Source organism: Doryrhamphus excisus, chromosome 1 (assembly GCF_030265055.1).
Source record: "Doryrhamphus excisus isolate RoL2022-K1 chromosome 1, RoL_Dexc_1.0, whole genome shotgun sequence".
NCBI classification, from domain to species: domain Eukaryota; kingdom Metazoa; phylum Chordata; class Actinopteri; order Syngnathiformes; family Syngnathidae; genus Doryrhamphus; species Doryrhamphus excisus.
In genome coordinates, this window is record NC_080466.1 from 15,872,391 (window position 1) to 16,160,748 (window position 288,358).

General features: G+C 41.0%; 7 protein-coding genes and 1 long non-coding RNA gene across 23 annotated transcripts in view; 4 read left to right on the forward strand and 4 right to left on the reverse strand.

The window, feature by feature from the left end:
* Nucleotides 1-12,698: 12,698 nt before the first annotated feature.
* znf827 (zinc finger protein 827) lies at nucleotides 12,699-100,184 on the forward strand. Of its 4 annotated transcripts, XM_058066947.1 has the most exons (15): nucleotides 12,708-13,200; nucleotides 44,457-45,698; nucleotides 51,192-51,364; nucleotides 52,532-53,021; nucleotides 61,423-61,695; nucleotides 74,972-75,205; nucleotides 78,289-78,343; nucleotides 79,868-79,968; nucleotides 84,219-84,356; nucleotides 87,137-87,311; nucleotides 88,959-89,125; nucleotides 93,767-93,979; nucleotides 94,036-94,213; nucleotides 95,338-95,388; nucleotides 95,613-95,759. In XM_058066947.1, the coding sequence occupies exons 1-14, from the start codon at nucleotides 13,158-13,160 to the stop codon at nucleotides 95,384-95,386; spliced, it is 3,531 nt and encodes a 1,176-aa protein (XP_057922930.1). In that variant the 5' UTR covers nucleotides 12,708-13,157; the 3' UTR covers nucleotides 95,387-95,388; nucleotides 95,613-95,759. The 4 variants fall into 4 exon arrangements, with proteins under 4 accessions (XP_057922843.1, XP_057922756.1, XP_057922930.1 ...); XM_058066860.1 differs by lacking the exon at nucleotides 95,338-95,388 and having other exon boundaries at nucleotides 12,699-13,200; nucleotides 87,140-87,311; nucleotides 95,613-100,184; XM_058066773.1 differs by lacking the exon at nucleotides 95,338-95,388 and having other exon boundaries at nucleotides 12,702-13,200; nucleotides 95,613-100,183.
* A 10,501-nt stretch (nucleotides 100,185-110,685) lies between these two features.
* mmaa (metabolism of cobalamin associated A) lies at nucleotides 110,686-115,271 on the reverse strand. Of its 3 annotated transcripts, none has more exons than XM_058074510.1 (7): nucleotides 115,166-115,271; nucleotides 114,553-114,948; nucleotides 113,661-113,711; nucleotides 113,355-113,525; nucleotides 113,189-113,274; nucleotides 112,922-113,071; nucleotides 110,686-112,230 (listed from the first exon to the last, which is right to left on the reverse strand). In XM_058074510.1, exons 1-7 carry the CDS (start codon nucleotides 115,194-115,196, stop codon nucleotides 111,943-111,945), a joined length of 1,173 nt encoding a protein of 390 aa, XP_057930493.1. In that variant the 5' UTR covers nucleotides 115,197-115,271; the 3' UTR covers nucleotides 110,686-111,942. The 3 variants fall into 3 exon arrangements, with proteins under 3 accessions (XP_057930493.1, XP_057930490.1, XP_057930491.1); XM_058074508.1 differs by having other exon boundaries at nucleotides 110,690-112,230; nucleotides 113,589-113,711; XM_058074507.1 differs by having other exon boundaries at nucleotides 110,688-112,230; nucleotides 113,355-113,711.
* A 1,498-nt stretch (nucleotides 115,272-116,769) lies between these two features.
* smad1 (SMAD family member 1) lies at nucleotides 116,770-136,124 on the reverse strand. Of its 4 annotated transcripts, XM_058065352.1 has the most exons (8): nucleotides 135,947-136,124; nucleotides 135,650-135,773; nucleotides 123,916-124,445; nucleotides 120,470-120,733; nucleotides 120,291-120,407; nucleotides 119,168-119,389; nucleotides 118,479-118,735; nucleotides 116,770-118,400 (listed from the first exon to the last, which is right to left on the reverse strand). In XM_058065352.1, the coding sequence occupies exons 3-8, from the start codon at nucleotides 124,313-124,315 to the stop codon at nucleotides 118,257-118,259; spliced, it is 1,404 nt and encodes a 467-aa protein (XP_057921335.1). In that variant the 5' UTR covers nucleotides 124,316-124,445; nucleotides 135,650-135,773; nucleotides 135,947-136,124; the 3' UTR covers nucleotides 116,770-118,256. The 4 variants fall into 4 exon arrangements, with proteins under 4 accessions (XP_057921335.1, XP_057921343.1, XP_057921325.1 ...); XM_058065360.1 differs by lacking the exons at nucleotides 135,650-135,773; nucleotides 135,947-136,124 and adding an exon at nucleotides 133,551-134,088 and having other exon boundaries at nucleotides 123,916-124,350; XM_058065342.1 differs by lacking the exons at nucleotides 135,650-135,773; nucleotides 135,947-136,124 and adding an exon at nucleotides 133,551-134,084.
* Nucleotides 135,534-196,587, forward strand: LOC131122958 (uncharacterized). Its single transcript, XR_009128677.1, has 7 exons — nucleotides 135,534-135,872; nucleotides 137,460-137,564; nucleotides 139,611-139,640; nucleotides 153,470-153,616; nucleotides 155,187-155,308; nucleotides 158,007-158,099; nucleotides 195,617-196,587. It is a non-coding gene; the product is annotated as an uncharacterized LOC131122958 (long non-coding RNA).
* LOC131122332 (epidermal growth factor-like protein 6) lies at nucleotides 148,688-155,858 on the reverse strand. Of its 3 annotated transcripts, none has more exons than XM_058065388.1 (8): nucleotides 155,729-155,858; nucleotides 155,092-155,404; nucleotides 153,436-153,554; nucleotides 152,387-152,479; nucleotides 152,181-152,303; nucleotides 151,439-151,573; nucleotides 150,252-150,386; nucleotides 148,688-150,174 (listed from the first exon to the last, which is right to left on the reverse strand). In XM_058065388.1, exons 2-8 carry the CDS (start codon nucleotides 155,283-155,285, stop codon nucleotides 149,921-149,923), a joined length of 1,053 nt encoding a protein of 350 aa, XP_057921371.1. In that variant the 5' UTR covers nucleotides 155,286-155,404; nucleotides 155,729-155,858; the 3' UTR covers nucleotides 148,688-149,920. The 3 variants fall into 3 exon arrangements, with proteins under 3 accessions (XP_057921371.1, XP_057921379.1, XP_057921362.1); XM_058065396.1 differs by having other exon boundaries at nucleotides 152,244-152,303; nucleotides 153,436-153,557; XM_058065379.1 differs by having other exon boundaries at nucleotides 153,436-153,557.
* hhip (hedgehog interacting protein) lies at nucleotides 162,527-211,042 on the reverse strand. Of its 3 annotated transcripts, none has more exons than XM_058065310.1 (13): nucleotides 210,265-211,042; nucleotides 203,794-203,986; nucleotides 197,686-197,830; nucleotides 195,631-195,832; nucleotides 187,115-187,266; nucleotides 185,565-185,738; nucleotides 184,247-184,390; nucleotides 184,034-184,152; nucleotides 180,728-180,851; nucleotides 178,790-178,935; nucleotides 177,149-177,230; nucleotides 166,211-166,359; nucleotides 162,527-164,607 (listed from the first exon to the last, which is right to left on the reverse strand). In XM_058065310.1, exons 1-13 carry the CDS (start codon nucleotides 210,535-210,537, stop codon nucleotides 164,411-164,413), a joined length of 2,100 nt encoding a protein of 699 aa, XP_057921293.1. In that variant the 5' UTR covers nucleotides 210,538-211,042; the 3' UTR covers nucleotides 162,527-164,410. The 3 variants fall into 3 exon arrangements, with proteins under 3 accessions (XP_057921293.1, XP_057921314.1, XP_057921304.1); XM_058065331.1 differs by lacking the exon at nucleotides 210,265-211,042 and adding an exon at nucleotides 209,827-210,041; XM_058065321.1 differs by lacking the exons at nucleotides 162,527-164,607; nucleotides 166,211-166,359 and adding an exon at nucleotides 174,337-174,994.
* Nucleotides 211,043-264,829: 53,787 nt separating this feature from the next.
* On the forward strand, nucleotides 264,830-278,823 carry LOC131136981 (uncharacterized). Of its 4 annotated transcripts, none has more exons than XM_058084413.1 (9): nucleotides 264,830-265,170; nucleotides 266,235-266,426; nucleotides 266,601-266,696; nucleotides 267,625-267,669; nucleotides 267,738-267,817; nucleotides 269,690-269,786; nucleotides 270,369-270,437; nucleotides 273,623-273,803; nucleotides 274,959-276,288. In XM_058084413.1, the coding sequence occupies exons 1-8, from the start codon at nucleotides 265,128-265,130 to the stop codon at nucleotides 273,787-273,789; spliced, it is 789 nt and encodes a 262-aa protein (XP_057940396.1). In that variant the 5' UTR covers nucleotides 264,830-265,127; the 3' UTR covers nucleotides 273,790-273,803; nucleotides 274,959-276,288. The 4 variants fall into 4 exon arrangements, with proteins under 4 accessions (XP_057940396.1, XP_057940405.1, XP_057940379.1 ...); XM_058084396.1 differs by lacking the exon at nucleotides 274,959-276,288 and adding an exon at nucleotides 278,339-278,823 and having other exon boundaries at nucleotides 264,831-265,170; XM_058084422.1 differs by lacking the exon at nucleotides 274,959-276,288 and having other exon boundaries at nucleotides 269,690-269,771; nucleotides 273,623-273,925.
* Nucleotides 278,824-284,885: 6,062 nt separating this feature from the next.
* Nucleotides 284,886-288,358, forward strand: part of frem3 (Fras1 related extracellular matrix 3) — a 36,869-nt gene continuing 33,396 nt past the window's right edge. The window contains exon 1 of the mRNA XM_058072044.1: nucleotides 284,886-288,358. This exon is cut by the window's right edge and continues 1,529 nt beyond it. Within this exon, the coding sequence (XP_057928027.1) occupies nucleotides 284,886-288,358 (3,473 nt within the window).

A 288,358-nucleotide genomic window follows, 5' to 3' on the forward strand; every position in this document is an offset into this window, starting at 1 on the left:
AAAGCGGTAGAAAATGAACAATAATAATAAAAATAATAATAATAATAACAATAATAATATCAGAGTACCTGGAGAAAAACAAACTTCATACAGACCTAGGTCTTCGCGACCTCCTGTGTGGCCTACATGCTAACCACTCTCGCACCGTGCGGCCATTAATAGTGTATATATGGTTAAATTTACATAAAAATGAAAGTTATGTGGTCGAGTGGTTAGCGCGCAGACTACACACTAGGAGACCCGAGTTCAATTCCACTCTCGGCCATCTCTGTGTGGAATTTGCATGTTCTCCCCGTGGGTTTTCTCCGGGTACTCCGGTTTCCTCCCACATTCCAAAAACATGCTAGGTCAATTAGCGACTCCAAATTGTCCATAGGTATGAATGTGAGTGTGAATGGTTGTTTGTCTATATGTGCCCTATGATTGGCTAGCCACCAGTCCAGGGTGTACCCCGCCTATCTCGCCTGAAGACAGCTGGGATAGGCTCCAGCACCCTGCAACTCTCATAAGGATAAGCGGTAGATAATGAATGAATGAATGTTATGCTTAAAATGTTATCTTTTCACATTAATTCATTTTCTACCACTGATCCTCACGAGGGTCACGGGGGTGCTGGAGCCTATCCCAGCTGTCTTCAGGCGCCTGGACTGGCGGCCTGCCAATATGGACAATTCAGAGTCGCCAATTAACCTAGCATGGTTTTCAAATGTGGGAGGAAACCGAGGGTGAAAGCGAACTCAGGTCTCATAGCTGTGAGGCCTGCGCACTAACCACTAACCACCGTGCAGCCCTATCTTTTCACAATAAGACTTTTTTTTTATTGAGAAGTGATATTTTGCTGAAACTTACCGATGTTCTACTGCAGATTAATAGAAGAGAACAGAAAAAGGTAGAAAACTAATTTTTTGTCTATTCTTTCTTTTTGTTTATACCATATCTATATTGCGCAATAACAAAATATTGAAAATCATAAAAAATGGCCAGCACTGAAAGGGACACCTTTTGAAAAAGTGCTGGGATTGAATGAGTTAAGACAATTATTAATAACACAACATATTGTACGCTAACCAGAGAATGGACACAAACCAGGACAAAAGTATGTTAACCAAAAAAAGCGAGCAAGATGACTGCTTTCAACACAACTTCACTCCCCTGTCCTGGCATTCCCTTTTTCACAGTTGCCGTCTGTCCTCTGTTAGGACACGGATACCCGGACGGCTTCATCCCTCCATTCCGAGTGTCAGGAATACCAAAGATAGTCGCCATCCATCTTCCATCCCGCCACATTCATATAAAAGTAGGTGCGTCGGGAAGGATATACGGACGTAATAGAACATTTTAAAATGACCAAAGAGGAGGGGCATGAGGTGGGTGGGGGTGGTGGGGGGGGGGTGTTTTACACTAATTCCCTCATTCCTTTTCGCAGGAGCGCCATGTTACAAGAGAATTCCTAAGGCGAGCCAATGGCCCGATAAATCTGCCGGAGCTCGTTCCCGTCTCTCTCTCTCTCTCTCTAACTCTCCCTCAATTTGTCTCCACGGAATGTCACTTGGCGAGCGTCCAGACACGGAGAAGCTCATTTCACAATGCGCCAATCTAGCAGACGAGATCCCAACATCGGAGCCGGCGTGGATGAATTCATTTTAGCCTTCATCCAGAGCATCTTTATATGAAGGCCGCTTCCGTTCGCTAACCCGGAATGCTGACACGGACAGGAGAGGATAAAAAAAACCAAGAGCAACGCTCCGACACATGCTCTGCCAAAATGCTTGAGTGAAACACAAAATGGTCCTGTTTTGGTGTCGCTCCCACATAGCCGGGTCCAGGTGGTGGAATGGCAGAGTGGGAGAACAGACTATGTTTGTGTGAAGATGCAACAACTATCTCCCTCTCTCTCTCTCCTCTCTTTTTCTCTTGCATCCTCTCCTTCCTTCTTCTGCCATCTCTGGTCAAACCGTCTTTGTTGTCTATTTAAAGGTTGCCTTTTGTCATGGCTGGAATCGTCCATTCCTTGACATGGAATCGTCCATTCCTTGACATAACATCCGTGCATTCTATTTTCCATAGACAAAAACAGTAAATACTGACTTTGACACCGCGCTGCAACTTTAGGGTGTTTAACTCAATCACCGTGAAATCTAGTAGACACCTTCAGCCGACAGATGGAGGGATGACCTGACGTTGGATGGCAGACAATGGAGGCACATACACGAGGAGGGCGGCGCCCGACCGTGGATGATGGAGGCGGGATCGATTGATTTTAGCAGACAGGCCAACGTGGACGCACACATTTCTCTTTTGAGTTCAGTCTGTGAAATCTGGTTAATACGCTGGTTAATACTCCAGTTAATACTCCAGTTAATACTCCAGTTAATACTCCAGTTAATACTCCAGTTAATACTCCGGTTAATACTCTGGTTAATATTCAGGTTAATACTCCGGTTAATACTCTGGTTAAAACTCCAGTTAATACTCCGGTTAATACTCTGGTTAAAACTCTGATTATTATTCCGGTTAATATTCTGGTTAACACTCTGGTTCATACTCCGGTTAACACGTTTAATACTCCAGTTAATACTCTGGCTAATACTCCGGTTAATATTCCGGTTCATACTGTGGTTCATACTCCGGTTAATATTCCAGTTAATACTCCTGTTAATACTCTGGTTAATACTCCTGTTAATACTCCGGTTAATATACCGGTTAATACTCCTGTTAATACTCTGGTTAATACTCCTGTTAATACTCCTGTTAATACTCCGGTTAATACTCCAGTTAATACTCTGTTTAAACTCCGGTTAATATTCCGGTTAATACTCTGGTTAAAAACGCCGGTTGATACTCTGGTTAAAATGCCGGTTAATACTCCGGTGAATACTCCGGTTAATATTCTGGTTAATACTCCAGTTAATACTCCGGTTAATACTACGGTTAATACTCCAGTTAATACTCAAACACCTCGGGAAAAAATATAGCATCACGCACTGTAAAGACTGTAGAACATTGTAGACTTGTGGAACTTCCTGTGTGTGTACGACTCCTTCCCTTCTGATTTTGGATCAACATTTGCAATCAAAATGACTGTTGTAACTTTCTGATCAGCTCTCTTTCATTACCAGCGATGAAGGAAGCTAACAAGCTAAATAACCAATTAGAGTGGAGTTGGATGTTGGTTGGCAAGCGTGTTGGCCAAAGGTGAGCAGGATTGGTAGAAAAACATGGCTGCCAGCATTTGTAGGTCCGCATGAAGTCATTGACGGTGCGACTATCGATGACCGGGTGGTTAGTTGACCAGGCATTGGACATCGTCACCATCTACAGGCGTCCCCTAATAGTATCACTGGTATTATTTCACCTTATTTGAGAAAATGATACCAGACTTTAGTCAAACATAAGGTCATGACAAAGCAGCGTGTGCGTGTGCGACGCTTCGATGGAAGGAGCGAATGACGCAGACGGCGGTTGCAAACAACAGAGGCCAGCTCACAAATGTATTTAAGGGGTTCATGTTACTGCATGACAGTTGGCATGAGCGTAAACCAGACGAGCGCCAAGCGGCTCTGCCAGTAGCTCAGCATGGCCGCTTTTAATATTTGAATGTGTTTCGCTACAACACTACGGGGCCAGATAGCCTTTCTCTCACACACACACACACAATTGTCCACAAATGAACAAGATTATGTGACACAGCTCCCCCAGCCACTTATCTGATGGTAGCCTAGCAACAGATCCCTGACCTGGCTTTGACCTGCACTGGATAAGGTCAACACCTGAAGGCGCTCCCATTGGAGGGCTGCCTTGCAAAGAGAGGCGGGGCTTAGGGAGCTATAGGGAGACAAAGGAGCGTACAGAGCAAAGAAAGGTTGCCTCTATTCTGCATACACTTCCCTGCACCCTGCTGATAAAAAAAAAAACCTGCGTACATTTGCCGCTACGCCAACAAATACACATTAGCAAATTACCAAAGCAGTGCCAAAAAATGACCACCGCACACCTTATCGTAAAGGAAACTATTACCATCACAAATAGAAAATAACGCCAAAAAAAAAAATGCAAGCACTGAGTGTGGCATTTATCAGCGAGCTTGCCCGTCTGTGTCGTTTATTTGAGCGCAGCGATATGGAAGTTAATCCAAATTGTGATCGTGGCAATATCCTATTAAAGCGTGGCAATAAAAATCAAGCTGAGACTGGTAGCGCATTATGGAGATCAGACTGCTCCATTAGGCGACGGGGGTCCTGTTATGCACACACACCCATACACACACACACACACACATAGACACACACACAGGCATAAAATGCAAATCATACGCAGACGTAGCAAAACCTTCAAAGTCTGTTCAGCGACGCTGAAATTGTTCTAGTTTCGAAACTGGTTGTCTCATTTCAACTCAAATGAATTCCGTCCATCCATGCTTAATAAAACCTTTATTAACGGAATCGATAGATTATATATTATATTTTAACAATACGTTGCTAAAAAAAATGACGTACTCGAGAGGGAATAATAGGTTAGCCCGAGCAATACTATCACAGCCACTATAGTGGCCTTTTATAGGTATTGCTAGAATCGCAATGTACAGTAAGTGTAGTTCTGATAGGTCACATTCATTTGTGTATGTAATTACTCGATTCATGTGTCACAGCTTCCTGTTCTATGGCTATCATCACCAAAACGCCTGTCTGATAGAACTTTTAGAATTTTATTTTATTTTTTTACTTTTTATGCAGTTTTTTTCCCCCAAAAAATGTTGGTTGAACTTTGAACTGTACCAGTTTTGCAGTAAAAAGTAATTTTGACAAAGTTAGCATCCTGGTAATGTAATACATGTCACAGCCAGGAATTATTAAAATAAGGATCCTGATTAATCCTGATTAATCGAAGAAGAGATTTGGCAATTGTTGTTTTTCATCACATTGTAGTGCACTTTACCACCCCCAACAGGACTGGAGTTTAACATCATCACCTGTAATTTGTATTTATTATTTACTGATTATTTACTTACTTTTTTATCATTTAATTAGTTTTATTTATTTATTATTTAAATACTTATTTGTAATTATTTATTATTTTGTATTTATTATTTACTTTTTCATTATCATTTAATTAGTTTTATTTATTTATTTTTTAATTACTAATTTGTAATTATTTATACATTTGTATTTATTATTTACTTACTTTCATTATCATTCAATTAGTTTTATGTATTTATTATTTAATTTACTTTTTTTTATTAATTTGTATTTATTATTTACTTACTTTCATTATTATTTAATTTGTTTTATTTAGTTATTATTTATTTACTTGTTTTTAATAATTTATTAATTTGTATTTATTATTTACTTACTTACTTTCATTTTCATTTAATTTGTTTTATTTATTTATTATTTATTTATTTTCATTATAATTTAATTTGTTTTATTTATTCCTATTTATTATTACTTACTTATTTGTAATTATTAATTAATTTGTATTTATTGTTTATCTAATTAAATTTTTTGAATGATGCTGATGACTGAGCAAACTGTTTTACATGAAGTAGGATTTTGCCAAAAAAAAAGCAGCGCTAATTTCCACAAACCATTGTAGGGTGATGGTACTCGCACCATGGAAGAAACCTTCCAAGTTTGGTGAGAATCTGGCTAAAGGTGCAGAAACAGGACTCTCATCCCCAGGATTATAATGGTACAACTTGGCTTTTACCAACCAGGAAGTAGACTACTAATTAAGAAACATGTGGACACCAAAATAAATTTTTTCCTTGATCGTTTAAATAGTGCATCCTTGGCGGTGGCCTGCACTCTACGAAGTGGCGTCATCACGATATTGTATCCGCCTGATGAAACATTAAAGACTTTTGCAGTATCGGACGACGTCGCTGTATTAGCTGTATTAGTGTCAGTAATATGTATAATAAAGTTGTAAAAGTTTTTTTTCATTGTGTATTCCACAGCAGCACTTGTCCAGGTTGCGTCCTTCCGAGGTTTAAAATAACTCTTGTGTCCTCGTGTCATAGGACCTTCACTTCCCTCCAGAGGCCTTTCACAAGACCTCTGGCCCAGTTCACCCGGGGCAACCTAGGCTCCTCCTCTGTGCGTGTGAAAATGTGTGTGTGTGTGTGCGTGTGTTTGGACTGTCTCTTTACTGCAGAGCGACCGTTGAAGGTCAAAGGGCAGGAAGTTGGCCACCTGCCTCTGTCACGCTCGTCAGAGAGGAGGGAGGAAGTGGTTGCGAGAGACTTGACTGAGAGAGACTTTGAGAATGAACAAGGTCGTCCCCGATAAGAACGTACAGCAGGATCACACGGGGGACGTTCAGGATCGGAAACAGGCTGGCCAAGCCAAACCGCGTACAGTATCGACAATAGCGCCTCCTACGGGATCCAAACCCGCTTTTCCCATATCGGGAGTTGAAGAAATACAAGTGTAAAAATAAGTTAACCACCATTAATATTCCAAAGTAAAAATAACCAAAATAAGAATTATGTAAAAAAAAAGATAACCACTAAAAATAAAAACTCAGTGATTGGGAAAATTGGATTTCAACCAACATTTTTCAAAAAAAAAAACAATAAAAGTCACACAAAAACTTGTCAGTGGTCGGACAAATTAATTAGAACAAATTAATTAGAACTCTACTGTCCCATATCGGGAGTCGAGGAAATACAAATAGTCCTTTCCAGGGTCAAAACCTCCATTTAGAAGTACAGGTATAGTTTTAAAGCAACGTTTTAATGTTTTAAAAAGTGTAAAAATAAGTTAACCACCATTCATATTCCAAAGTAAAAATAACCAAAATAAAAATTATGTAAAAAGAAGCTGATTGGGAAAATTGGATTTCAACCAACATAAAAAAAAAAAATTAATAAAAGTAGGGGCGGCACGGTATTCGAGTGGTTAGCTCAGAGGCCTCACAGCTAGGAGACCAGTGTTCAATTCCACCCTCGGCCATCTCTGTGTGGAGTTTGCATGTTCTCCCCGTGCATGTGTGGGTTTTCTCCGGGTACTCCGGTTTCCTCCCACATTCCAAAAACATGCTAGGTTAATTAGCGACTCCAAATTATCCATAGGTATGAATGTGAGTGTGAATGGTTGTTTGTCTATATGTGCCCTGTGATTGGCTGGCCACCGGTCCAGGGTGTACCTCGCCTCTCGCCCAAAGACAGCTGGGATAGGCTACAGCACCCCTGCAACCCTTGTGAAGATAAGCGGTAGAAAATGAATGAATGAATGAATGATGTTTTGTTGTTTTGCAAATTTGGAGTGGTCAGACCGGAGCAGGAGGGGATAGAAAAGAAGAAAAAAGAAAACAGACAAGGGAGTGCATTTTTAGACAAACTGTCTAAACAACGATGGCGCTAATGCTAATATGCTAATATGTCGCTAACGGGGCAGCACGGCAGACCTCACAGCTAGGAGACCAGGGTTCAATTCCACCCTTGGCCATCTCTGTGTGGAGTTTGCATGTTCTCCCTGTGCATGCGTGGGTTTTCTCCGGGTACTCCGGTTTCCTCCCACATTCCAAAAACATGCTAGGTTAACTGGCAACTCCAAATTGTCCATAGGTATGAGTGTGAGTGTGAATGGTTGTTTGTCTATATGTGCCCTGTGATTGGCTGGCCACCAGTCCAGGGTGTACCCCGCCTTTCACCCGAAGACAGCTGGGATAGGCTCCAGCACCCCCGCAACCCTTGTCAGGATAAGCGGTAGAAAATGAATGAATGATGTTTTGTTGTTTTGCAAATTTGGAGTGGTCAGACCGGAGCAGGGGGGGATAGAAAAGAAGAAAGAAGAAAACAGACAAGGGAGTGCATTTTTAGACAAAATGTCTAAACAACGATGCCACAACGATGCTACTCCCGTTTCCTCCCACATTGCAAAAACATGCTAGGTTAATTAGCGACTCCAAATTGTCCATAGGTATGAATGTGAGTGTGAATGGTTGTTTGTCTATATGTGCCCTGTGATTGGCTGGCCACCAGTCCAGGGTGTACCCCGCCTCTCGCCCAAAGAAGACAGCTGGGATAGGCTCCAGCACCCCCGCAACTCTTGTGAGGATAAGCGGTAGAAAATGAATGAATGAATGATGTTTTGTTGTTTTGCAAATTTGGAGTGGTCAGACTGGAGCAGGAGGGGATAGAAAAGAAGAAAAAAGAAAACAGACAAGGGAGTGCATTTTTAGAGAAAATGTCTAAACAACGATGGCGTTAATGCTATTATGCTAATATGTCGCTAATGGGGCGGCACGGCAGACCTCACAGCTAGGAGACCAGGGTTCAATTCCACCCTCGGCCATCTCTGTGTGGAGTTTGCATGTTCTCCCCGTGCATGCGTGGGTTTTCTCCGGGTACTCCGGTTTCCTCCCACATTCCAAAAACATGCTAGGTTGATTAGCCACTCCAAACCCTCATGAGGAAAAGCGGTAGAAAATGAATGAATGTCGCTAACGTGCATGCTATGTCACGTACCACATGACGACAGGTCAGCGTTACAGTCGTTACACTCGATTGATATTTCTTTTCTCCCCCCCGCCCCCCAAGCGAAATGTGCCAAGCGAAGACGAGTGGCATGGAAGTCCAGAGGGCAAAGGGGATTGAACCACCTGCTTCTGTCAGCCTGTCAGCATTGAAGGAGGACGGGTGCGAACGGGGTGAAGCGCGTATGATATCGTATATAATGCGGTGCTTGAGTTCCAACCACACAACAATAACCACATTTTAAGGTGAATTCCCCTCTGTCAGCCATGTTGGTGTACCTAATGAATTGTCCGCTAAGCAGTAAACGTAGGCCTGTAAACAGGGCCCGGTTCCCTCGTTAGCCTGTGTTTGCCTTCCAGCTGGGAAATGTGAGAGCTGTTGATGGTTACATATCCCAGGAGCCCTGATGAATGACCTTTAGGTTCAACCCCGGAGCGAGGTCGTGGCAGCGTTGCCATGGCTACTATCGGCCGGCCCCGCACGGTTGCCAGCATTACCTCAGCGGCCTGGCATTGTCGGGGGTCGGAAAACAGGCTGTGACCTCCAACGAGGAGCAAAATATAAAAACAACAGCTCTTGTGTTACGTTGCCTTTTGTGTATTTCTTCATCATGCTTACGCAGATGTGTCGGGAACCCGGTTCGATATCACTTATTTTATCGTCGTGTTGAGAAATTGGACACAAACAGTTAGAAGGATTTGGTGGAAAAATCTTCCTTTTAAATAATAACGAGTGGTTAGCGCACAGGCCACACAGCTATGAGACCCGAGTTCGATTCCACCATCTCCGTGTGGAGTTTGCATATTCCCCCCGTGCATGCGTGGGTTTTCTCCGGGTACTCCGGTTTCCTCCCACATTCCAAAAACATGCTAGGTTAATTACCGACTCCAAATTGTCCATGCGTATTGTCTATATTGTCTATATGTGACCTGTGATTGGCTGGCCACCAGTCTAGAGTGACAGCTGGGATAGGCTCCAGCACCCCGCAACCCTAGTGAGGATAAGGAAAAAAAATGAATCAATGAACCTTGTTTTTACACTTGTGGGACTTAAAATAGGTTTTATGGTGGTCACAGGTTGACCCTGGAACATATTAATTCATTTGCTATGGGGGAAATCTTTGTTATTTTAAATTGTATGTTGAATTTCATCATCCATAGTGAATATACACTACCGCTCAAAAGTTTGGGATCACTTTTTTTTGCATGGCGGTCGAGTGGTTAGCGCACAGACCTCACAGCTTGGAGACCCGAGTTCGATTCCACCCTTGGCCATTTCTGTGTGGAGTTTGCATGTTCTCCCCGTGCATGCGTGGGTTTTCTCCGGGTACTCCAGTTTCCTCCCACATTCCAAAAACATGCTAGGTTAATTAGCGACTCCAAATTGTCCATAGGTATGAATGTGAGTGTGAATGGTTGTTTGTCTATATGTGCCCTGTGATTGGCTGGCCACCAGTCTAGGGTGTACCCCGCCTCTGGACAGCTGGGATAGGCTCCAGCACCCCTGTGACCCTTGTGAGGATAAGCGGTAGAAAATGAATGAATGAATGATGTTTTGTTGTTTTGCAAATTTGGAGTGGTCAGACCGGAGCATGAGGGGATAGAAAAGAAGAAAAAAGAAAACAGAAGGGGGAGTGCATTTTTAGACAAAATGTCTAAACAACGATGCCACAACGATGCTACTCCGGTTTCCTCCCACATTCCAAAAACATGCTAGGTTAATTAGCGACTCCAAATTGTCCATAGGTATGAATGTGAGTGTGAATGGTTGTTTGTCTATATGTGCCCTGTGATTGGCTGGCCACCAGTCCAGGGTGTACCCCGCCTCTCGCCCCAAGACAGCTGGGATAGGCTCCAGCATGAAAATGAATGAATAAATGAATTCCACATTGTAATTCCAGTGAACAATAGAACCTATTCCTGATTTTTCATTTTAAAGTGCTTAACTTGAAAGATTTCTATATGATACATCAACACCACAAATGAATATAATAATAGATGTAGTAATATATGGCCCTAATATAGAATAACTATATCATCAGTCCAATCATGTTGTTCTGTTTCCTCATTAGCAGAAATACAAAGTGTCTTTGTCACCTATGGGCAGCCAAGAGGGCTAATTTGAGCTCTTTTTTTGCACTAATTGCCACGGTAACGAGCCTCCTGCGCCTCCACTGTGTGTGTGTGTGTGTGTGAGAGAGAGAGGAGAGGAGGTGGAGGGAAAGACTGAAGGATGGAGGGATGAAGACATGAAGACACAGTCCTCCTCACACACGCGTCCAAGGTGTGAAAGAACGCGGCAGGCCAAAAGGAGGCAGCCCGGAGGAGTCCAACGGCGAGGAGCAGCATGAGCTGTGAAAAAAAAAAAAAAAAGCAGAGAGGAGGAGGAGGAGGATTCAGCTAAGGCCACTTTTTTTTTTTTTGGGTCTCCTAACTTTGATGAGAGGATGAGACAGAGGACGAGATAATTGCTGGACGTTATTCTGACACCTTTTATTGTAGCCATGTGATTTATTTCTTTCTACCTTGTTACTGCTCTTTTTAAAAAGACACTTTTTTTGGTATAACTCAGTAGGCAGTCGTTAAATTAGGAGGCCTGGCATGTATGGCGCCTTTGTAGGACAAGTTGGTGTGTACAATGTTATGGTGGTATAACAACATCACGGTGCTTATGCTGGGCCTGAAATACTTCAGCGTTCTGCACCAATCGCAAGTTCTAATCTTAGGAGAGGATGCTACACAGTATGTGCTAAACAAATAAGTACCTTCATTAATTATTTCAAAACTTATGGGACAATTTGTCATTCGACTGCATGAACAAGTGACCCGTAAAATATATTAGATACTTATACTTATGTACTTATGTCTAGATCAGGGGTGGGCAAATATTTTGACTTGTTGGCCGCAATGAGTTAACAAAATTACATAATATGTTATTATATATTACTATGATATATTATATTTAACACACACACTATTTTGTGCTTATAATTTTCCTTGAATTATTTCTCTAATTTTATTATTAAATATCAGACCACATCAAACTATGTAATTTAATTTTACTTTTTTTTAACTTTTTTTTTTTTTAACTAAATAATACATCCGACTTGCAAGTCATGTTGCCAGTTTGCATGTTAAAAGTTGAAATACTTAAAAAGCAATTGGCGGGCCGGATTCAGACGCTTTGTGGGCCGTATGTGGCCCCCGGGCTTTAGTTTGCCCACCCCTGGTCTAGATGTACTATAGCAGGTGTAGAAGGCAGCATCGTGATTTATAAATAATAATGAAAATAATTTCAAAATTGATTATAAGAGTGAATAATTTAATTTTACATATTTTTTTCTTTTTACAAAATAAGACATCCGACTTCCAAGTCATGTTTCCAGTTTGCATGTTAAAAGTTGAAATACTTAAAAAACAACTGGCGGGCCGGATTCAGACGCTTTGTGGGCCGTATGTGGCCTCTGGGCCGTAGTTTGCCCAACACTGGTCTAGATGTACTATAGCAGGTGTAGAAGGCAGCAACGTGATTTATAAATAATAATAATATAAATAAAATAACATTACGCAAATTATACATGAATGTGTCAGTATGATGCAGCAAACTGCAGGTACTATAATAAAAATTGATTATAAGAGTGAATAATGATTATAACCTATAATAAACATTGTTATAATAATGAATAATAATTATTATTAATCATTATGCAAGCAAAGGCACATTTTTGGTGGATATGTTATTGTACCATTTGCCCAAATAAAGTTGCCATAGCGTCTGTACTCGATGTAGTAGGTTAAGAAAACAAAAACAAAAACCTAAATTTACATGACAATGTTAAAACCAAAAACTTGTCCAGTTATGTAACAGTTTTGTGATGTAAACAGTTCGAATCGATTTACTATACATGCATTACTATGGGATACAATAGTTATTGTTTTGCTATCGTGGGTTATTGTTTCATAGTCAAATGTACCTGTTAAACGTGTACGTCATAAATAATGACATTCGTGTTAAAAACGTCACATTAAGAATAGAACACATCACTGTTTTATTCAAAAAGAAAGTCAATTTCTTACTCTCATAGACGTAAAAAAAAATACAATGATGCCATTTTGACGTGTAATTTGACCTGTCCAATATGGTGGCCGCTGTCAGACACGTTTCTTTTCCGGTAGTACCCGCTCGAGAGCTTTGGGGGGCACCTTGTCCGTACGCCACTCTCGGGGGCGAGCACGTGCGTGCGAGAGTAAAGCGAGCGAGTCAGCGAGTGAGGGAGTGCGTGAGCGCGCACGCCCGCCCGCCCGCGTCTGCTCTGCTGTTGCTGCCCTTTGATCCCTGCATTAGTGTTAGTTAGTTGGGGGCTCCGAGGAGACACAGGCAGGCAAAGCAAGGCAAGCAAGCCGCGGCGGTGGTGGTGGTGCTGGTGCCTCCTCCTTCCTCCTTCTCCTCCTCCGCCTGCCCGGGCTCCCCTCTTTCCCCCTCCTTGCCCGACGGTCCACTTGAAGACAACCAGCCAGCCAGCCAGGTGCACGACCGCAAGCCAGAGAGTCCACCCCCCGTTGCCGTCAAGCTCCCGGGCTCCCCGGCGGTCTCCTCAAATGGGGAGCAAGCCTCTTCCCTTCGTCGCCCCGCAGCAGGACGAGGAGAATGTGATTTAAAAAAACAACGGAGGAGGAAAATGCCAAGGAGGAAGCAGGAGCAACCCAAGCGCCTGCCTTCACGTAAGTCGTCTTTTTTTTACGCCATTCTCGCTGTAGTTGTCGAGGTTAAAGAGGTGAAAGAGACAAAAGGCTGCCTTCTTTTTTTTTTTTTTAGCGGGTCCGAGCGAGGCAGCCATGTTGTTAGCATAGCGTCGCCTTTTATTATTACGCGATTACAAAAAAAATAAAGAAGCAGCTTCTCAAAGGTTGCGCTCACTTGGCAACAATGTGTGTCGCCTTCTTCGCCCACCGCCGCCGGGGGTGTTTTTTCGCTAACATGTCCGCCTCTTTTACCTCTTCTTGGGTACGGAGGGGGGTATATGATCTGGTGGAAGTGTGGCCGCAATAAAATGAAGGGTCAGCCGGATCAGACGAGCCGGAGTCTGGCTGCCCTGCTACTCGAGTGGTCCCTGTTAGCATTAGCATTAGCTCAACTTCATTCCTCGTCACTCTTTTAACAGACATATATTTATGGTTTTTTTAATGTTTTTTAGCTATTAAGAGTGCTGTCTGTTAAGAAATGTGACCATGATCGGTCACCTGAAGTTTAGGGTTTTCCCCTCCTCCTCCTCCTCCTACTCCTCCTTCTCCTCCTCCTCGTCTTCTTATTCGTCTTATGCCTTTGCAGCCATTCATTGCAGACAGACTCCGATCAATAAGACCAGGAGGGACAAATGCTACAGCCGTGCTGCAGTAGCCACCTTTTAATAACATGTCTCCTTCTTGCTGTTGGCTTGCTTTTTAAATGTTGACCCTCCATAATAACGGATGTGTCCTGTTTGGATCCCTTTATCAGTGCAGGGAATTGGGGGAGGAAGGCTGCAGTTACACACTCTGATCGTTAGGCGACTGTTTTGCGGTTGCAAAGATGAGTGAAGGAATGATTCTTTTTTTTTGCATCTTTTTTTTCAGTTTAGTCATATTGGTATGCAAATAGATGGAATCATTGAGTGATGCGTCTGATGTGATGATTCACTGTAACCACAACATAAGCTCTCTTTGACCGCAGAGCAGTTTATTAACAAGTTAGAACACAGTAACAACTGAACCAATGTTGTAATCATGGTAAGGCGCAACAGGCATAAGTACGGCTGAGATGACATGAGGAGTTTCTCTCTTTCCGAATGACCTTTCCGAAAGCAATGGTGTACATGGAAAGGAATATTCCAATCGCGTGTCTACATGCGCCGCTATAATCAATATGGTCATCATATCTATCTCTGCATGCGCATTAAAATATTGGTTGTACTTCTTAGTTGTTGGTATGAAACTCATGTGTTGCCGTTCTATTGTTTAACTCCGATAAACAAGGTATTACTGTGTAGTTGTTAATGACGATGTGTTTCCCTTTTCCCACTTTCTCACGTGCTCCAAATCCAGGTAAATATAAGCTCTGGCAATAATTAATTTTTATTTAAGGTAACCACATAATTCTGGCTAAAGGATTCGGTAAACCAAAATCCCAATCAGTCTAGTCTCAAGTTATCTTCCGTGAACCAAGAAGTAGCCCACTAACTAACAGATAGCTAAACAACAACAATATTGACATTAGCCACGTTTACATGAGGAGTTTTTCTCTATCCGAATGACCTTTCCGAAAGCAATGGTATACATGGAAAGGAATATTCCAATGGCGTGTCTACATGGGGCGCTATAATCAACCAGAATAGTCAATGGGGCATGCGCAGTAAAACGTAAACACCAACATCACGTGATACCGACTTCCTCCAGTTTTTCTTTCACTTGTCGGAATAACTCCATATTGCCAGTTTTTCCTTCGTCCACTCTTGAAATTTAGTTTGAATCAAAAACAAACTTTCCGCAGCAGTCCAGTGCCGATTGCTCGCCTCCATTTTTTTTAAATTGAAGAACGTCTGGAGCTGCGTGTTACGTCATATCTCAGCATTCGCTGAAAGAATGCACCCGCGAACAGGAAAAGATAAAGTTCAATCTTGTTAATATTTTATAATTAAGATTGACACATCTTCTATATAGATATGTATTTTATTTTTTAATAAAAGTGGACTTGTGAATGGTGTATAGAAGGGTTTAGATTCTGTTCCACAGATGGCGCTAATGCACACGAAAGCTGCTTGCCAACCGCCAATAAACAACAGAAGAAGAAAAACACCACGAAGAAGAACGCAGTCTGACAACTTTCTGATTGAGCGGGTACAGGATACCTCAATCGGATTGGGGAAAGGAATATTCCACCCCTGGGAATCCGATTATATATTCATTCGGATTGGCACTTTTTTTTGGAATAACGTGTATACAAAGGTTACATTCTTTCCGTTTGAGCAAATAACCCGAATGGAATTAGAATATTTGGGTCCATTTATACTTGACTAGTGCTGCAAGTATAACAGGCAGGAATTTTGATTTCATCTAATGCATGCAGAGGTAGATAAAGCTGCTGGATTCAGACTAGTCATGATGTCGATTTGTTAGAGACCATATTGTTATTTGCCTAATGATCCCCTTTCTTTATATGACAGTTATTAACAAGTACCTGTATATTGCACAACACAGCGGCAACAGAACCAATGTTGTAATATCAGTAAAGGTCAAACTGCCCAGTCAGCATTAATGTTGCTACCAGTATTTTAAATGGTGTTTGTGGTTGCAATGATTACTTCCGGGATGGTTATTTTCGTGTCTCTTTTTTTGTTCCTTAGTTAGTCCTATTGGGATACACCATCGTGGTTCAGTCTGCTATAATAAAAACATAAGCTTTCTTTGACCATAGGGTCATTTATGGACAATTATTTCAACACAGAACCAATTTTGTAGTGGCAGTAATGCGCAAACTGCTCAGTCTGCATTAATACCGCTGTTGTAAACAACAGTACAGCAAGTGTCACATGGATGCTAACCTCTCGTCATACTTCAAGTTGCAGACATGTACAGTATGTAAATATTAAAAATGTAAAAATAATAATAAAATAAAAATAATAAAATAAAAAAAAATAAAATTACAATTAAAAAATATATAGCAGTTTTATTGTCACTGCACACATGTACAATGAGATTTAAAGCAACTCCTTGCAGACATGTACAGTATGTAAATATTAAAAATGTAAAAAATAAAAGCCCCAGTGTTACGAAAATCCTTCTTCAAATACGTGATGAGATTGGCGGTATTAAACTTCCCTGATTATGTGCCACCACAGGAAACATGTAAATGACAAGTTTTGTTGTTTTCAGACCTTGATGTAAAACAGACTCACAGCTGCTAAACATGCTAGCACACACTGTTATGATCACATGGGTTGTGCTGAAGCGAAGGCCTGGTACTGTTGTGGAGTCTGGAATGGACTGCTTGCTTGGAAGTTTTAGATACAGGCTGATATATTTCGATATTGGACCAATATCTGATACCAATATTGGTATCAATATCCTGGTTTTTGTTCAACTTTGGAGGCATATTCATCCTAAATATTTTAGATGTCCAATCTGGAGGTTTCTCACTCAGGTGTGCCACCCCAGCTTGAACTTGCAGACAGACTGCTGTCACAGGACAGGAAGGCGACGTGCATATGGAACTGTGAAAGAGATGTTTGGCTCGCGAGCCGATGCACAGCTAAAGGAGTAAAGGAAGACCGGTTTTCACACATGAACTGGCGGGACATTGTGGCAGGAAGAATCAGCTCGGTGTTGTCATTTCACACGTGCCGCAGACAACGGGACATTGTGCTTGTCTGGCTAGTTCTCACCTACTGAATCATAAAAACACAAGGAAGGTATGGGAAAGAAGGGACTTGTGTTGGTACAAAACAACTGTCATGCAGATGTTTGCTACTGGCTTATCAACAAGTGTCGAAGCTATTCTTTTCATTTTTGCGGAATAATTTAGATGTCAGACATTTTTTTTCCCCACCATCTTTGTACTGTATACTCCTGTCTCAGTGACCTGTGTGTGTGTGTGACAAAAAACAGTCATGTGCATATAGACTAGAATGCTGTGGCAAGTCCATTTTAATAATTGTTCCATCAGGCTTTATTTTGACTGTTGAACTGTTATATTATTATGCTAATGGTAATGGTTTTATTTCATTTGAACATGCATCAGATTGCAATTGAATGCATCACATAATCAGTTCCCAGTTCCACATGTCCAAAAGGAGTAGGAAGAAGCAAAGCTTATTAAATCCTACCCCTCCATCTGGTACTTTTACAATCAGTAACTGTTACATTTGTTCACTTCCTGCTTTCCTTAATACAGTTTAAGGTTTTTTTTTTTTTTTTTTTAAATAATGTACCTCGTACTGAAGTACGAGGTGATATGAGCATCCAATGACATAATGGGTACCATAGTAAGTGTCAATATAATGATATATATAGCACATCATGACTGGTTCAAGACTCTTCATCCTTGTATTTAGCAAACATCAACTGCTTGTATTGTTTCTTGAATTGGCTCATCGTTGTGCATTGTTCGAGGTCCTTACTCAATCCATTCCATAGTTTGATTCCACATACTGAAATGCTATGCTAATGCTAACATAGTCCTAGCATATAAGTGTTTCAAATGTACTTCTTCCCTGAGATCATATTTCTCCTCTCTTGTAGAGAAGTATTGGATGACATTTTTAGCTAATTAGTTGTTTTTAGCCTTATGCATTATTTTAGCTGTTTGAAGATTAGCTATATCAGCAAGTTGAAGTATTTGTGATTTTAGAAATAAGGAGTTAGTATGTTCTCTGTAGCCGGCATTATGAATTATCCTTACTGACCTTTTTTGCGGTACATTTAGCGAGTGAAGATTGCTTTTATAGTTATTAGCCCATATTTTCACACAATAAGTAAGATATGGTAGAACCAGAGTGTGGAGTGATTTCTGATTGAGAAGAATTATATTTACAGGTTGATTTAAGTATCTGAAGCTATGTTCATTCTGCAGGTCAGTTGAGATTTCTTTTCCTGTATCTGATGTTTTTCAAGTAAATGTGAACAGCACAAGTCAGATTTTTTCAAACGCAACTCAGGCCTCATTGGTATGTGGATATTATAATCCGATATGTATGCAATGCAATCGCAGTATGAAAGGTCAGGTCGCATATATCCGACGTATATGTCATAGAGAACCGTTTAATTCCATGCTTACCGAGAGGTCAGTCAAGGAAAGGCGTGGTTCCATGCAAAACTTAGATATACTCTAGGAACTGATCACCGATGTCGGCAAAAGTTCTTCTTCACATCCCGAAATGATTTTTAAAAGGTGTTAGCAAAGTAGCTCTCGTCATGTATCACCACTCCAGCCACCCACACCCACATCCACCTTGGAACACAGGCAGCAGCATGTTGTCTATAAATTGCAATAGCCCAAATTCTTACACTCTTCTTAATCTCAAATGTCGCATTTGTTTGGTGATGTGAATCACCACATAAATAATTTTTATTTACGTTTTTTATTTATTATTTTTATATTATTATTATTATATTTATATTATTTATTTTAAAAAAAATATATTTTTTAAATATTTATTTATTTATGATTTAAACTAAAAATCTGAACTTTGCATCATACCCTGCAGTGCGAACATAATATACATATCTATATAAACGTACATACCTATATAAAACATGTGCCGAGTTTAATTACAAAATATTAGCAAGATTGAACTTGGTCTTTTCCTGTTCCCGGGTGCGTTCTTTCAGCGAATGCTGAGATATGACGTAACACGCAGCTCCAGACGTTCTTCAATTAAAAAAAAATGGAAGCGAGCAATCGGCACTGGACTGCTGCGGAAAGTTTGTTTTTGATTCAAACTAAATTCCAAGACTGGAACGAAGGAAAAACTGGCAATACGGAGTTATTCCAACAAGTGAAAGAAAAACTGGAGGAAGTCGGTATCACGTGATGTTGGTGTTTACGTTTTACTGCGCATGCCCCATTGACTATTCTGGTTGATTATAGCGGCGCATGTATAGACACACGATTGGAATAATCCTTTCCATGTATACCATTGCTTTCGGAAAGATCATTTGGAAAGACAAAATCTTATCATGTAAATGTGGCTACTGTTGTTGTTTTTTTTACACAAATTAGGAAAAATTCAGAAAGTAAAAATAATGATGGCAATTTCCAAAATAGTATCACATGTGTTGATAGAAGTCATCATATGCAGCAATCACATTTTAGTCTGACAAATCTTAAGTACTTTCCAAATGACATGCGCCTTTTGTTTAAATGAAAGCCTTTTCCAAATGACATTCCGGTTCTCCTCCTCAGTCAACAAACTGTCAGCGAAAAAACTGTCAGAGTTAGACGTGTCCACAACCCATGTCATTTGCTGTCAGTCTGTGTGTTGTCATTACCCAGCCAACAACACCCTAGCAGAGCCTCACATATATATGTGTGTGTGTGGTAGTGGGGGGGGGGGCATCTTTACACAGACTTTACACACTCTCTGTGGCACAGCTAGTGAGTGGAGATTAAGCATTGGCCGGTTACTAGTTTCACGGTATAAAGAAGTCATGGATGAGGTAAAGTGGAGGTTTGATGTGTTCAAACCACGGGGGTGGCCGCTGTTGCCAAAAGTTGGGCCACTTCGGAATAGATAACAGCGACGTTAGCTGCCACGTTAGCGTCAAGCGGTGCTGCCGCGCTGATGTCACTGTTGTCGGTCGACATATTACTCACGTCGAGGGTCACCAAATGTGGAAATGGGATTCAGAACAAGTCAGGAGTTGAGGATAAGTGGTGTAAACCGTTTACACTCTACCGAACAACAAGCAGCAACCGCCATCAGATATACTGAGCGGGGGTGCTGGAGCCTATCCCAGCTGGCTTTAGGCGAGAGGCAGGGTACACCCCGGACTGGTGGCCAGCCAATCACAGGGCACATATAGACAAACAACCATTCACACTCACATTCATACCTATGGACAATTAGGAGTTGCCAATTAGCCTAGCATGTGTGTTTTTTTTTGGAATGTGGGAGGAAACCGGAGTACCCGCAGAAAACCCACGCATGCACGGGGATAACATGCAAACTCCACACAGAGATGGAATTGGGGTGGAATTGAACCCTGGTCTCCTTGCTGCGAGGTCTGCGTGCTAACCACTCGACTGCTGTGCAGCCCCGATGCCCATATTAATATTCATTCATTTTCTACCGCTTTTTCCTCACGAGGGCCGCAGGGTGTGCTCGAGCCTATCCCAGCTGTCTTCGAGCGAGAGGCGAATTGTCCATTCATACCTATGGACAATTTGGAGTCGCCAATTAACCTAGCATGTTTTTTTTGGAATGTGGGAGGAAACCGGAGTACCCGGATGAAAACCCACGCATGCACGGGGAGAACATGAAAACTCCACACAGAGATGGCTGAGAGTGGAATTGAACCGTTATTTAACGTTATTTATTTTACATGTGTTCAACTTCAGGCTGCACGGCGGTCGAGTGGTTAGCACGCAGACCTCACAGCTAGGAGACTGGAGTTCAGTCGCAATCCCACTGTCGGCCATCTCTGTGTGGAGTTTGCATGTTCTCCCCATACATGCGTGGGTTTTCTCCGGGTACTCCGGTTTCCTCCCACATTCCAAAAACATGCTAGGTTAATTAGCGACTCCAAATTGTCCATAGGTATGAATGTGAGTGTGAATGGTTGTTTGTCTATATGTGCCCTGTGATTGGCTGGCCACCAGTCCAGGGTGTACCCCGCCTTTTGCCCAAAGTCAGCTGGGATAGGCTCCAGCACCCCCGTGACCCTCATGAGAATAAGCAGTAGAAAATGAATGAATGAGTGAATTTCTAAATACCACATTTTTCATAGTAACGAACTGATATTGTAAAACCATAATACTTTTGCCTAAGGTTATCATGCCGTCAAATCTTTTACCCACTCCTGCTTTGGGAAGACTCATTGTTTATGTGCGGCATGTTAAAGAGAGCATGCAAATGTGTGTGTGTGTGTATAAGCCAGCAATGGAGGTCACAGTACAGTATGGCGCCTTCACTCTTGACAAGTAAACATGACCTCAGGTGCCATAGTGAAAACTACTCTTCTTCCTTCTGTGACCTTGCCGTGTGTTTTTGCATTTGTATCATTTTACTTCCTTATTAGCAGGCCCGTCCATAAATTCCACCAGGAACGTTCAACGATGTTTCCACTGTGTATTGTAGTACACTTCACACAACTGTAAAGGTCACCGCCTCCCTGTCTCAAGGCCTTATAAGGCATAAGGCATTGCAACAGTTCTAAACTACCAGAGGTGATGCCCCACTAAGGCATCAAAGCACATGTTTAGGTTACAATTAGACTGCCTTTATTTCTCCATCTGTCACACAGCTTGCTGCCTACAAGGCGGCATCATGACATCAGTAGCTGTCATCCAAGTAATGTAGTCGTGTCACGAGTGACTCAATTCAGTCTCTGACAAAATGGAACGTAGAAACTTTTAGGTTAGTTCAAAGTGGATGTTTGGTTAGTTTAATTCTTTGGCCACAATATGTACACTGAACGGCTACGTTGGCTAAAACTCATTTACAGTAGCCACGTATACATGGACCCAAATATTCCAATTCCATTCGGGTTATTTGCTCAAACGGAAAGATTAACATTAAGATATGCCTTTATTCGTCCCTCAGTGGGGAAATTTGTATATGTGGAAAGAATGTAACCTTTGTATATACCTCATAATCGGATTCCCAGGGGTGGAATATTCCTTTCCCCAGTCCGATTGAGGTATCTTGTACCCGCTCAATCGTGGTGTTTTTCTTCTTCTGTTGTTTATTGGCGGTTGGCAAGCAGCTTTCGTGTGCATTAGCGCCATCTGTGGAACAGAATCTAAACCCTTCTATACGCCATTCACAAGTCCAGTTTTATTAAAAAATAAAAAATACATATCTATATAAAACATGTGCCGAGCTTAATTATAAAATATTAGCAAGATTGAACTTTATCTTTTCCTGTTCCCGGGTGCGACCAAGCTAAATAACTATTGACATCTTGTTTTTAACAGTTATCTCCATTGCCCACAAGAACTGTCCTTAAAAATTATGTCACCTCACACATTGAATTTGTTTTGAAGATGTGCAAAAATGAGTATGATTGTAAAGACAAAAGCAAATCAAGGACAGATTACAAATATTACACATAATGCGTATAATAATGGCTTTGAGAAGATTGACATTACTGGTGCTGCAACAGTTTTAGTCCCGAGCGATGTCCATCCATACATCCATTTTCTATACGGCTTATCCTCACGAGTGTCGCGGGCGTGCTGGAGCCTATGCCAGCTGTCTTTGTGTTTTAGATTAACACAATTGCTGGAGATCAAAATTTTGACTTCTGTCACTCGGTGTTTAAGTATGTAGCATTAAAGCGGTTAGGTTTTTCTTCAAGGTCTGACAAAATGTTTTCAGGATAAATGCAATATGTAATTTATCGACAAATTATGGGGTTAGGAGTATGGTGTCAACTAAAGATAGGAACTGGTTTTGTGGTCTAGGTATGTGTCAGAGCACTGGACACAAAAATAACATCACCTTGTTTCCATTGGTTGTACTAATCTCATGTTCACAATGTGGACAACTAGAGAAGGTTTTGTCTTTCAACCATCAATCTACGTGATTGACAAGAATGATTTGTTTTACGCCGCTGCTCCAGAGATTTTTTTAATACGCATATCTATCCTACCTACATAAGGCATGCCCGCTAATAGAAACTCATGTCATGAATCTCAGGTGTGCCGTCTTTGCCCTGATGTTAATGCTAGAGGAAGTTAGGAACCCTGTAGTTATTGAGTCAGCACAGCGTTGGCGACTTTTATGCACCTCGGCACTCGGTGACCCCCGCTCTGGAACTTTCCGCGGTCTGCAACGTTGTGCGGCTGAGCCTGCTGTGGTTCGCGGAGTAAAACACCTACTTTGTGAGACTAATGTTACTTAGAAGATTGTGGCATATCCGAGAGGGAGGAGATGACACAAGACAATTTGTTGCAATTGAGGCATCCTATTACAATGTGACACTAAAGTCAGGTTTTGGTTCTTCAATGGCAAATGAGACTGAACGTCCATCCATTCGTAGGGCCGTGGGTATGCTGGAGCCTATCCCAGCTGTCTTCGGGCCAGAGGCGGACTGGTGGCCAGCCAATAACAGGGCACATGTAGACAGACAACCATTCACACTCACATTCATACCTATGGACAATATAGAGTCACCAATTAACCTAATTAACGGGCTGCACGGCGGTCAAGTGGTTAGCGCACAGACCTCACTGGGTTCTATTCCACTCTTGGCCATCTCTGTGTGGAGTTTGCATGCTCTCCCCGTGCATGCGTGGGTTTTCTCCGGGGACTCCGGTTTCCTCCCACATTCCAAAAACATGCTAGGTTCATTGGCGACTCCAAATTGTCCATAAGTATGAATGTGGGTGTGAATGGTTGTTTGTCTATATGTGACCTGTGATTGGCTGGCGACCAGTCCAGGGTGTACCCCGCCTCTCGCCCGAAGACAGCTGGGATAGGCTCCAGCACCCCCGCAACCTTTGTGAGGACAAAGAAAGAAGGTAGAAAATGAATGAATGAATGGTTATACATTTGGTAGAAAATGAATGCGATATTCATGCGATATTCCCAACATGAAACTACACATTGAAAGACATGTATTCCAAGTTCAAGTACAACCCCCCCAAAATGTTATTACCGGGATGATTCTAAGTCACCCCGGTGTCTATACGTGTGCCGTCATTTGTCTGGAGCTGCAAATAAGGTTAACATTTATGTGTCAGTATTGATCCAAACATAGGGTCCTTGCTGCTTTGGTGAAACTGGGCCCATTAAACCTTACCCCGCCAACTGTTAATCCTCATCAGCCCCAATGATTTCAGCTACTATCAAATAAAACACAATGCAGCACTGCCAATGAGAACGGATGCCCTAAAAGCGAGTGTTTGTGCTCCCTGTGACAGCGCGTGGTGTGGATTCATTTCCCAGTTCAAGCTTGTGTATCATTTTTCGCTTGAGCTGCGATCGAACGACATAGACCAGAGACCCCAATGACCATCCATCTGAGCAGGCAGGGCTTGTGTGTGTGTGTGTGGTGTGAGAGTAGGGGGATTCTTGGCAGAATATTTCCCTTAAATTTTATGCCAAGGGCGAAATGGAAACCTCCTCTCATTTTCCTTTCCTCTTAATCCAGTGTTTTCAAGTCCGGGCCCCACCAAGGTCATTATAATCATAGCTAGTGGAAGGCAGCCAGAGAGCCGCCATCGCGGTAAGGTAGACAACGACCCAGCCGTCAGCTGTTTGCTGACAATGGAGGGCAGAAGAACTGGCAAGTGGCAATGTTAAATGTTTCGGATGGGGATATACGGTAGCGGCGATAACGAGATGAACTGCCGAGTCAACTGTTGTTGTCGTGTTCGTGGTCTACAAAGACAAATAACCGCCATTTGTGCCAAAACTTCGGCACAAACTACAGCCATGGTTGTTTTTTTTTTGGAGTACTTCACATGGTCATCATATCTACGTATCTTTGCATGCATATTGTACTTCTTAGTCGTTGGTATGAAACTCATGTGTTGCCGTTCTGTTGTTTAACTTCGATAAACGAGGTATTACTGTACAGTTGCTAATGACAATGTGTTTCCCTTTCCACTTTCTCACGTGCTCCAAAACCATTATTAACTCTTTGAGATAAATATAAGCTCTGGCATTAATTAATTTTTATTTACAGTAACCACATAATTCTGACTAAAGGATTCGGTAAACCAAAATCCCAATCAGTCTAGTCTCAAATTATCTTCCGTGAACCAAGAAGTAGCCCGCTAACTAATAGATAGCTAAACAACAACAATATTGACATTAGCCACATTTACATGAGTTTTTTCTCTATCCGAATGACCTTTCCGAAAGCAATGGTATACATGGAAAGGAATATTCCAATCTCTTGTGCTGCGGAAAGTTTGCTTTTGATTCAAACTAAATTTCAAGACTGGACGAAGGAAAAACTTGCAATACGGAGTTATTCCGACAAGTGAAAGAAAAACTGGAGGAAGTCGGTACCACGTGATGTTGATGCTTACGTTTTACTGCGCATGCCCCATTGACTATTCTGGAATATTCCTTTCCATGTATACCATTGCTTTCGGAAAGAGAAAAACTCCTCATGTAAACGTGATTATTGTCTAATTTGCAGGGTTGTCCCGATGTTGATGTTGGATATTAGCCAGACATCAGCAAAAAAACAAAACAAAACATTACATCTGCCATATAGACAAGGAGCGGGAGTAATGGCAGTAAATGGCCGTGTAGCAGTAGAATGACACTGCAGCTGAGTGCAAAACTTGTCATGCACAAGTTTCCCGTGGTGGCACAGAACTGTTTAGAGGTTTAGTACGATGAAAAAGTGATAATGGGAGTCCTTTTAGGTGGTCACCAGTCAGTAATGCTGGGTTTAAACCCAGAACACGAAATCATTCTACCCTGTTGTTGCTGTCAAGTATTTTGTACGTTGTCACTCATCTAATTATCTGATTGCTGGAATGCCATCTTACTGTGGGACAGGGCGGTAATATTACATTTTGCTGTTTTTTTTGTATGAAATGCACATGTGAATAACTGTAATTGGGTTGACTTGCCAATTCCAGACCTGGGCACAGCAGATCTTAACATCCCTGTCTACTTCATCAAGAGTGATCTCCTGTAAAACATCAAAGTTTTCCTAATGGATCCAGTTCTGTGTGGTATTAATCAGAACTTGCACCACGTTCCTTCTGTGTGGAATGGAAGTGCTTGAGTTTTGCTAACGATTTTTTCCCCTCAGTGTTGACAAGTCACAACATGGAGATCTACAGCTCGGAGAGCAGCCCTTTGGCTAAGCAGGAGCCTCGCTCGCACTGAGTAATAGCAATCTCACAGGAGTAGCGAGCTTTCAGCTGGCAGCGTTTCATACGGAACAGCTCGCCGGTGCAGCTGGGAAAGAGAGTGAAGAGCGATAGAGCGAGCTGGTGGTGGCTGCAGAGAGAGAGAGAGAGAGAGAGAGAGAGAGAGCGATGGAGAGAGGAAGTGGAGAGGAAAAGCTGTTAAGAGCTTTGGGCGGTTTCTCTGTTGTTGTACCACACAAGTGCATCCAGGCCCTGCAGGACAAGCCTTTAACAGGCATGAGGGATGGGGAGAGCATGAGAGAGGCGGAGGAGGTGGAAGCGGCGGTGGTGGTGATGGTGGTCCTTTTGGAGCCCGGGCTGGTTGGTCTTGCCAGACGACCACTCTAAACAGCGTGGTGATTTATTGCTGGACACTCACGTTTCGCTCCTAGAAAGCCACTAAATTACTTTGTAGGGAAATAAAGCACAGCTTAAATCATCTTAAGAGGAGCGAGCGGATGGCCTGTGGGTTTCCGGATAAATCCAGAACATGCATAGCATTCCTAACTAATGTGTGAAATTGGAAAGTTTGCACATTTTAATTAAGTTTTGAATTCAAAATGACTTGGCCCGTGTTCCCACATACTGTACACGGACTGCTTACTTAAGTGGTATAATATTGTCTAAGCGCTAGTAATCAGCAATGTATACGTTTTCCAGGCTGCTTAAAATGGCTGCTGGCCAACACGTTGATCTTTGTCCCTCTTCGCTGAATGCACTCTGCTTGGCGTAGTGCTATGAAATGACCTCACTTCCTGTGTGGGTAGGCGAGGGCAGCAGGCATCTTATGCACTCTCTCGTTGCACAGCCTGCCTCTATTTAGCCTTTAATGCGCTAGCCAGGCTAACCCCCATCTCCGCTCTCTCCTCTTAGTGTGTTTTCACACTGGCCAAGTCAAGAGGAAGCCATAGGCTAATGTCTTTAACTAGCCTGGCTAACATCTGTGTGCCTGCAGCAGTTAAACAGGGACAACGTGTAGAGTCGGTGTGGAGGTGATGTTATTTTTTTATTTTTTTTAAACCCACCGACGTGGGTTAGTAGCTCTTCAGGGAAACACTATATCACCTCTAAAAAGAGTGAAAGTGTTTGGCAGCCGGACAAAAAAAAAATCCCGAAAAATCATCGATGTGATGTCATCTCTCAGAGAAAGCCATTGTCGGTGCGGCGGAGAGGGTTATTTATGAGGTTCCAAATGTAGTTGGAATCATCCAGGGATATCTGGGAGTAGAGAACATCACAGTCCGGGTGTATTTATAGGCGTAATGTAATGCAGGCCTACAGGGTGCGCTGTTTCTACAGTTATGTTGTATCATTTGGCGTCATTTTGGGTGAGGAGCTTATGGAACCTCTTAACTTTCCTCTTGTGTTAGGGTCGGCACCGACACGTTTTACGTTTTAATGCATACATAACAAGAATCACATAACATTTGTAATGGTAATGGTTTAATTTCATTTGAACATGCATCAGATGACAATTGAATGCATCCCATAATCAGTTCACAGTTCCACATGTCCAAAAGGAGTAGGAAGAAGCAAAGCTTCTTAAATCCTACCCCTCCATCTGGCACTTTTATAATCAGTAACTGTTACATTTGTTCACTTCCTGCTTTCCTATTTTTTTAAACTTTATTTTATTAATTTTGTTTTTTTAGTTTTATTTATTTATTTTTATTTTCTTTTTTTGTCACATACCAAAGTACAAGGTGATATGAGCATCCAATGACATAATGGGTACCATAGTAAGTGTCAATATAGTGATATATATAGCACATCATGACTGGTTCAAGACTCTTCATCCTTGTATTTAGCAAACATCAACTGCTTGTATTGTTTCTTGAATTGGCTCATTGTTGTGCATTGTTTGAGGTCCAAACAATCCATTCCATAGTTTGATTCCACCTACTGAAATGCTATGGCTTTTTAACGTAGTCCTAGCATAGAAGTGTTTAAAATTTGTTTATTGCATCAAGGCTTTTTGACTTTGTCAGGAAACTCTATTTCAACAAAATAAAACCAAAAAAATATTTTTTATAAAATTATAAAATGGTCTGGTTGAAATTATGACCACTGTATTGTTAGGGTCGGTTTCGACCCGATCATAATAATATGATTATAAAGCAATATTTTAAGCCAAAACTGAAATCATAAGTGTACAATTAGCCAGCACAATGACAACCAGCTCATTTTCTCATCATGTAAGCTTCAGGGGATTCTCATTTTGACCGCTTTTCCAGTATACATGTGACGTGAATTCACTCATTTGATTGGCTGATTTCACATTTACAATTTGGATCATGGAAAGAATGGCAAGAAGTACAGTGAACCAAGATCTGGACCTGTTCTGCTTTTTGAATTCACTTTATACTAAAGTTCTGTTGCTGAAAACAACAACTTTTTCTACCTTTTCTTGACATTAATATATATGGGTCAAAATTCACCCCAACACCATAGATGTTTCTTTAGTGATTAATACTAAAACGAGAAAATAAATAAAAATAACTGATTTAAGATACATGTTCTATATCCCTCAGTAATAGCCAGGTAACAAAAAAAACTTTCAATATGACCATTTTTGGAAATTGAATTTGAGGGGCATAGTAACAAAAAAAGGACCTACATGCCCACACCAAAAGTATTAAAACCAACATTTTCATTAAATGAGGAAGCCTAAGAAGGTAACCAAGACATGAGAAGCAAATTTGACGTTTTTTTTTAGTGTATTTTATAGCTGATTTAATACATGGGTCAAAACCGACCCGTTAACATAAGAGATGATACCAGAAAGCTAACACAAGAGGAAGGTTAAGGCTGCTTTGGTTTTGTTTATTCCCAATAAATTGTTTTGGTCATTGGGTAGATGGCCTGTCTGTTTTCATTGCAGCTGCACTGGCGTGCCGATCCCAATCTTAAAGCAAGCGTACCATGTCCCAAAGGGCTCACATTTGATCACATCAATAGATCAATCAATAGAAAAACACCAAAAATCATCAGAGAAGTTGAAACAATAAATGCCGAGCTGTGATTGGCCAGCATTTAGTACATAATTTCTGCCACTCTTGTATTTCAGTAAACAACCGCAGAGAACTAGGAAAGGTTCACAATGGTGCTGGAAGTGATGGTGCGGTGATTACGCAAGAAGCATAAACCAGGTTTTGGCGACATTGTGAACTGATAATGAAGGTGGTTAACAAGCTACGCAAGTGACGACTGTCATGGTTGCTCACCGGAACATGCTGTTCCCTGATGTTTCAGTGGATATTTGCTCAGCACTCACCCTCAGTGCAGAACATGGAAACGTTCACGAAGATCGCGTCGGACGGGATGGCATTGTGACTACGCAGAGGCGTAAATCAAGCTTTAGTCACCATTGTTCACTAGCGACAAAGGAAGCTAACAAGTTGACGAGTGATGAGTGAAAAAACATCCTGTACACACTGAACTTTGAAAGCATCACAATTATCGAGCCCTATGAAGTGTTATCTTTCCCCCCCCAAAAAAATTCTGCCTGCATTTCCTAGAATTACATTACACAAGCTGGGTGCAAAAATAAATTTGTCCTTGTTACAGTCAGATCTTGCACCTAAATAAAACTAAAATCATGCTGTTTGGTAACAGCAGAAAAGACACACACCAGCAAATACAAATAGACGGTGTAGACATTGAAAGGGTGAACGAAAATAAATTTCTGGGCATCACAATAGATGAAGATATAATCCGGAAACCTCATATTACAAATATACAACATAAGGTGGCCAGAAATATTTCAATATTGAACAAAGCAAAATTTGTCCTCAATCAGAAATCACTCCACACTCTTTATTGCTCTCTGGTTCTACCACTTCACTTATTGTGTGGAAATATGGGCTAATAACTATAAAAGCAATCTTCACTGGCTAAATGTACTGCAAAAAAGGTCAGTAAGGATAATTCATAATGCCGCCTACAGAGAACATACTAACTCCTTATTTCTAAAATCACAAATACTTCAACTTGATATAATGCCTAAGGTTAAAAATAAGCAATTAGCTAAAAATGTAATCCAATACTTCTCTACAAGAGAGGAGAAATATGATCTTAGGGAAGAAGTACATTTGAAACACTTCTATGCTAGGGCTACGTTAAAAAGCCATAGCATTTCAGTATGTGGAATCAAACTATGGAATGGATTGAGTAAGGACCTCAAACAATGCACAACGATGAGCCAATTCAAGAAACAATACAAGCAGTTGATGTTTGCTAAATACAAGGATGAAGAGTCTTGAACCAGTCATGATGTGCTATATATATCACTATATTGACACTTACTATGGTACCCATTATGTCATTGGATGCTCATATCACCTCATACTTCGGTACGTGACAAAAAAAATAAAATTAAAAAAATAAATAAAACTAAAAAATGCAAAATTCATCAAGTAAAAAACCTTAAAAGTATATTAGGAAAGCAGGAAGTGAACAAATGTAACAGTTACTGATTGTAAAAGTACCAGATGGAGGGGTAGGATTTAATAAGCTTTGCTTCTTCCTACTCCTTTTGGACATGTGCAACTGTGAACTGATTATGGGATGCACTCAATTGTAATCCGATGCATGTTCAAATGAAATAAAACCATTACCATTAGCATAATGTAAGCAGGAATCGTAAAACCCTCTGTTACATAAAGAAGTGGTCAACACAACACAATGTAAACACAGTCATACAACCAGGCTAACCTTGCTAGCTTCTCTTCACGCTTGTCTTTCTAAATGTTCACGCCAACATTCACCGGTATTTCCGGGTTTGTGTTTGTGATGAGATTCTACCAAATACTTTGCCACACGAGCGCACGTTGCCATCACAAGGACAGCATTTTATCCACAATTTGTCAATTTCAGGGAGATCCCGCGTTTAAGAGCAGACTCAGTTCACGTGGAGATCATAGGCCCCGACAATTATATTCACAAAATGTGTTCTCATAGGTTCCCACTCTGCTGTTGTGTTTTGAATGGGGGCCATGTTGGTTCTTAATCCCCCTTACTCTGCAGGGGAGTGGTCAGTGGCAGATGCATTTGCTTTTCCTCCAGAAGGTTTTTGAGATTAGCACAAATCCTCCTAAAATACACTCTGTCGCTTGCCAAAGATGACCACCATCGCCATTTCCTGCGTGACGGTGTATAATTGTTTAAAAACTCTTGTTCTTGTCCTGTCGCGGGCGGTCCACTTTTCCCACCTTCAGCGTGCTTTGACCTTGTTGTATCCAGCAGCTAGCAAATGAGATCATCAAGAGCGGAGACGAGAAGCTGACACGTCTCCTCCACCTACCCGCGGCTTTAAGTGATGGTTGTCATAGCAATCATTATGCCACGGAGCCGACTCGGCGGGTGAAGGATGGCTTTGAATGCGGCAGCCTCGGGTCACAACCTGGTTATGGCAGGAAAGATGGAGCGGCCGCTTTTGCAGTATTCACAGAGTAAACAAGCGCATACTGTATGTGGCGGTGTCTTTATGCCGTGGAAGAAAGCAAGGCAGGTATCCGTGAAAGGTATCCGGAGTGGGAAAGAGCAGCCGAACAATGCCTCTCATTCCCATCAGCTGCCCTGGCCAGCATTTAACATGGAGATTGGAAACGGAATAAGCCCCCACCACCCCTCCCTCCGTCCTCCATAGACCTGCATGTAAATGAGGTTAGCAGTTAGCATTTCCTGCTGTGCCACGGCGATTCCTCTCTCTAGCTGGTCTGCCCTTTTCCTCTTTTTTTTGGCAAGTCTGAAAGTGATACCTAGCCTTTCCTTGGGGTAGAGACCGGGACAAATCCTGATTAGTGTTCTTGTCCTGAGCGAAAGTCCAAGGAGACACTGGCCAAAGATAGGTCAAAGCAACAACACCGCTAAATAAACACACATTTTTCACCTCTTTTCAAATACTGGGGAAAGAGCACTTGCGTGGGGGGGGTACGATTACTACAACCTTAAGAAGGTGAAACCTGTCTCTTGAGTATTTGTAAAAAAAAAATGTCAATAGAATCCCTGACCACGAGTCAAAACATAATGTCTTTATGTATACGTTTGCGTTGTTTAGATTAAATGCTTTAATTAAAGCCGCAAGTAGGTTCATATGAAGTAGGCTACATCATTCATTTTCTACCGCTTTTTCCTCACGAGGGTCGCAGGGGGTGGTGCTGGAGCCTATCCCAGCCGTCTTCAGGCGAGAGGTGGGGTACACCCTGGACTGGTGGCCAGCCAATCACAGGGCACATATAGACAAACAACCATTCACACTCACATTCATACCTATGGACAATTTGGAGTCGCCAATTAACCTAGCATGTTTTTGGAATGTGGGAGGAAACCGGAGTACCCGGAGAAAACCCACGCATGCACGGGGAGAACATGCAAACTCCGCACAGAGATGGCCGAGGGTGGAATTGAACCCTGGTTCAATTCGACCGCCGTGCAGCCTTAAATAAAGTAATCAATGAAAATAATTGAAATAGTGAATACATTTTATTTTTATGTATTTATTGTTATTAAATATTCATTAATTCATTTTCTACCGCTTATCCTGAATATAAAATAAAATAATAAATTATAAAAATAATAATAAAATAACAAATGTAAAAATTTGGAAAGCAGTAAGTGAACAAATGTAACAGTTAGTGATTGTAAAAGTACTAGATGGAGGGGTAGGATTTAATAAGCTTTGCTTCTTCCTACTCCTTTTGGACATGTGGAACTGTGAACTGATTATGGGATGCACTCAATTGTAATCTGATGCATGTTTAAATGAAATAAAACCATTACCATTACCATATATGCTGTAATAAGGGCTATGATGTAACAGAATTGACTAAATCGCCAATGGTTGTGGTTTGAGAGTGTCATGTTTGCACATAGTTTGTCACACTATTTAGCACCCTTTCATTGGTTGCAACAGACTCCAACAGCGTGAGACACTGCGGTCTTTTGCAAGTCGACAGCAACACTGGATATTAAAGCGATGCTCCTCTTTTTGCGTATCTGACGCAGCTAACTCGCCTATGCACTACACGGGAGAAACGCACGCCTGATCCAGGTTTACCCATATGAAATACGATAGATGATGAATCCATCCCAACGATGCCACAACTACGGGGAACACAGTGTTCCCTGAAACATAAAGGAAGACATAAAGAATGACCTCACTATGCCACCATTTCCCTGCGGAATACGCTTCGTATCCCCCCAGGGTGGACTGGCAGCTATAAGAGCCGACTGTCCCTTTTCGCCAGTATGGCAATTTCCAAACAATACATGGACGCCTCACACACTCCCACCTTCCACCCTCCTACTCTCTCTCTCTCTCTCTCTCTCTCTCTCTCTCGCTCTCTCTCGCTTCTCTTCCACAGACACACAATCACCTCTGTGAGACGCTTTGGCATGCCAGAAAACTACACAGCAGGGTGATGGCCTGTTCTTTTCACACTTCTTTTTTTTTATTCGTCCAAAAGAATTGCAGCCTGTCTTCCTGAGATTGCCACTTTGACACCTGCGTGTCTTATGTGAATGATTTTTTTTCTCGACATCGTCTTTAGTATTTAATGGTAATGGTTTTATTTCATTTGAACATGCATCAGATTACAATTGAATGCATCCCATAATCAGTTCACAGTTCCACATGTCCAAAAGGAGTAGGAAGAAGCAAAGCTTATTAAATCCTACCCCTCCATCTGGTACTTTTACAATCAGTAACTGTTACATTTGTTCACTTCCTGCTTTCATAGTTTAATTTTTTTTTACTTAATTTAGTTTTATTTATTTTTTTAATTTTATTTTTTTTGTCACGTACCAAAGTACGAGGTGGTATGACCATCCAATGACATAATGGGTACCATAGTAAGTGTCAATATAGGGATATATATAGCACATCATGACTGGTTCAAGTTTTTTATTATTACATTAAAATTAAAATAAAAATTTGGCCATCTCTGTGTGGAGTTTGCATGTTCTCCCCGTGCATTCGTGGGTTTTCTCCGGGTACTCCGGTTTCCTCCCACATTCCAAAAAAACATTCTAGGTTAATTAGCGACTCCAAATTGTCCATAGGTATGAATGTGAGTGTGAATGGTTGTTTGTCTATATGTGCCCTGTGATTGGCTGGCCACCAGTCCAGGGTAGAAAATGGTAGAAAAATCGGTAGAAAATGAATGAATGAATGTTTCATGTTTGACTATGGCTTATTATTAGTAAAAATTATGGAATACAAATCAGTAGTAGTAGTCTGGTCACTAGTTTCGAAAAAATAAATTAGAGGCTATCGTTAACTTGCGATATGCTAGGAACGGCAGCCACCTTTATGTCCTTGCAGTGATCTCGTCTTGTCTCGTTCTTGCGGACCCCAGCTTGTGTGTCACGTGACATCCCTACTCATTACTAATACATGCCTGTGTGTATATTTTTGTGGTTTCTCTAATACCGAGATCAGATGTACGGCTAGTTGTGACTTATCCAGGGAATGTTCAGTAAAGTTTGGAATATTAAGCCATTATCTGTTTTTGTCATCTTGTGTCGAAAGACGTGACCTACGACTTCGGCCCCCCCTTCAGCAGCTTAGTCCCATTCACTCGACGACACATCTAAGGCTATACGAGCCAGACTGTGCATGCGTGTGTGTGTGTTTTCTTTTTTACTCCTGTAATGTGAGATGCCAAAAATGGAGGAGAAAAATAAACCATGGGGGTAAAGTGCACTTCATCTGCAATGAGGAATTTCAGAGGGTCCAGGGAGCTTTTCAGTCGTCTCATTCTCCTCCAAGAACACTTCTCCTTCCTGTTTCACCTCTGGCGCGCCGCCCGAAGAAAGCCACAAACCACCGAGGCCAAGGCCAAAAATACACAGATGGTAATTTGCACTACATTTCAATACAAGTCAATGACCATTTATATATATATATATATATGTAAACATATATATATATATACATATATACACAGCCCTGCTAGCTGATCCTCACTGAAGGCATCATCTCACCTCAGATGGCAGCTAAAAGATGCACTTTTTAGGTCTGAATGGTTGTCGGAACAATTCACAGTCAATGTTGCTGACCGATGATAGCAGCACTTGACAACGATGTTGTTGATGGTCGGTGTCACATGACATCGCCAAGGTTTAGCTAATGGTCGTTCAATTGAAGGATTACTGGTGTAAAAAAAGTACCATCATAACATTGCATAGGACAATCATCAGCTCATAGCAGATTGTCCACCTTTGTACCATCTAGTGCTCGTCTTTGGGGAAAAATGTACCTTTTCCGACATCCAACAAGGATGTCAAAGTGGACTCTGAGATGAATAAAGTATCTACCTACCGACCTACTGTGGTCAAAACTAATAATAATAGAAGTTCATCTCATCATTTCATCATTTCATGCCTACAGGGCTCTAATAACATTAAAAAACATATTTAGAAAGTCAACCTGTTTTTTTATGCTTTAACGACGAAAATATTCTGTTTATTAATATTGAATCTTAATTTGCAGAAATTCATTCATCAAGGTCTGGTCTGGAACCAATTAAATAGAATTAACGGGGGAAGACTGCACAACATTGGATGCTAATCCATTATTTGTTTTCCCCATACTTCATTCATTCATTCATTTTCTACAGCTTTTTCCTCATGAGGGTCGCGGGGGTGCTGGAGCCTATCCCAGCTGTCTTCGGGCGAGAGGTGGGGTACACCCTGGACTGGTGGCCAGCCAATTACAGGGCACATATAGACAAACCACCATTCACACTCACATTCATACCTATGGACAATTTGGAGTCGCTAATTAACCTAGCATGTTTTTAGAATGTTGCGGGGGTGCTGGAGCCTATCCCAGCTGTCTTCGGGCGAGAGGCGGGGTACACCCTGGACTGGTGACCAGCCAATCACAGGGCACATATAGACAAACAACCATTCACACCTATGGACAATTTGGAGTCACTAATTAACCTAGCATGTTTTTGGAATGTGGGAGGAAACCGGAGTACCCGGAAAAAACACCAATCACAGGGCACATATAGACAAACAACCATTCACACTCACATTCATACCTATGGACAATTTGGAGTCGCCAATTAACCTAGCATGTTTTTGGAATGGTCGGCACGGCGGTCGAGTGGTTAGTGCGCAGACCTCACAGCTAGGAGACCAGGGTTCAATTCCACCCTCGGCCATCTCTGTATGGAGTTTGCATGTTCTCTCTGTGCATGCGTGGGTTTTCTCCGGGTACTCCGGTTTCCTCCCACATTCCAAAAACATGCTAGGTTAATTAGCGACTCCAAATTGTCCATAGGTATGAATGTGAGTGTGAATGGTTGTTTGTCTATACGTATGTGCCCTGTGATTGGCTGGCCACCAGTCCTGGTTTGTACCCGCCTCTTGACAAATCGTCAAATGATCAATTTACAAACAAATACAGTAGTAGCTTATTGCAGTCATCAGCCATCTTTTTTGTTAACTTGTAATTGTAACGTTTATGGCGGGACCTCATAAGCCATAAGTGGGCAATTTCTCAGCGGTCTCGAACGCGGCGCGAGTCCTCGTGGTTCCTGGTGATGACAGGTGATGGTGACATTAAGAAGAGTGCGAGGGAGTTCGAGTGAAGGATTCTTGACGAAGCAAAAAGGGAAGCCATCCTGATCCGGCTTGTCCCAATTAATGGAATTACCTTCCTCCTCGGGAGGACCGTTAGTCATTTGCCAAGACTCGGGGCCCGTCAGTTCGTGCGTCTCTCCCACCATATTGCCCGGCTAGCGCTAATAAGGCAGCCCTGACCGCCGGGGTGTGCTCATTAGCATAGCCTGCAGCCGTGGCAACCCCTGCCAGGGCCCGGCCGGACACTTAATTACTGCCTCCGCTCCTCCTTCACGACATCCATACTCGCTGCCTTCCTTCCTGTGTTGTCACCCCCCCCCTCCCCCTGCCCTAACCTTCTTAACCCACCCACGAGAAACTTCACCGTGGCGTACATTTGACCATGTGGTTTAGCTTCGCTGTCGTAGCCGTAGCCGCTCCCTTGTTGCGGTATTAGTTCACGGACTCTCCTTTTTGACATGGCTACGGTATTGATGCATCCCCCCACTTTCCCCCCGTCCCCGTACGCCCTTAATCGGCTAATGGCCTCTTCTTCTTTTCCAAGCCCTCCCTACCCCATCCTTCTATCTGTCCCTTTTGCCTTCCCGTCTCATAGCCTCTCTCCACTGTTCAGGCCCGAGGTCAGCGAGGCCAATTTTCATGCCTGGCTAAGTGACAGAATGGCTTTGTGTATCTACTGTATGGGAGGGAGAGGAGAAAGCAGGAATACGTTACGCAGAAGCCTTGCACAAGTCATGTGGCTGCTGACCCCCCCGTCCCCCCTCCCCCTTCCGACGACCTACCTAGTCCGTGTTTGTCCCCTCCTTTTTACTGACATGACCTCTTCCTTTCTTCGGTAATGACAGTCACAAGACATAGCGACATGTATTGCAACCTAGTTTCAACTACTATAGGACTCACAGTAATATAATGCTGCCCATCATTCTGTTTTCACTATTTCAATGTATAGTAAATAATCTTAATTCAGTACATTTACAAAAATAGCACAGTGGAACCTTGGTTAGCACCATTAATTGGTTTCAGTAGATATGACTCTAACTAAAACAGAACAAATTCTCCCATAACAAATAATTCATTCATTCATTTTCTACTGCTTTTCTTCACAAGGGTCGCGGGGGGTGCTGGAGCCAAAAGACAGCTGGTGGCCAGCCAATCACAGGGCACATATAGACAAACAACCATTCACACTCACATTCATACCTATGGACAATTTGGAGTCGCTAATTAACCTAGCATGTTTTTGGAATGTGAGAGGAAACCGGAGTATCGGAGAAAACCCACGCATGCACGGGGAGAACATGCAAACTCCACACAGAGGAGGGTGGAATCGAACTTGGGTCTCCTCGCTGTGTGGCCTGCGTGCTAACCACTCGTGGTATTGCTAACACAATATTTATTCATTCATTCATTTTCTACCGCTTATCCTCACGAGGGCCGCGGAGAGTGCTGGAGCCTATCCCAGCTGTCTTTGGGCGAGACAGCTGGTGGCCAGCCAATCACAGGGCACATATAGACAAACAACCATTCACACTCACATTCATACCTATGGACAATTTGGAGTCACCAATTAACCTAGCATGATTTTGGTATGGGGAGAACATGCAAACTCCACACAGAAATGGAATTGAACTCCGGTCTCCTAGCTGTGAGGTCTGTGCGCTAACCACTTGACCGCCGTGCAGCGTGTCTCTTTATTCATTCATTCATTCATTTTCTACCGCTTTTCCTCACGAGGGTCGCGGAGAGTGCTGGAGCCTATCCCAGCTGTCTTCGGGTGAGAGGCGGGGTACACCCTGGATTGGTGGCCAGCCAATCACAGGGCACATATAGACAAACAACCATTCACACTCACATTCATACCTATGAACAATTTGGAGTTGCTAATTAACCTAGCATGTTTTTGGAATGTGGGAGAAAACGGGAGTAGCATCGTTGTGGCATCGTTGCTTAGACATTTTGTCTAAAAACGCATTCCTTTGTCTTTTTTCTTCTTTTCCATCCCCTCCTGCTCCGGTCTGACCACTCCAAATTTGCAAAACAACCAAACATCATTCATTCATTTTCTACCGCTTATCCTCACAAGGGTTGCGGAGGTGCTGGAGCCTATCCCAGCTGTCTTTGGGCGAGAGGCAGGGGAACACCCTGGACTGGTGGCCAGCCAATCACAGGGTACATATAGACAAACAACCATTCACCCTCACATTCATACCCATGGACAATTTGGAGTCGCCAGTTAACCTAGCATGTTTTTTGGAATGTGGGAGGAAACCGGAGTATGAGCGGGTACAAGATACCTTAATCGGATTGGGGAAAGGAATATTCCACCCCTGTGATTCCGATTATATATTCATTTCAGATTGGCACTTTTCTTTGGGAATGAGGTGTATACAAAGGTTAGATTCTTTTTGTTTGAGCAAATAACCCGAATGGAATTGGAATATTTGGGTCCATGTATACGTGGCTAGTGTTGATAATGCGGTACGGCGATGTAACATCCAAGTGTTTTTTACTGTATTTACAGGGTTTGACTCCCTGCCGCTTTACTTGTGAAAGGTTAATACAGCCAACATCACTCTGGCACCACAGTGGACTGTACGGTCTACCTTTATTGGCCCGCTATTTGTGCGGCCTGGCTTTGCACTCTGACTCCATACGGCTCCCTCTTTGTCTATAATGTGCCGGAGTTCTACGTCCGTGTGACCCACAGAGAACATTCCTGGCCACCGCACCACTGAATCACTTGCGTGTGTGATAACGCGCCCAGACTGCTGCGCGCCCTGCAGCTGTTTGTCTCAACATGCATTACGCTGCTAAATGCTTCCCCTTTCAGTAGCAGACGCTCGCCGCCTCGGCCCGTAGCGCCCCGGCTCCATCACTGGAGTAAGGGAGGGGGCGGGCTTGCAGTTACTGTTGCCGAGCTAGCCACTGTACCGGAGGCTAAGCAGTTGTATAACGATGACAACAGAAATAGCTCATAAGAGTTATATTTTTTGTATAAATTTTGTATATATATTTTTGTATGAATTTTTTTATATATTCTTTTATTGTTAGAACTTGCCTTCCAAGAGGACGTAATGTCTGTTTTGGTCAAGTTTGTAAAATAAATTACACGCAAAAAATGAGACTTATACTCCAGTGCGACTTATGTATGTTTTTTTTCTACCCAATTATGCATTTTTGGCCTTGTGTGACTTATACTCCAGTGCGACTTATGTATGTTTTTTACTACATAATTATGCATTTTTGGCCTTGTGCGACTTATACTCCAGTGCAACTTATGTATGTTTTTCTCTCCCTAATTATGCATTTTTGGCCTTGTGCGACTTATACTCCAGTGCGACTTATGTATGTTTTTTTTCTACCTAATTATGCATTTTTGGCCTTGTGCGACTTGTACTCCAGTGCGACTTATGTATGTTTTTTTCTACCTAATTATGCATTTTTGGCCTTGTGCGACTTATACTCCAGTGCGACTTATGTATGTTTTTTACTACCTAATTATGCATTTTTGGCCTTGTGCGACTTATACTCCAGTGCGACTTATGTATGTTTTTTTTCTCCCTAATTGTGCATTTTTGGCCTTGTGCGACTTATACTCCAGTGTGACTTATGTGTGTTTTTTTTCCTACCCAATTATGCATTTTTGGCCTTGTGCGACTTATACTCCAGTGCGACTTATGTATGTTTTTTTCTACCCAATTATGCATTTTTGGCCTTGTGCGACTTATACTCCAGTGCAACTTATATATGTTTTTCTCTCCCTAATTATGCATTTTTGGCCTTGTGCGACTTATACTCCAGTGCGACTTATGTATGTTTTTTTCGACCTAATTATGCATTTTTGGCCTTGTGCGACATATACGCCAGTGCGACTTATGTATGTTTTTTCTACCTAATTATGCATTTTTGGCCTTGTGCGACTTATACTCCAGTGCGACTTATGTATGTTTTTTTCTACCCAATTATGCATTTTTGGCCTTGTGGGACTTATACTCCACTGTGACTTATGTATGTTTTTTTCTACCTAATTGTGTATTTTTGGCCTTGTGCGACTTATACTCCGGAGCGACTTATAGTGCAGAAAATATGGTATACATATAAGTGAATGTTCCTTAACATTTAGAAAATATGGCCCCCATAACAGCCGTATGTTTGAAGCATGACGTTGCTGTCTTGACAGATCTCATTTGGACCCGAGTGAGATCGGATGTCAGCGATGTGTCCACAACTCTATGCCCCACTTGGAGCCTTTACTTGACCCCGTGAAATGTCACTGGACCCACATGGTGGCTCACCTGTGATGAGACAAAGCACCACGTAGTGTTGTTGTTGCTAAAGCAGAAAAGGCACAGTATTCAACTTGCGTCTAGCCCCGAGGTTCAAGACGGAGGTTCACCCTCAAAGCAGCAGACCTTGGGTCAGCAAGCTAGTGAATTGACACTAACCACATTAGAGCCATTAGTGGCTCTCACTTACTTTTTTTTTTCCGCATGTCACATGGAAATGGGTCAAGCCCATGCCCTGCATGACTCACATTGGCTCTTTCACTCACTGGTCTTTCTTTGGTTCAAGCCAACCCTGCTCGGGTTGCAAAATGGCCTTGGTATACCATGTACAGTAACCCCTCGTTTAGCACGGTTAATTGGTTCCAGACCATGATAAGTGAATTTCCATGCCGTGCCGACGTTTTTTGTTATTTATTTATTTTTTTGTTACATCTAATACATTTGTTCACTTCCTGCTTTCTTAATATAATTTAAGTTTTTATTTTGTAATTTATTTTATTAATCATTTTTTTTTGTCACATACCGAAGTACGAGGTGATATGACATAATGGGTACCATAGTAAGTGTCAATATAGTGATATATATAGCACATCATGACTGGTTCAAGACTCTTCATCCTTGTATTTAGAAAATTTCTTTTATTTATGAATTTATTTTATTAATTTTTATTACATTTTTTTAGTTTTTTAATTTTTTCTTATTTTTCTATTTTTTGTCACGTACCGAATTACGAGGTGATATGAGCATCCGATGACATAATGGGTACCATAGTAAGTGTCAATATAGTGATATATATATCACATCATGTCTTCCTAATATATATTTTTATTATTTTTTTTATTTTATTTTATTAATTTAATTTTTTTTTATTTTATTTTTATATTATTTTATATTATTGCGCAAATCATAGGGCCCTCTACATGATGATTCCTTGTACCACATTTGGGGTCTTTCCAGTGTTCATGGAGGGTAATACCAATTGTTTAGACATGAATATTGATATATGACACTTGTGTAAGATACATAACAGTATTTTTTTCAAAAAGATCAAAAAGATATTGTTTATAGCCAGTATATAGTAAAGAAGTACAACCGAAGTCTGCATGGGATGTTGAATTATGGTCCAGTTCTTTTGGAACCCGTTTCATATCACATTGCAGGGGAAGGTGGGGGTTAGCGGTCATGGCGGGTTTGTGATTGTGGTCACCTTTTTTGATGATCACGGTCAGCCGTCGCGGGCCAGATGTGAGTCAACTCTAATGATCCCGACCGGCTGCCGGCCTCGGTTTCCTGGCAACTGTTTTGCCTCTGATTGTAAACACAAAGCAAAGCCACCAGGCCGCTGTTAGCGCTGCAAAGGTAAAAATGCGGAGGGATTCTAGCATCCGTTGTTTTTGTCTTTTAATAAGATCTTTAAAAGAGTCACCTAGAGTGGAGGAAAAGTCGGTTTTGACACCAGGTTCCACCCAGGCGCCACTCTTGACTTCCTCGTGTGGCGGTTTGTTAATATGTATCAGGAATATTCACTTTTCTTTGTTCGCCCTTGTCTGGCAAGCTGTAATATTTTGCTTATGAATATTGATACATGAAGTGTATATTAATGACCCTTGCTGACCTTAACCCGATCCTTATTGGCTCCCCCGTTGGTATCTGCGGGCTCATGAATATTAATCAGGTTCCATAACCTCCATTACCCTAATCTTTGCTGTCTAGCCTCCCAGAAGGATGCGTTGTCATGGCAACGCTTTTACTCAACTCCCATAGACCAAGGGTGGGAAAATATGGTTATTAAAAAAAAAAAAGGGGAGGGGGGGGGGCACTGAGAAATCAAAATTACTCCCAACATCTTCTCTGAGAGAGCAGCTACTAGATAGAAGTAATACCAATTTGCTTTGTAAGTGCTTTTAGTGCTTTCTGGAGTACTTCTATTTTGATTTATTGTGGTAATTGTGACTGTTCACAATGGACAAAAATGTTAATGGTGTTCATTTTGAGCATCAAATAGTCTTTGTAAATAGCTTCTTTCACACAGAGATCCCGCAATATTGCTACAAATCGGAGCTGTAACAGGAGATTCGGCCCTGTGACTTTTGTACAGAACCCTGTGGACATTGCGGCAACTGGTATGACTTATACTCCAGTGCGACTTATGTATGTTTTTTACTACCTAATTATGCATTTTTGGCCTTGTGCAACTTATACTCCAGTGCGACTTACGTATGTTTTTTCTACCTAATTATGCATTTTTGGCCTTGTGCGACTTATACTCCAGTGCGACTTATGTATGTTTTTTACTACCTAATTATGCATTTTTGGCCTTGTGCGACTTATACTCCAGTGCGACTTATGTATGTTTTTTACTACCTAATTATGCATTTTTGGCCTTGTGCGACTTATACTCCAGTGCGACTTATGTATGTTTTTTTACGACCTAATTATGCATTTTTGGCCTTGTGCGACTCATGTATGTTTTTCTCTCCCTAATTATGCATTTTTGGCCTTGTGCGACTTATACTCCAGTGCGACTTATGTATGTTTTTTACTGCCTTATTATGCATTTTTGGCCTTGTGCGACTTATACTCCAGTGCGACTTATGTATGTTTTTTACGACCTAATTATGCATTTTTGGCCTTGTGCGACTTATACTCCAGTGCGACTTATGTATGTTTTTTACGACCTAATTATGCATTTTTGGCCTTGTGCGACTTATACTCCATTGCGACTTATGTATGTTTTTTACTACCTAATTATGCATTTTTGGCCTTGTGCGACTTATACTCCACTGCGACTTATGTATGTTTTTTTACTACCTAATTGTGCATTTTTGGCCTTGTGCGACTTATACTCCAGTGCGACTTATGTATGTTTTTTTCTAACTAATTATGCATTTTTGGCCTTGTGCGACTTATACCTTGTGTGGGCCGTGTTTCCGGTATACCGCGATCGACCGATATGCCGGCCGATCCTTAATTACCACCGATGCAGGAAAACTGCAGGGTCAACTCTGTTCACTTGATTTCAGTTCATAAAAACGACATTAAAGAGTTAACCGCTAAGCCTAGCATTACGTTGCTGCTCACCTAGTTGCTATCCAAAACAGCAGCACCCATCGTGTCTATGCGGCTACACACCTTCAGATCAGTCAATCCTGCCGAGGTACTTTCGGTATATCTGTATTTTGTCTAGTTCGGATGCCTCCCGGAAGCCTCCCTGGTGAGGTGTTCTGGGCATGCCCAGCCGGGAAAAGGCCCCGGGGCAGACCTAGGACACGCTGGATTATGTCTCTTGTGTGTAGCTCTTGTTATGAGCTAGAGGAGGTGGTTGGGGACTGGCAAGTCTGGGCTTCCCTACTAAGAAGTCTGGGCTTCCCTACTAAGAAGTCTGGGCTTCCCTACTAAGAAGTCTGGGCTTCCCTACTAAGACTGCTACTCCCGTGACCCGGACCCGGATAAGCGGAGGAAAATGGATGGATGTATTTTGTTTACGTTTAAGTGAATATGGATCTCTCTCTCTTACTGTCTAGATTTGGACAGCAATGACGAAGGAGGGCCTGACGGCAGCGCTGTGGAGGAGGAAGGCTGGTTTGGGAATGCTTCCGACACACGCTCTGAGTCTTCATCCTACGGCGACACCAAGGACGAGCTCTTCCTGCAGAGAGGGTCGTCCCCCGATGGCGTCAACCATGACGACTGCGGAGGCGAGAGTTCGGCGGGCTGCCCCACGCCCGTCCACCGTGCCTCCTTGGAGCTTCTCGGACTGGGCGGGGGCGCCTTCTCTCCCCAGGACACGGTCTCGTCTGTGGTGTCGTCGCTGTACGGCGAGGCGGCGTCTCGTGCTCTGGGGAAACCGCTCAGCAGCAACCTGCGGCGCCTCCTGGAGGCCGGGTCGCTAAAGCTGGACACGGGGGACCTCCTTAGTCGAGCATCCAGGGGCGGTGCAGGAGGCGACTCACCTCCAGTAGGTCTAGCGTCACCCTTGCCCCTGTCCCCGTCGTCCCACCACGCTCAGCAGTTAAGTGCGCTTGCTCGGAAACTGGCCAATAACAACAACAACAGCGGGTCGGCCTCGCCGGCCTCGTTGACGCCCTCGGTCACCAACATTAAACAAGAGCCGCTTGATCACTTAAACTCGGTCACCCCGAGCAACGGCGGCGGCTTCGTATGGGCAGGTGTCGCGGATAAATGGCCGCCAACAGGCTGCTCCACGCCGTGCGGTTCCAGCCTGTCCCCCGACTCGGCCATCCAGAAGTTAAAAGCGGCGGCGAACGCGGTACTCCAAGACAAGAACGGCATCTCCTCCACCGCCACCACAACATCCTCCACCTCCGCCTCGTCCGCAGTGCCGGCCCTCGGCCGAGGAGACGACGCGGTGCGCTTTGATGCCTTCAACTCTCCGTTCAGCCCTCAGTCTGCGAGCTCCACCTTAGCCGCGCTTTCCAAGAAAGTCAGCGAGCGGAGCCACGCCTCGTCCACCACGTCTGCCGCGCCGGCCGACCACCAGAACTCTGCAAGCTCATTTCTCTCGCTCGTGTCGATGACCTCCTCCGCTGCCTTGCTCAAAGAGGTGGCAGCGAGGGCGGCGGGGAATATGCTGGCTGAGAAGAAGGAGGGGTCTCCGCTGGCAGCCGCAGGGGTCCTCCAAGAGGATGTAAAGCCCCTGCTGGACAAGAACCAGAAGGCCACCACGCCGTCAACACCCACCCAGGGCCTGGACTTGTTGCTGCCCTCCACGCCCAAAGGACGAGGCAAGCCCAGCAGTCAAGCAGGTAATTTAACAGTAAAATTTTGACAAAGACAAAATTTTGATGCAGAAAGTTTTACCTTTCCATGATGAGGTAACAATACGCTCTTGCAGTGTATCGATTTTTAAATTATTATTAAAATATAGCTGCTATGAACGCCATTTTAATAGCATAAAGACAATGACCTCATGGTTTGAGTGGCAATCCATCCATCCATCCATCCATCCATCCATTTTCTATGCCCCTTGTAGTCACTAGGGTTGCGGGTATGCTGGAGCCTATCCCAGCTGTCTTCGGGCAAGAGGCCTGGACTGGTGGTCAGCCAATCACAGGGCACATATAGACAAACAACCATTCACACTCACATTCATACCTATGGACAATTTAAGTTGTCAATTAACCTAGCATGTTTTTGCTATGCTGATATGCTGGAGCCTATCCCAGCTGTCTTCGGGCGAGAGGTGGGGACTACAAACGAACATTCAAACTCCACACAGAGATGCCCAAGCGGAGAATCAACCCCAGGTCTTCCCGATCTCCTGACTGTGTGGCCTACATGCTAACCACTTGTTGCCTTGCTGCCTTCGAGTGGAGATGTGCTTTGTAAATAAAGCCCAATTTCCATGATGCCAGTCGTTGTAGCTCCAACAGTGCTTGAAAGTTGACAGCAACCTGCACTAGAAACAAATGCATCCTGAAATTGTTGTTTGTTTTTGTACAAAATATGAATTGTGGATACCAAAATTGTGTTCATGTTCCGGCAAGACATGCTTATTAAGTTTGTTTTGGTTGAAATAAGGTATGGACACAAAATAAGTATCTCTCGGCCGTTCTCATTTTGTGTAAGTAGCTTTGGCATCATAAGAGGTTGCGGAGCGCTCGACTACTTTGTCATAATATTTTACTCAGTTTTTTTTCACAATTTATGCAAAATGTTTGGACCTATCTGTTTAAAAGACAAATGTTGACTTTTCTATCCAAATAGTCGACTTGATATAGTTGCGCTATAGTTGTACTCTGCTTATATAATATTTTTAATATTTTATACATATATATTACATTATTTATTATTATATATTATACATATATAAATATATATATACATACAAATATTAAATATTTATTTAATGTTCAAATATTGTAATATTTATTTAATCTTAAATAAATATTCTATGTATATAATATGATATATTATATTATATAAGCAGAGTACATATATAAAATAGTATATAGATATATTATATATAATATATAAGCATATTTAATATATTTTTAATAATTTAATATGTTCATATTTAGATATTTAATATATTTATATCTTTAATATATTATAAAATATAAATAAAACAGAATATATAAATATATAAAATAATATATTTAATAAAATGTAATATATTAAACAGATAGGTCTAAACATTTTGTATAAATTGTGAATAAAAACTAAGTAAAATATTATGACAAAGTAGTCGAGCGTTCTGCAACCTTCTATCATGCCAAAGCTACTTACACAAAATGACAACAGCCGAGAGCTACTTATGTTGGTAACATTTGTTTCCATAGCTTATTTCAACCAAAACAAACTTGATAAGCATTTATAATATGTATAATATATGTATAATACTGCAGAATATAAACCATGACTGATGTTATAGCGGGAAAAATTTCAAGTGAGTCTAACTTATGGAGTTAAAAATATATGGTTTAATAACAGCACCACCATGTGCATGTGCGGCGTATTAGTCAGAAACATAATTACACAGGAAGCATGACAGCCTGCCATTGAGTGAGCAATCAAGTATCTCCAATGTTTTCATCACTTTCTAATGGCTTTGCTCTCACCTCACCGACTAGTCATGAAGCACCGAGATGCGTAGCCTCAATTTAAGCAAAGCGAAAGCCTCGCTGGCTGGCCTTCAACTATCAGAAACCATTCTAAGGGCTCAACGGGGGGTCCCGACTGAGCCCTCGCTGCCTTCCCAGACCAGCTCGTTTGCGGCGGGATGCTGCCAAAAAAAAAAAAAGGGTCTGAGGGTGTGCACTCCACACAGCGGGGGGAGCCCTAGCGTCCATAGATTCTCCTCCCGGCTTCAACCTCCACTAACTAGACTCCTCAGCAGGCTGATCAGTGGGGCAGACCTCAGGCCAAAACACGTCATCCTTTTTTCCACTGACTGGATACAGATGTGTGCTCGTTCAGTTCTTTCCTCGCTCTCGTGCTCGCATGTAGTTTATTCTGGAAGTGCGCTCTGTGATGTCGACATGTAGCCCAAACAAGGGTGCTTACACAGATCTCCTCTGTCCTACAAGGGGAGGGAGAGAGCAAGCTTCAAAGTGCAGGCTCTAACTAAGTAGCCTTTAGGGAGAACGGAATGTTTTCAAAGAGATGGATGGGCACTTTTGAAGGATTGTGTCACAACCCCACCAAATCTAAAATGGCGGGATGAAATTGACTTCAGACGGATGAAGCAGCCGATGTAATATTGTGTGATCTGCATGCTAAAAAGGAGAGGTGGGGCGGCACGAGTAGGGGTGGGGGGGGGGTGTCTGCTGTAACCCGGCAAGCCGTCAAGGTCGAGCGGCGCTGTAAAAAATGCAGGTAGTTTGTTTGGTTGCCAGACTGAAAAATGTGACCTTGATTATTGACTGCCATGTCTTGTTTTTTTTTATTGTCGTCCCTCACCGCTTCCGCCATGAAGCCCATTTAACCGGTTGTAGTCATTTTCTCCGCTTCTTTTTTTTACATTTAGGAATAGCGCTGGCTACAATCTAAACTCCCTTTTTATTGTACGTATCTTGTTTTGCAGTAGTAGTTTTGCAGGAGTTCTTCCTTAGTCAACGCTGATTTCATTCATTCATCAATTTAATTGACTAAAAACATGCAGTGGTAGAATTATGGGAATAAAGTCAGCAGGCAAAACATTTTAAAAAGAAGAAAGTTCTGTTTCGACGATTAAAGAAATCTGTCGTAAATCAGTATTCCCCCCCCCCCCCAGTATAAAACACCAAGTCATAGTATATAGTAATACGTATGACCAAAGAGGTTGTACTTTTGCAAAATGCCTACCATTTTTTTTAAAGCAATGATGTTGTATTTTTTTTGTATTTTTCACATTTTGAGTAGAGTCATAATTTTGAGAAAAAAGCCGCAATATAAAAATATGTAGAACAAAGTCATAGTATTATACATAATATATATAATAATATGTACTATATATAATATGATATATATGGTGTTATGTAATAATATATTACAAATAATTTTAAAAAATGTATGTTATTTCATAGCATGGTGAATGTGCAGGTCACAATGTGTTTGTGTATTTGCAGGGTTGTGTATTGTTGTTTTGTTTTCATGTCACTATATATATCATCCATTCATGCATCCATTTTCTTTTGTTTATTCGGGTCCGGATTTAAGAGTATAACAGTCGGACACATGGTGTCATTTTACAAATAACACTAAACTCATCACACAGCAAGTTAACACACAAAAGATACACCTGATAAACATACAAACATGTATCAATGAGTTTAAAATAGAAAACGTTTTCCCATAATGCGTTGCGTCTGAGCAACCCATGCATTGGGACGCTGCAATAATGTCAGCCTCCCTCTGGGGGATAGAGACCACATTGCAACGCCATCCACCAATAGCTGGGATTGAATGATGGAAATTAACTCGCAGTGGTTGGTTCTGGAATAAGTTAACCGCGATAAACACGGGACTGTAGAAATTGGACTATTAAAATATTTTAACATAACATTTTTTTTAACATATACAAGAAGCTTTCCAGCGCGGGGGCGTTTGGTTTTCTCATTTAAAGCCATAAATCCGCACATGAAACATGATGCTGATTTGCATCCAGTATATGTATTTTCAAGCAGCGCAATTGAAAAAGACGGCCTCGGATAAACGGAGCCAAATAGAAAAGCCCCTTCACAATCAAACATGACCCTGCGCAAAAAGCCTTCCAATAAATACTCTTATTTTCACCGTGCCCCTGAGGTGTTGATTTAATTCTGTAAATTTTCTGAAGCCTTTATTGAAGTTGTGTATTCTGTGTAATACTCTCAGTAGAGTGTTAATAGCTTATACATGGCCATGTGATATATTGTACATGATGATATCTTTGGAGTGGAGCTGTTACGACACCGTGTAAACTAGACAGCAAGCTATTGCCCCCCGCTGTCTGCTTGATGCCCATAAAGACGCTTTTTTTAATCAGCAATATTGTATCGGTTATTGTTAAATGACGTCAGTATAGTTTCTATCTGCACTCTCCTCCTAAAACGTATTGGCAAATAAAACTAATGTGTTTGTGTGCTCCGTTGGCCTCCATTCCGAATAAGCAGAATTCATTCTTTGCATTGTGAGGCGGTCTCGGCTGTGCTCTGAGAGCTCACGGGCTGCAGATGGCAGTTTATTGTCGCAAATAGACCGTCTCGAGGTTTTACACCTCAGGTCAATGAATGCCTGAGCGCAGTCGTTTCACCAAACACTGATTACCAGATGTTTTTGCGAGGAACATCGCCGGAATACTCATGAAGACGTCCTGACGGGGGCCCCCGTGTAGAATTTGTAATGCAATCATGCCTCTTTCTAATAAGACCAATTAAACGGTAATGGATGCCGGATATAAAGCCAACAACGATAATCGAGACGCTAAGAGTTATATATATACAAATATTAAATATTACAACTATACAATATAAATTGGCCAGAAATATTTCAGTATTGAACAAAGCAAAAATTTGGGCTAATAACTATAAAAGCAATCTTCACTGGCTAAATGTACTACAAAAAAGGTCAGTAAGGATAATTCATAATGCCGCCTACAGAGAACATACTAACTCCTTATTTCTAAAATCACAAATACTACCCACAATACTACCCAATACTACCCGCAATACTACCCACTGGTCATCCTCCAATTGTTAATGGTACTATATGTGTAGTTTTGGTCCTTGCTGATATTTCAACTACTGTTACCATCACTTTTGATGAGCAATGAGCGAATTCAAGAAACAATACAAGCAGTATATCACTATATTGACACTTACTATGGTAACCATTATGTCATTGGATGGTCATACCACCTCGTACCTCCGTACGTGACAAAAATGTAATAAAATAAAAAACAAAAAATAAAAATAAAAAACATTAAAAAAATAAAATTAAAAAAAATTGTTCACTTCCTGCTTTCCTAGTATAATTTAGTTAATTTTAATTTTACGTAAAAAAATTTAAATTAATAAATAATTTAAAAAATAAAATAAAAAAATTAAACTATATTAAGAAAGCAGGAAGTGAACTGTGAACTGATTATGGGATGCACCCAATTGTAATCTGATGCATGTTCAAATGAAATTAAACCATTAGCATTACCATTTTCATCGCTTGCAGCTGGCATTTGAACATGGTAGTACAGTACCAGTGCATAAAACAGCAGAGTCTAGCTTTAGAAATGTGTCTTCATTGCTTTGACCTTCTTTTGAACGTTGTTGTCCCCCTTCAAGGTTCTCCGGAGGACGTTGGGAAACCATTCCAGTGTCCTGTATGCGGCCTGGTCATCAAACGCAAGAGCTACTGGAAGAGACACATGGTCATCCACACGGGCTTGAAAAGCCATCAGTGTCCTTTGTGTCCCTTCCGCTGTGCTCGCAAAGACAATCTCAAGTCCCACATGAAGGTGAGATGGCCCTGGCACTCTGGTCACCGTTTAGTAAACATTTGTAAAGCGCACATAAAGTCATGTGGCGGTGAAATGACTTCTTTTGGCCGATACCGCTGCACAGCTGTACTCGCTATCCATGCTTTCCCACTGGCAATAACGGATGCTAACAGATTCTAAGTACTATTTCTTGGACCTAGCCAACCGGGGGTATAAAGCATAAGTGGATACCATATGGGTGAAATCAACCCCTGCCCGTTGCTAATTGGTTGAACAAAAGTGTGTCCGAACTTTTGCCACTTACTGAAAAATGAAAGTACGGAAGATTTCTCATAATATTGCAACTTCCTATAATTTCCCATCATTCATTCATTCATTCATTTTCTACCGCTTATCCTCACGAGGGTCGCGGAGGGTGCTTGAGCCTATCGCAGCTCTCTTCAGCGTTGCCAATTAACCTAGCATGTTTTTGGAATGTGGGAGGAAACCGGAGTACCTGGAGAAAACCCATGCATGCACGGGGAGAACATGCAAACTCGGGTCTTCGAGCTGTGAGGTCTGCGCGCTAACCAGTCGACCACCATGCTGGTGTTTGACGGGTACTATTTAGTGCAGCTGCCAGGTGACGACCTGTGAGGCGTCTTTGTCTTAAAGCTACATACACAGATACTCAGATATTTGTCTTCTTGCACAGTTCTGTGGCGTTTTTCTGTCCTTGTTAGACCCAGTTTGTGCTGCTCTCTGAAGGGAGTAGTTAACAGCATGGTAAGAGATTTTAGTTTTAGATTAGATTTTTTTGATGGGTTTTCTAATAATCTATTAGCCTTATAAAATGATGAACTTGGATTAGCAGCCATACCAGGAGATTGATGCAGAGGACTGACAGTTGTTGATAGTAGGCCTCTATGCAAAAATGTACATCCTTCTTTGAAAATCATCTGATTCATTTTCAGTGATTCATTTTCATTTGTCACAAACTGGGTCTAACAAGGACAGAAAAACGCTGCACAACTGTGCAAGAAGACAAATATCTGAGAATGTGTAGTTTAAGACAAAGACGCCTCACAGGTCGTCACCTGGCAGCTGCACTAAATAGTAGCCATCAAATGAGGTTCCCCGTTTCCTGCACCGCAGTTACAATAACGATGAGTGTTCTAATTTGGCACCTTGGCCCTCTCTCTCCAGGTACATCAGCACCAAGACCGGGGCGAGACGTTTCAGTGCGAACTCTGCCCCTTCACCTCCTCCCGCCACTTCAGCCTGAAGCTTCACATGCGCTGCCACCAGCACTTTCCCCGCACTGACGTCAAGGTGAAAGAGGAGCTCACTACCGACACGGAGGGCGAGGGTTCCCTGATGGGTGACACCGGTTCCATGGAAATGAGGGGGACTCAGGTGTCCCCGTTACATGCGGACCTCCGGCAACAGTCGTCTCCACCGGGCGAGGCGTCAGCCAATCACGTCCACATCAAGGAGGAGCCGCTGGAGAGAGACCTGTCTGTGCTCTCGCCGTTCAGCATCTGCAGGGAGCGTCCCGGCAGCAGTGCCAACTCTTTGGACCTGCCCGGCATAGGCGGTGGGGTCCGATCTAGCCCGAGTGGTCCAACCACGGCATCCCTCTTCAGCCCGGACATCACTACCAAGACGGCCACTGATCTGCTTATGAAGCTATCGGGTTAGTACGGGTTTTCAATTATTCCTTCTGTAGAAATCCTCCCCCTGAGGACTCTAAGTGGGTTTCGAATAGAGGATAAGGGAATCTTTAAGAACCAAATTATAGAATGAGAACCAGATTGTTTATTCCTGACAACAATACCTAATACAGACATCCGAGCTTATCTGCATTCTCTGTATGCCTACAAGTAAGCGGGTCTTATTACAGCACAGCTGCAAAAAAGCACCCTTCCTTTCCTTGCCCGGCCTTTTATACACTCGAGGCTGGAGTCCTGGACCAAAGTGGGTTTTGAATAGAGGATAAGGGAATCTTAAAGAACCAAATTATAGAATGAGAACCATGTTGAATGTTTATTCCTGACAACAATACCTAATACAGACGTCCGGGCTTATCTGCAGTCGCTGTATGCCTACAAGTAAGCAGGTCTTATTAGAGCGCAGCTGCAAAAATTGAGCAAATACCTTCACTTCTTGGGTCTGACCCATGGGGCCCCACCATTCCAGCCCTTCTAGTTCCTCACCAATGTTCAGGGTCTATCACGCAGAAGGTGACCTGTTCCGAGTGTCACGTGATGCTGCTTCTGACGCCACGTACAATATGTTAGCGAGCTCTGAAGAGGATTTGAACGCAGAATACCACACGTCGCCACGCCAACCTACATTTAAAACCAACCATTCCATGTAGAGTCGCTGGATCTGTAATGGGCTAAATTATTGGGACCTTGACAGCAAAAGGTGCGCCGGAATAAGCAAAAGAGAGAGCGACATTTTTTTTTGCATGAAATCAAATCATATCCTACCATCCAGAGGTTAGTAAACCAGCTGGGAATTCTCCGTTTCACATTTATTCCGCGCATAGAAAAAGACCGAAACTACTCAACACTGGCTTATGAAAAGTATATAAAAAAAAAGATGATAAACGGATATAAAAGGGTTCATTCAGGGGCTCTACACCAGCTAATGACAAGCTGCTGTTCCTGTTGAGAATAAAATAGTTTTTACTGCAATTTGAACTCAACTGCTTTGTCATCTGCGGCATAAAAAAGTATTATAAAAGTATTATATATGGTACGGATATGGAAGTATTACTGCCATGGAATACCAAGTCCTGTCTGTGTTTAGATGCATTTCACCATGTTGCGGAATATCAAAGGACGAGCTGGGAGACAACGGCGAGATTGATGGAAAAAGGTTAGCAGAGGTTCAGCTGCCGGGTCAAGGCTACGGCTGCCAATCTCCAGCTTAATGCTGCGTAATTAGATTGAGATCTTCAGCGACAACGGGACGCAAAAACCCTGGGAACATTAGATTAATTAAAAATGTATGCATAATTCATAATTAAAAAGGAATTTATAATTTGAAATGATTAGCACCCTCTGCGCCATACTATGACCCTGGCAGGATGCGCAGGGACTGGGCCGACTTAGTTAGCTCCCCCCCCCCACCCCCTTCTAGCTTGGCTGCCCCCGACTCCAAATGGATGCCCCCTGGGTGCCAGTTGCACTTCCCTCCCAGACTGCACAATCAAGCCCCGGCTACTCCCAAAAGGAGGCGGGATGACTCCTTCCAATGTCAGTCCAGTGTCAAGTGGCGGACATGTTAGTCAGACCATCATTCAAGGAGAATGTGGGAGGATATAAAAAAAGACAGGATGAGAGGACATTGAACTCGAATGCATGATTATGGACTTTAATGAATACCGCGCCTTTGATCACAAAGTTCCTCCTTTGTCGAGGGGGGGGTTTAAAGAAAGAGGGGCTACTTAGAAGAAGTGGGCTCAGATCTTAGAGACACGCCATGATGCAGGCAGGCCAGGGAAGGTGAGGGAGCTTCTCTCGGGACCTCTGGACTCTTATTTCTTTTGGCCCCCCTGCCAAGTTCACAGTTCCACATGTCCAAAAGGAGTAGGAAGAAGCAAAGCTTATCAAATCCTACCCCTCCATCTGATACTTTTACAATCAGTAACTGTTACATTTGTTCACTTCCTGCTTTCCTAATTTTAATTTTAGTTTTTTATTTTATTTTTTAAATTTATTGAAAAACATATTTTGGTTTTTAATTTTATTTTAATTTTTTAAATGGTTTTATTTCATTTGAACATGCATCAGATTACAATTGAGTGCATCCCATAATCAGTTCACAGTTCCACATGTCCAAAAGGAGTAGGAAGAAGCAAAGCTTATTAATTCCTACCCCTCCATCTGGTACTTTTGTAACAGTTACAAACAGTAACTGTTACATTTGTTCACTTCCTGCTTTCCTAATATTCTTTTAAGGTTTTTTTGTTGTTGAGGACATTGAACTTGCATGCATGATTATGGACTTGATGAATACTGCACCTTTGATCACAAAAGTTCCTCCTTTGTCGAGGGGGGTGGGGGGGTTAAAGAAAGAGGGGCTACTTAGAAGAAGTGGGCTCAGATCTTCGAGACACGCCATCATGATGCAGGCAGGCCAGGGAAGGTGAGGGAGCTTCTCCCGGGACCTCTGGACTCTATTTCTTTTGGCCTCCCTGCCAAGCCAGATTGAGTGTGTACACCAGCAGCTCATTCCTTCTGCTTTTACACCGCCGGTTCCGTGCTGCAGTCCCTCAAGGCCGGTGAAGGAGGTTGAGTGGGGTGGTGTGGGGGGGTGGGGGAGTGAAAAAGATATAAAAAAGAGACAGATGAAGTGACATCTGAGGGAGCGAGAGAAGGCAAAGTGGGAGTTGCATCCAGTTCCCCGGGCATGAAGAGCCAGTGAACTCTTCCTGACCCCTGACATAATAAGCATTTTTTTTTTGTTTCCCGTTGAGCGTTGCAGTGATACGCTTTGATTTGTATCCTTGCATGCTGACAACCGTTAGCTATCCGGTATGATCCACATTTTGATTCAAAGATGAAAGCCACCAGGACACTTTGAAATGCACCACCCCCCCTTCTTATTTCCCCCCGCGCCCAGCGGACCAGATTTAATCATGACAGTGGGCACCCTCCAGATACCCCCCATCTTCTGCTGCACTGGCATAGGCACAACAAGTTTGACCTTGACTGGGTGTGAGTAATTGGCATGCAGGGGGACTGTGGGAGGTGTCACATCTCTTATGATTGTTGTCTCATCTTTTTTTTTTTTTTTTTTACTCCCCGAGGAGCACATTGTTCATGCTATGTTTCCTTACGCTGAGCACGCCCATAGGCATTAGTAGCTTCGGGGTCTTCAGCGGAAACTCCAATACAATCCAATCTTTTTGCATGTCGTTGCACATCATTATTTGTTAGTGTTTCACATTAGGGTTGCGTTTTTATTTTATTTATCATGTTAAAATCGTCTAAAAGTAATGGTAATGGTTTTATTTCATTTGAACATGCATCAGATTACAATTGAGTGCATCAGGGTTACATAATCAGTAACTGTTACATTTGTTCACTTCCTGCTTTCCTAATGTAGTTTAAGTTTTTTAAAAGTTTTTTTATTTTTTTGTCATGTTTCACGCAAAGAGGCTGGAGGCTATTTTTTCTGTATTGATTCTACATTTAATTGCATAACTTGACGTACATTGGATTGTAATGGTAATGGATTTATTTCATTTGAACATGCATCAGAAAATTTTTTAATTATTTTATTTATTTTTTGTTTTTGTTTTTTTATTTTTATTTTTTTATTTTATTTTTGTCACGTACCGAAGCACAAGGTGATGTGACCATCCAATGACATAATGGGTACCATAGTAACTGTCAATATAGTGATATATGCGTTCTTTGCCCGAAACACTCACGTTACTAACGATACTATATCAACAAACAATAACAGCAGTGTAAAAGTCACTATAGGGATGTTATTTCCTCTCTACAGGGCTCTAAAAATTTATGATCATATTCCGTCGAGTCTGGAACAAATTAATAGTGATAAATGAGGGATATTTTTCTTGGTCTTGATGACGGTCTTTGAGCTCCCCCCTCGCGACCCTTGTGAGGAAAAGTGGTAGAAAATGAATGAATGAATGAATTATGTAGACACATTTGAGAATTATGTAAAAAAAAAAAAAAAATCAAACAGTCGAATATATTTTTAATATATATATTTTATTATTCAATACTCCAAAAAAAAAAAAAGCCAAGTTGAAGTAGGCATACTCCTGAGTATAATACGAGTATAATCCCCATTGGTGACTTCGTACTTCGTACTTGAAATGGTTGGTTCCTTTGGTCTCTTTCTCAGTACGTCGTCTATAATGTATCTAAGTAGACTTCCGTTTCTGCATGGGCAGACACGAGAAGGCCTTTTCGAGCATGACCTCTTGTCCATACATCTCCTTTGCAGCTATCAGTATCACTGTCCGCCGTCTAGCGTACTGTCGGCTCGTGTTGGGCTCCTCTGGTATAAAACAGCAGCCAATTGTCAGAGGGAGAACAGGCCGGCGTGACAGAGGTGGAAAGCTAATGAAGTTATTTGACGGCAGCCCTGGCCACGGAGCGAGAGGTGAGGCGCAGTGGACAAGCGCCTGGCAGCTAGACGGATGAGGCACAAGATAGAAGCAGGAGGTCTGTGTGTGTGTGTGTGTGTGTGCAGGCAAAAGAACAGCAATGTATGGAGTGTTGGTGGCAGGTGTCAGAAGGCTGCGATAACACGCAGACAAACCGATAGCGTCGTCAAAACCACGGCAAGCTGGAAGCGGCTCACGCAGACGAGATGGCCAGTCACCCAGAGACAACCTCCACCCCCCCCCCCCCCCCCCCCACCACCACCACCACCACCCCCCATCTGCTTCTCGGCTCTGTGCTCTCCCTCACAAGATGACGCGCGAGAAAGTGGACACTCGTCTCTCTTGTGTTGTGTTTGTGAAATTCTGACAGACAAAAGGCTGGAGTGTGATGCGTTTGGCGTCGTAGGCTGAATTGTTACTTCTGCTGTTTTGTTGTTTCTGTCGGGACCGCTTGTTCTTTTTTGTGACTGGAGCTGGAGAGGAAGAAAGATGTCAAGTCGCATTACCATGCTAAATAATAGCACAATTGACCGTCAAAGCGCAAATCTGAACATCAATTCCGGGCGTGGTGACAAAAATATACAGGTAATGTTTAACATTATTTAATATTATTATTTTATTTATTTATTATTATTATTTAATTAATTAATTAATAATATATATAATATAGAAAATTGGCAAAATTCCAGTTCCATTCCCTTTTAAGGATTTTGAAAGTGAGTGTGGAAGAAGGGCAAAGAAAAAAAGCCAAAAACCGACCACTTCCACACAGAATTGGAGGAGAATGTTTTGGATGATTCCATGCAGTGCAAGTTAAGGCAATGTAATGTAAGGTAATATTTCATCACTGTAACATTACTGACGCTGAAAGGACCAGGATACTACAAGTATTATTATTATTATTATTATTATTATTATTATTATTATTATTTGGGAGTGCTTGTTGTTTTTATTATTATTATGATTATGATTATTATTTAATATTATCAAGCATAGTTACTAAGAATTAAACGTGGAGTGAACTTTAACGTTGGACAAGTATTGCATGAGGTTACATTATTTAATATTATTATTTTATTTATTAATTATTTAATTTATTAATTTATTAATAATATATATAATATAGAAGGATTTTGAAAGTGAGTGGGGAAGAAGGGCAAAGAAAAAAGCCAAAAACCGACCACTTCCACACAGAATTGGAGGAGAATGTTTTAGATGATTCCATGCAGTGCAAGTTAAGGCAATGTAATGTAAGGTAATATTTGTTTGATTGGCTATAAATCAGTCCAGACATAAGCTGTAGAGAAAATATCATGATAATTAAGGGTTGTATCGTTGTTCTAGATAAGTAAAAACATAGCCAAGTTAGCCTGAGTTTCTATTAGGGCAGGCTAATGTGCGCTACATCCTCTGGTTGCTCATTTATTTCCATGTGTGTTTGTAAAGTAGGGACCAAAAGTCCTGTCCTCGTCTGATCCAACATGGTCCGACACGCTTCTAATTAGAGGACGTCCTTCCAGGTGCTGACCAGGTTATACTTAGCTTGCCCGCTGACATCTGACTACGTGACATTTCCAGCTGGTGCGGGGTGCAACCCTGCAACCACTGCCCGTGAACTTGAAGGTCAACGTATTGCCGGTATCAGGAACTTCCCCCTTTGCTTTTCCTCCCCGTTGAACTAAACCCGCGACCTGCCATGGTGTGGCACTGTGGCATCACAGGATGCCGCATAGGTGGTCAGAACACCGAGCCCTCTACCCCTTCCAGCATCGATCGTCATTAATCAAAGGGGCTGAAGTCAGCGCAGATGGATGATGTGGGCAAGGGGGCAGGTGGCCTATGGTGGTTAGCAATGTTAGGTGATGGTGGTCAGGTGGGAGCACATCTGACCATAAACGATGGCATCTCTCGGTTTTAGACATGTAGTCACAGTTTCTTTCCAGGAGGTAAGAGTTGTCGGTCAAACTCCCATAAACTGTTGTCTATGTGAAAATCTTTGTTTAAGCTTGTGTGTGTAATGGGACGTGACAATGAGCTATAAAGACGAGTTGTTCTTTTCTTGGCGGCGATCAGAGGTTGCGCCGTGGCTAATTATTAATTATTCATCTAAGGCGGATTAGACGTGGCCCAGTTTTTCTTGAAGATGTCTGTAAAGCCGCATGTGACAGCCACACTCCGCCGAGCAACCAAGCGAGGCTGCACCTTACAGAGATGCCAGATAAGGACGACGATCAGGCTCTGATTTGGATCGCAACTTTTGCATCCTACGAGGACTCGCGCAACGCAGAGGATTGTAGACTTTTAAGAGGGTGGCAAAGTTGAGACTGAAGTCAAGGAAATAAAAGTATGACAGAGGATGAATACTGGGAATTAGTTGGTGAATATGGCAGGTAGGAATACAGGTATGCTAATAATAATAATATACTAACTTCGAGGTAATTTAGTCTTATAAATGTAAACTTGTTAATCGTAAAAGTCATCATTGATGTTTGAGTTCTTGGACTCATCACTGAAAACATAGTTGCAGTATACATTATGTACACTCAACAAAAATATTAGGGGCTGGACGGTGGTCGAGTGGTTAGCATGCAGACCTCACAGCTAGGAAACCCGAGTTCGGTCCCACCCTTGGCCATCTCTGTGTGGAGTTTGCATGTTCTCCCCGTGCATGTGTGGGTTTTCTCTAGGTACTGCGGTTTCCTCCCACATTCCAGAAACATGCTACGTTAATTAGCGACTCCAAATTGTCCATAGGTATGAATGGCGACCATTCCAGGGTGTACCCCGCCTCTCGCCCGAAGACTGCTGGGATAGGCTCCAGCACCCCCCGTGACCCTCGTGAGGAAAAGTGGTAGAAAATTAATGAATGACTGATTATGTCTACCATATTTAAAAAAACAATTATTAAAAACTATTATTATAAAATTATATTAGGAAAGCAGGAAGTGAACAAATGTAACAGTTACTGATTGTTACTGACAGTTACTGAAGTTCCAGATGGAGGGGTAGGATTTAATAAGCTTTGCTTCTTTCTATAAAGTTGAGGCTGCACAGCGACCGAGTGGTTAGCGCGCAGGCCTCACAGCTAAGAGACAGGAGTTCAATTCCACCCTCGGCCATCTCTGTGTGGAGTTTGCATGTTCTCCCCGTGCATGCGTGGGTTTTCTCCGGATACTCAGATTTCCTCCCACATTCCAAAAACATGCTAGGTTAATTGCCGTTAATTCCAAATTGTCCATAGGTATGAATGTGAGTGTGAATGGTTGTTTGTCTATATGTGCCCTGTGATTGGCTGGCCACCAGTCCAGGATGTACCCCGCCTCTCACTTGAAGACACCTGGGATAGGCTCCAGCACCCCCCGCAACCCTCGTGAACAAAAATATTAGCGCAACACAATGATTATCGCACAGGCTGGCCACAATAAAAGGCTACTCAAATGAACCGAGTGTTCATTTCTCCACCATGAGCCATCGCCAGAGGTTTCAGGGAATTGGCAGTACATTGAACCGGCCTCACAACCCCAGACCACGTGTAAACCCACAACCCCAGGACCTCCACATCCAGTATTTTCACCTCCACAAATCCAAGGAAAACACAATAAATAGACTGGGATGCTACGGAGATTAACTGTTTTATCTCGGTTTCTGGACTCCCGTGATACTTTTAGACTGTAGAGTCATTGGGATTTTCAGACTATTTCTGAATTAGAAAAGCTAAATATTAGAATTTGAAAGTGAAATCCTAGTAGTAGGCAGGCCCAGTCGGATAGTATTTTGATTGGTTTAGTGGTCCGTTTTATCAAGGCCCTTGACTAACTGCCTTAATGACAACAGGGTCTGTTTACATGAGAACGATCTGTACTTCACGACCATTCAGTACTTCCTTATTCCCATCAGGTTTCTTATCCTCCCTTTCAATCTCTTTCCTGTTTGACTACAGCGGCCAACCAGAGGGAGGCACTGAAGTCTCCATTCCACTTAAAGGAAGAACCCAAAGTGGAGGAAGCCTTGAGTCCCAGACCGGCCTCCCAGTGTCACATTCAGCCTAGCTTCCCTGGAACGTTCTGCCAGGACGGGCTACCTGGTGTCCCGGCAGCCTCTGAGCGCCCAGGGTCGCTAAAACCCGGCGAAGGAAATCCCTCGGCTAAGAACACCATGCTGAGCCAGGATATCAATGTGAAAGTGGCCTCTGAGTTGCTGATGAAGCTTTCAGGTAGGATGGAATCTAAACCAATCAATGAATCATATCCATAGTAGTTATAGAAAAATACCTCTATGGGGGTCGAAAAGGAGTCTGCAGGTTTAATTTATATGAATAAATGGCCGTGCTTTGTGGCGTTAAACATGTCCGCGATGCTCTTTGACCTCCACGATCCAAAGTTCAGTTTGTGTAATTCTACTCACAAAAACAAACAAAAGAAGCGTGGGTGAAAAAAAATCCAAAATGACCTCCGAGACTGGATGTATTTCATAAACAGTCACTTGTACAGAAGGAATTCTCCGAGACGGTTCCAGGTCACGCACTGTCATTGATATTTGCTGTGCTGTTCTGTGGTTTCATCAGCCAGCAGCGACTCAGGTCTTTAGCTCTTGGCCGGGATGACCACTTTTACAGACTTGTGTGGTTTTCATTTGCGGTACACTTTAACCAAGGAAGCACCAGGGTCTTCTCAAAGGTCGGTAGAAGCATATCTAGGGTGCAAAGGTGTCTTTTTCTCTATTAAGGCTGTTTCAGATACAGCTAGTAAACTATTCCTATGGGGGTTTACCCTCAATGCTCTAACTTTTCAATTGTTTTCTCATCTGAGGCAGATGATAATACACAATTTCTGTTCCGCATACCCCCTGGTCAGGCTGTAATGTTTCAAAGTGGGTTTAGCCTCTGAACCCGCATAATCAAGAGCAGAAACTAGCCAAACTGTAACGCCTAAATCGCTAACATTGCTGCTGCTGCTTGTTTTTAGTGTGTCCAAAGTGACCAGTCAATGCCAGGTCTTGTTGGAGTGTGTTGTTTGACCGCTGTGATTGACTCTCGAGCAATTTAAAAATGTCACTGTGTACCAAACAGGGCTAAAAGGTCAGTGTGTGTACTTGGTATGTCGAAAACATCCTAAAACAATACAATTATGCCATATGAGTGTTCACCGCGAACCCTTTGTAATACCCATGGTGCAGTTTGGGAACAGATCTGACACTGGGATGGCAAACACTAGCCACGTTTACATGGACCCAAATATTCCAATTCCATTCGGGTTATTTGCTCAAACGGAAAGAATGTAACCTTTGTATACACCTCATTCCCAAAGAAAAGTGCCAATCCCAATGAATATATAATCGGATTCCCAGGGGTGGACTATTCCTTTCCCCAATCCGATTGAGGTATCTTGTACCCGCTCAATCGGAAAGTTGTCAGACTGCGTTCTTCGTGGTGTTTTTCTTCTTCTGTTGTTTATTGGCGGTTGGCAAGCAGCTTTCGTGGGCATTAGCGCCATCTGTGGAACAGAATCTAAACCCTTCTATACGCCATTCACAAGTCCAGTTTTATTAAAAACGAAAATACATATCTATATGAAACATGTCCCGAGTTTAATTATAAAATATTAGCAAGATTGAACTTTAACTTTTCCTGTTCCCGGGTGCGTTCTTTCAGCGAATGCTGAGATATGATGTAACACGCAGCTCCAGACGTTCTTCAGTTTTAAAAAATGGAGGCGAGCAATCGGTACTGGACTGCAAATGCTACGTTCACACCGACGCCGAATGTCGGGCTTTGAATCGGCGACGAATTCGGCGTCATTTTTCAAAAAATCTCACGATCTCCTCAGATATGTTTATGCTCTGTTAAGCTCTGTTACGCAATGGAAAATTTCGAGATCCCGACAGCATCCCGCCTCTGATCCAGAGCATAATAAAGATGCAGCAGATCCATTGATCCTTTGAACCAAGCTCTGTTAAGCTTTCCTACGCTTTGAGCAAAACTTTGATAAGCTTTGTGACGCTTTGATAAGCTTTAATACGCTCTCCCCGCTTTACGCAATTCGTGACAGATCACCTCAAATTTTTAAACAGTTTAAAAAAATTTTGGCGCTCTTGCTGAATGTCCCGAATTGCTCAAACCTTTCTTACGCTGTATTACGGTCTTTACGCTTTCATTAAGCTTTGTTACGCTTTGCCGCCGCTTTGCTCACCGATTTAATTCGCCATCGATTCGGCGTCGGTGTGAACGTAGCATAAGGAAAGTGTACTGGACTGCTAAGGAAAGTTTGTTTTTGATTGAAACAAAATTTCAAGACTGGACGAACGAAAAACTGGCAATACGGAGTTATTGCAACAAGTGAAAGAAAAATTCGAGGAAGTCAGTATCACGTGATGTTGGTGTTTACGTTTTACTGCGCATGCCCCATTGACTATTCTGGTCGATTATAGCGGCGCATGTAGACACGCGATTGGAATATTCCTTTCCATGTATACCATTGCTTTCAGAAAGGTCATTCGGAAAGATTCCATTCGGAAAGAGAAAACTCCTCATCATGTAAATGTGGCTAGTGTAACGTTGTAGTATTAGCCAATAACGGACGCCATCCTGCATTTGGTGTTTCTTATTTTGGTAGGTTAATTAGCGACTCCAAATTGTCCATAGGTATGAATGTGAGTGTGAATGGTTGTTTGTCTATATGTGCCCTGTGATTGGCTGGCCACCAGTCCAGGGTGTACCCCGCCTCTCGCCCGAAGAAAGCTGGGATAGGCTCCAGCACCCCCACGACCCTCGTGAGGAAAAAGCGGTAGAAAATGAATGAATGAATAAATATTTTGGTAAGATGATAAGCTTTGTTTGAAGGCAGGTAGGGAAGGTCCTGTCGCGTGCATGCTGGTGCTACTGTACGACTGCTCGCTCCGGACAATTGATTGACAGCATTGGCTTTTGTGTGAAGATTAGTCGAGTACATTAATCTTCTAACATACCACTTCCACCTCTCTTGTATATGCTTTTTGCATTATTAATTTGGTTCAATATTCATTTGTTTTCTGACGTTATCCGCCGTGTAGCGTAGTGTCACCCCCCCCCAGTCCGTTTGCCTACAGTGGCTCTGCAAGGTTGACCCAAGTTAAAGAAAGACGCCGAAACATTCATCCGCCTCCCTCTCTCCCCCGTGCTCGTACTTGTCCTCAAAGTGCAGTGCCTTTCCATTGCCATGGCAACAGTGGGGGCGGTAGATGGAGAGGATTGTGGAGAGTGACAGCCTTGACAAGAGTCTGGACCCTGAAGTGACCCCGGGGTGGGGGGAAGGGGACGCAGAAGGCCGGTGAGGAGGGGAAGGGAGCAGAGCCAGGGAAAGGTCAGCGCCTTCACAGTCACATGTGATTACAGTCATGAGGTTCAAGGGCATCGAACACAATCACCTCTCTCTGTCCACTGTTAAAAGGTCAGTGGCTGAGAACCATAACGCAATAAGGATACATAATAGGCAAATCGCATCTTGGCCACAACACAAGACTCTTATTTCCCCTCTTTTTTTAGTCGACTTATACAGGAAGTCAGCACGGCCTAATTAAATGCCTGCCACTCACTCGTCCTCGACCGTGCCGCAGTGAGAGCATGTGCGGGGTTGTCATCATCGCTGCCATTGTGCGGTAACATGGGTTGCATCATCCCTTTTTTTTTTAACTAGGTCACTTCTTACCCCCCCCCCCCATCCTCCCTCGCCTCCTCTCTTTCTTATCAAACATCGGATGGTCATGTTTGAGTCGCTCGGCTCTTGCAACCTCCCCCCACATCTGTTCAAAAACCAGGCTGCTGGTGTCTGGGGGCTAATTATACCGGGCTAAATAGTCCCCGGCGCCAGCGGCTAAACGTGCGCCACCAGATGGGCACTGGTGTTGCGGGGCAAAGAGGGAGGGAAGTAAGTAAGGGAAGGGTGGCCAGATTGAGCTGTACCGGGGGGCCCTAGGTGGCGCCCCGGCAGACTGGCATCATGTGGGTAACAGCCGTGCCACCCACTCACCAGCTAGCCGCCACCACTATAGGTGTGAAATCACACTTTGTACTCGCTTAGCTCCTTAGGAACAGGCCCGTCTCTTGGGATTTTACTGGCACGTTGTCTCTTTGGTTACTGAGCAAATTAAAAAGCAGGCTGACCACCATGGAGCTTACCGGTTTCTGATGATGATTAAAAAAAAATGACCTTTTATAGAGCTGAAACCACAAAAAAACATATACCAAGTGTTGAATGGCACGTATGAGTGGAAATGGTAAATACCAGTGTCTTCATGACAACTACACGGCAACAACTGATAAGGTCACATGAGACAGATGCACAGCTTGCTAAATTTTTGCATGACACTTTATTACATTAAACAACAAAAAACGGAAGACACTAATAATTCAAGTGTCTTCTGAGGTGGTAGAGGGGTCGCCTCCCAACCTGAAGGTTGCAGTATCCTTGGGCAAGATACTGAACCCTCAGGTTGATCTTGATGCTGCGTCATCAGTCGATGAATGCGCTAACTCACAGTACCCACGTTTACATGAGGAGTTCTTCTCTTTCCGAATGGAATCTTTCCGAATGACCTTTCCGAAAACAATGGTAAACATGGAAAGGAATATTCCAATCACGTGTCTACATGCGCCGCTATAATCAACCAGAATAGTCAATGGGGCATGCGCAGTAAAACGTAAACATCAACATCACATGATACCGACTTCCTCCAGTTTTTCTTTCACTTGTTGGAATAACTCCGTCTTGCCAGTTTTTCCTTTGTTCCAGTCTTGAAATTTAGTTTGAATCAAAAACAAAACTTTCCGCAGCAGTCCAGTGCTGATTGCTCGCCTCCATTTTTTTAAAATCGACGAACGTCTGGAGCTGCGTGTTACGTCATATCTCAGCATTCGCTGAAAGAACGCACCCGGGAACAGGGAAAGATAAAGTTCAATCTTGCTAATATTTTATAATTAAGCTCGGCACATGTTTTATATAGATATATATTTTCTTTTTTAATAAAACTGGACTTGTGAATGGCGTATAGAAGGGTTTAGATTCTGTTCCACAGATGGAGCGAATGCACACGAAAGCTGCTTGCCAACCGCCAATAAACAACAGAAGAAGAAAAACACCACGAAGAAGAACGCGGGTACAAGATACCTCAATCGGATTGGGGAAAGGAATATTCCACCCCTGGGAATCCGATTATATATTCATTCGGATTGGCACTTTTCTTTGGGAATGAGGTGTATACAAAGGTTACATTCTTTAACCCGAATGGAATTGGAATATTTGGGTCCATGTAAACATGGCTATTGTCAAAGTGTCTGCTTGAACTAAAACCGCCCAAACATTTATAGATTTTCATATTTTAATGACGATAGCATGCAAACAATGATGCAGAAATGTTTCATACCACTGTACATACATCGCTGTACGTTTTCACTGTATGCTGTCAACATGTGAAATGTAGACACGTCACATGACAAGATTTGACCATCTGCATAACACACATCACATCATGCAATATAATCATATGGCTATATAAGTAGACAACAATGGCGGTAATCTGCTTCATGCGACGCAACGAGCTGACTCCGTTCATGCCATTGTTCTATGGAACAAACTCGCCCAGATGCTGAAACCAATACATAATGTGAGACAGACACGCTTATACAAGTATTGAGGCCGGCAAAATGATAGAATTTATTTCCATTTGTTGTGTGATTAATTAACTCATTTACTCAATTATATTGTTTATACACTGTATGAATCATTCTGTTTTGAAAATATATTGCTTTTTAATCATATCATAACCTGTGTGTCTACATGCGCATCGCATCGTTATCATCATAGTGCGTCATCCCTATACAGTGGTATGAAAAAATATCTGAACCTTTTGGAATTTCTCACATTTCTGCATAAAATCACCATCAAATGTGATCTGATCTTTGTCAAAATCACACAGATGGAAAAAAACAGTGTCTGCTTGAACTAAAACCGCCCAAACATTTATAGGTTTTCATATTTTAATGACGATAGCATGCAAACAATGATGAAAATTTTTCATACTACTGTACATACATCGCTGTACGTTTTCACTGTATGCTGTCAACATGTGAAATGTAGACACGTCACATGACAAGATTTGACCATCTGCATAACACACATCACATCATGCAATATAATCATATGGCTATATAAGTAGACAACAATGGCGGTAATCTGCTTCATGCGACGCAACAAGCTGACTCCGTTCATGCCATTGTTCTATGGAACAAACTCGCCCAGATGCTGAAACCAATACATAATGTGAGACAGACACGCTTATACAAGTATTGAGGCCGGCAAAATGATAGAATTTATTTCCATTTGTTGTGTGATTAATTAACTCATTTACTCAATTATATTGTTTATACACTGTATGAATCATTCTGTTTTGAAAATATATTGCTTTTTAATCATATCATAACCTGTGTGTCTACATGCGCATCGCATCGTTATCATCATAGTGCATCATCCCTATACAGTGGTATGAAAAAATATCTGAACCTTTTGGAATTTCTCACATTTCTGCATAAAATCACCATCAAATGTGATCTGATCTTTGTCAAAATCACACAGATGGAAAAAAACAGTGTCTGCTTGAACTAAAACCGCCCAAACATTTATAGGTTTTCATATTTTAATGACGATAGCATGCAAACAATGATGAAAATTTTTCATACTACTGTACATACATTGCTGTACTTTTTCACTGTATGCTGTCAACATGTGAAATGTTGACACGTCACATGACAGGATTTGACCATCTGCATAACACACACACACACACACACCATGCAATATAATCATCTGGCTATATAAATGGACAACAATGGCGGTAATCTGCTTCATGGTGTCCTCGCCGTGCCCCTCCGATGTAGCCGCTCGTCACTCCCAACCTCAGTTCCCCTTCTTTCTATCGCTGCCTTTGAATTGAATCCACAGAAAAAACTGCATTTTCCCTTCATTGCTTGTTTTTTTTCTGAGCTGCTAGCTGCGCAAGCGACTGTCACTTCCTCCTTGACCTTATTTGGTGGCGCCTTAGTGCTTGTTCATGAGCTGCGGCGAGCACTTTATGTTTATGGCCACTTTACAAAAGGTTGGGGCTCTTTATGAGTTGTTGATCAAGCATGCGGCCATTTGCGGCGTCGGAAGGTGCCGGCAGTAACGGGCTGGTTCCGGCATTGGCGGTAGTCGCTGTAGCGGCAATAGCAGTAGCGGCAGCTGTGTGTGAAGTCTGCAGGCTCCCACATGACATGCCGTCTTCTACACTGCAGCCTTTGAAGCACATGAACTCTTCACCCCATGTCTGAGCAGGTCGGCGAAAGAGCGGCAGAGTGGAGGAAGGGGATGGGCGGGGGGGATAGAAGTATAGAGGGATGCGGAATAACACAGCAAGGACAGGGGTAAGACTTGGATATAACAGGAGTAGGACGGGGGTGGGGGGTGGGGGGGTGTTGTCACTTCGGATCGAGCCGTTCCATCTCCCTTCTGTCGTTCCGGAGCTCTTCCTCTCTCGTCCCGATTTCTCCGTTCCTCTGCCTTACCCCCAGGTGTTCTTTTTCTGGCACCGTTTGACAATGTTTTCCCTCTCTTCACCCTTTGCTGCTGCCTCCACCTTCTCCTCCTCTTCTTCGTCGGCCTGTCTCCCACGCGGCCACCCAGTCCAGGTTTTCATACAAAATACACGTGGGGCAGTAAATGCACTTGGCAAGCATTAAGTTATTAATGACTTTATTTATCCGAGTGCAAGCCCAGACGCTTATATAGTTCACTGAAATCGTTGTCAAAGGCGACACAGGAAGTCAGAGCTTATCGCTGGAAACACAACAACCTCGGGCGATTTCCAACTTAGTGGTGGACTTTTACATGACACTGTATGTATAGTGTGTATGTATAGTGTGTTTATATAGCGCTTTAGCACTGGTGCACATTCTTGTAGGGTGAATGAAATTTGCCATATGCCAATCTGTGATTGTTTCCAATCGCTGCAATAGGATGGCAATATCTGCATCATATTGGGAGCAAGGAAATGCTAACAATGAATGAAGGCACAAATGCAAAAATGACCCAGTCAGGTTGTTTCTTGACATATCTTTGTAATGAATTTTTTTTATCATTTCATATTCCAAGTATTCCTCAGAAAACATCTTTTTGATATCATGCCATTCACATTTTTAACTTACAATTTATACATTTTAAGATATTTTTGTTTCTGTGTTATGACCCAGTTAGGTTGTTTCTTGAAATATCTTTGTAATGAAAATCTTTTATCATTTCATATTACAGGTATTCCTCAAAAAACACGTTTTTGATATCATGCCATTCACATTTTTAAGTTAGAATTTATACATTTTAAGAAATTTTTGTTTTTGTGTTACTACCCCAACCTTCCATAAGTGGGTCAAAAATGACCCGGTCAGGTTGTTTTCTTGAAATATCTTTGTAATTGAAATTTTTTTATCATTTCATATTCCAGGTATTCCTCAAAAAACATGTTTTTGATATCATGCCATTCACATTTTTAACTTACCATTTATACATTTTAAGATTTTTTTGTTTTTATGTTACTACCCCAACCTTCCATAAGTGGGTCAAAAATGACCCGGTCAGGTTGTTTTCTTGAAATATCTTTGTAATGAATTTTTTTTTTATCATTTCATATTCCAGGTATTCCTCAAAAAACATGTTTTTGATATCATGCCATTCACATTTTAAGTTAGAATTTATACATTTTAAGAAATTTTACTTTTTGTGTTACTACCCCAACCTTCCATAAGTGGGTCAAAAATGACCCGGTCAGGTTGTTTTCTTGAAATATCTTTGTAATTGAAATTTTTTAAAATCATTTCATATTCCAGGTATTCCTCAAAAAACACGTTTTTGATATCATGCCATTCACATTTTTAAGTTAGAATTTATACATTTTAAGAAATTTTTGTTTTTATGTTACTACCCCAACCTTCCATAAGTGGGTCAAAAATGACCCGCATGCATTTTCTATGGAATCCAATAGGAACCTTTGATTCTTATCAACTTATCAACTCCTAAATATAATACTAAATATCATACAAGTCATTATTCCTAACCAAAAATTGGCATAAAAACGCATTGATTCTAGTATGGGTCATTTTTTACCCACTTATGGAAGAGTGTAGGGTCCAGTCACTCGTGCATCTAAGGGTTAACAACGTGGACAGATGTATACCTTGCATTTGGATGACTTGCTGCACATGCGTGGTGAATATTGTTGTAAATATTGGTCCGAATTTGAGTAAACACTGAATAATATCCCAGAAGCGAGAGTATATATGTATTGAAGTAGGGTAAAGGCATAAAAGGACTGCTTTTTATGGCAATCGAACATTAGGTCACGATCCAAAATGGAGAAAAGTATTATCAGTGTGGGAGTGAGGCAGTTTTTTTTATGTGGTGACAAGTAGACTTTTTGATACGGGATATGTGTAGTGAGTCCACAACCAGATACCCCCCCCCCCCACACACACACACACCTCACCGCCTGCTATGCGCCATCTCCGGGTAACGCTTGTAAACATGTTTGTGTCGAGGAGTGGGGAGTTCAAGTTCACGTCGTGACATTTAGTACGTGTTTTTTTTTTTTTTTTCCTAGCGCAGCTCCTGCTCGGGCCTCTGTTGTTAAGACTGGCGATCCAATGATGGATGCTCGCGCGTCCTCTGGTTGACCCCCTTACAGTGCAGTGCCCCCTTAAAGCCCACAAAACACACACTCCCACCCACCCCCACTCTGACACCGCCGCCACCTCTTGCCTCCTCTGCTTTGCCCATCCAGCCGCCTCTCCTAGGTTACTGCTGGCCAACCCACACCACCTGATTAGGGGATTAGCGAGCGTTTGATGGTTGTCAGTGTCGCCCTCTCCCAGCCCCCCCCCCCGTTTGTCCTGCCGTCCAATAAACCTGACACCTAGACTTAGACAAGCACACCAACTAGGCGGGGTGTTGAGTTTTTTTTAAGCCGACATTTGTACATTGTTATTAACCAACATTAAAACCTGACATTTTGGTTGGGAATTTAACTGAAATTTTAACATCAGAAGTGAGGTGAGGTTGGCAGTGCCTCGACATTTTTGGTGAAAAATTGTATCCATGTTTTGTGTGTTTATAGCAGTACAGTTGTCGCTTGTTTATTACAATTAACTGGGTCAGCAAAGTAGAATTCAAGATTAATAAATGTAATAGTTTTGCACTCAATCAATAGCCACGTATACATGGACCCAAATATTCCAATTCCATTCAGGTTATTTGCTCAAACGGAAAGAATGTAACCTTTGTATACACCTCATTCCCAAAGAAAAGTGCCAATCCGAATGAATATATAATCGGATTCCCAGGGGTGGAATATTCCTTTCCCCAATCCGATTGAGGTATCGGATTGGAAAGTTGTCAGGGTGCGTTTTTCTTTGTGGTGTTTTTCTTCTTCTGTTGTTTATTGGCGGTTGGCAAGCAGCTTTCGTGTGCATTAGCGCCATCTGTGGAACAGAATCTAAACCCTTCTATACGCCATTCACAAGTCCACTTTTATTAAAAAAGAAAATACATATCTATATAAAACATGTGCCGAGCTTAATTAAAAAATATTAGCAAGATTGAACTTTATCTTTTCCTGTTCCCGGGTGCGTTCTTTCAGCGAATGCTGAGATATGACGTAACACGCAGCTCCAGACATTCTTCGATTTAAAAAAATGGAGGCGAGCAACTGGCACCGGACTGCTGCAGAAAGTTTGTTTTTGATTCAAACTAAATTTCAAGACCGGAACGAAGGAAAAACTGGCAATACGGAGTTATTCCGACAAGTGAAAGAAAAACTGGAGGAAGTCGGTATCACGTGATGTTGGTGTTTACGTTTTACTGCGCATGCCCCATTGACTATTCTGGTTGATTATAGCGCCGCATGTAGACACGCCATTGGAATATTCCTTTCCATGTTACCATTGCTTTCGGAAAGGTCATTCGGAAAGATTCCATTCGGAAAGAGAAAAACTCCTCATGTAAACGTGGATATCGATGAGCTGAAAAACCACCTCCCACCCGAAACCACCTCCCACCCCCAAACAACTGCGGACCTCCTGGTACCCTTTTGACCTAATAAACGCTCAACGCTATGCTAACCGACTTCTCTTGGGGGTTTATGAGGGATGCTGGTTCTTTTTGAGCTCTAATTCCATTCATTCACCATCTTTGAAAACAAATGATTAATGTGATTGACAATGAATGGGTGTTTGGAAGTTGTATACAGTGGAATAACCTTTTTTTTTGATGTTATCACTTGAGTTGAAGTGTATGTGTGTAATGAATGCTAGCTCATGTGGCGGTGTGATTGTACTGTAATGCCCCCGCATGTGGTCAAGGAGAGACAGTCGCCGATGCACTTTCAATCGCTTTGTTAACAGGCGGAAACACAACCCACAGTCATCACATTCACCCGAGAGCTGCAATCGGACACAATATACACACACACACACAACGCAAACCTGAGCTCACATAGCCAGCTTCCATGTTGGTTTGCCAACGCTAAGAGTCACAGACATTACAGTACGGTTTGTAGTAGGGGTGTGTATTGGCAAGAATCTGGCGATACGATATGTATCACGATACCATATATCACAATACTGTTAACAAGGCAATATTTTTTTGTTTTTCTTGTAGTGAAAGATTATTTCCCAGAAAAACTGAATTACACCAGCAATATGCACTTACTAAACACATTTAAACACACTAAATCAGTCATGATGTGCTGTATATAATCACTATATTGACACTTACTATTGTACCCATTATGTCATTGGATGCTCATATCACCTCGTACTTTGGTACGAGGTGCATTATTAAAAAAAACAAACAAACAAACCTTAAACTATATTATGGAAAGCAGGAAGTGAACAAATGTAACAGTTACTGATTGTAAAAGTACCAGATGGAGGGGTAGGATTTAATAAGCTTTGCTTCTTCCTACTCCTTTTGGACATGTGGAACTGTGAACTGATTATGGGATGCATTCAATTGTAATCTGATGCATGTTCAAATGAAACAAAACCATTACCATTTTTATTCCATTAGAACAGTATGTTATATTGTATCACAAACTTTCCTCTGTAAAAACTTTGGATAAATAAAGCTTTAACATCCAGCTTTAAATTTACAAAAAAAAACCCATAAAAAAACGAAGATCCTGCTCAAATGTTCAAATTCTATTAGCTGAGAAAAAATGCAGAGTATACAGTCCCTGACTTATCCACCATCAGAACCGTATTTTTGTGGAACAAAGTAACTAACATCAGTAAAAAGTCATTTTAGGATGCTTGAAATAACCATTATTTAACAAAATAGTGATATCAATTTGAAAAACAAAATACCTGCAATATCACAGTACTACTTTTGTAGTATACAAACGGAACTTGGCATTGCTTGCTAGCAGCAGGTCCTCATGGTGTCTCGCTAAGTGGAATCGCAGGTTTGTCGTATTTCCCCAATACTTTATTCGGACACAAATTTTACAAACGGCATGGGTTTTGTCAATTTCTGCACACCCTACTTTGTGTAGAAATCCAAAATGTGTCCACACTTCAGCCTTGTACGCCGCAGGGGCCGCTGTAATTCACTCATTTGATTGGCTGATTTCACATTTACAATTTGGATCATGGAAAGAACGGCAAGAAGTACAGTGAACCAAGATCTGGACTTGTTCTGCTTTTTCATTTCACTTTATACTAACGTTCTGTTGCTGAAAACAATAACTTTTTCTACCTTTTCTTGACATTAATATATATGGGTCAAAATTCACCCCAACACCATAGATGTTTCTTTAGTGATTAATACTAAAACGAGAAAATAAATAAAACTAATTGATTTAAGTGATATGTTCTATAGCTCTCAGTAATACCCAGGTAACAAAATAACCTTCAATTTATGAATATGATTCTTTTGACGTTCATTTTACCATTTTTGGAAATTGAATTTGAGGGGTATAGTGACAAAAAAGACCTACATGCCCACACCAAAAGTATGAAAACCAATATTTTCATTAAATGAGGAAGCCTAAGAAGGTAACCAAGACATGAGAAGCAAATTTGATGGTTATTGTTTTTAGTGTATTTTATAGCTGATTTAATACATGGGTCAAAACCGACCCGGTAACATAAGAGATGATACCAGATGATACCAACGCAAGAGGAAGTGACCACACTAGGATGCCATGATCTTTACGTAGATGATACAGCCATCCCATAACTACCAAACACAGGTCTAAATGCAAAATTATTCAGTACCTATAACTCTTCAAAATATGTACGGTAGTAGTTTTGTCACTCGGTGTACTAGTACTGCAAGGCTTTTGTGTTTTTTTTATACTTCAATTTACATACAGGAAAGGGGCGATAGAAGCACTTATATTCAAAAGCCGTCCTCTGGGTCGTTCTTCCTCTGCAGAGAACAACAAAGATGCCCACTTCCAGAAGGTGAAGGTAAAAGCAGAACCCATGGAGGTGGACCCGGCCCCCGCAGAGCTCACTCCGCCTGCTTCTCACCTGCTGGCCTTCAGCACTTTAGGGGCGAGCGAGAAGACCGAGCCCATACCAGAGCCTCTAGCCCGCCCCCAGAAAGACCTCTTCTCCCAGGACATCTCGGTCAAAATGGCCTCCGAACTCCTCTTCAAATTGTCAGGTATGTTCCTGCCAGGCACGACACCTACCCCTCCGTTAAAAAAAAACAAAACACGCCAACACACACGGATGCTTTGCCTTTTTTTTTTTTCCAGTTTTTTTCCCTGCTGCTATGCAAGCGATACTTCAAAAAAAAAAAAACCTCCGCGCTTCCATTTCCATCCTCTGGTGGCGCCGTAGTAAAGTCAAGGACATGTGACTTGTAATAACATCCTGCCTCTTTTCGTGACATTGACGCGGACACACCACCATTTTTTTTTTTTTGTGTTTCTACATTAAGACGCAGCCTTTGCGTGTGTCCGTGACACCCCCACCCGCCCACCCCAAAAAGAAAGACGCAGGTGTGTGGTCAAGCTTATCGGGGGTGGGTGGGGTGGGGCGGCTCGCTCGCTTGTCGCTAAAGTGTCTCTTAAAATTCACACATGGCTAGCTTTAGCACATAGCTTTTGCATGCGCACCTTTACACACTCGCAAACGCCCCCGTGGGGAGCGGTGTCTGTACAAATGCCCCCACCATCCACCCTCCCACCCACCCACCCTCCGTCGTTCTGTCTCCCTTGACTCGTTTTCAGACATGCCAGCTCAAGCACACTTGGCTGCACACGCTCACCCCCCCACCCCTCCAACCGCCGCACACCCCTTCTCATCTTCCTCCCTTTACATTTCTCCGTGCGGCATCACCATGGCAACGTGGAAAGAGACCTCTGTCCTTGCCGAGCGGTGTGACAGAGTGGGGGTATTTGGTGTGGAAAGGAGGGGGGTCAGTTATAGTAGAGGTGTAAAAGCATAGTAGGGGGGGTACGCAGGATGCCCACTAAGGGAAAGAGAGAGGCCAGGGCATCAGTGGCAACTGAACTGCCCCTCCCCCCCTTCTTCCACAATAAAGGAGTGTGTGGGGGGGGGGGGGGGTGGGGGGGGCTGCAACAGAGCGGGCGGCTGTCACACAATGAGCAATCAATATGAATTACCCAGAGCAGTAAGACCTCAGAGACGCATCAGTAGCAAGGTCGCGGTGAACGCAGCAAGAGAGAGAGAATGCTCGCTGGCTTTCAAATTTCTCTTCCATCTCCTTGAAACTCGCACATCGCACTTCTTTTTTTGTCTTCACTCGCACTTGAAAGTGGTGTTTTAATTAATACATACAAACCTGTTATTATCCCGATAAATGTGAATCGGGCAAGGCAAGAGGTTGTTTGGTTCATTGCTCGCTAGTTAGCCGGATTGCACAAAGTGGTGCACGGGAAAAAGAAAGAGTACTTTTTACTTTTTACTGACTTAGTCACCGTTGGAGTGACAATTCTGCTGAATTGTAACCTTTAGGGACCGATATGGTTTTTTTGCCGTTTTTTTTCCATACCCTTAGCCGATGGCCGATTTTGCTTGGGCCGATATTTGTGGCCGATACTGCTTTTGCTGCCTCAATTGACATGAAAAAATGACAATAATAACAAATATTACAGGTCTCAAGTTTAAACAAATATTTATTGAAATGTAAACACTGAACACAGTAGGATTCAGCTTTCTTAAACACACATTCGGCGGAAAAATACATCGGTGAACCCACATGCGTATCAGCCGATACCGATTCAAGTAAAGAACGCAAATATCGGCCCGATATATTGGCCGATTCTTAATTGTAACCTTACCTTCCATGGATCAGTAATAGCCGATGTGTCTGTAAATCATGCAGCGGAAAAATACATCGACGAACCCACGTGCGTATCAGCCGATACCGATTGAAGTAAAGAACGCAAATATCGGCCCGATATATCGGCTGGCCGATGTATCGGTCGATCCCTAATTGTAACCTTACCTTCCATGGAGCAGTAATAGCCGATGTGTCTGTAAAACAAGCGGCGAAAAAATACATCACCGAATCCATGCGTGTATCGGCCGATACCGATTCAAGTAAAGAACGCAAATATCGGCCCTATATATCGGCTGGCCGATGTGTCGGTCGATCATTAATTGTAACCTTACCTTCCATGGATCAGTAATAGCCGATGTGTCTGTAAATCATACGTCGGAAAAAATACATCGGCGAACCCACGCGCGTATCGGCCGATACTGATTCAAGTAAAGAACGCAAATATCGGCCCGATATATCGGCCGATCCTTAATTGTAACCTTACCTTCCATGGATCAGTAATAGCCGATGTGTCTGTAAATCATACGTCGGAAAAATACATTGGCGAACCCACACGCGTATCGGTGGATACCGATTCAAGTAAAGAACGCAAATATCGGCCGATCCTTAATTGTAACCTTACCTTCCATGGACCAGTAATAGCCGATGTTTGTTGAACAGTTATGGTACGTAACACTTTGTACGTAAATAATCTCTACTTAATTGGATTCAACGATGAAGAATTCTGTCAAATTAGCAACTGTGGAGTTGCTAATTGTTTGTAATCATGCTTCAATCAACAACGTGAGGCAAAATTGAGTGTACCGTGGATTCCGTCTTCAGTAGTTGGCTGTCTAACGCCAGGCTCACACCGGATCCTGATCAATCCGTGATGCAACTCTGGTACAGCCGCCGGAAGCGTTGACATCCCCGTTCACATTAGCTCCACGCGATCGTACAGCACAACAGAAAGAATACGTTTGAGGTTTCTTTTTTTCAGACGCCACAAACTGCGGATCACTCTGTGGTCAAGCTCGCCGCAGCATCTATCCGAGACGAACACTGGTTGCTTGGATTTTAGTTTTTACGCCAAAGCTGTGTTTTTACCAATCAGAACGGTTTGGTTCTGTTCTGTACCGAATGTATTGGATTATTATAATTTATGCCGTTGTATTTAATGATATCGTTAAAAGTGCATCTGCGGTCTGGGCTAAACTTCCAGCCCACAGGTCAGCAACCCCACTAGAGAGACTCCCATCACTCCAGATGGCCAACGTTCCCCCGCTGCCAGGCTAAGCTGAAAATAATGCAACAATCTGGCTCTCACTGTATAGTTCCATGTGTTCTTTGATGGTATATATGTGTGTAAAGAACTTGTCGCCAGCATTTCCTGACCGATGGAAACTGGCTGTAAAAGTTCCAGATGAGAATGAATGATGGTTGTTTTTGTTTTCCAGAAAAAGTCAGCAAAGCCAACAACCATAAAGACAGTAACATGGTGGGAATTAGCAGGTGAGTCTATGACAGCAACAATGGCGGAGTTTCAGAATGGCTGACACATTAGCCACGTTTACATGGACCCAAATATTCCAATTCCATTCGGGTTATTTGCTCAAACGGAAAGAATGTAACCTTTGTATACACCTCATTCCCAAAGAAAAGTGCCAATCCGAATGAATATATAATCGGATTCCCAGGGGTGGAATATTCCTTTCCCCAATCCGATTGAGGTATCTTGTACCCCCTCAATCGGAAAGTTGTCAGACTGCGTTCTTTTTCGTGGTGTTTTTCTTCTTCTGTTGTTTATTGGCGGTTGGCAAGCAGCTTTCGTGTGCATTAGCGCCATCTGTGGAACAGAATCTAAACCCTTCTATACGCCATTCACAAGTCCAGTTTTATTAAAAACGAAAATACATATCTATATAAAACATGTGCCGAGCTTAATTATAAAATATTAGCAAGATTAAACTTTATCTTTTCCTGTTCCCGGGTGCGTTCTTTCAGCGAATGCTGAGATATGACGTAACACGCAGCTACAGACGTTCTTCGATTAAAAAAAATGGAGGCGAGCAATTGGCACTGGACTGCTATTGAAAGTTTGTTTTTGATCCAAACTAAATTTCAAGAGCGGAACGAACGGAAAACTGGCAATACTGAGTTTTTCCAACAAGTGAAAGAAAAACTGGAGGAAGTCGGTATCACGTGATGTTGGTGTTTACGTTTTACTGCGCATGCCCCATTGACTATTCTGGTTGATTATAGCGGCGCATGTAGACACGCGATTGGAATATTCCTTTCCATGTATACCATTGCTTTCGGAAAGGTCATTCAGAAAGATTCCATTCGGAAAGAGAAAAACTCCTCATGTAAACATGGCTAATGATGCTACATTCGCTGTAAATGTGACTCTGGTTTTCTCCACGTTTCAGTCCGTTCTTGGATGCGTTCTTTAGACAATCACCGTTCAACCTTTGTAACCTTTGTATACACCTCATTCTGAAAGAAAAGTGCCAATTCGAATGAACATATAATGGGATTCACAGGGGTGGAATATTCCTTTCCCCAATCCGATTGAGGTATCTTGTATCCGCTCAATCGGAAAGTTGTTAGGGTGCGTTCTTCTTCGACGTAACACGCAGCTCCACACGTTCTTCGATTTAAAAAAAATGGAGGCGAGCAATCGGCACTGGACTGCTGCGGAAAGTTTGTTTTTGATTGAAACTAAATTTCAAGACTGGACGAAGGAAAAACTGGCAATACGGAGTTATTCCGACAAGTGAAAGAAAAACTGGAGGAAGTCGGTATCACGTGATGTTGGTGTTTACGTTTTACATGCCCCATTGACTATTCTGGTTACTGGTTATGATTATAGCGGTGCATGTATACACGCGATTGGAATATTTCTTTCCATGTATACCATTGCTTTCGGAAAGGTCATTCGGAAAGATTCCATTCGGAAAGAGAAAAACTCATGTAAACGTGGCTAATGATGCTACATTTGCTGTAAATGCGACTCTGGTTTTCTCCACGTTTCAGTCCGTTCTTGGATGAGTGCTTTAGACAATCACCCTTCAACTCGCGCTCCAAAAGCTCTTCCCCCGCAGAGGCCAGCTCCTCCACCAGGGCAGCTTTCCACGGTAAGTTTTTTTTTTTGTTTTATTTAGCTTCATACTTTTTTCCACAAAAGGCGCACACATCTCAATTAACCACCTTCAACCTTCAGTCCAGTTGTACCTCATCTCCCTGCTTGTATCTCCGGTGCTGGCCGCTGGCGCTGTGCCCCCTTGCCCAGGGCATCATCCCCTCCGTCTCCTTTCTCACAACCCGCCATCCTCTGGCGTTTCGCTCCCGTGGCAGCGAACGAGCGATGGGGAAGGTTAATTAGCCTGTGCCAGCTTTACCTGTCCCTCTGCCAGTTAATGGAAATCTGATTGGCTCCTGGGTGTCAAAGAGTGTCCTGAAAGTTAATTCGCCAGTCCACCCCCCCGCCCCCTCACCACTGTTCCCTTGTGTGCCTTTCAACCTCTGCTTGCTCCCTTTAACTCTGCACTTCTCTTTTTGACTCGTTATCTCTTCTTCTTCTTTGTGTTAGTCAAGCTCTTCCTCATTTGGTGCCTTTTTACTCTTAGACTTTTTTATTTAAAAAGACAGACTATATCTGATCTTGATTTATTGTTATTCCTGACAACTGCTGTAGCAAAAGAGTTGGGCTGGAAACATTGCAGTCTGTTGCCTGGTCGACTAGGAATCCTTAATTCAACAGGAATTGAACAGGAAGAACTGTAGGAACGCATTGTCAACCAAAATCAGTACAGGGCTCGACAATAACGATGTACCGATGGCACGGGACAAGTTAAAACTAAATTCGGGCAAGTAAATCCAATCACTGATATTCCCGTCGGGGAAGTGCACTTTGGCATGCCATACTGTTAAGAGTTTTTTTTTAAAGCGGTTCTTGTTGGGTGTTGGTAAAACACGGACTGCGTAATTCCGGTGGTAATTTGCAAAGCAATCCTTGCAAATCTTGAAATGGACCAATCAGAATCGTTTATTTAGTCCACAGTCCGCGTTTTACCCACACCGGTTCTTGTTCGCGATCAACCAATCAGCGATCGTTTGACTAGGAAAACATCTATCATGGCGTCCCTGCCAACATCGTCTAATTCTTCAACAACTTCTGAAGGAAAACATCAAAAAAGTGATGAAACGGTGCCCCCTAAACAAGTATTTTATTAGCGGAATCAAATCAAATGATGGCACAGGTGAGTGAATCACATTGCTGTGACAATTTGAAGTGGTCACAATGAAACACCGCCGATTAGATCCGATACCAATAAGTGATGATTTTTGCACAAGCTCCAAAATCTAGCGCTTCCATTTCTCTGTGTAATTTTTCTCACCTTTGCTTCACAAATTCTTTGTTTGACCATTGAGCATTTTTTTTTTCTGGATTAAAAACACTTTACTAGTACACAAATGTGTCTATTCAATAAAGTTTCATTGTGGTGCACAACTTATAAATATCACTGTTTACTACGACTACGATGTGTAAGGTAGATAGATAGATAGACTTCCTTTATTGTCATTGCACAAAATTTAAAAAATTATTTGGCATTCAGCAGTCTGATGGCCAGGGGGAAGTAGCTGTCTCTGAGGTAGTATGGCAAGCCATGTTAACATACATTCCTCTAAATACAATGCGTCAGTAGTACTATTATCTGATAAATTATCAGCATATGCTAATTATATTAAACACTGATAAATGATAATTAATTTAATATCAGCCTGAACGTTTACCCAATAACTTGTGTTGTCATTTATTATTTAATAAGCACATTGAATGTACTCAGGGCTCTACATTAAAAACAAAAATGACTTGCCCATGGGGAATCCTTAAGGGGAGAACTACTTGCCCGAACTTGCCCCATGTAAAATGAAAAGACCGCCATAATGATATCATCTCATTTTTGTGGCATCACATGAGAATCTCAAATAAAGATGAAATGATTATCATTTCTTGTGGTTGTTTTCCTACATAGATCATATTGTTGCGTGGAAATCTGGATTGTCAAGAGACTTCTAGGCACTTTGCCTTGATAAATAAAAGTACATTACATTTTTAATCCAGAAAAAAATGGTCAAACAATAATTTGTGAAGCAAAAGGTGAGAAAAATTACACAGAGAAATAGAAGCTCTAAATTTTTGTTGCTTGTGCAAAATCAGCACTTGGTATTGGATCTAATCGGTGGTGTTTCATTGTGACCACTTCAAATTGTCACAGCAATGTGATTCACTCACCTGTGCCATCATTTGATTTGCTGCCGCTAATAAAATACTTGTTTAGGAGGCACTGGTTCATCACTTTTTTGATGTTTTCCTTCAGAAGTTGTTGAAGAATTAGACCATGTTGGCAGGGACGCCATGATGGATGTTTTCGGAGTCAAACCATTGCTGATTGGTTGATCGCGAACAAGAACAGGTGTGGGTAAAACGCGGACCGCGGTCTAAATAAACGATTCTGATTGGTCCATTTCAAGATTTGCAAGGATCGGTTTGCAAATTACCACCGGAATTACGCAGTCCGTGTTTTACCAACACCCAACAAGAACCGCTTTTAAAAAAACTCTTAACAGTATGGCATGCCAAAGTGCACTTCCCCGACGGGAATATCAGTGATTGGATTTACTTGCCGGAATTTTGTTTTAACTTGCCCCGGGCCATCGGTACATCGTTATTGTCGAGCCCTGGTACTTTTATTTATCAAGGCAAAGTGCCTAGAAGTCTCTTGACAATCCAGATTTCCATGCAACAACATGATCTATGTAGGAAAACAACCACAAGAAATGATAATCATTTCATCTTTATTTGAGATTCTCATGTGATGCCACAAAAATGAGATGATATCATTATGGCGGTCTTTTCATTTTACATGGGGCAAGTTCGGGCAAGTAGTTCTCACCTTAAGGATTCCCCATGGGCAAGTCGTTTTTGTTTTTAATGTCGAGCCCTGTGGTACCATACCCAACCATACCGTGGCAAACGGAACTGAAGTGTACCGCTTGAACTGAGGTTTTTTAAGTTGTCTCCCTAAGTCCTCCCCCTAAGTCAGGGGGGCTTAAACACAATCCTGTATCTCTAGGCTGGTGTCCCTCTTGTTCTTAATGGAACTAATTATACAATTACCCACATGAAGGCCCACACCGCTAACCCTAATTGGCTTAATCAACTTGGTGTTTGTCAGGTCACGGCCCCCCCGAAAGCTCTGACCGGCTTCTTGTCTCCTGACGTGACCGGGGCCGGTGTCTTTGTTCTCACCTGCACAGCTAATGCTTTTATGCGCTTATACCTCTACAGGTGGCACCCAAATAGGGACTTTGGAGGACAGTGGTAGGTTCAGGTTCATAACTGATTATGGGATGCATTCAATTGTAATCCGATGCATGTTCAAATGAAATAAAACCATTACCATATTAGCCACAACACAATAAAACTAGTATGTGGCCCAAAATAAATAAATAAATATAAAAAATAAATACTAAATGAATAAAAAAATACATAATCTAATTTTTAATAAAAAAATACATAATCTAATTTTTAATAAAAAAATAATAAAAGAATGCATCACATAATCAGTTCACAGTTCCACATTTCCAAAAGGAGTAGGAAGAAGCAAAGCTTATTAAATCCTACCCCTCCATCTGCTACTTTTACAATCAGTAACTGTTACATTTGTTCACTTCCTGCTTTCCATAATATAGTTTTAAAGTTTTTTTTGTTTTTTGTTTTTTAATAATGCACCTCGTACCGAAGTATGAGGTGATATGGCCATACAGTGACATAATGGGTACCATAGTAAGTGTCAATATAGTGATATATATAGCACATCATGACTGGTTTAGTGTGTTTAAATGTGTTTAGTGTAATTCAGTTTTTCCAGGAAATAATCTTTAACTACAAGAAAAACAAAACAAATATTGCCTTGTTAACAGTATTGTGATATATCGTATCGTATCGCCAGATTCTTACCAATACACACCCCTACTTCAGATGTAGTATCAGTCGTAACAGAGGCAGGACGCTATCTGTGTGTGAAGGTATTCCACAGTGCATGGACCAGGATTATTGAATAGTCCACGCCGGTGACATCATCACACACCTAATAGTCTGTGTTGCTGTGTGAAAGCACACACACACTTCAACAATACGCCATGTCGCTGGGTTTTATGGAAAAACGACACAAGCAAATAAATGCTGGCTCTGCCTTTTTTGCATGAAAGAGGCTGATTCAGATTTGAGTAGTGTTGATGGCTACAGTATATTACTGCAGGTGGCACAATTGCAATGAACTATGGGTAAGCTGTGTGTGTGTGTGTGTGTGTGTTGCAGATTCTGAAAAGGATGATGGCGAACCAGGAAACGGGATTGCCCAGTGGAGACTAAACGAGCAGCTCTACCCGTGCCCCGTTTGCGGAAAAGTGTTCGGTAGACAACAGACGCTTTCTCGACACCTGTCCCTGCACACAGGTAACTTAAAAAAAACCCCAAAAAAAACACACAAACACAGTGTGAACATTAGCGACTCCTCGTTAGCAAGTGGACATGTTTGTCCACAGAAAGTAAATGAGGTTGACAAGACTAGATTACCCTTCCTTTAAAGAGATTACAACCGTGATTAGTCTCACTGGGAAAACTGCCCGTCTCATTACCTCGTCTGAAGGATGCACCACTCCACACACACACACACACACACAAGAATTTCTGATGAAGCTACCATTTTTTTTCCCCTCCCAAATTGTCACTTCCTGTGTCCTGATCCCAAACCACATCAATTGATCTGCAGCGTCACAGAATGTCCCTTGTGTAGAAGTCCAATTAAAAAACCCTATGGAAAATTAAGGCGTCCTATCTGGGGGGTGTGGTGTGTGGGGGGGGGGGGGGGGGTAGGGATAGCACACAGAATCACAGAGAACACAAATTGAGACTCGTGTAACAAAATGCCCCCGACACAATTGGACATGCTTGCTCACACACACACACACACACACACACACACACACACACACAAACACCATCTGAGAGTGTTGGCTGTGAACAGCTTGGCCACACCACAGAGAGCACAAGCGTGGGGGGCATATGTCACTGTGATGGTCTTTTTGGTTTCCCCAGCGACATAAAGGTTGCATGGCTTCGTGTCCTAGGGGGCAAATGAATGAAGTGTGTGTGTGTGTGTGTGTGTGTGTGTGAGTCCACAAAACCATGATATGATGCTGTGTTTTCATATTTAGCCATAAATGCTGACATAATTGTCTCGGCTTGACTTGATGCCGTGCCTCAATAAACCTTCCTCTTGTGTTAGCTTTCTGATATAATCTTTTATGTTAACGGGTCGGTTTTGACCCATGTATTAAATCAGCTATAAAATACACTAAAAACAATAACCATCAAATTTGCTTCTCCTGTCTTGGTTACCTTTTTAAACTTCCTCATTTAATGAAAATGTTGGTTTTTATACTTTTGTTGTGGGCATGTAGGTCTTTTTTTGTCACTATACCCCTCACATTCAATTTCCAAAAATGGTAAAATGAACCTCAAAAGAATCATATTCATAAATTGAAGCTTATTTTGTTACCTGGGTATTACTGAGAGCTATAGAACATATTTCTTAAATCAATTAGTTTTATTTATTTTCTCATTTTAGTATTAATCACCAAAGAAACATCTATGGTGTTGGGGTGAATTTTGACCCATATATATTAATGTCAAGAAAAGGTAGAAAATGTTATTGTTTTCAGCAACAGAACTTTAGTATAAAGTGAAATGAAAAAGCAGAACAGGTCCAGATCTTGGTTCACTGTACTTCTTGCCGTTCTTTCCATGATCCAAATTGTAAATGTGAAATCAGCCAGTCAAATGAGTGAATTCACCTCACATGTATACTGGAAAAGCGGTCAAAATGAGAATCCCCTGAAGCTTACATGATGAGAAGAGGAGCTGGTTGTCATTGTGTTGGCTAATTGTACACTTATGATTTCAATTGTGGCTCGAAATATTGCTTTACAGTCATATTATTATAACCGGGTCAAAACCGACCCTAATAATACAGTGGTCATAATTTCAATCAGACCATTTTAAAATGTAGTAAAAAAAATGTTTTTGTTTTATTTTGTTGAAATAGTTTCCTGACAACGTGAAAAAGCCTTGATGCAATAAACAAATGTTATGTGATTCTTTTTATGCATTAAAATGTAAAACGGGTCTGTGCCGACCCTAACACAAAAGGAGGGTTAAAAAAAAAACAAAACTTTCCCCAAACACACCTATTTTTTGTCCACTTGTCTTATATTCAGGGATCTACAGATTTATACATGCAAACGCTAACAGGTGGCCTCGAACGCCTACTCCCATATGTGCATCAGAGTTTTTCTTCCTGTCACACACACACACACAGGTTATGATGATCATTAATTTTTCTTTTCTTTTTTTTTTAAGTTTGGGTTTTTCTGCAAACCCTAAAAGGTGGCCTCGAACGCCTACTTCCACATGTGCATCAGAGTTTTTCTTCCTGTCACACACACACAGGTTATGATGATCATTTAAAATAATGCTGATTCAATTAAGCAGAATCATGAAACAAAAAGTAGCTAATAATATGCTCAATAATTTATTTTTTATTTTTTTAAAGGTTGGGTTTTCCTGCAAACCCTAACAGGTGGCCTCGAACGCCTACTCCCACATGTGCATCAGAGCCTTTCTTCCTGTCACACACACAAAGTTATGATGATAATTTCAAAATATTTGTTTTTTTCTAAAGGTTGGGTTTTTCTGCAAACCCTAACAGGTGGCCTCGAACGCCTACTCCCATATGTGCATCAGAGCTTTTCTTCCTGTCACACACACACACACGGGTTATGATGATAATTTCTAAAATTATATATTTTTTTTTAAGGTTGGGTTTTTCTGCAAACCCTAACAGGTGGCCTCGAACGCGTACTCCCATATGTGCATCAGAGCTTTTCTTCCTGTCACACACACACGGGTTATGATGATCATTTGATGATCAAATAATGGTGATTCAATGAAGCAGAATCGAATCATGAAACAAAAAGCAGCTAAAAATATGCTCAATAATTTTTTTTTTTTTTTTTTAAAAGGTTGGGTTTTTCTTCCCAAAAATGTGTCTTGACAAAATGGTGGTCTTTTAATCAGGGTCAATACGGTAAAATTACATTTCATCTGGCTCATCTCGAGGGTGACGGACATTGGAAGTAACGCTGCCTTGTGTGTATGTGCTTTGTTTGTGGCAGAAGAGAGGAAGTACAAGTGTCACTTGTGTCCTTACGCCGCCAAGTGCAGGGCCAACCTCAATCAGCACCTGACCATCCACTCTGTCAAGCTGGTCAACACTGACACCGAGCAGATAGTCAGCGCTGTCACGGCTGCTGACGCCGCAGAGCGCAAAAACTGCGCCTACTACTACAGGTAGTACATTTGGGATCTCATCATTATGCTGAGAATGAATTACCAAGTTTAATTTAGGATTGGTCTGTTTTGTCATGAAATATGTGGACCTCTGATTTGGTCCAATTTAGAATAGATTTATTTTCCTAATAATGTAAACAGAAATAATCTGATCAAGGATCAAGCTATCACCATCATCACTATACAGGCAACTTTTTTTTAGGTAACACTTCAATTCACTTCAATTACCCAGTTTAATTTTGGATTGGTCTGTTTTGTCATGAAATATGTGAGACCTCTGATTTGGTCCAATTTAGAATAGATTTATTTGCCCTAATGTAAACAGAAATAATCTGATCAAGGATCAAGCTATCACCATCATAACTCTACAGGTGACTTTTTTTAAGATAACAATTCAATTCACTTCAATTACCCAATTTAATTTAGGATTGGTGTGTTTTGTCATTAAATATGTCAGACCTCCGATTTGGTCCAATTTAGAATAGATTTATTTTCCCTAATGTAAACAGAAATAATCTGATCAAGGATCAAACTATCACCATCATAACTATACAGGCAACGTTTTTTTAAGATAACACTTCAATTAAATTCACTTCAATTACCCACTTTAATTTAGGATTGGTCTGTTTTGTCATGAATTTGGTCCAATTTCGAACAGATTTATTTTCCTAATAATGTAAACAGAAATAATCTGATCAAGGATCAAGCTATCACCATCATAACGACACAGGCAACTTTTTTTTTTTAGGTAACACTTCAATATGCCTAACTACCGTAAAACGGGGTTATGAGGGACAATTTTTGGGAAAATGTTTTTTTTAACGATTTGTTCAAGAATATATGCTCCTTTGAAAAAAAAAACACAAAGCAGCTTCCTGTTTAACATGAAAAGGCAGAATTACATTTAAAAAACATTTTCCCAAAAATTGTCCCTTATGTCCCACTTTTGCAAGTGTAAAAAGTAGTTAACATGAAGCAAACAACCCCTCAAAGTACGCTGCACTTGTGATAGGTTGTTTACTTTCAAGGGGAGAAAATAAGGAATGATACATTAAATAAATAACTATATAATGGAAAAGAAAAAAAAACCTTATATAAATAATAGGAATAATATTCCTCCTGTTCCAGCATTTTAATTGAGAGTCTGTTCTGGCACCAAACATTTGAGGATGCCATCTGTGTTATTTGGAATTTGAAAAAAAAAAAAAAAAAAAAAAATCTTCCCTGTCTTTTGACTGTAAGGCAATAATAATTTTCTCAATTTTCTCATTTTCAACAGATTTATATGTGGTAAAAATAGATATTTTGAATAAGTACTATACGGGTACGGGTTCGGTATGAGACTGCATCCCCTTACATTATGTGCAACCCAGAGATGCTAGCTTAGTTTAGCATCCAGCTGCTGAACCATCCTTGTCAGGTGGAAGACTTCCTGTTGCCTCCGTGATTCCTACACTTGAATATACCGTCGTTCCGGGCCAAAGCAATAAAGACGTGAAAAGAACATGGAATTCATCTTCACAAGACTAATCTGCATCAACGCCAAGACGCTCCGCTTACCAAATGTGCGCTGGCACGACACGTGTAGCGGCCCCCCCGTCCCCGTCCATCTTCTCATTCTCGCCCGTCTCTCGTCTCTCCGTGCAGCTGCCACGTGTGCGGCTTCCAGACGGAGCTCAACGCCCAGTTTGTGGGCCACATGTCGCTCCATGTGGACAAGGAGCAGTGGATGTTCTCGCTGTGCTGCAGCGTATGCGACTACGTATGCATGGAGGAGGGCGACATGAAGAACCACATAAGCACCGGACACGCAGGTAAACCAGGAACACTTTTTCACACTGGGAGTGGGTGGTGGGCGACGACGTGCACGCTGCAGCCCAGAATAGAGGCGCGGTGTCATCGTTGTTGTACGGGTGACACATCCTCTATTGTTTCACTTCCGACAGATTGGGTTTAATTTTAGATAAGCGAGGGTTAGAAAAGGCTGACTGTCAGCTTCAAAGTCTGCAAGATGCTACTTTCTGTGTGAAGCAAGTTCTTGCTCCAGGGGGGGCGTCTTGCAGAATCATTATGAGCATGTATGTCCATGTCGGAACCAGGACATAAAACTAAGTACACACCTCACAATTTAGAAGCTATTCTCACATGACAATTGTACAGGAAGTAAACCAAACAGCTTTGTTATTGTGGAGTCCACCTCATAGTGGACATGGGTCCTGGGTGTGAATATTTAGTTATGGAGCACTGCCTTAATCCTCTTGGGCATGAAATTCACTCGCACACACTTGCCATCTTGGTGGGAGGTGTGTTTGGGTTCCTTATCATTGCTGGAAAACCCAGTCTTAGATAGACTCCCTTTATTGTCATTGCACAAAAACACAGTAGTGAAATTGCCAACGAAATGTCGTAAAGTCTCTGCTTCACAGCGCAGCTGCTTCACAATTCATGTACGGTACGAACTGCAGTTTGGACACCACCCGTGCAGCATCAGACCATGACATCTGCAAGATGATTATATTGTGTTGCTTCCTATATGGATAGTAGTAATAAATCTAGTAGTAGTAGTAGTAAATCTAGGCTTCCATACAGGCTGTACACAGAGTACTCTAAAGTATATATATATATATATATATATATATATAAATATATATATATATATATATAAAACCACTCGACCTCGGTCATCTTCGCATGTTCTCCCCGTGCATGCGTGGGTTTTCTCCGGGTACTCCGGTTTCCTCCCACATTCCAAAAACATGCTAGGTTAATTAGCGACTCCAAATTGTCCATAGGTATGAATGTGAGTGTGAATGGTTGTTTGTCTATATGTGCCCTGTGATTGGCTGGCCACCAGTTCAGGGTGTACCCCGCCTCTCGCCCGAAGACAGCTAGTATAGGCTCCAGCACCCCTCGTGAGGAAAAGCGGTAAAAAATGAATGAAGGATGTTTTGTTGTTTTGCAAATTTGGAGTGGTCAGACCGGAGCAGGAGGGGATAGAAAAGAAGAAAAAAAGAAAACAGTGCATTTTTAGACAAAATGTCTAAACAACGATGCCACAACGATGCTACTCCGGTTTCCTCCCACATTCCAAAAACATGCTAACTTAATTAGCGACTCCAAATTGTCCATAGGTATGAATGTGAGTGTGAATGGTTGGTTGTCTATATGTGCCCTGTGATTGGCTGGCCACCAGTCCAGGGTGTACCCCGCCTCTCGCCCCAAGACAGCTGGGATAGGCTCCAGCACCCCCGCAACCCTCGTGAGGATAAGCAGTAGAAAATGAATGAAAATATATACACTCTTTCTTTCTTCATTTCTTTTTAATTTATTTCAGACATGCATTAATATAACATTAATGTTTCTCACATATACACTTACAATACAATACACTTACAATATCTATTTATATACTTAAATATATGTACATACATATATATATATATATATATATATATATATATATACATGCAGCATACATATACATACACATATATTTACATACATATATATATACACATATACATACACACACAACAACACCTCATTACTACACGTCTGAAAAGGAGCAGGAAGAAGCAGAGTTTAAACAGAGCTTAAACAGGAAGAAGCAGATCTTAAACCTACTCTTGCTAGCTTGACATTCTCCGATTTTGAATCAACATTTGCAATAAAAGTGAGTGTTAGGTCCAGATTCATACACATACATACACATATATATACATACATATATATATACACACATACATACATACACAATACCTCATTACTACACATCTGAAAAGGAGCAGGAAGAAGCAGAGCTTAAACCTACTCTTGCTAGCTTGACATTCTCCGATTTTGAATCAACATTTGCAATAAAAGTGAGTGTTAGGTCAGCTGCAGAACCCCCGCCCCGGCTCTCTTCAATTAGGAAGCTAACAAGCTAAATGCATAGAAGCATAATATACAGATTGAAACCATAAATATGCCTCACACACTTTTTAAACACTCAAATTGTTCAATAGAAGACATGGATTGGATTCATAATCTAGCCTTTAACTGGGCGTCAAGCTAGCGCTACATCCGCGCTTCCGCCCGTTGCGGATCATATTTTCATCTATTGTGATCCCCAGAAATGTATTTTCGTTCACCCTTTCAATGTCCACAATATATGAAATATGAAAGCCTTTTAGCATCCAGCCATACACCAGTCAATACTTTTTTTTGTACATTTAAAGCTGCTCGTGTGAACTTGTGTTGATCGATGGTCCTGGTTTTTGTTTTGTTTTGTCCAGTTTATTGCTGATGTGTTGCTCTTCCTGCTACAGAAAACACCAGGGGTCTTTCAGGGGCCACAGTGGCCTTGTTTATCTAGGAAGGTTGGCCCTTATGGCGCCTAAGGATGGGAGACCACCAGACTGTTTTGTTTTGGCCACCAACGCTGTTTTAACCCTCCAACCAGTCCTGAGACATGATCTGCCAAACTGGACTGCAAGTGGACCAGACATGTCCGCCACTTGGACACGCCCAGAGTAGCGGCTAGCGGAGCTCAGCAGGTGGCACCAGTTCAAGAAGCTTGACCCCCTCCTGTGGAGTCACAACTCAGTGGGGGTCTTTGTTTATTATGCCCTGGAGATTTTTTTTATCGTATCACAGAAGTCTGACTTGACCGCAAAGAAAGAGTTTAGGGTGACTTTTTTACATTTTTATGTTTGGAGGTCATTGGATTGGAAGTTAAGGATAGAATGGGGGAGGGGGGGCAACCCAGCAAATGTCCAGCTTCAGAGGTGCCATCGGATGTGGCATCAGGGGTGGTATCGGAGGTGCCATCAGGGGTGGCGTCAGAGGTGGCATCAGGGGTGGCGTCAGGGGTGGTTTCGGAGGTGGCATCAGGGGTGGTATCGGAGGTGGCAGCAGGGGTGGTTTCGGGGATGATATCAGGGCTGGCATCAGGGGTGGTATCGGAGGTGGCATCAGGGGTGGTATCGGAGGTGGCATCAGGGGTGGTATCAGAGGTGGTTTCAGGGATGATATCAGGGCTGGCATCAGGGGTGGTATCAGAGGTGGCATCAGGGGTGGTATCAGGTGGCATCAGAGGTGGCATCAGAGGTGGCGTCAGGTGGGTGGCATCAGAGGTGGTTTCGGAGGTGGCGTCAGGGCTGGTATCAGGGGTGGTATCAGAGATTGCATCGGGGTGGTATCAGGGTGGCATCAGGGGTGGTATCAGATTGCATCAGGGTGGTATCAGGGTGGCATCAGGGGTGGTATCAGAGATTGCATCGGGGTGGTATCAGGTGTGGCATCAGGGGTGGTATCAGAGGTGTGCCAATTTTCAAAACAAAAAGGGCTGAAATTCTGAATTGTTCAAGTTCAAGTAGTTCATAGCAGAGTTTTTGTGTGTCTATTATTACATAAATTGTAATCCAATACCAAATTGTACAGTTCTTATATTTTTAGTTTGCCGAAGTAATGTGTAAGTAATGTGTAGTGATTTTGTACAATCCCTTAAAGGTAATACTTTTACTTTTCCAGCTGCTCTTCGGGAAAGAGGCTATTGAATTCCTGACATAGTAGCTTGTCATCATTCCTGCCATTTCCTTTCCTTCTCGCTAGTGAAGGTCCTTTGTTGAGCTGTGCCCTAAGATCTTGCCGCCATCTTAGCTCCTTTGGCCATGACCCGCACACCCACACACACACACACACACACACCTCACTTCCAATTCTCTTTGCTTCCCAGTGAATGACAGACTTGGATCAATAAAAGCACGCTGCTTCTTGATTGGCTGTGCTAGCTAGCAGGGCCATGAATGTGTGTGTACTTCATTCTACTGTTCATGTGTGTATGGCATCCATAGCATCCATGGCATCCATGCTGATATTGAAGCTGCTATTGATATTGAAGGCTCATGGCTGATGTAGCTACCTAACCCCCCCCACACACACACACACACATACATCAGTCACATGTACATCCTTTATCGTCAATCATCCAGGTTGTCGTTACTTGGTTTACTAAAACAAGTTAACAATTGTCCTACAAATTATTGTCGATAATGAATATTATTGGTACTTCCTGTTCAGGCTATAAAATAGAAGGATGCTGCTTTTTTAAGTCCTAATCATGAGAAACAAAACAATAAAGTTGTAATTTTTGAACAGGAAAAATTCCACCTTTGGCCATCTCTGTGTGGAGTTTGCATGTTCTCCCCGTGCATGCGTGGGTTTTCTCTAAATGTCTGAACATCGATGCCACAACGATGCTACCCCGGTTTCCTCCCCCATTCCAAAAACATGCTAGGTTAATTAGCGACTCCAAATTGTCCATAGGTATGAATGTGAGTGTGAATGGTTGTTTGTCTATATGTGCCCTGTGATTGGCTGGCCACCAGTCCAGGGTGTACCCCGCCTCTCGCATAGGGTTGTTATCAGTATACTGTATCGTCTCATTTTGGTGGCTCACATTTTTTTTTGTCCAGGCTTGAACTCCAGGAGTCCCCTGAGCGAGACCAAGAGCACTTCCTCATCCCTCTCGGCTCTCAGTGATTCGCTAAACAGCTCCGAGGGCGGAGACCTCATCGTGCACGGCAGCGAAGAACTCAAAAGCCTCCTCGCTCCGCCCTCGTCGGCCGGCAGCCAGTCCAGCTCCGGGAGCCACTCGGGTTCGGGGACGGAGGACAAGTCCGATAAAGGTAAAGGATTCGAAAACTAAAATGGCGGTCGCTAAATAGTTTGTTCTCCACCACAGGATTCGAGTGCGTCTTCTGCACGTTTGTGTGCAAGACACGCAGCATGTACGAACGCCACCTGCAGATCCACCTCATCACGCGCATGTTCGAGTGCGACGTGTGTCACAAGTTCCTCAAGACGCCCGAGCAGCTGCTGGAGCACAAGAAGTGCCACACCGTCCCCTCCGGAGGGCTCAAGTAAGGAAAGCAAGTACAGACAAGAGGTTCCTAAACTCCGCCCGTCCTCACCCACGCCCCCCCCCCCCTCACCCATCACCACGCTATACACGTACACGACACGCACGCTAGCTTACGGCGTACATTCACTACAATTTGTGTCGATGTGTTTGTTTTAAGCTAAAGTCGAAATCGGGAGCAAAACTTTTCCGACTTTTGGGACCGTTTTCGCTTCCTAAAAACGTCATCTTGCTGTCATGTGTGGGATTTCGGGTGTTCATTTCTGGGCGTGAACAATGGCCGAGTCATCCTCACCCACGCCCCCCCTCACCCATCACCACGCTATACACGTACACGACACGCACGCTAGCTTACGTCGATGTGTTTGTTTTAAGCTAAAGTCGAAATCGGTAGCAAAACTTTTCCGACTTTTGGGACTGTTTTCGCTTCCTAAAAACGTCATCTTGCGGTCATGTGTGGGATTTCGGGTGTTCATTTCTGGGCGTTAACAATGACCGAGCCATCCTCACCCACGACACCTTACCCATCACCACGCTATACACGTACACGGCACGCACGCTAGCTTACGTATATTCGCTACAATTTGTGTTGATGTGTTTGTTTTAAGCTAAAGTCGAAATCGGGAGCAAAATTTTTCCGACTTTGGGGCACGTTTTCGATTCCTAAAAACGTCAGCTGCGGTCATGTGTGGGATTTCGGGTGTTCATTTCTGGGCGTAAACAATGACCAATGACGGACATTCAACATTCCAAGTCTCATCAACCCCCCCCCCCCCGTCCCCAATCCATGGAATGCCATCACGGTGATCGCCCCCCCCCCCCCATCTCGTCATCAACTAAGAACGGTGTACGTGGTGTGTTTGTGTCGCCGTCCGTGGCATTGATCACATGTTCGATTGTCTTAGTGGTGAACGGCTAACGACACGCTAACGTCCTTAGCTTGTAGCTAGCATCGGAAATCGGAAGGCAACATGGGAATGCAGTCAGGATGGATTGTCACTGAAGCAGTTGATTTTTTTTTTTATATGTGGTAGTGTGTCGAGCGTTGGGAGTTTTGGGGGCCGGGGGGCGGGGGCGGCGTGGACAATTTGGAGTTTTTTTTTCTGAGGTGATTCTGTTCTGCAGGGTTTGTGAAGCGCTTTGGGGCCCAGAGCAGATGAAAGGTGCTATTTAAATGTAAGTGCCACTTCATTCCTTCATTTGTCCATCTTTTCTACTTCCTGTCACATGACCCCCCCCCCCACGCACACAAACATCCCTGACCACACGCACACACAAGCATGCATTCCACTCCTCTTCATTACTTCAAATATCAGTTTCCTTGGTGTTCTCGTCATAATCAACCGTCGCTTGTGTGGCCCCCCCCCGTCCCCGTCCCCGCCTTTTGTCGCCCCGCCCAGGTGCCCTTTCTGCATCTATTCCACCAATCGTCCGGCAGCCATGGAGTGCCACCTGAAGACGCACCTCAAGATGGAGCACCGCTGCCGCATCTGTCAGGGACTGTGGCCCGACCGCCCCTCGCTGGAGGCCCACATGCGCGCCCACCGCCTGGGCAACCACTACAAGTGCGAGCAGTGCGGCTACCTGTCCAAGACGGCCAACAAGCTCATCGAACACGTGCGCGTGCACACGGGCGAGCGGCCCTTCCACTGCGACCTGTGCTCGTACAGCTGCAAGCGCAAGGACAACCTCAACCTGCACAAGAGGCTGAAACACGCGCCGCGCCAGACCTTCGCCTGCCGGGGGTGCGCCTTCACCACCACGCACCCTTTTGTCTTCAGCCGCCACCTCAAGAAGCATCAGGGCGGTGGTGCCAAAGAGGGGGAGGGAGACGACGGGACAGGCGCGGAGGGGACGTCACCGGTGGGCCCGTCCGCTCGGAGGCGCCTCCTGGGGAGCGCCGGCCTCGCCGCGTCCCAGGCGCTGCGCTCCGTCGCCCTGTCGCGCTCGCTGGCTCCGGCCAGCCCCCGCAGCTCGTCCCCTTCGGGCGCCATCATGGACCGGTACAGAAACTGCGAGCGGGTGCGCCTGATCCCCCTCACCACCCTCTTCGCTCACGGCGACCGCCGCACATTCCGCCGCTCCCGCCCTGTCCCCCTCTCTGCCTCCCCCTCCCACAAACACTCCTTCCTGGCCTACCTGGGACTCATGGAGCGGGGCGAGACTGACTGACTGACTGACTGACTCCGCCCCCCCCAAGACTTGTCCAGACCAGACCAGCACAACAAGCTGCTGGCCCCCACAAACACAAAGACTGAAAAACTCTAACGCATTTATATCAAAAGCTGCTTTTCTTATAAGCTTATCCACCGCTAAGCTCCTCCCCCTTCCTCCCGTTTGACACGTCTGAATGAACGCTCACGAGGAATCTCGTTTTTTTATGGCTCTTTTTCTTTCGCCAGGAAAGACTTGCAAGTGCTGTCTTTGTCTGTTGCTACAACGCATTGAGATGGCATGCCTGATTCCGATTCCGTGTTTCCGCTCGCTCACTTTGGTCACGAAACGGAGCCTCAACCCACGCACTTATTTATCAAATCTTGTACATACGTTTTGTAGCCCCTCCCACCTTTTTTTTCATTGGGTATGATGGTCAAACCATGTTGTTATTATTGCATAGCTGCTGCCTGACGTCACCTCTGTCTCGGAATGTTTTGTGTTGATTTTGTTTTTTTTTTTTTGTTTTTTTAGAAAGCTATGAAAATCAAATGTAAATACAGAAGAATTTGACAAAACCACGTATCCACATCGAATATCGTTTGCACTCGCGCAACCCGACGAGTCGCTTTAGAGATCGTCTCTGCACGAATCATGTGGCGTAGACCCTACTAGACGAGATCTACTACCGGGCGGGGGGGGGGGTTATGCGGTCGCCACAGGGGCCGATTGAATGGTGCTTTTTGGAGCTTTTTGTAATTTTTTGTGTACAAAAAAAACGGAACAATTAGAAGGAAAAAAAATGTTCCAAACTAAAAGACTTGAATGAATGTATTTTTGTTGATGTAAAAAAAAAAAAATACGCATACAAAAAGTCACAGGGACATTTTGTGTGCTGGGAAAGTTAGCATGTCTGGTGGCCTTTTTTTTTTTTTTTTTTTTTTTTTTTACTGAGCCTTTGATGTCATGAATTTATTTTGTACTAACATGATAGGAAATAATTCCCTGCAGGTGCAATGATGAAGCAAAGCCATCTTGCTTGTACGGCAAACACGGTAACGTTTCAATCAATGTTGTTGTTTTTCTTTGAAACCGACTCAACAGCGCCTCTGCTGGCTGCAGCCAAGTAGTGCACTCCATTTTTTTTTTTTTTTTTTTGTGCCTCCATGGCTTCCACACTGAGATCAAATCCACGATCAATTCCACACGATTGCCCGACCAAATCCTCAACGATCAATGAACGGTATTACGGCCCTTTCTTCTATTCTTCATTTGCACTTCATTTCGTGAATACTTCAAAAGCCAAAAGCACTTAAAAACCTGCCAAGTTGATGGGATAAAAAAAGAAATGCTTGCAATCAAGCTGCCGTTAGGTTTAGCGCCCCCCCAACCCCCACCCCACCCCCCGAGCGCACAGCGTTGCACTTTTCTCGAACAGGGGCAGCGGGGCATTTTCTTTAAAACATGTCATGACATAAAATAAGCTTTAGCCATCGTTAAGTTGCCCGTGTGGCCTTCAAGCGCGCATCCCTTATTTGTAAAAATGACTTTCATGTCTGCTTTATTGTCTATGTTAATTATGTGTGATTGGACAGAGAATTGTTTCGACCAAAATGTACGTCGCCGGAGGACATGATATTAGGATGTAATCCGTCATGTCCCGTTTAATGTTTTGGTTTTTTTTGCTTTAAGACTGTCCTGAAATTATTTACAAAAAAAAAAGTCCCGGTCCACAGAGGAATTATTAAAAGAATGTTTTTTTGCACTCCTCTTCCACACCTTCAAATCTGACGCAAATGGCGCCCCCTGCTGGTCAAAGCACTTGCATGACTTCGTACTTAGTTCCCCACTTCTGACTGCCGCCATTTTTTCCATTGGCACCGTTTTTACGATCAGAGAAAGCTCAACCCCCCCCCCGACCCCGCATCACCATCGTCCTTCAGTAAGGCTATACGCTGTAAAAAGCTTTTTTATATTATTATTATTATTATTATTATTACTCCATTGTTAAGGCTGTACAGGGTTGTGACAATAACTGGTAAATAGATCATTTGTACTTTTTTCTTTTTATTTTGTATTTGTTTTCTTTGGTATTATTTTTATGTTCGACTTGCCAGATTTAAATGTAACAGGATTTGAAAGTAAAGCTTACATCAGATATTACGTCACGTCTTCTTGTCTTCTATTTCGTCTGTCGCTTAGGTCAGTGGCGGCCAAAGTGCAATGCGGGGGCCATTTTGGATTTGCCTGCAGTACATACTAAAGGATAGAATTTAACAACAGCCAAAATGTAAAAAATGTACTCCAAATTGTCCATAGGTATGAATGTGAGTGTGAATGGTTGTTTGTCTATATGTGCCCTGTGAGTCCAGGGTGTACCCCGCCTCTCGCCCGAAGACGGCTGGGATAGGCTCCAGCTCCCCCGCCACCCTTGTGAGGATAAGCAGTAGAAAATGAATGAATGATTATTAGTACTACATTTTTTTTAATAAAAAAATCAATGAAAAAAAAATCAATAAAAATATAAAATTATTTAGAGGGGGCTTCAGAACATTTAAAAATAGACCTAACGACGCCACTGGCCCTTAGAAGTAAAAAAAAAACAAAAAACATGCTAGGTTAATTAGCGACTCCAAATTGTCCATAGGTATGAATGTGAGTGTGAATGGTTGTTTGTCTATATGTGCCCTGTGATTGGCTGGCCACCAGTCCAGGGTGTACCCCGCCTCTCGCCCAATGAAGACAGCTGGGATAGGCTCCAGCACCTACCGCGACCCTCGTGAGGATAAGCGGTAGAAAATGAATGAATGAATGTTGTTTTGCAAATTAGGAGTGGTCAGACCGGAGCAGGAGGGGATAGAAAAGAAGAAAAAAGAAAACAGGGGGGGGAGTGCATTTTTAGACAAAATGTCTAAACAACGGACACCTTGTCATCGGGAATATCACTAACAGAAAAGCCCCCAACAATTGGGAAATGAATTCCATCGAAAGCGTAGTGCCTTTGGGAAGCTATCTAGCATCTGGAAAAATAACCATGTTTGTCGTGTTCGTATTGTCGGTTTTCCGCACGTCTTGATGAGAGCGAAAGCTCCGTAAGTCACTTCCATTGTCTTCCTGACAAAAAACTAGAAACATTTTGAAAGGAAGTCAAATGAAAAGATTCCCAGCCAATCCGCAAGGGGAGGCGGTAGCATCAAGTTAAGAGAACCACGGATCATCTCAGGGGGGGAAGTAACTTTTCCTAATTTATACCCGCCATCATAATAATAATAATAAGCGATGGGATCTGTGGTGCGTGCGTTTTTTTTTTTACGAGGCCGAGTGAGGCGTTCGCTTGCCTGCCGCCGTAATGAAAGTTCCGGCACGTTCCCGGCCAGCCAAAGGTTGGCCCTGCCTAATGAAAACAGATGAAGCAGAGATAAAGTGTTTGCCGACATTAAGGGAGTCATTTATCAGCGTTAGAGCCCCCGCGGCTACGGAACACCTTGGCGGGGCGCGTTCCTTTCATGGCCCCCGGCGGTCTCTCGCCACATCAACAGCGGTTTGGCGGTTACCTCTTCATTGTCCGTGTTTACTGCTGGATCCTTTCTACGGGTGGGAAGAGTTTAAAGCGTTATTCTGTTAAAGAGGTCCGGAAGTCCTCGTGACCCCCCCGCGCCGGGTTCAAGCGCCATCGGAAGCCAGATCTTCCTGTGCCCCGCTCTCATCTCGTTGGCGTATTAATGAATCTTTCTGCTCCGTGTTTTAAAGCTGCTTAATTAAGTTCAAAGCGGGGCTCGGGGCGGCGGGCGGCCGCTTGCCTGACCTCCCCTGTGAGTGGAACTGTTGATTAAGGCCCTGCAGGAGGGGGACAGGGTGGGGGGGACGCGGCGTATCGATTGAAGGGGTAGAGAAAAACCCTCATTTGGATTTTTTTTGCGTCAAATTACATGTGCTGTTTTTCTTCGTTTCGACGAGAACAATTACTCAATTCCCGTCCGCCGGAATTGCAGACTAATTGCGCGATAAGACAAAATGCTTTTTCCGTCTCGGTTTCGCAATAACGAGCCCTCCACCCTCCGTCCGCCGCCCATGCTGTTAGCACAAAGGTGACCTTTCGACACCACCTTGCCAAAGTTGGCCGCCATCGATCGATAGCGCGTTAGCTTTTTTGTTTGTAGGTCCTTGGCGAGGCTTGGCTTTATTACAGCTGCGCGCCGTCACGGGGGAATCGTGCTCTCCGACAGAGGAACTCCCTCTTGTTTGCCAAAAGTGTAATCCCGCCGTGACCCGCCGTGACCCCCCTGGTCTGAGAGGAAAGCTGCTTAGACAGAGACGGAGCTCCTGACTGCCTGATGCCTTTTGGCCAAGGTTCTTTGTTTTAGTTTCGCGCATCCTTTCATGGATTTTGCAGCAGGATTCGGCGACCGTCTTCCACCATGACACGATTAATCGTAGTTGGTGTCACGGTCTCATCAGAAAGGAATGAAAGTTGAGGTTCTCAGACCCAATCTGGACACGGACCTTCCACAGAGACGTCGTAATGGTTTTATTTCATTTGAACATGCATCAGATTACAATTGAGTGCATCCCATAATCAGTTCACAGTTCCACATGTCCAAAAGGAGTAGGAAGAAGCAAAGCTTATTAAATCCTACCCCTCCATCTGGTACTTTTACAATCAGTAACTGTTACATTTGTTCACTTCCTGCTTTCCTAATATCGTTTTAAGTTTTTTTTTGTTTTATCTTTATTTTTATATATATATATATATATATATATATATATATATATATATATATATATATATATATATATATATCATTTTAAAATATTTTTTATCTTTATTTTTATATTTGTATTATTTGTATTCATATTTTTATATCTTTATTTTTGTATTTTAATAATTTATATATTTTTAATTTTAATCATGTAAATTTTAATCATATAAATTTTAATCATGTAAATTTTAATCTTAATTATAATCTTAATTTTAATCTTAATTTTAATCTTTATTTTAATCTTTATTTTTATTTTTATTTACGTACCAAAGTACGAGGTGATATGACCATCCAAGTATTGGATGACATTTTTACCTAATTGGTAATTATTATTTTAGCTGTTTGAAGATGAACTATATCAGCAAGTTGAAGTACATATTAGTGATTTTAGAAATAAGGAGTTAGTATGTTCTCTGTAGGCGGCATTATGAATTATCCTTACTGACCTTTTTTGCAGTACATTTAGCCAGTGAAGATTGCTTTTATAGTTATTAGCCCATATTTCCACCCAATAAGTAAGATATGGTAGAACCAGACATAAATTGCTGATTCTGTGAAGGCTGAACGGGGGTTGCTAGTCCGGATTGCCAACATGGACCGGGAAGAGTCTGGAATCAATTAAGATGCAACGGTATCCGCAAGGGATTTCGGGACTGGAAAGACCCGGAATCCGGACACGTTTGTACTCAACGCGACCAATTATCATCTCCATTTTGTGCAGGTTATTGTGTGTAGCTGCTCTACAGGAGCCCACAACACAACACAAAGAGACACAAATGAGTATGTTAGGTTTCTTTATGTTACGGAACATCATGTCATTCTTGACCATGGTACCTAAGTAAGTCCAAACCCGGTACCCAGGCGTTTCAACACGTGTGGCGTATCTGTCCACCCCACCCCCACGTTCTACCCTTGCCGCCACCCTGCTGCGCCTCTTGGGGTGAGACGTCTCTCAACGGGGGGTCAACAGGATCCGATTCAGGACGCACAGTGGGTGGGAGTGGTTTAGGAGCAGGGGGCGATAACCCCAAAAAAGGGGTTGGCATGTTGCCCTGGGGGGGAGGGGTTGTTGACGGGACAGACAAACAGCCACCCAGACAGACAAACAGGATTGACTAGGTTACCATGGCAATGACCCGACACCCACTATCCATACGTTATTGGTTGTTTATACACAAACCAAAACATTCCGACCGCCATGTATTTCCCCCAGTAACACAATTACGTCCAATTCCGTTGCCCGTGCTCGGCACACATCTCCAAGTGCGTAGGGAGATTAACGGAACAGTCCGGGGTCGAGCCCAAACTAATCAAGCTCCTCATTTCCCTGCACGGACTAATGAAGTACAACAGTGACCTTCGGTTGACCGCCCCAAGGACTTGAACGGCTAAACACAGAAGCATGGAAACCAATTAGCCAAATAGAAATAATCATCTATAGGATGCAGTGCTGGCTGGAACGCTAACTCTGGAATCAGACGGCGGACTTCTTTATTCGAAAAAAAGCGCTAACGTGTACTCACTCCCTTAGCGCCGCACTTGAGCCTTTTAATGATTTAATTAGCGCTAACTCAATTCCAGTCTTCCATCAATTAAAAGGTGAAGCTGCAGTCATCCGTCCTCCAATCAGGAATCACTCCCATCCGTTCTCATTTCAAGTAGGGCTGGGTTAAACCATTATTTCTGTAAATCGATTAATCTAGAAAATAGTTTTTCGATGCATCGATTAATCCCTGAACTTCTTCCATTTAAGGTTTTACGTAGGACACTGGTGCTCTTAGGAACCTTGAGTGCTGCAGAAATTCTTTTATGACCTTGGCCGGATATCACCTCGTACTTCGGTACGTGACCAAAAAAAAAAAAGTAAATAAATAAAACTAAAAAAAACAAAATTAATCAAATAAAAGTTAAAAAAAAAACTTAAACTAGATTAGGAAAGCAGGAAGTGAACAAATGTAACAGTTACTGATTGTAAAAGTACCAGATGGAGGGGTAGGATTTAATAAGCTTTGCTTCTTCCTACTCCTTTTGGACATGTGGAACTGGGAACTGATTATGGGATGCACTCAATTGTAATCTGATGCATGTTTAAATGAAATAAAACCATTACCATATTAGCCACAACACAATAAAACTAGTATGTGGCCCAAAATAAATAAATAAATAAATAAATAAATACTAAATGAATAAAAAAAATACTTAAATATATCTAATTTTTAATTTAAAAAAATGTTAAATTATATTAGGAAAGCAGGAAGTGAACAAATGTAAGTTACTGATTGTAAAAGTATCAGATTGTACTAGCCACAATACAATAAAATGTGGCCCAAAATAAATAAATAAATATAAAACATAAATACTAAATGAATTAAAAAAAATACATAAATATATCTAATTTTTAATTTAAAAAAAATAAAAAATATTAAATTATATTAGGAAAGCAGAAAGTGAACAAATGTAAGTTACTGATTGTAAAAGTACCAGATTGTATTAGCCACAATACAATAAAACTAGTATGTGGCCCAAAATAAATAAATAAATAAACATAAAAAATAAATACATACATATATAATTTTTAATAAAAAAATAAAAAATATTTAATTATATTAGGAAAGCAGGAAGTGAACAAATGTAACAGTTACTGATTGTAAAAGTACCAGATGGAGGGGTAGGATTTAATAAGCTTTGCTTCTTCCTACTCCTTTTGGACATGTGGAACTGGGAACTGATTATGGGATGCACTCAATTGTAATCTGATGCATGTTCAAATGAAATAAAACCATTACCATGTCATATTTTAGCTATTTTTCTGTCAAGATGGTTGTGCTGAGTGTATACATTCCCAAGGAAAAGAATGAACCTAAATGCAAATGGCTGCAATGAAACAGAGTGAAAACATTACGGAGGTCTGAATACTTTTGTATATGTCTTAACTCTTTTAAGTACTTTTTTCTTTTCAGCGTGGCCCTACTACTATTTGGTAAAATGTCCCATTAGACTCTAAACATGATATCAAGTCAACTTGTAGAAATGGTTGCTATAGTTGTCATAGTTAAGAGATCATCCTCCTCCTTGGACAGGAGTTCATTCGGCCAACAAGAGACACCTGCATGCCACACAGCGCCAGGAAGCACAACGTCTGGCCGACAGTTGGCAGGGCCAGCGGTCCGGCACGCTTCAGAGCGGCTGGCACTGACAGCCGCCCATCTGCCCGAGTTGACGCGTCCGCCGCTGTTCCGCTTGTCCGGCGAGGACAAAAATGTGTCGCGGTGCCCTGGCAGAGCTCTGCAAAATGTCAATCTGGCGTGACAAACCCATGCAAGGCCCTCGCGGGGCTTCTGGTGGTGTTGTAGTGGCGGGTGCCTGGGATCAAATGGAGAGCCGGGCACATGCCAAGGTAACAACAACCTGAGCGATGCCATCTTGTCCTTAGCTTGTTGGGTGGAAAAAGGATGATTGGATGACACCGGTGGCTATTAGCTTGACAGTTACCTGCTTGCCGTCAACCTTCATGCTGGTACCGCAGCTTTAAATGCGGATCTGCATCCCATTGGCGGAGCCTATGGATGCAGTCAAAGTGATTCATTCATTCATTCATTCATTCGGGTCGCGGTACACCCTGGACTGGTGGCCAGCCAATCACAGGGCACATATAGACAAACAACCATTCACACTCACATTCATACCTATGGACAATTGGGAGTCGCTAATTAACCTAGCATGTTTTTGGAATGTGGGAGGAAACCGGAGTACCCGGAGAAAACCCACGCATGCACGGGGACAACATGCAAACTCCACACAGAGATGGCCGAGGGTGGAATTGAACTCGGGTCTCCTTGGAATTTTTTTTAATCATTTGTTTCCACTGTAAATACTGGAATACTTGTTTATTTACAGTTTAGCATGCAGAATGTCTTCGGGCGAGACACCCTGGACTGGACTGGTGACCAGCCAATCACAGGGCACATATAGACAAACAACCATTCACACTCACATTCATACCTATGGACAATTTGGAGTCGCCAATTAACCTAGCATGTTTTTTGGAATGTGGGAGGAAACCGGAGTACCTGGAAAAAACCCACGCATGAACAGGGAGAACATGCAAACGCCACACAAAGATGGCCGAGGGTGGAATTCAACCAGTCAAAGTGATGCTTTTGTCAAATCGAACAGAGACAGCACAATTGTTCGAAACTGTCTGAAAACCGAAAGACCTGTAATCAACTTGTTTTTCCATCAAAAGATCCAGCGATTAGACCGTGACGAAAGCTTCCTAAATGCACACACACACACGCCAAATGCAACATCTGCGGTTGCATCCACGGCAGAGAGGTTGCTATTAGGAATGAAATCAATTCAACTTTGCATGTCTTCTTAAAAAAGGTCAAAGCAAATTGACTCGGGAGGACAAATACATATTTCCTGTATGATATATTTGCTGTCAGCGCAGCAAGTGTGCAAGGTTATTAGTAAGTAGACCAGGCCGGGGGGGAGAGGAAGTCTATAGCGGTAATCAATAGACGCTTCACTGTGCTAACAGGACCTTCCTGCTAGTTACCATGGCTCTAAGAGGCCATTCCTTGGTGTGTAAACAAACAGATGTGGTTCTGTTCAGGTGGTACACAATTCCAAATCAACATAAACATCACGAGTCGTTTCTATTTACCTTCAGTTTGCCAAATTCAAACGTGGCTTCAGACTGAGGTTATGGTACAGCAGTCATCCATAAAGAAAGGGAGCAGTGGTGTGATGGGGAGGTAAAGTGGGGGGGTTGTTCTTGCTGAGTGGCCGCCTATGACAGGCTGACCTGCACATTAGCAGGAGAGTGTGCGGCCCAGTGTTACCTGTCATATCTGGCACCGGTGTGACCGGGCCACTGGGCAGCCAAAAATAATAGAGACTGGCAAGAGGGGCAACGAGGGGTCGTGCACAGAGGTGTGGAGGGGGGGCGTTCCGAGTAACGGGGACACACGAGGATGAGGGAAAAGGTTGTTTTAAAACCATTTCTCCAGGTTTCTGTTCTGTATACTCATTGGAAAGCGATGTGATATCGCCTCTGACCACCCCGAGATTAGCCTGCCCCCGTATGGGCGTACCACTTCATGGAAAACTGCTTTGTAAAAAAGCAGGCTTCGCAACACATCTTAAATTAGTCAAAAAATACTAACAAAATGTACAAATTAATTCATTTTCTACCGCTTTTCCTCACGAGGGTCCAGCCAATCACAGGGCACATACAGACAAACAACCATTCACACTCACATTCATATCTATGGACAATTTGGAGTCGTTTTTGGAATGTGGTAGGAAACCGGAGTACCCGGAAAAAATCCACGCATGCACGGGGAGAACATGCAAACTCCACACAGAGATGGCCGAGGGTGGGATTGAACTCGGGTCTCCTAGCTGTGAGGTCTGCGCACTAACCACTCGACTGCCGTGCAGCCCATTTTTAAACATATCTTGCAATTCATTCATTCATTTTCTACCGCTTTTTCTCACAAGAGTCAAGGGGGGTGCTGTAGCCTATCCCAGCTGTCTTCTTCGTGCGAGAGGCGGGGTACACCCTTGACTGGTGGCCAGCCAATCAAATGGCAAATACAGACAAACAACCATTCACACTCACATTCATACCTATGGACAATTTGGAGTCGCTAATTAACCTAGCATGTTTTGGGAATGTGGGAGGAAACCGCAGTACCCGGAGAAAACCCACGCATGCACGGGGAGAACATGCAAACTCCACACAGAGATGGCCGAGGGTGGAATTGAACTCGGTTCTCCTTGGAATTTATTTTTTTAATCATTTGTTTGACCATTTGTTTACACTGTAAATACTGGAATACTTGTTTATTTATAGTTTAGCATACAGAATGTCTGCGAGACACCCTGGACTGGACTGGTGGCCAGCCAATCACAGGGCACATATAGACAAACAACCATTCACACTCACATTCATACCTATGGACAATTTGGAGTCGCTAATTAACCTAGCATGTTTTTGGAATGTGGGAGGAAACGGGAGTAGCATCGTTGTGGCATTGTTGTTTAGATATTAGAAGGGTGGAATTGAACTCCGGTCTCTTAGCTGTGAGGTATGTGCGCTAACCACTCGTCCACCGTGCAGCCCACAAATATATACAACAATGAATAACAAATTTGTTTGGACCTCCAGTATGGACAAAAGAGAGGCTGAAGTCACCTTAGGCGGGCCTGGATGCTAATTAAAGCGTGGGATTAAGGACGTGGCGCTGCCTGCCATGTTGGAAGGGCTCTCATTAACATGGCGGCTTCGGGGATGTGCCGAGCGCTGCCACAGGCTGCTGAAAAGTAATGGAGACATAATCAACCTCGATGTCTTCTACCTGGAGTGGGCAGGATTTTATAATAACTATGCGTGATGGGCCACGGGACGCCAGTGGTGCTTGGATGAAGATAACCTCTTCCCTGACCACAGACCCCCTTTGTGGCGCCCCGGCAGCGCTGGATTTCATTAATTGAGAGCTGGCAGCGTTGGGCCAGGGGTGAGTCATTCTGGTGGTGGGTTCCCCCCCTTACCACGATCCACCCGGATATCATCTTCTAACCATAACTACAAATAATTATTCACTCAAATCCATTACTGGAGGTCAATCAAGCATCCCAATCAGTTCTCAAGTCCAATTACCGGCGCCAAGGCTGGATACGTGCTTTCCTGCCAATGACGGCCTGGCCCACGGGCAGCACCGTTAAATTACACACTGCAAACATCGGCATGAGGTGGGTAATAAAGCAAGGGGGGGGGGGGATACGTTGCGGCTGTCCTGCAGTGTCATCATCTCTGCAGAATTAGCGCATGCAGCGTACGACAAAGTCCTTCTCTGCAGTTCACACGGTAAGATATGTCTAAGGCCATCAGGGTGGGCTTAAAGGCTGTGTGGGTGTGGGTGTGGGTGTGGGGGGGTGTCTAAGCAGCATAACAAGCAGGATGTTGCTATAGAGCGATGCAGCTCTCCAAGCCCATTAGCCTAGCCTCTTCACGTGCACTGAAAGTGAGCTTGAAGCCATTCACACTATCGCTCACGGCGTTGCAGAGTGGCTGGACAACAAAGCATCCACTGTGTGTGTGTGTGTGTGTGTGTGTGTGTGTGTGTGTGTGTGTGTGTGTGCAAGTGACAGGCTTCTATGTAAGACATGCAGGGCTGTGTAAAAAAAAAAAAAAAAAAAAAAAAAAAGGAGGGAGGGAGGGCGAGTGCGGTGTTATGTGAAGTCATGTGACAAGCACAGCAAACACTGAAGGCGACGCTTGGTTGGACCAGCTACGTGCTACATCTAATACATGTACATCATCCAAGACACGGGCCCCCATCACAGAACACAGACTTCCACCAAGGCCTGCTGCTAGTAATCCACAGTGGAACCTACACAAAGAGAACAAAATTTACTGTTTTCACATAGTAAAAACCCTAAAGTGGATTCCTTTTGAGAAACCTCATATTACAAATATACAACATAAGGTGGCCAAAAATATTTCAATATTGAACAAAGCAAAATTTACACTCTTTATTGCTCTCTGGTTCTACCATATCTTTCTTATTGTGTGGAAATATGGGCTAATAACTATAAAAGCAATCTTCACTCGCTAAATGTACTGCAAAAAAGGTCAGTAAGGATAATTCATAATGCCGCCTACAGAGAACATACTAACTCCTTGTTTCTAAAATCACAAATACTTCAACTTGCTTCAAACAGCTAAAATAATACATAAGGCTAAAAATAAGCAATTGGCTAAAAATGTCACCCAATACTTCTCTACAAGAGAGGAGAAATATGATCTCAGGGAAGAAGTACATTTGAAACACTTATATGCGAGGACTACGTTAGCATTAGCATAGCATTTCAGTATGTGGAATCAAACTATGGAATGGATTGAGTAAGGACCTCAAACAATGCACAACGATGAGCCAATTCAAGAAACAATACAAGCAGTTGATGTTTGCTAAATACAAGGATGAAGAGTCTTGAACCAGTCATGATGTGCTATATATATCACTATATTGACACTTACTATGGTACCCATTATGTCATTGGATGCTCATATCACCTCGTACTTCGGTACGTGACAAAAAAATAAATAAAAAAAAATAAATACAACTAAAAAAAACAAAATTAATAAAGTAAAAAAAACCAACTATAATAGGAAAGCAGGAAGTGAACAAATGTAACAGTTACTGATTGTAAAAGTACCAGATGGAGGGGTAGGATTTAATAAGCTTTGCTTCTTCCTACTCCTTTTGGACATGTGGAACTGGGAACTCAATTGTAATCTGATGCATGTTCAAATGAAATAAAACCATTACCAGATTAGCCACAATACAATAAAACTAAAATCTTGGAAGAGGGATGCATTGCATTGGCGACTCAAGTCTCTGTGAAGAATCGGTAGTGGTTCTCTCAGAGTTGGGACACTATAGACAGATTCCAGGGAATGTGTTCATCACTCTCTTTATATGAGTTTGTTTTCTGCATGTAAAACAATAATTAAGATGTGTTTTGATGTTGGGAATGGTTTAATTGGATTGAAATTATTTTGTATAGAAAAATTGATTCCATGATCATATGGTTTGGTTTCCATTAGACCTTTTGGAATGAATTGGTGATAAAAAGCAAACGTTCTACTCTATTGATAGAATGAATAAAGTTATTTTGTCATATCAAGTGTGGCTTCATTGGAGGTGCAGCAGCTTGAGAAAATAAGAACTTTCAAATTTCAACCCTAATAAGCTAACTTTTGTGACATCACAGTCCAAATGAATTGCTTTTCCCACCATGTGTGACATCACCTACTCTGAACACCCGCACAACACATACAGTGAATGCGTCCCCTCCTGTGATGAGGCTCCGCCCACAAATTGGACGACAAAGACAAGGAGTTATACAGTGGTCCTGCAATCGCACACGACAACCAAAAACCTGACTGCATCTCTACTCCGGACTGCTGACACCAAAACACACACACACACAACCTCAGCACTTAATTGAAGCAATGCAGAGAAACGTTGCTCACACGTGGACAAGGCCAAGATGGCTGCCAAGTCCAAATGTATGTACATGCAACCACAGCATGTGCGGGTCCACAGCTGCAGGAGTAAGGCTACAGTGTGCCTTTGTGTCATCGGATCTAATGAATCCATCTGCATTCAGCAGGCGTCATCACACTCCTCCGGTGCAGCCCCGACATCGACCCCGGAGGAGGCCATTCAAGTTGGATTGTGGGTGGTTCAGAATTACCGGTCAGGGTTTTTTTTTGCCTCAAAAAGGCAGGCAACAGTGCAACAGTGAGTGATCATGTTTTCACCTCTGAGTAACTCAAAGCTTCCTGAGTGGAGAATGGATGGCGGCAAAGAGCAAGGGGGCGGGGCGTTAGAGTGGGTCCAATAATTAGGGCAATGAATACAACCTGGCCAAGGTAGTATTATGGCGCCCTCTGGTGGCTACAAAAGATTTAACACCATACATGCTTACTGTCGCTCAGGGGTATCAAACTCCAAATTAATCTGAGCCGTATCAAGTACTCACTTCAAATCATATAAGAACTAACACTTTAATCATCACACAGTTACTTAACACATTGTTAGCAGGTACTGTCGATAATGCATACATACAACTGCTATTACTAGTGGGGATAATAACTATGTTAACTCGAAACAAAATGCTATCGCCTTCGTAGCATGCATTGTGGCACTTGCTTTATTAAAAAATGATGATAGTTATATTTTTAGAGTTAATATAGTTGTTAATGCTGTCATTTTAGTCTAAGCCGCATCAAGTACTTACTTCAAAATCATAAAAAAAAATCATAAAAGAACTAACGCTTTAATCATCACACAGTAACTTAGCACATTGTTAGCAGGTACTGTAGATAACGCATACATACAACTGCTATTACTAGTGGGGATAATAACTACGTTAACTCGAAACAAAATGCTATCGGCTTCATAGCATGCATTGTGGCACTTGTTTTATAAAAAAAAGATCATAGTTAGATTTTTTGAGTTAATATAGTTGTTGATGCTGTCATTTTAGTCTGAGCCGCATCAAGTGCTTACTTCAAAATCATAAGAAAAATCATAAAAATCATAAAAGAACTAACGCTTTAATCATCACACAGTAACTTAACACATTGTTAGTTATATTTTTAGAGTTAATATAGTTGTTAATGCTGTCATTTTGGTGTTTGCATACGTGATTGTAGTTTGCATTTTGTTTAGTGAAGCCCTTGTTTATATCACTTCGAGTTCTGTGCTTCATAGATGATTTAAAAGAAATTGTTCTGTATGTTTACATTCTAGGAAAAAACGCCCCAAAATCTTATGAAACTTGGGTGATAACGCATGATAACTATAGAACCAGAAATGGAACTTGCACATTATTTGTCTTTCTTGGCTTTCTGGCTTGCTACACCCCTCCAATCCATACACAATGGTTGACTACATTGGGTAGTTATGCTCAACAATAAGTGTTTAACGAACAAAAAACTTGATTAAATATAAGCTCAGACACTAAATGCAATAAAATGTCCTTTACAGGCCTTTATTTTAATAATGTTGTTACGATGTTGACATACTTTTAAGCAAAGTATTGTGCAAATCTTTACAAATGCACCTAAACATCACAAAAATTTACGAATTCCAGTTGTCAGTGAAGTATTCTTCTGCGGTCTGCATAAAAACGTCCTTTGAAATGGCCCAGATTTGTTTAAAAGAAGTCAAGTATTGATAGGATTGATTGCACAAGATGTTGCTGAACGAGCCCTCCATCGCCCCCCCACTGACTATGACGACGACAGGAAGGCTTTGAGCAGCATGTCAGAGGCCAGGCCGGGGGAGATGTCCCCTCCGGCGACTCTCCGCTCCAGTTGGGGCAGAGCCTCCCCGACGCTGGGGTGATGCTGGAAATGGGTGAGCACGTTCTCCTGGATCAAGCTCCACATCCAGACCTTCTGCTGGGCCCTGCGTCGGCCTTGCAGCTCGCCGCTGGCCGACATGGCATCTCGGTAAGACTCCATTGTGGCCCACACCTCAGGAATGCCTTCGCCGATGTGTGAGGAAGCCCGCACGACCTGAAGAAATCGGACGAGGGGGCAGGGTTGTGGGATTTGAATTGTGTGTCTTTGCTTATTCCACTGCTGGCGGACGTTGACCGATGTCACGAAATAGACTTGGACAAACTTTAGTCATCCACGGAGGAAATTGCTTCGATAAAATGAGATGCTGCCATTTTCTCAAGATGAATTGTGAACTTGTTACATAAACTGCAGTTATGTACAAAAGCCCATCAGTTAGGGGTACAGCACCTTGTCACTGAGGTTATACCCACATCCCTACATATTGGACTCTGGAGCGTTACCTTAGAGTCCAATAATTATTATTAATCTATGTTCATATACACATACAAACTGTACTGTGACAGAAATTAATCATATGACGGAGAATAACCAACATTTCAGAAGCAAAACCAGACCAAATTCCATACAAGTGTTATTATAAAGCCTCATTAATACTTAGTAACAGTGTATAATAAAGCTATTTAATTAGGGGTTGGGATTTGGGTCAAGAAAAGATGGGGGTAGGGGGGTTAATGATGGTGGACTGGATAGGAAAGGTGGTCAGGGGATGATGATGTTGAATAGGGCGGGGATGATAAGATGGAGAGATGAAGCTGGGTAGGGGTCAGGTAGGAGAACTGATTTTGGGTCGGAGGGCCATGTTAGTTCACAGGGATTTTTGGGTCGGGGACGGGATTCCACTCACCTTGGGGTTCCATGACTTGGACTGCCTCCTGAGTAGCTTCAGAGCACTGGTGTACTCCGTCTGGATCCTTCTGGCCGGCACCACCAGGTCCCCATCCGACTTGGTCACCACCACCAGGTCAGCCCGTTCAATGATGCCCCTCTTGATACCCTGGAGACAAGATGGATGTTTTTTATGCTTACTGAAGAATTATGTTGGTGAGCTTGAAAAACAAAACAGAGACTACTAGTCAATCTAATAACATCAGGCTTTGCTTTGTTTTCTCACCTGCAGTTCATCGCCCCCTGCTGGTGGAATCAGCAACACAAACATATCAACCATGTCCGCCACTGCAAACTCTGACTGTCCCACACCTGAAAACAAAAACTTTTGATTAAAATGTGCTGAAATTGTTAATATTTTTCTTTGATAAAAGATATCCAGCATATCCTACCCACAGTCTCCACAAGGATGATGTCATACCCAGCGCCCTCACAGAGAACGATGGCTTCATTGGTCGTCCTGGTGACCCCGCCGAGCGTTCCTGAGGTCGGCGACGGCCTGATGAAGGCGTTCATGTCCCGAGAGAGTTCTGTCATGCGGGTCTTGTCACCCATCAGAGAGCCTGCAATGACAGAAGACAAATCAGGACTCATCGTCGTCATGTGTTCCACTCCAAAGATGATACCTCCTGTCGTGCAGGATGACGGATCAACAGCCAGCACTGATACTTTGTGCCCGCGCCCTGTCAGCATCTTACCCACCACCTCGATGAATGAGGACTTCCCTGCTCCTGGAGGACCGGAGAGACCTGGAAAACATGAGAAAAAATATGTAAAATTATATTGTATAGAAACATAAATAAGAACAATGGGATTTCAAAACAACTTCTCCCATAGAAAGTAAATTAAACTGAATACTACTACAATGACTGAGTTTACGAGGTAAACAAGGGTCATACAGGTGTAAAAATAAGTTGACCATGGGTACTACATCTACAAATTTCCCCACTGAGGGACGAATAAAGGCATATCTTAATCTTACATTTATATTAAACCAAGTTAACTAAAAGTAAAGTAAAACTACTCACCCAAAACCTAAAGTTTTAAATGTAATGGCATATTTTTCCAATACTTTTGGTGTTGAATTCCAAGTTACACCACTTCAAGAGCGTTTGAATTTGTAGTAAAATCTGAAAATCATAATATTGTAACAACTGAGGTGCAACAAAAATGACCAAAAATGGTCGATCCACTCATGTATGACATAAAAGAAGATCTCAGGACATCTTGTGAAAATTCTCACAAAGTAGTGTGATTTTCCAATACTTTTGGTGTTGAATTCCAAATTATACCACTTCAGGAGCATTTGAATTTTTAAGTATAGTCTGAAAATCATAATATTGTAAGAATTGAAGTCAAACAAAAATGACCAAAAATGGTTGATCCACTCATGTATGACATAAAAGCAAATCTCAGGACATCTTGTGAAAATTCTCACAAAGTAGTGTGGGACTTCAGTTACAATCTGTTACATTTGTAACAGATTGTAACTGAAGTTCCATTATTTTCTATGTGAAAAGTTGATACAAAAGAATAAGCTGCAGGAAGACCGGTATGCCGCAAAACATTTTCCATTTTCCAACCACACACCTACTCTAAAAGCCAAGGGCTTCCCATCATTCCGGTTCTCCTGCTCCCTCCTGTAAGACAACACCCTCTGGAGCAGAACCTGGGCCAGTTCTTTCTTCCGGGGATGCTGCGTCTCCACCAGGGTGATGGACTCTGCAAGAGCGGCCCGCTGTCCCCCTATGAGTCCATCATAGAGTTTATTTAGCAGCCTCTGCTCAGGCCCGCTCAGGTCCGGGGTGTGGTGGTTCAAAGCTGTGCTAGCACTCCTCCATTGATGATGTATGTGACTACATGGTATAGCATTGTTGGGCCCCCGAAGGAGGCATGTCCTGGTGGGTGAAGGGGCATTGGATGTAATGTGGCGGAGAAGCGAGTAGCTTAGATGTCTCATTGGCATGACATATCTTAATGGGGCACCTACAAGAGAAGAAAACTGTAAGTTGTCATTTTTAGGTTAGCTAGTTTTAGCTCGAGTATGGTAAATGGGAATTTACGGCGTCTCAAATTAGAAAACAGTTTAAGTTCAAAAGAACGGCACACATTAGCTGGTTAAAACATAATATACACATAAATATATAGAATTCTGTCGAATGTATAAGCGTAAATAAGTCTGTAACAAACTAAACAAACTGACCTAGGGTGTGCTCCATGGACGACTTACACATATACTTCCTGCTTCCGGTGGTGGTGCTTCTTGTTTCCGGTGGCCGAGTAAATACATATGCGTCACAAATTCGTAAATAAACGTTATAGATTATTCATGGTCAACATTTTAAAACAAAATAATGTATGTCCTACATATTTTTATTTAGTATTTTAAATGTTTAACGACGGTGCTGGAGAACACTTATGCCAGCAGATGGCAGCAAAAGCTTAATATTGTGTTTTAACGAGGTGGTAAAAAATAGTTCGAAAACTGCGATGACTAATTTACTTTTTTTTTTCTTTTTTTTTACTTTATTTAATACATTAAACTTTTTTTGCATAATGACACAAGCGCACCACGTCAAGCTAGCCCTCTGTTATGATAGCAGATGGAGCCACAATAGTGTCCCCACACAGTGCCTGACACATTTTAATAACTTTATTCATACCTGATACATTAACAACAGTGTAATTCCAACACCAGATATGTATCTCCAACTCATAAACACATCTCCAATGTTCCTCGGAACAACACTTCATTGTCAACAGACAACGGTGAGATGCATTCAGGTGCACTCCGAATATCACAAAAAAACTTTATTAGTGATCTCGCAAATCCCAGAAAATACATCTACACTCAAAACAGTGACGTCAACTTAAAAACGTACGTGGTGTCTTTGAACGCACTCCCACATAATACATAATAACACGGTTAAAGTGTGAAGTTGATGTTCTGCTACTATTAAAGAGACAAATGTTAGGTAATTACATTTTCAGACATGTGTGGTATCTTTTAGCATGATAGAATTATTTGACAGCTCTAGTTTTAACATAACTATTCACCAAAAACATTTTCACAGTTCAGTCAAAAGATTATTAATGTAATTTATGTAGCTGTTTAACCTCGCTACACTTCTTAATAATAATAATAATAATAAATAATTATAATAAATAAATAATATATAATTATATTTATAATTATATAAATGTATAAATAATAATAAATAAAAATAAATAATAACAGTTACAATAAAAAAATGTAAAATAAAAGTTAACAGCAATTGTCACAATAACAGAATAAGAACATCTCAAATAAGTAGCGCAATGGAGGTGAAAATGACCAAAGCCAAACTAACACACACAGTGAACCATGATGGGACATGCCCGTCCCATCATTAAATTCAACAAAACGTTACACACTAACCCAATAAGTGGAGTGTGAAATAGTCCACCCCTGGTAAGTAAGTAAACAGTCTGGTGTGAGCAGAAAACTTTCTCCATGACGGTAGGCTGAATGGATCGCACTTTGAAGACCCCTGCACTAAACTAAACAAAACTCCAGAGGAGATTCCAGTAAGTTATTTTATTGAAGTTTTCATTGCAAATGATAGCAAAATAAACTGACGATCAGCAATACTGCAGTTTAACATCCACATATACTGTACGTAAATGTTAGAGAGTATATCTCAATTTGCCAAGCACACTAACATACACAAAGCACAGTTTTTGGATGTGCCATTGCATATTTTTCTTAACTTGGGTGGCCTGTAATTAAAAGCATGCATACTCAAGACATTAAAAAAAATACATGACTCCAAATACTGAAACAAATTTATTTGAATTCTCCAGTAGAGTCCTGGTATTCATGGAATAAAACTGCTTTTCTGGGAGTTTGACTGAGCCAAAATTGGGGGGAAAAAAACAATATTGATGGAAAAAAAGAGGCAATGTGCGAAAGTGCAGACAAAAACATGAAAAATACAAAAAGAATGTAGCGAGTATAACAGTTTAACAGCAAATAAAAAATGAATGACAACATAAAATTGATATGGATGGCCTATTGGTAACACTTTTTTTTTGGACACAATGAACTTATATGTGAATGCTCGACATTTTCAGTCATTTCATTTCGACAACCAACAAACAAATCTTGCTCAGTTAATGTGTGCGTACTTTTGATGAATACATGCCGAGCCGTGTCAAGTTACGTGTAGCGCTACACTACCCCCAAAACTACGCAGTTGCAAAACCAGACAACACAGCACATATTCTAACATTGAATACATCTAGAAACACTATTTGCACCAAAAACTTTATCGTTAAAAACACAAGCGTAACAAATGACAATGAGCGGTATTTAAACATTTGAAACATCGGAAATGCCCTTATTTCGTGCAATTTACTCGAGTAAATTCCCCGAAATTCCTCTTATATTCTTTAGTAATGATTGACATTGACATTTTATACACTGAGTTTTACTAACTTTCATACATGTCATGAATAGACTGCAATCCCAGTGACCTGGAATGTTGCATAATGATTTGAACAACGTATGCTAAAAACCAAAGCGGTACAGTTCGGTACAGCTCGGTTTGGCATGGTTTGTAATGGTAAACATGATGTAACACTAACCAAACATCGGATTGATTAAATGCATTACAAAATCTGGTCATGGATGGTTACGAAAATCGGGGGATCGGATTCTGATTCGCCAGGCTGCAGTCGCAAGCTTTGAAAGCAAGCTCCAAAATGCCCTACAGTTTTCTGGCAGTACTGCAACATTATCGACCAAATACAAAGCAAATACACAGGGACGGTTCTTTGTGCATGCAGCATAAGCGAGCCAGTAGTAGCTAGTTCCTTACTAGCCATGCGGACGGTACGGCTATTGAGGTTTTTTAGCATTATTATGTTATCCAAATCGACAGAACTTGATCCCGAAAAGGTCCAAACCGAACAGTACTGCTTGGAAGCGAAGGTTTGCATATAGGCATGATCGAGAATAAACGGAACAAAAATCAGCGGGCGCTCATCGAGGAGTGTGATGGTTGGATTATTTTGGTTGGTCACAGAGATCAAGTATCTTCCAGTTGCATCACGCTCTCTCTGCTTGCTCCTCTCCCAGTCTGTAAATGTGCCCACTTAGACGTCCTTCAAGTAGAAAACAAACCAGGTCCCAGATCAGCGGCTTGTTATGTCGTCTAACTCAGGCAATCAGGTATAAACTGGTCTGGGACCCGCTCGGGACCACCGGTCTTGCTACTTGGGCTAAAAATGCTGTGGCTGACCACAAGGACGGTCTAGGAGACAGATGATGTTGGGTTGTGGGGGGAACCCATTTGAGTTAGAACCTTATCCAGCCACTGCAGGGGTCCATGCAGGTGGATCTCAATCCAGCAGGGGGTGCTGGTCACATCCTGGCGATGGTACTCGGCTCCCCAGCCCTGTGGGACACAGAAATAAACATGCTGAGAAAAAAAGTACCGACCTGGATACAAGATGGCATACATGGCGGTACCGACCTTCACAAAGCTCATGCGGATGGTGCACATCTTGGTGAGCTCGTACACGGCCTCAAAGCCGTGGTTGACCGACTGGGCCAGCAGCTCGGCAAACTCCTGGTTGTTGAAGATCTTCAGGCTGCAGCCGCTGGGGATCTTGCACACGGTGGTGGGGTGGAAGCCATGGTGGTAGTTGCAGTTGCGACTCTGGACGAAGATGCTGCTGTCACTCAGGCACTCGGCGTAGACCTCGCCGCCGACGTAGTACAGATGGACACCTTGGCGGTGTGGGGAAACAAAAGTCAAGTCAAGTCAAGTAAAGTGCACCGCAGTGTGAAAGTAAAGTAAAGTAAAGTAAAGTAAAAAATTAAATTAAATTAAATTAAATTAAATTAAATTAAAGTGCACCGCAGTGCGAAAGTAAAGTAAAGTAAAGTAAAGAAGGGTAAGGTAAATTAAAGTAAATTAAATTAAAGTAAATTAAAGTAAATTAAAGTAAATTAAAGTAAATTAAAGTAAATTAAAGTAAATTAAAGTAAATTAAAGTAAATTAAAGTAAATTAAAGTAAATTAAAGTAAAGTGCACCGCAGTGCGAAAGTAAAGTAAAGTAAAGTAAAAAATTAAATTAAATTCAATTCAATTCAATTCAATTATTTGTCTTCATTGTCGCAAAATACAAATTGACTTGGAGTCATTCGTCAAAGTTTACCTTTGCCGATGTGCCGCCGGGTGTTCTCGATGGTGGAATTGCGGTTGACATTGGAGAGTAGACCGAGGCAGAAGCGGTTGCGGTTGTTGGAGGGGTCAGTGAAGCCGTCTACGAGCACGCTGGTGGAGGACGCCTGGAAGGCCCCGCCGACGCGGTTGTTGAGCTCATAGTAAACAATTGAGCACCAGTGCTTGGGCTCCTCGTAGGCCACGGGCTGCACATCTGCACAGGAAACACATTTGAGAGGTCACAGGGTTCGAGCTGAACATGCTCTCACAAGCAAAGGATAGCTCAATTTGAGCTTTGATTTTATGGATTATTGTATTGTACACAAGTGGAACCTCACTTAGCATCTTAGCAAAATATTTTTGTAGTTTGAGCACATAAAACCTGTTTTTGACTTTCTAAATATGTGTTTTAACATTATTAGAGCCACCCTAGTCACCTTTACAATCCTATTATTCTTTGTTTACACCACATTGCACAGGCTAGGGGATCACCGCAGGGACATAATAGATGGCCATTGCTAGCGTAGCAAGCTACTGAGCTAACTACAGTAGTTCATTCATTCATTCATTCATTTTCTACCGCTTTTCCTCACGAGGGTCGCGGGGGTGCTGGAGCCTATCCCAGCTGTCTTTGGGCGAGAGACGGGACCAGCCAATCACAGGGCACATATAGACAAACAACCATTCACACTCACATTCATACCTATGGACAATTTGGAGTGGCTAATTAATTAACCTAGCATGTTTTTGGAATGTGGGCGGAAACCTACGGGGAGAACATGCAAACTCCACACAGAGATGGCCGAAGGTGGAATTGAACCCTCGTCTCCTCGCTGTGAGGTCTGCGCGCTAACCACTCGACCGCCGTGCAGTAGTTAGCATCTTCACTTCATTCTATACTTGTACTTACACTAGAAGTGTTTCAAATGGGGTGGGGAAGAAGGACAACAAAGACAAAAAGTTACCACTTCCACACAAAATGAGAGGAAAATTCCGAGTGGCGATTTGAGAACATTCCAGAAGGACACTTTTACAACGACACTTGAATGAAACTCTTCAACCTGGACACCAGGTACAGGTTCATAAAGATGGAGAGGGTAAGAACGTGGTGTTACCTGCCCGGTTGTTCGTCTCAAGAGGCAAAGTCGGCACCAAGAGGTTGGTGTCCATCGGCTGGGGGCAGTCCTGAGTCATCGGCTCCTCTGGGGGCATGTACGCAGGAGGGGGCGTCTCTAAAAAAACATAAAAAGTCAGCTGACATGTAGAGGAAGATGCAAGAACCTCTGGAATTCACCTGGCATTTGGAAAGGGCTGCCGGGGTCGGAGCTGGAGGGTGAATTGGGGAAAGTGGCGTTGCTGCCGCCGCCCGGCGAACTCGGGAAACTGTTTCCCGGTGAATGTGGGAATTGCACGGGGTTGCCCGGCGCGAAGGACTCTGGGAATGTGGCGTTCTGAGGCATGTGCGGCTCGTTCTGCTGTAAAGGGTTGCGGAAGCGGGGCAGCATGGTGTGCTTGGCGTTGAACTCGCTGTTCCTCGGTACCAACACAGGGGGCAGCACTGAGAACAAAGACAGATGTTTGTTGAAAGAGGAAGTGACTAACAATTGGATTATCTGTATTTCTGCTGGTACATGAACTCATCTGTTTCATGTCAGGGTGTGAAGAGTCATCAGTAAGTCAGCCAAGGTCATATCCTTCGTTTGTTTTGTCTTTTCAAGGAAACCATACTGACAGATATGAGAGTGTTTATGCATCAATAATGATGTCCATGAGTCTTTAATAAACTACAATAACATTCAGAAATTTGCATCAAAACGGTATGCAATAATGGTAATGGTTTTATTTCATTTGAACATGCATCAGATTACAATTGAATGCATCCCATAATCAGTTCACAGTTCCACATGTCCAAAAGGAGTAGGAAGAAGCAAATCTTATTAAATCCTACCCCTCCATCTGGTACTTTTACAATCAGTAACTGTTACATTTGTTCACTTCCTGCTTTCCTAATATAATTTAATATTTTTTATTAAAAATTATATATATGTGTGTATTTATTTAGTATTTATTTTTTATATTTATTTATTTATTTTGGGCCACATACTAGTTTTATTGTATTGTGGCTAATACAATCTGGTACTTTAACAATCAGTAACTTACATTTGTTCACTTCCTGCTTTCCTAATATAATTTAATTTTTTATTTTATTAAAAATTAGATATATTTATGCATTTTTTTATTCATTTAGTATTTCTTTTTTATATTTATTTATTTATTTATTTTGGGCCACATACTAGTTTTATTGTGTTGTGGCTAATACGGTAATCGTAATGGTTTTACTTCATTTGAACATGCATCAGATTACAATCGAGTGCATCCCATAATCAGTTCACAGTTCCACATGTCCAAAAGGAGTAGGAAGAAGCAAAGCTTATTAAATCCTACCCCTCCATCTTGTACTTTTACAATCAGTAACTGTTACATTTGTTCACTTCCTGCTTTCCTAATATAGTTTTTTTTTTAACTTTTATTTGATTAATTTTTTTTGTTTAAGTTTTATTTATTTATTTCATTTTATTTTTTTTGTCACGTACCGAAGTACACGGTGATATGAGCATCCAATGACATAATGTGTACCATAGTAAGTGTCAATATAGTGATATATATAGCACATCATGACTGGTTCAAGAGTCTTCATCCTTGTATTTAGAAAACATCAACTGCTTGTATTGTTTCTTGAATTGGCTCATCATTGTGCATTGTTTGAGGTGCTTACTCAATCCATTCCATAGTTTGATTCCACATACTGAAATGCTATGGCTTTTTAACGTAGTCCTAGCATAGAAGTGTTTTCAAATGTTTCGGTAATTTTATCTGCTTCCTGAGAATCTCTTTTTGAAGAGTCAGCCTTTCCTCTGTCGGCGTCTTCCAGCTGTATTTGTCTCTCACTCTCAGATTTCTGTACTGAAAGGACATTTGGAGGCCAGCCGCTCTTGAGGAATTCATCACCAGCGAGGTAAACTATGTGCGGCCTATTCAGGTGCAGCGCATAGAAACGGTGAAGATAGCTTGTGTCTATAAATAGTCGATGGCAGATAAATAAAGCCTCTGCTGATATAATAGACATCTGCGATGCATGCTCACTGTGGTTTTTATTTAAAGGGCTGACAGCTGAGGTTCTTGGTGGAATAGTGCCGGGAGATTGACAGGAAGTGTGTGTGTGTGTGTTTGTGTGTGTGTGGGAAGGGGTAGTGTAGACAGACAGGTGCTGTAGGGTTGAATCACCTCCAGCCCTCGCTTTTATCCCCCTCCTACCGCCCTACGGCTGCTAAAACAAAAAAAGTGTGCAAGGCAGGCAGCCGCTCTTTCCTCCTATTGTATGTGGGTGGCGGGCTTCCTGTTCAACCACCCTCCCAAAAAAACTGAAAACGTGTGCAGGCGTAGGGTGTGTATCCTCACTTTTGTCACACGTATTCTTTCATCTATGACATTTCAGCCAGCATTTTTATTATACTGTATCATAATGCATAATACATTTTTGGAGTCGCCAATTAATCTAGCATGAGTCCCCGGATGGCTGCACGGTGGACGAGTGGTTAGCGCGCAGACCTCACAGCTAGGAGACCAGGGTTCAATTCCACTGTGTGGAGTTTGCATGTTCTTTCTCCAGGTATGCTAGGTTAATTAGCGACTCCAAATTGTCCATAGGTACCGCTTATCCAAGGGTCACGGGGGTGCTGGAGCCTATCCCAGCTGTCTTTGGGCAAGAGGCGGGGTACACCCTGGACTGGTGGCCAGCCAATCACAGGGCACATATAGACAAACAACCATTCACACTCACATTCATACCTATAAACAATTTGGAGTCGCCAATTAACCTAGCATGTTTTTGGAATGTCGCGGGGGTGCTCGAGCCTATCCCAGCTGACTTTGCCCGAGAGGTGGGGTGCACCCTGGACTGGTCGCCATTCATTCATTCATTAATTCTCTACCGCTTATTCTCAGGAGGGTCGCGGGGGTGCTGGAGCCTACCCCAGCGGACTTTGGGCAGAAGGTGGGATGCACCCTGGACTGGTTGGCAGTCATTTTCTACCGCTTATCCTCACAAGGGTCGCGGGGGTGCTGGAGCCTACCCCAGAGGCAGGGTACACCCCGGACTGGTGGCCAGCCAATCACAGGGCACATATAGACAAACAACCATTCACACTCACATTCATACCTATGGACAATTTGGAGTCGCAAATTAACCTAGCATGTTTTTGGAATGTCGCAGGGATGCTGGAGCTTATCCCAGTTGTCTTCGGTCGGGAGGCGGGGTACACCCTGGACTGGTGGCCAGCCAATCACAGGGCACATATAGACAAACAACCATTCACACTCACATTCATACCTATGGACAATTTGGAGTCGCTAATTAACCTAGCTTGTTTTTGGAATGTGGGAGGAAACCGGAGTACCCGGAGAAAACCCACGCATGCACGGGGAGAACATGCAAACTCCACACAGAGATGGCCGAGAGTGGAATTGAACCCTGGTCTCCTAGCAGTGAGGTCTGCGCGTTAACCACTCGATCGCCGTGCGACCCTAAATAGAATATTTATATGTTGACATATTCAGTGGATTATAAATCAAGCTGTACACTGACTACTCTAAAGTACATCCAAGATGAATTACTATTGTATTGCCCCCTTGAGGGGACGGTTGCTGGTGTGTGGAAATTCTGTGTGACAAAACACTGACCTGGGCTGTCCACACGTTTGTAGTGGTAAGGGTTGATGCACACATCCTTCTGCTTGGAACCAAATGGGTACTCGCAGCACTCGAGCGCCTTGAGCTCGTGGTGAGACTGCAGGTCGGGCCAGCGCCACACGCGGCAGTAGATGACATGCGGCAGGCCCTTCCTGTGCGACACCTGCAGCCGGCCGTCCAGCGAGCGGGGGATGGTGACGCAGCTGCTGGGCTGACCGGGGCAGCTGAGCGCCCTTTCCAGCTCCTCCATGGCGCCTTTCTTCTTCTTCAGTTTCTTCACCAGGGCGTCCACGGCCTTCTCGGCCCACTTCTCCTCCTCGTCGCCCTGCTTCCAGCCCAGCAGACGCTTGACAGCCGGGCTGGTGAAGGAGAAGAGCGAGGTGACGTTCATGATGGACGGGGCAGCCCTCCCGCTCTCCTTCTCTGCTGGGGCAAAAGAAGGGTGGGGCGGCAGATGGAGGTCCAGTTTTAGAGAAGGGTCGCTGTTGAGGTCTTTGAGGATATCCAAAATGGATGATTTTCTGCAAGACAAAAATGAGAAATAGAAGAAGCCGAATAGAACAAGTGGTTAGCACGCAGACCTCACAGCTAGGAGACCGGAGTTCAATTCCACCCTCGGTTTGCATGTTCTCCGCGTGCATGCGTGGGTTTTCTCCGGGTACTCCGGTTTCCTCCCACATTCCAAAAACATGCTAGGTTAATTAGCGACTCCAAATTGTCCATAGGTATGAATGTGAGTGTGAATGGTTGTTTGTCTATAGTATGTGCCCTGTGATTGGCAGGCCACCAGTCCAGGGTGTACCCCGCCTCTTGCACGAAGACAGCTGGGATAGGCTCCAGCAACCCCCGCGACCCTTGTGAAGAAAAGCGGTCGAAAATGAATGAATGAATGATGTTTTGTTGTTTTGCAAATTTGTAGTGGTCAGAACCGGAACAGGAGGGGATAGAAAAGAAGAAAAACGAAAACAGAGCGGGGAGTGCATTTTTAGACAAAATGTCTAAACAACGATGCTACTCCTGTTTCCTCCCACATTCCAGAAACATGCTAGGTTAATTAGCGACTCCAAATTGTCCATAGGTATGAATGTGAGTGTGAATGATTGTTTGTCTATATGTGTCCTGTGATTGGCTGGCCACCAGTCCTCTTGCAAGAAGACAGCTGGGATAGGCTCCAGCACCCCCGCAACCCTCATGAAAATAAGCAGTAGAAAATGAATGAATGAATCGCCCCACTATTTGAGAAGCATTGTCATAATGTAAATATGGTAACTTCATGTTATTTTATATTTTATAGGCGTCTCCTGCCATTTAGTGACTCTCATTGATTCAAAATGATGTTTCAAAAGGAGGCCATTGCGTTATCAGAGGAAGTAGATCTTCGGTGAAAAAGTTCTACGATGCTTCAACAATGCCCACTAACAAACAGTCGGCCCACGGCAGGACAATAAAAAGGAAGTGCATGGATAAATCTGTCCATTCAGTTAGCTCCCGTGGGAGCCATTCACTGGCACATATACATACTGTATGAGCATTTAAAACAAAAGTCGTTGTGATGCTCCTTGTCGTCTTTTTTATGTTTTCTGTGAAGGCAAAAAGAGGGGCAGACACCAGAACTGAAAACCAGCATGCAAGCGTGGGCTACTAAGTGCCTCGTCACTGACTGTAAAGCCTGCAGTATATTGTATTTCCCACCAGCAGGAAATAAATACATCATTAAGAATGCTCGCTAAGTTATTCTTGGCCTGCTCTTCAGATTATGGGATTAAATTTCGATTTCTATATTAGTTGGATAGCACACATATAGACCGCTTTGGACAGGTGCTTTTTTTAACGGTGTATTGGTCACTTACTAAAAACCGAGCACCCTGACAGGAACATTACGATATCTATACTATATCATCTATACTTAGTCTGGCCTCCTGGGGTCCTGGACTGATCCGACACAGTCATGACGTTCAAACTCGGGCAGGAAAAAAGGGGAGTGTGTGGTTATAGTATCGCACATCTGCCGTAGCGGAGCAACAGGAAACAGATGGCGTAGTTGTGTCTTCATGTCTGTCATCACCATCACAACAACAGCATCGTTCCTGTTTTGCTGAGTTGTGCAGGTTTTTCCACAGGTGCAGGATGGGGGAGTTTGAAGGGGGTTTCCAAAATGTACCCCGTCCCTGACTTTTATCAGTGTGTTTTTTTTTAAATACCTTGTATCCATCACATTTGTATGTCTCATTTCTGTGAGGCAAGTTATTTATGGTAATGGTAATGGTTTTATTTCATTTGAACATGCATCAGATTACAATCGAGTGCATCCCATAATCAGTTCACAGTTCCACATGTCTAAAAGGAGTAGGAAGAAGCAAAGCTTATTAAATCCTACCCCTCCATCTGGTACGTTTACAATCAGTAACTGTTATATTTGTTCACTTCCTGCTTTCCTAATATAGTTTAAGGTTTTTTATGTTGTTGTTTTTTTTTATTTTTTGTCCCGTACCGAAGTACGAGGTGATATGAGCATCCAATTACATAATGGGAACCATAGTAAGTGTCAATATAGTGATATATATAGCACATCATGACTGTTTCAAGACTCTTCATCCTTGTATCCTTGTCAATGTACTTCAATGTAGTTCAACTAAATCCTACTCCTCCGTCTAGTACAGTAAACCTCAGATATATCGGACTCGGATATATCGGAAATTCGCTCACAACGGACAGATAAAAAAAAACTGATTTTTCTGTAATGCATTTCCAATTAAAAAATCATTGCATATATCGGATTTTTTATAACGGATTTCGCCTATTTCGGACAAAATCTCCAGTCCTGTTCCAATGCATTTCCATTAAATTTCCCTCGCATATATCGGATGGCCGCATTGTGGCGCTCCGATTCGCCGAATGGTGACAGGCCGCTATACGACGTCATTTGCAGCGTTTGCAGCGTTGCCTGCGCGTCCAGGTACATTGGAAACATAGTCAAGGAAGTGCCTTTTTATAATGGATAAAATCCGATTTACGCATATACCGGATATAAATCCGATATATGCGTAAAACGGACATTTTCCGGTATACGCATATAACGGATTTCGCTTATATCGGACAAAACCAGTGGGAACAATTGAATCCGATATATCCCAGGTTTACTGTACTTTTACAATCAGTAATTGTTACATTTGTTCACTTCCTGTTTTCCTAATATAATTTTTGTTTAAATTTTTTTATTTTATTTTATTAATTTATTTATTTTATTTTATTTTATTTTTTAATGTAATTTAATTATAATTTTATTTTTTTTGTCACATACTGAAGTACGAGGTGATATGAGCATCCAATGACATAATGGGTACCATAGTAAGTGTCAATGTAGTGATATATATATAGCACATCACATTATTTAAGAAAGTTGAAATATTGGAAAAAAAAAAAGCATGGAAATTATTGAATTATATTACAATCAGATATTATCATTATTCTTTTTCCGAAAGGCCAAAACACCCCCTTAAAAAAAACGACACATATTGTACCCCCTCAATGATGCCCACTTCTTGTTTTAGATTGTGTAGGTGCGTTTAGCTGGAACATTCAAAATACTTTTGTACCAAATTCCTGTTTGGGCCACACAAAACATTCTTGTCTGTTTCTATAAATAGACCAGGAGAAAAAGTCCTTATTTATATTTTGAATGCCTCAACAGATAACGCTCGGCTCACAGCCATATCGGAGGCGTTCGAGTCAGCCTGCACTCGCATGTTACTCACTGCCCGGGGATGGGGAGGGTGTATTATAGTGGAATTGTCCCTGGAGTATGGCCGCCAGCTGCAGTGAAAAAGACAGCAGGGGACATTTAAAAGTGTGTTCCAGATGTTTAAGCAGCACTTTGTGTGGAATCTTCTCATCTGAAATTTTTTTCATTTTTTGGAAGTGATGCTTACCCTAGCACATTTTGTCGCCCATGCGTTTGGGGTACCAACCACAGTGATGCAGTACCCAAAAAGGCTGAGCTAGTAACTGATTGGTTGGCACGCCTGTGTGACAGCAGGAATGGAATGCGGTGGCATTTTTATATGAAAAAAAAAAAGGCAGGCAACCAACCACTTGGGAAGGCGACATACCAGGAGAACTACAGTACACGCTAAAGGCTGCATTTACAGTGAAAAAATGACTTCTACTTTTGAACCGTGACGCACAAAAGATAAAACATGACACATAACCCACACCCCAATTGTGTCATTTGCGCTATTATTCTTCTGACACATACACTTTGTGTATTCTTTCTTGGTGTATTTCTATTGCATACTGTTTCAGATGGAGACTACATGAAAGAGTCGTTCATAAAATATCAGCGCATCTCGTCGCCAAATTCAAAATGAGAGATACTCCTCCCTATGTAAGAGAGTCAAGAACGGGGCCAATAGAATAGCAAGATACATCACCAGTTGGCACACTGGTGACATTAATTCACTGCAAGGATACTGAATTGCCTGAGACGGGTCAACGATATTGCACAGACGGCGCTCATATGTGAACTCTATTGGTTGTGTTTTGTTTGAATCTGACACCATGACTCAAAAAGGCTTTACGTAGTTCAGTGTACATAAACTACAGCTCAAAAGTTTGGGATCACATTTGCAAATTTCTTTGTTTTCCAAAGAAAAACACATTTTCATGCATTTCACAAACAATTTTTATCCATTTCACTAACATTTTTATCCATTTCACAAACATTTTTATCCATTTCACAAATATTTTTACTCATTTCACAAACAATTAAAATTAAATTAAAAAACTTAAATTATATGAGGAAAGCAGGAAGTGAACAAATGTAACAGTTACTGATTGTAAAAGTAAACTGTATTATGGAAAGCAGGAAGTGAACAACTGTAACAGTTACTGATTGTAAAAGTACCAGATGGAGGGGTAGGATTTAATAAGCTTTGCTTCTTCCTACTCCTTTTGGACATGTGGAACTGTGAACTGATTATGTGATGCACTCAATTGTAATCTGATGCATGTTCAAATTCATTCATTCATTCATTTTCTATCGCTTTTCCTCACGAGGGTCGCGGGGGTGCTGGAGCCTATCCCAGCTGTCTTCGGGCGAGAGGCGGGGTACACCCTGGACTGGTGGCCAGCCAATCACAGGGCGAAAATTAAATAAAAAAAACTTAAATTATATTAGGAAAGCAGGAAGTGAACAAATGTAACAGTTACTGATTGTAAAAGTACCAGATGGAGGGGTAGGATTTAATAAGCTTTGCTTCTTCCTACTCCTTTCGGACGTGTGGAACTGTGAACTGATTATGGGATGCACTCAATTGTAATCTGATGCATGTTTAAATGAAATAAAACCATTACCATTACCATATCAATTATTGCCGACTGACACATGTTTTCTGTGAGGAAAAAAAACTATTTTCAGGGGGTGAAAAAGTAAATTTTTTTCAACAAAAATCCACAAATTTGCAGGGCTTTGAATGCTATTCGGGGGCCCTACTGTATTAACTAACCACAATATTACAAACATCTCACAATATGTGTGCATTACAACCAGCGTAAACCACTTCAAACTCCAACCACAACAATTAACAAAGTGTTAATGAACACCACAGCCTCGTGTTGCTGCGGTACACAGTAAAACGCTACAGATGCCGACGGTGGCTGCGGCCTTCCTTGTAAAAGCACAAACACACCGCCGCATTTACCCGGCTGTCTCGTAAAACAGTTGCTACTGCACCAAGTTCTCTGCATCCATATTACCTCTTTATGCCGCCATGGTGGTCAGAAACTGTGGCTAATGAGGTCGGTCGGTGCAGCACGGCCAAACGGTGGGTTTCGACCCGCCCCGGCGTGAGATGTTAGCCGCCGCACGAGCCCCACGGATCGCTTTGCACCGCTCCAGTGTCTGTTAATCAATTTAGGCCCGGGTTGTGCAGGATGAGGAGGCACTAATGATGCTCTGCAGCCTCCCCCGGGGGAGGGGGTGGGCGGGTGGACGGAGCATTATAAAGAAGCTACATTATTTATCAGTTGGGTCCTGGACGGGGGCCTCCATTAACCCCCCTCCCCTCCCCGGTCCCTGTTCAATGGGGTCACTGGCTATAAACAGAGAAGCGCAGGAAGGGAGAGTGATGGCGGGAGAAAGGTTTTAACGCAGAGCGAGTGGGGAGGAAAGTGAGAGTGACAGTAATGCCACAGATCTGAGACGCAGTGGGTGTTTTTAAGAGTGGGAAGACTCCCCCACTATCTGCTTTCCAAAGGATGACAAAAAGCAGAGCCCACACAATAGGCGGAAATTATGGCAAATCCGATGATGATTCCTTATCGGCGTTAGTTGTATCAAACTAAAAATTATGAAGTACTATGAAAAAAATGCCAAATATAAAAAAAAAAAACGCAATAAGCTGCTCAAATTTGCCCTGGCTAGAAGCTGGAATTTGAAATCTCCCAGCTATTTTTCACACAGAGCTGCCATAGCATGCAAATAGTCTTCTCACACACCTCGGCGTCACATCATGAAACGTTTAAAGTTGACTCAAAATGGCATCTACATCTTCTAAATCAATCATCAGAATCATAATATTATTTTATATTAAAATACTATGTCAAAGTACATAAAATGATGAACACCAAAATAACAATTTTACAAATGTATGTTTTTGTTGCACGGAGGTCGAGTGGTTAGCGCCCTCTAGATGCTTGTATTACCCATTATGGTAGGTATAATAAGAGGAAATAGCATATATAAGATATAAACAAGACATAATATTAGCATTGGGAGAGTTCCTTGTTGTTTTTTTAACTTCCTGTTCTGTACCATACTTCCTGCGGCTGCTGTTGTTTCATCAGTGTGACATTACTGACACCTATTGACTGGAAACATTAAAAAAACAAAAAAAAACAACAACATTCATTCATTCATTTTCTACCACTTATCCTCACGAGAGTCACAGGGGTGCTGGAGCCTATCCCAGCTGTCTTGGGGCGAGAGGCGGGGTACACCCTGGACTGGTGGCCAGCCAATTACAGGCCACATATAGACAAACAACCATTCACACTCACATTCATACCTATGGACAATTTGGAGTCGCCAATTAACCAAGCATGTTTTTGGAATGTGGGAGGAAACCGGAGTACCCGGAGAAAACCCACGTAAAAAAAACGTATGCACGGGGAGAACATGCAAGGGTGAGGGCGAGGGTGGAATTGAACCCTGGTCTCCTAGCTGTGAGGTCTACGCGCTAACCACTCGATCTCCGTGAGGCCTGGTTTAAGTCTTTTTTTACGAAATATAAACAAGCTCGCTAACTGCTAGCCTGGCGGTGCTACATTTTGTCCGAGCCATGGGCTTTATTTCCACAGTGAGCTTGAGCAAGTGTTCGCCCCTTTCACACATAAATCCTGCATAGCCGATGCTTTGGTTTGTGCTGTAGAAATGATTACAACTGCAACAATTAATCAATTAATCAACGGTTAATCGATTACCGAACTAACCCGCAGCTGTTTGGGTCATTGATAGTAATCCAGTACAATGTGGACGCCAACTTTTTTCAACCTACCAAAAACAAAAAATCTCAACAGCGTTCCCGTGTGGACGGGGCCTTAGCCCTGACCCTTGACCCCGGCTAAAGTCCAACAAAACAGCTATCGCAACCATGCACGGCACTCCATGTTGTAGGGTTAGCGTCCCGTTAGGAGGGACACCTCGACATATGGCAGCAGCCGATGTTGTCGTCTGGGCCCGTGTTGTGACTGCGTGCAGGAATGCCGCTAACCTATATTTACACTTTTGATTGGAGTCCTTTACGTGGAACGAATGCTTCACTTTGAAGAGTATAGTAAAGTGAAACGGCGACGGAGGACAATAGCACAAGTAAAGGTCACAATTGACGGTAATGTGATATGTCATCGATGGTGCTGACACACTCATTGACTGACACACACATCGGGATGCCTCAAAGAGGCTTGGTGGGAGGATAATACAACATGGAAGATTTAGCATGCTATGACAGTCACCGGTTATTCGTTTAGTGGCATCAACATATGATGAGGTTAGAGCTAAAATATGTCATATGTGTTATTATTCGTGATTCTCCAAAAATAAAAATAAAAAATCTAAATTAAAAGTCAACCTTCTGAACTGTCATTCAAGCGGAAAAATAACTGAACAGTTAACCTTCATAACAGCAATAAGTTAACTGCAGTTAATCCTACAACATAAACTAATGTTAGCATTCTTAACTGTCATTCGAATGCATGAAAAAAGGTCTAAAATAATATAAAACATAAAGTCAACCATCTTAACTTTCATTCAAGTGTAAAAATAAGCGAGCGACTGAAAACAACACAACAAATAACTGAAACTTAACATTCGCAACAGTCGTTCAAGCGCAAAAATAAGTTAACCACTGTAACAAAAAAGAAGATAAACAAAATGTCAACCTTTTATACTGTAGTACAGTTGTAAAAATAAGTCAATCTCTGTAAATAAAAACATACATCTGAAAGGTAACAAGTGTAAAGAACAATTGAGCCTCCATTCCTAAAATAACAGAACAGTTAACCTTCATAACAGCAATAAGTTAACTGCAGTTAATCCCACAACATAAACTAATGTTAACATTCTTAACTGTCATTCGAATGTAAAAAAAAATAAGTTCTAAAATAATATAAAACAAAATGTCAACCATCTTAACTTTCATTCAAGTGGAAAAATAAGTTAACCACTCCAAAAAAAAAGATAAACAAAATGTCAACCTTTTATACTGTAGTACAGTTGTAGAAATAAGTCAAACTCTGTAAATAAAAACATGCATCTGAAAGGTAACAAGTGTAGAGAATAATTGAGCCTCCGTTGCTAAAATAACATAAAACAGTCATAAGTTAACTGCAGTTAATCCTACATAACATAAACTAATGTTTAATTAGTTAATGTTCTTAACTGTCATTCGAATGTGAACGAAATTTATTTCTAATTCAAATGAAAAAACAAGTTTTAACATAATATAAAACTAAAAGTCAATCTTAACTTTCATTCAAGTGTAAAAATAAGCGAGCGACTGAAAACAAAACGACAAATAACTGAAATTTAAAATTTGCAACAGTCGTTCAAGCGCAAAAAGTCCACTGTAACTAAAATAATATAAAACAGCCTTTCTATGCTAATAAAAATGATAGCATTTCAATATGTGAAGGAAAAAAGTAATAAAGAAGCAGCAATTGCACATAATAGTAAGATAACTAGCTATTTGTCAAGACTAGTATGTTAATAAGTCCAACTGTCATAGCCACGTTTGGCTTGCAGTGTTTACATGCATCTTGTTGCATCTGGAAGCATTACAGCTGCACCAGGTAGGAATAGAATGACTTTATAGACAATGAAAACGCCTCAATATTGTTGTCAGTGAGTAAAAATGTCACTATGTTGACTTGAAAGAGGGGAAATGTGCCTCAAAGTGGAAGAAAAAGAGGGAAAAGTCCACCCGGGAATGGCTCTACTTTGCTACAAAAAACAGCATAAACAATCAAACCCGACAAGAAAAACAGTGAAACATGTACATAAAATTTGGAATTGGATACAATAAAATTAAAATACAAGGTGTTTATTAAAAAAAAAACAATTTAAGCATTACCTTGTGAGTCTTGTGCGGCGGCGGCGGCAGGATGGTGTCCCCTGTAGTGAGCTCCACTCCGCGCGTGGCGTGATGCGGCCTGGCGTCAGGGAGTCGCGGGGACTCATCACCCTCCGCTCCTGCGCCAATATCACTGCGCAGGACAGCCCGCCCCTCCCCCGACAACAACAAGGCCTACTTTTTTTTACGCTTCTTCTTCGCTTCATTTAGATATTATGTAACTGTGAGTGTGGACAAAATGTGTCCTTCTGGCCAAGTTTTAAGTGGTTGTCTTTTATTCTCCTCCCTGTTAAGCGGTTAGTCACTTAAAAAATGTACAAAATGTAGGATGAAGGTACTCTCTACTGCAGTACAGCATCATGTTGTTTTATGTCTTCTTTCTCTTCCTAGTTTTACATATTTAACCCTACATGTGGAACACAAGAAAAAAAAGATCCTCTAATTGACAAGAGCCTTATTCTGGTTTTAAGGACTTATTGCAAAAACGCTAGTCAAAGATCCTGTCTATATGACAGGAGTGCTCTGCTGATTTAAGGACGTACTGCAAATACTTTAGTCAAAGATCCTCTCTGTATGAATGGAGCACTTTGCTGTTTTTGAGGACCTACTGCCAAAAAAGCTAGTCAAAGATTCTCTACATTACAGGAGTGATGTGCGTTTTTTAAGGATCTGCTGCACAAAACGCTTGTCAAAGATCCTCTATAAGGCAGAAGCACTCTGCTGCATTTGAGGGCCTACTGCCAAAAAAGCTAGTCAAAGAGTCTCATAAGTGATTTGCGGTTTTTAAGGATCTGCTGCAAAAACGCCAGTCAAAGATCCTCTATAAGGCAGGAGCGCTGCCTGCTGTTTTTGAAGACCTACTGAAAAAAAGCCTTGTCAAAGATCCTCTATATGACAGGAGCACTCTGTTGCATTTGAGCGTCTATTGCAAAAACATGAGTCAAAGATCCTCTATAAGACAGGAGCACTCCCTGCTATTTTTGAAGACCTACTGAAGAAAAGCCTTGTCAAAGATCCTCTATATGATAGGAGCGCTCTGCTGATGATGTCATACTGCAAAAAAACCTTGTCCAAGATCATCGCAATGACAAGAGCTCTGTGCAGTTTTAAGTCAAAGATCCTCTATATTACAGCTCTCTTCTGTATTTGAAGACCTATTGAAGAAAATTGTCAAAGTTTGCCTACTGAAGACTTACTGAAGAAAAGCCTTGTCAAAGATCCACTATATGACAGGAGCACTCTGCTGCATTTGAGGGTCTATTGCAAAAACGCAAGTCAAAGATCCTCTATAAGGTAGGAGCACTCTGCTGCATTTGAGGGTCTATTGCAAAAACGTGAGTCAAAGATCCTCTATAAGGCAGGAGCACTCTGCTGCATTTGAGGGTCTATTGCAAAAACGCGAGTCAAAGATCCTCTATAAGGCAGGAGTGCTCCCTCCCGATACTGTACATGGTATTTCATAACAATTATGTGGGCTGAAAAAGGGGATTATTATTTGTTGTATGCTGCGTTTGCGGTGCTTTTAGGAGAGTATTTATGTGATAGTGAGCTCCATTGTGGAAGGTGATAAACACTGTATGCCCGTGAACACACCGAACCTCCGGTTGCATTTGCAAGGCATAATCTTTCAATAAGAAGAGTTGGACACATCTTCAAGCCATCGCATTAATAATGCAGGCTAATGCATGAAAATAGCCTTCAGGCAAGAACGTGGGCAAAGGGAGGGAAGCTGCCTGAACTTGTCCCTTTTTTACATCAGAAGGCAGCCAAATTCAGAAACATGAGGTACTATTTACAGATCACAATAATAGTGCAGTGAAACAACTGCAAAACTACAGTAATGATCACTTTCAGGTGTAAAGATGAGCGTTTGTGATGCATTTAGAGGTGTACTTAATTTTGTGGCAAGTTTAACACTATCTTAATGCGGACTCATAAAAGTTCGAGTACGTAACGCTGAATTGAAACAGACAGCACATAACAATAAAGTCAACTTTGCATGGATACAATATTAAAATTGTAATATTTTTATTTCATTACACCCTACAAAGTCGTTTAATAATAAATAATAATAATCGTTGTGTGATTCCCTCACTCACCAAGTTCGGGGTTGGGACTATTTTCTCTCTCTGATGACGAGGACGAGGCGGAGGGAAAAATGTTTGCCGCAGATGATGACGTCACGAGTCTGGCGACAGCATGTCTGAGTGAGGCGGGAACGCTCTGCACGTGAAATAAAAAAAATGAAGGACGGAAGGAGGGGAAAAATGAAAATGATGAAAAAGAGGAAAAGAGACTATGATGACTATCTCGGTTAAAGAGGTAATGTCACCTTAATTGCAACGAACATGAAATACACATTTATTTTTTGGTGTTTAGATTTTTTACAAACGTACCTGTGTTCTACTGCTGTTTACTAAAATGCAGCAAACGGTAGAAAGAAACTTTTCTGCCTGTCTAATTTTCCTTTTGGTGTTTACATGTCTATATAGCCTTCAGATATTCTGTCAAAATCATCAAAAATGAGAGAGAAGGCTTTTGAAAAATGGCTTCGATTGAAGTGGATTGAGTTAACTATTGTATTTTCAATATAACACAACACAACACCTGAACTAAATAGGGAACAGAAAATCAGAGGCAGGTGTGTGAAACCAGTGAATAGAAAGGAAGTGGCTACAAAATAAGAGCATAGGAACAGGAACTAAGGTATAGAAGGAACTAAACAAGCTGTCAAGCTGACAAGCTGTGCTAACTCCCAAATCGTGATAGGCAGGTTTTCATAAACAAACTCAACTATGTATAATACAAGTGTAAAAAGAAGTATGACAGCATGATATACGGATGATACATTTTTGGATTCGATCTTTTTCAGAGATAAAAGTGTCTAAATCATAGACATAGACTTTCTCACAATTTGGGGTCGCCAATTAACCTAACATAAGTCCCCGGAGGGCTGCACAGCGGTCGAGTGGTTCGCGCGCAGACCTCACAGCTAGGAGACCAGGATTCAATTCCACCCTCCGCCATCTCTGTGTGGAGTTTGCATGTTTTCCCCGTGCATGCGTGGGTTTTCTCTGGGTACTACGGTTTCCTCCCACATTCCAAAAACATGCTAGGTTAATTAGCAACTCCAAATTGTCCATAGGTATGAATGTGAGTGTGAATGGTTGTTTGTCTATATGTGCCCTGTGATTGGCTGGGGACCAGTCCAGGGTGTACCCTGCCTCTCGCCCGAAGACAGCTGGGATAGGCTCCAGCACCCCACGCGACCTTCGTGAGGATAAGCGGTAGAAAATGAATGAATGAATGAATGACTGGCAACCAGTCCAGGGTGCACCCCACCTCTCGGGCAAAGTCAGCTGGGATAGGCTCCAGCACTCCCCGCGACCCTCATGAGGAAAAGCGGTAAAAAATGAATGAATGAATGAGTCCCCGGAGAACATGCAAACTCCACACAGAGATGGCCGAGGTTGGAATTGAACTCGGATCTCGCAGCTGTGTGGCCTGCACGCTAACCACTCGACCGCCATGCAGCCCTCTACACATTTCAATGGAAAACAAAATTTAGATGGGAATGCAAAACATGCATCTTCAGTGACATATTGCAACCTTGGGCTTTAGGACGTTTGCCACCAGCTGCTTATAATGATCTGCCTTGTCGTTCCCAAGGAACTCGGATGTAAAAGTCAATTTCTGCTACCATTCATGAAATTTCTCTACATGTCTGTTATATTTTGTCCACTTCCAGGAGAGAGATTTCATTTTTTCCTATGATTATGAACTTGCGTCGCTGCACAACAACAATGCTACAAAGCATTGTAGCATTTGTGGCATCCAAAGCGCATGGCAACCCATTGTGTGTCCTTCACTGCATCCTTCACCGTATCCTCCTCTGTCTTTCCCATTTAGGAAGCTTGGAGCAGGGCCTGTCTCCAGCCAGATGGGGGCAGGGGGTAGAGGCACGTTGACCGCCCCCCCCCAAAAGAGCTTCCGTGATGACATCAACTCTAAAAGGTTTAAATGCCACAATCACCATGACCGGCACACATGTGACACCCACTCGCTTTCCCGGCAAAGGTCGGACACATTTCCAAATGGTTGGATGATGGCATGGTGGCCATGTTGTTAGGGTTGGCTGCACAGAGACAGGCAGGAAGGACCAATCATCATTAATCGTGTTTCATGAAGTTTGTTTGTGCTTTTTTGTGGACTCATTTTATTAGTGTACAGCGCCCTTTGCCCCATGTTGCCAAGGAAACAGCACGAGTATCTTCACTTATGTAATGTATACCAATTTTTGACAAAAAAAAATCAGAAAAAATTTGCAACAAATTCTGCCTAGCAAAAAATAGCCACGCAAATGTGTCATAAAATTTCAGAATGTATTTGATTATGATGTATCATATAGTATAGGTTTTTATAATTATATCTCTGAGGATTACTACATAATAAAACAATTAAATAAAAACAATTATCAAATTTTTTGCCTTTTTTTGAACAATTTTCATCATATTATGTGACTGCGAAAAGAAATTTACTGCTACGTGTCGCAACTAATAAATTAATAATAAATTTAATTTATAACGCACTTTACATCAAATGAATGTTCTCAAAGTGCAACAGTTACAATAAAAATAAAATAAAAGTTAACAGTAAGTATCACAATAACAGAATAAGAACATCTAAAATCAACTAGCTAGAGGTTGCTAGTTTTCCAGACATAAAAATGTGTTGTAATGTAATTTTTTTAAAAAGGTTATCTTCCAAAATGTAAACAAATATTATACTAATGATTTAAAAAATACAAATAAAAACACCACAACCACAGTTGGTAAATGATAGTAGATTTTGCTGGAAATGTATTATTATGCATTCCATATTCAGGGCTCTACGTTAAAAACAAAAATTACTTGCCCATGGGGAATCCTTAAGGTGAGAACTACTTGCCCGAACTTGCCCCATGTAAAATGAAAAGACTGCCATAATGATATCATATATCAATATATGCTGATAATTCATCAGATAATAGTACTGATGCATTGTATTTGGAGGAATGTCTGAAAATTTGTGGAGATGTATGTTAACATGGCAAGCCATGCTACCTTACACATGGTAGTCGTAGTAAGCAGTGATATTTATAAGTTGTGCACCTCAATGAAACATTTGACACATTTGTGTACTAGTAAAGTGTTTTTAATCCAGAAAAAATGCTCAATGGTCAAACAATAATTTGTGAAGCAAAGGTGAGAAAAATACACAGAGAAATGAAACCGCTAGGTTTTGTAGCTTGTGCAAAATCAGCACTTGGTATTGGATCTAATGGGCGGTGTTTCATTGTGACCACTTCAAATTGTCACAGCAATGTGATTCACTCACCTTTGCCATCATTTGATTTGCTGCCGCTAATAAAATACTTGTTTAGGAGGCACTGGTTCATCACTTTTTGGTGTTTTCCTTCAGAAGTTGTTGAAGAATTAGATGATGTTGGCAGGGACGCCATGATAGATGTTTTCCTAGTAAAACGATCGCTGATTGGTTGATCGCGAACAAGAACGGGTGTGGGTAAAACGCGGATTGTGGATTACGGACCGCGGTCTAAATAAACGATTCTGATTGGTCCATTTCAAGATTTGCAAGGATTGGTTTGCAAATTACCACCGGAATTACGCAGTCCGTGTTTTACCAACACCCAACAAGAACCGCTTTAAAAAAAACTCTTGGCAGTACGGCATGCTAAAGTGCACTTGCCCGACGGGAATATTAATGATTGGATTTACTTGTCCGAATTTTGTTTTAACTTGCCCCGGGCCATCGGTACAACGTTATTGTCGAGCCCTGCATATTGTATTACAATATAATGTAATGTAGTGTAGTGTGACGTAGCATAACTTAACGTAGCATAACGTAACGTAAACTAACATGAGCGTCACATGAACATAACGTAACATAACATAACAAACGTAACATGTATAATACGTATACATTACAATAATAATTACAATAATACATGTAATACTGTATAATGTAAATATGAAAATCTTCAATTTTTTTTTCTTTCAGAAAAATACGAACATCACGCAGCATTTGAAGGTACGTGTTTTACATTGGTTAGTTATTTTTTTAGTTTTTATGCTGAATGACTAAACGTGTAATCTGCAACACAGATCAGATTGGTGGACAATGTTGTATTCTCCTTCATCCAAATCCTATGTAGTAAAATGAGACACCCTTGGGAAATGCATTTACACCCTCAGCATATATACAGGGGCTATGGAGGGAGGGTGGTCTGGCAGTCCCGGGTGGTGGGAAGCATACTGACAGCAGCTGTCACATGTCTGCTGCCCGACTGGGACAACAAACACACACAGCTGCCATTCTAAACAGTCATGACACAACTGGGGTGGTAAGATGCTGAGAGGGGCGGTCGGGGTCTTCGGGGGCAATGATGGCACTAAGGTGGTTATATGGTAGTGGACCTGTATCTTTATCTCACAAACTACTCTAGCTTTGAGGTATTAGTAGCGTACAGTTTATAGAGTATTTTGGATGTTGTTGTGGGGTCTTTTGTGACCTCTTGGATGAGTCGTTGCTGTGTTCTTGGGGTCATTTTTGGTTGGCCTGCCACTCCTGGGAAGGTTCACCATTGTTCCATGTTCCGGACATTTGTGGATAATGGCTCTCACTGTGGTTTGCTGGAGTCCCAAAGCTTTAGAAATGGCTTTATAACTTTTTCCACACTGATAGATCTCAATTAATTTCAGTTATGTTGACATTTTTTCACAGGTTTAAAATAGTTTTAATTTTTTTCCTCCCTTTCTGTTCAGTTGTGTTGTTGTCGTGTATATACATGTATATAAAATACAAAATAAAGTAATACAAAAGTGTACTTCAAAATAATAAACATTACAATTATTTTTTCAAGCCAATCTATTGTGCATAAGTGGCTTTTTAATGATGTTCTAACTGCAATACATCTTAATATTACATTTGTGGACAACACACTTATGTGGGAACTGTATTTTAAAATTGCAGAAAAATACTGTAATATGCATAAAACAAGTTTTCAATCAATTTTGTGGGCCACTTATGGTACATATAAAAGTATAACACGAATGAGTCATTACATGGTCATATAACTGGCATTACTATTTCACTGGAGGGGGGCGGGGGGGTGGGGGGGCAAAAGAGATGGTGTGATAGCGGGATGACGTCACCCAACATTAAAATGATCCCCGAGGTCACTGTGATGAGGTCATGTGACCAGGGCAGATGTATTTTAAAGAGGAGACGGGGGCTGATGACATTATCGTATATGGAAGGAATCCGCTCACTTATGATATTGCATTACTCAGAAATGCCAGGTCGTCCTTGTCCTGATTGTTGATGGCGGGATTGGGGGTGAGGCACCCATCAATCAAAGGTCAGAGCACCATCCTGATCATGAAATGGATGATTTTTTTGAAAGATCATGTGATCAAAATGCATGTGGACATTTTTCTTACCTTGATTTTGTAGGTTACACTTCATTTGACACTTTTCTATAAAATATTATGTGCAGTGACGGTTATCTGCCATTTAGTGGCAAAAACAATCATTGCAAAAAAGCCACTCTTCTGCAATTAAATTGTTTTGTATACGTTTTAACAGAAGCTTGCTTTCAGGGCCCCGTTTCAAGAAGCAGGTTCAACCAACTCTGGAGTCTAACCCTGAACTCTGAGTTGATCTACTCTGAGACAGGAAACTCTGACTTACGGGTTTCAGAACAGGTGATTTCAATTGGTTCAATCAACACAGAGTTTGTTCACTCTGAGTTAAGCGCGTGCACCACGACTTTAAAAAGCCCTGATCAATGGAGCCCCGTTCCCTCGATTCACCATGGCAACGAGTGAGAAGAAAAGATCGTCATATTTCAGTCCTCTGGAACTGGATATATTAATGCGGTCATACGGCGAATTTGAAAGCGTTTTTAAAAAGAAAAGCAACATTGAAAGCGTTTTTAAAAAGAAAAGCAACACGGCTGCAGCAGCGAAAGAACGCGAGTCGGCGTGGGAGAAGATTACTGCTCGAGTCAATGCGTAAGTTTAAATTTATTATATACATTCATGTAATCACAATAATATTAGGCTACAGATGCAAACAAGTAGAATAGTGTTACAGCTACAATTTATGTCACTTAGATGTAATCCCACCGGCGAAAAAAGAACGTGGAAGCAGCTGAAGATGAAATATAAAAACATTGTTCAAACAGGTAAGCCCTCAGCATAACAGTCAGGGTGCCTCTTTTTAATCATGTTTACCACTAAATATCATTCAGCGGCTGTTTCAGTGTGCATTATCTCCAACATAATATTGTTTTCACACACATAAATGTCCTCGCCTGTATACAGTTAAATCAGACATATGAAAAGCAACATCTAACTTCTACTCAGCCAACAGAAAGCGGGCATCTGCCCGCAAAACTGGCGGAGGACCACCCCCACCACGTCTGACCGAGGCAGAGGAGCTGGCCATGAGTCAGACTGTCGGGAGGCCAGTCGCAGAGGGGATCCCTGGAGGAACCTCATCCTCGGACATGATTACACAGGAGCCACCAGCCTTGATAAGATGCAATAGGCCTAGGTCTCAAACTTCTTTTGGGCCTATAGTTCAATGTTAATTTCCCTTTCATGTGTTTTTCTTTTGTCTCAACAGATTCTGAAGGCGTACTTGGTCTAGTGGATCCATGTGCCACTTTAACTGTAAGTAGCCAATAGTCCAGAGATTATGCCATATTTAAAGTATAGCATAGTGAAACACAACACTCTAAACAGGATGATGAAGATGATGGGACCACAATGTCTGCTGCCTTCTCTGTGGTGTCTGAGAGGAAGCCTGAGAGGCCTACAGAGGTAAAATCTTGATGTTACTGATTTCCTCTCCATTCACATGTGTTTACATGCTTTTGTGGATTATAGTGACTTTTAGCCTACACTGAAGTATTAACGGATTCTTATCCATTTTAGCAGAGCATGGCTGGGCAGCAGGAAGAGGGTCCCTCAACCTCCACAGCACAGATTGACACAGTGAGATACGTATTCAGTAAATTCCAGAGGTTAATTCAGTGGAATTCATGTGCAACTGTATAATGTCATCCTTATGTGTTCTCAGCTACCACTAAAAGAAATCTACAAAGTGCATTTATTAAAAACAGTACAAAAAACAGAAAAAGAAATGGTGCTGCTGGACCGCCAGATAACTAAAACGGATCTGGAAATTGAATTATTAAAACACAAGTTAGAGGTGGGTGCATGGTCATAGGTGAATTGTGTTGATGATTGTAACAATTAAAAAGTAAGAAACCATTTTTTTTTTCTTATTTGTAGGAAATAAAGAAGACCAAATAAATTTTTTTTTGTCTTTCTGTTTATTTTACTGCTGTTGGTGATGGTGATTATGAAAAACGACCAAACTGGCTTTAAACACGCGCGACAATGAATGAATCACACCGGAGACAGAAAGAAACTCGAGGTTCATTGAAGAAAACCTGGTCCCGACCAGGTTATGTTCACAGAGTCTGTTGCCATAGTAACTGACACCGAGGTTAAGTTACCTCTCTCTGTGAAACAGGCTGGAGTTACTCCTCTGTCTCTGGTTTGACTTACCTCCCTTTTTGAAACGGAAAACTCAGAGTTTCCCTCATTTCAGGGTTAACATACTCCGAGTTTTCACTAAACCTGCTTCGTGAAACGGGGCCCAGTTCATCATTACGCCTCTATAAAGTAGAGTGTTGGCGTCCTCTAGTGGCCAGAAACCATCACTAACAACAATGAAGACAAGACAAGTTTTTCGCGCCGCCCTCCGGTTTGAAATACTAAAGAAAGTGATAGCATTTATTCATTTATCTGTACTGTACAGACTGAACCAGGAAAATGCAACAATAGGGAGAGTATACATGCATATTCAAGAGTCAAATTGCATGTTGAGTACTATAAATTTGTACATGTTGGTAGGTCTGCATTGAAATGAAAGCCCCACTATTTAAGAAGCACCGGGTTAATGTTTCATAAATTATGTATATTATTATTATTGTTGTTTATGTATTAAATTTTGCTGTTTTATTATTTTTTCTATAGTTTGATTTTGTTATGATATTTTTGTTATAATATTTCTAATATATATAAAATATATTATTTTCTAACATCATATAGGTATTAGTCACTTTGCAATGTTATTTATAACCATAAAATATGAATCTATTTAAAAATGTTTTTAAACATTTTAATTTGTTTTACCTTGGATTATGACTTGTGACTTAATTTTAGTGTATCAGTGTTTTCTGAGCATTTTAAAACACACTTTTGAAAACATTTTTAAACAATTGTCATGATTTAATAATTTACAATAATTTACAAAAAACTTACAAAATGATGCAAAATAGTGCAAAAACATAATTAAAAAAAACAATTACAATTGAACAACATTGCATCATTCCAATATTATTTAGAATTTGTATATTTTTTAAAAATCAATCTTTAATTATTCAATTATGAATTGTGACCAAATCATATTAATTCCTATATATTCATAATATATATAAAATAATGTTTGTAGTACATTTTTGAAAGTCTTGATTTAATATATTTAAAAAATGTAACAATGAAAATATTTAGAATTTTTTTTATTGGTATAATTTTTCTTTTTTAATGGCGGATAGTACAAAAATATATTGAGCGATGTGAGCAGGTGTTCCTAATGTTGTGTCCAGTGATTGTGTGTACATCCTGTAAGTATCCACAAGATGTCAGTGTTGTACCTGAGAAAATCAGCTCCATTGAAAGTCCAACAGTCTTGTGGCAGACGAGAAAAAAAATCTTTGATTGGAAAATCCAACCCTGGACTGAACAAACAAAATGTCAAATTACTTTCACATTATTGTCGTCTTAAGTACAAATAAAAAATGGTTCAATGGAGGAGCGGCGTAGGAGTCGATAGGTCAGAATGAAAACGTCAACAATGGTTCACAAAAAGTACCATCAGTGGTGTCTGTGGAGTTTTGGGGTTGCTGGTTCCATCTCAGGTTTAGTTGAAGTGGGCGTTGAGCTTGGGTTTGTGCCCAGGCAAGCATGCAAGTGTTTATAAGAGACTTGAGTGCATAGTCAGCAATGATCGTGTTTGTGTGTCAATCCCTCTGACCATAAGTGTCACAACAAGGATATCAAACCCATGAACGTGATTGGAGAATCACTGCAAAGCAAACAATCCGCCAGAGGAGGTTTGGAGTCATGAGCGGGGTGGAGTAGCGGCCAGCCAGAGTGCACATGAAGGCAACACAACACCCCACCGACCATGTTCTATCCCCCAGCTCTGCCACTGGGAGATCAGCGCTAACTGACAGGCAGTTGGCCGCCGAGTGAGTTCGGGGTCCTGATGAGCTGCCAGGTGGAGAGGGAGCTCCCAGGCGGGCCCTCGGATGGGGGTGGGTGCCAGCATGGCGAGCCCCGTGGGTGGGCAGACACCTGAACTGGCAGGAGTGGAGGGGAAAAGACATAAAAATAGGCAATAAACACTAGGACTATTATTTACCATCCTTATGCTTTCAGTACTTCAACGCACAGAAAAGACCGGGTAAGGGCATTTAGAGGGGCAGAGCATTTATAATGCCATCGGCAGTACCGGGTGTGCTTTGAGAGGGGACAGACAGATTCAAAAGATATATAGAATATACAGCAATATCTGCTGGAACCTGGTTGGAGAACTTGGGGATAGACAGAAAGAGAAACAAAACTCTTAGTGCTTAGTTTACCTTGAGAGGGGGACTGACATACAGAGGGGACATCCAAAGACAAAAGGGGAACCGATATGACAGCAATGGAGCGTGGTTGGAGACAGCAATACAGGATACAAAAGCTTCGAACCAGAGACAACAACATCACCTGATTGTCCTCTTTTTTGCATGGTTTAATAGGGGACGGGCAGAAAGAAAATACAGAAGAAAAAGCAACAGTAGTGTTTTAGAGCTAAAAGAGGAAAAAATGAGACATCACTGCCCTTTTTTTAAAAGCATAATTTTAGAGGGGACAGACAGAGAGAAACTGTAGAAGAAAAGGTAACAGTAGCATTAGCATTTTGGATTAAAATGGGACTGACAGAGATAAAAGGGGACAAAAATGAGACATCACCTGCTTGTGCCCGTTTTAGTGTAGTTTAAGAGGGGACCCACCGAAAGAAAATATAGAACAAAAAGCAACGGTAGCATTTAAATTTAAAATAGGACTGGCAGAGATAAAAGGGAACACAAATTAGACATCACCTGCTTGTGCCCATTTTACTGTCGTTTAAAAGGGGACAGACAGAGCCAAAATATAGAACAAAAAGCAACAGTGGCATTTCAGTTTCAAATGGGAGCAACATACATAAAAGAAAACAAAAATGAGACATAACCTGGTTGTGCCCGTTTAAGCAAGGTTTAAGAGGGGACAGAGAGAGAAATAAAATACAGAATAAAAAGCAACAGCATTTTGGTTTTAAATTGTACTGACAAGGATAAAATGGAACACAAATTAGACATCACCTGCTTGTGCCCGTTTTAGCAAGGTTTAAGAGGGGACAGATGGAGAAAAAAATATATAGAATAAAAAGCAACAGGAGCATTTTGGTTTAAAATTGGACTGACAAGGATAAAACGAAACACAAATGAGACATCACCTGCTTGTGCCCATCTTAGCATATTTTTAAGAGGGGACAGACAGAGAGAAACTATCGAAGAAAAGGTAACAGTAGCATTTTGGTTTAAAATGTGACTGACAGAGATAAAATGGAATAAAAACTAGACATTACCTGCTTGTGTTATCTCTGTTTTAGTGTAGTTTAAGAGGGGACAGACCGAGAGAAAATATAGAAGAAAAAGCAACGGTAGCATTTTGGTTGAAAATGGGACGGACAGAGATAAAAGGGAATAAAAATAAGACAAAAACATCACCTTCTGGTTGTTGCTTTGTCCTAAACGAAGAGGGGACAGACCAAGGGAAACTACAGAACGAAAAGCAACAATACAATTTTGGTTTAAGAGGGGAAAAACTGTGTGAGAAACAAAGTAAATAGAGAACGAAAAGCAATAACGACAAAAGACACCAATAACATCAGCCATAATGCTTGGTTTAAGAGGGGACAGAAAAGTCGTTTGCATCAGTGGTCGTTACAAACAGCGGAAGTGGCCTCGAACTTGAATTGCTTGGCACTGGCAAAGAGTGAAAGCGGAAACACGGGACGTTTGTTCTCATGTGGAATTGGTGCACAAAGTCAGAATAAAGCAGTGGCGCTCTCCAAGAAAAGAACCCTTTGGTCCCGCTCACTTCCCTTCACCTTGTCCTGAGTGGGGCATTCCACCATAGCTTAGCTGGAAATCTTTCCTGTTTCATCAGGGATTATCCGGCCCTGAACAAGGCAGCACGGCTCTCATATTAAGAATGATTTAGGCACAGTGAATTCCGCTCAGGTCAAGACTCCCGCTTTCATGTTTCCGTGTGGCTGTTCCACTTATATAGGAAGGAGGGGAGAACATGTGTGTGTGTGTGTGTGTGTGTGTGTTGGGGGGGGCTTAACTGTGTTCAAGCAGTTCAAAGTCGTCAAACATGAATTAAGGTCACTGATAAACGGTAGCTTGATGTTTAAATGCCTTTTGGTTCTTGTGTATGTGTATGTGTGTCTCGGAATGACAAAGTTCCTGTTAGGGTCTCACACACACACGCATACACGTATGTATGTATGTATGGAGGCCATATAATGTGATTTAAAAGTGACTCAGAGGGCACGGCTGTGTCTAAGATAACAGGAAGCTTTGATTATCCCTGTGACCAAATTGGCTGCAGCGGGTTACTTTTAAGAGGCTTTTTTTGATTTGATTTGAGTTCAATTCCACAGCATAGAAAAATAATATTATTTTTCTCTTTATTTTGCTGGGCCTGTGCATAATATTTGAATACATACTGTATGTGTATTTAAATAATAATGATATATAATGTGAATTATTATGTAATATACCCCAATATATGATGTACAACATTATATATTTTCTTGAATTATTTTATTATGTATGTATTATTTTGTATAGATTATTTTGAATTATTATATATAATATAATATATTAATATAATATATTATATATAGTATATTATATTAATATAATATATATATTAATATATTATATTATATTATATTATTATATTATTTTGAATCATATATTGCTGTATAAAAACTATATTGGAATTCAAAAATATTAATATTATTACATTATAATAATAAAATTTGAGAATAATATGCCCCAACATCAAATAACATATCTAGGGATGTCCGATAATTATCGGCCCAATATCAGTATCAAGGCAGATGTCAGATCATGAAAATCGATATTTTGACGACAGAAGATATGTCATGTTACATGTATCGGTATCCGCTGATATCAGAAATTGACATTTGGACAATATCGATTATATCAGTTTTCAGCAAAAAAGACAATATTGGGCATCCCTAATTAAAAAATATAAATAAATATATAAATAAATAATATAAATAATATAATAAATATATATAATAATATAAATACATTAAAAATAATATCATAATGAAAATAGATTTACCGATTTATGTTTGTATCGTCATTTTAATATGATTAGTACAATATATTAGTTAGAATAAGGATATTTTAATATTTTGTTCATTTATAACTTTAATGAAATAATTATAACTAGAATAATTTATAATAATGTAACATTTATAATATTTATAATAATATATAATATTTATAATATTAAAAAATATAATATTATTAAAAATAATATAATAATAATAATTGTGTCATTATTTTGTTTGAATAAGGATATTTTAATATTTTGTTAATGTATAACTTTAATGAAATAATTATAACTAGAATCATTTATAATAATGTAAAATTAAAAATATTTATAATATTTATAAAAATATTAAAATAATAATAATAATTGTGTCATTATTTTGTTATATAGTTTATGCTGTCAACAATATCAAACAGTCATTCAAAAATAAAATAATAGACTATTTACAGCAACATTTGAAATATAAATGCACCCTATTTTTTATCTATATTTTGTTTTTACATAACTAAAGTTGACAGCAGTTTAAGAAAAACATGTTTTTCTTTTTTTTCTCAAGCTGCTGTGCCTCCCCTGAAATCCTCTGGTGCCGCCCCCTCGGGAGAACGGCTGGCCGATATTAATAAAACAAGACAAAGAAAGCAAGCGTGAGCGCAGGATATTAGCATCAATATTTTAGACGTTTATTTTGGCCAAAGTCGCCTTGCGCCTCCTTTTGCCAAAGGTACCGCTCCTCGCCAAAATGTGTCGTGTCATGTAAACAGCTGAGCAGAAAATAACATGCACATAAAAAAATAAAAATAGGGACATTTCCACTGCATCCCGCAATTCACTTGTTGTTTTTTATTTGTTGCTGACATGTTTTGGGTTTTTTTTTTTTGGTTTCTGTTTGGAATTACACCCATCTTGGTGTGAGGTCCCGTTCTGCGAGGGGGGCCTTGCTTGCTGCTTTGCTTTTATCTAAAATGTTTTCTATTTCTGCCTTTGTGGAGACACGTTGTGGAGCGCTTTTGGGAGAAAGAAACCAGGTTTTTCCTGCTTTTCTGAGGGCGAGCTGGGGGATTTTTCTCAGCATTGTGGTGAGATTTATTCGAGGAGGCTGCATTTTTCCCTGATTTGCCTCTTTGTTCTCGGTAAGTAGTTCCAGGTCCCCCCCGACTCACCACACACACATTATCTGAGTGTGTGTGTGTGTGTGTGTGTGTGTGTGTGAGGCGGGCGGTGGTGGTGGGGGGTTGGACGCGATGTGACACCTGCTGTTGGGATGAATAGGGTCAGTGGCAGGGCCCTCCAGCAGCTGCCAGGAGCCCCCACGCAGCACACATAGTGCCCCCTAGCAACGCCGCCCCTCATTACAGTTATTACTGCCACCCCTCCAGAGGAACATCAAAAACAAACTCGCAATCATTTCCGTGCGCTCTTTTCTCCGAACACAGGAAGGACTTTTCCAGACAAGAGATCTTGACCTGTCTACGCTCCCGCTTTCTCGCTGTGTGGTAGTCTGGCCCGGCTGTGACACAGCAGAAGAAGGCGAGGTATGAAAACATTAAGTCTGGAGGGTTGGGCTAGCGCAGGTGTCCACCACCAGAGGGCGGCCTTTTATTGAGAGATTATGATTTTTAAAAAATGCGGAAAAGTACTCGGCTTTGCGTGGTTCTGCTTGTACGACAAGTTGGTCATCGGTCTATTAGCATCAGTATGCTAATGCTAGCTATTAAAATTCCCAAGCGGGTTTCGAGTGTGCCCAAAGTTCAGTCAAAGTTTTTATTTTGACCCTCTCTTGATGAGATTGTAGATGTTAGGATATAATGAGGAGGATCTCCGAGCTCCCGATCTCTTGGAGAGTTTATAATTCAAGTACAACGGGGGCTTAGCGTAGTGTGCGGCTCTCCTGGGCCAGCAGGTGTTCCCGTTGCCCGTGTAGGTCTTCAAGCACCGACAGGTGTACGAACCCTCTGTGTTGATGCACTGAGCGTGGCGGCTGCACCCGTGGGACCCTGTCAAGCACTCGTCCATATCTGCGGGGGGAGGGTACTGTTATGACAAGAGCTAATTGTTACATACGTAGTGTTGCTTTAAACTTTAAGACAAGCACCTCGGCATTGAACCGAGCCCTGCAGCGTCCCCATGACAAAGCCCTCCTGGCACACGCACGCAAAGCTGCCAAATGTGTTCTTGCATGTCCACCGGAGCGGGCACACGTCGACATGGTGCTGGCACTCGTTTATGTCTGCAACGTAAAAAACACAACACAGTAGGGGTGTGTATTGGCAAGAATCTGGCGAGACGATACGTATCACGATACTACTAGGCTCACCATACGATATATCACGATACTGTTAACAAGGCGATATTTCGGGTGCCATCACAGTGACTTTGAATGTTGCCCAGGCACGCCCAACAACAATTACCCCCCCCAAAGACCCAAATGACTACCTTGACCTTGACGGCAGTGCTTTGAAGCGAAAAGTGCTTTGAACAAGCAATGACCCAAAACACCCAGAACACGTCTCCCTCGGGTGGACTATAAATGCCTGATGTCTCCTTCCAAATTCCTGACATTGACCCCGAAAGTAAATAAAAGTAACGATGGACGCATTCTTGTTTACAGGCAGCTGGAGGGCTACTTTTTCGACATAACCTTGAGGTCAGAAGCCGGGCAAAAGGAGTACAGTCGTCCCTTGCTATCGCCGTTCCAATATCGCACGCAGTCACTGATTCGTGGTAGTTAAAAGTAGTTAAAAAGTAGTTAAAACATTATTGAAAGATAAGTAATATGTAATATTCTGCATCAGTAATGTTACATTGATGAGACACAGCATTGAGTTGTCCTCACGTTCTGTGCGGAAGTGGTAAGTTTTAGCTTATTTAACAATGTGAAAGCTAAGTAAGTAGCATGCATGCTAATGCTGAAGCCGTCTCTTGTGTCCCTCGAGTGGTCCTGTACTTCTGTAATGGCCGATGAATGAAGTAATATTGGAAGCAACGTGTGTCTACTAGACAAGTACATGAGTTCCTTTTAAAACGTACTGCAGTTGTGTAGCATTTAGGTAAATATGTTTTTCTCTCGGTTTCAAGGATTGTTCCCAAGAATGTCCCTAATGGTTGTGAGACTGGGGACAGGAGGGGTGGGCGGGGTCGGTGGGGGGTGGGGGGGCATCATTACAGAACAGGAGTTGTCTGTGATGTTGGATCACCTTGCTGGACACAAGGCGTCAGACACAAGAAGCAGACAATTCTGCTTCGTTCTATAGGAAAGCGTTTTATGCAAAGTTGAGGTACCTGTACAGGTTCTGTTGTCCGGGGCCAGGTGGAGGCCGGGGGGGCACAGACAACGCACCGTTCCTGCTCCAGTTCCTCCTCCTGCAGCCATCTGGCAACCAAACTGGCAACGCAGGGAAGCACATGTGGTTTGTCCTGGAAGACACACAGGCAAATGTATTATCTTATTTATTTTCATTGTATTTTTTGAACCTACACAAACTTAATATACTGTTTATTATTTTTTAATCATTTTTGAAAGTGGCTTTGAACTTCAAGTTAAACATCACCTTTTTCCAAGCACCGCATTGGCCATATTTGTGGAGTGTTTAACGGGGAAAGACAGAAAGAACATTAAAGCTTGTATCAATTTTGCCAGAAAGCATCTTCATGATGCCCAAGCCCTTTGGGAAAATACTTTGTGTTCTGACGAGACAAAAGTTTAACTTTTTTGAAGGCGTGTGTCCCATGACATCTGGCGTAAAAGCTAATGCCCTGTTTCAGAAAAAGAACATCATAGCAACAGTAAAATATGGTGGTGGTAGTGTGATGGTCTGTGGCTGTTTTGCTGCTTCGGGACCTGGAAGATTTGCTGTGAACTTTTTGGAGGGCGTGTATCCCATCATAGCAACAGTAAAATATGGTGGTGGTAGTGTGATGGTCTGGGGCTGTTTTGCTTTTTCACACCACTGTAGTTCTTGCAAGATTGTATTGAAGTGCCTATTAAGGTATCAGCATGTTCTATTGAAGAGGCAGGACTCACTGGTGCAGGTGTGTTCATCTACACTGAGCGTGTATCCAGGCTCGCAGTAACAGCGATAGCTACCTTGCGTGTTCATGCAGCGCTGGGAACACGGTCGTGCTGACAAACCGCACTCATTCGCATCTGGATGCATGAAACATTATTATTATTTTACCTCTGAGCAGCAAATTCAATGATGATTATAAATAAAGGACAACAATAACTACCTTCATCACAACGAGGCCCTTGATAGCCCGCTCGGCATAAACACTTGTCCGGTGCCACACATTGTCCATGAACACAAGACTGCTTGCATAGTGCTGTGGACAACAAGTTAACAATCACAAAATTAGCATGCTAGCATGATTTTACTGGTATGATAATCACATTAGTTATTGGTAATTTTAGTCCAGACTAATTTGAATATTTTTACTTTATTTTAAATATTCATTCATTTTCTGCCGCTTATCCTCACATCGCAGGGGGCCAGCCAATCACAGGGCACATATAGACAAACAACCATTCACACTCACATTCATACCTATGGACAATTTGGAGTCGCCAATTAACCTAGCATGTTTTTGGAATGTGGGAGGAAACCGGGGAGAACATGCAAACTCCACACAGAGATGGCCAAGGGTGGAATTGAACTCGGGTCTCCTAGCTGTGAGGCCTGTGCACTGACCACTGGACCGCCGTGCAGCCTAAAATGATAACATTCATTCATTTTCTACCGCTTATCCTCACAAGGGTCGCGGGGGGATGCTGGAGCCTATCCCAGCCGTCTTCGGGCAAGAGGCGGGGTACACCCTGGACTGGTGGCCAGCCAATCACAGGGCACATATAGACAAACAACCATTCACACTCACATTCATACCTATGGACAATTTGGAGTCGCTAATTAACCTAGCATGTTTTTGGAATGTGGGAGGAAACCGGAGTACCCGGAGAAAACCCACGCATGCACGGGAAGAACATGCAAATGATGGTGCGATTGAACTCGGGTCTCCTAGCTGTGAGGTCTGCATGCTAACCACTCGACCGCTGTGCAGCACTTTATTTTAAATATGTTTTTTTTAAATTAATTTCATTGAACTGTTTGTTTGTTTTTCCCACTGAAGCCAATAATTACATAATTTCTAATTTTACAATTTTATTAGCGTGAGTAGTAGTAGGCTATTATTTTTTAATATATATATATTTTATATTTAATACAGAATAAACTAAATATGCCACTGGTTGTGGTTCAACCTGATAACGATTGGTTGTGACTTACGCTGACAAACGCCGCTCACGTTCTTCCATCCCAGGCAACAAGAAGTCGTCTGCCCATAGCTGCAGATCCCAGGCTGGACTTGACCCAAAGGAGGCGCCCCCACCGTGTCCTCATCTGATCTGCTGAGGATAAATGTTATCACAGCAACGAACGACCGAGTGACAAAATGTCTCCAGCCCGCGTAAGTAGAGCGCTCTTTGAAACACTCTAGGGAGGAAAATGTGAAAAAAATGCATTGTGCATAGGACATATCCCTGTGGGACGCCACACATATTAACATGCTTTACAAAAACATGGACCTAGTTTGGGTATTATCAAATGTTGACAAAAATGTAAAAATCAGTCGAAAACTGACTTTATTCTTTGTGGGATGCTTGTTCAACTGATTTATTATTTTTTGTAAAGAGACAGGCGAATGTTCTAAACTCCTGTTTCCATGCCGGTGTCACACAAAGTTGGGACTAGCGACTACTTTCTTAGTCGATTAGTCTGAAACCTGTTTTGATTCGGTTACTCGACTGAGCAAATCAATATGAACCACACATAAACAGTTAGTAGTTTGGTCCGCAAAATATCGTAAAAAGGTACAGTAAACCTCGGATATATCGGATTCAATTGTTCCCACTGGTTTTGTCCGATATAAGCGAAATCCGTTATATGCGCATACCGTGTCCGTTTTACGCATATATCGGATTTATATCCGGTATATGCGTAAATCGGATTTTATCCGTTATAAAAAGGCACTTCCTTGACTATGTTTCCAATGTACCTGGACTGGGCAATGAAAAGAGACGTAAGGTAATGAGAATTTAACTTTATTGGACTCTGAGCATAACAAATTGTTAATTAAGCTAGGCCCTGTTACGCCCGTCAGGCCTACGTTATTTCCAATAGTGAGGTTAAGATCTCATTCAATAAATCCCAGGGTGTTTTCTGGCAGCATTTGCCAGAATAACCCAGTTTCGTCGGCATTAAAAATGTCCTCTGCTTTAAAACGTCTCAGAATGTCAGCTAGCTTCGGAGCGCCACGATGCGGCCATCCGATATATGCGAGGGAAATTTAATGGAAATGCACTGGAACGGGACTGGAGATTTTGTCCGAAATAGGCGAAATCCGTTATAAAATATCCGATATATGCAATGAATTTTTATTGGAAATGCATTACAGAAAAATCGGTTCTTTTTTATCTGTCCGTTGTGAGCGAATTTCCGATATATCCGAGTCCGATATATCCGAGGTTTACTGTACAAGATACCTCAATCGGATTGGGGAAAGGAATATTCCAACCCTGTCAATCCGATTATATGTTCATTCGGATTGGCGCTTTTCTTTCGGAATGAGTTACATACAAAGGTTAAATTCTTTCCGAAAATTAACCACATAATTGCCCATATTTGGGTCCATGTATACGTGGATATTGAGACTGAAACAATAGGGCCTCGGCTGGTTGGACCCAAGTGGTGCAGTCCGATTTCTTTCAATCTTCCACAATGTCTGCATTTCAAACACCCGAAATTAGCATTTAGCATTAGCAACGGAAAACAATGAAATCCATAAATTTGTGTCTTCATGAAAATTCAGGTTTTCCTGGAAACTGAGCCGAATGAATTCCCAGACATAAATAGACTTTCTCAACAATAATGTTTGAGTATTACCTCATCTGATGACGAGCCAGTGAGATAGTAACGAGGTGCGCCATCACCAACAAGACTCGCCGCCCGAATCCGCTCATTTTCTTCCTCTGCCGCAGCTTTTCATCGAAGCCTCGAAGAACATAGCAGCCGCAGATCGTCAGCACGGCGCAACGAGCCACACCTGAGAGCCTAGAAGTCAGTCTGCAGGCGTCCATCCATGAGGCCAGAGGTGTTTGAGGTGAGACTGGGTCTAGTGGGGGGGGTGGCGCCGTGGTGTAATTGCAGGGTGGTGGAGGTGCGCTCACCTGGCAGCACAGCACAAATGAAAGACAACCTGGAAAACACAAAGTACACAAAAAGTATGCTCGGTTGACAGATAGGCAGTATATTTCAGTTAGGTTGTTTGTTGTGCGAGTTGGAGGTAGTTTTTTGTTTGTAGAAGAAATGCCATCTTATGTGAAAAGGTAACCTTTGTACCAAAAATACGTTAAAAACCTGTAAAAATATCAAACCTAAGATAGTTTGACTTGTATTATTTTATTCCATCATACAGTATTTATTATATATAGAATACATACATTCTTAACATGGGGGTATTTTGTGAAAAATAAGGTTTTAAAGCATGTTCAAGAAAAAAATTAATTCATTCATTTTCTACCGCTTTTTCCTCACGAGGGTCGCGGGGGGTGCTGGAGCCTATTCCAGCTGTCTTTGGGCGAGAGGCGGCGTACACCCTGGACTGGTGGCCAGCCAATCACAGGGCACATATAGACAAACAACCATTCACACTCACATTCATACCTATGGACAATTTGGAGTCGCTAATTAACCTAGCATGTTTTTTTTGGAATGTGGGAGGAAACCCACGCATGCACGGGGAGAACATGCAAACTCCACACAGAGATGGCCGAGTGTGGAATTGAACCCTGGTCTCCTAGCTGTGAGGTCTGCGCGCTAACCACTCGACCGCCGTGCCGCCTAAGCCATGTTTTGCAAAGCAAAAATGCACAAAAACATTAAAACCCCAAACTTTTTTTACTGTACAATTTTAATTTTAAGCATCTTATAATATTTTTTGGGGTATGGTAATGGTAATGGTTTATTTCATTTGAACAGAAAGATGTTTATGGCTGTGCTATAAAAAAAAAACAAATTGCAAACCCACCCACACACAATCATTGAAAGGCATCATTCGTGAGCCAGCACTCTACAAAATGAATCCAAAATTAATCCCCAAAATGGAGGTCAGCCATTCATTCCTCCACACTTGGAAATATTGCCTATTCATTCCTTGATGGCGATACCGCCGCAGTGTTTTTGTGGCGACGCCTTCGCCACAGCGCTAATCCTTGTTTTTGGTACACAGGCTGCCAGTGTGCATGCTAATCTCTGCAAAGCTCTGTGTCGAATGGCTGCACCGACGCCCCGTACGCTGTGTACCGCCACGCTCGCGCTATCGCCAGCTAACAGCCATGGCGAGCTGGTGGAACGAAGAGACGCCTACGCCGGCAGCATCTCCTATTATGATCCAAACATTTGCTCTCCTTTCTGCAGAGATTGGTTGTCCTCACAGATCTTATTCAGCATTTTTCATCTCGGTTGCCAAATATCGAGTTTGACTTTTTCATTTATATTTTTTTTTTATATTTCTCCCTTCTCGTCACACGTTAAAACAGGATAAAACCTTCAATTTGCAAACTCCACACAGAGATGGCCGAGGGTGGAATTGAACCCTGGTCTCCTAGCTGTGAGGTCTGCGCGCTAACCACTCGACAGCCGTGCTGCCCTAATAATAATAATAATAATAATAATAATAATTATTATTAGTAGTAGTAGTATTATTATTAGTAATATTATTAGTATTAGTATTATTATTATACTAATAATAATAATAACTACTATTATTATTATACTACTACTACTACTAATAATAATAATAATTATTATTATTATTAATAGTAGTATTATTATTATATTATAGTTATATTGTATATTATTATATAATATATACGTATATTATTATATATTATAGTTATATTATAATAGCAACAATAATATATTACAATACAAAAATTATGAATCATAAAAAATTATTATCATTATTATTATTGGAGCAATTACTATTATTATTATTATTATTATACTAATAATAGTAATAATTATTATTATTAATAGTAGTAGTAGTATTATTATATTATTATAGTTATATATTATTATATAATATATATTATTATTATATATTATATTATAGTTATATTATAATAGCAACAATAATATATTACAATACATTACACAACAATACACAATATTATTAATAGTAGTAGTAGTAGTATTATATTATTATAGTTATATATTATTATATAATATATATTATTTATTACAAACTTTTATCTGTGGTGTACACACAAGAAGTTATGGTCCACTTTTGGATGAATTTCTATTGTTTTTTAATTGCTGGCTAAACCCGGATGGCTGTCACTCATCTTTATCGCCTATCTTGCAATCCATCTGTCAGTTTCAGTGACTAAATGCATATTTTTTATTTGGAAAAATAGTGTGGGTTTCATGCCAGGGATACATAACAGTTTGTGTGTGTGTTTTATCGTATCGTAGTCATCACAACAATATCAGTGAATGTCATTATTGTGTTAGTGCTGGGAAAATATCACTTTTCTGTCTAAATATAATGATTTTGTTTCAAAATTAAAGTTTTTAAAACATACTGTTCCTGTTAATAGTACTTAAATAAAAAAATTACATTTTTTTTTTTTTTTGCTAACCATCTAGTTTGGACATAACCAAATCCTGGGGAGTGCCTTTACTGCCCTCTCTGAACTCTCACCTGGCAGAAACCAAACTTTAATCGTCACCGTAAAGCTCTTTGTTCATCCAGACACTTTTATATGTTCATTTTGTTTTCTGGCAATGCTCAACAGGAAGTGGGAAAAAGAGTAACTGGATCCCCGCCCCACTGGTGTTCCTGTGGGGGTCAAACAGTCTTGGTGGGACGACTCATCTACTTTGCTCAGGTATTTCCTCCATTTATCAGATATCTTTAAGGTACATTTTTTTTGCTTATGTGCACCTGCGCGTATATCAGAACCAGACCACCGTTACAATAAAAACATTCAATTCCCTCCGGCGGCAGCAGCAGGTGCAGAAAGCCACTGGAAGGGAAATCGTTGAGTTTTGTGTCCGTGTAATAACGACTGCAAGCGAACCACCGACTTTTGATTTGATATTCTTGCTACAAAAAAACAAGGAGGGTTTAAACCAGTGGTTCTCAACTGATGGGTGAGGATCCAAAAGTTGGTCGCAATAATGCAATAATGTCTTGATGCGAATGCACCTGCGAATGTTACTGGGCGACTGTCAAGCTAGAGAGAAGAGGAAGTACATCAGCGGAGACGTGCTGTTCATCCGACATAGTTGTAGATATCTGCTGGAGACGAGCGTGCCATAAACAGACTCGGCACTGAAACGGTTGAGATATGCTGGTCTAAAGCATTACAACATCAATGTACTTAAAACATTTCTCTGCGGAACGGCCAAATTTTGATTTGGTTGTTTACTTTCGAAGGCGTTTGGAATTTCAGTTTGAAAGAATGAAGCCATTATGTCATGACTAAAAATAAAAATAAAAATAAAAATAAAAATAAAAATAAAAATAAAAATAAAAATAAAAATAAAAATAAAAATAAAAATAAAAATAAAAATAAAAATAAAAATAAAAATAAAAATAAAAATAAAAATAAAAATAAATTATATTAGGAAAGCAGGAAGTGAACAAATGTAACAGTGACTGATTGTAAAAGTACCAGATGGAGGGGTAGGATTTAATAAGCTTTGCTTCTTCCTACTCCTTTTGGACATGTGGAACTGTGAACTGATTATGTGATGAAAAAATTTTTAAATGTAAAAATGTAATAAAAATGTTTTAATTAATTTTTTTTTTAAATTAAAAAAATAGATGACAACACGCCCTGGTTCTCTCCACACACCGCGACTCACAAAGAAACAAATCCAACAAACCTCTTGTCAATCAGTAAAAAAATAAAAATAATTCAAAAAGCAAAGAAAAATGGCCCATTCATTTTCAATTGGAAACATTTGGAATTGTTGATTTTTTTTTTTTTACTGTGAACTGATTATGGGATGCATTCAATTGTAATCTGATGCATGTTTAAATGAAATGAAACCATTACCATTACCATTACATTACACCATTTTGGATTTTTTTTTCTTTGGGCCCCCATGATAGAAAACCCGTCATTATTAACGGTTATAAATCAACAGTCCGCAACTTTATCGAAAGTTTCACCTAAATATGTCAAATTGTACAAAGTTTTGTAGAAATCTTCATTTTTTCTCTAAACCCGTCCACTTAAGTACTTCAAAACAGCCATTCAAACAAAAACATGTCTATTTTCCAATACATGTCAATGGTCTCTGTCCATGACCCTTGACCCCCATGAAGGTATCGCGTGTATACAATATTACTGCATGCACTTCCAGCCATGTGAGTCCTGCAAATATTTGGTATACAGCCTGGTCGTGTTTACTCAGAGTACTAGGTTACACTGTTTGGGAGAGATAGCCGCACAAAGTCGACTTCCTTTGGGAGCAAAACACGGAACGTTTTCCAAATGAAAAGTAACGATTCACGCAAGAGATAGCGTATAAAGTTGACATCATATAACACGATTGGGCAGTTCCGCTTGATGCAATTTGGAATGCATGTGAATACTGACAACTCGGTGTTGCGTTACTCCAAATATTGTAGTGTGTGTGAGTGTGTGTGTGTGAGATGGAGGGAGTGAGGTGGGTGGTCTGTGCTCACTATCATTAAACAAGCCAAAAACCTCATTGGTATTTTGAGAAGGAAATGAATATGGCCATCATGCGTGTGTGTGGCTGCATGCGTTAAAGTGCTTGTGTACTTCCGAAAATGGGGGTGGAGTGGAAAACCATCAGCCAGAACTCCTTTTCCATTTAAGCATGTTTATCAGCATCCTTTCCAACATGGCTGGAGGGGAAAATACATCATGATCATTAAAGAAATGAACTAGTGAAATAGTACTTACTTAATAATCTTACTTCATCTTAATAAAAAATATAAGGTATACTTTGTATTAAAAAAATTGCGTATGTATGATGTGATTGTGGGGGAAAATTTTATGTATTAAATTAATTTTCATAAAAATTAAATGAATAATTTTATTAAATTTAAATTATTAAATAATTACATTTTATTTAAAATTTAACAAAACAATGTAGCTCTACTTATAACCTCATTAAGATCCAAATGTATAAAAGATAAATTCGAGCTATTTTTCAGATTGTGATCAAGTCTGTACGCCGTACCTCAAAGAAATATCATCCACTTGAATAAAAAAATGCCGCACCTCCAATAGACACCTGGAAGGGAAAATACATTATGATCATTAAAGAAATGAACTTGCTAGTGAAATAATCTTACTTAATAATCTTACTTAATCTTAATAAAAATATAAGGTATACTTTGTATTAAAAAAATGCATATGTATGATGTGGTTGTGGGGAAATTTTTACTTATTAAATTAATTTTTATTCAAATTAAATTAATAATTTTTATTAAATTTAAAATATTAAATAAATTAAATTTTATTTAAAATTTAGCAAAATAGTGTAGCTCTACTTATAATCTCATTAAGATCCAAATTTATAAAAAATAAATTCAAGCTATTTTTCAGATTGTCTGTACGCCACACCTCAAAGAAATAATAATGGAATAATCCACTTTAATAAACAAATGCCGCACCTCCAATAGACACCTAATATTTTGTCTCAGAATATAAAAAATGGCAGTGACAGAGTTAGGCTGTAATTTTGCTTGCAAAAAATACAAAAAATATAAGGTATACTTTGTATTTAAAAAAATTGCGTATGTATGATGTGGTTGTGGGGAAAATTTTACTTTTAAAATGTTGACATTTTTATACTGAAACAGTACTATTATAAATAATAAAAAATACCCTGGATAATTTTTTAAATAATTATATCATACAAATGCATTAAATGGGTAATAAATACAATTCAAGACAAATAGACTTACCCCTTTTCGATGCCTATTCCTCTCTGCAGTTGAGTAAGTACACCTCCAATGAGAAAACATGGTATACTTACCTTTCAAAAGCTTTGCATCTTCAAAATCTACAGGATTCTTGTCATATGTCGATGAAAATCAGAAGAGACAAATATTTGAGACATGCTATAAATTTTAATAGACATATTGATATTTCTGAAGAGAAAGAACATTACCCCCTAAGCTTTATTTACAATACAATGAATAAAAAATGGTCACATACAGTACAATGACAGAGAACTTAAATAATTATCTTATTTGTGTAACTACTTAAATAATGAAAAATGGTTATTCTATTCACACCATGCCGTCTCAGCAGCTACAATGCAACGTTCACATTAAGTGCTAACAAAACAAAAACAAACAAAAAACATATAGACCTTCCGTTATAATTCCGTTTTTGACTCGTTCAGACCAGGTAGACTTGATTTTTGTCAGCAAAAACACAAGTGAGGTGAACAACAAATACATTTCAAAATAAAAGAAAAAACAAACAAACATGGATCTATAACAAATCAAAACCATACTTCAATAAGTGGAGACGGCACTTTAAAAGGTGAAACAGTCATTGGCAGTCGCCGTAGACGCTAACAAACGGTAGCGGATTTGTTCCTTTGACGGTATTCTTGATCGTCTTCAAAAATTATAATGAGGCCGGAAATTATGGATGCAAGCATGTTGGGGAAGACTTTAAAGGGGACCTATTATGCTCAATATTCAACTCTTTGTATTGAGTTGTGGACTCCTATAGAGCAGCTACACACAATAACCTGCACAGAAATTTTTTTTGATTTTCCAGAATCTGCACCTATTCCTTTGATTTGTGCTTCGATCTGTTTGAATTTATCCGCTCTGATTGGTCACACGCCCAAAGTGCTTCCTCACTATGAACCATATAAGGAAATCCATCCCTCTGTGACATCACAAAGAGGCACTTTTACCACGCCCTTTGAAACCCAGCATTTTGAGCCATCCCAAACTTCCAAATACACAAACCTTATCTGAAACTTAGGCATGGCTTAACAACACAATACAACATTCGAACTACATTTATAGGTCAGAAAAGCATAATAGGTCCCCTTTAAAGGAACAGTGCGCTTTTTGTGGAATTGTGCCCATCATTCACAATGGTTGTGTGAAACATGAACACATTTTTGTTCCCTTGACTGTGCGTTCTACGAGCTAGTATGAGCTAACATGAACTAACAATGCACATCATTAGAGATTCCTATTTTTAGCATGTAAGGGCATTTAGATCAACAATACTATCTGCCCCAATGGCTGGACTGGACACAAAAAAAAAAAAAAAAAATTTACCCCCCCCCCCCCCCCCCCAAAAAGCAGTATTCAATTGTTATTGTAGCAGCTAACACAAAAAACGATATTTATCTGGCGGAGTAACACAACGCCTCACTCGTCGCTTGAAGAGTGGATGCCGAGCTCTCAATTTTGCTAGGAAGTTTTTTTTACCTGTTTTACCTGAGGACTTGTCATGTGCTGGAAGACACAGCCTTCCCAATGAGAGCGGACATTGTTAAGTGTCAGCACGGAACAGTGTTGGTAATGCTTTAAATCATCAAAATATGGCAAAATAATCAATGTTTTCAATTTTTAAAATACAATTTTTTTTCAATTTCTTTGAAAAAAATTGAATTTTTTTTTTCAATTTTTCTTTCAATTAAAATATTTAAAAAAATACATTTTAAGAGGGCTTCATGGGCTGCACGTTGGTTAGCGCGCAAACCTCACAGCTATGAAACCCGAGTTCAATCCCACTCTTGGTTAATTGGCGACTCCAAATTGTCCATAGGTATGAATGTGAGTGTGAATGGTTGTTTGTTCTATATGTGCTCTGTGATTGGCTGGCCACCAGTCCAGGGTGTACCCCGCCTCTCGCCCAAAGAAGACAGCTAGGATAGGCTCCAGCACCCCCCGCGACCATCATGAGGATAATTGGTAGAAAATGAATGAATTAATAAATATTGTGTTAGCAATACCATGAGTGGTTAGCAAGCAGGCCACAAAGCAAGGTGACCCAAGTTCGATTCCACCCTCAGCCATTTCTGTGTGGAGCTTGCATGTTCTCCCCGTGCATGCGTGGGTTTTTTCCAGGTACTCCGGTTTCCTCCCACATTCCAAAAACATGCTAGGTTAATTAGCGACTCCTAATTGTCCATATGTATGAATGGTGATCAGTCCAAGGTGTACCCCGCCTCTCGGCCCAAGACAGCTGGGATAGGCTCCAGCACCCCCTGCGACCCTCGTGAGGATAAGCGGTATAAAATGAATGAATGAATAAGAAGGCTTCGTCGTCAAAATAGGTACCTCCCAATGATGTGCATTGTTAGCTAGCTCATACTAACTCATTTTCTTTCATTAGAATGCACAGAAAAGGGAAATAAATATGTGTTCATGTTCCACATAAAGATTGTGAATGACGGACAAAATTCCCGAAAAAGTGGCGTTTACCTTTAAGATGAAAATACGAAGATGCATGTGTGTTAAGTACAAGAACATGAAATGACACAAATGCTTTAGTGTAAAACGGCTTCCTATAAACAGCACTCTCTCCCATATATTATTACACTTACAAAAATAAACCCTCCTCTATCATAACAATAATGCTATATTTTTTATTCTTTTTTGTGTGTGTTTTTTTTTTTTTTTAGCAATGCTAAGTAGTACTTAGTAAGCTCTATTGGGAATATACGTACAGGCCAAGCTACCTCTTCTTCCCTTTTGCGGTTTGGAGTTTCAGTGTGTGACGTGACGGGAAGTTTGTTAGAACCGGAAGTGTGCAAAAAGGTGACGTGTCGGTGTGAGTCCGTGCAAGGTTGGAAGAGTCAGGTTTCTTCTGGGTCCAACGGTCTGCAGTTGCAAAGTCGTGATGACATCACCATCATCATCGCCGTGTGTAGTCTCCAGGTTTCAAACTATGACCGCTCCTTTGTGGCGTGTTATTTTTTATTTTTTTTGTTATTGTCCAGAAAGAGAGCAGAAATGTCAAATCATGTGACTGTTCTGGTTCCGGAGCGAGTTAAGTAGCTTATCGAGTCCAATTCCGACACTTAAAGGTCTGGTGATGGTGGATGAAAGGCAGCTGAGATGGACCATCCGGTGGTTTTTTTTTTTTGTGCGGGCCAAATTAAGGAGACCTCGTTGGAGTCTGCTGGTGTTGCTAGGTAGATTTGTGTCTGGGTTTGAAAGTGGTCACCTCTATACGATGTAGCTGGTCAGGTCGAGGAGGTATGAGGTCATGTCGATGATGTGGTCCAGTATGCCGTCTTTCTCCTGGTCGTTGGGCATGCCCCGTTCGCTCTTCTCACACTGGGCGCCCGAGTAGCCGCTCTTGCACAGGCACTTGTTGGGCTCCACGCAGACGCCGCCGTTGCGGCAGGCCGGTTCGCATTTGGCTGGAGACGGAGACAAAACGAGGAGGTGGCGATGATGTTATGGTCAAGGTTCTTGTGCCAACATAGAAGATGATAGACCGCTACGTGTCCTAGGGTTCCTTCTTTTGTCCTAAAATTTGGCACCCAGGAAAATTACCCATCCATCGCCCACTCCACAAAGGGAAAATATTAAAGAGTCATAATTTTCCAAGAATAATGGCGAAATATTATGAACACCCCCCTGCCGTCTTTTTAGTAGCATCAAGATTAACTAGTAAAGAAAAAATAGACATGTGGATAAAACACATTAAGATATAATAATATTATTTATATATTAATTATATATTATATTTATATTATATTTATATTATATTTATGTTTTATTTATTTTATTTTATATATTTTATTTATATATTAATATTAAGAGAAACAAACAAAACAACAAATACAGTTGTAATTTATTTAATATTAAGATGCGGAAAAAGTTGTAATCTTAGTCGCAATTTTATGAGAATAAACTTGTATGTAATATTATGAGGAAAAGTTATGTCATTTTAGTTTGAATATTAAAGAAAAATATGTATTTTTAAGTCATATATGAGAATAATGGCGTAATATTATGAACACCCCCCGCCATCTTTTTAGTAGCATCTTTTAAGTTTTTTTAAGAAAAAATAGATAAACACTGTGGATAAAACACTGAATATTATGAGAAAAAAACAAAACAACAAATAAAGTTGTAATTTTTTTTATATTAGGATGCGGAAAAAGTTGTAATCTTATGAGAATAAAGTCAAATAAAAGTAAAATGTTATGGGCATAAAGTCACAAGTACGAGAAGAACATTTACAAGAAGAACGTTGAAAAGAAACCCACCAGGAATAGAAAAAAACAGCTGTAATTTTACAAGAATAAAGTCAAAATATTTAGAGAAAAAAGTCGCAATTTTATGAAAATAAACTTGTAATATTATGAGGAAAAGTTATGTCATTTTAGTTTAAATATTAAGGAAAAATATGTATTTTTAAATCATATACAAGAATAATGGCGGAATATTATGAACACCCTCCCGCCGTCTTTTTAGTAGCATCAAGTTTAACTAGTAAAGAAAAAATAGACGTGGATAAAACACTGAATATTATGAGAAACAAACAAAACAACAAAGTTGTAATTTTTTTTATATTAGGATGCGGAAAAAGTAGCAATCTTATGAGAATAAAGTCAAATCAAAGTAAAATATTATGAGACACCCCTGCTAGCTAATGTTAGTTGCTAAACTAGACTAAATTAGCTGACGACAAACATAACTAAGTTGTGTGAGTGTGTTATGTTTGAGGCATAACGTTGTTAACTAATGTTCGTTGTACGTTTGAATGTTGGTGGGTGGCACTCATTTTCCACCAGTACTCCCTTGCCTCTCACGGCCACCCTGACAGTTCACCGCGCTCCCCCCAGGGGGCCCGCCCCACTAATTGAGAAGCACTGTTGTAGAGAAATACAATGTGTCCAAAACACGTCTCCTGTAGAAAGTAGTGATGTCTGCTGTCAGAGCTTTTAAATAAAAATAAGTTTACTGGCATAAAAAGTGTCCAAAATAACAAAACAAGCACCAAAAGAGCCTCACCGATGCGGCAGAAGGGCCCCTCCCAGCCGGGGCTGCAGCAGCACTTGCCGATGGGGGTGCAGTGTCCGTTTTTGCAGTGCTGGGAACAAGCTGTCATCAGCAGCTCTGGAGGTTCCACCTGACGCTGGCACTCCTTGGGGGCCAGGGGCCTGGAACAGTGGGGAGGGGGGAAAAAAAAGTCAATTTGTGTGGGTGTGTGTGTGGGGTGGGGCGAAAACTATACATTTAAAAGTTGCTTTTCGGACTACAGTCATCCCTTGTTTATTGTAGGATTCAATATTGAACTTTGGGTTATTAATTAATTGGGTTAATAATTATTATTTATTTATTATTTATTATTTATATTTATATTATTTATATATTATATATATCATATATATTATTTATTTATATATATTATTTATAAATATTTTATTCATATTTTATCATTTATTTATTTTAAATATGTTTTATTATTATATTATATATATGTATAATAAATAATAAATAAATTATTTATGAATTTAATAATTTTATAAATTATTTTATAACAAACAATATTGATATTGTCACTATATTGGCGGTTATTATGAACCATTATAACCATGATGATAACCATTATGTATATATATTATATATAAATAAATTATAATTATATTATATATTTTTTATATAATTATAATATATATATAATATTAATTATTATTTATTTATTAAATTTATAAATAATTGATAATGTATTTACTTTAAATAATTTATCATTATATTATTTATATAATAAGTAATAATAAACACATTATTTATCAATTTAATAATTTTATAAATTATTTTACACAAAAAAATATATAAAAAAAAATAAACTATATCAGGAAAGCAGGAAGTGAACAAATATAACAGTTACTGATTGTAAAAGTACCAGATGGAGGGGTAGGATTTAATAAGCTTTGCTTCTTCCTACTCCTTTTGGACATGTGGAACTGTGAACTGATTATAGGATGCACTCAATTGTAATCTGATGCATGTTCAAAATGAAATAAAACCACTACCATTACTTTATCCTGATCGTAACTTTTTACCCAACCTAATTTTCCCTAAAATATTTAATTAGTTAATTTTTTTCTCATAAGATATATGACTTAAAGAAATATTTTTTCCTTAATATTTAAACTAAAATGACATAACTTTTCATCATAATATTGCAAGTTTATTCTCATAAAATAGCAACTTTTTTTCTCTAAATATTTTGACTTTATTCTTGTAAAATTACAGCTGTTTCTATTTCATTACCATTACCATTAGCATTAGCATTAGCATTAGCATTACCAGTGATATATGAAACATAGCCTTGTATCCATGCTCTAAAATGTCACTTTCATCCTCCCCAGCCGCTCCATCCTGAAATCCTCATAGCGGAATAAAAAGAGCATTAAAAATCAAGAGGCGGCTTCAGATATAAACCAGGCCGACCACACGTCCAACTTCACAGCAGCACATGGTTAAGAGCCTTGATTAAAAAAAAACAAAAAACAGGGACATGTTGTGATCATTCCGCATTAAGACAAAACACTAAGACACGCACATTAGCAAAATAATTATTCCCTATCACGCGCTCGTACAAATCTGGAAGTAATATGGCAACGAGTATAATCATGTTCAAATGTAGAACGTTTTGTCAGCGGCTGCCTGTTCGCCACACACGTTTGTCAGATTCATTGTTGTTAATGGATAACGAGGCAACGCAGGGTGGTTGGGGGGGGGGGCGGGGGGGGGGTGGAAGGATGAGGCGGCGATGCCAATAACCCGAGAATGGTAATTGGACTCCCGGGTACTGACGCTGGTATCAGGAGTAGGAATTGTGGTCGGCTAAAACAGGCTTCATCAATCATTGCTGCGGAGTGTGTGTTGGGGGGTGAGGGGAGGGGGCTAGCAAATGGTCACTCTGCAGCAGTCGAAACTGAAAAGTGGAGATAGGATTTAAGACCTTACGACCAGAGAGATCCTGTTGTAGATTAAAGCTGGCGCCAGCGTTTATTTTAATTTACCTAAAGCACTTCAAAAAGGAATTCAGTAGACTCCATTTTTCTGTGCTAATGCTTGCATTTATTAGACAAGAACGGTTCTGAAAGATGAACGACCAAGGCCAGTGATAAAACGAAAATTTGGGACAAAATATATATCATATATTTATGTGCTATTCCCTTCCATGTACTGTCATCACTGCATAACCACCAATGAAAACATGTTTTATAGTTTTTTTTTTTGTTTTTTTTTTTTAACTTTTTTACGATTTAACGACTGCTGTGCTACTTGCTGCTGCATTCATTTTCTTTGGACGAAGAGTTTTAACACCGTCAAGCATGGGGTGCGTCGTTATGGCTTTGTCTCGATAAGAAACGATGAACTCAGATGATAAATGTCATGTGTTGACGTATATTGTAATAAATAATTTAAAATTAAAAATAATTAAAAATAATAAAAAAATTGTTTCAATTTTAATTAATTTAATTTTTTCAATTTAATTAAATTCAATTAATTTACATTTTTAAAATTTAATTAATTACTTTAAAAAAAATAATATATATATTTTTTTAACCAGGTGGCTAAATGTGAAGAAATCTTTGAATAGGGATGTCTTAACTGGTCTTAGCCTCACTTCCAAGGGAGTACAGTGAGGAGCGCTTGATTTGCTCACCTGGAGTTATGTTATTTTTGTATGCTTTGTGGAAAAAGACTGTTTCTGTAGGTATTTTCTTAGCAATATCATGGAAGAGTTTTTGCATCATCACATTGACGAAACGCTGAACTGTGCGAGGCTGCACGGAGGTCGAGTGGTTAGCACTCTTAGAGTTCAAAACCCCAAAATTGGCCATCTCTGTGTGGAGTTTGCATGTTCTCCGGTTTTCTCCGAGGACTCCGGTTTCCTCCAACATTCCAAAAACATGCTAGGTTAATTAGCGACTCCAAATTATCCATAGGTATGAATGTGAGTGTGAATGGTTGTTTGTCTATATGTGCCCTGTGATTGGCTGGCCACCAGTCCAGGATGTACCCCGCCTTTTGCCCGAAGACAGCTGGGATAGGTCGGTTAGCGCGCAGACCTCACAGCTAGGAGGCTGGAGTTCAATTCCATCTCTGTGTGGAGTTTGCATGTTCTCCCCATTCCAAAAACATGCTAGGTTAATTGGCAACTCCAAATTGTCCATAGGTATGAATGTGAGTGTGAATGGTTGTTTGTCTATATGTGCCCTGTGATTGGCTGGCCACCAGTCCAGGGTGTACCCCGCCTCTCGCCCGAAGACGGCTGGGATAAGCTCCAGCACCCTCACGACCCTTGTGATGATAAGCGGTAGAAAATGAATGAATGTGTTAGTAATACCACAAGTGGTAAGCATGCAGGCCACACAGCAAGGAGACCCGAGTTCGATTCCACCCTCGGCCATCTCTGTGTGGAGTTTGCATGTTCTCCCCGTGCATGCATGGGTTTTCTCCGGGTACTCCGGTTTCCTCCCACATTCCAAAAACATGCTAGGTTAATTAGCCACTCCAAATTGTCCATAGGTATGAATGTGAGTGTGAATGGTTGTTTGTCTATATGTGCCCTGTGATTGGCTGGCCACCAGTCCGGGGTGTACCCAGACCGCTGGGATAGGCTCCAGCACCCCCCGCGACCCTCGTGAGGATAAGCAGTAGAAAATGAATGAATGAATGAACTGTGCAATTCCTACCCCAAGACAAAACTGTGAGGACGGAAGGTGGAGGCGGGGTCGATTCTCATGCTCCCATCAGCACCCGACTCCAGACTCCATCCCTTAGGCTGGCTTTTGTCGTTGTATGCAGTAGTTTTTAAAAAGAAGGGAAAAGATGGAGAAAAATAGAAAGAGTCCCTGGAGTATTGTGTGGGTTGTGGGGGTGTGGGGGCGGCGTGGGGGGGGGGGGGGGGGGGGCAGTGGTGGCGGTCTGTGGCTAACACTGTTAATAGCAGGCAGGGGTCAGCAGCGCAACTAAACAGTCTGTACGACTGCCAGGGTGGCTGTGAAAACAGCACCTGCTGGTAGCGCCACTTGACAAAGGCAGCTGGGTCAACAGCCACTGTGGGAATTTATCAACTTTGGGAGGGGTGGTGGTGCTGCAATGTGTGAGAGAGCCAGGGGAGTGGGGAGAAGGGGGCCACGCTGCTAGCTCATGAGCTTGTTACATGAACATGAAGCTTGATGATGCTACGTAAAAAGCTGACTTAGGCTACGATACTGATGTGATACTCATACTTGTATATAATTAGCTTGTTTGCTATCAGAACGCGCTTGATTGACATGAGGTGTACGTGAGAAAAACGCAGTGGAGTGATGTATATTGTGCACCCCCAACAATGGCTTCATCAAATGTCCCCGTGTGGTCTCTTTTGGCGTTTTGTCATCGGACAACCATTGTTCGGGGGTCCCGTCTTTTGTAGCTTTATTCCTTATTTTAATTGTGCAAGAAATTTACTGTGTATTGTAGGAGTTGGGGCTATTCAGGCCGGAAAGACGACAAGGACCAACAGCGGAGATGGAGGAAGATTTAAGAGGGACGGGAAAATAAAAGGCTTTTTTTTTTTTGCTACACTATGCTGGGAGCTAGCATATCTCGCGCTCACACAGACTCACAGATGTGCATGTTTGCATGTACTCCACCGCCCACACGGTTTATATCTGTACACAACGTAAACAGAGGCGCTAGCATAAACATACGTAATGTATATAGTATGTATATAAACAAATAGCTGTAGTCCCCTTCTCGTGCAAACACGTAAAATATCATCAACGGTCTTAGTAGCCACGTTTACATGAGTAGTTTTTCTCTTTCCGAAAGCAATGGTATACATGGAAAGGAATATTCCAATGGCGTGTCTACATGTGTCGCTATAATCAATCAGAATAGTCAATGGGGCATGCGCAGTGAAACGTAAACACCAACATCACGTGATACCGACTTCCTCCAGTTTTTCTTTCACTTGTTGGAATAACTCCGTATTGCCAGTTTTTCCTTCGTTCCAGTCTTGGAATTTAGTTTGGATCAAAAACAAACTTTCCGCAGCAGTCCAGTGCCGATTGCTCGCCTCCATTTTTTTTTTTAAATCGAAGAACGTCTGTAGCTGCGTGTTACGTCATATCTCAGCATTCGCTGAAAGAACGCCAATTCCAATTGCATTCGGTTTATTTGCTCAAACGGAAAGAATGTAACCTTTGTATACACCTCATTCCGAAAGAAAAGTGCCAATCCGAATGAATATATAATCGGATTCCCAGGGGTGGGAATATGTACACGCTAGATCGGAAAGTTGTCAGACTGCGTTCTTCTTCTGTTGTTTATTGGCGGTTGGCAAGCAGCTTTCGTGTGCATTAGCGCCATCTGTGGAACAGAATCTAAACCCTTCTATACGCCATTCACAAGTCCACTTTTATTAAAAAAGAAAATACATATGTATCTATATAAAACATTTGCCGAGTTTAATTATAAAATATTAGCAAGATTGAACTTTATCTTTTCCTGTTCCCGGGTGCGTTCTTTCAACGAATGCTGAGATATGACGTAACACGCAGCTCCAGACGTTCTTCAGTTTTAAAAATGGAGGCGAGCAATCGGCACTGGACTGCTAAGGAAAGTTTTGTTTTTGATTCAAACTAAATTTCAAGACTGGACGAAGGAAAAACTGGCAATACGGAATTATTCCAACAAGTGAAAGAAAAACTGGAGGAAGTCGGTATCACGTGATGTTGGTGTTTACGTTTTACTGCGCATGCCCCATTGACTATTCTGGTTGATTATAGCGCCGTATGTAGACATGCGATTGGAATAATCCTTTCCATGTATACCATTGCTTTCGGAAAGAGAAAAACTCCTCATGTAAACGTGGCTAATGAATTATATGACGATATAAACTTTGATATGTGAGCAAGTATCGTAGCATCGTGATGCATTTGAGTGCTGCCATTTATCAGTCAGGTGATGTTTATTCTATATGTATGAACTGGACCTACATGCGTATCAAGGATCGACAGCATCCCTCAGAGAAACTATGTCCGCACCGCTCTACAGTTTCAAATCAAAGACATTCCGATTATTTTCCCGAAAGACGTTTTCAAAGATTTTTATCCTTATTTTTATCCTTATTTTTATCCTTATTTTATGTTATCCTCGCTGTGAGTTGTCAGCAAACGGGTCAAGATTTGAAGTCAGAGCAGCCAAAAAAAATGCTTAACGCAAACGAAACGGCTGGAATGAAATATCTCCTGTTAAATTAAGAGAGACAGATGAAGTAGAAAAAGCAGACTGGGAATCAAACTTGAAATATGTATGCTGCTGATCAGTCGCGGGTGACGACAGTGCCACCCAAGCATTAGAGCGATTAATTATGCCGCAGATGTTTCAAAGGGTCCCAGATGACTCGGTTCTTATTTATGTTTTCTGGCGTGAGCCCTGGATGCATTTACACCCCCCCCCCCCTTCAAGACCCCCCCCCCCCCCCCCCACCATCCCCCATCAGAACAATTCTTTCCACCGTTAACTGGACTTGTTTAGTCTGCAGAGCCTGTAGCGTTGGAGTCTTGACTCCTGATCCATTCAGGCTTTGGTTATTCGGATCTTCTCATAAGCAGGTTCTCGGCTAAAGTTTCATGATAGCATCCTGCAATGAGCTTTAAATTTGGGAACACAGAAGGGAAAAATGAGGAACCGTTTGCTAAAGCTGCTAAAAAAAAGGGCCCACAGGGAAACATTAGCCATAAAACCCCTCAGCCGTGTTTGTGTAAACATGTCACGGCCAGATGACTTCATTTTGAGGTATTTGTTTGTCAGTTGAAGTGCGCCTTCAATAATAAATAGGCCACCATGCATTGAGACCTACTGAGCGTGTGCGGTTGTAAAACAAAGCAAGACAAACAGCAAGGCTGTTGGTGGTTGGTGGTTTCTCAGTGTGATTGAAATAATCACATTCTGATGATGGTTAGGCTTTACAGTATGTTACAATTACCTCCACATCTGCCTGCCCGTAAATCCGGCAGTCGTCTGCCGTGTTACCTCGGAAAACTCAGCGTCCTTGTCCGGAATTTTTTTGCTCATATGTGACCTGTATCTGATGTTTTCATGTCAATAGCCACGTTTACATGAGGAGTTTTTCCTCTTTCCGAATGACCTTTCCGAAAGCAATGGTATATATGGAAAGGAATATTCCAATTGCGTGTCTACATGCGGCGCTCTAATCAATCAGAATAGTCAATGGGGCATGCGCAGTAAAACGTAAACACCAACATCACGTGATACCGACTTCCTCCAGTTTTTCTTTCACTTGTCGGAATAACTCCGTATTGCCAGTTTTTCCTTTGTTCCAGTCTTGAAATTTAGTTTGAATCAAAAACAAACTTTCCTTAGCCGTCCACTGCCGATTGCTCGCCTCCATTTTTTTTTTTAATCGAAGAACATCTGGAGCTGCGTGTTACGTCATATCTCAGCATTCGCTGAAAGAACGCACCCGGGAACAGGAAAAGATAAAGTTCAATCTTGATAATATTTTATAATTACGCTTGGCACATGTTTTATATAGATATGTATTTTCTTTTTTTAATAAAACTGGACTTGTGAATGGCGTATAGAAGGGTTTAGATTCTGTTCCACAGATGGCGCTAATGCACACGAAAGCTCCTTGCCAACCGCCAATAAACAACAGAAGAAGAAAAACACCACGAAGAAGAACGCAGTCTGACAACTTTCCGATTGAGCGGGTACAAGATACCTCAATCGGATTGGGGAAAGGAATATTCCACCCCTGGGAATCCGATTATATATTCATTCGGATTGGCACTTTTCTTTTGGAATGAGGTGTATACAAAGGTTACATTCTTTCCGTTTCAGCAAATAAACCGAATGGAATTGGAATATTTGGGTCCATGTATACGTGGATATTCATTCATTTTCTACCGCTTATCCTCACGAGAGTCGCGCAGGTGCTGTCTTTGTGCGAGAGGCGGGGTACACCCTGGACTGGTGGCCAGCCAATCACAGGGCACATATAGACAAACAACCATTCACACTCACATTCATACCTATGGACAATTTGGAGTCGCTGATTAACCTAGCATGTTTTTGGAATGTGGGAGGAAACCGGAGTACCCAGGGAAAACAAACTCCACACAGAGATGGCTGAGGGTGGAATTGAACTCGAGTCTCCTAGCTGTGAGTCCTGCGTGCTAACCACTCGACTGCCGTGCAGCCATCATGCATTATTCATATCAATGAATATAAATTCACTTTAACACAATATGTTTATGATATAAATGTGCGCATATGTACATGTGCTTGTGCATGTGCTGAAATAAATGAAGTGTCAACGTAGCCGAGCCGGACAACAGGTGCCTCGGTGTTTTCCTTCCTCTCAGCAAAATAAAACCTGCTGTCAAACGCTCTGAAAATAACCAGGGCGCTGTAATTTTGCCAGCGTGAATCCAGCCAGCTCCGCAGTGTTGCCGTTAGCAATACCTGACACTAACATAGCGCAATGCAACGCTCGCTCTCCCGTTACAGGCGCTCGCATTTGCTTTGGCCGAGGCAGGTGGGCCATGTGACGAGCTGGTTGGCCCGCGGGAGTGAAGGGAAAGCTGGAAGTGGCGAGGATTTAAGAGGAGCGTGATTAATTGCAGCTTCATGGGTTGCGTCAGCGTCAGTCGCCGGATCGTGTCTCCAACAGTCATTTTATTGGGTATGCTTCTACTTCGCCTCAAATTCCGCCTCTTCAAAGATATTTAACCACACTCGAGGCCAAAGTGCTTAAGTCTGCAAAAACACAAAAACATGATAGCTGGAACCATTGTCGTGAGAAATGTCAGCAAATGTGGCGAGCATCTGAGTGTGTTTTGCTTGTTTTTTGGCTTTTTGTGATGCCACCTCAGAAAAGTGAAAAACGCGTAATGATAGATGACCAGAAATGGGACACGTTGTGTGACATGGTTGCCCCCACATGACTTCTTCAAAGACGCCTTCAAAGGTTGAGTAGTTTACATTATTTTAGTTTTATTGTAGTATTATTAGAAATCCTTATTTAAAAATCAAACGTTATCGTCGTTACGAGCCTGTTTGCAACCTTCTTAATATGTTTTATTGACAGCATTAGAGCCCTTTAGACATAACATAACACCCCTATAGTCACCTTGACACTTGTATTACCCAATATACACTACCGCTCAAACGTTTGGGGTCACACTCAAGGCCTAAGTGCTTAAGTCTGCAAAAACACAAAACTTGATAGCTGGAACCATCGTCATGCAAAATGTCAGCAAATGTGGCGAGCGTCTGAGGGAGTTTTGCTTGTTCTTTGGCTTTTTGTGATGCCACCTCAGAAAAGTGTATATGCCCCCATATGACTTTTCTTCAACTGCGCCTTCAAAGGGTGAGTAGTTTTACATTATTTTAGTTTTATTGTAATATTATTAGAAAACCTTCAAAACCCTTAAAAATCCTGAAAAATCAAACGTTATCGTCGTTACGAGCCGGTTTGCAACCTTCTTAATATGTTTTGCTGACAACATTAGAGCCCTTTAGACATAAAATAACACCCCTATAGTCACCTTGACACTTGTATTACCCAATATACACTACCGCTCAAAAGTTCTTGGATCACACTCAAGGCCTAAGTGCTTAAGTCTGCAAAAACACTAAAACATGATAGCTGGAACCATCGTCATGCGAAATGTCAGCAAATGTGGCGAGCGTCTGAGTGTGTTTTGCTTGTTCTTTGGCTTTTTTGTGATGCCACCTCAGAAAAGTGAAAAACGCGTAATGATACATGACCAGAAATGGGACACATCGTGTATGTAACACGATTGCTCTTACATTTAAATGTAACATGTAAATATGCTTATTATACAAAACACCACTAGGTGACAGTATGCCCCCACATGACTTTTCTTCAAAGGCGCCTTTAAAGGTTGAGTAGTTTTACATTATTTTAGTTTTATTGTAGTATTATTAGGAATCCTTAAAAATCCTTAAAAATTGTTATTGTCGTTACGAGCCTGTTTGCAACCTTCTTAGTATGTTTTGTTGACAACATTAGAGCCCTTTAGACATAAAATAACACCCCTATAGTAGATAGATAGATAGACTCCCTTTATTGTCATCACCTTGAACTTGTATTAGGATCACTTGGAATTTTATTTTGCCCAGTCTGAGATATGGCTTTTTCTTGGCAGTCCTGCTATGAAGTCCAGCATCCTGAAGTCGCCCCTTCACTGTTGATACTGACCCTGGTGTTTGACGGCTACTATTTAGTGCAGATGCCATGTACATCCTTCTTTGAAAATCATCTGATTCATTTGAGAAATTGATAAAAAATTTTGTGAAATGGAGAAAAAATGTTTGTGAAGTGCATGAAAATATGTATTTCTTTGGAAAACAAAGAAATTTGCAAGTGATCCCAAACCTTTGAGCGGTAGTGTACATAGCGGTGTAGTCTATTGGGACCAGTGCTGGTTGTACGACATCCCCATGATCGGACTCCCTTACTTGGTCCCGCGAGTCCAGTTCTGGAGCGCCGTGGCTATATCGCTCATGTGTGTGTTCCACAGCGGAAAAACATACGAGTTACGCAAGAACAGAGAGGCCTTTTTTATGATGCAAATGTATTACTCTTTTGAACGCATATTGTTTTGGGGAGCCAAACGCTTAAACTACACACTCTCAGATATTTGTTTTCTTGTAGAGTTGTGCATCGTTTTTTCTGTCCTTGTTAGACATTACCGACACCTAGTGTCCAGTGTAGAATATTACATATCAACACAGCGCTTTTGAATGCGTCTTCTGAATGCCTTATATGGTATTTACTTATTAATTCATATATTTTGAAACAAAATAAGAAATGAATGAAGCTGCAAAATGTAAAGCGCGATGTGGCATAACCAGCGTTGGCGATTCCACGGAGTAAGATTTTACCTTTTGGGGTCCACCAGCTTGTAGAGTTTCCCACTGTGCGACTGTGCCATGCTTTTACTGCTCGCCAGTATGTAGACCTCACCTGAAATAAAAAGGAAACGGTCACATTAAAAGGCAGTCCATCTGTGAGAGACTTTTTTATGGGTGGATTGAACACTCGTAAGTGGGAACCATGCGGATAATTTAATGAGGAACAAACCCACAGCTAAATTCCATAAGGGGACAAAGTGTAAACATGTGTCTGCGGGACACACGCCCCCGACCAAAACGCTCGCCACCGCTGGCCCCGATGTGATTCTCGTCAAATCCTGATCAAATGCGTCAAATCTGAAAGACCTCCTTAAAACAACTCTTGACAGCTGGCGAGAGCCGCGATCACACATTTATGACGGCTGTCGTTGAGTGAGTGTTCGACTTAATCAGAAACACTGGAGCTGACAGTTCGTAATCCCGCCAGTGACTGGTGGGGGTCCAGCTGGTATCGTGTTCTCTGTATCACATTATGGCGCTCACCTCGCTTCACCCGACTTGATCTTAGTGCTCCCAAAGTTAAAGGCAACACACCGCTCCGTGCAAAACTCGGCGTTGTAGGTGGGCCGGCGCTCAAAAGCCGTGCTGTTTTATGGAAATGATACCGAATCCAAGAGGAAGTACATATTTAATATCCTGTTGACCTCAAGTCAAAACAATATAAGCTTATTTTCTATATTCCAAGCAACAAGTGGCTACATTATTCATATAGATAGGGATGCGTACAAAAACTTGCTATCGTAATGGCGCCGACGTAAACAGTAGGAACCGGACAAAAAAAAAAAACAAAGTTTCAGTGCTAAATAACAGCAGACTCAGCCACCTCTAAAAATGACTCGAAAGTGATACTGTGCAAGTAATTTTTCAAATTTATTGCCTATCTTAAAGGGATAGTTTGGATTTATTGACAGTTACTATGGTACCCATTATGTCATTGTATGGTCATATCACCTCCTACTTCGGTATGAGGTACATTATTTAAAAAAAAACAAAACAAAAAAAAAACCCAAACTGTATTATGGAAAGCAGGAAGTGACAAATGTAATAGTTACTGATTGTAAAAGTACCAGATGGAGGGGTAGGATTTAATAAGCTTTGCTTCTTCCTACTCCTTTTGGACATGTGGAACTGTGAACGGATTATGTGATGCATTCAATTCTAATCTGATGCATGTTCAAATCAAATAAAACCATTACAATTAGCATTAGCCTGACCATGAGCGGACTCCCCCACTTGGTCCTGCGAGTCCAGTTCTGGAGCGCCGTGTCTATATCGTTCACGTGTGTGTTCCACAGCGGAAAAAGATGTGAGATACGCAAGAACGGAGAGATGCAAATGTATTACTCTTTTGAACGCATATTGTTTTGGGCAGCCAAATTGTCATGGAAATCCGAAATGGGACCAAAAAATGGGACCAAAAAATCAGAACTATCCCTTTAACACGTAAAACAGCAGTGCTCGGTTTCATTGTTGAACAGCAGCAACAACACGCCTCTTCGTTATCCACCAATCACAGTCACGGTGAGGGAAATCCCAAATTCTGAACACAATGATTTGCCGTTTGTAAATGATACCCAACCCTAAGTGGACACCTTTCATCGCGATACTAACCCAACTCGTCTTCGCCAAATCCCAGGATGTGTCCGACAAGCGTGGAGCCGCAGGAGCCGGCTGTTCCCAGGCAGAGTGGTTTCTCCTGCCACTGGTCACTCGATGCCGATGGCGTTATTGACGACTTCTGGAGAATCCGCAGGTTGCTGAGACAATCACATCAAAAATCAGAGCCACTGTTGAGTGTGCATGGAATTGTGTATTCACTCAAATAGTAGCCTCCACTCTGCGGGGTGTGTAATTAATTGACTTGAAAAAAAAAATGAAATGCGATAATAACGCACCGTATCACATTCGGTATGACTAGCCACGTTTACATGAGGAGTTTTTCTCTTTCCGAATGACCTTTCCGAAAGCAATGGTATACATGGAAAGGAATATTCCAATCGCGTGTCTACATGCGGCGCTATAATCAACCAGAATAGTCAATGGGGCATGCGCAGTAAAACTGTTCTCAAATATCTTTTTATTTTTCTACACAAAATAAGATGAAAAATAAATAAACAAATCAAGAAAAACGAAAATCAATCAATCCGTAATAAATAAATAAATATAATAATAATAATAATAAAACGGCAAATAATAAAAACTTAAGAAACCACATATAGTTGGTGGGTAGACAAATTATTTTTTTCCGATTAAAATGAACAAAGCATTATTAGAGTCCTGTAGACATGACAAAACACGACTATAGTCACATTTATACTCTTTTTATTTACAAGATATTGCGCAACTGCAGGGTCTTGAGACACATGCTAACTCGCAAACTAGAGAGCTAGCGACCTAAACGGTAGCCTTCAAGTTATTTCCTTTAAACTGAAATAGCCAAAAACTTACCACTTCCACAAGGATAGGGAGGATAACTATTAACAGTTATTTAACCTTTAACATGAACATTAATCAAACGTAATAATTTTTTCTGGGTACATGATACCATACAGCATCCATATCAAACTTGCGCGGGCCGCACTAACATTAAACTTTCATATCAAGGCGGGGGCCTCAAACTAGTGTCCTGTGGGCCACATTTGGCCCGCGGGCCACGTGTTTAAGACCCCTGGTTTAGATTCTGTTCCACAAATGGCGCTAATGCACACGAAAGCTGCTTGCCAACCGCCAATAAACAACAGAAGAAGAAAAACACCACGAAGAAGAACGCAGTCTGACAACTTTCCGATTGAGCGGGTACAAGATACCTCAATCAGATTGGGGAAAGGAATATTCCACCCCTGTGAATCCGATTATATATTCGGATTGGCACTTTTCTTTGGGAATGAGGTGTATACAAAGGTTACATTCTTTCAGTTTGAGCAAATAACCCGAATGGAATTGGAATATTTGGGTCCATGTAAACGTGGCTAATGATGCTGATACACTATGTGTCACACAGACGTGGTATCTGTAAAGCTGAAGTTGACGATGGTTGCATTTATGCCTGGTACCCTCTGCAGTTGAGTAGAAAACTACTATCGGCCATTTATTGGTTAGTGTCACATAATGTCTGATGTGTCAGACCCCAAACCGGTGCTGCTAATAAGCTAACCACATATTGTTTCAATGCTGAAATCCTGAGAGTGAATTTTTTCCTTTTATTTACTTCCTTTGCTTACTCCAGCGTTTACTGTTTGACATCAGCAAACGAGGATGAATTACAAACCAAAGAAAAGTGTGAACAGTGCAGGGCAGGATGTCCGATCTCCATTTACACTGAACTGGCTGTGCCGCTGTGGTGAAAGTAACACAAAACCTGTTTTCCCCCCTCATGCGGTTGGAACTTTGTATTGACCCTGGCACGACATGACGCAAGGGACCGACTGAATCGGGTGAGAACGAGAAAGAGAGAGAGACCAGCTGTGCTCATCTCGGTAAATGTCGGAATAGCACCGCTAATGTGGAAATCACTTCGTCATCAACAAAGCTTCGTACAGGTTGACTTACCCGAGCTTATCTCCGAACACGTAACTGCCATACAATCTCCTTGACTGGCAGCCCCTGTAGATGAAGCCCCCCACTGGTGGAGCTCCTCCAATCGACTGCAGGTCATAGACGGAAGGTTCGTTCTCTGCACAGGGCAAAGAGAGATGACATTTTGAATTAAAGTTACGTTACAGGAGTCTTCCCATGTTTTCTGCTCATCATCATCATCATCATCATCATCAACGCCTACCTCAGAATGAGTTCCCCATTCCCTGTGATTGACATTGAAGTCTCTACTTCGGTAGCAACATAGTCATTTCATCCAAAAGGAGACTGAGGGCAATAAGAAAATGGAGCACTGCAACGATGCAGAACATTCATTCATTCATTCATTTTGTACGGCTTATCCTCACGAGGGGGTGCTGGAGCCTATCCCAGCTGTCTGGGTACACCCCAGACTGGTGGCCAGCCAATCACAGGGCACATATAGACAAACAACCATTCACACTCACATTCATACCTATGGACAATTTGGAGTCGCCAATTAACCTAGCATGTTTTTGGAATGTGGGAGAAAACATGCAAACTCAATACACAGAGATGACCGAGGGTGGAATTGAACCCTGGTCTCCTAGCTGTGAGGCCTGCGTGCTAACCACTCATCCACTGTGCAGCCCGCAAAGCAATCAAAAATCTTGAAAGGCTTACTGAGCTAAAGTCGTGGGAGAAAACCCACGCATGCACAGGGAGGACATGCAAACTCCACACAGAGATGGCCGAGGGTGGAATTGAACTCGGGTCTCCTAGCTGTGAGGCCTGCGCGCTAACCACTCGTCCACTGTGCAGCCCGCAAAGCAATCAAACATCTTGAAAAGGCTTACTGAGCTAAAGTCATGGGCGAAAACCCATGCATGCACGGGGAGGACATGAAAACTCCACACAGAGATGGCCGAGGGTGGAATCGAACTCGGGTTTCCTAGCTGTGAGGCCTGCGCGGTAACCACATTTAATTATTTACTATTTACTATTATTTACTAATTACTATGAATTTCTAACTTCGATCTGTTGGACGTCAACGGTATCACTAGTGAATGCTAGTGTACTGATACTGTATCATGTACATGACGATACTGATACCGATACCGATAGATACCGATACATTAACCCACCCCAAAAGGAACATTCATTCATTCATTTTCTACCGCTTTTTCCTCACGAGGGTTGCGGGGGTGCTGGAGCCTATCCCAGCTGTCTTCAGGCGAGAGGCGGGGTAAACCCTGGACTGGTGGCCAGCCAATCACAGGGCACATATAGACAAACAACCATTCACACTCACATTCATACCTATGGACAATTTGGAGTTGCTAATTATGTCGCCTAGCATGTTTTTGGAATGTGGGAGGAAACTGGAGTACCCGGAGAAAACCCACGCATGCACGGAGCGAACACGCAAATTCCACACAGAGATGTGCCGAGAGTGGAATTGAACCATGGTCTCCTAGTTGTGAGGTCTGCGCGCTAACCACTCGATCGCCCAAAAGGAACATTCATTCATTCATTTTCTACCGCTTTTTCCTCACGAGGGTCGCGGGGGGTGCTGGAGCCTATCCCAGCTGTCTTCGGGCGAGAGGCGGGGTACACCCTGGACTGGTGGCCAGCCAATCACAGGGCACATATAGACAAACAACCATTCACACTCACATTCATACCTATGGACAATTTGGAGTTGCTAATTATGTCGCCTAGTATGTTTTTGGAATGTGGGAGGAAACCGGAGTACCCGGAGAAAACCCACGCATGCACGGAGCGAACATGCAAACTCCACACAGAGATGTGCCGAGGGTAGAATTGAACCCTGGTCTCCTAGCTGTGAGGTCTGCGCGCGAACCACTCGATCGCCCAAAAGGAACATTTCAAGCTAATAAACGTTGTTAGCGGACAATGTCATCCATACAAAAAGATGTCTAGAAGTCAAGTATTACAATAATAATACAGTACTAGGTTTGTCATAGGGACGGTGGAAGAAACCATTAGATTTTGGGTCTGGACATTCTCTCCAACATCTCAGGGCCGTACGACACGAACCTTGGCAGGATGCTGCACGGTTCACAAGTTTGACACTGATGTAATAGGACTTTATTTTTGGATTGCAGTTGTCTTTGGCAAAGGGAAATATGAATGGAGGGTGGCGTGCTGATTTCCCTGCGGCAATCAATTGCCTTTTTTTGATAATTGGCTAATGTCACAGAACATCGTTCACAGAAGAAGGGGGGGGGGGGCAAAGTATACACTCCAGTTGCCAAAGTAATCATTATTAAGACGCACACCAGTCATTTGTTTGTGAAGAAAAGTGGGATAAAAAGCAGTCCGAGACGTCGGCATCCATTTCCTCGTTGTGAGCGGTTTTCAACAATGCTCAGCCATCACCCCTGCGGTTATTACTGTTGACAGCTCGAAATCTTACGTGCCTTTGGCATATCGGGATTCCAAGAGGTGGGGGGGGGGGGGGGGGGGGGGGAATCTCATATTTGAACCTTCATAACTTGGGCAGGCGTCCCGGAGTATTTCTCAACCTGTTCCCACAGCGCTGCGTTCATACATGAATATCAAGACGTGTACGTTTGTATGTTACAAGTACTCTTTGTACTCTTTTGACAATATTTACATGAAGAATATACATACATTATGAGCCATACGTTTGGAGACACGTATCCATGCAGTTGAATGAGAAGGCGGGTCTACACTGTTTTGACTGACAGGTACAAAATAAGTCACAAGGTGGTGCTTGTACAACTCACCGTAATCTTTCCCTTTGGAAATCTCCAATATTCTTGGAGTTGCTGAGTTTTTGTCAGGAAAAACACTGTGCCGATGCTGTTTTTTACAATTTCAATAAACTGAAAATTACTTTTAATACATATATAAGTGTATGTATGTAGATAAATAATCATAGCCATATATGTACATATTTTATACTGTTATATTATGACTGTTCTTGTATAATAATGTTTTTGTCTTACTATTCAAACTTTATTGTCATAAAATTGTGACTTAAAAAATCCTTAAAGTATATATTTTTAAATTTAATTCAACTGAAAATTATGATTTTACTTTTAATATATATATAAATAATCATAGCTACATATGTACATATTTTATTCTGTTATATTATGACTGTTCTTGTATAATAATAATGTTTTTGTCTTAATATTCAAACTTTATTCTCATAAAATTGTTACTTAAAAAGTCATTAAACTGAAAATTATTATTTGCCTCAAAACGGTGTATTCAACCACACGGAGAATGTAGTCGTGCGGCCCGACTCACCGTAATCTTTCCCTTTGGAAATCTCCAATATTCTTGGAGTTGTGGAGTTTTTGTCGCTGGCGTCCGTGCAGAGCATGAGGAGACTCCCGTTCTCGGTCTGAATACGATCCACCGTGCACCTAAAGAACGCAGAAGGTTCATGAATGATCACAGAAGAACTACAACAACAACAAAAAAGTGTACACACATCTTGAAGTGTGACTTTTAACCAACCTGCCTGGGTCGTGTAAACCGTGAGCAAAAATCTCCGGCGGCTGGTTGGTGCTGTTGAAGTAGGGGTTATCCCGCGGTATGGAATAGGGGGCTGTACAAATGTCCGTGTCCACATCCACCCTCAGCATGGAGCCCGTGAAATCACTGCCGACACAGATCAAGAAAACATTCATTCATTTTATACCGCTTTTTCCTCACGAGGGTCGCGGGGGTGCTGGAGCCTATCCCAGCTGTCTTTGGGCGAGAGGCGGGGTACACCCTGGACTGGTGGCCAGCCAATCACAGGGCACATATAGACAAACAACCATTCACACTCACATTCATACCTATGGACAATTTGGAGTCGCTAATTAACCTAGCATGTTTTTGGAATGTGGGAGGAAACCGGAGTACCCGGAGAAAACCCACGCATGCCCCGGTCTCCTAGCTAAAAATATAAAAATATATAATCATAGCTATATATACGTACATATTTTATACTTTTATATATTATTTTTTTTGTCTTAATATTCAAACTTTATTCTCATAAAATTGTTGGTTAAAAAAATCATTTAAATATATATTTTTAAATTTCAATGAACTGAAAATTATGATTTTACTTTTAATATATATATATAAATAATCATAGCTACATATGTACATATTTTATTCTGTTATATTATGACTTTTCTTGTATAATGTTTTTTGTCTTAATAGTCAAACTTTATTCTCGTAAAATTGTTAAAAAATCATTGAAATATATTCTTCAAAATTTCATTAAACTGAAAATTATGATTTTACTATATATATATATATATATATATAAAACTAATCATAGCTATATATGTACATATTTTATACTGTTATATTATGACTGTTCTTGTATAATAATGTTTTTTTGTCTTAATCTCAAAACATTCTCATGAAATTGTTATATTCTGTTATATTATGACTTTTCTTGGATATTAATGTTTGTTGTCTTAATATTCAAACTTTATTCTCATAAAATTGTTAAAAAATCATTAAAATATATTCTTCAAAATGTCATTAAACTGAAAATTATGATTTTACTATATATATGTATATATATATAAAACTAATCATAGCTATATATGTACATATTTTATACTATGTGTTATATTATGACTGTTCTTGTATAATAATGTTTTTTGTCTTAATATTCAAAACTTTATTCTCATGAAATTGTTACTTATAAAGTATATATTTTACCCGGGTACTGTGAGGTTTGCGCGCTAACCACTCGACCACCGTGCCGCCCACTCAAGAAAACATGACATTGGGAAAAACTAATTTCACCGCCGTTTCACCTCCACCTCACCTGAGTCCGTCCATCTCCTCCATATCATCCAGGGTTATCATTCCGTCACCCAAAGCGATGTACAGGAGACCCTCGGGGCTGAACAGAAGCTGCCCGCCGAGATGTTTACGGTGCAGCTCCGCCACTTCCATCAGCACCCGAATGGTCCTGGTGTCCACTTGGTTCGGGTTTTTCCTGAAGGGACAAGCAACACAAAAGAGGCATGAGTGATTCAAGTGCCATCATGTCCAGATTCCGGTGAATCTACACCACAGCAAGCGATGCATGAATGTCACATGACATACGGAGCAGCAATATGACACACATAGGCATAGTGAGTCTGTGAAGATGTGTGACCCACTTTCTCCATCCACCATGACGCTACTTAACACCTCTTTTGGGAAACAGTGTCAAATCTGTGGTGTTGGGATTTTTATATCCAATTATATAATCGTATGAAAATCAGTCCAGGATTTTGTAATAGCTCGCTTTTCATTTTGGGTTTACAAATTATATAAGCGTACTGGTCTCTACTCCAACTTTTCAACAACAAAGTTTCCATTGACACTTAATGCATCATTAGGGTTTTAACTAAACATTGAAAAATAGATTAAAAAAAAAAAAACAGCACTATCAAAATGCGATATATAGCGAACATAAAATAATTGAAAAAAAAACAAACATATGTATAAATTATTTGTATTTTAATATATATATATATATATATATATATATATATATATATATATATATATATATTGTTTTTCATTAAACTGAAAATTATGATTTTACTTTTAATATATATATAAATAATCATAGCTATATATGTACATATTTTATACTGTTATATTATGACTTTTCTTGTATAACAATGTGTTTTGTCTTAATAGTCAAACTTTATTTTCATAAAATTGTTAGTTACAAAATCATTAAAATGTATATTTTAAATTTAATGAAACTGAAAATTCTGATTTTACTTTTAATATATATATAAATAATCATAGCTACATATGTACATATTTTATTATGTTATATCATGACTTTTCTTGTATAATAATGTTTTTTGTCTTAATATTCAAACTTTATTCTCATAAAATTGTTAAAAAATCATTAAAATATATTCTTTAAAATTTCATTAAACTGAAAATTATGATTTTACTTTATATACATATATGTATATATATATATATATATATATACGTAATTTATACTGTTATATTATGACTGTTCTTGTATAATAATGTTTTTTGTCTTAATATTCAAACAGAATTCTCATAAAATTTGTTTAAAAAATCCTTAAAATATTTTTTTTTTATTTCATTAAACTGAAAATAATTATTTTACTGTCATTGTAGCTCTCATACTCCTTTGCAGTATTCTGTTAGACAAACCACAGTGACGGTCAAGTCGAAACATTAATAGTATATAAAAATGAAGAACATTTGAATTAGAAACTTTATAGAATGTATTTTTCATAAAAATGCAGATAATTAGCGTCCTCGTGCGGTCTATTCAGTCCGGCGAGCGACCGGTATCAACAGTAAGCTAGCGCTCACACGTCTCCCATTTACCTCGACACGGTGTACTCAACCACACGGAGAATGTGGTCGTGCGGCCCGATGGCCCAGCGCTCTTGGTTGGTGGTGTAGGAGACGTAGAGCTTGCCATTCTTCTTATAATTGGGATGGAATGCCAGGCTTAGCAGGCCCCTTTCATCTCCTCCCTGCAGTCAGATGGGAAGCACAAAAGATCCAGGAGTTAATTATGTCCCGCCTCAGCCTCTGCTCGGTCGTGTGGGTTGGGAATCATCCCCCTCCGCAAGCTCTCCGCATCCCGTCAACCATCTTCATCACGGCCAAGGCCGTGCATGTGCATGTGCATGTGCAACACCCCCCCTCCCTAATCCCTCTTTTTATTTATCCATCACATCGCCTTTGACACCCCGAGCATTCTCTCATTCTTCCTTTTCAAATCTGGCCTGTTTCACTTCACACCTTCACCAACCTCCTTGAATATACCATTACCAACCATTAGAAAGCATTTGACTCCGAGTGGAGTTGCACAGCCCCCCCCCGCCTCCCCCTACGCCTCCTCTCCCTGCAGTTTGGTTATGTGCGCTTGTCCTCAGGGTCGGGGTCCCCTGCGACGCCCGGGCCCTCAAGGTGGCCTCCATTGTGCGGTGATTTGTGTGTGTAATCTTTGGGGGATATCCGTGAATGCCGCGCTGAGTGACTCAAAGAATTTATTAGCTCACACACAGTTCATAGAGAGCACAAAAAGTGCTTTTTGCCCCACCCTCCAACCCACCCTCCAACCCCTTCTCTCCCGTCCTTGCGCCTTCCTGGTTTACACAAAATGCTTGCAAAATTTAGTGCTGGTTGGGTTGATTGCCGTGATTGCCCCGACCTTCCCACCTTCAAAAAAAAAACAACTCAAAACCCAATGTGGGGGGGTTATGCTGGAGCCTATCCCAGTTGTCTTTGGGTGAGAGATGGGGTACACCTTGGGACTGTTCGCCATCCAATCGAAGGGCGTGAATGGACAAATTTGAGCGGGTACAAGATACCTCAATCGGATCGGGGAAAGGAATATCCGATTATTCGTGATGATATTTGTGAATATTCATGAATCCGATTATATGTTCATTGGGATTGGCACTGAACATATAATCGGATTCATGAATATTCACAAATATCATTGGCACTGAACATATAAAACCCACGCATGCACGGGGAGAACATGCAAACTCCACACAGAAATGGCCGAGGGTGGAATTGAACTCAGGTTTCCTAGCTGTGAGGCCTTCGCGCTAACCACTCGTCCGCCGTGCAGCCTAAAATTATAACATTCATCCATCCATTTTCTACCGCTTATCCTCAAGAGGGTCGCGGGGGGTGTTGGAGCCCATCCCAGCTGTCTTCGGGCGATAGGCGGGGTACACCCTGGACTGGTGGCCAGCCAATCACAAGGCACATATAGACAAACAACCATTCACATTCATACCTATGGACAATTTGGAGTCGCTAATTAACCTAGCATGTTTTTGGAATGTAGGAGGAAACCGGAGTACCCGGAGAAAACCCACGCATACACGGAGCGAACACGCACACAGAGATGGCCGAGGGTGGAATTGAACTCAGGTCACCTGTGCATTAACCACTCGTCCACCGTGTAGCCTAAAATTACAACATATTACATTAAAATTAGGTTTTATGATTATGATGATGCAATTTTTTTTTATATTCTAGGGTTTGGAAACTGTATGCCGGAAAACAGTGTATTTAACCTAAAAATAAAAATAAAAATAAAAATAAAAATAAAAATAAAAATAAAAATAAAAATAAAAATAAAAATAAAAATAAAAATAAAAATAAAAATAAAAATAAAAATAAAAATAAAAATAAAAATAAAAATAAAAATAAAAATAAAAATAAAAATAAAAATTCAGGGGAAAAAAAGCACATGTATTGGACCGGTGTAGCCTGTGTGACAAACCAGAGATTACACATTTACTTCCTGGTTTACACAAAATGCTTGCAAAATTCAGTGCTTGTTGGGGAGGGGACTGGGGGTTAGAGTAAAAAAGCTAAATAAGGAAAAGTGCTGCCAACTTCAAACCCCGTCTTGGCAACATGTTTAGAAAACATGGAAATTGCTTGTGTAATATGTAAACCTTTGTCTCACCCACTGGAGGCCGACCATGGCGTGTCGCTACCCTGGTGGTCCTCCCGTCATAGTTAGCTGTAATAATCAGCAATAGCATTTGGTTCCCTAGGCGAAGCCAGACATCTCGGCCCTTCTTTATGTTGCGCTCCGCTCACTATTTCTTCTTGACAAAAGAATGAACAGAATGTCAGGCTTTAGGTGTGAAGAATGGTTAGAAAAAAAAAGTGCTTGATGGCTTTCTGTGCTTCTTTTATTATTGCCTCTTTCAGCTAAGACGTACAAAAAGAGAGTTAAGTGACCGTCATACACATGCAGGTGAAAAATCCTACACAATTGAACGTTTCAGGACAAATTTGACTAAAAGTTTAATGCTGAACGGCCATTTTGCTTGTGAGACTTTAGCTCAGTAAGCCTTTTCAAGATTTTTGATTGCTTTGCAGGCTGCAAAGCAGGCTGCTGGAGTGTTTAACATGCAGGCCTCACAGCTAAGAGACCGGAATTCAATTCCAACCTCGGCCATCTCTGTGTATTGAGTTTGCATGTTTTCTCCCAGATTCCAAAAACATGCTAGGTTAATTGGCGACTCCAAATTCCCTATGATTGGCTGGCGACCAGGGTGCACAGAGGTCTGGTGGTTAGCGTGCAGACCTCACAGATAAAACACCCGAGTTCAATCCCACCCTCGGTCATCTCTGTGTATTGAGTTTGCATGTTTTCTCCTAAATTCCAAAAACATGCTAGGTTAATTGGCGAATCCAAATTCCCTATGATTGGCTAGCGACCGGGGTGCATGGAGGTCTGGTGGTTAGGGTGCAGACCTCACAGCTAGGAGACCTGAGTTCAACCCCACCCTCGAGTTTGCATGTTCTCGCCGTGCATGCGTGGGTTTTCTCCGGGTACTGCGGTTTTCTCCCACATTCCAAAAACATGCTAGGTTAATTAGCGACTCCAAATTGTCCATAGGTATGAATGTGAGTGTGAATGGTTGTTTGTCTATATGTGCCCTGTGATTGGCTGGCCACCAGTCCAGGGTGTACCCCGCCTCTCGCCCGAAGACAGCTGGGATAGGCTCCTGCACCCCCCGCGACCCTTGTGAGGAAAAGCGGTAGAAAATGAATGAATGAATAAAATTGTGTACACTTATTTAAATTATTTATAATTATTATTTTCTTAGCTGCACGGCGGTCGTGTGGTTAGCGCGCAGACCTCACAGCTAGGAGACCCGGGTTCAATTCCACCCTCGGTCATCTCTGTGGGGAGTTTGCATGTTCTCTGGACAATTCTATGGACAATTTGGAGTCGCTAATTAACCTAGCATGTTTTTTTTGGAATGTGGGAGGAAACTGGAGTACCCGGAGAAAATTGCATGGAGAAGGTTTTATGATTATGATGATACAAATTTTTTTGATATTCTAGGGTTTGGATACTCTGCATGCCGAAAACACAGCGTATTTAACCTGAAAAGGTTCATATTCCCTGCAAAAATAAATAAAAATAAAAATAAAAATAAAAATAAAAATAAAAATAAAAATAAAAATAAAAATAAAAATAAAAATAAAAATAAAAATAAAAATAAAAATAAAAATAAAAATAAAAATAAAAAATAAAAATAAAAATAAAAATAAAAATAAAAATAAAAAGCACATGCATTGGACCGGTGTAGCCTGTGTTCCAAACCATAGATTACACATCATGTAGTGGTTTACTGCAACTCTCAGTTCTGTTTGGATGTTGTCAGAAGCAGACAGTGACACGGGCCACATGTGGAATCAAACAGGGATGACTCGCCGCAAAAGGAATGCACCAGAAGAGACCCACACTGTACGGCGCAGGGGTTCTAATCAATCGGAATATTAAGCGTTGTGAAAGCTTCTGAGAACCCCCCCAAAACAATGAATAGATAGTGGCTGGCTGGATTCAAACAGAAAGGGGAGGTACTTGGGAGAGGATGGACGTGTCAGACGAGAGGCCAGGAGAAAGTCAGAATGTTTTATTGTCCGAAAAAGCCTCACGTCGAGATGCTGGCTGCACATGCAGAATGTGGAGGTGAAGCGACCCGTATCACTAAAATAAACCAAAGGTAACCGCCATTCCGAAGATAAACAGTGTTGCAATGGACGGAACTATTTGCTCCCTTGCTAATAACCCCGCGGATTGCTTCATTACAATTGCCGTCCCTTTATGGAGCGCTAAATACGGCATCTGTCGACATGCTTCCCAGTCAGGCGGAATGAATCTTTCGAGGTATTATCTTTTCATTTGCTGGAAACACCTGCTGCTGCCGCATTCCTCGCTTCCCTCCACTCGTGTTCTCCGCGGCGCCAGCTTTGTTGGCGTCAGCACACTCGCAAAACTCTGCAGAATGTTGCGGAAAAAATGAAGCATAAGCATCTCATTGTGCCTTTGACCTTTTAGCCCAGGAAAGGAATACGGTCATATGCATGTTGTTTGGAGGGTTTACATCAGGGGTGTCCAAAGCGGGAATGGAAAAATAATAATAATAATACATTTTATTTGTACAGGGCAACTATAACGCTGACAGGGGGGGTCAGGTAAATATCGTCTTGTAGTCCAACACATATGGGCGTATAATTTTAATATAATAAGTTATAATAATAAGTTATAATTTTAGGCTGCACGGCGAACGAGTGGTTACTGCACAGGCCTCACAGCTAGGAGACCCAAGTTCAATTCCACACTCGGCCATCTCTGTGTTGAGTTTGCATGTTCTCCCCGTGCATGCGTGGGTTTTTTCTGGGTACTCCGGTTTCCTCCCACATTCCAAAAACATGCTAGGTTAATTGGCGACTCCAAATTGTCCATAGGTATGAATGAGAGTGTGAATGGTTGTTTGTCTATATGTGCCCTGTGATTGGCTGGCCACCAGTCCAAGGTGTACCCCGCCTCTCGCCCGAAGACAGCTGGGATAGGCTCCAGCATATGTCGATTATGAAACCTTTTTAAAATAAATAAATCCTAGGTTAATCAGTTAGCTCAGTATATTTCTACAGTACAGTTCAGTTTATTAACATTAAATTCACCTATTGTGGTCAGTCAGGTCTGGAACCACGATGAACACGGAACAATTGCAAAAAATCCAATATCGTTGTATTAATATTTACCAAACAGCATGCACACGTGCCACAACAATAGAAGTAAACAATACATGGAATCAAATCTCCGTACCACTTAAACCACGTCGATGTAAATCCAGTCCTCGACCGGCGTCCACGAAACATTTCACAAGAGTTAATATTTTTATCTGGCCCATAAAAGTCAAAGAAAGTATTTTGGCTCTTTTTGCAGCGTTTCTGTCTGCAGCTGTCATGGCAGCCAGAGATAAAGAGGATAACATGCTGTGACTTATTTGTTCAAAGTGTGATATATCACTTCATTGCCACTGATCCAAAGTGCTGATACATGTCAGTGGTCTGTCAGCTTTCTCTTGTGGCTCACAGATGTCTTCATTTGGAAAAAGACACGCAACATGTCTGTTTGTTCTAATGTTGCACAGGCCTTGTTTTTTTTTTTTAAAGAAGCAAGGTCAAGCATGGAATTTGTCATGATTTACACAACTCTGCCTTCAATTAGAAAACATTACATAAAGAAGAAGAAGATCCCTCCACAAAAAAACTGCATATGCACCCCGAAAAACTGCTGAAAGTCAAGTCTTATCCAATATGGCTTTGGAAGTAGGAAGAATATCAAACGGTTGCGGTGAGCATGACTTGGATGGGTGCAGAGATCACGTTACAGGAGAACACCCACAGTGCTGCAGCGTGGAGCCCCCACACCAAAGCATCACAGCATTGTTTCGATGCCGCTTAATTGGCACATGGAGGCGGGGGGTGGGGGTGTGGGGTGTGGGTGCCCCGAAGGAAGGAGTGGGGGATACAGGAGGAAACACAGGACATTACAATCAAAGCATGATGATAAACCTGTTATCTGGCTCGTCTCTTGGGGGGGTGGGGGGCTTTGTATAGAAGGCAGCTCCATCCTGTTGATGCTACCGGTAAACACCTTAGCCCCCGAGTTGTGTCCACCCTGTGTGGCTCGAGTTTGGGGGGGGGGGGGGGGGTCACCCATCACAGAACAAGACTCTCGGGACTGAGCCCCACATCCTAACTACCGTCATAATCACGTTATGCAGAGCCGGTGAAGAAAAAGGGGGAGGGGAGGGGCGAACATCCCGTCGGGGGCAGTCACAAATTCAAATGCCACACTTGCTTTGACTCCTTGTAAACAAATTGTGAATGGTGGCATGCGTGAGGGGCAAACTTCCTGTCTGGGAGCGTGCCCCCTCGAAAATATCTCAGCAATGACATCTCCTCATGCAATCTGAAGAATTCTAAACAATTGAAATTAAAAAAAACAAACAAAAAAAACAACTCTGTCAATCTAGCAGAGCACAAAGTTAGCAAGTCAAGTCAAGTTTATTTATATAGCCCTTAATCACAAAAGAGCCTCAAAGGGCTTCACAAGCAGGCAACAGTAGATGATAGACAATAGACGACAAACGACATCCCCTGATCTGAACCCCCAAGCCAACCTACGACATCCGTTCCAGGGTCAAACTGTGACTATCATAACAACTTTCATGATTTTTTCTAACTTTTAAGGCATATATTTAACACACGTTAGGCTTAATTTGTACAAATTTAGGATTTGGAGGTACCACCTTGTAGTCCAACACATATAGGCGTGCACTACGAGTGGTTAGTGCACAGGTGACCCGAGTTCAATTCCACCCACAGCCATCTCTGTGTGGAGTTTGCATGTTCTCCCCGTGCATGCGTGGGTTTTCTCCGGGTACTCCGGTTTCCTCCCACATTCCAAAAACATGCTAGGTTAATTAGCGACTCCAAATTGTCCATAGGTATGAATGTGAGTGTGAATGGTTGTTTGTCTATATGTGCCCTGTGATTGGCTGGCCACCAGTCCAGGGTGTACCCCGCCTCTCTCACCTGAAGACAGCTGGGATAGGCTCCAGCACCCCCGCGACACATGTGAGGATAAGCAGTGGACTAAATGTTTTTTCAGCTTTCTTTTTTTTCCTCCTATTCTGACTTTGTTCTTGTAACATTGCAATATTTTCTTGTAATTGCAACCTTTTTTCCTCATATTTCCGCATTCATATTGTAAAATTCTTCAAAAAAAAAAAAAAAAAAAAAAATATATATATATATATATATATATATATATATATAATTTGAATGCTGAAACAAATATTATCCAATTAATCGACAACATTTTGGTATTCCAATGATTGGGTTTTTCAAAATGTAAACATTTTTACTTCCTTAGTCATCCATGAAAGCAAACCTGCTATCTTGAAGTATGAATGTGAGTGTGAGTGGTTGTTTGTCTATATGTGCCCTGTGATTGGCTGGCCACCAGTCCAGGGTGTACCCCGCCTCTCGCCCGAAGACAGCTGGGATAGGCTCCAGCACCCCCGCGACCCTCTTGAGGATAAGCGGTAGAAAATGGATGGATGAATGTTATAATTTTAGGCTGCACGGCAGACGAGTGGTTAGCGCGCAGGCCTCACAGCGAGGAGACCCGAGTTCAATTCCACCCTCGGCTATCTCTGTGAGGAGTTTGCGTGTTCTCCCCGTGCATGCGTGGGTTTTCTCCGGGTACTCCGATCATTGGCGACTACAAATTTGGCGATTTTTTTTCATATTGAAATTAAATGTGTTCATTTTAATTCAACTGTCATGTCAAGGGCTGCACAGCGTTCGAGTGGTTAGCACGCAGGCCTCACAGCTAGGAAACCCGAGTTCGATTCCACCCTTGGCCATCTCTGTGTGGAGTTTGCATGTTCTCCCCGTGCATGCGTGGGTTTTCTCCGGGTACTCCGGTTTTCTCCCACATTCCAAAAACATGCTAGGTTAATTGGCGACTCCAAATTGTCCATAGGTATGTGGACAATGTGAGTGTGAATCGTTGCTGGGATAGGCTCCAGCATGCCCCACGACCCTCGTGAGGACAAGCGGTAGAAAATTAATGAATGAATGGAACTAAGCTCACCAGAGACGCTGTAACATGAAATTCGTCGTGTGCAGTATTGTAACAATGTGGGATAGATTAGGCAAGCCATTAACCCATCTTGTGAGAATTAGCAGTGAGCACAATGCGAGCTGTATGTACAGTTAATTAGCAGAAAATAGCATAATGATTGGCCGCGATCACGTTTGATGAATGAGCTCTTGTTTGCCGCAATTATATAATTGAAGACTAATAGTGAGCAGGCACGGCTTTTAAGGGATTTGTCCCAGCACAGAGATGTTCCTCACGGTCAACAACACGAGCGGCGCTGGTGTTTACATAAGTGTAAACACTTTCACAGTAAATCTGTGTAGGAATACAAATATGTCCACTTGGTGAGAGCAGGTGTTTTTTTGCAGACTTCCCCGCCTACCTTCAGGCCGCTCTGCACCAGCTTGTGGATATCCAGGAAGGGCTCCTTGAGCAGCTGGAGTTCATGGGTGAGTATCCGGACAAATCCCTCCCTTTCCAGGACAAAGAGACGCTGGGATCCATCCCCGCAGTGCACGACGGCCACCGGCTGCCGCAGACCACTCAACACCTCCTGGGCACAGTAGCAGTTGTGTTTGTGTTTCCTGGGCAACGGCGGAGATACAGAGAGGTCAGAGAGGAGGACACCGCAGGGACGAGCAATGCAGTTTGGTAATAGGGATTAGGGCAGGGGTGGGAAAACTACGGCCCGGGGGCCACATGCGGCCCAACAAGCGTTTGGATCCGGCCCGCCAGTGGCTTTCTGAGTATTTCAACTTTTAACATACAAACTGGAAACATGACTTGCAAGTCGGACGTCTTTTTTAGTAAAAAAAAACAAACAAAAAAAACAACAAAACTGTAAAATGAAATGACATAGTTAGATGTCGTCTGAACATACAGCTCATAGTATAACACTTTTACAGATAAAATTAGACAAAAAAGGAAAATTATAAGCATAAATTGTGTGTGTATGTTAAATATATGTTCTGCCCCCCCCCCCACGGGTAAAAATATTTGCCCACCCCTGGCATAGGGGAATGGGAGTAGTAGTAAGTGGAAGGCCAGTAGTTCACAAAGTGCATTCTGTGCTTTTTTGTGTATTGACGTCATTCATTAATAATCTAAACCAGTGGTTCCCAACTGGTGGGTCTGGACCCAAAAGTGGGTTGTGGGTCTTTGCCGATAAAACAAGTTAAGTAATAATGTTAAAGTAATAATAATAATAATAATAATAAAAGGGCTGCACGGCGGTCGAGTGGTTAGCGCGCAGACCTCACAGCTAGGAGACCCGGGTTCGATCCCACCCTCGGCCGGGTACTCCGGTTTCCTCCCACATTCCAAAAACATGCTAGGCTAATTGGCGGCTCCAAATTGTCCATAGGTGTGAATGTGAGTGTGAATGGTTGTTTGTATATATATGCCCTGTGATTGGCTGGCCACCAGTCCAGGGAGTTCGCATGTTCTCCTTGTGCATGCGTGGGTTTTGAATGGTTGAAATCTTCAATATGAATGCACTTAATGCACAAAGTACCATATTTTCTGGACTATAAGTCGCTCTGGAGTATCAGTCGCACAAGGCCAAAAATGCATAATTAGGTAAAAAAAATAAACATACATAAGTCGCATTTTTTGCGGGTAATTTATTTTCCAAACTACTTGACCAAAACAGACATTAGTCTGGAAATACGAGATATATTTTCATTAATAAGTCGCTCTGGAGTATAAGTCGCAGGAACAGCCAACCTATGGAAAAAAAAGTGTGACTTATAGTCCGGAAAATAGGGTAATCATTCAAACTAATTTGTTGATATGATGCAACACAGAGAAAGAAACATCTACGGTCTCCTCGCACTTTGAGGCGTTCAGGCGCACTTGTAATTTTGAGTGTTAGGTGCCAATTGGTAGTCATTATTCCTACGGCAATGGACGTACGTAGCCCACTTTGGGAACCCCGGCTTTAAATGATTCATACTGAAAATAGCCAAACATTCCAGACGAAGGTCAAGGCAGTCCGGTTAGTCACAATCAATTACAAGCATTGACTCCATATGTGCGGTTTTCAGCTACTCATTGCCATTCACTGGACATTGTCCTTGGATATAAGACAAACATGTGACGATTTTTCAGCCTCGGGGGAAACGGACATGAGAGCCCGTCCTTTTTTGGTCAAAAAAAAAAAAAAAGGTCAAAGCTTGTAATGATGCTGAGGTGACCAGACTGACGCATCTCTATTGTGTTAGCAAAGCACGCTGAACAAACTCGAGGATTAGACCGTGGAGCGCTGTCTCTGAAAGTGTAATAACGGGCCACTGAGCATGTGACTCCACCTGTTGCTTCTACGCAAACATGCAAATCAAGCTTGAATGTGATGAATCCGACCGAAGAAGAAAGCTATTTCCAAAAATAATACCACGCATGTGCATATTCCACACTGAATAAACATCTGGCCACAAACCTGCTGATATCTTCGATTTTCTCATCTCCCAAGTAGTTGGAATCTTGGCCTTGCGGTTGCTTTCGTTGAAAATCTGGAAAACATAGGCTGGCATCTCGTCTCCCGTAGTATTGGCAGAACTCGTCCACATCGGCTTGGAATAATTCTAGCAAACACAGAAAACATACAGGCGGGTCGATATGTGCAATGATAAATTAAACAGAACAGAATTTTGTTTGATGGCGCATGAGTTGGGAATTGTCTGTGCAATATCTATACACGGGATAAGAGACAAGTGATGAATAATAGATACACAGAAAGGAAAAAATGATATGTGTGTGTTGGTGTGTGAGATGGGTCAAACCAAACCACAGAGAGGAACGAGAAAAGAGACGTGAAGCCAAACCAAATGTGGACAAGATTTTTTTCAGGCTGAGAGTGGGGATGCATTCTGGATTATAATTTACACTGACATGAATCTGGCATATGTTCTAATGTTTGTGCGTATCAAATAATAAATACTTGACTTTGCTACAAACATTTATTGACAACGTATACCAACTGTCAGTTTGATACAAATGTATGCCGTCTCCTGGTGAGCCAACGAGACATGGGAGTCTTTGGGAAATTGGAAAAAAAAAACCTCAGGAACTCAAATGTTTGGCCTTGGGTATATACACTAAACAGGACTGAGTATGTTTAGGATATTAATATTCTTCGTACACACAAACATATCATGGAGTAGATTGGCTCAATGTGAGGTCGATTCTTGGCTGCAGTGTTTTTTTTTTGAGAGACAGAGAACCGAGTTGCCTTGTCGATGGAACATCGATGGAAACCCAATGACTTGTTTTGGGGATCAACCAATAGCTGAGATGAAATGAAACAAAAATACAAATTTTCTTCAAATAACACCTGATTATGGGGTCGCTACAGCGGATCTTTTTGATCCACATACTGAGGCCTTTACATTTCGGATGACCTTCCTAACGAATACCGATGATGCTTACTAGTGGAGATTCGAACCCGAGGCGTCCGCTCCAAAGTCCAGAACGATAACCACAACACCACAAAATAAATGCCATACAGTGGTACCGCGCTTTTCATTGTTAATCCGTTCCAAACGTTTCGACCAACGCCGAAACTTCCAAAAAACTAGGCCAGTGGCCTAGTGGCCAGCCAATCACCGGGCACATATAGACAAACAACCATTCACACTCACATTCATAGCTATGGACAATTTGGAATTAACGCCAATTAACCTAGCATGTTTTTGGAATGTTGGAGGAAACCGGAGTACCCGGAGAAAACCCACGCATGCACGGGGAGAACATGCAAACTCCACACAGAGATGGCCGAGGGTGGGATTGAACTCGGGCCTCCTAGTTGTGTGGCCTGCGTGCTAACCACTCGTGGTATTGCTAACACAATATTTATTCATTCATTCATTTTCTACCGCTTATCCTCACGGGAGTGCTGGAGCCTATCCCAGCTGTCTGGGTACACCCCGGACTGGTGGCCAGCCAATCACAGGGCACATATAGACAAACAAGCATTCACACTCACATTCATACCTATGGACAATTTGGAATTAACGCCAATTAACCTAGCATGTTTTTGGAATGATGGAGGAAACCGGAGTACCCGGAGAAAACCCACGTATGCACGGGGAGAACATGCAAACTCCACACAGAGATGGCCGAGGGTGGGATTGAACCCAGGTCTCCATAGGAAATAATGTAGTTTGATTCCACATACTGAAATGCTATTGCTTTTTAACGTAGTCCTAGCATATATGTGTTTCATATTTAGTTCTTCACAACTAGTTCTTGTAGTTTGTTTTTGTTTTTTTGGCCCCATGGTGGGTTACTTGCACTCTATAAAAAAACTCACGCTTGTTGCTTGACTGCAGCTCTATATTTTTTTTATGTGTGCTTAGTGCGAACAACATGGCATCTGCAAAGCTGATGTTTAAGGTAATAAAGGTTCTGTTATTATTGCTGCTGTTCAATAATATAGAACATTTCAAAAAAGCAATCGCACATATGGAGGCCGATCAATACCCTAGGCCTCATAGATGCTTAGTATTCAATAGTATTCCAAAAGCCACTATATAATTTGAGTGGCATTCAGTTGCACTGAAAAAAAACAGCGCTGTCCAAACAATATTCCCAGCGAGAAACAAAGGGAGCAGGGCACCTCATGAAACCCCCTTTGTGACCTAAAAACAATCTTGGTAATATTGTTTCCTTTAGTGGAACACGGAGGACAGACAGAGGGGAGCAAATCCACCGTCGATAAAAACACAAACGGGTCCCCCCCCCCCCCCCCCACCACCAACACCCCACCACCTTTCATCTACCTCTCATGCCACACAGCCGGCGACCACAAGGGCTGACCGCAGCAAATAGTGGAGGTGATAGGATATCCCCCTTGAACATCTAAACACAACATGGAGATCAAAAGGCACATAGGGAACACAGCTCGGGCTATACCACCCACCCACTGGTGGCGGCAGTTATCTTAACCATGCTGGCGTGGGACTTTGGGTCGGGGGGGGGGGGGTGAGTGCAAGGGAAAGAAGGTATATGGGGAAAAGGGCGGAATAGTGGTGGGAAGGTGGGGGGGCCTGCAGGCTGTGAAGCGAGAGGGCTAATAAATGTCGACCTCATCAAGGTCCAGTAGGTTTGATGAGTGCACAGTGACGAGTCAGTCATCCATCGCACCTGTGACAAGTGATTCAGAGGAATGATTCCGAGTGGGTCGCCCCTCCGTTTTCGATGATTTGCAGGGTCTTTAGATAGAAATAACTTGGGGTGTCACAAGATCTTGCAGGATTAAAACGTGACAAGACTTCTTATTGGGAAAAAAAAGCTATCCTGCAATACTGGTAATGGTAATGGTTTTATTTCATTTTAACATGCATCAGATTACAATTGAGTGCATCCCATAATCAGTTCACAGTTCCACATGTCCAAAAGGAGTAGGAAGAAGCAAAGCTTATTAAACCCTACCCCTCCATCTGGTACTTTTACAATCAGTAACTGTTACATTTGTTCACTTCCTGCTTTCCTAATATAGTTTAAGGTTTTTTTTAATAAAATTATTTTTATAAGTAATTTATATATATATATTATATAACATGAATAATATATATACAATAAAATAATAATAATATTAATAATACATAATAATTAATTATTTATTATTATATATTATAATTATATAAAAATATATAATATAATAATAATAATAATAATGTTATATATACATAAATTATTATAATATAATAATAATAATAAACCTCAGGAACTATTTTATATATATATATATATATATATATATATATATATATATATATATATATATATATATATATATTGAAGTATTTTTTGAAAAAGCGCTATGCAAATAAAATGTATCATTATTTATTCATTTATTTATTTTTCTGTAAAGCGTCTTTGAGTATTTTGAAGAGCGCTATACAAATTTGTATTATTATTATTATTTATTGAATTATTTATTCATTTATTTGTCTGTAAAGCGTCTTGGAGTATTTTGAAAAGCGCTATACAAAATTGTATTATTTTAATTATTATTATTATTTATTTATTTATTTATTTATTTTTCCGTAAAGCGTCTTTGAGTATTTTGAAAAGCACTATACAAATAAAATTTATTATTATTATTATTATTATTTATTTATTTATTTTTCTGTAAAGCTTCTGAGTATTTTGAAAAGCGCTATACAAATAAAATGTATTATTATTATTACTCTTAAAAATAGGGATGGAGCATGCAGCCAACAGAGCTGTGTCCATATTCATGGCTCCCCAGCACTGAAGCTTCCATCTGGTTATCTTCCAAGGCAACCTGGGTGGCCCACCCCGAGCACTTGACATCTTGATGCACTTCAGCAGTTTTACATACACACAAGCTTTGTAGAAAAATAAATGTGTCATTCGTCACCACATATGCTGATCTGTGGCGGAGGAGCACAACACAGGGGAGGGGAGGCAAAGGGGGGGGGCGCACTCCTCCCCGAGCCCACATGTGTGTCAGCTCCTGGGCAAGTAACGCGACTCCAGACGTCTTCGCGCTATGATCTCCGCTGTAGTGCGGCAGCGTCATAGCAAGCCAGGATGCCAGCGCAGCATTAGGCGCGGACAAGAACGCCGCACGTTTGATATTAGACTCGTGTTGCAGGGTACCGTAGATGTGGGTGGGCGAGTTGGCCACGAGGGTGTTTGCGAATCTCCTCTGCAGATTTTAATCAGTTTGTGGCCCTGAGAGATTGAAGGAGGACTTTAGCGAGATGAGCGTTTGCAGTGGAAGGGGTGTTTGATCATATTTGGTATGCACTCGGGAGGGCACAGGTAGCGGCCATCTTGGATCCCTTTAAAGCTTTCAAAGGAGTCTTTTCAATCTTTTCAATCTTTTACCATTTCAAATTACAATAAGTGATTACTTAAATTATTAGATTTACTATTATATTTAATCCCAGAACAGAGCCCACACATCGGGGGTGTCCAAGTTTGAAGGATGAAGGGGGGCCACTTTTATACATTTTGTGCATGAAAGATAGAAAAAAATCCATTCAGTGCAGGACATTTTATTGCATTTATTTAAATAATTATGACTAAATATTATTTTTACAAACTGCTGGCCAAAAACAGCACTTTGGATGCCCTTGCTGCACATTTCCAGGGCTCAAAAATTTCCCACGTTTAAAGTAATCCGAATTTTTTTTATATTGATATTTTACAATATAATATATAATAATATATATTATAATTATATATAATATTATAACAATATATAACATTATATTATATATAGTATATATATTATATATATATATATAATATTATATAATATATAATATTTTTTATATATAATATATAATATTTTTTATATATTAATATTTAATAATTGTAAAAGTTTGTTTCTATATTTGTATATGTTTGTATATATCATAAATATTTTAAGAGTATTCTTTTCTTAACCTATAAATTTTTTTTATTTATTATTGCTATTGCTAATGTTCTTAACTGTAAATTTGCCTTTGCCTGTTTTTATTTTTTGTAAGTCAATTCATAAGAGGAAAAACTGCACAATGTTTTTGTATGCAATGTAAACAGTTTTTTAAAAATAAATCACATTGCTTTTACCTTCAGAAACATTGACAATAAAAAAAGCAATAAAGGGTTAAACCAAGTTTTGTTTAACTGATTATGATTAATTTCAACAGAAATTAGACAAAATGTAGATTACCTTTGGAGGAAATGAACGGCATACTTATCGGATAATTGTAAGTTTATTTCTCTAAGTATATGTATATCATAAATATTTTAAGAGTATTCTTTTTTTGGCAAACAAATTCATCACCAGGATCTTCTTCCTCGCACTGCAAACTTGTTGTGAGTGAATCGACAGCGCCTATGCTGGTTGCAGCCAAGTAGTGCACTGCTTTTTGACTCAACTGCTTCCGAACGCGATTAAATTAATTAATCAGACAATCTTCTGTAGCATCGGTTACAATGTGAGCGTATTTACAGGGGCACCTATCTGGACCACATGAGAGTACGTACGTCCTGAGTATGAAATCAACTCCAGGAATTGAGTCTGGGATCCAGGAAGTAGGTCATTTGATCCATTTTGCTCCAGTTCCAAGCCCAACTGCTTGGACTGGTGCAGATTTTTATTTTATTTTATTATTAGTTGGTGTTGTAATAGTTTGTTTTTACACCCACCTGCACCGTAGCGGAATATTTTCCACGCACATGTAACACAAAGTCTGTGTGTGGCTACGACAGTCCAGGCTGGAAAAAAACATGTCCGTGTTTTGTTATGCTAATTAAAATAAGCTCCAAACACACGGAACAAAACACCACCAGGGCGGCAGGGGTGTAATCTAATGAAAAACGTTACGGATGCATTGACAAGCAAAAGCAAAGCAAGGAAGGACAAGCTAGCAAACACATGAGGGGTGGTCAGCAACAAATGAAGGTGAGGTCGGATGAGGTAAGAGCTGCGTAAATAAATATTCACAGAACATCTGACGAAGCCAACAAGTCAATCTCTGCCTTGCGAGATACATTCAGGGACCTTTTTTCAGTGTGGAATTACCTGGTATGTGTCCCCTGCAGGTGTAGTAGAACTCGCGGCAGAAGTCCTGGCAGAGCTGGGGCAGGTCCGGCTCCCTGTGTGGCATCTTGTCTGTGTCTGAGGAGTGGAACAACACCTGGGCGTTGGGGGAGCAACGGGCACACTTGATCTCCTCCAGCAGACGTCCACATTCTGTGTTGTTGGTGGAGAAAATCTGGAGACCACACACACCAAAAAGGTTTTGGGATAAGGTGGACAGTGGACTTGTATCATGTCAGGTATGGGGAGATATCATGGTTCATAACATTTATAGTAATGGTTTTATTTCATTTGAACATGCATCAGATTACAATTGAGTGCATCCCATAATCAGTTCACAGTTCCACATGTCCAAAAGGAGTAGGAAGAAGCAAAGCTTATTAAATCCTACCCCTCCATCTGGTACTTTTACAATCAGTAACTGTTTGTTCATTTGTTCACTTCCTGCTTTCCTAATGTAGTTTAAATATATATATTTTTTTATTTGTATTTTTATTAACATTTTTATTTATTTATTTAGTTGTTTGTTTATTTTTATTTAACTAAAATTAAAATTAAAATTAAAATTAAAATTAAAATTAAAATTAAAATTAAAATTAAAATTAAAATATTTAAAACTATGGTACCCATTATGTCATTGTATGGTCATATCACCTCGTACTTCGGTACGTGACAAAAATACAATTAAAAAATGAAAAATACAAAAATTTCAATTTTAATTTTTGTATTTTTTATTTTGACAAAAATACAATGAAAAATACAAAAATTTTAATTTTTGTATTTTTTATTGTATTTTTCTCACGTACCGAAGTACGAGGTGATATGACCAAAAATAAAAAAATTAAATTTTTGTATTTTTTTTTTTTATTGTATTTTTGCCATGTACCGAAGTATGAGGTGATATGAGCATCCAATGACATAATGGGTACCATAGTAAGTGACAATATAGTGATATATATCAAGACTCTTCATCCTTGTATTTAGCAAACATCAACTGCTTGTATTGTTTCTTGAATTGGCTCATCGTTGTGCATTGTTTGAGGTCCTTACTCAATCCATTCCATAGTTTGATTCCACATACTGAAATGCTATTGCTTTTTAACGTAGCCCTAGCATATAAGTGTTTCAAATGTACTTCTTCCCTGAGATCATATTTCTCCTCTCTTGTAGAGAAGTATTGGATGACATTTTTTAGCTAATTGCTTATTTTTAGCCTTATGCATTATTTTAGCTGTTTGAAGATTAGAGTCAGATAATATAAATATATCACAATAATGGTATGAATGGATCATTTTTAAGGAGTCAAACGTCCATCCCTACAACAATTGAGTTCCGGTATTCTCTGCAGTTGAGTGACAAAGTAGGCGGGTAAAATGGGTGGACTAGTCAAGGTACAAGACGTTCAGACATCACTTATGTCACTGACGTCTTTTTCCAACATGGCACGTTCAAATATATAAACTAAAACATATGACACATCAGTGTATTGTCAGCTATTTCATATAATGCTGCATACATCATCTCTCCCATAAACAATAAATGTTACTGGTAGCGTTAAATCTTAGCACATTCCCCCCCCCCCAAAAAAGACAGTAAATTAGCCAGTCTGGAGAGTACCGACGTATGCCATGTGTTTTTTTTTAACAATTCCCAGATCTGACAAATGTATGAATATGCATTATGCAAAAGCACACAGGGAGTTAATTCAAAAGAAATTGATGGGAATTATTTATATAACAAATTAGCTGCAATAAAACACAATGTAATCTGGTTTAGGTCAAGAGCGGTGTCGCTTGGGTAGTCAAGCAGGCAAGCAAGCAAGCAAGCAGGCTGGCAGTACTTTGCTCCGTGTGAGGTCCGTGTGTAAACACAAATTTACAGATAGACAGGCACATCATTCCCTCTCTGGTATCAACAAATTAGCAGTCTGTCCAAGTCAATTAGCTCGGAGGACCCAAGGCCAACATAAGGAGACCTTACACTTGCTCCCTGATTACGGAACAAACTGCTACTGAGGAAAAGACTATTTGGAAGCCCAACAGTGCTGTGTTGACCCAGAAAAGGACCAGAACGTCAGGTTAGGAGGCTAACTGAATGTGTTTACATACACAAAAACCCGAGAGAAAACTTCAATTTAAATTGCTAGAAAAGGTGGTTTACTCACTTAAAGAGATAATTCGGATTTTTACCCCTCCAAGTAATTCCGGTTAGTTGCTGGGATTACTTAATTTAACAGTTCGGCTTCTCGAAACAATATGCGTTCAAAAGAGTAATACATTTGCATGACGAAAAATGCCTCTTCACCAAAAAACATATTGTTTAGCTTTGCTTTCGCTAACATCGATATTGATGCGCGATATTAGCTGTCCATTGTTGTGTATGTGATGAAGATGCATCCACCGCAAGGATCGCAGCCTTCTTCATCACATACGCAACGGACAGCTGAACGATTTTTTTGTCATAAATTACTCTTTTGATCGCATATTATTTTGAGAAGCCAAACGCTTTACTTAAGTAATCCCAGAAACGAACCAGAACTGGGCTCACGGAACCAAATGGTGTGTAAGTCACCGTTGATGGACTACATCGCTGATGGGGATGTCCAAAATGAATCCAAACTATCCCTTTAAGACTATGGCAAATCTCACGAGGTGTCAAAGTACCTCGCAAGAGCTCAGTTGAGCCCAAATCATACGCAACAGACAGCTGAACGATTTGTGAGGTCGGATTTTTTTGTCATAAATTACTCTTTTGATCGCATATTGTTTTGTGAAGCCAAACATTTTACTTAAGTAATCCCAGCAACGAACCAGAACTATGTTTCTCATCACCAATTTTTTTTGTCATAAATTACTCTTTTGATCGCATATTGTTTTGAGAAGCCAAACGTTTTACTTAAGTAATCCCAGCACTGGGCTCACAGAACCAAATGGTGTGTAAGTCACCGTTGATGGACTACACCGCTGATAGGGATGTCCAAAATTAACCCAGACTATCCCTTTAAGACTACGGCAAATCTCACGAGGTCTGAAAGTACCTCGCAAGAGCTCAGTTGAGCCCAAATCAGAGAGATGATTTTTGTTTTTTTCTTTGCAATACTAAGACTCATAAGACAGGAATTGACCACCAGTAGCCAAGAAATGAGTGCGCTTAGCAAAAATGTAAAGGCTGACGTCTCGGAAGTGGAGTCAATGTTAGCTGTTAGCCGCTAGCCACTGACTAACTTGCTGCTATACTTAACTTTACATCACATTTGGATCAATCCTCCTTAAAGACGCAGCCTTTAGAGTTATTATTTCTTAAGGGAACATGTTTAGGACGCCAAACAAATCGGACCAATGTCGGGCCTTTAAGGTTCCCCTGTATAGAATTGACAAGATGATATAAATGGTGGTAAATTGGGAGGTATTGTCACAAAAAAAAGGCAGTTCCGGGTTGCACGTGTTCCTTCGTAATACCGTGCAGCGATGTGGGCATGCCTGCCCTCCTGCTCTAAATTGCCTAGTGATTCCGAGTGCCACGAGCTGGCACCGGCTCCACTTGGAGTAACATTTGTGTCCTCTCGGCCGTGCGCTGCGTCCATATGTTGCCGGGACGCCCTCCAATTTTGCCATCATCCAAAAAAAAGCAGAACAAGCCTTGCTTTGTTTATGCTCCTTTTTGCTTCTCAGCTGAGAGAGAAGCGTAAAAGCTACAGTATAAAAGTCATTGACGGTTAACTCATGCACGTTTGCATCCAATGCAAGGAGAGACTTTTTTGTGTGTGTGTGTGTGTGGAAAAGAACACTTGTCATTCAGTTGCAGCGAATCTGTGATGCTCTGCAAACCTCTTAAAGAAGCAGTGGGAGGGAAAAGCAGCCATGTAGGCAACACTAAGCCCCAACAAAACACTTGTCCTCAGGGAATAGGTGTATGTTAGTTGGCAAAGGGGGGGGGGGGGGGTAAAGTGAAGAACCCCTCCCAAAGGCATTAACACTTGGACAGGGCTGATGACGGCAAGGAGGAAAAGGGGGGGTGATGTTCTCCAGCTTCTCCCATTAGCCAAACCAACAAACACAATGGCGTTGTTATTCTTTGGCCATAATCAGAATGGGCTCCGTGTGTGGGCAGTGTAGCTGGGAGGAGAAGTCGACTTGGTCCTATTCAGGCTCCTCAAGTCCCCCCCCCCCCCCCCCCCCCCGCCCCCCCTTATTTGCATGACTCGAGGAAATGAAATGATGCAACAGGGCTTTTTTTTTTTTGGTCTTTTGGGTTACTACCACCCAGTCACTGAATGATTGCAGGAAGGGTTTAAATGGAAATATAGCGCACAGTGAAGTCATTGCAACATGTGTTGCTTTTACGTAATGTTCTACAAGATTCACATGATAAAATGTTGCTTTGCCGAAGACTGCTATGTAATATAACGGAATCTGATACGATGTTGGAATAGTCTGAAATTACATGACATGCATTAAGATATACTGTATAAGGCAGGTGTTGCTTTGCAGGAACTTCACACGACTGTTCCTTAAACACATCAGTAGGCTAACAGATCAGATGAACTAGATCAACGACAACTGTTAAACATGTCACTTAACAAATTTCCCCACTGATGGACGAATAAAGGCATATCTTAATCTTAATCTTAACGACAAACGGTCCTAAAGTAAGATTACAGATACAATGCAGCCGAACTACAACATGATGGAAGATTCTGGAATGATGACTGTTCCTGGTCCGTCACAAATGCTAAGTATTCTGGGACTATTCCACAAACACATGCAGTAATATAACAGATGCCAACAAGACAGAAACCTTCGGGAAAAAAATCTGGATCACTTCACATTGCTGTTCCTTCAACACTTACAGATGATAGATAACAGAAGATAACAGATGGCACTAAAACAGAACCAGGAATGGAATATTCCGGAAGCTTCACGTGACTGTTCCTTTAACACATAGCCGATAAAATGTTACTTTGCGAAATGTGTAACATATACTGTATAAAGCAGGTGTTGCTTTGCTGGAACTTCACACGACTGTTCCTTAAACACATCAGTAAGCTAACAGATCAGATGAACTAGATCAACGACAACTGTTGAACATGTCACTTAACTACAAACGGTCCAAAAGTAAGATTACAGATACAATGCAGCCGAACTACAACATGATGGAATATTCTGAAATGATGACAGTATCTGTGACGGACAGGAACAAAATATTCTGGGACTATTCCACAAACATATACAGTAATGTAACAGATGCCAACAAGACAGAAACCTTAGGAAAAAAAATCTGGATCACTTCACATTGCTGTTCCTTCAACACTTACAGATGATAGATAACAGAAGATAACAGATGGCACTAAAACAGAACCAGGAATGGAATATTCCGGAAGCTTACACATGACTGTTTCTTTAACACATAACCGATAAAATGTTACTTTGTGAAGGCTTTGCTGAAGATTCTAGACTGCTATGTAACATCATGGAACCTGATATGATGTTGGAATAGTCTGAAATCACATGACATGCTTTAAGATATACTGTATAATGCAGGTGATGCTTTATGGAACTTCACATGACTGTTCCTTAAACACATCAGTAAGCTAACAGATCAGATGAACTACATCAACGACAACTGTTGAACATGTCACTTAACTACAACCGGTCCTAAAGTAAGATTACAGATACAATGCAGCCGAACTAGAACATAGTGGAATATTCTAAAATGTTCCTGGTCCGTCACATATACTAAGTATTCTGGGACTATTCCACAAACACATGCAGTAATGTAACAGATGCCAACAAGACAGAAACCTTAGGAGAGAAAAAATCCGGATCACTTCACATTGCTGTTCCTTCAACACTTACAGCAAGATAACAGATGGCACTAAACCAGAACCAGGAACGGAATATTCCGGAAGCTTCACATAACTGTTCCTTACAGAATATTCAGACAACTTCAGGAATGTTCCTTACACACATATACAGTAAGCTAACATGTCACTTAGTTAGAAGTTAGCACACTTACATAATATTCTACAGCCCGGTAATGTTTACGGTTCCAACCGGGATTTTTCAGCCAACACCGGCTCCCCAGTTGGAAAACGTCGATGTAGAGTGGCCATGGTAACAACTCGAACGCGCTGCATATGGTTTATTAATTATATATTTCGAAAAACTAGTACAATTGAATAAGTTCGGTTAGCATAAAGTACAAGGCGGGTAACGCAAAGGGCGAGAAAGTGACGTAAACAAACAATAACTAACAACAATAAGGTCGCTTTACGGCACAGCTTGTTTATGTTTTTGTTGCGTGGAGCTTAGCAAGCAGCCCGCAGGCAAACCACCCACCAGCACCGCTATAAACCACCACCAGCCGCTTCTAACAATAAGACAGCATTACAAAGGTTGCTTAAAAAGAAAGCCAATTGAAAAGCCCGTGAATGGACTTTATTAACCTTCTTACCCGGGCATCCCTGCGGTGAGCGATCTGGTACGCGGCTCTCCTGGTGGGGCAGCAGGACACCCGCGGGTACAACCTGTGGCAAACGTCCCCGCTGCCGGTGCCGTCCAGCAGGACTTTCCTCTCCCGCTTCTTGAGGCGCTTAGGCAGGCTGCCGTCGTAACACCGTCGCCTCCTGGCGCTCAGCTCGGCTCCCCTCTCGCCGAATTTCGCATCTCCGCATTCCCATACGTTGACAGCGATGGCCAGCACTAGCACGAATTGCAAATGCTTCATTGTCTTGTTTTTTTTTTATTAAAAAAAAAATAAAATTATTCCACAAGATATCCCCCACCGATTTCCTTGTCTGTAATGTAATATGTTATATAAAGGCAATATATGTGTGTTTATTGCATTTAAACCTTGCACACGTGAGCCCGGAAGAAAAGTAAAAACATGCAGCACGTAAAAGCAGGTGCCGCGAGTTGGAATCTAGAAATAAATGTATTAAAAATAAATATCATGCTCCTTCCCGCAAAAAATAAAAACTGCATAAAAAAACAATATCACAATTTTATCCAGATGAACATAAAAAGTGCAGCCCCAAAAAGAAGAGCCTCGGCGTTCCTCTCAGATGTAATCCCTCGCTGTGTGGATGCATGGAGCCACGAAAAAGGTAGCATGCAAGATATAAAAGTTCTTCTTCTTCTTCTTCCTTTTCTTCTTCTTCTTCCGTACTAAAAAGTCACCAGGAGTGCTCACATGTTTTCTCTTTGGTCTCTTTCCTCCTTTTTAACTAGCGCGCTAGAAGAGCACCGTGACGTATGCGAGTCGGCGGGGGCGCGCGCACACTCACACACATTCCCTGGCCAGGCGCGTTCACGTCGAGGTCGACGGTCACCTGGTTGGTTTGTGTGGGGGGTGCATACATAAGGGCACACCCGTTGAAAAAGTTGGGAAAAAGGCTTAATTAGACATTTAAATCTTGCATAAAGGTCATCTTTTGGAATATGGTGCATTTCATTTTTGGCATAAATGTGATAAAAATCACTAATTTTGGCATCACTGCATTGACAGAAAGTGTTTTTTTTTTCGGTTTGATGAATTCTAAGTCAAAACTAGAAAGATTTTTTGTTGTCAGGGAGCTAAAGACCCTCCTCAAGGTGATTGGTCCTCTGCTCTTACCACTTCACAGACAGCAGTTTTGTAAACAAAACACAGTTTTATGCTGAATTCTTCCATATTCATATATCATTCATATATCAACTTCTACCTTACTGTTTGCTGATAACCATGAAGCCAATTGAGTGGGGTGTGTCTCGCTGGGGCCAACCCTACACCCCTGACCAATGGCAAAAGGGTAGGCGTGGTCATCAGGGGAGTGGTTCAAACATTTTGGCCAAGATGAAAATAATGCAAATTTACCTTGTGCACAACTTCAGATTTGTATTGAGTATTTTATTAGTAGTATTCATTCATTCATTTTCTAGCGCTTTTCCTCACGAGGGTCGGGGGGGGGGTGCTGGAGCCTAACCCAGCTGTCTTCTTTGGGTGAGAGGCGGGGTCCACCCTGGACTGGTGGCCAGCCAATCACAGGGCACATATAGACAAACAACCATTCACACTCACATTCATACCTATGGACAATTTGGAGTCGCTAATTAACCTAGCATGTTTTTGGAATGTGGGAGGAAACCGGAGTACTCGGAAAAAAACCCACGCATGCACGGGGAGAACATGAAAACTCCACACAGAGATGGCCGAGGATGGAATTGAACCCTGGTCTCCAAGCTGTGAGGTCTGCGCGCTAACCACACGACCGCCGTGCAGCCTAGTATTATTATATTACTTTTCATTCATTCATTCATTTTCTACCGCTTTTTCCTCACGAGGGTCGCGGGGGTGCTGGAGCCTATCCGAGCTGTCTTCGGGCGAGAGGCGGGGTACACCCTGGACTGGTGGCCAGCCAATCACAGGGCACATATAGACCAACAACCATTCACACCTACATTCATACCTATGGACAATTTGGAGTCGCTAATTAACCTAGCATGTTTTTGGAATGTGGGGGGGAAACCGGAGTAGCATCGTCGTTTAGACATTTTGTCTAAAAATGCACTCCCCGCTCGTTTTTTTTCATCTTTTCTATCCCCTCCTGCTCCGGTCTGACCACTCCAAATTTGCAAAACAACAAAACATCATTCATTCATTAATTTTCTAACGCTTATCCTCACGAGGGTCGCGGGGGTGCTGGAGCCTATCCCAGCTGTCTTCGGGCGAGAGGCGGGGTACACCCTGGACTGGTGGCCAGCCAATCACAGGGCACATATAGACAAACAACCATTCACACTCACATTCATACCTATGGATAATTTGGAGTCGCTAATTAACCTAGCATGTTTTTGGAATGTGGGGCGGAAACCGGAGTAGCATCGTTGTGGCATCGTTGTTTAGACATTTTGTCTAAAAATGCACTCCCCGCTCTGTTTTTTTTTTCCATCTTTTCTATCCCCTCCTGCTCCAGTCTGACCACTCAACAAAACATCATTCATTCATTCATTTTCTACCGCTTATCCTCACGAGGGTCGCGGGGGTGGAGCCTATCCCAGCTGGAGGGGTACACTCTGGACTGGTGGCCAGCCAATCACAGGGCACATATAGACAAACAACCATTCACACTTACATTCATATCTATGGACAAAAAAAAACATAAAAAAATACGGCAAAGGTACATTAACGAGCTCCACTTTTGGCTCCAAGGCAGATAATTTAGCAGTCATGCTCAATAATTAAAAAAAAATTCAATAAGTTACGGGAATAACACCTTTTAGTCAGAAGACTTGGGAGCTACATTTGCAGCACCTGTTCTTACTTGGGGGTCTGGATATATCTTCAGGAATCTGGGACGGATGGAATCCAGTCCAGGAGGGGGGGGGGTCTTGGTTTGATTATGGGCAATTATGGAAATGACCCCCGATGGTCCCCACCTTCTGCATTCTTCCCATCAGCCAGCGAGTTTCAGCGATGTGTAGCATACGGAGGTTGCGGAAAGACCGTGCAGACAATGGCTGCACAAAAAAAAAAAACATGTGGGATGCAGCTGTGGAACAGAGGGGAGCACATCTGCTGAGAGAGATAGATCATTAGAGAGAGAGAACGTACACACACACACACACACACACACACACACACAAAGAAAGAAGCATTGAACCTCTCTTGCAAAACTCTCAATTTCAAAACAATTTAATTCTTGCAGTTTTATTCGCAATTGCTACATTTTTTATGCGTGTGGGCAAAATTGCAAAGCTGACTTTTGCTTTGCCTTTTTTACGAGCAATAACACATTTTTTTTTTTTACCTCCGCCAAGCGCAAAAGCACAAGCAGCGAGAGGTATTGTTTGTTTCTTTGATTACAGGCTTATGCAACTGATTTCAATTAATTTTTATAGAGTAGTGGCACAAGTAACTAACAAGAACTCGGGCAATTTCCGAATTGGTTACCCCCCCAACCCCCCCCCACAGATCCTCGAGCACGCTAATGGGACAGTCCTGTCCACCTGAATGTGTTCAATTTACATACATAAACATATAAAGAATAAGAGAAATTGATGGTGTTTTCAGTATTTGGGCTACAATGCTAGCATTCCCCCTTCCCTACCGAGTGCATCCCATAATCAGTTCACAGTTCCACATGTCGAAAAGGAGTAGGAAGACGCAAAGCTTATTAAATCCTACCCCTCCATCTGGTACTTTTACAATCAGTAACTGTTACATTTGTTCACTTCCTGCTTTCTTAATTAAATAAAATTAAATAAAATTAAATAAAATTAAATAAAATTAAATAAAATTAAATAAAATTAAATAAAATTAAATAAAATTAAATAAAATTAAATAAAATTAAATACAATTAAATTTGTTTATTTAATAATAATAATAATAATAATAATAATAATAATAATAATAATAATAATAATAATAATAATAATAATAATAATAATAATAATAATAATAATAATAATAATAATAATAATTTGTGCCCTGTGATTGGCTGGCCACCAGTCCAGGGTGTACCCCGCCTCTCGCCCAAAGACAGCTGGGATAGGCTCCAGCACCCCCGCAACCCTCGTGAGGAAAAGCGGTAGAAAATGAATAATAATAATAAAATAATAATAATAAAAAAATACTCGACTGCCGTGCAGCCAAAGAACATCATACCAACAGTAAAATATGGTGGTAGTAGTGTGATGGTCTGGACCTGGACCTGGAAGACAATGATCCAAAACACCGGGAAGTCCACCTCTGAATGAAAAACTAAATGAAGACTTTGGAGTGTCCTAGTCCAAGTCATGACCTTGTCGTTTCTACTGAGGGTGTTCCAACCAGTTATTATTTTTAGTGGGTAATCACTTTTTCACAAAGTAGTTTCACTTCCTGATTTGAATGAAACCACCCAAAGTGCTAATAGGAGAGTCCAATGATGGGATGCAATTCCGACTTATTCCGTCTTATTTCTGTTCATTGCCTCATTGAAGGGATTCTCCTGCACTTAGTCTGTGACACTGTGAGGATATCCCAGATGATGATGGTTAGCTTGTACCCGGAGAAGTATCAACATCATGAAAGCTCAACTCCCCCAAACCGAAAGAATGCTGACAAGTTTACGCTCCTTCTGTTTTTTTTTTAGTATTGTTTGCCTCATAACTCAAAGAGTCGCCGACACGCAGCAAGACTGATGACAGAGCACCATTTGTGTTTTTTTTTTCTCTCTCCAACCCCTTGCAAGCAAAACCGCACAACCTCACCGCTTACAGATCATAACTCCACAAAAAAACCAAGGTGGCCGACACTTAGCCTCGGGTCAAGATGGATTCATCTGTCAAAAACGACAAAACTTTGGGGAAATTGGCTTGTTCTTATGTTGTTAGATGTTTAGTTGTTTGTTAAATGTCAGTTGGTGTTTTGTTTTTTTTTACTTCTGTCAAGCATAAAGTGCAGAATAGGAGGCTTTTGACGACATAAACATGTTACTGTTCATCATTAACGCAATTATTTCTCCCAGCGGTGATGAATAATAACCAGGTTTTTTTAAATTTAATTTAATTTAATTTAATTTAATTTAATTTAATTTAATTTAATTTAATTTAATTTAATTTAATTTAATTTAATTTAATTTAATTTAATTTAATTTAATTTAATTTAATTTAATTTAATTTACCAAACTTTTGTACTACCGCTACTGTAGTAAAAATTGCAAAAAATTGCAAGTGATCCCAAACCCAAACTCTCAAAAGTTTGGGATCACTTGCAATTTTTTTTGTTTTCCAAAGAAAAACAAATTTTCATTGACAGAAATTTTGAATTTTCACCCTGACCAAATCCCACCTCTCAATTTTGTTCTACTTCGACTCTGATCTCTACCTGGATGACTGAGCTTGGCTTTTTGTGATGCTTTTGAGCGGTAGCGTAGCTTGACACTACTGCTCAAAAGTTTGGGATCACTTGCATTTTTTTTTGTTTTCCAAAGAAAAACAAATTTTCATTGACAGAAATTTTGAATTTTTACCATGACCAGATCCCACCTCTAAATTTTGTTCTACTTCAACTCTGATCTCTACCTGGATGACAGAGTTTGGCTTTTTGTGATGTTTTTGAGCGGTAGTGTCGACCTACACTACCGCTCAAAAGTTTGGGATCACTTGCAATTTTTTTTTGTTTTCCAAAGAAAAACAAATTTTCATTGACAGAAATTTGGAATTTTCACCCTGACTAGATCCCACCTCTCAATTTTGTTCTACTTCGACTCTGATCTCTACCTGGATGACGGAGCTTCTACAAATGACAGACCTACTAATTAATGTCATCAATCCTCCCATCAGTTATTAAAAACTGTCTACTCTCACAATGAAAATAAACAGAATTATACACAAAGTCAAAAGCTAATCAATGCAATTGCTCCTCCCCCCAGTGAATATTGACAACTACCATCTTGCATTGCAAAAACAAACAGAAAGACTTGAAATAATCCATAAAGTCAAAGCCCACGGTATGCTTGCTCACTACCTCTTACTGTTGTCCATTGCTGAAAATCATGTCCCATTATTTGATTGATAGGAGACCATTAACATGACACGACTAATCAGTCATCCCACAGCGGTGCCGCTTTCCCCGCATGGCACCCATCCCTCACCTTGTAGCACACAGCAGCATTGTGTTACTCTCACACCTTGTTTAATGGCTCGGCGTTGGCATCCAGGGAGCTCGCAAAGCGCTCGCAGAGTCCATTAATAGTCCTGACAACAACTTAATGAGCCTCGGCCATCTGTTTACAAAAGCTTTGGGGTGGGTAGTAGCCAGTAGCCATTTACAGCTGTGTCCAATGTACCCCATCTTGAGGCCTTTTTTTTTTTTTTAACACAGCGTCATCCGCAGTGAGTCAGCATCGGCGCGCCGGGCCGCTTGCCCGATGTCAACAGTCACTAAATCACTGGCTTCAACCGTCGGACCACACGAGCTCACCTTTTGCTTCCTCCATTGCGCTTCCTCTGTACCACCCGGGAGTGTCCTTAGGCCTTGTTTGACTCCAGTGTACACATGGCATGACTAAGTGAAGCCACCCAGGGCTGTCTCGCGCGGTGCCATCAGATGCTGAGAGCGATTGCAAAAAGTTTATAGTAACTGTTTACTCACCGCCCGATGCGTATGCCGTAAGTACAACACAAACAAGGCGACATAGCTTCAGGGAGAGCACTGCTGGGAATAAATGATTATACCATTCCCACTAGGTGGTACAGTTCAGTTTGGTTAGCTATGGGATTTGGGTAAGTCCTGATCTGACTTTCCATGGCATGACATCATAGCAGCAAGGATTCCAATGACAATATGATTCAACAATGACACTAAATGTGTTACAGTGCATTTTCTGTACTGTTGCCGATTTGATCCTGTCGAAGTATCCTGAAGCAACCCCCACTTGTCAATAACTTTAATAACCTTTTCTTCAAAGGCGCCTTCAAAGGTTGAGTAGTTTTACATTATTTTAGTTTTATTGTAGTATTATTAGAAATCCTTACAAATCCTTAAAAAATCCTTAAAAATCCTTAAAAATTCTGAAAAATTCTGAAAAATTCTGAAGAATTCTGAAAATTTCTGAAGAATTCTGAAAAATTCTGAAAAGTCAAACGTTATCGTCGTTACGAGCCTGTTTGCAACCTTCTTCATCTGTTTTGTTGACAACAGTAGAGCCCTTTAGACATAAAATAACACCCCTATAGTCACCTTGACACTTGTATTACCCAATATACACTACCGCTCCAAAGTTTGGGATCACACTCAAGGCCTAAGTGCTTAAGTGCTTAAAAACACAAAAACATGATAGCTGGAACCATCGTCATGCGAAATGTCAGCAAATGTGGCGATGCCACCTCAGAAAACTGTATATGCCCCCACATGACTTTTCTTCAACGGCGCCTTCAAAAGTTGAGTAGTTTTACGTTATTTTAGTTTTATTGTAGTATTATTAGAAATCCTTAAAAATCCTTAAAAAACCCTTAAAAATCCTCGGAATTGATTGTGTGTCTAGCCAGTGTCTAGCTATAAAATGGCTTCAAATGCTGCTATGCTAATGTTACCATACTAGCAATGTTACCGTGCTAATGTTAACATGCTAACACTAAACATGATTGTGCTAAGTCTTTATATAAGTGTCTACCTCTGAAAATTGTTAAAAAATGCTACTATGCCAATGTTAACATGCTAGCAGTATTAGCAATATTAACATGCTAACATTAGCATGCTAAGACCTAGCATGATTGTGCTGTCTTTATATAAGTGTTAGGGTTAGGGTTAGAAAATGGTGGCTAGAAATGCTGTTATGTTAATGATAGAATGCTAGCAATGCTATTATGCTAAAATTAGCATTTTAACACCTAGCATAATAGTTTATGTGTGTATAATTGTCTAGCTATAAAATATCTTAAAATGCTGCTATGCTAATGTTGCCATACTAGCAATGTTACCGTGCTAATGTTAACATGTTAACATTAAACATGATTGTGCTAAGTCTTTATATAAGTGTCTACCTCTGAAAATTGTTAAAAATGCTACTATGCCAATGTTAACATGCTAGCAGTATTAGCAATATTAACATGCTAACATTAGCATGCTAAGACCTAGCATGATTGTGCTGTCTTTATATAAGTGTTAGGGTTAGGGTTAGAAAATGGTGGCTAGAAATGCTGTTATGTTAATGATAGAATGCTAGCAATGCTATTATGCTAAAATTAGCATTTTAACACCTAGCATAATAGTTTATGTGTGTATAATTGTCTAGCTATAAAATATCTTAAAATGCTGCTATGCTAATGTTGCCATACTAGCAATGTTACCGTGCTAATGTTAACATGTTAACATTAAACATGATTGTGCTAAGTCTTTATATAAGGGTCTACCTCTGAAAAAAGTAAAAAAAACTGCTACTATGCTAATGTTAACATGCTAGCAGTATTAACAATATTAACATGCTAACATTAGTATGCTAAGACCTAGCATGATAGTGTTTATATGTCTACCCATGACAATAGTTAAAAATTCTAGTATACTAACATTAGCATGCTAGCAATGCTAACATGTAACATTTCAGGAAAACCAGATAATACACATGCTGACAATTTGTCTGTTGGATTCTAGTGTCAGTTTTGAATTTAGTTCATATGCTCTCTTAAATAAAAACAATTCTAAGGTCGAGGTCAAGGTCAAATGATTGTCGATCAACCAACTTCTCGTCATCCTCTCAACATTCCCGGCAAAAGTTACGGTATTGCTCCTTCTCGCTATTCCAACATTGGTTCAGTTGTTGTTGTTGTCTCGCTAGCTTCTTGTTCATAAATGATCATATTGATCTCGATCAACTAACGACCGATCCACAGTTCCGTAAGGCTACCATTCAAGGATTTGTTACTCATTCGGCGTCCATTACGTATAAAGACATCATTAACTGCTGTGACCAGTTCAGTCTTGCTAGCGCTTGGCTAACTGCCTTTGTAGTGGTCTTCAAAAGGGACCACTTCCTCCACGTTTCTTTGGTCGCCACTCAAGCCTCTAATAGAGAATAGTTCAATCCCCCTTTGGGCACGCAAGAGGTTAATGCTACACAGCGATGATGACTCTTTGGTAGTCACTCCTTTTGTAAAATGTTTCCATCAGGTCACTTAGGCAGGTCCCAAAGTTGGGAAAATTGCGGATCCATTACGGTCGCTGCAAATGAATTTCGGGGTGGGGATGATGATGATGGTGGTGGTGGTGGGAATTGTGGTCTGGTGTGGGCAGCAGCGATGGTGGTCCTTGACTGTCGATGATCCCCACCCCCCCTCACTCCCACAATCCCAGTACCCCGCCGTCATCGTCCCATCTGTTCCCGCTTGGCCTCTCGGCCGCTCCATCAGGTATTCGGAGAGAGACAGGAGGCACGGTATCAAATTCATAGATTAGTTTGGTTTTGAATCTAAAATCGGAATTCAGTTGGCTTTCTGTGGTGTGGACAAAAAGACACACAGAAAAGTGTATATGACTTTTCTTCAAAGGCGCCTTCAAAGGTTGAGTAGTTTTACATTATTTTAGTTTTATTGTAGTATTATTAGAAATCCTTAAAAATCAAACATTATCGTAGTTACGAGCCGGTTTGCAACCTTCTTAATATGTTTTGTTGAGCCCACATTAGAGCCCTTTAGACATAAAATAACACCCCTATAGTCACCTTGACACTTGTATTACCCAATATACACTCAAGGCCCAAGTGCTTAAGTCTAACACGAAAACATGATAGCTGGAACCATCGTCATGCGAAATGTCAGCAAATGTGGCAAGCGTCTGAGTGGGTTTTGCTTGTTCTTTGGCTTTTTGTGATGCCACCTCAGAAAAGTTTATATGCCCTGACATGACTTTTCTTCAACGGCGCCTTCAAAGGTTGAGTAGTTTTACATTATTTTAGTTTTATTGTAGTATTATTAGAAATCCTTAAAAATCGTTAAAAATCCTTAAAATCCTTAAAAATCATTTTAAAAAATCCTTAAAATCCTTAAAAAAATCCTTAAAAATCCTGAAAAATCAAACGCTATCGTCGTTACGAGTCTGTTTGCAACCTTCAATGGCACCTTCAAAGGTTGACTAGTTTTACGTTATTTTAGTTTTATTGTAGTATTATTAGAAATCCTTAAGAATCCTGAAAAATCCTGAAAAATCCTGAAAAATCAAACGCTATCGTCGTTACGAGCCTGTTTGCAACCTTCTTAATATGTTTTGTTGACAACATTAGAGCCCTTTAGACATAAAATAACACCCCTATAGTCACTTTGACACTTGTATTACCCAATTTACACTCAAGGCCCAATATACACTACCACTCCAAAGTTTGGGATCACACTCAAAGCCTAAGTGCTTAAGTCTGCAAAAACACAAAAACATGACAGCTGGAACCATCGTTATGCGACATGTCAGTAAATGTGGCGAGCGTTTGAGTGTGTTTTGCTTGTTCTTTGGCTTTTTTGTGTGACATGGTTGCTCTTACATTTAAATGTAACGTGTAAATACACTCATTTTACAAAACACCACTCGGTGACAGTAAAGGTTGAGTAGTTTTATATTATTTTAGTTTTATTGTAGTATTGAGGCACTGTATCAAATTCATAGATTAGTTTGGTTTTGAATCTAAAATCGGAATTCAGTCGGCTTTGTGCGGTGCGGAGTCGGTGAACGAGAGGACAAAAAGACATAAGACAGATGAACCGATCCCTCTCAAAAAAACCTTTTATTTGGACTCCAAGGTGGTCCTCGGATTTGATTGGTTTGATAGCTTAGCACTGTACAGTTTCTCCCTGGGACATTATATGATTTTCCCAGGACTTTGCGGTCGCATGTGAAAGACCAGGTGACGCCGTCTCCGCGCCGGGGATCGTTTTACACCAGGAGAGGAAAAAGACGACAGGAACAGACGGGTCCCACAAAGGCCGTTTAGGTGGGGGATAGTGGCTTGAGAAATTGGTTTGGAAAGCACTCTGCTTTATTGTTGAATATTTTTCCGTTTGCAGCCTCTTTATATCGAAAAGTGTCTCGGATGTCATTCCCGAATCCTGTTTTTCTTCCATTCCATACTCGGGTTATTACAATGCCTTATGGATGTCAGTCAAACTGCGGTCTCTCACACTAACCACGGTTGAAGGCGGCTTTGACGCAACATCCTAACAATGTGCCAGATTTGCTACCGCTGGGCTTCCCCTCCTCGCTTCCTCGAAACACAGTCTTATGTCAACGTGTTTTATTATTTATTATTTCCGGCGTTTCTTGAGTATGATTATTCATACGAGGTCTCGCTCATGCATAATGCGGCACCGAATGCCTCCTCCGGGATGTCAGGTTCTCATTAGGACCAGGTCTGAAGGTGGTCTAAATGTAAGATTGGAGGCGTTTTTTTGACCGTGTGTACTTACAGGTTACTGAGAGTTTATCAGTTGGAGACCTCCGAGTTCAATTACACGGCAACGTACCGCAGTTAATCAGGCCAAGACTACATTGTAGGGCAGCCAAAAGTAAGGAAATACACTCGCGCTAATGATTCTTATTGTTAGCGATAGCATTGTTTGTTAGTAATAGCGTGACCACACAGAGTCTGGCGCTCTTTCACAAGTGTCTAGCTATAAAATGGCTTAAAATGCTGCTATGCTAATGTTACCATACTAGCAATGTTACCGTGCTAATGTTGACATGCTAACACTAAACATGATTGTGTTAAGTCTTTATATAAGTGTCTAACTCTGAAAATGGAAAAAATGCTACTATGCTAATGTTAACATGCTAACATTACCATGCTAAGACCTAGCATGATTATGCTAAGTCTTTATATAAGTGTCTGTCTATGAAAATGGTGGCTAGAAATGCTCTTATGTTAATGATAGGATGCTAGCAATGCTATTATGCTAACATTAACATGTTAACACCTAGCATAATAGTTTGTGTGTGTATAAGTGTCAAGCTATGAAATGGGTTAAAATGCTGCTATGCTAATGTTACCATACTAGCAATGTTCCCGTGCTAATGTTAACATGCTAACACTAAACATGATTGTGCTAAGTCTTTATATAAGTGTCTACCTCTGAAAATGGTTTAAAAAAATGCTACTATGCTAATGTTAACATGCTAGCAGTATTAGCAATATTAACATGCTAACATTAGCATGCTAAGACCTAGCATGATTGTGCTGTCTTTATATAAGTGTTTGCCTATGAAAATGGTGGCTAGAAATGCTGTTATGTTAATGATAGGATGCTAGCAATGCTATTATACTAACATTAGCATGTTAACACCTAGCATAATAGTTTATGTGTGTATAAGTGTCTACCTCTGAAAATTGTAAAAAATGCTACTATGCTAATGTTAACATGCTAACAGTATTAGCAATATTAACATGCTAACATTAGCATGATAGTGTTGTTTGTCTACCCATGAAAATAGCTAAAAATGCTAGTATGCCAACATTATCATGTTAGCAATGCTATTATGCTAACATTAGCATGTTAACACCTAGCACAATAGTTTATGTGTGTATAAGTGTCTAGCGATGAAATGGGTTAAAATGCTGCTATGCTAATGTTACCATACTAGCAATGTTACCGTGCTAATGTTAACATGCTAACATTAAACATGATTGTGCTAAGTGTCTAAAATGGTAAAAAAAATGCTACTGTGCTAATGTTATCATGCTAGCAGTATTAGCAATATTAACATGCTAACATTAACCATAGTGTTTATATGTCTACCCATGAAAATAGCTAAAATGCTAGTATGCTAACATTAGCATGTTAGCAATGCTAACATGTAACATTTCAGGAAAACTAGATAATACACACGCTGACAATTTGTCTGTTGGATTCTAGTGTCAGTTTTTAATTTAGTTCATATGTTCGCCTAAATAAAAACGATACTAACATCGTTAATGTGGATCCAGCAGTTGATTCCAACTGGGTCACTGCCCGATCTAACACTCAATGATGTCCTCCTCAGTCCGTACGGTGACCCGTCAACAGACAGGATGTCCTGTACAAGGTGCAATTTGCCAACACAAATGACACAAGTCACAGTCATTAGCTAATAGGTCAGTGACCATAAACACAGGCTCCATGTTCTGGTGGGAAAATAGCTTTTTTTCGATGAATAAAATAAGAACAGTGCAAAAAAACATCATCTCATTGCAAAGACGGAGTAGAACCAGAGGAGGACCTTCTGTGGACTCAGGCCTCGACTACATTCCACATGCTGATAAGAGTGTCAGACCACCATGGATTTCAAGTATACGTCTGGAGATGTACAAAGGGCTTTGATAAAAGTCTTTCCCACTGCAGATTTTCCATCAGCAAGGTCATGTTGAAGTTAAAATCTCGCCGGTGGTCCTGCAAGACCTTTTTTCACATATATTATGAAATATTTTACTGAGAAAAGAAGAATAATCTTAAGACGTAAAGTACAGTTAACGCAGCTAGAACTATAAAAGCACTCGGAGAGCGCAGACCTCCGTCAGGCACCATATATGCTAACATTAGCATGCTAACAGCTAGTAGCTAGCATAATAGTCTTTCTGTAAGTGTCTACCTATGACAACAGCTAGAAATACTAATGGCTAAAAATGCTGCTATGCTAATGTTACCACACTAGCAATGTAACCGTGCTAATGTTAACATGCTAACACCTAGCATGATTGTGCTAAGTCTTTGTATAAGTGTCTGCCTATGAAAATGGCAGCTAGAAATGCTGTTATGTTAATAATAGGATGCTAGCAATGTTATTATGCTAACATTAGCATGATAGCACCTTGCATAATAGTTTATATGTGTATAAGTGTCTAGCTATAAAATGGCTAAAAATGCTGCTATGCTAATGTTACCATACTAGCAATGTTACCGTGCTAATGTTAACATGCTAACACCGAACATGATTGTGCTAAGCTTTATATGAGTGTCTACCTCTGAAAATGGTTAAAAAATGCTACTATGCTAATGTTAACATGTTAGCAGTATTAGCAATACTAACATGCTAACATTAGCATGCAAAGACCTAGCATGATAGTGTTTATATGTCTGCCCATAACATTAGCATGTTAGCAATGCTAACATGTAACATTCCAGGAAAACTAGATAATACACACGCTGACAATTTGTCTATTTGATTCTAGTGTCAGTTTTTTATTTAGTTAATATGCTCTCCTAAATCAAAATGATTCTAACATTGCTAAAGTGTTTAGCAATACTAACATGCTAATGGTGGATCACCTCCAAAATTAAAGCAGTTTTTCCATATCCCATTTTCGACCATTCCGAAAAAATTTCATCCAATTCTGTTCAGAACTTTACAAGCTATTTTGAACACAAACAGACAAACAAAAAAATAAACACAGACAAAAAACATAATAAATATAATTACTGCAAGTACAGTTTTCACTGCAGAACAGAACATGAACCGCAGCTCCTCAGTGCCGGCAGCACTCATACAGCCAGAGACTCTGACGCCATCACCAATACCATGACTGTAAAGCTATACTGCCGTACAAACTGTATTTACAAGTTTACTTTTTCTATAATATTGTCCCTTGAGATGATTTAGTGAGCTACTGGACTATTTGTTCCCCCAGCATACTAGATGAATGTCCTGTAGTCCATTATTTCAAATATAAGTGAAGCCCAACCACAGAAGAAATAGACCAAAATGTGGTGAACATAAAACTGCTAATTATCTGCACATTTGGTTGCATTTTATGTGCCAAGCGTAATAAAATGTGGCCCCAGTTTATATAAATTCATCCGTCCTGTGGTCACTGCGGGACAATGCTTTAAAGTCTTACTGACAGACCTCTCTTATGACACTATATAAAAAAATGTGTCCATATTTTTTTTCACAAAACTATAAAATGACCCTATGAGTTGTGGTGAAAATGCATGGGAAAATGTACATGTAAATATAGATATACTCAATGTTTTTGTTGTTGTTTTTCAACCATTCATTCATTCATTTTCTACCGGGGGTGCTGGAGCCTATCCCAGCTGTCTTGGGGCAAGAGGCGGGGTACACCCTGGACTGGTGGCCAGCCAATCACAGGGCACATATAGACAAACAACCATTCACACTCACATTCATACCTATGGACAATTTGGAGTCGCTAATTAACCTAGCATGTTTTTTGGAATGTGGGAAGAAACCGGAGTAGCATCATTGTGGCATCGTTGTTTAGACATTTTGTCTAAAAATGCACTCCCTTGTCTGTTTTCTTTTTTCTTTTCTATCCCCTCCTGCTCCGGTCTGACCACTCCAAATTAGCAAAACAACAAAACATTATTCATTCATTCATTCATTTTCTACCGCTTATTCTCACCAGGGTCGCGGGGGTGCTGGAGCCTATCCCAGCTGTCTTGGGGCGAGAGGCGGAGTACACCCTGGACTGGTGGCCAGCCAATCACAGGGCACATATAGACAAACAACCATTCACACTCACATTCATACCTATGGACAATTTGGAGTCGCTAATTAACCTAGCATGTTTTTGGAATGTGGGAGGAAACCGGAGTACCCGGAGAAAACCAATGCATGCACAGGAAGAACATGCAAACTCCACACAGAGATTTCCGAGGGTGGAATTGAACCCTGGTCTCCTAGCTGTGAGGTCTGCGCGCTAACAACTCGACCGCCGTGCCACCCTGTTTTTCAACCAATGTTCAAATTTGATACACTTCTGCTTATCTGTACCCTCTCTTCCCGCGGACGGAAGGACTCGATGGAAGAGCGCCTCGGGTAAAAATCCAGAGTTCCGAACTGTTTCCGACCAATCACGGTTTTAATGGTCTGCCATGTTTTTCAACCAATGATGCAATTTTACACACATATACTACACATGTGTTACATGTCTATTTCAATCAAGTGACAGTGGGTGTTTTTTGTGGAGTGCACTGAGCTGTGTGAGAAATTTCAAGTCAATCCAACTGCAAGGGTTTTAATAACACCCCATAAAAACCATGCCGCGCGACTTTTTTCTTAACAGCCTTGTTAATAATCAAAGACATTATGTCCGAGAATTCCAGTTGTGCACTCAGTTTTGCACTCGTTTCTTTTTTTTATGTTCTTGTGCCAAAATGCTGAGTCAAGCTTGCACATTTTTTACAGCGTATCAGCAGACTGTACATCCAACCAGCGTCATGCAGACCACCACTGAAGCTCACCAGCACCATTAGCATGATTATTGACTTCTTATAGAGCACATGAGTGAAAAAGTGTTGTCATTCAGCCATATTGGATGCTTCTACAGAATTAAGCCTTTTTAAGGTCATGCCACAGCATCTCAATGGGATTCAGGTCAGGACTTGGACTAGACCACTCCAAAGTCTTCATTTGGTTCTTCTTCAGCCATTCCGAGGTGGACTTGCTGGTGTGTTTTGGATCATTGTCCTGCTGCAGAACCCAAGTTGGTTTCAGCTTGAGGTCACCAACAGATGGCCGGACATTGCCGTTCAGGATTCATGGTTCCATTTATCACTGGTAAAATGGTAAAAAAAAATGCTACTATGCTAATGTTAACATGTTAACACTAGCATGATAGTGTTCTTTGTCTACCCATGAAAATAGCTAAAAATGCTAGTATGCTAACTATCATGTTAGCAATGCTATTATGCTAACATTAGCATGTTAACACCTAGCATAATAATTTATGTGTATATAAGTGTCTAGCTATGAAATGGGTTAAAATGCTGCTATGCTAATGTTACCATACTAGCAATGTTATCGTGCTAATGTTAACATGCTAACATTAAACATGATCGTGCTAAGTGTCTACTTCTGAAAATGGTAAAAAAAATGCTACTATGCTAATGTTAACATGCTAACAGTATTAGCAATATTAACATGCTAACATTAGCATGATAGTGTTCTTTGTCTACCCATGAAAATAGCTAAAAATGTCTTCCAGGTCCTGAAGCAGCAAAACAGCCCCAGACCATCACACTACCACCACCATATTTTACTGTTGCAATGATGGGATACACGCCTTCCAAAAACTTCACAGCAAGTCTTCCAGATCCTGAAGCAGCAAAACAGCCCCAGACCATCACACTACCACCACCATATTTTACTGTTGCTATGATGGGATAAACGCCCTCCAAACAGTTTACAGCAAGTCTTCCAGGTCCTGAAGCAACAAAACAGCCCCAGACCATCACACTACGACGGACGGACGGACGGATGGATCCTACATCCCTCATTCAAACCAGCAAAATCCTGCCTCTGTTACAGCTGTGATAGCGTTGCCAAGATGACTTCATCCCGGTACTGTTGACAAAAAACAGCAACTAATGGAATGTTAAATGTTAAAACCACAGTGACGTGTACTCAGGGAAGGAATCTTGCAGCGAAGCGGTGAAAAATTCAAAAGACAAATAATATAAAATAGTAGTTTTTTTTCAGTTGATCTGTATTTTACATGTAATTTCCTAATTCCCATCATTTCTTTTTCACATTTTCCTGAATAAAAATGGCTGAATTTGCATATTTCCTGATCATATACAGGGGAGAAATCTAAGATGAGGTTGCCACAAGCTTGTTTTCTTGGCTTAGTGCAGTCGGTGAATGCAGAGAAATGGATCACGGTAAGTGCCAGTTTCTGTTTGTCAGCATGTCATCACTCATATAGTTTTGCAGCCTGTTTAAAGCAGTCATTCTCAATTATTTCCTGCCCCCCCCCCCTTCCCCCACCCGAAGGGCTTCATCCTTTATCCTGAAACAGTGCAGCAGCAGAAGAACAAGTCAAAAACAAAATATCTTTACTCTCTGCTGTATAAATGAATGAATTTGACTGCCAAAACGCGGTATTATATATCCAAGCTCACCGGGAGGCCATCAGACTTTTACAACCAAGTATCATAGCGTTTTCTGGAGAATAATATGTTGCAAGAGGGTAAGATCAGAAATGTTTCAGTCCATAAAAAAATGAATAAACGTGACAAAGAAATATTTGAAAACATTTTCGGTATCAGAGTCAGTGCCTTACCAGTCATAAACATCAACACAAATCACTGCTCAGAGGCTAGCTGCTAAGTTAAGTCGTATTTTCCCCCCAAATTTACAGACTTCTATGACTCTTAAGATAATCGAGAGATTCGAATAAACACAGATAACAAATAACAGAAACAGAAACCAAAGGAACAGAGGCTCATAAATCAAACATTGTAATATTTCAGCGCATTTCAAAACTCATCTTTCCGTGGGAAAGTGATCCTCCTCCCATATCCGTCTTTCCCAACCTGCGTCTCGCATACTTGTTCAAACTACGCTCATCTTGAGTTTGGATCCCGTCCCGTTGGTTTTTTATACACCGAGCTGCTGTGGTTTTGTGCAAATGTTTTGTCACGCTGGTGAGTTTGATTCCGTATTTGCTCAGAGGTAGCCAACGCGTCCCATGTTCCTGTTCCGGAACATTAATAAGACAAGCATCATGCGGAATAATGTGCACCTGTAAGGTCAGATAAGGCTGCCGAGACTCAGAATGCTCGCATTGGGATGTAAAAATCATAGTATCTTTCATAAATATTTAAAAATTGTATTTATTTTATCAACCTCATTATTTCATGAATTTGATGTTTGCTAAATACAAGGATGAAGAGTCTTGAACCAGTCATGATGTGCTATATATATCACTATATTGACACTTACTATGGTACCCATTATGTCATTGGATGGTCACATCACCTCCTACTTCGGTATGTGACCCCAAAAAATAAATAAAATAAAAAAAATAAAATAAAATAAAATAATAAAAATAAAAATAAAAATAAAAATAAAAATAAAAATAAAAATAAAAATAAAAATAAAAATAAAAATAAAAATAAAAATAAAAATAAAAATAAAAATAAAAATAAAAATAAAAATAAAAATAAAAATAAATTGAGAAAAAAATAACAAATTAAGAAAAAAAACTTAAACTATATTAGGAAAGCAGGAAGTGAACAAATGTAGCAGTTACTGATTGTAAAAGTACCAGATAGAGGGGTAGGATTTAATAATTCATTAATTCATTTTCTACTGCTTTTCCTCACGAGGGTCGCGGGGGGTGCTGGAGCCTATCCCAGCTGTCTTTGGGCGAGAGGCGGGGTACACCCTGGACTGGTGGCCAGCCAATCACAGGGCACATATAGACAAACAACCATTCACACTCACATTCATACCTATGGACAAATTGGAGTCGCCAATTAACCTAGCATGTTTTTGGAATGTGGGAGGAAACCGGAGTACACGGAGAAAACCCACAGAAGGTGGAATTGAAAACTGGTCTCCTAGCTGTGAGGTCTGCGCGCTAACCATGCGACCGCCGTGCCAGGATTTAATAATAATTATTATTATTTATAAAAATAAATAATGGTACCCATTATGTCATTGTATGGTCATATCACCTTGTACTTTGGTAAAAATAAAAAAAATAATAATTAAAAATAAATAACAAATAATAATAATAAAATAAAGTTTTAAAAAAAAAAACTTAAATTATATTAGAAAAGCAGGAAGTGAACAAATGTAACAGTTACTGATTGTAAAAGTACCAGATGGAGGGGTAGGATTTAATAAGCTTTGCTTCTTCCTACTCCTTTTGGACATGTGGAACTGTGAACTGATTATGGGATGCACTCAATTGTAATCTGATGCATGTTAAAATGAAATAAAACCATTACCATTTGTGTAATATTTTTTACTGCATTAACATCATTACAGATGTAGCTCCTCAGCTTCGCAGCTTAAAGCATTTCCAGGGCAACAATTCCCATTGGTTGACACACGGCTCCTAAAAAAAAAAGATGCCATGCTGTTTGGACTGGCCGGGTAAATATTTAATGGCTGAGTTGGGAGGCGTACTTGGCCGTGCTCTGGTTCAGGACCAAGATGGTGAAGTCATCAATGCTCAGTCGTGACCCTTTTACCATCTAAGGGGGGGCCTTGGCCTGATACCAGTGTTATTGACCCGGAGGCCATGTGTGGCATGTTTAGGGTCTGCGGAATATATCCCCGGGTTTAACCTATACAACACAGTCAATTATGGCCGCTAACGGCTAAACAATACAATCCATCAGATCGCCTTGCTTGGCGGCCCCACGTCACGTTAGATTCCCGATCCCGGATAGAAGCTAAGGGTCAGTGGAGATGTTTGATTGTCTAATTGGAAGGTTTCTGCCAAAAAATAGAGATAACAAAAAAAAGTGCATAAATGCACACCTAGTGTGTGTTTGTGCTTCGGACCCCACACACCTCTGTTTATTTGAACATGGGATAGTGTTCCTGAGCTGTTTTACCCCCCCCCACCTCTCCCTTGTGTTTGCCACTTAAGACCCGCGCCGGAGGATTGGCAAATGCCACAATTTCAAGGCTGAAACGATAACGACACGTAAACAAACTGTATGTTTTACTAACATTGTTGCCGCCATCCAAACAGCAACGGAAGATTGGTGGTCGGTTTAGCGTCAGCGTTGTGGCGACGTGGGTCAGTAGCGACCTGTTGCACAGTGGCTAAGAGCCCAGTCGGACCACCGGAGTAGGAAGGCCTTCACCTCTACACCTTAGTCATCAATCACTCACAGATACATAAGCAAAGGTGGATAACAAGTAAACACAGACGTAAGTTAGCGTTACTGTAGGTAGGGCGGACACTTCGGAAGGTCGAAAAATGACAAAATGTCGAAATAGTCATGGTAAAGACCAAAGTTCATAGCATAAGCTTTAAAAAATATCGAATTTTTCCTGGAAGGACTCAAGCAAAGTACTGATTGATGGATTTAGCCTGTCGAGGTCACCACGGTGAGTCAATCGAAAGAATGGTTTAGACTTAGTTTTAGTGGTCTGTGCCAGGCTTTCAGGTTTTCAATAACTGGATTCGCTATGTACTGTAAATAGCATAACACAACGACTCTACAAAAATATTTTGAGATAATTTTGGGGGGGGAAAATACCCCCCCAAAAAAGGGTACTGTACCGAACTGAAATAAAAATAAAAATAAAAATAAAAATAAAAATAAAAATAAACAAATACAAAAATAACATATAAAAAAGTCAAATTAACAAATAAAAAAAGTAAAAATAACAAATTAATGAAAAACCTGTAACAGTAACACTTCAGAAACAACAAACGTATCAAATATGACTATTTTTTTGGTTACACCCTCGGTACCAAAATGATACAGATCCAGATTCCTAATGTGGATCCAGATCCTGAAACTATAACTGAAGTTAATCACTTTCATGGGTCAGTTTTTCTGGTCATACCGATTCGACCAAAAGACAAAATTTCATCCAAATATCTAATATTCGATATCTATATTACCAAAATGATTCGGATCCCAATCCAGATCCTGAAACTAAATTAACACGTTAATCAGTTTCATGGGTCATACCGAGTCTACCAACAGACAAATTCCATATAACTTTCCAAGACATTACCAACACAATCCAGATCCAGAAGCTGAAAACTAAAGTGAACAATTTTGTCCAAGTGTTCGGTACGTGACCCCCCAAAAACAAAAAAATAAAAATAAAAAATATAATAAAAGTAAAAATAAAACAAATAATGAGTTGAGTTGTTGACTCATTTTCCGTACACTGTTATATAAACTGCTGCACGGTGGTGGAGTGGTTAGCGCGCAGACATCACAGCTAGGTGACCAGAGTTCAATCCCACCCTCGGCCATCTCTGTGGTTTCCTCCCACATTCCAAAATAAAAACATGCTAGGTTAATTAGCGACTCCAAATTGTCCAAAGGTATGAATGTGAGTGTGAATGATTGTTTGTCTATATGTGCCCTGTGATTGGCTGGCCACCAGTTCAGGGTGTACCCAGACAGCTGGGATACGCTCCAGCATCCCCACGACCCTCGTGAATGGTTTACTTACTATACTTCATCAGTCGTTCAAATACACGTTATGGACACGTCACCAACTCCCTGAAAAATGTATGATTTTAAATTTTTTTATAATGCCTAAAGTGTCACAAAAACACTTCGGGAAAAAATCCTGAAGCAGGTTATCATAATGCGTGCATGAAAGACTTCCATGCAGGCCTCTCCATACCTGACAAAATGTCCCCGGGGGGGGTCGTCATGGGTGTCACTCTGAGAAATGTAAAGCGTCGGAGGAAGCCTTCAGGAAGATGAGAAGGTGACGCTGGAGGCTGAAACCCTATAGCCTCACTCGCCGTTAACGGAGGCCCGCGGCACCTCCCTTCCCGGGCCACACATTTGCAAGTGAACTTTGACCCTCCGTGACCACCCCGAGTCTCTCACCCACACACACAAATCGTCAGACGCCCTCTGGCTTCCAGGCGAGCCACCATTACCTGGAGATTGTATCAGTGTCAGTTTGTGGGAGGGGGCACGGGGGCGCCCAGGTCCCCCTCTGGGTCTGATCTTTCTGTGAAATGTTAATGTGGAACAAAAGGATAAGAACGTGTACGGCCTCTTGCTTCAATCACAAAAGGGCTTTGAGGTTCCGGCGGCCTCATTAGACAAAAATCTTCCATTGATGCTCGTTAGAGGTGGTCGTTAAGGTTTGATGGCAGTCAATTGGCTGAGGAATGCCGTAGAGTCCTTATCTCAGAAGGAAAGCAGTACTCTGGAAGTGCCTCGCTTTTGTTTTCAGTTTATCTGTCCCATAATTGCACATTGTAAAACTGTCGCTCCGGGATTCTTGCAATCCCCAGTGGCCATTGGAACCATCTGGCCCTCGCAAAGATCTGAGCAGGAAGTTATGTGAGACATCAGAGGATAGGAACTCTGATAGTGGACATTTAGCTTCACATGGAGTCGGCAGGATTTTGGACATTCCTCGAGTGTCTGTTAGCCTGCTGGGATACTTCGAGAAAAGTTGATACAACCAGAAGTGGATACAATTTTGGAAAAGAGATCGTTGTACCTTCTGGGTCAGCGGTTTGGTACTCTCATAGACTCTGCTGTTGTAGCCTTGACTTTTAATACGCTGCCCCCCCTTCCCCCACCTCCCAACCTTCTTACATATAGCTTGACATGCACAAACAAAATTTTTTTAACTCTGACTTTTACATTACAGTCGTCCCTCATTTATCACTGATAATTGGTCCTAGACTGGACCATGATTATAATTTATAATTTATAATTTATAATTTATAATTTATAATTTATAATTTATAATTTATAATTTATAATTTATAATTTATAATTATTATTATAATTTACCATAGCGGAGCATGGGAGTAGTTTTAAGAGGGGTGGGAGGGAGTGTGTTATTTATCATTTATTATTTATTATTTATAATAGCGGCGCATGGGAGTAGTTTTAATAGGGGTGGGAGGGAGTGTGTTATTTATCATTTATCATTTATTCTTTATTATATACCATAGCGGAGCATGGGAGTAGTTTTAATAGGGGTGGGAGGGAGTGTGTTATTTATCATTTATTATTTATTATTTATAATAGCGGCGCATGGGAGTAGTTTTAATAGGGGTGGGAGGGAGTGTGTTATTTATTATTTATTATTTATTATTTATTATTTATTATTTATTATTTATTATTTATTATTTATTATTTATTATTTATTATTTATTATTTATTATTTATTATTTATTATTGCTTACCATAGCAGAGCATGGGAGTAGTTTAATAGGGGTGGGAGGGAGTGTGTTATTTATCATTTATCATTTATTCTTTATTATATACCATAGCGGAGCATGGGAGTAGTTTTAATAGGGGTGGGAGGGAGTGTGTTAAATGTATGGACAACACGGCCTGGTTATTGTTCATTCCCTGCTGTAATTCCACTCTGGAGATCACCTGCTGCTCTGCGAGTCACTGTCACCGAAATCACTCCTCTCCTTATTTGGCTTCGATACGACCTTACCGATGTCGCTTGTTGGCCGCCTGCGAGGTCATCGATACACGCTCGCTTTGTCCATAGTCATCCGGCCCTGAAAAACAATAAATCACTCTGTTAACACACAAGAGCAGGTGGCGAACACACGAGGTGCTCAGCATCTCCGCCCGAAGTCCGGGAGACACATTAGGACAGAGGGAACCCCACCACGCCATCCGCTTTTAAAACAGATCCCTCCTTTATGCTCGTGTTTATTATGGTCGCCAGTAAGCCATGCCTGGTGCTGTGCATATGTCAACATCTTACTGGTGGTTTGCTGGGCCTCCAAACAACTGATAGGGTGCACTGAACCTTCCGTGTAAACTTTAGAAAACACACATGCAGCAGAACTATAATTATTTACCATAGCGGAGCATGGGAGTCGTTTTAATAGGGGTGGGAGGGAGTGTGTGAAATGAAAGGAAAACCATGTCCGCGTTTGTCAACAGTGGTTTTTTTTCGTTTTGTTTTTTGTGCCTAACGGGAGGTTCTGCTAAATGTTCTCCACCTTTCCTGGCACGGAACAAACGACTGAGAGGTTGTTACAGAGGCAAAGTGGAGGGGGTGGTGCTGAGAGTGGGGTTGTGGGGGGGTTATTTTTGTGAGCACCCCTACAATGCTCCACCTGTGCCTCAGCCATACCCCGGAGGACCACCCACTTAGGGGGAGAGAGAGCGGGCCACGGAGGATCCTTATAACCTCGTTGGGTGGGCAAGAAGGCCTCGCATTGAAGCAGAGCTGCAGCGAGACAAGTGAAAGACTCAGGAGGAACGATTCTCAGCAAACACTATCACACCACCAGCGAAGAATTGGCAACTGTTGCAGGACTTAAAAGAGGCTGTGTGAGAGCGTGCGGAGGGGGTTATTAATAGGTTATTAATCGGAATCCAAACCGTAATATACACCAACAATAGCCACGTATAAATGGACCCAAATATTCCAATTCCATTCGGGTTATTTGCTTATATACACCTCATTCCGAAAGAAAAGTGCCAATCCGAATGAATCCGGAGACCGGGGTTCAATTCCACCCTCGGCCATCTCTGTGTGGAGTTTGCATGTTCTCCCTGTGCATGCATGGGTTTTCTCCGGGTAAATTTGGAGTGGTCAGACCGGAGCAGGAGGGGATAGAAAAGAAGAAAAAAGAAAACAGAGGGGGGGAGTGCATTTTTAGACAAAATGTCTAAACGACGATGCCACAACGATGCTACTCCGGTTTCCTCCCACATTCCAAAAAACATGCTAGGTTAATTAGCGACTCCAAATTGTCCATAGGTACGAATGTGAGTGTGAATGGTTGGTTGACTATTTTGGTTGATTATAGCGCCGCATGTAGACACGTGATTGGAATATTCCTTTCCATGTATACCATTGCTTTCAGAAAGGTCATTTGTAAAGAGAAAAAAATGTGGCTATTGTAGCATTTGGGGTATAAAACCAATACATTGACTTCAGAACATACTGTGCCGTTTTTTCGACCTGCATGCCTTACAGTTAGCATGGAGTCCAATAACGGCCCTTATGGGGCATATTTGTATATGCAGTGTAGTACCTTAAAGAGTTAGAAATGTACCTGCCAGGCTACCTAATACGGAATCCCGATGTTAAACTTAATGCTTGTCGCTGTTATGATTTAATACCTCTGTGACAATGTCAGTCAATATCCACAAATGCAAAGCACTCATGCAGGTGTATGTAACATTTCACCTGTTATTGCTTTCGGATGTCCGCAAAGCTCACATCGCCTTTAAAATATGATTGACGGTTTTACTGTTGATCTGTTGGAGCAATTTATTGCATTAATTGGTGCATCGTACGTAGAAGCGCACACATGCTAACTCGCATATACTCATGCACTCGTACGCACACACAGCCGGTTTTGGTTAAGCGTTCCCGAGACAGAGCGCAATCCTCAGACAGGACAGCGCTTCCTCCTGGCCTAAGTCAGGTCTTGTCTGAGGGATCAGTCTGGCGAGTCGGTCCAGACGGAGCGGGAAGCGCCACGATGCTCTTGAGTCCGCTCAGGAAACTGATGTTACTAGCAAATGTTATCTTTATTTTATATCATCTGTTTTTTTTGTTTTTTTTTCTCTTTCATTGCCTCCCTGCGTCTGTTGCTTTCCCTGAAGGCATCGGTTCAGGGTCAAATGTAAGACACCGGAGAGTCACACTGTACTAGAGGGGGCACTCGTGCACATTTCCATCTGTTTGGCAAAGAGGAAGAGGATTGTACCAACTTTGGGCAGGGGGGTGGATATCTACACAGTACAGTGAATTTATAAAATGTGGCCAAAAATGACTTTATAATGACTTTTATACAAGTTTAAGCAAACTTTTAGCTAGCTTATTTCTACGCTAACAATTGTTAGAGGCATCTTTCTATTATTGTTGTTATGACTGGGTTGCATTTGATGTCTTACAGCTAACTCAATTAAAAACGTGAAAATGTAATTATTTTATATGGAATGTGGCCTAATTATGCTGGTTTTAAAGCGAGATCTTCCAGAATCTGCGCCTATTCCAGCCGTATTTCCGTGGATTTCCAAAATGTTCTGTTTTAAGTTCCGCTGTTGTTTTAAGTTACAGCTAAGACCTTGTACAGATTGGACCTGGGCACGCCCATATAAGGAAGGCTCACTGTGAGGTCACAGTGAGATGATGTTTTTTGTTTATTTTTTTTAACTCTCAGAAATCGAGAGTTCAGAGCCAACTTCTTTGTGGGCTTAGCTGAAATGTTCTCATGGTTTAACGCGAGAATACAACATTCTAACTACATTTATAGCTCAGAAAAGCAGAAATTTTTTATAATTTTAAAACTATAATTAATTAACTCAAAGATCACATGTTGGTGACATTGCATTCTGTTAAAGTTAGGAATTTTTAAGGTTTTTAGCTAGCTTCTTTCTATGCTAGCAATTGTTAAAAGTGAGACGTGTGAGAGGCATCTTTCTATTATTGTTGTTATGACTGAGTTGCATTTGATGTCTTTCAGCTAACTCAATTTAAAATGTGAAAATGTAATTATTTTATATGGAATGTGGACTTATTATGCTCATTTTAAAGCAAGATCTTCCAGAATCTCCACCTATTCCAGCAGTATTTCTGTGGGTTTCCAAAAAGTTCTGTTTTAAGTTCTGCTTGTACAGCTAACACCTTGTACAGATTGGACCCCGGGCACGCCCATATAAGGATGGCTCACTGTGAGGTATAATTCATTAATAAAAATAATTAATTAATAAAAAATATGTATTTTATTTTAAAATATTTGTGTTAGGCGGCACGGCGGTCTGGTGGTTAGTGCGCAGACCTCACAGCTAGGAGACTCCACCACCCCTGTGAGGATCATTCATTCATTCATTCATTTTCTACCGCTTTTCCTCACGAGGGTCGCGGGGGGGTGCTGGAGCCTATCCCAGCTGTCTTCGGGCGTAAGGCGGGGTACACCCTAGACTGGTCGCCAGCCAATCACAGGGCACACATAGACAAACAACCATTCACACTCACATTCATACCTATGGACAATTTGGAGTGGCCAATTAACCTAGCATGTTTTTGGAATGTGGGAGGAAACCGGAGTACCCAGAGAAAACCCACGCATGCACGCGGAGAACATGCAACACAGAGATGCCCGAGGGTGGAATTGAATTGGAATTGAACCCTGGTCTCCTAGCTGTGAGGTCTGTGCGCTAACCCCTAGACCACCGTGCCGCCCCCGTGAGGATCAGTGGTAGAAAATGAATAAATGTATAATAAATAAATAAATGTATATACTATTTCAATTATGCAATAATTATTTTCATTGATTACTTTATTTAAGGCTGCACAGCGGCGAGTGGTTAGCGTGCAGGCCTCACAGCTTGGAGACCCGAGTTCGATTCCACCCTCGGCCATCTCTGTGTGGAGTTTGCATGTTCTCCCCGTGCATGCGTGGGTTTTCTCCGGGTACTCCGGTTTCCTCCCACATTCCAAAAACATGCTAGGTTAATTGGCCACTCCAAATTGTCCATAGGTATGAATGTGAGTGTGAATGGTTGTTTGTCTATATGTGCCCTGTGATTGGCTGGCGACCAGTCCAGGGTGTACCCCGCCTCTCGCCCGAAGACAGCTGGGATAGGCTCCAGCACCCCCGCGACCCTCGTGAGGAAAAAGCGGTAGAAAATGAATGAATGAATATTTGTGTTAAATTAATCAGGGATGTCCGATATTGGCTTTTTTGCTGAAATTGTCCAACTCTCAATTTCTGATACCGACATCAGCCGATACCACATTTATAGCTCAGTAAAGCAGAAAATTTTATAATTTAAAAATTATAATGAATTAATAAAAAATAATTAATTAATAAAAAATTTTTAAAAATTACTGAAATTACTGAAATTGTCCAACTCTCAATTTCTGATACCGACATCAGCCGATACCAATAGGTGTAAAATGACATCTCCTGTGTTGGAATGAACACGTGTTGTATACAGCATTTTTAAAAATATTTATTTTCATGATCGGGTAGAAAATCTGATACCAATATCAAACGATGCTAATATTGGAACGATAATTATCATCCCTAGTTAAAATGTCACTAGACAAACAACCATTCACACTCACATTCATACCTATGGACAATTTGGAGTCGCTAATTAACCTAGCATGTTTTTGGAATGTGGGAGGAAACCGGAGTACCCGGAGAAATCCCACACATGCACGAGGAGAACATGCAAACTCCACACAGAGATGGTGGAATTGAACCCGGGTCTCCTAGCTGCGAAGCCTGCGTGCTAACCACTCGACCACCGTGCAGCCCTTAACATGACAGTTTTTAAATTTTTTAATTTTCAATTTCGATTAAAAAAATACCAATTCAGTTACATTTGTTACTGGAAGATATGTTTGCACAATTAATTATTGGCTGGTACGTATGACAGTCGAGAATATAAAAAAAATGAATACATGCATTATTTAATTTGTTATTATTTTATATTATATAATTTAATTCTAATTTAATATATTATAATTATATAAAAATAATATTATATTAATATATTATTAATAAAATTATATACAAAATTTTATCAAAGAATTCTAACAATTGTTCAAAAATGCTTCTCCTATGAAGAAGGGTTTATGGCAACCTAATCTCCAGTCTAAGACTAGAACAATTTTTTAGGTTGTGCCATCTGCTGGATGGGGCGAATGCAACTATATTCATATATATATTCATAATATCTCATAATCCCTACAAGATGATCCTCATATCTCATCTACGCCTCTTCACTGTGTTTTTTTGGGAGCCATAACAAGGTCCGGGGGCCGAGCGTGTGCATGTGTTCAGTCCTGGCTGCATGCGTTTGCTGGACCGGGTGGGGGTGGAAGGCGGTAAGTGGAGGGGTGGGGTGGGGTGGGGTGGGTTGTATGGAGAGGGGGGGCTTCTTGTGTGGTCCCCCCGGCAAACTTTATGATTTATTCAGCTAAAGGCAGAGGAGCACGACCCCCAGTGACCACAGAGGGAGAGCTGCACATGGGTTTAATGATTTCACCACAAAAATGTCTGCTACGGCTGGGAGTCCTGCATGGGACTCCGACCCTCCCAGCCCCCCCTCACCACCGCCAACGTCAGGCTTCATCTTCATCCCGGCTCTTGATGCTGCTTGAAAAAGAATACGATGACTAGACAAGTATACTTCATTCATTAATTCATTTTCTACCGCTTATCCTCACAAGGGTCGCGGGGGTGCTGGAGCCTATCCCAGCTGTCTTCGGGCGAGTATGTATTGATTCAATTTTAGGGGGGAATTTTGCCCATCATTCGCAATCCTTATGTGAAACATGAACACATATTTCTTTCCCATTGTCTGTGCATTCTAGTGCAAGAAAACGAGTTAATATGAGCTAGCTAACAATGGAAGTCATGAGAAATACCAATTTTAACACGAAAGCCCTCACATTCTTCGTGGCTTGCTGTCTTCGGGCGAGAGGCGGGGTACACCCTGGACTGGTGGCCAGCCAATCACAGGGCACACATAGACAAACAACCATTCACACTCACATTCATACCTATGGACAATTTGGAGTCGCTAATTAACCTGGCATGTTTTTTGGAATGTGGGAGGAAACCGGAGTAGCATCGTTGTGGCATTGTTGTTTAGACATTTTGTCTAAAAATGCACTCCCCCCTCTGTTTTATTTTTTCTTCTTTTCTATCCTCTCCTGCTCCGGTCTGACCACTCCAAATTTGCAAAACAACAAAACATCATTCATTCATTCATTTTCTACCGCTTATCCTCACAAGCGTCGCAGGGGGTGCTGGAGCCTATCCCAGCTGTCTTCGGGCGAGAGGCAGGGTACACCCTGGACTGGTGGCCAGCCAATCACAGGGCACATATAGACAAACAACCATTCACACTCACATTCATACCTATGGACAATTTGGAGTCGCTAATTAACCTAGCATGTTTTTGGAATGTGGGAGGAAACCACAGAGGTGGCCGAGGGTGGGATTGAACTCTGGTCACCTAGCTGTGATGTCTGTGCGCTAATCACTCCACCACCATGCAGCAGCTTCTATAGCAATGTACGGAAAATGAGTCAACAACTATTATGGATGTCAAGGTAAATGTGTAAATACTAAACAACAGACAAACATGGTGGTGGTAGTGTAGTGGTCTTGGTCTTGGATGTTTTTTCCACACAAGTTTTAGGGAGTGTTGTAACGTTGTGTAAAGTTGCATCACTGTGAGATAGACGCAACTGTTAATTCACACATAATAATCTAAGAATATTATTTAGACACTTTATACAGTACTTACAATAAAGTACTTCCATGCAAGATTTCCATGGACTCATACACTTATTCATAAGCCCCCAATAACGGTATCCACCCCCAAAATCCCAAATCGGTTTATGCAATAATGGCTCTTTTTCAAGGCAGGGGGGCTTCTTTAGTGTCCCAGAATTAGCTATCATGTAATAAGAAGTACTACCCGGGCTAACCAGAGGAAGTACTGCACTCGGTATTGCTCTCTATGTCCGACGTGTTACCTTCTTCTCTTGTGCAACGTGATTAAGCCCACGCTGTGATCTTGACTCAGCATCAAGAATGTTCACAAATCCCTGAGAATGACATCATCTTGTTCAGGGAGGGTGGGTAGCGGCTGGGGGGGTGGGCGGCACCGAGTGTCCTCATCCAAAAACCCTCGGCAGTCACTCACTGTCTTGCGCCAACAAACCTGGACACAAGCGGGAGATAAATATGCCAAATCTCCCAACCCCGTGCTCGAACCCTTCTATTATTCCTAACCCTGTGTCTGCTCTTAAAAGCTTGGTTACATCATCCTCAGTGTCTACATTTCAATAATGCCTCCCAAATCTCCCATTGGCTGCAGAACAAGCAGGGATGGGGGGGGGGGGGGGGGGTTGAGGGGGAGCAGGGATGGAGAATGCCAGACAAAGAACAAGAAATTTAAATTTGGGAAAAAAGTTTGAAATAGGCTGCACGGCGGACGAGTGGTTAGCGCACAGACCTCACAGCTAAGAGACCAGGGTTCAATTCCACCCTCGGCCAGCTCTGTGTGAAGTTTGCATGTTCTCCCCGTGCATGCGTGGGTTTTTTCCGGGTACTCCAGTTTCCTCCCACATTCCGAAAACATGCTAGGTTAATTAGCGACTCCAAATTGTCCATAGGTATGAATGTGAGTGTGAATGGTTGTTTGTCTATATGTGCCCTGTGATTGGCTGGCCACCAGTACAGGGTGTAACCCAACTCTCGCCCGAAGACAGCTGGGAGGATAAACGGTAGAAAATGAAAGAATGAATGATGTTTTGTTGTTGTGCAAATTTGGAGTGGTCAGACCGGAGCAGGAGGGGATAGAAAAGAAGAAAAAAGAAAACAAGGGAGTGCATTTTTAGACAAAATGTCTAAACAACAATGCCACAACGATGCTACTCCGGTTTCCTCCCACATTCCAAAAACATGCTAGGTTAATTAGCGACTCCAAATTGTCCATAGGTATGAATGTGAGTGTGAATGGTTGGTTGTCTATATGTGCCCTGTGATTGGCTGGCCACCATTCCGGGGTGTACCCAGACAGCTGGGATAGGCTCCAGCACCCCCGCGACCCTTGTGAGGATAGGAATTGAATGAATGAATGCTATACCAGCTGTACACTGACTCCTCTAAGTAGTAAATAAGTAGTAAATGTGCTTGTGTTTGAACTCCCTGGTAGCTAAAGAACATCAAGACGCCAGACGAAAGACATACGCTCACCACGTCTGCTATGACAACCCCCTTCCTCAAACCCCGAGCTCAAACTCATATCTTCAGTTTTATCCCAGATGAGCACTCCATGTACTCCCACTCCTCCCCTGCGCACCAATGTCAGGTCTTCCCGGTGGCATCCCTGCTAATACTGTTGAAAAAAAGCCTCTTTTCCCTTATTTTTCCATGATGTCCACAAACTGTAAGATGCAAAGAAAACATGGATCGGAGAGGTAGGAAGCTCTTCCAGGGAAGGAACTCGGGATAACACGTTTATATTTAGTCATGGCTGACCTGGAGCCTATCCCAGCTCATTTTTCCATTCAAACAATGGACAATTTGGAGTCTCCAATTAGCCTAACTGTGGGAGGTCTGGGCCAGGATTTGAACCTGGCTGTGAGCAGACGTGCTAACCACACGCGCCACCGTGCTTCCAGAAATTGTGGAAACTTATACGGAATGAATGACAGCTCTTGTTCATCTACAAGATGTGGAGACGTCATTCCCACGAGGTCCAAGTGTGACCTATCCTTCCTGCTGCCATCGTGTCCCTGATCGCGAGGCGCTTGTTTGTCTTCCAGCCAGCGCGCGGTGGCGAAAGCGTCTCCGGCTAATTACCCATGAGTCATGGCGGGTGACTGTGAGTGACAGTGAGGCGTTCTCTGCTGTTTTTGGCCCCTGAAGAGGCGTCACTAACCATGCCTGGTTCTTCTGATCTGTGAACCTCATCAACAGAGGAAAGGAGCGCAAAAGGAGCGCAAAAGGAGCGCAAAAGGAGCGCAAAAGGAGCGCAAAAGGAGCGCAAAAGGAGCGCAAAAGGAGCGCAAAAGGAGCGCAAAAGGAGCGCAAAAGGAGCGCAAAAGGAGCGCAAAAGGAGCGCAAAAGGAGCGCAAAAGTATTTTTTTTACTTTGGATTGGTAATGATAATGCTAATGGTTTTATTTCATTTGAACATGCATCAGATTACAATTGAATGCATCACATAATCAGTTCACAGTTCCACATGTCCAAAAGGAGTAGGAAGAAGCAAAGCTTATTAAATCCTACCCCTCCATCTGGTACTTTTACAACCAGTAACTGTTACATTTGTTCACTTCCTGCTTTCCATTATACAGTTTAAGATTTTTTAAACTTTATTTTATTATAATTTTTTATTATAAAATTATATATTATATATATTTTTAATTATATATTATTATATTATATTTTTATTATATTTATTTTTTCATTATTTTTTTTGTTACATTTGTTCACTTCCTGCTTTCCTAATATAACTTGAGTTTTTTTAAAACTTTATTTTATTATTTTTTTATTATAAACTTATATATTATATATATTATATAATTATATATTATTATATTATATTTTTATTATATTTTAGTTTTTTATTTATTTTTTGTCACATACCAAAGTACAAGGTGATATGACCATACAATGACATAATGACATAACTACCTTTACTAACATTATTATTATTTATTTAAATTATTTAAATTATTTGGGCAATTTACTGTTCACGCTGCACTTTACATTATGTTGTTCACATTTGGTGTCTATTCTATCTATTTATTCTCCACATTATTATTATTATTATTATTTATTATTACTTATCTTCTTTTGTGTCTGTTATTATATGGGAGCCAGGCAACGACATTTCGTTGGCAATTTCACTACTGTGTTTTTGTGCAATGACAATAAAGGGAGGCTATCTATCTAATGGGTACCATTGTTTATTGTTATAAATAATTATTATTAAATCCTACCCCTCCATCTGGAACTTTTACATTTGTTCACTTCCTGCTTTCTTAATATAATTTATTTATTTTATTAATGTCTATATAGCCCAAACACAAGCAAGTTCATGCATGTGCTTGAGAGTAATAATTGAAGTATTACAGGGGACCTATTATGCTTTTTCCACTTTTCTGAACTATAAATATAATTAGAATGTTGTATTCTGGTGTTAAAAACGATGCCAAAGTTTCAGATAATAACGTTAGCGCATTTGGAAGTGAGCCCCGGATGGCTCAAAAGGCTCGGTTTCAAAAGGCGTGGTATAACTGGCCCTTTGTGATGTCACAGAGTGACGGACGTATTTATATGGTTCATAGTGAGGAAGCACTTTGGGCGTGTGGAGTAAATTAAAACTGTCGTTTTGGAAGGAATCACGAATTAAAGGAAATAAAGCTGGAATAGGTGCAGATTCTGGAAAATCTAAAAAGTTTTCTGTGCGGGTTATTGTGTGTAGCCGTGTCAAAAAATTTGCATAGTAGGTCCCTTTTAAGTAAAAGTAATTTCTAATTTGATTGTGGTACCGAAGTACGAATATCCTTTTAATTTACAAATTTTAAAAAAATCTATGAACACATAAATATTTTATGAATATAAGAAGCGCATTTCTATTTCATTCACTTCTGAGAAGTAGTATCTCTTGTAAGCCTCCATAGTGCCCCAAATCACACTTTACACACCACAACGTAATAACTAGCTTGCGTATCCTCCAATTTTAGCTTTAAATACGGAGCCATCGGCTGTGGAATTAGCATCGTAGGTGGTGAAGCAGCGGGACGCCGGTAGCGCAAACTACTGTGTCATTAGCAGACATGACTTGTGTTACAACTTGGAGCAAAATGAATGCTTCCACTTTAAAAGTAATAATCACCAAGGGAGAGGTCTGCTTTTTTTAGTGCTTCGACGCTAAGACCCTGCAGTCGGTAGCAGTAGCTAGCGTTAGCGTTACATACTGGGAATTTAACCAATCAATTGATGTAATAAAGACGTGTAGTAAATGAGACTTAGCGATCTTTTTTGTTGCGTTTGTGACTCTCACTGTGGTTTGCTGGAGTCCTAAAACTTTTGAAATGGCTTTATAATATTTTCTAGACTGATAGATCTCGTTCATTCATTCATTTTCTACCGTTTATCCTCACGAGGGTCGCTGGGGGTGCTGGAGCCTATCCCAGCTGACTTTGAGGGGGAGGTGAGGTGCACTCTGGACTGGTTGCCAGTCATTCATTCATTCATTAATTCTCTGCCGCTAATCCTCACGAGGGTCGCAAGGGTGCTGGAGCCTATCCCAGCTGACTTTGGGCAGGAGGTGGGATGCACCCTGGACTGGTCGGCAGTCATTCATTCATTCATTCATTCTATACCGCTTATTCTCACGAGGGTCGCGGGGGTGCTGGAGCCTATCCCAGCTGACTTTGGGCGGGAGGTGAGGTGCACCCTGGACTGGTTGCCAGTCATTCATTCATTCATTAATTCTCTGCCGCTTATCCTCACAAGGGTCGCAAGGGTGCTGGAGCCTATCCCAGCTGTCTTCGGGCGAGAGGCGGGGTACACCCTGGACTGGTCGCCAGTCATTCATTCATTTTCTACCGCTCATCCTCACAAGGGTCGCGGGGGTGCTGGAGCCTACCCCAGAGGCCATGTAATTGGCATGATGTAATTTAATTAGCATGTAGGTAACACAGTCAGGACATTGGGAAGATTTGGGTTTGATTCTCTGCTTAGGCATCTTGAGCCTATGCTGGAGCCTATCCCAGCTGACTTTGGGCAGGAAGTGGGGTGCACCCTGGACTGGTTGCCAGTCATTCATTCATTCATTTTCTACCGCTTATTCTCACGAGGGTCGCGGGGGCGCTGGAGCCTATCCCAGCTGTCTTGGGGCGAGAGAGGCGGGGTACACCCTGGACTGGTGGCCAGCCAATCACAGAGCACATATAGACAAACAACCATTCACACTCACATTCATACCTATGGACAATTTGGAGTCGCTAATTATCCTAGCATGTTTTTTGGAATGTGGGAGGAAACCGGAGTACCCGGAGAAAACCCACGCATGCACGGGGAAAACATGCAAACTCCACACAGAGATGGCCGAGGGTGGAATTGAACTCGGGTCTCCTAGCTGTGAAATCTGTGCGCTAACCACTCGACCACCGTGCAGCCTAGATCTCAATTAATCTCAATTTTTAACTTGATGATCTGAAACATTGAAGTGTGACAAACGTAAAAATGACCACAAGCATTTTGCCGATAGAGGCAAGGAAAAACTCCCTCGGAATAATAACAAAACTAATTGATCAATAAAGTAGTTTTTGCATAATCATCATTTATTGTTGTGTGGTCCAGTTTCCAGTATGTGGTCAACAGAACCTCCATCCACCACCAGCACAGTCAACATAACAAGGATAACCGGGGCCCGGCTGAGGGGGGGGCGGCCCCCTTACAACAACCAGAAGCCATTTAAAGATGAGGTTTGCGGCTCCTTTCCACCCACAATGCCAAGCTGTCTCTGATTAGATCTAATTTGAAAAAGAGTGAGGTTCCAGTGGTGGAGCGGGGTTGGGCGGGTTGGTGTGGCCACCCCTTGTCCCGCGGGGTCTTGACTGTCATCATCCGATGGTTGCAATAATGACGGTCGACCCCCTGACCCCGAGTGATGTATTTTCTGTGCAGTGTGTTCTGGCTCGTGCATGGTGGAGAATGTTGATGAAAAATGACTGGCCATTATTATACGCCATGGCCGCCGCCCCCTAACCACCCTGGCCGACTAGCCGCCCACCACTTAGACGTCGACTTGTGTAAATGTTGCTGGAGCCCACATCACAAAATATTTTTGCATCGTAGAACCAACTTAACGTCATATAACAGGCCATATGTAGTGTAGTGTTTCACATAGTTTACTTCTGTGCAGTCGCCGGTTCGATTCCGAGTTGACTGATTTGTGACCAGTCCAGGGTAGTAGTCCACCATACGCCCTAAAACTGGGATAGGCTACAACCCATATTTTAGCACTGAACACTTTTTCAGAGTCAAACTTCAGCAATAGTAATTTAACATTCGGGGCAATGGGGACAGTGCCCCACCAGATCCAGTAGATGGCGCATGTGGTGGTACAAAAACTTATATGTATTACAGTAGCCACGTTTACATGAGTCTTTCCGATTTCCGAATAGAATCATTCCGAATGGCTTTTCTGAAAACAATGGTATACATGGAAAGGAATATTCCAATCGTGTGTCTACATGCGGCGCTATAATCAACCAGAATAGTCAATGGGGCATGCGCAGTAAAACGTAAACACCAACATCACATGATACCGACTTCCTCCAGTTTTTCTTTCACATGTTGGAATAACTCCGTATTGCCAGTTTTCCGTTCGTTCCGGTCTTGAAATTTAGTTTGAATCAAAAACAAACTTTCAATAGCAGTCCAGTGCCGATTGCTCGCCTCCATTTTTTTTAATCGAAGAACGTCTGTAGCTGCGTGTTACGTCATATCTCAGCATTCGCTGAAAGAACGCACCGGGGAACAGGAAAAAAATCAAATTCTATCTTTCTAATATTTTATAATTAAACTTGAGACATGTTTTATATAGATATGTATTTTCTTTTTTAATAAAACTGGACTTGTGAATGGCGTATAGAAGGGTTTAGATTCTGTTCCACAGATGGCGCTAATGCACACGAAAGCTGCTTGCCAACCGCCAATAAACAACAGAAGAAGAAAAAAGAACGCAGTCTGACAACTTTCCGATTGAGCGGGTACAAGATACCTCAATCGGATTGGGGAAAGGAATATTCCACCTATGTGAATCCCATTATATATTCATTTGGATTGGCACTTTTCTTTGGGAATGAGGTGTATACAAAGGTTACATTTTTTCCGTTTGAGCAAATAAACCAAATGGAATTGGAATATTTGGGTCCATGTATACGTGGCTAATGATGTGCTTGGATTTTTTCCTGTTCCTTTCTGTGCTATATGGAGCAGTGAGAAAAGAAAAGGATAGTCTGTCCTACTTTACAGGTTAAATAAAGCAATATACTATTTACTCTTTACTTTAGTCTGCCATAATTCCCACTCATTTTTTAAATACAAGCTGGGAATATCTGGAAAAAAAACAAACATTTTAAAGTGGCAAGAGAAGTGTGGTTGGCCGCACAGGAACAAATATGGCTTCTGATCAGTGTGCTAATTACTTAGTGTAAAGTAAATATGCCTTTAAGAAAAGTATAAAAATATTGTGAGCCACCCTGGTGTAAATAGTAGCTTCTACATGCAAAATGTGGTACTCGGGTGTGTTATTATGTGTAGTGGTGGCGTACAGGAGCGCTTTTTGTGGTATGCTAAGTCACAGTGATGAGGATGTTGAAGCATCGTCACTTTGCTGGGAGTTTGCTTCTTTTGGGCTGCTTGACACAGTAAACCTGGCCAATATATTTACTTATTGGACCAATAACGGACTATACTAAGTGGACTAAAGGGGGGACAATATTACTGTGGTGACTGGCAACCAGGCTGCACGGTGGTCAAGTGGTTAGCGCACAGACCTCACAGCTAGGAGACCAGGGTTCAATTCCACCCTCGGTCATCTCTGTGTGGAGTTTGCATGTTCTCCCCGTGCATGTGTGGGTTTTCTCCGGGTACTCCGGTTTCCTCCCACATTCCAAAAACATGCTAGGTTAATTAGCGACTCCAAATTGTCCATAGGTATGAATGTGAGTCACCCAAAGTCAGCTGGGGTAGGCTCCAGCACCCCACACGACCCTCGTGAGAAGAAGCGATAGAAAATGAACGAATGACTGGCAACCAGTCCAGGGTGTACCCCGCCTCTCGCCTAAAGACAGCTGGGATAGGCTCCAGCACCCCCACAACCCTTGTGAGAATAAGCAGTAGCCAATGAATGAATGAATGACTGGCAACCAGTCCAGGGTGCACCCCGCCTCTTGCCCCAAAATCGGCTGGAATAGGCTCCAGCACCCCACACGACCCTCGTGAGAATAAGCGACAGAAAATTAACGAATGACTGGCAACCAGTCCAGGGTGTACCCCGCCTCTCGCCTAAAGACAGCTGGGATAGGCCCCAGCACCCCCACGAACCTGGTGAGAATAAGAGGTAGAAAAATGAATGAATGAATGAATGACTGGCAACCAGTCGAGGGTGCACCCCACCTCTCGGCCAAAATCAGCTGTGATAGGCTCCAGCACCCCCGCGACCCTGGTGAGGATAAGCAGTAGAAAATGAATGAATGACCGGCAACCAGTCCAGGGTGTACCTCGCCTCTCACCCAAAGACAGCTGGGATAGGCTCCAGCACCCCTACAACCCTGGTGAGGATAGGTTGTAGAAAATCAATGAATGAATGACTGGCAACCAGTCCAGGGTGCACCTCGCCTCTCGGCAAAAGTCAGCTGGGATAGGCTCCAGCACCCCCGAGACCCTCGTGAGAATAAGCGGTAGAAAATGAATGAATGAATGACTGGCCACCAGTCCAGGGTGCACCCCACCTCCTGCCCAAAGTCAGCTGGGATAAGCTCCAGCATGTCTGCGACCCTCATGAGAATAAGCGGTAGAAAATGAATGAATGAATGACTGGCAACCAGTCCAGGGTGCACCCCACTTCTCGCCCGAAGTCAACTGGGATAGGCTCCAGCACCCCCGCGACCCTCGTGATGATAAGATGCAGAAAATGAATGAATGTTGCCATTGGTTAGCTGAGAGAATGTACCTCTAATCTGTTCCGAATTGCTGCCAGCAGGTTCGATACGTACAAAAAAAAACGCGCAAATAAACACACATTGTAAATTGTCTCACTTCCTGATAACAGCGTGCCCCTTCCCTCACCTCGTAAAACTTGTTTATCTCAATTCAAGCCCCCCCCCACCAGTAAGAAAGACTCTCCAACCTTTTGATCCCCTTCCGTCCCCAACAAGTTGCCAAAGCGTCGACCTTACGGTGTATCACATCCCAACAACGCGACACGAGTAACAACAGAAGCGGAAATGTGGGACAAGCGGAGAAAAGCGGGGGTCCGGCAATGCGTCCCAAATCCCTGAGACGCTTTCATCTCCCTGCGATAAGTGCCATACCTAATCAGGTTAAAGCAGCGCATGCCGCGGAAGGAGAGGAAATTCCGGCCAAAACGGTAACGTATCTGTTCCGCTCTCATGCGTCGCATTCCTCCGGCTAATTAGGACTAAATATCTGACCCCGGAGAGAGAAAATGTCCGCGAGTCCAAACTGAGGCAGTCGGTGTGGTCCATGTGTGCGCTCAAGTCCTTGCGCTAATTTGGCCCACAGATGACAAAAAACACAGCCGAGGGTTCTTTTCCTCCCCTCATTTTTTCCCCTTCCACTATTAGGCCTCATCATCATCGCTGACAGGCTGTTCTTATTCCGGATTATCCATGCCGGAAAGCTACTTTGTTCCTTTGTTGCCGCCGCTGGTACAACTCTGTGGCTTTTCAAGTTTTGCTGACCGCATATATAAATGATATGATGGATGACACCTGCAGTGGAACCCGTTTTTGATGAAAACCGGTTGCATGCACGACGCTGGATTTCTCCTTCGCCTCGAGGCAATGCCGAGCTGTGATTGGTTGACTTGTACTATAGTAGTTCCTGTGGGAATACATACAGCCCACCTTGGCAAACAAGATCTGGCTTTGAATCTCTTGGTAGGGCGACCAGCCCAGGGTGTACCCCAGCTCTCACTGGGATAGGCTCCAGCACTAGGTACTGAGGACAAGAAATCCAAAAAACAAATAAACAAAAACTGGGATATATTCATTCATTTTCTACTGCTTATCCTCACAAGAGTCGTGGGGGTTGCTGGAGCCTATCCCAACTGTCTTGGGTACACCCTAGACTGGTGGCCAGCCAATCACAGGGCACATATAGACAAACAACCATTCACCATTCAGTTCCGTGTTTTCGCTATTTGTGGATAATGACTCTTACTGTGGTTTGCTGGAGTCCCAAAACTTTTGAAATGGCTTTCTAATCTTTTCTACAATGATGGATCCCAATTCATTTATTCTTTCATTCTCTACCGCTTATTCTCACGAAGGTCGGGGGTGCTGGAGCCTATCCCAGCTGACTTTGGGCGGGAGGTGGGGTGCATCCTGGACTGGTCGCCAGTCATCCATTCATTCATTTTCTACCGCTTATCCTCACGAGGGTCGCGGGGGTGCTGGAGCCTATCCCAGCTGTTTGGGTACATTCTGGACTGGTGGCCAGCCAATCACAGGGCACATTTAAACAAACAACCATTCACCATTCAGTTCCATGTTTTCGCTATTTGTGGATAATGACTCTTACTGTGGTTTGCTGGAGTCCCAAAACTTTTGAAATGGCTTTCTAATCTTTTCTAGACTGCTAGATCTCAATTAATTCATTCTTTCATTCTCTACCGCTTATTCTCACGAGGGTCGGTGTGCTGGAGCCTATCCCAGCTGACTTTGAGCGGGAGGCGGGGTACACCCTGGACTGGTGGCCAGCCAATCACAGGGCACATATAGACAAACAACCATTCACACTCACATTCATACCTATGGACAATTTGGAGTCGCTAATTAACCTAGCATGTTTTTGGAATGTGGGAGAAAACCGGAGTACCCGGAGAAAACCCACGCATGCACGGGGAGAACATGCAAACTCCACACAGAGATGGCCGAGGGTGGAATCGAACTCGGGTCTCCAAGCTGTGAGGCCTGCACGCTAACCACTCGCCGCTGTGCAGCCTTAAATAAAGTAATCAATGAAAATAATTATTGCATAATTGAAATAGTATATACATTTATTTATTTATTATACATTTATTCATTTTCTACCACTGATCCTCACGGGGGCGGCACGGTGGTCTAGGGGTTAGCGCACAGACCTCACAGCTAGGAGACCAGGGTTCAATTCCAATTCAATTCCACCCTCGGGCATCTCTGTGTTGCATGTTCTCCGCGTGCATGCGTGGGTTTTCTCTGGGTACTCCGGTTTCCTCCCACATTCCAAAAACATGCTAGGTTAATTGGCCACTCCAAATTGTCCATAGGTATGAATGTGAGTGTGAATGGTTGTTTGTCTATGTGTGCCCTGTGATTGGCTGGCGACCAGTCTAGGGTGTACCCCGCCTTACGCCCGAAGACAGCTGGGATAGGCTCCAGCACCCCCCCGCGACCCTCGTGAGGAAAAGCGGTAGAAAATGAATGAATGAATGAATGATCCTCACAGGGGTGGTGGAGTCTATCCCAGCCGTCTTCGGGCGAGAGGCGGGGTACACCTGGTGGCCAGCCAATCACAGGGCACATATAGACATATGGATAATTTGGAGTGGCGCAGTGAAGACCACCATGAAATAAAGGGAATTGGACAGATTTATGATTATGAATTAATGACAGGTAATGTGAATATTTATTTTAACTCTTATTTTTGCCCTATTATATAAAATTTGTCAGAGATTTATTTTGTAAAAAAAAAAAAATAATAATAATAAAAAAAAAGTCTGGGTCTGAAGCCCCCCCTAAAATAGGCCTAATGACGCCACTGGGCTCCAGGATACCTGTTGGTGTCAGAAGTGGGATGTTTTTTCGGCGCCATCTATTGTTTTGTGTCATGATAAAAATACAGTAGCACGGTGTAAGTGAGCATGAGTGTTTTTCCGTGTGCGTGTGGCATGCAGTGGAATCAAACACCATCATCCCAACTTTTATGCTTTGCTGATAAACAACTTGGTTTCATCCATCTGGCTTCAACGTGAAATCGTAACTCCCAACGTCATCATTTTTCATGTCATTGTCAGCTTGGTTTGATGCCACCGCTGATGTTGTCTAAGATTTTCCACCCCCCTCCCCCCCGACAAGTCAAAACAGTCCTTGTCTTGTGATCAAGTCGCGTGTGTTTTATTAGCACGATGCAAACACACTCCATCTACGTCCCGTCAGCTGACTCACACAGCGCGCCACACACTTTGTGATAAACCGCAGGTTGTTTACGTTAACATTGCGTCGTGCGGTGGATTAGCGGCGGGCGGCGGGGCCTCACAGCGAGATGCCTGGTTTGAGAGCCAGATTTTCTTGTGTTTCTGGGCGGAGTTTGGATGTCGACGAGCCACAATTGGTGCTGTCGACAATGCATTTATCAATGAATGTAAATATCGTTGTGTATTTTTTTCGTTGTGTTTACACAGAGCAGGCACTCTTAACACTGTAAAGATAATAAATAATAATAAAAAAATTGTAATAATTAAAAAATGATAATAAATAATAAAATAACATATAAAATATATATAAACACTATATATTTATAATATATATTTATTATATAATAAATAAAATAATAATATAACCTATAAAATATTTGTAAATAATATATATTTATTATATATTTATTATATAAATAATAAAACAATAAATAATAATACTAAAAAAATTACTGAATCAAACAGGGAGACCAAAAATTGCATACCCTCCCACCACCCTCGTGAGGGCAAGCGGCATAAAAATTCTATATACAAAATAAAATATATACTATATACAGTACATGCCGTAATTGATGTAATTTAATTTTTTATTGACAGTAAATGAATATAATAGTGCCGCACGGTGTACGAGTGGTTAGCATGTAGGCCACACTGTCAGGAAATCGGGAAGATTTGGGTTCGATTCTTTGCTTGGGCATCTTGAGCCTATACCAGCTGACTTTGGGCGAGAGTCATTTATTCATTCATTTTCTACCGCTTATTCTCACCAGGGTCGCGGGGGTGCTGGAGCCTATCCCAGCTGACTTTGGGCGAGAGGTGAGGTGCACCCTGGACTGGTTGCCAGTCATTCATTCATTCATTTTCTACCGTTTATTCTCACAAGGGTCACTGGAGCCTATCCCAGCGGTGTTCGGGCAAGAGGCGGGGTACACCCTGGACTGGTGGCCAGCCAATCACAGGGCACATATAGACAAACAACCATTCACACTCACATTCATACCTATGGACAATTTGGAGTGGCTAATTAACCTAGCATGTTTTTGGAATGTGGTAGGAAACCGGAGTACCCGGAGTATGACATCCAACGCAAGTATATACAGTGCATACATGCATACAAAGGCAGGTGTCGGTGGAGGTGATAAATGTGCTATCCGGTTACACTGCCGGAATCGTGTATTAGCATTCCGGCCTATATATGTGTTCACTCGCTAAAAAGGAAGGTGGTCTTCTCATTGATCCGCTTCCGAAATATGTCAGACTATTTTTCCGTACAACACAAACAAAATCAATCACTGGCTGTCACACTAAAGCATCAACTGGTGTGAAAGCCTTCTTATCAGCATCCGCAAGTCATGAATATTCCAACCCGGCGCTCCGGTGTTACAATCAGTCTCTCCAATTGTACATTCCGAAAGGGAATGATGTCAGATTGGGCTCTTATGCCATATGAGAGCTATCACTAAGCGAGACCTACCTCTGCTTGTGGAACATCTGTGCACCTTCTGTGCCTTTCTATGCTGTGCGTGTGTGTGTGTGTGTGTGTGTGTGTGTGGATACAAGTCATCAGACAATACACGCACTCCCCACACAGGTGGCCGCCCCGACCCACCCGCCATTACCACAACCATATGAACGTTGGATTATATTCAACTGATGACCCACCTGAATAATACAGGTGTGCTTGGACTGGATTGTTGAGTGTGCAGAGTATCTAAATCCATGTCACTGATAACTGATAAGACCACTACACTGCAAAGTTATTACTGTCACATACATACACACATACATAGATCGAAACCGCATACTAACTACTATAATACTATCCACATACTGCATACCCAATCCATCAGACAATATGCAAAGAGTTTACATTACAGCGTACAGTAAACCTCGGATATATGGGAAATTCGCTCACAACGGACAGATAAAAAAGAACCAATTTTTCTGTAATGCATTTCCAATAAAAATTCATTGCATATATCGGATTTTTTATAACGGACTTTGCCTATTTCGGACAAAATCTCCAGTCCCGTTCCAATGCATTTCCATTAAATTTCCCTTGCATATATAGGATGGCCGCATCGTGGCGCTCCGATTCGCCGAATGGTGACAGGCCGCTATACGACATCATTTGCAGCGTTTGCAGCGTTGCCTGCGCGTCCAGGTACATTGGAAACATAGTCAAGGAAGTGCCTTTTTATAACGGATAAAATCCGATTTACGCATATACCGGATATAAATCCGATATATGCGTAAAACGGACATTTTCCGGTATACGCATATAACGGATTTCGCTTATATCGGACAAAACCAGTGGGAACAATTGAATCCGATATATCCGAGGTTTACTGTACTACATGATAACCCACAATGCATTGCGCTTCTACCCGAGCCGAAATTGACCAGTGATGGGAATAACAGCGTTTAAAATACTAATGCCCTTACATGCTAAACAGATTTGCTCTGTGTCAGGAAACACAACTTCACTGTACTATGAAATTTTATAAAAAAAAAAAAAAATTCTGTGTGAGTGATGATGATTCTATTGAAGGCCGTTTCTGCCACTGAAAAAAAAAAATATCCCAAAGTTAAGTCGAAATAATGAGATGAAAAATTTAAATAACAAGATAAAAAGTTGAAATAACAAGATAAAAAGTCGAAATATGGATATAAGAAAGTCAAAATTACGAGATAAAAAGTCAAAATTTTGAGATAAGAAAGTCAAAATTATGAGATAGAAAGCCATAATGAGATAAGTCAAAATTCTGAAATAGAAAGTTTAAATTACGAGATAAAAAGTCGAAATTTGGAGATAGAAAGTCATAATAATGATATAAAAAGTCAAAAGTCTGAGATAAAAAGTTGAAATAACGAGATAAAAAGTTTAAATAAGATAAAAAGTCAAAATTTGGATATAAGAAAGTCAAAATGACGAGGTAAAAAGTCAAAATTTTGAGATAAGAAAGTCAAAATTATGAGATAGAAAGCCATAATAATGAAATAAAAAGTAAAAAGTCCAAGATAGACAGTTTAAATTCTGGGATAAAAATTCAAAATAACGAAAGGAAAAAAAGTCAAAACGACAAGATAAAAAGTCAAAATAACGAGATAAAAAGTCATAGTAATGAGATAAAAAGTTGAAATTCTGACATAAAAAGTCAAAATAGTGAGAGGAAAAAAGTCAAAATAACGATATAAAAAGTCGAAATTACGAGATAAAAAGTCGAAGTGCAACCGTTTACAATTTAGTTCGGACGAATTCGGCAAAATTTAAGCTAGCCAAAGTGAGCAACGCACTTCAGGTTATTTTCACAAAATAAAACACCCCCTTACTTTTCCCATACAAAAAAAACATAGTGATAAATCACTGCTAAATCACCACGGTGACGTCACGTCGCGATGCATCCTGGGTAATTTGGGTATGAGTAGTAAGCTCATGATACATACTCAACATTTCCAGCGAATGCAGTATGCATCCGGGAACTTCTTGCATACTTGATACTTAAAAGGTTAGTACGAGTACTAGGTAAGTATGCGGTTTCGAACATCATTTTTGTGTGCACTAGCTAATATGTCCCCACAAAGACAACGTGTCCTCACAATACACCTGAATGATGAAGAGAGTGTGCCTCAGCCTCACAAAAACAGAAAGATTGGCTTGTGATCAGTCCAGGGTATACTCTACTGCTGGGATAGGCTCCAGCGTTCCCGCTACAGAAAACTGAATCATGGCTGGATGGAGTTGATGCTAGCATTTTCTTGTGCGGGCCAACCAAAGCGTCCCCACAAAGGCAAATGTCCTCCCAGTTAAAAAGACAAGCGCCTCCTATTCTACTCTTGCGGTTGTTCTGATGACGGAATGAAAAGAGGTTGCATAAAAGGTGAAGAGAAGGACGTGGTGTTTTTTTTTTTGTGGTCTTGATGATATCTGGAGTGGTTTCAAGAGCCTAATGTGTAAATGATAGAGAGACGGACGTCCAATACAGCATGTGTGGTCGCATACAGCTGCTACCACACACAGACTGTACACACGTGAAGTCAATGATTGGGGCCTTTGGTCCTCATCGGGTCAATTAGTGGAAGAGTTTTGTTTTTTTTTTTCTAAAGACCTGCAGGCTGTGATGATGTGTGTCTTTCTCCTTTGAGACCAGGATGTGACATTTTCCTGTAAGTCAGTGAATGCACCTTTAGCAAATGTACTTGTCTTTCCATCTTTGTGTAACTTAAATGTAGATTCATTGAGATCTATCAGGCTGCACGGTTGAGTGGTTAGCGCGCAGACCTCACAGCTGGGAGACCCAAGTTTGATTCCACCCTCTGGCATCTCTGTGTGGAGTTTGCATGTTCTCCCCGTGCATGCGTGTTTTTTTTCCGGGTACTCCGGTTTCTTCCCACATTCCAAAAAAATGCTAGGTTAATTGGCGACTCCAAATTGTCCGTAGGTATGAATGTGAGTGTGAATGGTTGTTTGTCTATATGTGCCCTGTGATTGGCTGGCCACCAGTCCAGGGTGGACCCCACCTCTCGCAGAAAATGAATGAATGAATGTGAGGGCTTTAGCGTTAAAATAGGTATTTCCCATTACTTCCATTGTTAGCTAGTTCATATTAACGTGTTTTCTTGCACTGAAATGCACAGAAAATGGGAAATAAATGTGTTCATGTTTCACATAAGTATTGCGAATGATGGGCAAAATTCCCCACAAAAATCTCCCCAGTCCAGGGTGCACCCCGCCTTTCGCCTGAAGACAGCTGGGATAGGCTCCATCACCCCCCGCAACTCTCATGAGGATAAGCGGCAGAAAATGAATAAATGAATGTGAGGGCTTTAGCGTTAAAATAGGTATTTCCCATGACTTCCATTGTTAGCTAGCTCATATTAACTTGTTTTCTTGCATTGGAATGAACAGACAATGGGAAAGTTAAAATAGGTATTTCCCTATTTCCCAATGCACAGACAATGGTAAAAGATTGCGAATGATGGGCAAAATTCCCCACAAAAATCCCCCCAGTCCAGGGTGTACGACGACTCTCGCCCGAAGACAGCTGGGATAGGCTCCAGCACCCCGAGACTCTCATGAGGATAAGCGGCAGAAAATGAATGAATAAATGAATGAGATCTATCAGTGTAGAAAATGTTATAAAAGCATTTCTGAAGCTTTGGGACTCCAGCAAACCACAGTGAGAGCCATGACCCACAAATGGTTAAACACGGAACTGTGATAAACCTTCCCGGAAGTGGCCGGGCCAACCAAAATGACCCCAAGAGCACAGCGACGACTCATCCAAGAGGTCACAAAAGACCCCACAACAGCATACTACAGTGGCCTCAGTTAAGGATACTATAAGAAAGACACAAAAACAGCCTGCATGAGTTCCAAGACCAAAACCACTTCTGGGAAAAAAAAGGCTTGTCTCAATTTAACCAGAAAAAACTGTGACGAGACAAAAGTAGAACTTTTTGTGTGTCTCAGTACGTCTTACTTTTCATTCACCTCCACCCGAATCACCCCCTTTACCTCCACCCTCTCCTGGCTGCCAATCATAGAGCCTCCCAATGCCAACTCTGTCAGCCGCTTCACTCATCAAGAGCGTCAGTGATAAATCTGGCCGATATGGCCGACATGTGTGGGTGGTACGGCCGTTCATCTCTTGGGTGGTCACGTTTGGTAATAGTCCAAGGTGTTTCATTTTGAGTATTAAATCCAGCCTATAAAATGTACAGTGCATGTAGTGAGGTAAGTGCCAGATATTATATTTATACGATTTTTTTTTTATACTCCTACCCTGGCACGTAAGTCAAATATTTTGAATTACATACAAATAAATCTCATTATTTTGGCCTTTCTTCATAAGCTCTGCATTGGAATCAGAGTGCGAGAGGTTGAGTGACAGACGGGTGGCGAGGACGAAAAGGAAAAAGGCGCCAGTGAGTGACGTGACCCCTCGACCTCCTGCCACAAGAAGTCTTCGAAAGTTCAAACTGCAGTGATTACAAGCTGAGCTGGTATTTAAAAGTGTCCCTGATGCCTGACCCCTTTCCCTGCAAGCTCACGTCATGCAGTGTGTGCATGCAAAACCAATAACCTCTTAATGGCTTTTAACGTCAATATCAGGGGTGCATGATGTAGTACCAACCTTGGTAGTCGCTGGAAACGACTAAACTTGAACCATGCTAACAACAATGAGCGAGAACAAGAGCCTCCTTTGTTTACTTTAAGGATTTTATCCAAGTGGACACTGAAGGCAGCAAGAAAGAGCTCAGAAGAACCTCACATGGTATCCAGTAGTCGTACCTGGTAGTACTACCAGTAACTGTACAAACAGTAGACACTAAGCACCTCCAAGGACACAAATTTTATCCAAAATAAGACTGAGGGCAGCAAGAAAATGGCCCTTAAAGCCCCATCCAGTCGCCAGTAGTTGTACCTGTTAGTTCCAACACTAAAAGTACTACAAACAGAAGACCAAACAACAACACTTGTATTTACTTCTCTAAGGACACACATTTTATCCAAGAAGAGACTAGGGGCAGCTAGAAAGATCCCAGTAGCCAGTAGTTGTACCTGTTAGTTCCAACACTAAAAGTAGTACAAACAGGAGACCAAAAAACATCTCTAGTATTTACTTCTCTAAGGACACACATTTTATCCAAGAAGAGACTGAGGGCAGCAAGAAAATGGCCCTTAAAGCCCCATCCAGTCGCCAGTAGTTGTACATGTTAGTTCCAGCACTAAAAGTAGTATAAACAGAAGACCAAACAACAACTCTTCTGTTTACTTCTGTAAGGACACACATTTTATCCAAAAAGAGACTGGGGGCAGAGAGAAAGATCCCCTTAGAAACCCATCCAGTCGCTAGTAGTTGTACCTGTTAGTTCCAACACTAAAAGTAGTACAAACAGTAGACCAAAAAACAACTCTTGTATTTACTTCTCTAAGGACACACATTTTATCCAAGAAGAGACTGGGGGCAGAAAGAAAAACCGCCTTAGAAGGTAGCTGTACCTGGTATTTCAGGTACAGCTACTAACAGTAAACATTGGTAGAATTAACAGTTAGAGACTAAAAAACAATGGAAGAGAATGAGGGCCTTCTGTATTTACTTTAATGGCACACATTTTATCCAACAGGAGACTAAGGGCAGTAAGAAAACGTCGTGCTGCGGTCAAGTGAAGACTGCGGCGCAAGCAGCGTCCACTTGAAAAGATGATTCGAACATCAGAAGGAATGCTATGAATGTAAAAATCCACATCAGTCCACATGGGGTTCAGCAGGGTGGGGGGGGGGGGGGTCAGGGGTGGCCTGGCGGGGTTCTGGAGCCAGTGGGCCCTCGCCATTGTTCATGCAGAAGGCGCCGATGGGGGCCGGTGAGTATTGATGCCAAAGGTATTTGCTTCTTACAGTAGGGGGTTTGGACCAAGCGAGTGTGTGATTGAGGGGCGGCGGGGTCCCCACAAGGGGGGGGGGGGGGTCCGTGTAAGGAAAAGTCATTACCGATGATATAGGGCCAAAAGGGAGGAAATAGATGAAAGAAAATGAGTGACCAGGAAGTATGTCAAGGATCTTTGTTTTCCCCTTCAATTAAACTGAAATGTCTCAGTGGTCTGGCTGCATATGGTGGAGGGGAAAACACGGGAGTGGGTGAGGGGGGTGCTGGGGGGCTTGGGGGGGGGGGGGGGTGACTCCAGAGCTGATGTTGATGGATGGACTCGCCTGCACCAAAGGCGGGGAGGGACGCATCCATCTATTTCATAGCTGCGTTCTATGATGTCATCAAAGACGGCTAAGTTAGACATGCTGACCAGTGGAGACCTTTTCCACAGTAAATGTCCATCACACTCCACAGCGCTTTGGCTACTCGGGCTAATAAAGTTGACACAGTTGACCCTGATCCTGCATGGCAAATTGGGCTTTAGCGTGTGTGGAAGATCTACAAGTCAACAAACAAAACCATAATCGGCGGCGTTGTACGGTTTGATATCTCTTAGTTCCCAATGTGAAAATTGTAAGTACTTCCAGGTGTTGTATTTGTCAATAAAGTCTTATTTTCATGTAAAACAAGTATTTGTTGTACCATGTTTACAGGAACATAATATTCAATGTGCCTTGAACAAATAAGCCAACTAAGCACCATGACCACTAGGGGGCCCCCAAGAGGAATTGAGGTAAAAAAAAAAAAATTCTGTGTGAGTGGTGATGATTCTATGGAACAACACTGTAAAAAAAAATTACCGCAATGTTAAGTTGAAATAATGAGATGGAAAGTCGAAATTCTGAGATAAGAAGTAGAAATAACGAGATAAGAAGTAGAAATAACGAGATAAGAAGTAGAAATAACGAGATAAAAAGTAGAAATAACGGGATAAAAAGTAGAAATAACGAGATAGAAAGTCATGATGAGATAAAAAGTCGAAATTCTGAGATAGAAAGTTTAAATTCTGAAATAAAAAGTTGAAATAACGAGAGAAAAAAAGTCGAAATAATGAGATAAAAAAGTTGAAATTCTGAGACAAAAAAGTCAAACTAGTGAGAGAGAAAAAGTCGAAATAACAAGATAAAGTCAAAATTTGGAGATAAGAAAGTTGAAATTATGAGATAGAAAGTCATAATAATGAGATAAAAAGTCAAAATTATGCGATAGAAAGTCGGAGTTATAAGATAAAAAAGTCAAAATACCGAGATAAAAAGTCAAAATACCAAGATAAAAAGTCAAAATACCGAGATAAAAAGTCAAAATACCGAGATAAAAAGTCAAAATTCTGCAATAGAAAGTCAAAATTATGAAATAAAAAAGTCAAATTTACAAGATAAAAAGTCCAAATTTTGAGGTAAGAAAGTCAAAATTATGAGATAAAAAGTCGAAATAAGGAGATAAAAAGTCCAAATTTTGAGATAATGTCTGTTTTGGTCAAGTAAAATACGACTTACACTCCAGTAATATCGAATGAATGTTGTATTTTAACATACATATCTTTTACTCTGTTTACTTGTTTTTTTATTCAACTCAATTTTTCTTTGAGTATTTTGAAAAAGCGCTATACAAATAAAATGTATTATTTTTATTATTATTATAATAAAAAGGGGCTTGTGCATGGAAACTGTTGCTCGCTCACAGTACGATTTCAAGGCCAGTAGTGGAAAGAGGGTGAGCTTGTGTGGAGGGGAAGGGATGGATGGGAGGTTGCCAGTGAAGGGGGGTGGAGGGGTGGGGAGGGCGGGGTGATGATGAAGAAAGAGAAAACAGGTTGTCAGTGTGGTTGAACAGCAAAATAGCATTTTCTCCCCGGGGCTCGGCCTCCACAGATGTTTCTTTCAGGGCCACTCCAAACGTGCTCCAGGCCCCGACACAATTCAGCCGCCTTTTGTGCGCTGAAGGAGAGAAACTCAGCCCACTGTTTACTGCTCAACCACCTCCGCCTCCTCCTCCTCATGTTAGCAGGCGGAACAATTGGGGAGGGCCTTGCCTTGGCGGTGTGGCGGGTCAACAGAATGGGCTGTGAATCTCTGAATTCTCCGGGTGGGTGGTCCGGCTCTTTGCTCGCTCACACACATCGACTCTCATACTCCTCCTCCTCTTCTCTCCTCCATTAGCTCATCCGCCGAGACTCCAGCTCGGCCCGCTGAGGGTGCCTGAGGCCAGGCATGATAGGTGATAAGTGTCCTGGGTAAGGGTCTTGAAAGGAGTCCTTATTTTGAGACGACAATTAATATGAACTTGGTAATACCTGGGCAAGCATCTGGATGATAGACTAGACTGGACTGGACCGCCAACATAGATGCTCTGTGCAGGAAAGGGCGGGGCCTGTCTGTACTTTGATGTATGTACTAGCGTGCCAGGAGAAGGATGCCACACGCCTGGACTGATGAAGAAGGCAGGTTTTTCTCATCGGCCATTGAGCTGGAGAACCTGATGTCTGTAGCGGAGCAATGGACGCCCAGGAGGCTCCTTTTCCATCATGGACTGCTAGCATCATGTCGCAACAGAAGAGCAGTGTCAGTCGCCGATTACTATCACTGTCCTGGAGAGCTCCCTGTCTCGATATCTATCTATGAAATTTTGCCTGAGTCAATATATCTCCCCCTGTCCGTCAAAATCACACAGATGAAAAAAAACAGCTTTAACTAAAACCACCCAAACATTTTTAGGTTTTCATATTTTAATGAGCATAGCGGTCATGCTAGTTATGACAGATTTTACAATTTTTACAATACAATTAAACAACATGCTATATTATTTGAAATATAATACTATTCATTTTTCTAAGGTAACAATTACAAAATTAGTCGTACCTGGTAGTACTACCAGTAACACAAATTTTATCCAAAAAAAGACTGAGGGCAGCAAGAAAATGCCCCTTAAAACCTCATCCAGTCGCCAGTAGTTGTACCTGTTAGTTGCAACACTAAAAGTACTACAAACAGTAGACCAAACAACAACTCTTGTATTTACTTCTCTAAGGACACACATTTATCCAAGAAGAGACTGTGGGCAGAGAGAAAGATCCCCTTAGAAACCCAGCTGGTAGCCAGTAGTTGTGCCTGTTAGTTCCAACACTAAAAGTAGCACAAACAACAACTCTTGTGTTTACTTCTCTAAAGGACACACATTTTATCCAAGAAGAGACTGAGGGCAGAGAGAAAGATCCCCTTAGAAACCTATCCAGTCGCCAGTAGTTGTACCTGTTAGTTCCAACACTAATAGTAGTACAAACAGTAGACCGAACAACAACTCTTGTATTTACTTCTCTAAGGACACACATTCATCCAAGAAGAGACTGTGGGCAGAGAGAAAGATCCCCTTAGAAACCCGGCTGGTAGCCAGTAGTTGTACCTGTTAGTTCCAACACTAAAAGTAGTACAAACAGAAGACCAAACAGCAACTCTTGTATTTACTTCTAAGGACACACATTTATCCAAGAAGAGACTGTGGGCAGAGAGAAAGATCCCCTTAGAAACCCAGCCGGTAGCCAGTAGTTGTACCTGTTAGTTCCAACACTAAAAGTAGCACAAACAACAACTCTTGTATTTACTTCTCTAAGGACACACATTTTATCCAAGAAGAGACTGTGGGCAGAGTGAAAGATCCCCTTAGAAACCCGGCTGGTAGCCAGTAGTTGTACCTGTTAGTTCCAACACTAAACAACAAACTAAACTCTTGTATTGCTTTGCGTTGCCTGTGCTATTGTTCTTCTAACAGGTACACCACACGGTGGCGCTGTAATAAGTTGGATTGACTTGAAATTTCTCATACACGGCTCCACAAAAACACCCACTGTAACTCCAGGGTGTTTACAAGAAATATACAGTTTTGCATAGTGCCTATAATAGCCATTCAGCAAATAATTTTTAATTTTTTTTTTACAATACAATTAAAAAACATGCTATATTATTATTTGAAATATAATATTCATTTTTGTAAAGGTAAAAATTATGAATTATGAGGTGAATTTAAAATAAAATGCTTAGACACACTCCCACTAAGAGTGGTTGTCTTTCTTACCCTAAATTACAGCGACATCTAGTGAACATAATGCAGTACTACCACTGATGGACAAGTCCAATAAATCCATGTAGTACAAAGGCAAAAAAAAAAGGTGTGGGAATTGGACATGCTTTATTTCGTGTGATTCGAGCCTGTCACTATTGCAACCCTGTGCAATATTAGTATATTAATAGTAAAGTAGATTTGTGGACAGAGTGTACAGTAAATGTTGCATATTGTGCAGCTGAGTGTGAAGAAATGGGGTGTACAAAAGGCGGCACAGCGTTTCCTCTCACTTGCATCAGTTGAAGCAAGACCTTGATCCTCTTTTTGGGTTCCTTTTGAGTAACGGCTTTGTCGCCAGGCTGAAAGATACAGTATATATATATACGTATTCTTTTTGGCATACTGTAATACTGTTTTTTTTTCTGTCAGCAGTAATTTTGCCAACACGTGCATGATGCCCGTGTTCTTCACCCTTTCGTCTGTCTTCACCCTGAGTAAGGTTTGTGTGTGTCTGTCTGAAAAATAATTATTGAACTTTTTAAAACCTTGCTTGGTTTTAGAATATTTTGCTTTATTTTAATTTTAATTAAACTCTAATGTAGTTTTATTTCGTTTAAATATAATAAAGGTACAAATATATAACAACAATACCCACTATCAATAGCAATGTAAACTGGTATACCATATATGGTATGTTAACTTAAGAGTTTAATAGCAAAAAAAAAATATTTAAAAGTTAAAATAAATACAAAATGACAAAAAAAATTGGGAAAAACTCATTTAAATTTTTTTATGCTTTTGAAATGTCCAAATATTCTGCTACGAGTGTGCTAGAACAGGTTAAAACCTGTCTTTGTGAAATATTGAACTTTTTAAAAAGTTTTTTTTTCATGCGCCATAATTTGCACAAATTTTTTTTTTTACCAAAACTATGAAAATGTAACTCAACGGTGTTGCACACTTCCTGTTGCCACCTCGGTGCGGCCAGGTGATTATGTTCTTCCTCCCTTTGCTGCAGTTGCGGTTCATCAAACTGTTGATTGAAAGTACTGTAAAAAAATAAAAAATTAAATAAAATTAAAAAAATAGAAAGCACTGTACCCATTCCATTATTGTTTGTGATAACCATGCACTCAGCTGCGAGTCAAATTTCATTTTTTAACAATTACACCATCCGTTTGTGCAGTCTTGCTAATGGTGCCATTCCAATGCATATCATGCTAATTTAGAAACGCTACAAACACATAAAACGTGAGCGGTTTAACGGCCGTATTTTTTTAAACGGTCCTATCCTACAAGTGTATATTCCAGCTGAACATGTCGCTAAACGACATAGAGTTAAGATAACATTTTGTTTGTTAGTTTGTCCTATTTTATGCATATTTTATGTTACTTTTTTTAATATATGCCTAATTGGCAATGTAGTTTTGAATTGGGTTTGTAACTCCAATGAGTTGAATGAAATTATTGCGGAACAAGACTTAACTTTGAACAACAAAAGGTTGAGAATTATGCCTCAGTGTTTATTTAATGATATTGATATCTTGCCGTCCTACAGGTGTCGCTTGGCTTTCGTTCAACTCCGGGGAAATCCTCCCTACCGACGACCCAACGCTGGAAAATGTCACGGCTCAAATGTCCATCATCGCAAACTACAGCAACATCAGCAACATCACTAGCAAGATGAGCAATAGTAGCATGAGCTATGCTAACACCACCGATGCTGTTACGACTTTGACTGAGCAGACAGGTAAGCAATACCAAATAGTACAAATAGTATTTAGGTAGGTGTTTTTATGTTGTGGAGTAATCGATAACGATATGATATGATATATTGCAATATCGATACTTTGGATCTCTCCCAACATCATAAAAACTGGGTATTTTCATGACTTTATACATTTTTCTCTTTGTCTTGATGAAGATACTGAATCTGTTGCCACCACCCCAAATCCCATGACAACTACTCCTACCGTCCGTTCACTTTCCACCGAAACCGGACACAACCTGAAAGACAAAAGTAAGTCAAGACGTATGAGTTTCTATGGAGATTACACACTTTTGTCTATTTCCTGATCTTTTTGTTGTCAATATATACTCAGTCAATATAAACTTGTATTGTACAGTATAAAGGACCAAGAAAGGCCAGCATTGTTAGTCCAGTGAGCGGCATTGGGTACGGTGGAGGCTGGTTTGAGCAACAGTGATATCGCCGGGTGTGTGGGCTTTCTGTTGTCAATATATACTCAGTCAATATAAACTTGTAATACTACCTTGTGGATTTATTGTTGACTTATAAATACTGCGTCATTTAAGGATTGGAGAATGATTATGATTATTATTATTGTTGTTTTTATTATTAATACATAATAATAATAATTATGATGTTATTATTATTACATAATAATTATAATAATTATGATGATTATTATTATTAATTATTAATACAGCAGAAGTTCAAATATTGAAGGGATAGTTTGGATTTTTTTGACGTGAAGTTGGATGGCATCTCCATAATAATAATCATCATCATCATCACCATTATTATATATAATATATTATTATTATTTAAATAATTATTTTAAACAATACAATTTAAATAATAATAATAATAATAGTAATAATTATTATTACATATATAATATATATATAATATATATTATTATTTAAATAATTATTTAAAATAATAACATTTAAATAATAATAATAATTATTATTATTATCACTATTATTATTATTTAAAGTTTTGGCAAATTTAAAAAACAGCAATTTGGATAACCTCTGTCGCCAAAGTAGGTTTCTATTGGTTTTGTTCGAGCGAACCCCAAAACAAACAAACAAAAAAAAACAATCATTAAGCTATCCTCCAAACTAATAAACAAAGCTAACAAAAGTAATAGCACCCTCTTTTGGCTAGTTAAATAAATGACATGTACTTTGTCGCACAGGGTTGGTGACCACGGCAAAGCCTGACAGCAAATCGGACAGCACCGGTGAGCGTTTTGTTTCAGCACGTATATCGTGATATTTTAACTTGATAGCTTTTCATGTCTCTTCCAAGGCATCATCATACTGGTTTTGATCATCGTCATCGCCGTCGGATTTGCCCTGGCTTGCTACTTTGTGAGGAGACGAGGAAGGGTTAGTAGAAAATATCAAAAACAACAACCTTTTGACCCGCAAGTCACATTGGCTTAAAAACAAAATTGGGCCATCTATATATGGATGGTCACACTTACTCACGGTGCAACAAAACCAAAACACAACACATCCACAGCTAGCTAACTCATCACATAAATCAACTGCAACTTCTAAATGGGTGATAAACAACAGCTAGCGATAAACACAACACGTAACTTAAGCTGATATTTATATTTACAAGAGCCGCAAGGCATACTGGGTAATGCAGCAGCAACAACAATATGAGCGATGAACATTGGCTATTAAGAGTATGCTAACCTCCCTCCTTGTTTACTTCCCTGACAACCTCAGTATTTCATGTTGATATTTATTTGGGATAGGCTCCAGCGCCCCCGTGACCCTCGTGAGAATAAGCGGTAGAAAATGAATGACTGGCAACCAGTCCAGGGTGCACCCCACTTCCTGCCCAAAGTCAGCTGGGATAGGCTCCAGCATAGGCTCAAGATGCCTAAGCAGAGAATCGAACCCAAATCTTCCTAATTTCCTGACTGTGTTACCTACATGCTAATTAAATTGCATCATGCCAATTACATGGCCTCTGGGGTAGGCTCCAGCACCCCCGCGACCCTTGTGAGGATGAGCGGTAGAAAATGAATGAATGAATGACTGGCGACCAGTCCAGGGTGTACCCCACCTCTCGCCCGAAAACAGCTGGAATAGGCTCCAGCATCCTTGCGACCCTCGTGAGGATAAGCGGCAGAGAATTAATGAATTAATGAATGACTGGCAACCAGTCCAGGGTGTGTCTATATTTGCCCTGTGATTGGCTGGCCACCAGTCCAGGGTGTACCCCGCCTCTCGCTCAAAGACAGCTGGGTTAGGCTCCAGCACCCCCCGCGACCCTCGTGAGGAAAAAGCGGTAGAAAATGAATGAATGAATGAATAAATAATTGCACTATGGTATTATTCATTATAATCAAAAATAGTCTTAATCTTACAATTCAATTAATCAACTTAATGTGCGTTCAGTGCATCCGTAAAAATGGTACCAACTATTATAGAAAAGATGGCTTTAAAATGCCTCAGACCACAATAAGTTTTAAATAATTCAATGTACCATTGAGAGAACAGGGTGATATCCAAAAGGTACTAGTAAAACGCTGCTAATAGCTAGTTAGTTGCGAGTTAGTCTCGTTGCTAACTAATAGTTAAACACTGCCAAACACTCACCAATTCCATAGTTTGAATCGAACACTGCTCCTTTCAGTTCAGCATTTCGCCGGTGGACGGCCCCTATACTCCGACCACGTATAATGTAAAATGTTTAGACTTTCTCCATTTGTAAACTTCAACAACAACAACAACAACAACAACAACAACTTTTTACATACCTGCAGCGACTCTTCCCATGAGTCCCTCACCGCTACCGGTGTGTAGTCCCTTCCGGATTATATACACGGCACTGATTGGCGGCGGACAGTCACGTGACTTGGTGAGACACCGTCACGTGACCTAATGACATTGCACCCGGAAACATTGCACGCATGGTAAATTTAATTGATATTTATTATATATAATTATATTATATAATTATAATTATATTTATTATTTATATAACTTTATTTTCCATCTTAAATTAATATTTATATTATTATTTATATAACTTTAATTTCCATTTAATAATTTCTTTGCTAGGTTGTTTGCTGACGTCATTAGTAACGCTAGCTGTAACGCATGAACATCATAGTGGTATAAATGACGATAGAGGTGACATCCAGCTGAAGTATTTCCCGAAAAATGATTTGAAAAATTATTTGTTTTCCGGGCTTTATGCTAAAATGAGTATTTGTAACATCTGTTTTGTTTTTGCAGTCTGTGGACTTTTCCACGGTGATGGGGCCCGATGAAGCGACCATCCCCCTCGGCACCCTGGCACCTGAATTAGCTGTTGATGGTGCGCCACAGAACAGTGGGTTAGCAAAACAGTATAGCCTTTCCTATATAATATAGACATATGAGGCTCATGAACACATTATAACGGGACTGCCTTCGAATGATGCTAGTCGTTCCAAGTCCGTACACTAGATTGTAACCGATAGTTTTCATGTTGTTTTGCTCGGGGCGGTACGGCGGTCTAGTGGTTAGTGTGCAGACCTCACAGCTAGGAGGACCAGTATTCAATTCCACCCTCGGCTATCTCTGTGTGGAGTTTGCATGTTCTCCCCATGCATGCATGGGTTTTCTCCGGGTACTCCGGTTTCCTCCCACATTCCAAAAAAACATGCTAGGTTAATTAGCGACTCCAAATTGTCTATAGGTATGAATGTGAGTGTGAATGGTTGTTTGTCTATATGTGCCCTGTGATTGGCTGTACCCCGCCTCTCGCCCGAAGACAGCTGGGATAGGCTTCAGCACCCCCCCCCCCCCCCCTGCAAAAAAGCGGTAGTGAATGAATGAATGTTTTCTGCTCACTTTTTGGGAAAACATTTCCTATGGGAAAACACTACAGTATCCCAATGATGCCATATTAATATGTTGGTTACTTTTGCAGGTTTGCAAACCTTTCAAAGCGACGGCAAAAGAGCTGAAGAAGATGACGAGGAGCCAGACAGGCTAAACCGTAAGAAAGTGACTTTCGTTGATGCAACCAGTGAAGTTCCTCTTTCCTAAAACGGCTTATCATACGACAAGAAAAGGAAGTTGTTTGTAACAGCATGCCAGTAAGAGATCCTGACCTTTATTGACTGTACAAACAAATAACCCATGGTATATTCTCTAAATATTATTTAACTAAAATAAATAAATAAATAAATAAAAAATTATATATATATATATATATATATATATATATATATATATATATATATATATATATATATATATATATATATATATATATATAATTATAAATATATATAAATATAAAATATATAAATAAAAAATCAGTCAAAGTCAAAATATTAAGAGAAAAAAATGACGAGACTAACATCATGATATTATTAAGAACACTGTCATTTTAGTAGTATAAGATTGAAATATTAAAGAAATAAAAGTCCATAATACTATGAGAAACAAACGAAATTAATACAATTCTATGTTAAAGTTAAAATATCACAAGAATAACGTCAAACTATGGGAATAAACTCATAATTCTGAAAAATAATAAAATAATAATAATAATAATAATAAAAGAAGACGGTAATTGAAATAGTTGGAAATTTTAAAAACAGCATAACTGTAACAAAAAAAACAGCTATCATTTAATGAAAATAAAAAAGTCAAAATTTAAGAGAATAAACCCTTCTAATAAGATGAGAAAAAATAGATTTTTAGTAGCACAGAGATTGATTTTTTATTGAATAGTAAGAGAAATGAATCAAACTAAATATTGTTGTATTTTTAATAAGTTATAATAAAGTTATAATATGAATAAAAAAATGTTAATGATTTCAAAATGTATGAAAATTATTTAAGAAGAAAGTAGAAATGAGAATTTAAAAAAGTCTTAAAAATTTTATGAGATTAAACCCTTCTAATATTATGAGAAAAATTTGATTTTTTTAGTAGCACAGAGGTTGATTTTTTTTGTTGAATAGAATGGGAAATAAATCAAACTAAATATTGTTGTATTTTTTTATAAGTTGGGGAAAAGTTATAATATGAATAATTTTTTAAATGAAACTATAAAACTATTTAATTTTTTTCAGCAAAAATGGGACGTAAAATTAGGCATTTTCCATCTACTGTATGTCACAAAATTGAGATTGAAATCTTGAAATATATTTAGAAGTTCTTCGCATATGCTTTCCAAAATCTCACGTCATCCGTGTAAGCACTCCCGTTCTTTGAAAATACTGTAAAAAAAAATAAATAAATAAATAAATAAATAAAAAATCAAAACTTTATAAAAAAACTGCATCCTTTCATGAAACATGAGATCTCATGTCATGCTGGGAACTGTACTTTAAAAATGCAAAAGAAGACACAACATTTTGTGAAAAGTGTAAAAATACCCAGATATGCTGTGCAGTACACCTTTGACCACACGAGGGAGGCCTTGTTCACAATGCATCTTTAACCACCAGTCAACAAACACATGGCCACAATATGTGAAAAGCTATGATTTATATATCTCACTTTCACTAAAACACCAAAAGAAGCTTTTTAGAAGTATTGCCAAAAGTCCATTTATATGGGGGTTCCATTATTTTACGAGTACCATGTATAGCTGCATATTCCCTTGACCCGACTCTTCATTCTTATCCGACATCTCCATCTGTCTGAGAGTGATTGAGGAGTTCCTGTTTGACTCGGAGGAAAAAGGTCTTCAGGTCTTATTCCCAGAGAAGTAACATTCACAGATCATGTCGGAGCTTGCCTCATGGCCTCAAGGCAAGCAACACTTTGTCTCAGCGGACATTGTTGATGGCCCCTTGCAAAGAGAAGAAGAGACACTTCTTCTGATGGCTTTCAGTTTAGACCCCTGTTTAAATAAATGTAAATTTTTTATACTTTTCATCAAATATTAGGGGAATACATTTTTTGTCTAATATTATGAGAATAAAGTTGTATTTTAATGACATTTCATTATTATTTTTTTAATTATGACAATAAAGTCATATTTTTGTATCAAAATAGTATTAAAATAGTCATTTTTTAAATCAAATATTATGAGAATAAAGGTGTATTTTAAAAATAAATATTATGGGAATAAAGTCATACATTTGAATCATTAAGAGAACAACATTTTTTATTTATTATAATATTTAATAAAATATCATATATTAAAAATAAATGACATCCAAGTATTTTTAGTCAAAGCTGAAAATAAAGTGCTATAAAAATATCAAATATATAAATGACTTTTTAAAAATAAAATATGAGTATATGAATATATTGTGTGTATATTATTATATATGGGAATTAAGTCGTATTTTTAATCAACTCAAATCGTCCTTTTTTCAAGAATTTTCATAAGAATAAAGTCATATTTTTAAAATGAAATATGAGAACGGTCACATATTTTAATCATAGTTTTCATCATATATTAATATTATTAAATTTTTGTACTCTTACTGTGATTCAAATATATGACTTTATTCCCATAATATTTGATTTAAAAGTTATTATTTTAATACTATTTTGATACAAAAATATGACTTTACTGTCATAATTTTTATTTAAATTATGAAATGTCATTAAAATACAACTTTATTCTCATATTATTAGACTAAAAATGATTCCCATAATATTTGATTTAAAAATGACTATTTTAGTACTATTTTGATACAAAAAATACGACTTTATTGTCATAATTAAAAAAAATCATGAAATGTCATTAAAATACAACTTTATTCTCATAATATTAGACAAAAAAAATTATTCCCATAATATTTGATGAAAAGTTTTAAAAAATTGACATTTATTTATTCAAGAAATATTTTACAAGATTAAAAAAAAGACTTTTTTCCTGTAAAAATAGGACATATATATTGGAACATACCAATACAATGCACCCCTGCATTGCAGGGGGAACCATGCAACCCTCCAAAGGGCTTTCCCTGCATCTGACCTTAGAGGTCACATAATGACGGGTCCAACTAACTTTCCCACAGCGCCCAACAGCTGCAACACGACTCACACTCATTCCGGCCTGCTCACTAATTAGAAAAACATAGCCAAATCAACTTCCGGTCAAATTGAGATGTTCCACCAACAACACAGAGCGCTTAATTTGTCAGCGTTTTTCTTGGGAATGTGCTTGGGAGCCGCTAAGAGAGCAATTTGTTTTTATGGTCCTCACAGCTGAAACGGAGGACCGTCAACCACATGCCGAGTCTGCATCTAAGGCGCCACCTGAGGACAACTCGGAGAGCAAAACCAAAGACGACGATGACGCCGAGAAGGATCCTCTGGCACCGGTGGAGCCGGCCCACAAAACCTCAGAGGGAACTCCGAAAGAAGACCAATGAGAACAACAGCAACGGTGCGACGTTAGCATGATAATTAGTATTGCTCCAATGAGAATTTGATGTTGCTAAGTCACAAATCGTAATAAAGTCGTATTTTTTCGATAGTCAAAATGCACAGAGAATAAATTATTAATAAGACTTGAGTGGTAAAATTTTGATATACATTATATAACCAACTGACCTTTTCTCGGCTTGTATCCATCCAATGCAAATGTGATGCTAGCTAGCACAAAGTTCTTTGTCCTCCAAATCAGAAAGCAATTGCAAGCCGGTGCTAATGCTAAATGCTAAATGCTATTTAAGTTTAAATTATGTGTTAGCAAATGAGGTTAGCGTCTAAGTCTATGGGATGTCTATGGTAGCAAGTCCCATTAGCTGCATCGGCTACTAGTGTGGTGAGGTAGTGTTAGCATTCCACTTTAGCTAAAGTGTGCCATCGTAAACTGTGTTAGCAAATCGGACGTTGAGGTCTAAAAGTTTGTAAGCATGTACTGTTAGCACAACAGCTACTCAGGAAATTATGTATCTAAGTAAGGGCTACTTCCTGATAGCTTAATTGATAACAGGCCAATGTTGTACTTAAAATGCTATCTTAAAATGTGTTAGCATTCCACTTTAGCTACATTAGCTGAAGTAAAATGTGCAAAGCACAGGAAAGCAATTGCAAGATGGCGCTATCGTTACTTGAGTTTAAATGGTGTGTTAGCAAATCAGGTTAGCGTCTATGGTAGCAAGTCCCATTAGCTGCATCGGCTACTAGCGTGGTGAAATACAATGTGTTAGCATTCCACTTTAGCTACATTAGCGCTAGCTACATTAGCTAAAGTGTGCTATCGTAAACTGCGTTAACGACTCGGGCGGTGAGGTCTCAAAGTTTGTGAGCATGTACTGTTAGCACAACAGCTACTCAGGAAATGATGTATCTAAGTAATGGCTACTTCCACTTAATTGCTAACAGGCCACTGTTAGCTACTTCCTGATAGCTTAATTGCTAACAGGCTACTTAAGAGCACAAAACGGTAGAAAACCCGAACCACCACAAACGGTTTGTACATTTGTTATTGTACTAAAAATATGCCAAATTTGTCGAATTCAAAATGTCCGATGTCCGTTACGAGACGCAAAACGTGACACCTCCCTCCTACCCACCTGGTTTTTTTTTTTGAAAGGTTTCTGGAAGGCGATGAGCAAGCTGGAAACCCGAGTTGAAAGGCGGCCGTTCGTCATTCAACGCCGTAATGGACGTGAGCTGACAAGTCATAAACTAGACGGGCATAATTAGGCCACTGAAACACCACCGTGTTATTTTCCCGTCAGACTGCCTTCTGGCTTTTTAACGGCTTAAAGTTCCCCGAGACCACATGCGTGAAAGAATTGAGATAAATATTTTGTCCGATTTTTTAAAAACTTTTCACAGTTTCAAAATCAGTAGACATTTTTTTCTGTCTATACGCATAATAAAAGCAACGCCAGTGCATGATATGCTGCTAGCTCGTATCTAAGAACACTTCCTAAAGGTTTGATGCGGTTCAGGCTAGTGAAAAACCTGTCGGGACGGTTGTAAGAAAACAGCTGCTTCTGTCCTCCCTTCCGACCACAAACCATTAGACTTTTAAAGCGCATTAAAACTAACTGAAGAGTCTTGTAACATCTGCAATTTGTGCTGTGCTAGCGGTTTTCGTGATGCGTCAATTTTTCCTCGAGCTATGCTCAGATTTGTGACGATAAACTGAATATTCTACAGCGTAGGAATAAAAAAAGACATTTAGAACGATAATTCAGCAAGTGATGCTAGCTTATACTTGCTACACAGTATTTAGCTAAATTAGCTAGGAGTACCTACATCCATGTATTATAGCTATACAGATAGCGATACCCATGTTAGCAAGTCATGTTAGAGCATCATTATAGCTATGCAGATAGCGATACCCATGTTAGCAAGTTGTATTAGCATCATTATAGCTATGCAGATAGCGATACCCATGTTAGCAAGTTGTATTAGCATCATTATAGCTACGCAGATAGCGATACCCATGTTAGCAAGTCGTGTTACGGCAACATTATAGCTACGTTGATAGCAATATCCTTGTTAGCAAGTCATGTTTGAGCATCATTATTGGTATGCAGATAACAATATCCATGCTAGCAAGTCGTCTTAGCATCATTATAGCTATACAGATAGTGATACCCATGTTAACAAGTCATGTTACGGCATCATAGCTATACAGATAGCGATACCCATGTTAGCAAGTCTTGTTAGAGCATCATTATAGCTATACAGATAGCGATACCCAATATCCTCGTTAGCAAGTCATGTTCGAGCATTATTATTAGTATGCAGATAATATGCAGAACAATATCCATGCTAGCAAGTCGTATTAGCATCATTATAGCTATACAGATAGCGATACCCATGTTAGCAAGTCGTATTATGGCAAAATTATAGCTACGTTGATAGCAATATCCTTGCTAGCAAGTCATGTTCGAGCATCATTATTGGTATGCAGATAACAATATCCATGCTAGCAAGTCGTATTAGCATCATTATAGCCATGTAGATAGTGATATCCAAGTCAGCAAGTCATGTTAGAGTATCATTATCGATACTATAACCATGTTAGCAAGTTAGCATCTACACCGTTGTTAGTGACATGGAATAGTCCACAAGCTACCTTCTTCACGTGTTTATACCCTCTGGTACGATAAAAATGAGGTAGTTTGACAAATGACGCTAACTGCTAGCCGCCATCTTTGACTTGACCTGAGGATGAACGCCATCAACAACCTGTCGCCGTGTTTGTGTTTGCGCCCAAAACGGAGACAAATTGTTTTTCAAAGCCAGTTTGTGTCAACCTGTCGGGCGTGAGGTCAGTCGTTCCAAACGAGGTCAGGCTGGTCATGTGACACCACTGTACTCTCATATTGTCTCGTCGCATTCTTTGTTTCGCTTCTTCACAGAAGAAGAACCCCTGGAGGAGGGAATGGGTGCACTTCTTCCTTCAGGCCCGATGAGGCCTCTTGGTTGAAGTGTGTTCCAAAGGTGCAGGGTCGGACAATCTTAATGAAAGGCTGCATGGGAGAATAATGTGGCTTCAATGTCAAAGTCAACTGGCTAGCATTCTTAGCTATTCAGCAAGTCCATGCGGAATGGGATGGAATTGGCGGCCCGCTTATAGTAATCATAAAATATGCTCCACTGCTTTCTCTAGTTTTTATTCAAAGGTCATGACATATTTACACTACTTACATTTTATGACGACCGAGTTATTTTCTGGATTTTGTTTTGTTTTGTAAAATTGATTATAAAATAAAATCCATTAACAATACTCCTTACAAGTGTATAAACAACCACATTTTTACGAAAGCGGGTCTGTTTACGATATATCTTTGTGAATTTAGCTTAGTCTATACGCAGTAGCTACTATTGGTTAGCTTAGTCTATACGGAGTAGCTACTGTTGGTTAGCTTAGTCTATACGGACTGGTTACTGTTGGTTAGCTTAGTCAATACAGAGTAGCTATTGTTGGTTAGCATAGTCTATACGAAGTAGCTACTGTTGGTTAGCATAGTCTATACGAAGTAGCTACTGTTGGTTATCTTAGTCGATACGGAGTAGCTATTGTTGGTTAGCATAGTCTATTGTTGGTTAGCTTAGTCTATATGGAGTAGCTATTGTTGGTTAGCTTCGTCTATACGGACTAGCTACGGTTGGTTAGCTTAGTCTATATAGTCTATACGGAGAAGCTACTGTTGGTTAGTTTAGTCTATACGGAGTAGCTATTGTTGGTTAGCATAGTCTATTGTTGGTTAGCTTAGTCTATACGGACTAGGTACTGTTGGTTAGCTTAGTCTATACGGAGTAGTTACTGTTGGTTAGCTTAGTCTATACGGAGTAGCTACTGTTGGTTAGCTTAGTCTATACGGAGTAGCTATTGTTGGTTAGCATAGTCTGTTGTTGGTTAGCTTAGTCTATACGGAGTAGCTACTGTTGGTTAGCTTAGTCTACATGGAGTAGCCATTGTTGGTTAGCATAGTCTACTGTTGGTTAGCTTAGTGTATACTGAGTAGCTACTGTTGGTTAGCTTAGTCTATACGTAGTAGCTACTGTTGATTAGCCTAGTCGAAACGGAGTAGCTACTGTTGGTTAGCTTAGTTTATACGGAGTAGCTACTGTTGGTTAGCTTAGTCTATACCGACTAGCCAACCAACCGAATACTGCAATTATATTCAGCGGGGGCAGTAAAACTGCATATTTATTTTACACAAAATAATTTCAGCTAATTTTACTAATAGCGCCTGTTGGGGGAATTGGTTGTGATTTTTTTGGTTGAGAAGTGTAAATCACATCAATAGTTTTCTTGCAGCGGGATTATGTCAGCTAGCCTCTCGCTCAAACAGCTGTTTCTGCGTGGAGGTGGAAGGTCATAGCCGAGGTCACATAAAGCAGGCCAAAGCAGGAATTACAGGGGGGTTGGGAGGTGCAGGTGATTGCTGTCGGACAGGATGCATTTTTTTTTTTGACGGTCATTGTTTTTTGTCTCTCTTACAGATCGAACGAAAGACGACTATTTCTGCAACCATCCAAGAAAAATAAGTAAAAATAGTGTTTGTATAATACAATATTGGGGAAAGTCGTCTTACAGTCATATCAGTCTTTTACTTCTATATTTATGTATGATTAGTGAAACAGTGCATGATAAATTTAATTAGATACAGTACAAATATTCTTCGCATTTTATTCAAAAGAAAAAAAATTAAAAATTAGAAATATTTGTTTTTAAATGGACAGTGACAATGTGTCTGTATTAATAGAATGAAAGTGATATTGAATGATAGTATGTTCTGTTAATATTCTCAATAAACAAAAAATGTTTTATTTGTTACTACTTTTTGTTTCCTTAAAATGGACCAGGCCACATTCAGAATTTTAACATGAAAAAAGGAAACCGCACTAATTTTAGAAGAATAAAGTGAAAATATGAGGAGAAAAAAGTTGTAATCTAACAAGAAAATAGTTTGTAAAATAAATTACCCGCAAAAAATGTGACTTATACTCCAGTGCGACTTATGTATGTTTTTTTCTACCCAATTAGGCATTTTTGGCATTGTGCGACTTATGTATGTTTTTTTATACGTAATTATGCATTTTTGGCATTGTGCGACTTATACTCCAGTGCGACTTATGTATGTTTTTTCTACCTAATTATGCATTTTTGGCCTTGTGCGACTTATACTCCAGTGCGACTTACGTATGTTTTTTTCTACCTAATTATGCATTTTTGGCATTGTGCGAATTATACTCCAGTGGAACTTATGCATGTTTTTGTATACGTAATTATGCATTTTTGACATTGTGCGACTTATACTCCGGAGCGACTTATAGTCCAGAAAATACGGTAATTGGAAAAAATTGCTGTTATTTTATGAGAATAAATTCAAAATATTAAGAGGAATAAGTTATTATTATATTATATTATAAGAATATTATGCTATGAAGACAAATAACAGCATTTTATTGCATAATTTTTTAATCAGATGAATACATTTTTCAATGAATTAATCACAATTAACCACCATTAGCAACTATGAAAGATAAACTCTATACGGCTTATCCTCACTAATGTCACGGGGGGTATGCTGGAGCCTATTCCAGCTGACTTCGGGCGAATATGCAAAAAAACGCAATTCAAGGCATAAGAATACTATTAATAATACTGTCAAAGCCATTTATAGATTGTGTGTCAGATGTTTTAATGCTAGCGAGTTTGCTCTTCATAATGTTTCTTCTATGGGATTCAGCATATCCCCGTGTAATGAAAAGCATGTATCTCCAATTGCGTCGTTTCCGTTGGCGTGATGCGTTTGCCAGCGTGTGAGTGGGGTCCAACAGTTAAAAACAGCCTGTTTCCATGGGACTCGTCAGTCTATATCAATCGCGACGGTCTATCAAGCAGGCAGGGCGGGAAGGTGCGCTAGCTGACCGCAATCACGGACAGCCGGGCATGAAAGCATGCATTGCAGCGGAACACAAATCTCTTCTTCCTGCCTTCCAAATGTCTCGGGTCTCAGTATCGGTATCTATTTATACGATGTGTGTATTTACAGGACGGATGTGAAGCAGAGAACATGCACAAGCCATCTTGTCAGAGCAAACATCAAAAATGACCCAGTCAGGTTGTTTTTGCGATCATACCATTCACATTTTTAACTTAGCTTTTATAAATTTTAAGAAATTTTAGTTTTTGTGTTACTACCCCAACCTTCCATAAGTGGGTCAAAAATGACCCGGTCAGGTTTCCAGGTATTCCTCAAAAAACATGTTTTTGCTATCATACCATTCACATGTTTAACTTACCTTTTATAAATTTTAAGAAATTTTAGTTTTTGTGTTACTACCCCAACCTTCCATAAGTGGGTCAAAAATGACCCGGTCAGGTTGTTTTCTTGAAATATCTTCGTAATGAAAATTTTTCATCATTTCATATTCCAGGTATTCCTTAAAAAAACATGTTTTTGGTATCATATCACATTTTTAACTTACCTTTTATACATTTTAAGAAATTTTAGTTTTTGTGTTACTACCCCAACCTTCCATAAGTGGGTCAAAAATGACCCGGTCAGGTTGTTTTCTTGAAATATCTTCAAAATGAAAATTTTTCATCATTTCATATTCCAGGTATTCCTCAAAAAAACATGTTTTTGCTATCATACCATTCACATTTTTAACTTAGCTTTTATATATTTTAAGAAATTTTAGTTTTTGTGTTACTACCCCAACCTTCCATAAGTGGGTCAAAAATGACCCGGTCAGGTTGTTTTCTTGAAATATCTTCGTAATGAAAATTTTTCATCATTTCATATTCCAGGTATTCCAAAAAAACATATTTTTGCTATCATATCACATTTTTAAGTTACATTTTATACATTTTAAGACATTTTTGTTTTTGTGTTACGACACCAACCTTCCATAAGTGGGTCAAAAATGACCAACATGCATTTTCTATGGAATCCAATAGGAACCTTTGATTATTATCAACTCCTAAATATAATACTAAATATCATACAAGTGATTATTCCTAACCAAAATGGCAAAATTGGCATAAAAACCCATTGATTCTAGTTTGGGTCATTTTTGACCCACTTATGGAAGAGTGTGGGGTCCAGTCACTCGTGCATCTAAGGGTTAAATACGTGCTAGCTAGAATAGGCAACGTGTCCAAGGTCAGAACCATTCGTGGTTGAACGTCATTACACGTAGTAAATCCCTTCTACATGTTGTTGTCTTGATAGACATCTGCAAGGGTCGTGCACAGCTGGAACGAGCACCTCGTCTTGGAGATGTGCCCCAGCGATAAGACAAACGGCTGAGCTCAGAATACCGAGAACGATCGAGGAAAATTGTTGCGCTCGTAAAGTGGAAACATCAATTCAAGCCTGTCAGTGAACTCCATCGAGGAATGGAACTGTGATTTAAGGTCACGTTGAACTATTTTCGCACGTCACTACAGTCTTTTTAATTGTTTCTGGACCTGACCATAATAAGTGAACGCAGGATTTGTTATTAATAAGTGAAATATTTTCATTGTTAGAACCTAAATAGGCTTTTTAACATAATTAGAGCCCTCTAGACATGAAATAAGACCCCTATAGTCACATTTACACTCATACCGCCCACTATAAAGATAATTATAGAAAACAACCTCAGCATGTGATGGACAGGAAGTGACCTCAGGGGTTCAGAGTTGAGTTTTATGTTGGCGTAGGTCAAAAACACACAGTAGCGAGTGTTTTGATTCAGGGTTTTTATTATTATTATTATTATTAATAATAATAATAATAATATTATACTATATTATCATACTTATATTATTTATTATTATTGTTAGTATTAATAACAATACAATAATAATAATAATAATAATAATAATAATAGTAATAATAATAATAATAATAATAATAATAATAATAATAATAATAATAATAATAATAATAATAATAATAATAATAATAATAATAATAAAAGCCTGCTGATCAAGCCAACATGCAGTGATTTAAATCACTACCCAAACTTCTTTCCAAGGGTGCATTGATACACATACTTATGCTATCATTCATTCATTCATTCATTTTCTACCGCTTATCCTCACGAGGGTCGCGGGGGGTGCTGGAGCCTTCCCCAGAGGCAGGGTACACCCTGGACTGGTGGCCAGCCAATCACAGGGCACATATAGACAAACAACCATTCACACTCACATTCATACCTATGGACAATTTGGAGTCGCTAATTAACCTAGCATGTTTTTGGAATGTGGGAGGGAACCGGAGTACCCGGAGAAAACCCACGCATGCACAGGGAGAACATGCAAACATGCCAAGGGTGGAATTGAACTCGGGTTTCCTAGCTGTGAGATCTGCACGCTAACCACTAGACCGCCGTGCAGCTCATTCCAAAAACATGCTAGGTTAATTGGCGACTCCAAATTGTCCATAGGTATGAATGTGAGTGTGAATGGTTGTTTGTCTATATGTGCCCTGTGATTGGCTGGCTGGCGACCAGTCCAGGAAGTACCCCGCCTCTCGCCCGAAGACAGCTGGGAGGATAAGCAGTAGAAAATGAATGAATGAATGTGAGGGCTTTAGCATTAAAAATAAGTATTTCCCATGACTTCCATTGTTAGCTAGCTCATATTAACTAGTTTCTTGCACTGGAATGCACAGACAATGGGAAAGAAATATGTGTTTGGATTGCGAATGATGGGCAAAATTCCCCCTAAAAATTGATGTAGAAATGTAGAAATAGGTCATGAAAAACGAATAAAAACAATAAATACATTATTTAAGTATGATTATGCAAGATTATAAATCCAAAATGTAATGACATTTTATAGTATGCCTCGGCTGCCATGAGGGAGGATGCGAGTGAAATCCAACAGTATAAAAAGCCTGCTTGGTGTGTTTGTTTCTATAGTTACACCCGCCAATCAACCCGTGCTGTGTGCGGATGGACCCCCTTCTTTTTTTATTTCTGGCAACCCCCCCGGTCAAGTGAGGAGATTTATTTCGAGGCCCAGCTGAAAAGTGTGATACAGAATGCGCGAGTGGCATCTCAGCTATTTTGGCCCGCATTTTTTTCGTCGGAGTTTTGCTGAGTGAGTCGAACGGTTGCCCGTTATTATGATGTTATTAAGTAGTTATTACACTTTTACTGTCAAATTTCACATGAAACATGTATTATAATATCGCATTCCGCTGTACAACAAATGTCAGATATTTGAATTAAAATTTTGCTAGCAGTTCATGAGCGCTCAAACCCTGCAGGGTGACCCGGTATTTTTGTACGTACATGACCTTGTGCAGGAATTAGCTTCGTGTGGAACCACCGCACAAGGTTGCTAATCTATGCTAACAGTCAAAGCAATCAAAATTTGACCGCGTTTTAACATTATGACCACTTGTTTCCCCCGCCCACCTGTCCCCGACCAGCTGATGCCCGGTTATTGTCTTGACACATTCTGGTGCCGTGGCGTCCCAATCACGTGCCCTCCAGTGTGGACAGAAAAAGACAAAAGAACCCAAAGAGGGTATAATATTTCAATATTGTATGCAAAGCTCAAGGATGACATGCAAAACCAACTGCAATCAAAGTGAAAAGCCAAATTCAGAGTTGCTTGTAAATGACGCGGCATGCTAACACTTTATCTGGACTTGAATCGGGCGTCTACTCTACAAATGACGGATTGAAACTTACAAAAATATACAATATAAAAGTGATTAAATTGAATTGTTTGGTAATGGTAATGGTATTATTTCATTTGAACATGCATCAGATTACAATTGAGTGCATCCCATAATCAGTTCACAGTTCCACATGTCCAAAAGGAGTTTTTTATAATTTTTTTCTCTGTATATTTTATTATCATTATTTTTATATTTTTATTTTTATATTTTTATTTTAATATTTTTACAATTTTTATATTTTTTGTAATTTTTATATTTTTTGTAATTTTTATATTTTTTGTAATTTTTATATTTTTATAATTTTTATATATTTTTAATTGTTTTAATTTTTTATTTGATTAATTTTAATTTTAATTTTAATTTTAATTTTAATTTTAATTTTAATTTTAATTTTAATTTTAATTTTAATTTTAATTTTAATTTTAATTTTAATTTTAATTTTAATTTTAATTTTAATTTTAATTTTAATTTCGGTTAATTTTTATATTTTTACTTTTTATTAGAATTTTTAAAATTTATTATTAGAATTTTTAAAAAATTTTATTTGAATTTTTAAAAAAAAATATTTTAATTTTAATTACAATTACAGTAAACATTAACTGTTACATTTGTTCACTTCATTTAAGTTTTTTGTTTTTTTTAATTTATTATATATATATATATCTTTTAATTTTAATTTTAATTTTAATTTTAATTTTAATTTTAATTTTAATTTTAATTTTAATTTTAATTTTAATTTTAATTTTAATTTTAATTTTAATTTTAATTTTAATTTTAATTTTAATTTTAATTTTAATTTTAATTTTTAGTCACGTACCGATGCCTTATGCATTATTTTAGCTGTTTGAAGATGAACTATATCAGCAAGTTGAAGTAATTTGTGATTTTAGAAATCAGGAGTTAGTATGTTCTCTTTAAGGTGATGCTTTGCATTTTTAATTATTAAATCCCACACAAACAAAACCATATCCATTCCACAAAATTAGCATTTTTATCCCACAGCAGTTCCTTTGAAAGAAAGAAAGAAAGAAAGAAAGAAAGAAAGGCTGAGACAGAAGTCTTCCCTTGGTTGGAGGAGAACTTTCACAGCTTTGTCCAATGGTCTTTCTTAATTTAGCCAAGCATGGGTTGCAGGAGGGAGGCACCCCCGCCGCCCCCTCTCTGTGCTGACAAGGAGGAGGGGCCAATGAGGGCCCCTGTCTACAGTTTCATTATTACCTGCATAGCCTCTGCAGCACTCACCACATTTGTGTGTCTGTGTGAGGACAGAAAGGAGGACTACAGTTTTTTGTTTTTTTCCTTCCAATTGTTGGATTTTCATCCTAAGACTAAAATTTAAGGTCAACAAAGCAGCGGACATGGCAGCTAGTCTGCAAAGTTCACAACGGGGATTCCTCCTGTTTGGTCTCAGCGTCTGTCTTGCCTCAGTTAGAACTGAACCGTTCAACCAAGCTCAACTCCACCAGTACAAGCCTGGACCCAATGAGGACAACATCATTATCGCTAACAACGGGATAAGGGTCCCGTTAGGGAAATCCGTGTTCTTGGACCCCGTGCACGACTTGGTAACAGAAGTATCACCAGGAGATCGCTGCCATATCACAGTTTTGGACAATGACCCCTTATCGCAGAGACCGGGGATTCTGACCCCAAAGAAGTTCCCTTGTTCTTTCGCTCCGGATGAAGTGAAATATACTCATTTTGGATCCCGCAGTCCCAGTAAGGATCGTGTGAAGCTTCAGTTGCGTTACGACTCTCAGACCGACACCGTTATTATCCCGTTCATGCTGGAAGTGGAAGTGGTTTTCCAGCAGTTGGAGATCCTGACCAGGAATATGCCGATCAATGTGGAAAAACTGAACGGCGACAGCAACCCGATTGACAAAAAAGCTTTGGAGTTTTCCTACGAAGACGAGGTCACACAGTGTAAGATCAAGACATTGGTCGGCGCCGGTGGTCTACCCAGGTATGGCGATCTTATTAATAACCCCACCGGTGGAGAAATGGTCGACTGCGATGAGTTTGTGAAGCGCGGAATTCGTTACAAGCACACAGCTAAAACCAATTCGCCAAATCGAGACTATATTCCGATGATGGTCGAGCTGCAGGACAGTGAAGGCAACACTATTATGCAAGAACATTTCCAATTGATGGTTAGAATCAGAGAAGGTGCGGAGAACACACCACCGAAACCTAGCTTTGTGTCCATGATGATGATGGAGGTGGATCAGTTTGTGATGACGGCGATTACCGGTGACATGTTAGCCGCCGAAGACGTCGAATCCGATTCAGACGATTTAATATTTAACATCACGTCACCGCTGAGCCCTCAGCAGGGTTACATTATCAGCACCGATGACCAGAACATGCCAATCACTTCGTTTTATCAGAAGGACATCAAAGATCTCAAAATAGCCTACAAACCACCTTCGGAAGATTCTGAAGTTGAAAGGATTTTCCAGTTGGAGTTTGAAATCGTGGACACCGATGGTGCCGTTTCAGACCCCTTTGCTTTCATGGTAGTGGTAAAGCCCATGAACACAATGGCGCCCGTGGCGACCAAAAACACGGGGCAGCTCTTGTTCGAGGGGCAATCCAGACCACTATCCAGCTCACAGAACTTAGAAATCAGCGATGAAGATAACCTAGAAGATGTGACGATCACCGTTATCGACGGTCTGAAGCACGGACAGCTGAGCATGTTGGGGGGTCGAAGGAAATTCTTCACACCCGCCGACCTCGACGCCGGCATTGTTGTGTACCAACATGACGGTAGCGACACTTATAGCGATAATATTATTTTCCGTATGACAGACGGAAAAAATGAAGTAGAATTCCTGTTTCCCATAACGATCGTTCCCACTGATGATGAGCCGCCCATTATTAACGCCAACACCGGGTTGGTGCTCTTCAAGAACGAAGTCATGCAGATATCACCGTTTATTCTGAGCGCCACCGATATTGATTCCGAAGACGCCACCATTACGTTTATCTTAGAGGCTCCTTACTCTTCTGTCGGGGAGTTCCTACTAAGACAAGTGGAACCTCCCGTTGATCCTTCACTCTGGAAGTTCAGTGACACGGATGAGATGTTTGAACAGGTGGTAACCGAATGGTTCCAACAAGATATCCTGGACGGGAAGTTATTCTACCGCCACATCGGAATCCACAGCACCACCACAGTAATCGATCAGTATGTGTTCCGTGTCCAAGACGATAACGACCCGCCGAATCAATCAGGCGAACAGTTGTTCACCGTCAAAATCCACCCTGTTGACGACCTAGCTCCGGAGCTCTCCCCTGGAACCACTCTTCACATGACGGTTAAGGAATATGAACTGACGTACTTCACAAAGTCGTTCCTATGCTATACCGATCTGGACTCGGACGACCGTGACCTTAAGTTCACCGTCACGAAGCCTCCAACCGACACCGATGAAAACAATCCATCGCCGTTGGGTGAAATTGTGATGACCGACAACCCGGATTTTGTGATTACGGAGTTCACGCAAGCACAAGTCAATCATCATAAAGTTGCGTACAGGCCGCCTGACCAGGAACTGGGCATCACTCCCAAAGTGGCACAGTTCACGTTTACGGTGGAGGACAATTCCGGTAACACAGTAGACGGATTGTTCACCATTTTCCTGCAACCGGTCGACAACAAACCGCCGGTTATTACAAACACGGGGATCATTTTGAGGGAGAGAAGTTCATATGTGATCACGAGTCAAGATCTGTACGCCGCAGATACTGACACGGATGATGAAAGTATTATTTTTACTGTGACGCAGATTCCCAAATACGGATATCTGCAGTACTTGGGAATCGATATGTCAAACGGTGAAACATTTGTACTCGAAGATATAACAAACGGACGGATAGCTTACATGCACGGAGGTGAGGAATCCTTGAACGATGTCGTCAAACTCGACGTAAGCGACGGTTTCCATGAGGTCCCCATTAGTATTAAAATCAGTGTGGACCCCGTAGATGACGAGTCGCCCACCATTATGCTTCCGGAGGGTCTACTCGGAGCATCAATTGATGTTCTGGAAAACGGAGCCACGGAAATTACAAGCAACGTGATTCAAGGACGAGATGAAGACACTGATGACCTCATGCTAATGTTCATCGTGGAGGAACCCCCCAGGCTGGGTGAGATCCTAGTAAACGGAGCACCTGCTGAGAAGTTCACCCAAGCGGACATAATCAACGGCGCGGTGGTTTATGTCCACACATCTGGTGAAATCGGACCGATCAAACAATACGACTCTTTCAACCTCACGTTGTCGGATTTGTCCGATCAGTGGGTTGTCGGTGGCAACAAAGTCCAAGGTGTGACGGTTCATGTGACCATTCTTCCCGTTGACAGCATTCCGCCGATTGTTAGCGTCGGGGGGCAATTTGTTGTAGTGGAAGGCGAGAAGAACGTCATCACTCTGGATCAAATCCAAGCAGAAGATATTGACACAAACAGTGAAGATATCCTGTGCACGATTATTGTCCAACCCTCGTCCGGTTATGTGGAGAACATCTCCCCAGCTCCTGGTTCTGAGAAATCCAGAGCAGGGACCGCCATTACTGCTTTTAGCATTAAAGATGTAGCAATTGGACATATCCACTACGTCCAAAGCATCCATAAAGGTGTGGAACCTGTGGAGGATCGCTTCACTTTCCGATGCTCGGATGGTATCAATTTCTCGGAACGCCATTTCTTCCCCATTGTGATTATTCCATCCAACGATGAGAAACCTGAAATTTTCATCCGTGAGTTTATAGTAATGGAAGGAATGAGTCTAGTCATTGACACGCCAATTCTAAACGCGGC

Excerpts from the sequence above, each read along its gene's own strand:
- hhip (XM_058065310.1), bottom strand. The coding sequence starts at position 210,537 with ATGAAGCATTTGCAATTCGTGCTAGTGCTGGCCATCGCTGTCAACGTA. Across the intron at positions 187,267-195,630 it reads TGGTGCAGAGCGGCCTGAAG|GGAGGAGATGAAAGGGGCCT; the intron begins GTAGGCGGGGAA and ends ATCTGACTGCAG. Across the intron at positions 164,608-166,210 it reads GGGGCCCTTCTGCCGCATCG|CCAAATGCGAACCGGCCTGC; the intron begins GTGAGGCTCTTT and ends CTCCGTCTCCAG.
- smad1 (XM_058065342.1), bottom strand. The coding sequence starts at position 133,756 with ATGAAGCGAAGAAGAAGCGTAAAAAAAAGTAGGCCTTGTTGTTGTCGG. Across the intron at positions 124,446-133,550 it reads CGCCGCACAAGACTCACAAG|AAAATCATCCATTTTGGATA; the intron begins GTAATGCTTAAA and ends TTTGTCTTGCAG. Across the intron at positions 118,736-119,167 it reads CCGGCGGCACATCGGCAAAG|GTGTCCATCTGTACTACGTC; the intron begins GTAAACTTTGAC and ends CACACCGCCAAG.
- mmaa (XM_058074507.1), bottom strand. The coding sequence starts at position 115,196 with ATGTGTAAGTCGTCCATGGAGCACACCCTAG. Across the intron at positions 114,949-115,165 it reads GTCCATGGAGCACACCCTAG|GTGCCCCATTAAGATATGTC; the intron begins GTCAGTTTGTTT and ends CTTCTCTTGTAG. Across the intron at positions 113,712-114,552 it reads GCCCTTGGCTTTTAGAGTAG|GTCTCTCCGGTCCTCCAGGA; the intron begins GTGTGTGGTTGG and ends CATGTTTTCCAG.
- znf827 (XM_058066773.1), top strand. The coding sequence starts at position 13,158 with ATGCCAAGGAGGAAGCAGGAGCAACCCAAGCGCCTGCCTTCAC. Across the intron at positions 45,699-51,191 it reads CAAGCCCAGCAGTCAAGCAG|GTTCTCCGGAGGACGTTGGG; the intron begins GTAATTTAACAG and ends TCCCCCTTCAAG. Across the intron at positions 51,365-52,531 it reads ATCTCAAGTCCCACATGAAG|GTACATCAGCACCAAGACCG; the intron begins GTGAGATGGCCC and ends CTCTCTCTCCAG.
- LOC131122332 (XM_058065379.1), bottom strand. The coding sequence starts at position 155,285 with ATGGACGCCTGCAGACTGACTTCTAGGCTCTCAGGTGTGGCTCGTTGC. Across the intron at positions 153,558-155,091 it reads CTGGCTCGTCATCAGATGAG|CAGATCAGATGAGGACACGG; the intron begins GTAATACTCAAA and ends ATTTATCCTCAG. Across the intron at positions 152,480-153,435 it reads CGTGAGCGGCGTTTGTCAGC|CACTATGCAAGCAGTCTTGT; the intron begins GTAAGTCACAAC and ends TGTTGTCCACAG.
- LOC131136981 (XM_058084413.1), top strand. The coding sequence starts at position 265,128 with ATGATGCCCGTGTTCTTCACCCTTTCGTCTGTCTTCACCCTGA. Across the intron at positions 266,427-266,600 it reads GACTTTGACTGAGCAGACAG|ATACTGAATCTGTTGCCACC; the intron begins GTAAGCAATACC and ends GTCTTGATGAAG. Across the intron at positions 269,787-270,368 it reads TGATGGTGCGCCACAGAACA|GTTTGCAAACCTTTCAAAGC; the intron begins GTGGGTTAGCAA and ends TTACTTTTGCAG.